Source organism: Carcharodon carcharias, chromosome 3 (genome assembly GCF_017639515.1).
Source record: "Carcharodon carcharias isolate sCarCar2 chromosome 3, sCarCar2.pri, whole genome shotgun sequence".
Classification (NCBI taxonomy): Eukaryota; Metazoa; Chordata; class Chondrichthyes; order Lamniformes; family Lamnidae; genus Carcharodon; species Carcharodon carcharias.
The window spans coordinates 34,463,262-34,751,619 of NC_054469.1; the positions used below are offsets into that span (position 1 = coordinate 34,463,262).

At 43.1% G+C, this 288,358-nt stretch overlaps 1 protein-coding gene across 4 annotated transcripts; it reads left to right on the top strand.

The window, feature by feature from the left end:
• The first annotated feature begins 43,879 nt into the window (after nucleotides 1-43,879).
• On the top strand, nucleotides 43,880-212,720 carry dnajb6b (DnaJ heat shock protein family (Hsp40) member B6b). 4 transcript variants are annotated; one of them, XM_041183891.1, is made up of 11 exons: nucleotides 43,880-44,027; nucleotides 55,424-55,499; nucleotides 64,371-64,468; nucleotides 74,675-74,784; nucleotides 77,560-77,619; nucleotides 80,065-80,169; nucleotides 88,525-88,644; nucleotides 92,877-93,018; nucleotides 93,916-93,986; nucleotides 190,225-190,437; nucleotides 210,012-212,720. In XM_041183891.1, the coding sequence occupies exons 3-11, from the start codon at nucleotides 64,404-64,406 to the stop codon at nucleotides 210,092-210,094; spliced, it is 969 nt and encodes a 322-aa protein (XP_041039825.1). In that variant the 5' UTR covers nucleotides 43,880-44,027; nucleotides 55,424-55,499; nucleotides 64,371-64,403; the 3' UTR covers nucleotides 210,095-212,720. The 4 variants fall into 4 exon arrangements, with proteins under 4 accessions (XP_041039825.1, XP_041039828.1, XP_041039829.1 ...); XM_041183894.1 differs by lacking the exon at nucleotides 190,225-190,437; XM_041183892.1 differs by lacking the exon at nucleotides 55,424-55,499 and having other exon boundaries at nucleotides 43,890-44,027.
• The last annotated feature ends 75,638 nt before the right edge of the window (nucleotides 212,721-288,358 follow it).

A 288,358-nucleotide genomic window follows, 5' to 3' on the forward strand; every position in this document is an offset into this window, starting at 1 on the left:
AACTCCTGCAGCGATGTCCTGGAGCTGAGATGACATCTGATGCCGGGACTCCCTCCTCCAGTTAGCACCTCATCTCAGCAAGGACACATGTTCCCGAGGCTTCATCATCTTTCAAAGTATCAGGACAATGTGAGCCTGATATGTGGCTATTCATCCTCATATTGGAGTGCATGGTTGAAATGTGGTAAAGTGATACAATTGCTTGCTAAGTTTTCTCCCCCCAACCCCCAAACAAGCAGAGGAGTTAGCCCTTTGTTGACAGCTGCTTTTTTCTCAAATTCACCACATGACTTTCAGATTCCTAAAGGATGGTTTCCAGGGGCAGAATTTTATGCTTCTTGGGCGGGTTTGCGCCCAACCAGATCAGGTGTAAAACAGCGCGTGAAGACGTTGGGTGAGTATCCTGATGTCATCCCGCACGTACGCAATCTTCAGGTTGGAGGGCGCATGCAGGAGTCAGAGCAATGCCCGCCATCAATCAAGAGGCCACTTAAGGCCATTAAAAACCCAATTGAACCCGATCTTACGTTGTCCATGTGATTTCATGCTCATCACAAGGACTTAGCGGGCAGCCCACATTTTACAAAGCCTCATCCAAGGGCTGGATAAAAAGGTTCAGCAGCATTGCCAGTGTGAGTAGTCAGGAGATTAGGAGATAGTTTGCTGCTGGTTGCTTATTGAACTTGATAGCTTCTTCTCTGTTCTGAGCTTCATTCTTTGCATTTCTAAGCTTCATTTCAAGATTCATTGGTGTCTCCAAAGCCCCCGGAGGATTTTGACTGTGTGGACCCTTCCAGGTATCAGACAGCCTTCGTTACCCGGTAATAGGTATTGTGGGTTCTGTTGGTGGCCCCTCCTCTGAAGAGGGAAAGAGGGGCAGAAAGGAGAGGAGGTCAAGTTTCCCAATGCAGCTTCCAGGGGAGCAACCAGTGGAAGAAGGGATGCAGGCACAAGGGATGCAGGGCCAGCGGGTAGTCCAAGGTGGAAGGGGCCACAGAAGACGCCACTATCCTGCTGTCAGGGTTTACAGGCGATGGTGGAGCTACCTCAATATGTCCGAGGTGCAATGCCGAAGCAGGCTGTGCCTCTCCAGGGAGACCAAGACTACCATTTGTCAGATGATTAGGCCTGAGATCACCTCCAACTGTGTGGGCGGAAACCACATGCCAGTGGCTCTGAAGGTCACAGTGGCCCTCAAATTCTATGCCTCCAGCTCTTTCCAGGGATCAGGGGGTGATCTAGTGGCGGGGGGGTGTCCCAATCAACTGTCCGCAGTTACGTCAAGCTGGTGACAAAAACTCTGTTCAGGCAGGTAATCACATTTATTCATTTCCATATGGATGAGGCCAGCCAGGCTGAACGAGTGAGAGACTTTGCAGCGATTGCTAGGTTCCTCTGCATCCAGGGTGCAATCGATTGCACACGTGTAGCCATCAAGGCACCAGCAAGTCAGCCAAGAGCCTTCGTCAACAGGAAGGGATTCCACTTGATGAACGTCCAGATAGTGTGTGACCACAGGACGCAGATTCTGCAAGTCTGTGCACAGTACCCTGGCTGCTCCCATTACACTTATATCTTCTGACACTCCTAGGTGCCGAGGTTATTCAGTGCTCCAGCCTGATTGGATGGTTGGCTGCTGGGTGACAAGAGCTATCTGTTGAAAAGGTAGCTTTTGACGCTTTTCCACCACCCAAGAACAGAGGCAGAGCAGCGTTATAATAGAAGTCATGCCTCAAAAAGAGCAGCGATAGAGAGGACCACAGGTCTTCTGAAGATGCGCATCTGATGCTTGGAAATTCAGGGGGAGCACTACAATACTCCCAAGAGCCGGTGTCACTGATAGTGGTTGCATGCTGTGCTCTCCACAAACTGACACTGGGAAGGGAGGGCCCAATGGAGGAAGAGGATCTTGATACAGCTCCACAGGCCACAGAGGATGAATCCAGTAGTGAGTCAGAAGAGGGGCAACACGGTGAGGAGAACACTGAGGGCATGGAGGCAGACCTTTATATCGTTCAGGGAAGCAGGGACAGCAGGGACGCCTTGATCCAATGCTCCTTCAGCTAAGCTGCCAAAGATCTGCTTCCACCTCATGCCAGGGCTGCTGCCTCCATGCCAGGTGCCTGAAATTACGCTTTCATTCGAACCCAAAGTCCATTCAATGTCTGTGCAATAAAGTTTAGAGCCACTCATATCCAGCATTACATACTGGCATACCCTGCACTAAAAAAAGTGAAGCACACTCAGGCCATTAGGACAAAAACAAAATTTATCTCACTTTGACAATCCAAAAAAATTAACATCACCTTCTCTGGTCTTAACAGAAGGTCACCCATGACCAGACCCTCTTGTGCTCATGGTGACTTAAACTTACGTTTGTGAGTGCTACGTCTTGGAGCACCCTCCCTCACTGGCAGCGGCATTGGAGGCAGCCTGCTGACTCTGGTGTCTTGTTGGCATTGGTGACCTTGGCAGTCATCCTCTGGCCTGTGGAGCCTATGCCCCAAATGGAGGGAGCGGCCAGTGCCATGGATGGTATCTCCCCAGTCATCGCAGCCTCATCAGATCCCACAGTCACTGGTAGAGGGGCAGAGGAGCTGCTGCCATCATCCAGAGCGCCCTGAGAGGAGCCTGCAGAGAAGCAAGCAGCTCGTGCACCAACGTGAGGTCGCTCTGGACCTCCCTGCTCAACACTGATGGATGGGCACCTAGCTGCGATACAGGGTGCCTCTTCCATCTCCCACACTGGCACTGACCACCTCAGGCCATTGCCTGTGTGAGGGCTTGCAGGATCAAGCACAGCCCCAGGAACCTCTGATTCTGTTCTTGGAGCTGCCTCTCCATGAGAGTCGCCACTCTCTCAAAGGAGGAGGCAGTACACTCAGCCATGAGGGTCAATGCAGTGCTCATGCTCCACAACAGAGACCCTCATGGGGTTATGCATACCCTCATCTGATCTCCGCCAGATCCTCCCCCACATCCAGCTGGACACAGCATCTGCCGCCTCATGGACGACTCCAGAGACTCATCACCTGCCTTCGACTCAGCATCTTCCTGGTCTGCAGCAATCCTCTGACTGCTGGCACCCTGGGCACTCTCTGCTTCCGTCTGCTCCTCAAGCGAACGTAAAGTACTCTCACCGCTGTGCTCTGATATTCTAGCCCACTGAGGTGCTGGTATCTGCGCTGGTGCCTGGTTCAGAGAGCGGGTGTAATGCATGTGCATGCGAAGTGTGGCGGTCCTCTGGCTTCGGGATGGCCCTTTGGGATCCTGCGATCGAGTGCATACTGGCGAATCCAACGGAGAACAACATGTCACTAGTTTAAGTCATCACACTGTCACTGTGCATTCCAGGCACCCTGTTGAGACAATTGAGATCTGCATCATGATGCCATTGTCTTTCAATGATCAATGGGGGATCCAGTTTTGAGACTCCCATCAATGGTGACACAAGAATGTTTGCACTATCCGAAACTCTCACCTCTGTGCACTGCACTCTTACCTCCAGCCTCTCCGTGGCTGGTTGACCGAGGTGTGTGGTGCCTCTCCAGCTCCAAGGCGTTCTGCTTGAATGTAGATAGGATTAGGGGGTTTGGGGGGGGCCTCCATCTGTCCGCGACCTTTCAACTTTGTTATGAGTCGTCTTCTCCTGAAAGGACAGAGGACCATGGATTAGTCCACTGTCTACCTGCAGTGCCATTGCAGCCTGGCTAACCCGACCTGAGGAACAGCTTACAAGGCACATCTGGGTCATGGCCCTCAAGCCGCAAGGGGAAGGCGGGGAGACTTAATTTTAAAAAGAGCGTGGAGAACGGGAAGACTTCATTTTGAAAGGAGTGTGGAGAATGGGGAAACTTCATGTGAGATCAGCGGCGGAGTGACATCATGAACCATGACATGAGTGCAGGGAAAGCAGATGATTGGTGAGAATGATTGGTGAGTATTTCTAGTCTTTAAAGTAAAAGTAAGATCTTTAGTTTGTGTTTAGGTCTCTAGTCTTTTTTTTCTCTCTTTTTTAAAAAAAAGCTTAAGTATAAGATCGATACTGGTGTAAAAAAAAATTAACAACACTAAAGTGTAAAGAGCAGAGGATTTTTCAAGTGTAAAGAGCAGGGATACTAGAATAATTAATTAATAAATTAAATAAAATACGATAGTGATGGCAGGACAGGTGACGCGTTGCTGCTGTAGCACGTGGGAGCTGCTGGACACCAAGGTGATCCAGAGCGAACACATCTACAGTAAGTGTTTGCAGCTCGAGGAACTTCAGATCCAAGTTGAGGAGCTGGAGTCCGAGCTTGACATTGCGACACATCAGGGAGGAGGAAAGTTACCTGGACACTTTGCTCCAGGAGGTGGTCACACCCCTCAGGTTAGGTAATTCAAATTTGGTCTATGATCAGGGACAGGAGGGTGTGACTGCAGGTGAGGCAGGTATGGAGACCCAAGGTGTAGCGTTTGAGGAGCCTTGGCCACTGCAATTATCCAACAGTTACAAGGTTCTTGCAAGCTGTGTGGATGAGAGCGGGAACTGCAGGAAGGATGAGCGAAATGACAACTGGTACAGGGAGCCAATCAAGTGTAGGGAGGAAATAGGAACGTAGTAGTGGTAGGGGGCAGTATAATTAAGGGAATAGATACTGTTCTCTGCAGACATGAGCATGAATCCCGAAGGCTGTGTTGCTTGCTCTGTGCCAGGGTTAAGTACATCTCTGCAGGGCTGGAGAGGAACTTGGAGTGGGAGGGGAGGGATCCAGTTGTTGTTGTTGTCCACTTTGGTACCAACAACATTGATAGGACTAGAAAGGAGGTTCTGCTGAAAGAATTTGACCAGTTAGGGTCTAAATTAAAAAGAAGAATCTCCAAGGTAATAATCTCGGGATTACCACCTGAGCCACGGGCAAACTGGCATAGGGTAATTAAAGTCAAGGAGTTAAATTTGTGGCTCAAAGATTGGTGTGGGAGGAATAGGTTCAGTTCATGGGGCACCGGCACCAGTACTGGGGTAGTAGGGAGCTGTTTTAGTGGGACGGGCTTCACTTGAATTATGCTGGGAACAGCGTCCTGACAAATCGAATAACTAGGGCTGTACAGAGGGCTTTAAACTAAATAGGGGCGCGGGGGGAGGAGGAGGAGGAGGAGGAGGAGGAGGATCTGGAGAGGGGATACATAGGCTTACAAAGCAAAAGGATATGGCAGCATTGCAGGACAGCTATTTAGGTAATGATACCCAGAGTGTGACAGGAAGGAACAGAGTGTACAAACATTAAAAAAAGTAGCAAATAGGATCATAGGGGGAAAAATGGTAAAAAGGCAAAATTAATGGCTTTTTACTTAAGTGCACACAGTATGTGGAACAAAATAAATGAATTAACAGCACAAATAAGACATTAATGCATATAATCTTATAGCCATCACAGAGACATGGTTACAAGGAGAAATATTCAGGGGAATGTGACTTTTCAAAAGGACAGGCAGGAAGGAAAGGATGGTGGGGTATCTCTGTTAGTACAAGTAGGAATAAGTACGATAGCAAGAAATTATCTTGGATCAGAAAATGTAGAATCCATCCGTATGGGTGGAGGTAAGAAATAACAATGGGAAGACGACACTGGTGGGAGTAGTCTATAGGCCCAACAGTAGCTATATTGTAGGACAGAGAATAAATCAGGAGATAATGAGGGCATGTAAAAAAGGCAGTACATTAATCATGGGTGACTTTAATCTTCATGTGGATTGGGAAAATCAAATTGGCAGAGGTAGCCACGAGCGAGGATTCATGGACTGTATTCATGACAGTTTCCAAGAATAATATGTTGTGGATCCAACCAGGGATCAGGCTATTTTGGATCTGGTAATGTGTAATGAGGCAGATTTAAGAAATGATCTCAGAGTAAAAAATCCCCTAGGAAATAGTGACCATAACATTGTAGAATTTAGCATTCAATTTGAGAGTGAGAAACTTGGGTTGGAAACAACTGTGCTAAACTTAATTAAGAGTAATTACAAAGGAATGAGGGCAGAAGTGGCTGGAATGGACTGGGAAAGGAGCTTAACAGAAAAGACGGTTGATGAACAATGGCAGACGTTTAAGAATTAGTTCATGACTCACAACAAAGATACAACTGAGTGAGGTAGAAGGATTCTAGGACGGAGATAAATCAACCATGGTTAACTAAGGAAGTTAAGGATAGTATCAAATTGAAAGAAAAAGCGTACAATGTGGCAAAGATTAGTGGTAAGCCAGAGGATTGGGAAAATTTTAAAAACCAACAGAAGATGACCAAAAAAAAATAAAGAGGGAGAAAATAAATGTTGAGGGTAAACTAGCAAGTAATATAAAAACGGACAGTAAGAACTTCTTTAAATATATACAAAGGAAGAGAGAGGCCAAAGTGAACATAGGCCCCTTAGAGAATGAGGCTTGGGAAATATTAATGGGGAACCAGGAAATGTCAGAGAAGTTGAATAAATACTTTGCATCAGTTCACGGTGGAAGATAGTAACTGCATTCCAAAAATACTAAATAATCATGGGGCAAAAGGGGTGAAGGAAATAAACATAATAACTATCACTAGAGAAAAAGTACTAGGGAAACTAATGGGGCTGAAGACTGATAAGTCCGCTGGACCTAATGGGTTGCATCCTAAAATATTAAAGACAGGAGTTACAGAGATAGCGGATGAACTGTTAGTTATCTTCCAAGAATCCTTAGATTCTGGAAAAGTCCCAGAGGATTGGAAAACTGCCAACGTAACACCCTTATTCAAAAAGGGAAACAAAAAACAGGTAATTATAGGAAACTGTTGGAATCTATTGTAAAGGATGTAATTGCAGAGCATTTAGAAATGCATAATGCAATCAAGCAGAGTCAGCATGGCTTCATGAAGGGGAAATCATACCTGACAAATTTGTTAGAATTCTTTGAGGAGGCCACAAGCAGGATAGATAAAGGAGAACCAGTAGATGTAATATATATTTGGATTTCCAAAAGGCGTTTGATAAGGTACCGCACATAAGGCTACTTAATAAGAGCCGATGGTGTTGGGGGTAGTATATTAGCATGGATAGAGGACTGGCTAACTAATAGAACACACAGAATTGGGATAAGGGGGGCATTTTCAGGATAGCAACCTGTGGAGTGCCACAGGGATCAGTGGTGGGGCCACATTTATTTACAATACACATCAATGACTTGGATGAGGGAAGTGAATGTTCTATCACCATATTTGGGATGACACAAAAATAGATGGGAAGCCAAGCAATGAGGATGACACAAAGAGTCTACAGAGGGATATAGACAGGTTAAGTAAGTGGGCAAAAACTTGGCAGATGGTATATAATGTGGTAAAGTTTGAGGTTATGCACTTTGGCAGGGAGAATAGAGATTAATATTATTTAAATGGAGAAAGACTGCAGAAAGCTGTAGCACAGAGGGATTTGGGAGTCCTTGTGCAAGAATCCCAAAAAGCTAGCATACAGGTTGAGCAGGTAACATGGAAGGCAAATGGAATGTTGGCCTTTATTTCAAAGGGAATGGAGTATAAAAATAGAGAAGTCTTGCTAAAATAATACAAGGCACTAGTTAGACCACACCTAGAATACTATGAACAGTTTTGGTCCCCTTATCGAAGGAAAGATATACTAGCATTGGAGGCGGTCCAGAGGAGGTTCACTAGGTTGATTCCGGGTATGGAGGGATTTTCTTATGAAAGGTTGAGTAGGTTGGGCCTGTACTCATTGGAGTTTAGAACAATGAGAGGCGATCTTATTGAAACATATAAGACTCTTAGGGGGCTTGACAGGGTAGATGCCGAGAGGTTGTTTCCACTTGTGGAAGAGTCCAGGACCAGAGGGCATAATCTCAGAGTAAGGGGTTGCCCATTTAAGACAGATATGAGGAGGAATTTCTTCTCTCAGAGGGTAGTGAATCTGTGGAATTCTCTACTGCAGACAGCTGTAGAGGCTGGGTTGTTAAGTATATCCAAGGCTGAGATAGACAGATTTTTACTCAGTAAGGGAATCAAGGCTTGTGGGGAAAAGGCAGGAAAGTGAAGTTGGGGATTATCAGATCAGACACGATCACATTGAGCAGACATGATAGGCCGAATGGAATACTCCTATGTCTTATGGTCTTATGGTTATTTGTTATCTTCCAAGACATGGGCAGAATTGGCTATGATTTGCACTAAGTGCAGTAGCCGGCGGGTAAAATTATGTTTTCCGGTCCAGGCACCGGAACCACATTTTCAGCATCCCGATGGTTTGCTCCACCAAGTTTTGAGTTGCCATGTGAGCTTTCTTATACCTTCACTCTGCTGCAGTCTCAGGCTGTTGCATGGGTTTCATTAGCCACGTCCTCAGCAGGTAGCCCTTGTCCCCAAGGAGGCATCCCTGCAGCCTCTGTGGACCCTGGAAGATGTCAAGGATCTGTGACTGACTGAGAATGTTGGAATCTTGCACACTCCCTGGAAACTGTGCATAAACTTGCAGGATGCGTTTGTGCTGGTTGCACACCAGCTGCACATTCAGTGAATGGAATCTCTTGCCTGTGTGTTGCAATGGAGATCTGAGCGCCACATAGGTGCAGTTGATGGCACCCTGCACCTGTGGGAAACCCAGAATCTGGGCAAATTCAATCACTCCTGCATCCTGACTCTCCTGGTCCCGGGTGAAATGCACAAAGTTGCCTCGCGAAGATGGCATCCATGACCTCGTGGATGCATTTGCGGGTGGAGACTTGTGATATCCCACAGAGGGCACCTGTGGAGCTCTGAAAGAAGCCACCGGCATAGAAATTGAGCCCCGCTGTCACTTTTATGGCCACTTGCAGTGGATGCCCTCCATATCGATGTGCCACCAAATCCTGCAGTTGTTGGCAGATGTGACCGACCAGTTCCCAAGACATGCACAGTCTTCGGCGACACTGGTGCTCAGTCACCTGTAGGAATGAAAGGCGGTGTCTATAGACCCTGAATCTTGTTAGGCACCGACCAACTGTCGCTCACTGTGGCTCTTCAGCGGTACGTACGGGAGCCCCCAGCTGCCCCTTCTTCAGAGAGTGCTGCTCCTCCCTCTGCGCAGGCAGGCACCTCAGTCGCTCTCTTCTCCATTGTCTTCAGTCTCTGTACATCATAAGGCATAGTTAGCTCACTAGACTCCATGATCCTGATGTACACCTTCTGCAGGATGAAAGAGAAGTGTGGGTTAGCATGGGTTTTTTAAAATTCATTTGTGGAATGCGTGCTTCGCTGGCTGGGCCAGCATTTATTGCCCATCACTAGCTGCATTTGAGGTGGTGGTGGTGAGTTGTCTTCTTGAACCGCTACAGTCTATGTGGTGTAGGTATATCCACAGTGCAGGAAGGGAGTTCCAGAAATTTGATGCAGCAACAGTGAAGGAACGGCATATATTTCCAAGTCAGGATGGTGAGTGACTTAGAGAGGAAGTATCAGGTGGTGGCGTTCCCATCTATCTGCGGTCCTAATCCTTCTAGATGGTAGCGATCGTGGGTTAGGAAGATGCTGTCGAAGTATTTCTGCAGTGCACCTTGTCGATGGTACATACTGCTGTTACTGTGTGCCGGTGGTGAGGGCATGAATGTTTGTGGATGTGGTGCCAATCAAGCAGGCTGCTTTAACCTGGACAGTGTCAAGTTTCTTGAGTGTAGTGGGAGCTGCACTGAGCCAGGCAAGTGGGCAGTATCCCATCATATTCCTGACTTGTGCCTTGTAGATGGTGGACAGTCTGCCCCTGACCTGCTCTTGTACTCAGAGTATTTATATGGCTAGTCCAGTTCATTTTCTGGTCAATGGTAACCCCATGGATGTTGATAGTGGGGGATTCAGCAATAGTAATGCCATTGAATGGCAAGAGACAATGGTTAGATTCTCTCTTGTTAAGAGATAATTATTGCCTGACACTTGTGTGTGTGAATGTTACTTGCCACTTGTCAGCCCGAGCCTGGATATTGTTCAGGAATTGCTGCACTTGGACATGGACTGCTTCAGTATCTGAAGAATCGTGAATGGTGCTGAACATTGTGCAATCATCAGTGACCATCCCCACATCTGACCTTATGATGAAGGAAGGTCATTGATGAAGCAGTTGAAGATGGTTGGGCCGAGGACACTATCCTGGGGAAATCCTGCAGTGACGTCCTGGAGCTGAGATGACAGACCTTCAACAACCACAACTGTTGTCCTTTGTGCCAGCTATGACTCCAATCATAAGACGTCGGAGCAGAAGTAGGCCATTTGACCCATCGAGTCGGCTCAATGAGTTCATGGTTGGTCTGCTAATCCTCAACTCCACTTTCCTGCATTTTCCCCATAACCGTTGATTCCCTTACTGATTAAAAATTTGTGTATCTTAGCCTTGTGCCTAGCCTCTACAGCCCTCTGCGGTAAAGAATTCCACAGATTCACTACCTTCAGAGAAGAAACTCCTCTCATCTCTTTCTGAAATGGGTGACCCCTTACTCTGAGATTAAGCCCTCTGGCCCTAGACTCTCCCACAAGTGGAAACAACCTGTCAGCATCTACCCTGTCAAGCCCCCTAAGAATCTTATATGTTTCAATATGGTCACCTCTCATTCTTCTAAACTCCAATAAGAACAGGCCCAACCTACTCAACTTCTCCTCATAAGAAAATCCCTCCATACCTGGGATCAACCTAGTGAACCTTCTCTGGACTGCCTCCAATGCTAGTATATCTTTGCTTAGGTAAGGGGACCAAAACTGTTCACAGTATTCTAGGTGTAGTCTAACTAGTGCCTTGTATAGTTTTAGCAAGACTTCCCCATTTTTATACTCCATTTACTTTGAAACAAAGGCCAACATTCCATTTGCCTTCCCTATTATCTACTGAACTTGTACGTTAGTTCTTTGGGATTCAGCACAAGGACTCCCAAATCCCTTTGTGCTTTCCAGCAGAGAGATTTCCCCGATTCCCATTGACTCCAGTTTTGCTAGGGGTCCTTGATGGCACAGTCGGTCAAATGCTGCCTTGATGTCAAGGGCAGTCACTCTCACCTCACCTTGGGAGTTCAGCTCTTTTATCCATGTTTGAACCATGGCTGTAATGAGGTCAGGAGCTGAGTGGCCCTGGTGGAAGTCAGTGAGCAGGTTATTGCTAAACAAGTACCATATGATAGCACTGTTGATGACCCCTTCCATTACTTCACTGATGATTGAGAGTAGTCTGATGGGACGTAATTGGTCAGGTTGGATTTATCCTGTTTTTTGTGTGCAGGACATACCTGGGCAATTTTCCACATCGCCGGGTAGATGCCAGTGTTGTAGCTCTACTGGAACAGCTTGGCAAGTTCTGGAGCACGTCTTCAGTACTATTGCCAGAATATTGTCAGGGCCTGTAGCCTTTGCATTATCCAGTGCCTTCAGCTGTTTCTTGATATTGTGTGACGTGAACCGAATTGGTATACTAAGAACCTCTCTTGGTTAAGTCTGAAAGCCCCTTCACATATCCTGGACAGTGCTGGCCACCACTTGGATGGCCAGAGTTTAGTGCGCTGCATGCCTGCCTGAAACCCCACCCACCTCTTCTCCACTCCACCTGACCGATTGGCAGCAGCTTTGCCCATTGGACTGCATGCTGTGCCCTCAGCTCAGACAAAGGCATTCTCCTAACCCGTGCAGCAAAGTTGCACGGTTATCTTGAGCCATGGGGGAGGCTGGTCCAAACCAGATACCAGATGATGACATTACAAGGGGCTGTGAGCGCCTCCACCAGTGACTGTTCCACGGCCAGCTTTGGCAAGGAGATTATACAATATGCACAGTCGTCCAACTGTTTTGCAGTGCACTAAAATGCTCATTAGTTTGCAGTCTGTGCCCAAGGGGCAAAAAACTCGAGCACTTGGAGGCACTTTCATGCCTGTGTTGCTTGTGTGGGTAGATAAGCTAGAGACCCGACTGCAATCAAATCAATGCAATGAACCTGAACTGCTTCAGCTGCAGAGTAAGGTATCCCTAATGCATGGCCGCTTCCCTTGCCCACCATCCTCCCTCACCACATGCTTGTGCGCTGCCTTCAACCGCAAGGCAGACTTTGCCGCCCTCTTTCCAAAGTCACCTCAACCGCAGGCCAGCTTTTGCACCTCCCTGCAATGTGCCTCAACCTTGAAGTCCATTTGGCATCCCTCATGAGCACTCCGCAACTTACTGTTGCCTCACCTCTGAGTTCCCCTCAAAGCGCAGCCCAAGTGCAGGCCTTTTATAGTTGTTGTGAAACACGTTGGTGTGACGATCCAGCGAGGGTATGAGTTCGGCCGGCTAGCCTTATAATGATACGCTGCTGTGTTACAATGAAGTTCCCAATCTCTGATGCTGGGAAACGTGGCCTGCCATCAACAGGCTGAGTAAACTATCGCAAATCGGTTTCACAATGTTGCGAAACTGATTTTTGGCTTTCTCAACATATTGTCCGCTCATGCCACCGGGCACGCCCAACACCAGCAGACACGGACGATTCTACCCAAAGTGTTTCAGTACGGAAAATATGGAAGCTACCTCCAAACTGATTGCAAGCTGTTCTGCCTCTGATGTCAAATCACCAAGCCTGGATATAATTGCTTCTGAAATTGGAATGGATAAAATAACTTGATCTGAGTTGCTATTTCATGCATTCAAAGGGAAATTTACTTTAAGTTTATAAGGGGATAAACAAATTTTATTTTTCAGAAAAGTTAGCGGAAAAACAGTCTAGGTGGTGTCTTGGTAACAAAAAAGTCATATTGGGAAGAAATAAATTGAACACGAACAAAACCTGTCAGCCCAGCAATACTATTATTTGAATTTGGCATAGTTTTAAAATAAAAATGTCAGGCACAATCTAGCGGGTTACTTCTGAAAATATAAAATGTTGTTTAAAAGAACATGCAAGCAAAATATGTTAATACTTGGAATCAAGAGGGAATGTTTAATTTCTGTTGAAAGATATTTTGAAAACATTTTATTGGACTGTAAAGTTTCTCCGGGGTTCATGAACGAGATAACTATGGTAACATTGCAGGAGTAAAATGGTATGAGGAAGAGATTGAGGGTAGGAAATAGAGTTAGAGCAAAAGGACACAACACCAAATGGGAATTGGAATAACTCACCCTGGGTGAAATATATCAATTTGGTATTGATATACATTCTAGTGAAAGGTAAATGTAGATGAGACTAATAAGATGACAGCCTCTCCTGGAGATATTTGTGTCCTTGCCAATGAACTTTTTAAGAGAACTAAATTTGATAGTCTGTTGTAAGAATTTTGGATTCAGGGCCACAGATACCCAAGATAGGCAGTTGAGTCGTCATAAGTAACTTTAAGATAATTACGACAGTTATGAAGTAATTTTAAGATAGTTTATTAAGAAGCAACAGTTTAGATCTGATGTATTAATTAATTAGACAGAAAAAGTATATGGCCCTTTACAGCTGAGAGTGGTTTACTGATTCCAGAGGACGAACGGATGGTTGGCACAGAGTGCGTTAATCTCAGTAGCTTGTGATAGCACCATTCGGCTCACTAGTTAAAGTGATAGGTGACTATTCCCTTGGTCTTCCTCCTCCTCTTCCATCTGAAGAAGGCGGTTGCCTGATGAGCACTGCCACTTCCAACAACCCCTGCCCCCTATCCCAGAGCACTTGTTAATATACCCTTTTTCTGGGAGCTGCTAGCTTGCACAGTGTCAATCATCAATTCAAAGCCTTCTGACCAATGGATACAGGAAAGGTACCCAAAATGTCACAGTGGTTACCTACCCCCCTGATCATCAACCTGCTTGAGGTCAGCTTTTTAGTTTACATCATGCTAAGGGTCATTTCCTGGCCCTTTCTAAACACTTGCATAGATAAGGGGGTATACAAGACACAATCCTACCCACTTACAAATGTCAACATGGCAGGCCTGAACCAAGTGACCCTGATGTTTCCAGGGACCTTTAGACATTGGAGTGTTTAGAATTTGCCTTCTGGAGAGAGTGGCAATGCTGTTTAGCTAATCTCATAAAAGATTTATACAAGGCAGAAAATATCGGTTTATTAAAGTCCCCAATTTCTTACGGTGGTCACCATCTGAGACATTGGGACCATGCTGGGGGCGGTGGCTAAGCAAAGATCTTGAGACAGAGACCCACTTTCATCTTTTGAGAAGATGGCTTCCGAATAAATTGGGTGAAGAAGTTGATTGGCAAGATACAAGGAATTATCGCTATGAACCTGACAAATGCAAAAGGAGAATTTGCAGGAAAGGGCAGAGAGATTACCACCATGCATGATGGGTGAAAGGGGGTTTTTCAATCGAAGCTTTGGGGAAAAAAAAGAATCGATGAAGATCACATCCAATAGATAGGGAAACATGTGAAGTTGCGTGTAAAATTCTAACAGACATTAAAGAAGTAATTGGCACACTGGTGTGAGTGTGCAGAAGTTATATTTTTACATCTGTGAGTGCATTGTGAAGCTGCACTGAAGGGTGAATCCCAGACATGCTCAGCTGCCTGACAAACATTGTTAAATGAAAGGTTAACATGGACTGAAGAGTAATGATCATGGCAGTGAAACATACTCCATAGAGAAACTGAATTTAAGACAATTAAGATGGAGTCACAGGGAGTAAAATTAATGTAAAAGTAAAAGGAATTTTGGGTTGGGACAATTGAAGACTAATGAGAAATAATACTTAATAAGAATTATCCACATGCGGGATACAGGTGAAGCAAGAGCTGGAGAATCTTTTAAGTCCATGCATAATCTGCCGTATTTAAACACTTACTTGTTAAGATCTGCCTAGATAGTTGCAATCTCCTGTGATATAGATTCTCTGATGTTTCCAGGTAGCTTCCTCTTTGCCAGTACACTCGATGCTGAGGGTACGGCCTTTGTTGCCTTCTGGCCCTTAATTTCCCCTCCTTTGCTTTCTTCATGCCCAGGATGCTGCATCTGCTACTGAGGATGTTGATCCTCATCGCTACTGTTCCCTATCTCCAAGTACCTTAATCCTATAACCTGTTGTTGACTTGCTGCTGGTCAGCTGCACTCACAATGCTTATTGTACCCTTCCTTATGTGGCCCCCCCATTCCTGGAGGATCAAGACTCCCTCAACTGACCGACTGCGCACCAGTAGATCTGCTAACTCTACTCACCTAGTGGCAATATGTGCCAATGGATGATTAACCTGTGCATCCTTTTATGGACGCTCTTAATTGAATGGTGTATTCAAGACTAGGTCCCCACTGCATTAGCACCTCCTTCTACTCCAAATCCATTATGTCACAGAGTCACAGAATTGTTACGGTGCAGGAGGAGGCCATTTGGCCCATCATCTGTGCAGCGGCTCTCCAAATGAGCAATTCACTTAGTGCAATTCCCTCACCGCCACCCTGTAACCCTGCTATTCTTCCATTTCAGATAACAGTCTAATTTCCTTTTGAATGCTTCGATTGAACCAGCATCATCAGACTCTCCAGCAATGCATTCCAGACCTTCACCACTCCCTGAGTGAAAAAGTTTTTTCTCATATCATTTTTGCTTCTTTTGCCAATTACTTTTAATCTGTGCCCTCTCATTCTCGATCATTTCATCTGTGGAAAATTTCTCTATCTCTACTCTGTCCAGATTCCTTATGATTTATCTTATTGAAGGTGCCAGGATAGGTTGAGAGCATGGTTAATAAAGCATACAGTATCCTTGGCTTTATTAATAGGGACACAGAGTACAAGAGCAAGGAGGTTATGTTGAATTTGTATAAGACACTAGTTCAGCCTCAGTTGGAGTATTGCATCCAGTCCTGGGCCCTGCACTTTAGGAAGGATGTGAAGGCATTGGAGAGAATGCAGAAAAGATTCTCAAAAATGGCTCCAGGGATGAAGAACTTCAGTTATGAAGATAGATCTTCGAGTCATACGGACTCAAAACGTTAACTCTGTTTTTCTCTCCATAGATACTGCTAGACCTGCTGAGTTCTTCCAGCATTTTCTGTTTTTGCTGCTACCTTCAATGACTTATGCACATATACACCCAGATCCCTCTGCTCCTGCAACCCCTGTAAAATTATACCCTTTATTTTATATTATCTCTCCATATTCTTTCTACCAAAATGAATCACTTCACATTTCTCTCCATTGAACTTCATCTGCTACTTGTCTAACCACTCCACCAACCTGTCTATGTCTTTTTGAAGTTCTACTCTATCCTCCTCAGTGTTCACAATGCTTCCAAGTTTCATATCATCCACAAACTTTGAAATTGTGCCCTGTACACCAAGATCCAGGTCTTGAGTATTGCTGAAAAAAAGAGAAATGTCGAAGCTTTTCGTCTTGCACTCATCAGGATGCTTGTATGCACTGAAAGCTTCATATATTAATTCACAGGGCCCTGTTCTTTACAGACAGAACAAAAACATATGCGCATTGTGCCTGTTTCAGCTAACCAAAATAAGTGACTGTCATTCGCTGACTCATTCCTCAGGGCAATGCCTTCACCAGTCAGGGTCAAGCTACCTGGTTTAAATTTCAAACAATGCTTGGCAGTTAACTGTCAGTCACCATCACTGGTTCATTCTCCATGGCAACACCTCTACCAACCATAGTCCACTTGCCAACCAATCAGCACTCTCTTCACATACGGTAAAATTGTTGTTTTCCCCTTATATTGGTATTCTTGTGAAATGTCCTGATGAGTGCAAGATGACTAGCTTCAACATATCTCTTTTCTCAGCAATACTCAAGTTCTGTACCACCAAAGAATCAAGTCAATATATAGCATGAAAAGCAAGGATCTCAACAGTGAAACCTGAGGAACTCCACTACAAACTTTCTTCCAGTCTGAAATACATTCATCAACCACACTACTTTATGTTTCCTGTCATTCAGCCCATTTTGTATCCATGTTGCTACTGTCTCTTTTATTCTATGAGCTTTAATTTGGCTCAAAGGTTTGTTGAGTGGCACTATATTAAATGCCTTTTGTAAGTCCACATCATGCAACAGCATTTTGCCCTCATCAACTCACTCTGTTACCTCTTCAGAAAGCTCCAGCACATTGGTTAAACACAATATTCCTTTAAAAATTCCATGCTGGCTTTCCTTAATTAACCGGCATTTGTCATGTGAATATTAATTTTGTCGCAGATCATTGTTTCTAGAAGATTCCCCACCACCAAAGTTAAACTCACTGGTCTGGAGCTGCTGGGCTTATGTTTATACCCCTTTTGAACAATAGTGTAATGTGTTTGCAATTCTCCACTCCTCTGGCACCATCCCCGAGTCTAACATAGCAGGGCCTTTAACAGCAGGTGGTGATGTTTGGGGAGAGCACCAAATAGGGGAACTGGTTGGGTCTTGTGGGCCCCTCCCTGCAGGAAGCAGTGTCTTTGAAAGCCTAAGGAGTGGAGCCAGATGCCATGAGGCAAGGGCGAACGTAGCCAGGACAAAGCCAAGACTTGTGAGTGGCAATGTGGCAGGTGCCTAGGGCAGCCTGAAGCGCCTGAGGGTGGCTAAGGAGCCAGAGGGAATTGGAAACCTAATCAAACAAACTGGCAGTATCCTGAGTCTGAGGAGCCTCATGAGAGATAATGTGAGTGAGGGAACAGGACTGCAGCTAGAAGCCCGGCAGCAGAACAAGCTTGAGCAAGCCTGTGAATGACTGTGTTGAGGAGACAAGACGCTGGATAAGAAAGAGATCTGGAGCATTAGCAGTGAATATTCTCTATAAATAGTTTGTTTCTTGGAGTTACGCTTTCCCTTGAAGGCAGGTATTGCTTTGAAGCCAGTAGAATAAATGAACTTTGCTTTATAACTTTCATGCAGTCCATGCACCTAAGTTGCAAGCTACACTAAGGAGGACAGTAACATTATGCCAGTGCCCCCGTAATTTCCACTCTCACTTTCCTCAGTATCCTTAGATGCATCTCATCCAATCCTAGTGACTTATCAACTTTAAATACAGACAGGCTATCCAATACCTCCTCCTTATCGTTAATCCTTTTAGTGTCTGAATTATCTCTTCTTTCACTGTGGCCTGGGCAGCGTCTTCTTCCTTTGTAAAGACAGATGCAAAGTATTCATTTAATACCTCAGCTATGCCCTCTATCTCCATGCGTAAATCCCCATTTTGGTCCCTAGTCAGCCCTTTTCCTCCTTTTACCACCTTTTTACTATTTATATGCCTATAGAAGACTTTGGGACTCGCATTTATATTAGCTGCCAGTCTTTTTTCATACTCCGTCTTTGGTTCTCTTATTTGCTTTTTCACCTCCCCTCTAAACCTTCTACATTCATCCTAGTTCTCAATTTGTATTTCCAACCTGACATTTGTTTTAAGCACACTTTTTCTTCTTTATCTTAATTTCTACCTCTTCTGTCACTCAGGGATCTCTGGCTTTGTTTGCCCTATCTTTCCTTTCGAGGAAATATACATTGACTGGGCCCAAAATATCTCTTCTTTGAAGGTAGCCTATTGTTCAGCTACCATTTCTCCTTCCAATTTTGACTCTAATTTATTTGGTCCAGATCTGTTTTTACCCCATTGAAATTGGCTTTCATCCAGTTAATTATTCTCACTCTGGATTGTTATTTGCCCTTTCTCATAGTCAGCCTAAACTTTACGATACAATAATCGCTGTCTCCTAAATGTTCTCCAACTGACATTTGATCCACTTGGCTCACCTCATTCCCAAGAACCAAGAATAGCAGTGCCTCCTTTCTTGTTGGACTGGAAACAGACTGCTGTAGAAAATTTTTCTAAACACTCTCTAGGAACTTTTTCCCCCCTCTGCCCTTTACGCTACCACTATCTCAGTCTATATTTAGATAATTGAAGTCACCCATTAATGGGGAGGCAGTGGCATAGGGTAATGGAATCCCACCACAGCAGGTGGTGAAAATTGAACTCAATAAAAATCTGGAATTAAAAGTCTGATGATGACCACGAAACGTTGTCAATTGTCGTAAAAACCCATATGGTTCACTAATGTCCTTTAAGGAAGGAAAACTATAACTCCAGAACCACATCAATGTGAGTGACTCTTAAATGCCCTTGGAACAAAGGCAATTAGGGATAGGAAATAAATGCTGGCCTAGCTTATGAAGCCCATATGCCATGAAGGAATAAAAAACAATTCTGCACCTCTCTGTAATTTCCTTGCAAACTTGTTCCTCTACATCCTGCCCATTAATTGGTGACGTATATACTGCACCAAGCAAAGCAATTTCACCTTTTTTGATCATTAGCTCTAGCCAAATAAATTCGGTCCTTGACTCCTCTGGAACAACTTGTTTCTCTAACAGTGCAATGCTCTCCTTAATCAATACCACTACCCCTCCCCCTTTACTATCGTTCCTGAACACCTTATATCCAGGAATATTTACCATGCAGTCCTGCCCTTCTTTGAGGCAGGTCTCTATTATAGCCACAACATCATATTTCCACATGGCTATCTGTGCCTGCAACTCACCAGTCTTATTTACCACACTCCGTGCATTCACATACATGCACAGTAACCCTAATTTTGGCTTTATTACTTTCTCCCTTACTCTGACGCCACCTATTAACTTACTATTCCTTATTTTAGTGTTATCTTTCTCTCCCAGTATTCTGTGCACCTTGTTATTCCTCTCTGATGTTATGTCCTGGTTCTCATACTCTTGACTAGTTAATTTAAACCCTCCACAAATCCTGAGCAAATTGCCCCGCAAGGAACTCATTCCCAGCTCTGTTTATGTGCAACCCATCCAGCCTGTACAAGTCCCAACTCCCCCAGTGCTGGTCTCAATGTCCCAAGAATCTAAAGCCCTCCCTCCTGCACTATCTTTCCAGTCATGCATTCATCTGTTTTATCCTCCTATTTCTACATTCACTTGTGTCTGGCACTGGAAATAATCTGGAGATTACTACTTTTGTGGTCCTGCTTGCTAATTTCCTAACTAGCTCCCTAAATTCTGACTGTTGGATCACATCCCTCTTTCTGCCTATGTCATTTGTACCAATGTGGACCATGATAGCTGGCAGTTCACCTTCCACCTCAGGATAACCTGCAGCCACTCAGAGATATCCTTGACCATTGCACCAGGGAGGCAACACACTATCCTGGATTCACAACTGCAACCACACAAATATCTGTCTATTCCCCTAACTATCGAATCACCTATCATAATTGCTCTTCTAGTCTTCCTTGTGCACCCACCCCTTCCCTCACTGAGTAAACTGTTGTGCTGTGGAACAAAAACAGAATTACCTGGAAAAACTCAGCAGGTCTGGCAGCATCGGCGGAGAAGAAAAGAGTTGACGTTTCGAGTCCTCATGACCCTTCGACAGAACTTGAGTTCGAGTCCAGGAAAGAGCTGAAATATAAGCTGGTTTAAGGTGTGTGTGTGGGGGGCGGAGAGATAGAGAGACAGAGAGGTGGAGGGGGTTGGTGTGGTTGTAGCGACAAACAAGCAGTGATAGAAGCAGATCATCAAAAGATGTCAACAACAATAGTACAATAGAACACATAGGTGTTAAAGTTAAAGTTGGTGATATTATCTAAACGAATGTGCTAATTAAGAATGGATGGTAGGGCACTCAAGGTATAGCTCTAGTGGGTTTTTTTTTTTATTTTATATAATGGAAATAGGTGGGAAAAGGAAAATCTTTATAATTTATTGGGAAAAAAAAGAAGGGGGAAACAGAAAGGGGGTGGGGATGGGGGAGGGGACTCACGACCTAAAGTTGTTGAATTCAATATTCAGTCCGGAAGGCTGTAAAGTCCCTAGTCGGAAGATGAGGTGTTGTTCCTCCAGTTTGCGTTGGGCTTCACTGGAACAATGCAGCAAGCCAAGGACAGACATGTGGGCAAGAGAGCAGGGTGGAGTGTTAAAATGGCAAGCGACAGGGAGGTTTGGGTCATTCTTGCGGACAGACCGCAGGTGTTCTGCAAAGCGGTCGCCCAGTTTACGTTTGGTCTCTCCAATGTAGAGGAGACCACATTGGGAGCAACGAATGCAGTAGACTAAGTTGGGGGAAATGCAAGTGAAATGCTGCTTCACTTGAAAGGAGTGTTTGGGTCCTTGGACGGTGAGGAGAGAGGAAGTGAAGGGGCAGGTGTTGCATCTTTTGCGTGGGCAAGGGGTTGTGCCATAGGAGGGGGTTGAGGAGTAGGGGGTGATGGAGGAGTGGACCAGGGTGTCCCGGAGGGAGCGATCCCTACGGAATGCCGATAAGGGGGGTGAAGGGAAGATGTGTTTGGTAGTGGCATCATGCTGGAGTTGGCGGAAATGGCGGAGGATGATCCTTTGAATGCGGAGGCTGGTGGGGTGATAAGTGAGGACAAGGGGGACCCTATCATGTTTCTGGGAGGGAGGAGAAGGAGTGAGGGCGGATGCGCGGGAGATGGGCCGGACACGGTTGAGGGCCCTGTCAACGACCGTGGGTGGAAAACCTCGGTTAAGGAAGAAGGAGGACATGTCAGAGGAACTGTTTTTGAATGTAGCATCATCGGAACAGATGCGACGGAGGCGAAGGAACTGAGAGAATGGGATGGAGTCCTTACAGGAAGTGGGGTGTGAGGAGCTGTAGTCGAGATAGCTGTGGGTGTCGGTGGGTTTGTAATGGATATTGGTGGACAGTCTATCACCAGAGATTGAGACAGAGAGGTCAAGGAAGGGAAGGGAAGTGTCAGAGATGGACCACGTGAAAATGATGGAGGGGTGGAGATTGGAAGCAAAATTAATAAATTTTTCCAAGTCCTGACGAGAGCATGAAGCAGCACCAAAGTAATCATCGATGTACCGGAGAAAGAGTTGTGGAGGGGGGCGGAGTAGGACTGCAACAAGGAATGTTCCACATACCCCATAAAGAGACAGGCATAGCTGGGGCCCATGCGGGTACCCATAGCCACACCTTTTATTTGGAGGAAGTGAGAGGAGTTGAAGGAGAAATTGTTCAGCGTGAGAACAAGTTCAGCCAGACGGAGGAGAGTAGTGGTGATGGGGATTGTTCGGGCCTCTGTTCGAGGAAGAAGCTAAGGGCCCTCAGACCATCCTGGTGGGGGATGGAGGTGTAGAGGGATTGGACGTCCATGGTGAAGAGGAAGCGGTAGGGGCCAGGGAACTGGAAATTGTTGATGTGACGTAAGGTGTCAGAGGAATCACGGATGTAGGTGGGAAGGGACTGGACAAGGGGAGAGAGAAGGGAGTCAAGATAACGAGAAATGAGTTCTGTGGGGCAGGAGCAAGCTGAGACGATCGGTCTACCGGGGCAGTTCTGTTTGTGGATTTTGGGTAGGAGATAGAAGCGGGCCGTCCGAGGTTGGGCAACTATCAGGTTGGAAGCTGTGGGAGGGAGATCCCCAGAGGAGATGAGGTCAGTGACAGTCCTGGAAACAGTGGCTTGATGTTCAGTGGTGGGGTCATGGTCCAGGGAGAGGTAGGAGGAAGTGTCTGCGAGTTGACGCTCAGCCTCCGCGTGGTAGAGGTCAGTGCGCCAGACAACAACAGCACCACCCTTGTCAGCGGGTTTGATGACAATGTCAGGGTTGGACCTGAGAGAATGGAGTGCAGTAAGTTCAGAGAGAGACAGGTTAGAATGGGTGAGAGGAGCAGAGAAATTGAGACGACTAATGTCGCGCCGACAGTTCTCAATGAAAAGATCGAGAGAAGGTAAGAATCCAGAGGGAGGGGTCCAGGTGGAGGGAGAATATTGAAGATGGGTAAAAGGATCCGTTGAACTGGGAGAGGACTCCTGCCCAAAGAAGTGAGCCCGGAGACGAAGACGGCGGAAGAAGAGTTCAGTATCATGCCGAGCCCGAAATTCATTGAGGTGAGGGCGTAAGGGTATGAAACTAAGTCCTTTGCTGAGCACTGAACGTTCAGCATCGGAGAGGGGAAGGTCAGGGGGTATAGTGAATACACGGCTGGGGCTGGGATTGGAAGATGGGGTGGGGACGGAGGGACAGGCCGGGGTGGAGGGTCCTAGATGGGTGTTGGTGTCGATGAGTTGTTGGAGCTTGCGTTCCTTAGCACTTGAGAGAAACAGAAAAAGTTTCTTGTTGAGGCGTCGGATGAGCCGAAGAATAAAATGAAACTGGGGGCACGCGCAGCTTTGAAAAATGGTACGGCGGTGCTGCTGGAGGGAGAGGTCGAGTGTGTTCATATGGCGGCGCATGGCACTGAGAGTGGATTTCAGAATGTGACGGGAACAGCAGTCCGAGAAACGTTTTATGTCCCGGAGATACCTGTAATCCTGGGTGGGTTCGAAACATGAGGGGTGGAATTTCAGTTGAAATCCATGTGGGGTAAGTCGGAGACGGAGACAGTCACTGAGAAAGGAGATATGGCTGTGAAAGCGGGTTTTAGTAAACACCTTGTCAAACACTAGGAGAGAAATGGAAAGCAATGAAGGTGAACAAGGCAACAGAGAAATCCGGAAATCTTGTCGCAGAGAGGAACAGAACTTCTTCAAGGAGGTAGGCATTTCTTGAAGAGCAGTGGCAGTCAATTAAACACAGAGATAAAAACAAAAAAACTGCGGATGCTGGAAATCCAAAACAAAAACAGAATTACCTGGAAAAACTCAGCAGGTCTGGCAGCATCGGCGGAGAAGAAAAGAGTTGACGTTTCGAGTCCTCATGACCCTTCGACAGAACTTGAGTTCGAGTCCAGGAAAGAGCTGAAATATAAGCTGGTTTAAGGTGTGTGTGTGGGGGGGCGGAGAGATAGAGAGACAGAGAGGTGGAGGGGGTTGGTGTGGTTGTAGCGACAAACAAGCAGTGATAGAAGCAGATCATCAAAAGATGTCAACAACAATAGTACAATAGAACACATAGGTGTTAAAGTTAAAGTTGGTGATATTATCTAAACGAATGTGCTAATTAAGAATGGATGGTAGGGCACTCAAGGTATAGCTCTAGTGGGTTTTTTTTTTATTTTATATAATGGAAATAGGTGGGAAAAGGAAAATCTTTATAATTTATTGGGAAAAAAAAGAAGGGGGAAACAGAAAGGGGGTGGGGATGGGGGAGGGGACTCACGACCTAAAGTTGTTGAATTCAATATTCAGTCCGGAAGGCTGTAAAGTCCCTAGTCGGAAGATGAGGTGTTGTTCCTCCAGTTTGCGTTGGGCTTCACTGGAACAATGCAGCAAGCCAAGGACAGACATGTGGGCAAGAGAGCAGGGTGGAGTGTTAAAATGGCAAGCGACAGGGAGGTTTGGGTCATTCTTGCGGACAGACCGCAGGTGTTCTGCAAAGCGGTCGCCCAGTTTACGTTTGGTCTCTCCAATGTAGAGGAGACCACATTGGGAGCAACGAATGCAGTAGACTAAGTTGGGGGAAATGCAAGTGAAATGCTGCTTCACTTGAAAGGAGTGTTTGGGTCCTTGGACGGTGAGGAGAGAGGAAGTGAAGGCCCGCTTCTATCTCCTACCCAAAATCCACAAACAGAACTGCCCCGGTAGACCGTTCGTCTCAGCTTGCTCCTGCCCCACAGAACTCATTTCTCGTTATCTTGACTCCCTTCTCTCTCCCCTTGTCCAGTCCCTTCCCACCTACATCCGTGATTCCTCTGACACCTTACTTCACATCAACAATTTCCAGTTCCCTGGCCCCTACCGCTTCCTCTTCACCATGGACGTCCAATCCCTCTACACCTCCATCCCCCACCAGGATGGTCTGAGGGCCCTTAGCTTCTTCCTCGAACAGAGGCCCGAACAATCCCCATCCACCACTACTCTCCTCCGTCTGGCTGAACTTGTTCTCACGCTGAACAATTTCTCCTTCAACTCCTCTCAGTTCCTCCAAATAAAAGGTGTGGCTATGGGTACCCGCATGGGCCCCAGCTATGCCTGTCTCTTTATGGGGTATGTGGAACATTCCTTGTTGCAGTCCTACTCCGCCCCCCTCCACAACTCTTTCTCCGGTACATCGATGATTACTTTGGTGCTGCTTCATGCTCTCGTCAGGACTTGGAAAAATTTATTAATTTTGCTTCCAATCTCCACCCCTCCATCATTTTCACGTGGTCCATCTCTGACACTTCCCTTCCCTTCCTTGACCTCTCTGTCTCAATCTCTGGTGATAGACTGTCCACCAATATCCATTACAAACCCACCGACACCCACAGCTATCTCGACTACAGCTCCTCACACCCCACTTCCTGTAAGGACTCCATCCCATTCTCTCAGTTCCTTCGCCTCCGTCGCATCTGTTCCGATGATGCTACATTCAAAAACAGTTCCTCTGACATGTCCTCCTTCTTCCTTAACCGAGGTTTTCCACCCACGGTCGTTGACAGGGCCCTCAACCGTGTCCGGCCCATCTCCCGCGCATCCGCCCTCACTCCTTCTCCTCCCTCCCAGAAACATGATAGGGTCCCCCTTGTCCTCACTTATCACCCCACCAGCCTCCGCATTCAAAGGATCATCCTCCGCCATTTCCGCCAACTCCAGCATGATGCCACTACCAAACACATCTTCCCTTCACCCCCCTTATCGGCATTCCGTAGGGATCGCTCCCTCCGGGACACCCTGGTCCACTCCTCCATCACCCCCTACTCCTCAACCCCCTCCTATGGCACAACCCCTTGCCCACGCAAAAGATGCAACACCTGCCCCTTCACTTCCTCTCTCCTCACCGTCCAAGGACCCAAACACTCCTTTCAAGTGAAGCAGCATTTCACTTGCATTTCCCCCAACTTAGTCTACTGCATTCGTTGCTCCCAATGTGGTCTCCTCTACATTGGAGAGACCAAACGTAAACTGGGCGACCGCTTTGCAGAACACCTGCGGTCTGTCCGCAAGAATGACCCAAACCTCCCTGTCGCTTGCCATTTTAACACTCCACCCTGCTCTCTTGCCCACATGTCTGTCCTTGGCTTGCTGCATTGTTCCAGTGAAGCCCAACGCAAACTGGAGGAACAACACCTCATCTTCCGACTAGGGACTTTACAGCCTTCCGGACTGAATATTGAATTCAACAACTTTAGGTCGTGAGTCCCCTCCCCCATCCCCACCCCCTTTCTGTTTCCCCCTTCTTTTTTTTCCCAATAAATTATAAAGATTTTCCTTTTCCCACCTATTTCCATTATATAAAATAAAAAAAAAACCCACTAGAGCTATACCTTGAGTGCCCTACCATCCATTCTTAATTAGCACATTCGTTTAGATAATATCACCAACTTTAACTTTAACACCTATGTGTTCTATTGTACTATTGTTGTTGACATCTTTTGATGATCTGCTTCTATCACTGCTTGTTTGTCGCTACAACCACACCAACCCCCTCCACCTCTCTGTCTCTCTATCTCTCCGCCCCCCACACACACACCTTAAACCAGCTTATATTTCAGCTCTTTCCTGGACTCGAACTCAAGTTCTGTCGAAGGGTCATGAGGACTCGAAACGTCAACTCTTTTCTTCTCCGCCGATGCTGCCAGACCTGCTGAGTTTTTCCAGGTAATTCTGTTTTTGTTTTGGATTTCCAGCATCCGCAGTTTTTTTGTTGTGCTGTGGACTTGGCACTGGCTGTACTCCCCACATGCATCATCATTCAAGTGACCCATGCCTCCCCCAAAAAATTGCAAACATGTCCTTGATGAGCTGACAAGCTTAATAACAAGCTTAACTAGCCATTGACCTGATTCAGGTAGGTTGCAGCGTCCCCTCCTTACCCCATCTGACCAAAATGCTGAGAGTCAACACGGTGACGGCAAATTGGCACAACGTCCCATGGTGCAAAATTACACACCCACCTGCCTCCATTCCCACCCCCATATCAGGTTGAAAATTTTGCCCTTGAATGCTGTTCACAAGCACATGTGAATTATAACCTAAATATTGCTCCTTTTTGTTTATTTTTGTTTTAATTTCCAGCTTGGACATTGATTTTTTTGATCATTTTAACACGCTGTTAAACTGGTGCCATTCCACAACAGTGGCGCTGCCATGGCAACTTCATTAATTTCCTAAACTGTTACCTCAGAAAATTAACAAATCTCTGTTTCTCTGTTTAAAAAAATGGCTTTCAGTATGTGACATTTTACTATCCTTCCTTTTTCAAGAATGCAGCTATTTCTCGATACCAACCAGAATTCTGGCTAAACAAAAAGTATAAGAAACAAAGCCAGAGATGAAATAAGTAAAAATGCTGGATGACTGAGATCTATCTTGTTTCATTTAAGTCCTTTTTCAAGATCAGGCAACCAACTCCCACAAAGCACAGTAATGAAAAAAGCATGTAATATTTTAGTTATCATATACAAGCTGTAGTATTTTATCTTGAAGCTTTTAGTTTATGACAAAGATAAGGCAGATCACATTTCTCTTGGTATTAATCTATCTTCTTAATGGAAATCACAGATGAACCTGAGTTTGCCTTCACCCAATGCCCAAATACACAGACTTTTCAAAGGGAATTGGAAAGTGGAAAATTTCACCATGAAATTGAAATACTGAGTTTTCCCCATTGGCTAGTTCAGTACGGCTCAATTTAAATATAGCATCACTGTATCAGCTGAGACCAAATAATTCACCATAAACCAAATGTTAAATATAGGACTGTACTACTCAGTCAGCCATCACTGTTTCTTAAAAAGTTAAAACAAACTTGTAAAATGACTAAAACCTTCAGCTGGATTTTACAGTCGCAAATCAGGCAGGTCTGCCAACTGACAGATACTGTAAAACTTAACAAAAAGCTACTAAGGCTCTGGACTGTTTCAACTTTACTGTAACTTTATTTCAATTCCATGAATGTCAGCAGCTCCAAGTTCTTCAAATAGGCTTTTGCAGACAAGCAGAATTCTGTTTTCATCTACATATCCTCCAATAAGAGTGATGGAAAGAGCAATCAAAAGTGAAAAAATTCAGCTCATTTTTCCATTCGCTACATCTTCATTGAAATGTCAAAGGTGGAGGACCAGCTGCTGAAAATCAGGGTTCACAGTAGCCAGAGGTGAAAGGTGTGCTGGGTCCTTCAACATATTATCCTGAAGCCATTTTTTTTTTTTTGCTACATTATGCAGTACAAAATGTCTATGTCTGTTATCTCCAGCAGTACAATAATGGTAGCTAAGTGGTTATATTACTAGACGAGAATAGCGAAGGCCTGGACTACTGGTTCACCAATGTCCTTTAAGGAAGGAAAACTATGACTCCAGAGCCACAGCAATGTGGTTGACTCTTAAATGCCCTCTGAACAAAGGCAATTAGGGACAGGAAATAAATGCTGGCCTAGCCACTGACAGCTGTGGAATTAAAATTCAGTTAATTAAAATAAATCAGGGATATAAAGTTAGTATCAATCATGGTGATCACAAACATATGAACTAGGAGCAGGACTAGGCCATTTGGCCCTTTGAACCTGATCCGTCATTCAATTAGATCATGACTGACCTGAATGTAATCTCAACTCCACATTCCCACCTACCCCTGATAACCTTTCACCTCCTTGTTATCAAGAATCTATCTAGCTCTCCTTTAAAAACATTCAAAGAATCTGTTTCAAACACCTTTTGGAGAAGAAGTCTGGCAGTCACCGTCATCGTGAAGCAGTCTGGGAGGAGTGTCCTCTGCTGCCACCTTGAAGCAGTCTGGGAAGAGTGTCCTCTGCAGTCACCATTGCCGTGAAGCAGTCTGGAAAGAGTGTCCTCTACAGTCAACGTCTCCGGAAAGCAGTCTGGGAAAGATGTCGTCTGCAGTCACTGTCGCCGGAAGCAGTCTGGGAAGAGTGTTCTCTGCAGTCAGTGTCACCAAGTGAAAAAAGAACAAAGAGTGACATCACAGGAAAACCGTAAGTTCATTGGTTGCTAAGTAACTGCTAGTTTGAACTACCTATTCTAAGTTGATTTCAGATTAAAGGATCAGAAGCCTAACACTTCAGCTTCAACTCAGCAGAGAGAGCGAGTTCCAGTTGATTTTAAAAAGTGTATGCTTTTTCTTTAAGTTCGATACTATCTTTAACTTTTTAGTTAACCACAGGTGGTGGGTCCTCTCCTTGGAATTTTTCTTTCACGTTGGAATGTATCTATTCTGTGTATTCTGAAATATCCCCTTAAATGACTGCCACTACACTTCTATTGACCTATCCCTTAAACTAATTTTCCAGTTCACTTTCAATCTGCTTTCATGTCCTCATAATTGCTCTTATTTAAGTTTAAATTATTAGTCTTAGACCCACCCTTCTCTCCCTCAAATGAATGTAAAATTCAATCATATTATGATCGCTGCTATCTAGGGCTACATCACTATAAGGTCTTCAATTAATACTATCTCGTGCACAATACGAAGTCTATTATAGCCTGCTCTCTGGTTGGCTGCAGCACATGCTGTGCTAAGAAACTATCCTGAAAACATTCTATGAATTCCTCATCCAGGATACCTTTGCCCATCTGATTTTTCCAGTTTATACGTAGATTACAATCCCCCATGATTATCGTTGTACCTTTCTGACAAACTTCCATTATTTCTTCCTTTATACCCTGTCTTACCGTATGGTTACTGATAAGGGGCCTGTTCACTTCTCCCACAATTGACTTCTTGACTTTTATCATTCCTCACCTGTACCCAAACCGCTTCTAAATCCTGGTTTCCTGAACTTAGGTTATTCCTCTCTATTGTACTGGTACCATCATTAATTAAGAGCCACCCCATCACCTCTTCCGAGCTTCCTGTCTTTCCTAAATGTCACGTACCCTTCAATATTCAAGTCCCAATCTATATTAGCCACGTCTCTGTAATAGCTTTCAGATCGTATTTATTTCTATTTATGCCATCAGTTCACCTGTTTTGTTTTGAATGCTATGTGCATTCAGATAGAGGCTTTAGTTTTGTCCTTTTATTATTCTTGTAACCTCTAGCCTTATCTGCTATTTACTCTTAGATTTGTACTCTCTGTCCCTTCCTGTCACAGTCTGTCTATCATTTCCCATGTTAATACCTTTCTTTCTTGCCTTATCTCTACTCTTCGATTTACCACATCTTCCCAAATTTGATCCTTTTCCCCACTATTTAGTTTTAAACCCTCTCTACTTCCCTAGTTACGCAGCTCACTAGAACACTGGTCCCAGCAAGGTTCAGACGTCGACCGTCCCAACGGTATAGCCACCATTTTCCCTAGTACTGGTGCCAGTACCCCATGAACCGGAACCCACTTCTCCCACACCAGTCTTTGAGCCACACATTCATTTCTCTAATTTTATGTACACTATGCCAATTTGCATGTGGTTCAGAATTATTACCTTTGCGGTTCTGCTTTTTAATTTAGTGCCTAGCTCCTCATATTCCCTATGCAGAATCTCTTTCCTTGTCCTGCCTATGTTGTTGGTAGCACATGGACCACAATGATTGGATCTTCCCCTTTCACAGCAAGTTCCTCACCAGCCCTGAGCAGGTGTCATGAACCCTGGCACCGGCAAGCAACACAGCCTTCTGGACTCTTCCACTTTGCTGCAGAGAACAGTGTCAATCCCCCTCACTATACTGTCCCCTACTACCACTACATTTCTTTTCACTCCCCCCACTTGAATGGTTTCCAGTACCACGGCACCATGGTCAATCAGCTCATCTACCCTGCAGCCCCAATTCTCATCCTCTACCCTGTAGCCCCAATTCTCATCCAAACAAGCTAAGAGAACCTCAAACCAACTGGACAATTGCAAAGGCTGAAGCTCATGTAGGCACTAACAACATAAGTAAGTCTAGGAAACAGGTTCTGCTGAGGGACTACGAGCAGCTCAGGGCTAAATTAAAAAGCAGAACCACAAAGGTAATAATCTCCAGATTACTACCTGAGCCATGTACAATTTGGCGTAAGGTAAATAAGATTAGAGAGGTAAATTAATGGCCCAAAGATTGGTGTGGGAGAAATCAGTTCTGATTCATGGGGCACTGGCACCAGTATTGGGGGAGGAGAGAGCTGTTCCGTTGGGATGGGCTTCATTTGAACCATGCTGGGACCAGTGTCCTGGCGAATCTCATAACTATGGGTATAGATAGCACTTTAAACTAATTAGTTTGGGGGGGGGTGGGGGGGGGAGGGTTCAATTGAAGGGAAGTTTAAAAAATCAAAAAGAAACAAGAGAGCAGAGGTGCAGGGTATTGAGGCGAACGATAATTAAAGTGTGACAGGAGGTGGCAGAAAATATAAGAGAGCAACAGAAAGTAGAATCAGAATGAGCAATAATGGTAAAAAAATCAAAGCTTAAAGCTCTTTATCTGAATGCACGCAGCATCTGTAACAAGATAGATGAGCTGACGGCACAAATGGAAATAAATGAATATGACTCCTAGCTATTACAGAGACACAGTTGCAGGGTGACCAAGACTGGGAACTCAATATTCAAGGGTATTTGATGTTCCAGAAAAATAGACAAAAATGAAAAGGAGGTGGGGTATCTTTGTTAGTAAAGGAAGGTATCAGTGCGGTGATGAGTAGTGATATAGGTGCAATAGATCATGATGTGGGATCAGTTTGGGTGGAAATAAGGAATAGCAAGGGGAAGAAGTCAGGGCACTACAATTGTGATTGTCGTGGGTGATTTTAATCTGCATATTGGCTGGACAAATCAGATTGGCAGTGGTAACATGAGATGAATTTGTAGAATGCATCAGGGATTGTTTCTTGGAGCAATACGTCGCAGAACCTACCTGGGAACAGGCTATTTTAGATCTAGTAATGTGTAATGAGGTGGGATTAATAAGAGATATCATAGTTAAGGATCCTCCAGGGCATAGCGATCACAACATGGTAGAATTTCAAATTCAGCTTGAGGGCAAGCAATCCGGGTCTCAAACCAGTGTCCTCAACTTAAATAACAGCAATTGCAGAGGTATGAAGAAAGAGTTGTCTATAGCAGGCTGGGAAAATAGACTAAGGGGAAGGTCAGTGGATGAACAATGGCAGACATTTAAGTAGATATTTCATAACGCTCTGCAAAAATTTATCACGGTCAAAAAGGACTCAAGAAGAATGAACCACCCATGGTTAACAAAGGTGATCAAGGAGCGCATCCAATGAAAAACTAAGGCATACAAAGCAGCAAAAGCTAGTGGTAGGCCAAAGGATCAAAGGATTGGGATTTTTTAGGAACCTGCAGCAGATGATTAAAAAACTAATAAAGAGGGAGAAAATTGATTATGAAAGTAAATTGGCAAGAAATGTAAAAACAAACAGCAAAAGCTACCAGTATATAAAAAGAGAGTGGCTAAAGTGAGTGTGGGACCCTTGGAGGATGCGACTGGAGAATTGATAACAGGGAACAGGGAAATGGCAGATAATTTAAACCAATATTTTGCATCGGTCTTCATGGTGGAGGACACCATAATCATCTCAAAGATATCAGATAAGCAAGGAGTTACTGGGAGGAAAGATCTTGTAACAGTCTCTATCACGGGGGACAAAGTTCTTGTGCGTGAAGCACAAAAAGTTAGCATGCAGGTGCAGCAAGTAATTAAGAAGGCAAATGGAATTTTGGTCTGTATTGCTGGGGGCTTGGCATTTAAAAATAGGGAAGTCTTGCTACAATTGCACAGGGTGTTGGCGAGGCTGCACCTGGAATACTGTGTACAGTTTTGGCCCTCGTATTTAAGAAAGGATATACTAGCATTGGAGGCAGTTCAAAAGAGATTCACTAGGATGATTCCTCGGCTGAAGGAGTTGACTTATCAAGAACGGCTAAACAGGTTAGGTCTTTATTCATTAGAGTTTAGACGAGTGAGGGGTGATCTATTTGAAATGTACAAGATTCTGAGGGGGCTTGACAGGGTAGATGTTGAGAAAATGTTTCCACTAGTGGGGAACATAGGAGACATAGTTACAGAATAAGGAGACACTCATTTAAAAATGAGATGCGAAGAAATTTCTTCTCTCAGAGGGAAGTGAATGTCTGGAATTCTCTACCCAGAGAGTTGTGGAGGCTAGATCACTGAAAGTATTTAAAGAGGATTAGATAGATTTTTGAAATATCGGGGGTTAGTGGCTATGAGGAGCTGGCACGAAAGAGGATTTGAGACCTGGGGCAGATCAGCCATGATTGTATTGAATGGCGGGGCAGGCTTGAGGGGTCGAATGGCCTACTCCTGCTCCTACTTCTTATGTTCTTATGTCCCACCTGACTATTCTCAATCATCAGCAAAATGATGGAAGGTTTCAGCAACATGCTAGTGAGAGCACCTGACCACTAACAATGTGCTCAGCGATACTTGGTTCCAGACTTCATTTCAGTCTTGGTTCAAACAAGGACTAAAGAGTTGAATTTGAGAGGTGAGGTGAGAGTGACTGCCCTTGATATCAAGGCAGCATTTGACCAAGTGTGGCATTAAGGAGCCATAACAAAATTTGAAGTCAATGGGATTGAGGAGGAAAATTCTCCAGAGGTTGGAGTCATGCCTAGCACAAAGGAAGATGGTTGTGGTTGCCAGAGGTCAATCACCTCAGTCCCAGGACAGTGCTACAGAATTCCTTAGGACAGTGTCCTTGGCCCAACCATCTTCAGCTGCTTCATCAATGATCTTCTCTCAAACGGAAGGTGGGCAAGTTTGCTGATAATTGCAGTGTTCAGTTCCATTTGCAAGTCAAGTAATGTCAATGCCTGTACGCAGCAAAACCTGGACAATATTCAGGCTTGTGTTTATAAGTGGCAAATTACATTTGTGTCAAATTAGTGCCAGGTGATGACTTTCTTCAACAAGGGAGCCGAAACACCTCCCCATGACTTTCAAATGGGATTACCATCGCTGAGCCCCCCACCATCAATATACTAGAGGTCATCATTGACCAGAAACTTAACTGGATCAGCCATATAAAGAACAGTGGCTACAAGAGCAGGTCAAAGATTGGATAGTCTGTGGTAAATAGCTCAACTTCTGAGTCCTTGAAGCCTTTCCACCATCTACAAGGCAAAAGTCAGGAGTGTGACAGAATACTCTCCACTTGCCTGGATGAGGGTAACTTCAAACAAATTCAAGAAACTCAAAACTATCCAGGAAAAAAGCAGCCCGCTTAATTGGCACCCATCTACCACCTTAAACATTCAACTCCCTCCACTACTGGAGCACAGTGGCAGTAGAATTTACCATCTACAAGATGTGCTGCTGCAACTCACCAAAGGCTTCTTCAACAGTACCTTCCAAATCCATAACCTCTACCACCTAGGACAACAGGGATAACAGATGCATGAGGATACTATCAACTGCATCGTGCTCCATTCTGACTTAGAAATATATTGTCATTACTTCATCGACACTTGTGTTAAAATCCTGGAATTCCCTAGCAGCACTGTGGGTACACCTACACTGTTTTATATTCAGTAGATCTCATGAAGAAGTTCTGAGTCTTACTACATATGCCATACGGACTGCAGCATCCAAGAAGGGTACTCAGATGTGGACCTCAACGGGGCAGCATATAGGTCAATACTGATGTACATGCACATCAAATTTATTAACTGGGTTGCCAGACAGCCTTTTGTCACTGTCAAAGAGCATGGAGAAGTACTGTTCCATCTTGGCAGAGGACATTATGCAGAGCTTTCCCTCAATGCAATCTCTGCTCCATCTCCCTGTCGTCCTGCAGACCCAGAGGTACTACAATTGCATCCCCAAAATCTATTGCAGCCTTTGTTTGGACAGACCACCTAATCCTCTGCCCTCCCTGTGACGAAGCAGCAACACTCGTTGCCAAATCCAAGAACTCACCACGGCACCTTGAGAAACATTACATAGTTCTTACAGACACTGCACAATAAAAGAATTTCTTTAAATTCATCTTCTCCCCAAGTTATTGCTTGACCTTTTAAATAATGCTAGTTCTGGGGCCCTCTTGCAGCTGAATGCTTGATCTTTGATATCTATGTGCCTGTGATGAACCTGCTTGGTCCAAATTGGGACAATGGGCATCACATCATCCATTGAGGCTAGCACAGATAGCACAGGTTCAGCTGCTTCTGGCTCCTGCAGGGGATGTTTGTGTGAGCACTTTTCTCACCATTAGCTGCTGCGTCAGAAGAGGTTGGCGGTGCAACCTACAACCCCAAGGAGGGTGATCAGCTTCCATGGCCCCAGTGGATAGCAATTTCATGCCCAAGCTCTTTAAGGCTACAATGTCTAATTGCTATTATAAACACAGCCTGAGGTCATTCAGTACTTATCTGTTGTTTGGTTAAGGACATTTTTAGACTGGAAGATGCTTGCAAAGTCCAGAAATATTTTGTGTAAATACTTAATGATTTTATATGGGTATCGAACAAATTTCCACAGCATTTATCATTTTCCATTTCTCCCCCATTCAATTCCAGCTGTCTGCCTTCCAAAGAAGACAATCACTTGTTGTTCTCTGCCAACCAAATTAACCATTGGTGTTGACTTCTGTGTACTGTTGTGATTCAGTCCTGCATGATTAAGTGCAAAGATAAATCCAGCTAGATTAACAGCATGCAATTTTCTGGTATCAGCTCTGTAAATGATTATTTGCAGGTCAAGTGCCGACTTGCATATATGCAAGAGGTAGCATAATGTTGGGATTGAAAAATTCTGTGGGTAAAATTTGAAAGAAATCAAAGACACAGTAGGAAATCAAATATTCTTGCAGCCTTTGGAAAGCTCTAAAAAAATAGTATTAAGGGAGGCAAAAATTGGTTTACATTAGTTACATATATGGATGTGCCTCAAACAGACTGAGAAATGTGAAACTTTATACAAAAGTTCTACCAAGTCGCTATTAAATTCTTTGTTCACTTGTACTGAACGCAGTAATTTGATTTCATTTTATTTATTGCCCTGTTTTTCCCAATCTTGGAGTCCTGCATGATGTGCTGTGACCTTCACAAGGTTTGCCATAAAAGAACACAATTATATTAAAAACAGTTGTTAAAGTCATTTTTGTTAAAAAAGCTAGTTGATCAATTGCTCTAAAACCAAGTAAAAATTAACATTTTGTGGGAAATTAAATTTTGTGTTCTATTAAATGGAGGGAAAAAGTTGGGGGGGGGGTGGGTGAGGGCAAAATAAAATGAAAGCCAATCTGTAAATTTCTGTTGCAAGAATCCACCAGAGGGCACCAAATGTAATACAATCTGAAATCATCAAAAAGATTTAACAGAAAACACTCAAACTATTTACATATGCGGCATGATCAAGTTTTTAAAACCCAGCTACTACAACCAAATTCATCTAGGCTCAATCCACTTAATTAATTGGAACGTCCTGATTTTAAAATAGCAATATTGAGAAAAGCAGCAATGGCACGTGAGAGCAACAGTGGCCAGGGTTTTTAGAATGGCACAGTTTGCCTTCTTGTCAGCTGAGGAGTCAGCCGGATATTGCCTGCCCCGCAGCCATTTAACACTCCAACAAGCTAAGATGCCTGCACCCTATGAATGAATGTAAAACAATTGTTGGCCTTGATTTCGTGTTCAGAATAAAGGTGAGGCCAACAGGCTATTATGGAATAAACCAGACAGCAACTTCCAGAATACATATGTGCTATTAAACGCAGAAATACAGAAGTTGCTATCCGCGTTACCCTACTCCTCCACAGGTTGTGCTATAACAGTACTTCAGTAATATTGCCATTGGAATCCATGTAATGGCATGAAGTTGCTGCACATTACCCACTACGCACTCACTAAACATAACAGGAAATGCTAGGGCTGGTGCATTCAGTACAACTGAACATTTCATGTGTTATAAATTGTAATTACTGCCAAATAACCTCTACCGCTGAAAATTTAATTTTACAAATGTGGAATTTTATTCTTTCAGAATTTAATTAGTGTTGAAGATGTAAAAGAATCATTTTTGTTACCTTTTTTCTGCCTCTTATCTCTCAATCCCATCTAATGATCTCTCTTTATTTTCCTTTCTATAAATGATTTAAATATACTTATTTCTGGTTTAGAATTGGTGGGCAGGATTTTCAAAGGCCAATGGGGGCCAAGCCGAAGGCAGGTAGTCTTGGGATTGTGAGTCCCAGCCATTGTACCAGTTTGCTGGGAACATCCTGCCCCAAGTCATTTTCTAGAGCAATTTGAGGTGAACTATTAAGGCTCCTTTTCCAAGCAGATGGGAATTTTCCAGACAGCAGGTGGGCCCACACTGTGGCTGAAATATGGCAGGAAGACTCCTACAACCATATGTCCAACATGGCTGTTGTGTCACAGCTGTAGCTGCTTGCTATCCAGTAGAGGGGGTTTCCCTCCCCAGCCCCTGTTGCCATTTTAAATCAAATTTTTTACCTGGTCTTCAAATGGCATTGTGGAGAACACTCCCTTCCTCTACAGACATCGGCAACTCCTACCTTGGACATTGACAACATCATTGCTGGAAGGCTTCCTATTGCACTTTCAAAACATTAATTCACGGTATGTGGGCTTCGCTGACTGGGCCAGCATTTATTGCCCATCCCTAGTTGCCCTTGAGCAGCTGGTGGTGAGCCACCATCTAGAACCACTGCTGTCCATGTGGTGTAGGTACATCTACAATGCTGTTAGGAAGGGAATTCCAGGATTTTGACCCAGTGACAGTGAAGGAATGGTGAATAATTTCCAAGTCAGGATAGTGAGTGACTTGAAGGAGAACTTCCAGGCAGTGGTGTGCCCATCTATCTGCTGCCCTTGCGCTTCCAGGTGGAAGAGGTCGTGGGTTTGAAAGGTGCTGTAGAAGGAGCCTTGGTGAATTCCTGCAGTGCATTTTGTAGATGGTACACACTGCTGCCACTGTATGTTGGTGGTGGAGGAATGAATGTTTGTGGATGGGGTGCCAATCACGCAGACTGCTTTGTCCAGGATACTGTCAAGCTTCCTCAGCGTTGTGGGAGCTGCACTCATCCAGGCATGTGGAGAGTATTCCATCACACTCCTGACTTGTGACTTGTAGATGGTGGACAGGCTTTGGGGAGTCAGGTGAGTTACTCGTCGCAGGATTCCTCACCTCTGACCTGCTCCTGCAATCGCAGTATTTATATGGCTAGTCCAGTTCAGTTTCTGGTCAATGGTAACCCCCAGGATGTTGATAGTGGGGGGATTCAGCGATGGTAATGCCATTGAACATCAAGGGGCAATGGTTAGATTCTCTCTTGTTGGAGATGGTCATTGCCTGGCACTTGTGTGGCACAAATATTACTTGCCACTTGTCAGCTCAAGCCTGGATATTGTCGAGGTCTTGCTGCATTTGGACATGGACTGTTTTAATAACTGAGGAGTTGCGAGTGGTACTGAACATTGTGCAATCATCAGTGAACATCCCCACTTCTGACCTTATGATGGAAGGAAAGTCATTGATGAAGCAACTGAAGGCAGTTGGGCCAAGGATACTACCTTGAGGAACTCCTGCAGCAATATCTTGGAGCTGAGATGACTGACCTCCAACAACCACAACCATCTTCTTTGTGCCAGGTATGACTCCAACCCTGAGTTTTCCCCCTGATTCCCATTGGCTCCAGTTCTGCTAGGGCTCCTTGATGACACACTCAGTCAAATGCAGTCTTGATGTCAAGGACAGTCACTCACACCTCACCTCAGGAGTTCAACTCTTTTGTTCATGTTTGAACCGGGGCTGTAATGAGGTCAAGAGCTGAGTGGCCCTGGAGGAACCAAAACTGGGCATCAGTGAGCAGGTAATTGCTAAGCGAGTGCCACTTGATAGTATTGTTGATGACCATTTCAATTACTTTATTGATGACTGAGAGTACATTGATGGGGCGGTAATTGGCCGGGTTGGATTTTGTGTACAGGACATACCTGCTTTTTGTGTACAGAACGTACCTGGGCAATTTTCCACATAGCCAGATGGATGCCAGTGTTGTAGCTGTACTGGAACAGCTTGGCCATCTGCTCGGCACTTCTAGCTGAGGATTGTAGCAAATGCTTCAGCCTTATCTTTTGCATTGATGTGCTGGGTTCCCTCATCATTGAGGATGGGGATATTTGTGGAGCCTCCTCCCCCAATGAGTTGTTCAATTGTCCACCACCATTCACAACTGGATGTGCCAGGAGCTTAGATCTGATCCGTTGGTTGTGGGATCGCTTAGGTCTATTATGTATTGCTTATGCTGTTTGGCATGCAAGTCTTCCTGTGTTCTTGCTTCACCAGGTTGACGCCTCATTTTTCGGTGTCCGGTGCACGAGGCTTGCCCTCCTGCACTCTTCATTGAACCAGGGTTGATTCCCTGGCTTGTTGGTAATGATAGAGCTGGGTCATGAGGTTACAGCTTGTGTTCGAGTACAATTCTGCTGCTGCTAATGGCCCACAGCGCCTCATGGATGTTCAGTCTTGAGCTGGTAAATCTGTTCGAAATCTAAGATAAAAGCAAAATACCGCGGATGCGGGAAATCCAAAACTAAAACAAAAATACTCGGAAAAACTCAGCAGGTCTGACAGCATCTGTGGAGGGGGACACAGTTAACGTTTCGAGTCCATATGCATTGAAGAGTCATACGGACTCAAAACGTTAACTGTGTTCCTCTCTGCAGATGCTGTCAGACCTGCTGAGTTTTTCCAGGTATTTTTATTTGTTTCTGTTTGAAATCTATCCCATTTAGCACAGTGGTAGTGCCACACTACAAGATGGAGGGTATCCTCAATGTGAAGGCAAGACTTTGTCTCAACGACTGTGCGGTGGTCACTCCTATCAATACTGTCATGGACAGATGCATCTGCGGCAGGCAGGTTGGTGAGGATGAGGTTAAGTATGTTTTTCCCTCTTATTGATTCCCTCACCACCTGCCTTTAGGACTCAGCTAGCTCAATCAGTGGTGGTGCTACCGAGCCACTCTTGGTGGTGGTCGTTGAAGTCCACCCAGAATACATTCCGTGTCCTTGCCACCTTCAATGCTTCCTCCAAGTGGTGTTCAACATGGAGGAGCACTGATTCATCAGCTGAGGGAGTGCGGTAGATGGTAATCAGCAGGAAGTTTCCTTGCCCATGTTTGACCTGATGCCAGGAGACCTTATGGGGTCCGGAGTGGGTGTTGAGGACTCCCAGGGTCATCATTAGACTTTTAATTCCAGATTTTATTGAATTCAAATTCCACCATCTACTTGGGTCCCCAGAGAATTACCCTGGGTCTCTGGATTACTAGTCCAGTGACAATACCACTACGTTATTGCCTGGTTGTTGTGTGGCGCGTATTTTATTGGCCACTTGTCAGCCCAAGCCTGGATATTGTCCACGCCATGCTGCATTTAGACATGGACTGCTTCAGTGTCTGAGGAGTTGCGAATGGTGCTGAATGTTGTGCAATCATCAGCAAACAATAAGGGCTCCTTGATGCCACCAAACCAAGCAGTGAATTCCAACACCCACCATCCTCTGGGTGAAGAGGTTTTTCCTCATGTCCCCTTTGATCCTTCTACCAATCACCTTAAATCTGCGCCCATTGGTAATTGACTTCTCTGCTAGGGGGAACAGAGCTTCTCTTTCTGCTCTTTCTAGGCCCTTCATAATCTTGTACAGCTCAACTGGTTCACCCCTCAGCCTCCTCAGTTCCGAGGAAAACAACCCTAGCCTATACAATCTTTCCTTATAGCTTTAATTTTCAAGCCCTGGCAGCACTTTTGCAATTCTCTGTACTTTCTCCAGAGCAATCATGTCATTCCTGATGTGGCAACCAGAACTGTACACAAAATTTCAGCAGTGGCCTATACAGCATTCAATATAGTTCCATCATTACATCCCTGCTTATCTATCATCAAGACAAGAGGAATGGAAACCATGTGAAATTACAAGGTTGAGGGGTGGCCATGAATATGAGTGAAAGTTTATGTGGAGAGGTAGGTTTAGGGGAGACAGGATGAGAGAGAAATCAAAGAAGAGGGCAAAATAAACTGAGATGGAGATTGAAATCACTCACAATATGGTGTCACAGGGCAGAGGTGAAAGAGGAAAAGAGTGAGGTTATTTTAGTAATGAACTCTGGATTGGGACAGTGTTCAGAAGAGAAAAAGAATTTTAAAGGAGGTGAGAATGGTTAGGATCTCAAAAGGTGAAGAAAGTGCCTGAGGAATATGAGAAGACACAAAGATATGAAAATAGTATTGTGACAGTTTTGGTAGGGCAGTGGCAGTGGAAAGTATGACCAGGCTAGGAGGCTTCAGTAATAGGTGCAATGTTGCTGTTGAAGTTATATGTGAAGGCAATGGTCCACTATAAAGTCATAGGTGGAACAGGACATTTTCAAGTGAACCAATTTTTTAGGGAAAAACTGTGGTAATGGGTAGTGATTGTCCACTGGAAGAAACTGAGGGGACAGTAGTAGGTGGGATGAACAAGATGAAAAGGAGATTGACAAATCTACCCCCGGTGGCAGGAATTTTGGCAAGGGAGGAGTATGGCTTGCTGATATTTTTACTCGTTCTTCAGATGTCAGCATCACTGACAAGGCCAGTCTTTATGACCCATCCCCAAATTATCCTTGCGAAGGTGGTCATGACCCAACTTACTGAACTGCTGCAGTCCATGTGGAATAGGTACACCCACAGTGGATGTTCCTGGATTTTGACCAAGCAACAGTGAAGCAACTGTGATATAGTTCCAATCAGCATGATATGGGCTTGGAGGTGATTTTACAGGTGCACACTCCTGACTTGTGTCTTGCAGAAGACAGGCTTTGGGGAATCAGTAGGTGAGTTACTTGTTGCTCATAAGGAGGCAGTAATGGATGCCTCAATGAGCCCTCTGGAGAATACAGAGAGAGTGAAGGTAGCTTTGAGCCACTACAGTGCATGAGAGGAGGAAAAGAAAGAGTGCATGACTGAGAGGAGGCATGAGAAACAAAGATAACTAAGAGGGCCCAGGTCTAAAATAAGGTCTGGATCAGTAGTCAAAAGACACACACGGGAACTCAGGTTACATAGGCATGGCTGAGATTAGGATACACATAGATAAAAACAAAAAAACTGCGGATGCTGGAAATCCAAAACAAAAACAGAATTACCTGGAAAAACTCAGCAGGTCTGGCAGCATCGGCGGAGAAGAAAAGAGTTGACGTTTCGAGTCCTCATGTTCTGTCGAAGGGTCATGAGGACTCGAAACGTCAACTCTTTTCTTCTCCGCCGATGCTGCCAGACCTGCTGAGTTTTTCCAGGTAATTCTGTTTTTGTTTAGGATACACATAGTCTGATTGTAAACAGAGGTCAGGATGGAAATACTATGAGAGTTTTCAAAGTTAAAATCTAAGATCTAATGGAGGGATGAAATCAACCCTGTATAACACCCACCTCTTTGACCACGCTTTTTTTCGGTTACCTTTGCCAGTGACTCCTTAAGCTCTGCATCAACATTTTGGTCTTTGCACAGCACCTGGAGATGTTTTTCTACATTCCCAGTATGACATAAATTAAAGCTGTACATTACAGCTGCATTCCCTTGTCTTACTGGATTCTCCTTCATAACCTGACAAAAAGTGGGATTCCAACTCACAACCTGCAGGTTACTGACCCACATCCACAGGCAACAGATGACAGTCAGAGAGGATAGGGAATATATTTTTCTTCAAAAGTAAATGGATGGCATTATTTTGCAGAGAAAAGTTGAGACTTACTATAAATGGTTGAGGCATGGGAAATCTACAGCAGAACCATAGAATGGTTAAAGCACATACATACGAATTAGGAACAGGAGTAGGCCATTTGGCCCCTTGAGCTTGCTCCGTCATTCAATAAGTACATGGCTGATCCAATTGTGGACTCTGTGCCATGATCTCGTCAACCCCCAATAACCTTTGATTCCCTTCTTAGCCAAGAATCTATCTATCTCTGCCTTAAAAATATTCAATGACCCCGCCCCTACCACTCTCGGGGGAGAGAGTTCTGCGGACTCACAAACCTCTGAGAAAAAATTTCCCCTTGTCTCCAACCTTTCCTCATAAGATAACTCTCTCATCCCAGAAATCAATCAAGTGAACATTCTCTGAACTGCTTCTAATGCAATAAAGTCCTTTCTTAAATAAGGAGACCAATATTTTACACAGTATTCCAGATGTGGTTTCTCCAAGGCTCTGTAAAACTATATCAAAATATCCCCATTTTTATTCTATTTGCAATAAACACTAACATTCAATTTGCCTTCCTAATCACTTGCTATCCTGTGTACTAACTTCTTGTGTTGCATGCAACATGGCACTCAGATCGCTCTATACTTGAATTCTGCAATCTCTCTCCGTTTAGATAATATACTGCCTTTCTATTCTTCCTGCCAAAGTGGATAGGTTCACATTATACTCCATCTGCCAAATTTTTGCCCACTCACCTAACCTATCAAGATCCCTTTGCTTAATCCCGCTTGTCCTCTTGACAACTTACTCTCACAGAAGGAAGCCATTTGGTCCATTGTATCTTTGCTGGCTCTGTGAAAGAGCAACACACCTAGCATCGCTACCCTGCCTTCTCCCTGCAGCCTGGCAAATTAAAGGTGAAAACATTTCATCTTTGATATTGATAGATTAACTGTCCTCTGTGATTTACCATTGTTGGGAACAATCTTCTCTGACCTTCTTCTGTTTTCAGATACTGATCCACTTCCTTTTTGAATGCTTCAATTGACCCTGCCTTTAGCAGCCTCTCAGGTAGCGTATTCCAGATCCTAACCAATGTTTCTCCTCATATCCGTATTGCCTCTTCGGTTAATTGGTTTCACTTAAAAGATTATTGCCTCTTCGGCCATTTTAACCCCTCTGGTTTTCTGTCTTTTTATCAATGACAACAGTTTTTCCCTATCTATTCTGTCCAGAGCCCTCACGATTTTGAACAACTCTATCAAATCAAAGTAGCATTATAATTAACAGGTCCCCCGCCAGTAATAGCAAGAGGTGTTTTTTTTTCCCTCCTTCTTCATCCTCCCCATTTTCCAGAAGCTTCTGACGTGACGTCACAGAAGAGCGCAGCCGCGTGACGTCACAGCGACGCAATAACAGGCCGGCGGAAGTGACGCAGGCGAGTTTTTTTTCGGTTCGGTGGCCGGTAGATGTTTCTAGATCGGAGTCTTACGGTGGGGGAAGAACCGGGGCTGCAGCTGATCGAGTTGGTGGGGTAAACAGGCACACGGAGCCGAGAGGTGAGAGTGGCAGGGAAGCGGGCAGCTCGGATTCGACTCGCGGGCTGCTGCGACTGTTTGGTCAGAGCCGCACTAAAGAGAAAAGCTGCCGAGGGGTGAAACAAAATGGGGGAAGCGGGCGCCGCATTTATTTTAAACCATCGAGAGGGAAGAAGGGAGGGCTTTTCAGCCGAGCGTGTAAGGCCGCCCGGCACCTGACGTCCTTTTACGAGAGACGATTCTTTTTAGTGGAGGGGGTGTGTTGAGGGCAGCAGCTTTCATTCCTTTCCTCGCCCCTCTTTTCCCCCCTACCCCCCCCCCCCCCCCTTTAATCCCGCAGCGTGGCGGTAGTTCCTCTGCTTCTATGTGTGACTTAACGGGTAAGCTAATGTTTCAGGTCTCTGGTTCTTTCAATTCCAGGGTCGCCAGAGGAAATCCAGCATTTTCTGTTCTTGATCCACCATTTGTATTTATTTTCACAATCTTTAGATTACTTAAGGTGTTTGCTGTTATCGCCCATCACCTAACTTAACGTGGCTACAATAAGCTCTCTTGTGCCTGCAGGTCATCACCAACTCTCTTCATTCTTAAATCCCCTCTCCCACCCCGAAGTGCAAAAGGTATCGAGCAAAGCAATTAAACAGGAAACTGATGTTTCTCCATCCCTTCACCGTATGGTAGAGTCTGTTATCAATAGGTTTAGTTTTCTTTTCAAGTCAGTCGTCTCATCTTTCTGCATTTACATCAATCCAAAATCTGGATTTCAAACTGGTTTTGTTGCATTAGGAGATTGTCTACTTAACTTATCTAGTGTTAAAAACATATGCAATGGTTGACTTGGAGTTAGGGTATTCAGTAGTCAACAGATATGTAGATTTGTTTTTCTCATTCACTAGCTCATAATTTGCTTTTATGTAGATAGCAGAAGTTAGTGTAAGAAGTCCTGGGACTGTTGATAGTTGCAGAGTGCTATCCCCTTTCCACTAAAAGTTTGAAAATGACATTAGCAAAATAATTCATTTCCTTATTGGAAAACATTCTGTAGAGTAACTTTGAGCAAGTAGCATGTTTGTTGCAGTTTCTGACTCTTGTGCTGTGTGATAAGATTATAAAAACAATAACTTGCACTTATGAAGCACCTTAGGATCAAAAGCTTGCTCAAAGGGCTTAGTTTTGAACAACATCTTCAAGGAGGATAGGGGTGAATTCCAAAGCTGAGAGCCTTGATAACTGAAGGTGCACCTGTAAGTTATAATAGGGATACTCAGGCTATATCAGAAGAGTGAAGTTATCTTGATGGGATGTGAGGAGGGGCTGAGAGGTAGGGAGGGGTGAGGCATGGTATGGATTTGAGAATAAGGATGAGAATTTTAAAATGAAAGTTTTCAGTGTAAAAACAACTTTTTATTATGTTGAAGAGAAATTTGTTAGAATTCAAGTAGGGGAGCTATCTTGCATGGAACCTGGAGAATTGCAGTTGGAGAAGTGAATTATGTCACAAGTTCTCCCACATGGTGTTTTCTTTCAGTTTGTAGCTTTGAAACAAAAGGAAATATCTAAGTGTTGTTAGTGGTATATTTGGAATTGCCTGCATGTTCAGCTCCTGTTTAATTTAATAAAACAAAGTGCTGGAAACACTCAGCAAGTCTGGCAGCATCTGTGGAGAGGGAAAGAGTTCATGTTTCAGGTCTGTGACCTTTCATCAGAACATCCTGTTCACTGCTTTGTTTAACTGCAACTGTTTGATGAAGCATATTATCTTGTCTTTGAAGAAGACCTTGGTGTTAGGCTTCAGTTGAAGTCATGTATCCAGTTTGGTCTCCTTGAAAAGAGTGTAGAGGACAGCCACTAAATAAAATCCCAATTTGAAGCTAGATTACCCAGGAAATACCCTCTGCTTCATGGAGCTTGTGTAACAAATAAAAAACTTTTTATACAATTCATTGTGATGCACAAGCTTGATGAACCAGAGGGTATTTCCTCTGTAACCTAGTTTAGAGTCCAAACTTCAAGTTGGGATTTTACCTAGTGGCTGTCCTCTACACTTTTCAAGGAGACCAAAGCTGGATACATGACTTCAACTGAAGCATAACCCCAAGGTTGTCTTCAAGGGCAAAATAATATGATTCGTCATATAGTTAAGGCCTGACCAAAGTTGTACAAGTAAGTTTATCTGCTCAATGACTATGCATATTTCCTCTAGCTATTGCTACTTGGCATAGTTTGTGATCCTGTAGGGGATTGTAAACTAGAATGCTCAGATCTGTTCTTTGTTTGAATATTTTTCCATTGTGTACACCTGCCCACATGTACTTTTAAGTTAAACGTCATTTGCCCGACACGAGCCCAGCTCTTCTAGAATTACCTAAAAGTGCTCGTGTGACGTCTACAGTCCTGACAATACATAACTTAGCATCATTTCCAACTATGTCTAGATCATTACATTGTAGAAAATCTAGCACGTTCTTCTTGTTTCAAAACTAGCATAATTAGAAAGACAATACCGCCAAGAGGAGTATCTCCTCTGCATAGTTATACCGCCACATGCAAGTACAGACATTTTTATTCCACTTCTGCAGGACCAGGGCCTCATTGCATTTCCCATAATGGGAAGAACTCATCATGCCTACCCTTCCCAATGTGTAGAGAATTTGAATCTCTTGCTATTGGGTGGTTTGGGGGTCTTGGTTGGAAACTTATGTCTGCTTTTTTTAAAAAAAATTGTTAACCTTTTAAACAAATGGTTTCTAGTTAATAATAAATATTAGACTTATAGCTTGTTACCATTCTAGTCAATGCGTCATGGAATTAGAACATTTGCTGAAGTATTAATGCTGAATTGTCGCTGTAACTAATAGACCAATGGAGACTAAATATTTTAAGGTTCGCTTTCTCAAAGAAAGCAAGGTGGTAAAATACTTGCGGCTAAGTATATTTAATTAAGCAGAAAAGCACCTTGTCAGTTCTGGAACTTTAGTTCTTTCTCATTTGATCTGAAATTTGTATTTGTTGAACTTGAAAGGATAAATCATTATAAATAGATCTGCCCCTGAAGCATTCACTTAATCTTTAAAACAAAAAAGTAAAACTGTTTTCGATATAACTCAGTTCTGTTATTCGCTGTTCCTAACTGTGTTTCTGGAATTTGAGGTAAAACAGCACAACAGTTAATGTAGAGTAACTGTTTCTGTGCCCCTCTTTGCAAACTAACAAGGGACTATAGTATTAGACTTTTGCCTCCTATAGGCAGTGGGGCAACTTAGTGCAGACCTTATGGCAGCTGAGAACTATTGCAATATTCTGTCATAAAGGTGAAAATCTGATATTTTGTCTTGTTCTGCTTTTATTTAAATTTTATTAATTAATTTTGGTTTACTCATTTCCTTTTCTTTTATCATGTTCTAACTGTTTGAATTAACATTGGTTTGCATATTGGTTGTGTATGTTTGCGTGTGTATGGCAGCATTCATTGCTACAATAAGTGGTATGGTTGAGGATTAGGGCTGGCCATGTTGATCGGTGGTGGAGGGCTGGGGTTGTAGAAGAAGGAGGTGAGGGAGAGTTTGTTGGGAAGAAGGAAAGGGTGGGGGGGAGAAAGTTGCTGATTTTTTTTTATGCATTCATGGGATGTGGGCTTTGTTTGCTTGGCCAGTATTTATTGCCCATCTCTATTTGCCCTTGAAGGTGGTGGTGACCTGCTTTCTTGAATCACTGCAGTCACACAGTGCTGTTAGGAAGGGGGTTCTAGGATTTTGACCCAGCGACAGTGAAGGATGGGTGATATACTTCTGAGTCATGGTGAGTGACTTAGAGAGGAGCTCCCAGGTGGTGGTGTTCTCATCTATCTACCATCCTAGCCCTTCTAGATGGTTGTGGTTATGGGTTCGGAAGATGCTGTCTAAGGAACTTTGGTGAATTCCTGCACTGCATCTTGTAAATGATACACACTGAATGGCACCACATCCACAAACAATCAAGTGGGCTGCTTTGACCAGGATGATGTCAAGCTTCTTGTGTTGTGGGAGCTGCACTCATCCAGGCAAGTGGGGAGTATTCCGTCACACTCCTGACTTGTGCATTGTAGATGATGGACAGTCTTTGGGGAGTCAGGAGGTGAGTTACCTGTCGCGGGATTCCTAGCCTCTGACGTGCTCTGTAACTACAGTATTTAAATGGCTGGTCCAGTTCAGATTCTGGTCAGCGGTAACCCCACTGTTGATAGTGGGGGATTCAGTGATGGTAATGCTATTGAATGTCATGGGGCAATGGTTGGATTCTCCCAATGTTGGAGATGTTCATTGCCTGGCACTTGTCAGGCCAAGTGTGGATATTGTCCAGGTCTTGTTGCATTTGGACCTGGACTGCTTCAGTATCTGAGGAATCATATGACGTTGAACATTGTGCAATCATCAGTGAACATCCCCATTCCTGACCTTATGATGAAAAGAAAGTCATTGATGAAGCAGCTGAAGTTGGGTGGGCTGAGGACACTAGCCTGAGGAATTCCTGGATTTGAGATGGCTGACCTGCAACAGCTACAGCTGCCTTCCTTTGTGCTAGGTATGACTCCAACCAGTGGAGAGTTTTCCCCCTGATTCCCATTGAAGCCAGTTTTGCTAGGGCTCCTTGATGTCACACTCTGTCAAATGCAGCCTTGATGTCAAAGGCAGTCACTCTTGACTCACCTTAGGAGTTCAGCTCTTTTGTCTATGTTTGAACCAAGGCTGTAATGAGCACAGGAGCTGAGTGGCCCTGGAGGATCCCAAACTGGGCATCAGTGACCTGGTTATTGCTAAGCAAATGCTGCTTGATAGCACTGTTGATGACCCCTTCCACTACTTTATTGATGATCAAGAGTAGACTGATAGGTCGGTAATTGGCCAGGTTGGATTTGTCCTGCTTTTTGTGTGCAGGACATAACTGGGCAATTTTCCACATAGCCGGGTAAATGCCAGTGTTGTAGCTGTACTGGAACAGCTTGGTTAGAGGCTTAAACAAAAATAAAAATACCTGGAAAAACTCAGCAGGTCTGGCAGCATTTGCGGAGAGGAACACAGTTAACGTTTCGAGTCCGTATGACTCTTCAACAGAACTAAGTAAAAATAGAAGAGGTGAAATATAAGCTGGTTTAAGGGGGTGGGACAAGTAGAGCGGTATAGAGGGCCAGTGATAGGTGGAGATTGCCAAAAGATGTCATAGACAAAAGGACAAAGAGGTGTTGAAGTTGGTGATATTATTTAAGGAATGTGTTAATTAAGGGTAGAAAGCAGGACAAGCAAGGTGCAGATAGCCCTAGGGGTCGGGTGGGGTGAAGGAATCGAAAAAGGCTAAAAGGTAGAGATAAAACAATGGATGGAAATACATTTAAAAATAATGGAAATAGGTGGGAAAAGAAAAATCTGTATAAATTATTGGGGAAAAAGTGGGGGGGATCGGAAAGGGAGTGGGGATGGAGGAGAGAGTTCATGACCTAAAATTGTTGAACTCCATATTCAGTCTGGAAGGCTGTAAAGTGCCTAGTCGGAAGATGAGGTGCTGTTCCTCCAGTTTGCGTTGAGCTTCACTGGAACAGTGCAGCAGGCCAAGGATGGACATGTGGACATGAGAGCAGGGTGGAGTGTTGACCCAGGGTAATGCTCTGGGGACCTGGAATCTCACCACAGCAGGTGGTGGAATTTGAATTCAATAAATAACTGGAATTAAAAATGTCAATTGTTGTAAAAACCCATCTGGTTCAGTAATGTTCTTCAGGGAAGAAAATCTGCTGTGCTTACCTGGTCTGGCCTACATGTGACTCCAGACCCACAGCAATGTGGTTGACTTTTTAAAAAAAAACCCTCTGAACAAGAGCAATTAGTGTTGGGTAATAAATGCTGACCTAAGCAGCAACGCCCAAATCCCGCAAATGAATAATAACAAAAAACTAGTCCAGTGACAATACCACTTCATCATTGCCTCCCTGTTATGACAGTTGGGCAAGAAGGAGGGAACCAAGTTCTTAAGTGGAATTTGGAGTTGCATTTTCAGTTGCTTCCTTGTATCATGACGTGTATTCAGGAATGGTCACCCAAGTAAGAAAAATTCTGTCCTAATAGCTAAAAATGGTTGCAAGGCCTGTTTACTTGCCAACTGAGCATTGGAGTTTGATTTGCACCTGTGATTGGAATGAGCAGCTCAGGCTTTCTTTTGCAGGCCAATGTGACGACCAAAAGTGACTGATGGCTGGCTTTAAAAAAGTGTACCAAAGCAGCGTTTTACATTTATATTGTACTTTTTTTTACATGAAAGACTGAGATGCTTGACAATTTGGTGTTAGGACAATGAGTGATGACCCAAAAAAAGCTAAAAGAGGTGGTTGAAGGTTTTGATGTGTTTTGAATGTTGAGGTTAAGGGATAGCATTCAGTGACTGGAACCAAAGTCACTGGTGTCCTACCAATTGCTTAGTAAACGGAGGAGAGATGCGCAAGTGCCAGAGTAAGAAAAGGGATTATTTTAAGAGTTTAACATTGTACTATTTGATATTCAAATGTGCTGAGCTGATATGTTTTAAATTTTAAAGGAGGGTTGTACCGTGTTACAATGATTTTACACAAAATTAAGGTGGGGTTGTATAGAGCTGCAAATAGCTGGGGAGACAGACAAATGAATTGAATAAATTTTTTGATGAGCAAACTGGCTTTAAGATGGTTTGTGTTGGTGTATTAACTGGGACTTGGGCTGCCTTCCAAACCATAACTCTCAAGGAAAGAAATATGATTCTGAGGCTGTGTGTTGAGTATCTATAAAAAGAAATGAACAGACTGTGCAGAATAGAATCAGAATGGTTTACAGGGTACTTGGTCTGAACGTGTATGCTGAGAATGGGGCCTTGCCTTGCATTCAGTTGATTTTCTGTATCATTTTAAATGTAATGTAAACTGTAGATTGAACCCATTAGTTTGTGATTGAGTCTTGGATAAAATTTGGAGCCTTGCTCTGAGAAGGTTAGTATTTGGGTTTGGGAAGGAAGTGAAATTATAGATAAAGTTGCTTTACATTGACTTTAGTTTCTACTTTATTTCTGATTTTATAGTTTTCTTTCCGGTTCGGCTACCTAATCCATAAACTTGACAGTCAGATTTTGTAGCAGAATATTTGCAACTGGAACCTTGTTGGGTTTGGGTTTTCCTGCTGCTATATCTTAAAAAAAAACTTCTAATCTTGTAACCAAATATTTGGGACCCAAGCAGAACAACTGGTAATGTCTTTTTTAGTGCAATCTCACTAAATGTTTTCTCTTTAAATATTTCCACCATCAGTCTTTGTTGACTTTCCCAGTTTTCTTTCTGTGGAGGCAGTGGTATGCTGACTCTTGCATCTTCCACTCCCACCCCACCAATTGGTACTTGGCCAAGGAGGCTAAAATCAGTTTCTAACACTTTCAGTTGAAATCAGCTATCAGCACAGATCAAGACAGAACCAGAATAACATCAGATCCAATGCAATCTACACTGATGCAGTAGGAAGTTCAGCTGACAGATTGCCTCATTCGAACATTTTTGTCTTAATCATAGCATTGACCTAGCTACTTAAAATTACATTTTCTTTCATCGTCTCAGTGGGAAATCTTGAGTTAATTTTGCTAGAAATCTGGCTCAGTGTAATCATTAAAGTACCTTAGAGTTAAAACATTCCCTGTATAAAATTTGAGTAGGTTTCTTTTGTATTTTGAAATAGTCATTATATTGTTACGAGTAAATATGGATTTTTTTTTTCTTAAACGCAATATACAGGCATCCCATTTGATACTAACATTTATGCTCTGATCAAATGTCCCCCAGTTCTTACTCATCTAACTCTAGCTTTTCCCCTCCATAGGCTTATCTAGATTTGCCTTAAATGCATCTATATTATTGCCTCAACCTGTTCCGCATTCTCACCAGATTTCTCTTAAATTCTCTGATTTTATTGGGTATCTTGAAGGCTTCTAGTTTTGCTGTTACTCACATGTGGAACTACACTATCCAATCTATCAAAACCTTACAATTTTAAAGATCACTATTAAGCTACTCCTCTATCTTTTATTTTCAAGAGGAAAGAAAATCAGCCTGTTCAACCTTTCCTGATAGGTAGAACATCAGTTCTGGCATGATCCTTGTAAATTTTTACACCCCCTTCATTGCCTGTATCCTTTTTATAATATGGTGGCCAGAAGTGTACTCCCAAGTGTCACTTAACCAGGATTTGATGCAAGTTTATTGTAGCTATGGAGGCTTAATGCCATATGAAGGTTAATCCTAGTATACAAGTATGGAACTAATGGGAACCAGAAGATAATGAAATATACATAGAATTCTGGTTGAAAAATTGGTAATACATCTGTTTAAATCTCATTTTAATTCATATAAATGCAAATAAGATGAAACTAACTGTAATCAGTTGCATAACTCTCATTTTAATGAACCTTAGCTGTTTGACCTTGGTATGTTGCTGACATTAAGGTTCACATCTCTTTCGGTGCTAGTGATCAGAATCTTAGATTTGAATTGTGGCATTGATAACAAGAAATGAACAACCTGTTGCATAACACTCAGATTGTGCCGATTAATTATCAACTAATCTGGAAGTTTCTAGTCGGAGGGACAAAGTAGATCACCAGTGTAGTGCTTCAGTACTGATTCTGTAATCCCTTTCAAATTCTATGCATGAAACATCTGTTTCAGATGTTCCAAAATAGCAGTGAGACTGATGGCAGGGCTTTGCATCTTCTGCCCTGATATAACACTCCCATCTTGCCATATCTGGTGTATATTGCAGAAGAACAATTCAGAATTGCTGATAGGACCGACAACTGTAAAAGCATAAAAAGAAGCAAGGATAGATAATACAATCCCTTGAGCCTGCCCTGCCATTCAGTAAGATAGTATTTAAACTTCAATGTCAACTCCTTTTCTGCCCTTATTCCCATATCCCTTTATTTCCCTCTTAGTACCCAAAAATGTTATCAGCCTTGGTCTTGAATATTCTCATGAACTGAGCATTCACAGCCCTTTGTGGTAGAGAATTCCAAAAATTTACATCCTCTAAGAAGAACTTCCTTTTCATCTCGGTCCTAATTGTCTGACTCATCCTGAGACCCCTAGTTCTACACTATCTAATCATGGGCAGTGGTATGAAGACAGTTGCCCACTTCGTCACCCAGCCTGGTATCTAACAGTAACACACACAAGCCACAAGAAGCAGCCCCTCCAGCATCTACGCGGTCAAGCCCCCTCAAGTGGTCTTTTCATTCAACCCCTGTACTTCTACCCTTCTCTGTTTAAAAATCTTCTCCAAACTCTTTGATCAAGCTTTGAATTACCCCTTGTCTGTGCTGCTTGGCATCTGTTCCGCTTTCTGTTTGTAAAGTGTATTTGGATGTTGGTACCTGCATAAACCAGGCTGGCTGACAAAAGTGGGCCAGTGCCATTGTCTATTTTTAAATGAACGATGTGAATGAAATCTACTTGACCATGGGACTGTGGGAAAACTAAATGCCAAGGATTGGTATAAACTGTAAGACTTATTATTCTTGCAAACCATTTTTAAATAGAACATGTATAGATCCATGCCAAGCTTGATAGATAACCCTTAGAATATAAATGCTCTGGAGCCTAATGCAAATAAGGCACTGCCTTCAATAAGCGCGTAATATTTGTGGCTTTGAAAATTAAGACATTTTGCCTAGTACCTACATGGATTCCTAGTTTTGTAAACAGTTAGTGCAGGTACTTGTTAAAATGTATGTCTTGTGTGCTGCTTCATCTACAATTCTAAATGCATGACAAAATTATACCTAAACTTGGAAAGAAACCAAGTTTATTTCTGAAACACAAACAAAAATTGCTGGAAAAACTCAGTAGGCTTGACAGCATCTGTGGAGAGAAAGACAGAGTTAACGTTTAGAGTTCCTATGACTCTCCAGAACTAAAGAGAAGTGAAAATGTGAAATATGTACTGTTTAAGGGGGGTGGGACAGGTGAAGCTGGATAGAAGGCCAGTGATAGGTGGAGGCAAAGGAGAGATTGCAGAAAATGTCATAAACAAAAGGTTGAAGGGGCGTTGATGGTGGTGATACTGGCTAAAGGAGGTGCTAATGGTGACATTAAGGGTAGAAAGCAGGATGAGCAAGTGACAGATGGCCTTAGTAGGGGTGGGGTGGAGGGAGAGGATGGTGTAGGAGAAAGATAAAATAGGCTAAAAGATGGGGATAAAACAATGAATGGAAATAAATTTTAAAAAATAATAATAGAAAAAGGCAGGGGAAATATATAAAGATAAAAAAATTTGGGGGATCAAAAAGGGGTGAGGATGGAGGAGAGAGTTCATGGTCTATAGTTGTTGAACTCATTTAAGTTCGAAAGGCTGTAAGGTGCCTAATCGGAAGATGAATTGCTGTTCTTCTCCATTTTGCATTGAGCTTCACTGGAACATTGCAGCAGGCCAAGGACGGACATGTGGGCATGTTGGCAGGGTAGTGTGCTGAAATGGCAAGCGACAGGAAGGCATGGGTCATGCTTGCGGACAGACCAAAGGTGTTCTGTAAAGCGGTCACCCAGTCTGCGTTTGGGGTCTCCAATATAGAGGCGACTGCGTTGCGAGCAGTGAATGCAGTAGACCAAATTGAGGGCAGGAGGGGGTTGTGGTGTAGGGTTTGATGGAGGAATGGTCCAGGGTGTCCCGGAGGGAATGGTCCCTACAGAATACCGATAGGGGGTGAAGGGAAGATGTGTTTGATGGTGGCATCATGCTGAAATTGGTGGAAATGGCAGAGGATGATCCTTTGAATGCAGAGGCTGGTGGGATGAAGAATGAAGACAAGGGGGACCCTATTATGGTTTTGGGAAAGAGAAGGTGTGAGGGCAGAGGTGTGGGAGATGGATCAGACACAGTTGAGGGCCCTGTCAACCACCGTGGGTGGGAAACCTCAGTTAAAGAAGACATGTCAGAAATGCTGTTTTGGAAAGTGGCATCATCGGAACAGATGTGATGGGGGTGAAGGAACTGAGTGAATGGGATGTAGTTCTCACAGGAAGCAGGGTGTGAGGAGTTGTTGTCGAGGTAGCTGTGGGAGTTGGTGGGCTTGTAATAATGTGGACAGTCTATCACCAGAAATAGAGAGAGAGATCAAGGAAGGGAGGGGAAGTGTCAGTGGACCTTGTGGAAATTGGAAGCAAAATTAATACATTTTTCCAGGTGCAAACGAGAGCACGAAGGGACACCGAAACAGTCATCAATGCACCGGAGAAAGAGTTATGGAAGGAGGCCTGAGTAGGACTGGAACAAGGAATGTTTCACAAACCTCATTTATTTATTTAGTTTGTTTCTGGCTCATCCATGGGTCATGTAAACTTAATTCAAATAATTTTCTATAGCATCTTTTATGTAACTATCCAGGTTTCTTTCCAGTGGGATTGGAAGATTTGAGCAGAAGGAAAGTACACATGAAAATTGATTGAAAACCTGGTCAGAGGTATGTTTTCTGAAAGTAAGATGTATTTTTTTTTTAAAGTGCACTTTCAAAACTACCATAGTAACTCCTTCCTCCAGTAACCCATCCTCATCCCCCGTCCTTGAACATTACTGCCCCATCTCCAATCTTCCTTTCCAATCTAAAGCCCTTGAACATGCCATTCTGACTTAATTTTCACAATCACGAAAGACCTGTGCAAATTATCTACTAAATCTCTCAACTAAATTGCAATTTCTAGATTTTTAAATGCCATCCTCCACCCTCAAGTTCCGCTTATCAAAACTCTACTTCCTGTGCCATGACCTGATTTGCTCACCAATCACTCCTGTGCTCAATGATCTTTATTTAGATTCCCAGTTCCCCAAATCCTCAATTTGAAATAGCTTAAGTCTCTCATGGTCATCTAACAGCCGTAGGGCAGAATTTTGCCATCGGCGAGCAGGGGCAGGGCCGGTTCACCGACGTGTAAAATGACGCGGGATGATGTCAGGAGGAACCCCCGACATCATTCCGCCCCATTTAAATTTTCAGGAAGGCGGAGGTGCAGCAAAATCAGCTGTGGGCCGCTGACCTGTCAATGGCCAATTGAAGCAAGTGACAGGATCATTTAAATAACTAAAGGACCTGCCCATCCAACCTTAAGGTTGGCAGGCAGGCCAGGACCCCCAGCGGCAAATAGAAAAAAACATGAAAGCTCATCCACTGGCGGGATGAGGTTTCATGCAGGTTTAAAAAAGTTTAATAAAGTTATAGTATAAATTATGAACATGTCCCATCTTATGTGACATTGTCACATGAGGGAGACATGTTAGGGAATTTGTTTTTCTATTTTTAATTTTTTTCAAAGTGGAAGGGATCTCTCTGAGGCTGCACTTTGCCTCAGGGAAATGTGCACTCTTTCGTGCCCATGTGCAAAAGAGCGCACTCTTTTGGGGAAACCCCCCACCTGCACAGGAAGCACATAGCGCTTCCCACCTGACATCATGCTGGGTGGGCCTTAATTGGCCCACCCATGCAAAATGGCGGTGTGGCCCGCTTCTCCGGTGGGGATCGGCTCCCCACGTGCCGAAGATTGGGTCGGGCCCGCCCACCTGACGAGCAGAAAATTCTGCTCACAGTCAGAAAAAGGCCCTTCGGCCCATTGAGTCTGCATCAGCCAAACAAGTAGCGAGCTATTCTAATCCCATTTTCCAGCATTAGGCTCATAGTCTTCTATGGCATGGCATCGCAAGTGCACATCCAAATACTACTTAAATGTTGAGGGTTTCTGCCTCCACCACCCTTTCAGGCAGTGAGTTCCGGATTCCCACCACCCTCTGGGTGAAAAATTTTTTCCTCAACGGGGGGTTGAGGGCCCCCCCCTCTAAACCTCCTGCCACTTAAATCTATGCCCCCATTTATTGATCCCTCCACCAAGGGAAAAAGTTCCTTCCTGTCTACCCTATCTATACTCCTCATAATTTTATACACCTCAATCATGTCCCCCCTCAATCTCCTCTGCTCTAGGGAAAATAACCCCAGACTATCCAAACTCTCCTCATAACTAAAACTCTCCAGCCCAGGCAATGCCCTGGTAAATCTCCTCTGCGCACTCTCTCGTGCAATCACACCCTTCCTATAATGCGGATTCCAGAACTGCACCCAGTACTCTAGCTGTGGCCTAATCAATGTTTTATACAGTTCAGCATAACCTCCCTGCTCTTATATTCTATACCTTGGCTAATAAAGGCAAATATCCCATATGCCTTCTTAACCACCCTATCTATCTGTCCTGCTACCTTAAGGGACCGGTAGACATGCAACCAAGGTCCCTCTGATCCTCGGTACTTCCCAGGGTCCTACCGTTCATTGTGTATTCCCGTGCCTTGTTTGTCCTGCCCAAGTGCATCACCTCGCACTTATCCAGATTAAATTAAATTCCATTTGCCACAGATCAGCCCATCTGACCAGCCTGTCTCTATCCTCCTGTAATATAAGGCTATCCTCCTCACTGTTTACCATCCCACCAATTTTCGTGTCATCCGTGAACTTATTGATCAACCTCTTTACATTCAAGCTTAAATTGTTTATATATACCACAAACAGCAAGGGACCCAACACTGATCCCTGTGGAACCCCACTGGACACAGGCATCCAGTCACAAAAACACCCCTCAACCATCATCTTCTGCTTCCTGCCACTCAGCCAATTCTGGATCCAATTTGCCAAATTGCCTTGAAACTCATGGGCTCTTAACTTTGTTATCAGTCTCCCATGCGGGACCTTATCAAAAGCCTTGCTGAAGTCCAAGTAGACTATGTCAGATGCATTGCATTCATCACACCTGGTCACCTTCAAAAAAATTCAATCAAATTGGTCAGACATGACCTCCCCTTACAAAGCCATGCTGACTGTCCTTGATTAATCCCTGCCTCTCCAAGTGTAGATTAATTCTGTCCCTCAGAATTGTTTCCAGTTGTTTCTCCACCACTGAGGTTAGACTGACTGGCCTGTAGTTCCCTGGTTTATCCCTTCCTCCCTTCTTGAATAACAGTACCACATTGGCTGTCCTCCAGTCCTCTGGTATACCTCCTGTGGCTAGAGAGGCATTGAAAATTATTGCCAGCGCCCTTGCTATCTCCTCCCTTGCCTCACTCAACAGCCTGGGATACTTTTCATCCAGTCCTGGAGATTTATCTACTTTTTAAGCCTGCCAGACCATTTAGAGCCTCCTCCCTTTCTATGCTAATTTCTTTTAATTATATCACATTCCTTTTACCTGATTTCCATACCCACATTGTCCCTCTCACTTGTGAATACAAGATACCCAAAGTACTCATTTAAAACCCTACCCACGTCTTCTGGCTCCACACAGATTACCACTATGGTCCTTAATGGCCCTACTCTTTCCCTAGTTATTCTTAGTCTTAATGTACTTGTAAAATAACTTTGGATTTTCCTTTATTTTACCTGCCAATGTTTTTTCATGCCCCCTTTTTGCTCTCCTAATTTCCTTTCTAAGTTCTCCACCCTACAATTCTATACTCTCGGGCTTCCGCTGTTTTGAGCCCTCAGTATCTGCCATATATTTCCTTTTTCTCTTCATCCAATCCTTAATATCCCTCAACATCCAGGGTTCCCTGGATTTGTTGGTCCCACTCTTTGTATTTACTGGAATATGTTGGCCCTGTACTATTTCCTTCTTGAATGAGACTCACTGCTCTGACGCAGATTTACCTAAAAGTAGCTGCTCCCAGTCCACTCTGGCCAAATCATATCTGATCTTATTAAAATCGGACTTCCCCCAATTTAGAACTCTGATTTATGGCCCATCCTGCCCTTTTCCATAACAACCTTGAATCTAATGGAGTTATGATCACTATCTGCAAAACGTTCCCCCACTGATACCTCTGCCACTTGCCTGGCTTCATTCCCTAAAATTAAATCCAGGACTGCCCCATCTCTTGTAGGACTTTCGACGTACTGGCTTAAAAGGCTCTCCTGGATGCATTTTAAGAATTCCGCTCCCTCTAAACCTGTCACACTATGACCAACCCAGTTAATGTTGGGGAAGTTGAAATCCTCCACTATTACTACCCTATTGTTTTCACACTTTTCTGAAACTTGCCTACATATCTGCTCTTCTATCTCTCTCTGACTGTTTGGGGGCCTATCGTATCGCTGTAACTTCACCCAGCCCTACAACCACCCATAGAAGTTCCCTTTCCTCTGGCTCTGTCCTCTTGTGCACTCTGCTTTCTTTGCTCCAACGTTTGTGGTTGTGCTTTGCCTATTGAAGCCTCATGTTCTAAACAAACTAGTAATAAACCCTGGGATTGCCCTTGTCTGCATTCCCTAATAAAAGGTTCAACTTTTTTTTAACCTGAGGAGACTTTTTTCAAAATAAATATTGCCTAAAGTACCAAGTTGTTGAGAGCTGCAAGACAAAAATTCAACATTTCTAAGCCAAATAATTGGCATAATTAAGAAAGCAATTAGGAGTGCAAAGAGGGGATATGAGAAAGCTCTGGCTGGTAAAAGTAGGGAAAGTCCCAAGATATTCTATAAGTAAATCAATGGGAAGAGGATAATCAGGGAAAGAGTGGGGCCCATTGGGGACCAAGGGGGCAATCTATGGGTGGAGCCAGAGGACATCGCTAGAGTGTTGAACGAATACTTCACATCCATCATTGCCCAAGAGAATGAGGATGAAAATATGGAACTTGGGGAGAGAGACTGTGAAGTTCTTGAGCAAATTGATATAGGGAGTGATGAGGTATTGGAGGTGTTGGCAAGCTTAAAAGTGGACAAATCTCCAGGTTCGGATGATTTGTGTCCCAGACTGCTGAGGGAGGCAAGGGAGGAGATCGCAGGGGCTTTGACCTAAATTTTTAATTCCTCTCTGGCCATGGGGGAGGTGCCAGAGGACTGGAGAACAGCTAATGTGGTTCCGTTATTTAAGAAGGGTTGTAGAGATAAGCCAGGGAACAGGCCAATGAGTCTCACGTCAGTGGTAGGGAAACTATTGGAGAAAATGCTGAAGGAGAGAATCTGTCTCCACTTGGGAGAGGCAAGGTTTGATCAGGAATAATCAGCATGGCTTTGTCAGAGAGAGGTCATGCCTAACAAATTTGATTGAATTTTTTGAGGAGGTGAGCAGGTGTGTAGATGAGGGTAGTGTAGTTGTAGTTTATATGGATTTCAGCAAAGCCTTTGACAAGGTCCCACATGGGAGATTTATGAAGAAGGCAAATGCACATGGGATACAGGGTAATTTGATAAGGCGGATTCAAAATTGGCTTAGTTGTAGGAGACAGAGGGTGATGACTGAAGGCTGCTTTAGTGACTGGAAGTCGTGTCCAGTGACATACCACAGGGATCTGTGCTGGGTCCCCATTATTTGTCATTATATAAATAACATAGATGACTATGTGGGGGGTAGGATTAGTAAGTTTGCGGATGACACGGTTGGTGGTCAAATGGGCAGGTAAGTGGCAGATGGAATTTTACACTGAAAATTGAGAGGTGATACACTTTGGAAGGAGTAATTTGACAAGAAAGTATTCAATGAACAGCATAACACTAGGAAGTTCTGAGGAACAAAGGGATCTTGGCGTGTGTGTCCATAGATCTCTGAAGGTGGAGGGACATGTTAGTGGGATGGTGAAAAAGGCATTTGGGACACTTGCCTTTATCAATCGAGGCATAGATTATAAAAGTAGGGAGGTCACGTTGGAGTTGTATAGAACCTTGGTGAGGCCACAGCTGGAGTACTGTGTGCAGTTCTGGTCGCCACATAGGAAGGATGTGGTTATACTGGAGTGGGTGCAGAGGAGATTCACCGGGATGTTGCCTGGGATGAAACATTTAAGTTACGAAGAGAGGTTGGATAGACTTGGGTTGTTTTCATTGGAGCAGAGAAGACTGAGGGGCGACCTGATGGAGGTGTACAAGATTGAGGGGCAAGGACAGGGTGGATAGGGAGCGGCTGTTCCCCTTAGTTGAAGGGTCAGTCACAAGGGGACATAAATTCAAGGTGAGGGGCAGGAGGTTTCGGAGGGATGTGAGGAAAAACTTATTTTACCCAGAGGGTGGTGACGGTCTTGAATACGCTGCTTGGGAGGACGGTGGAGGCGGGTTGCCTCACATCCTTTAAAAAGTACCTGGATGAACACTTGGCATGTCATAACATTCAAGGCTATGGGCCAAGTGCTGGTAAATGGGATTAGTTAGGTAGGTCAGGTGTTTCTCGCGTGTCAGTGTAGACTCGATGGGCCGAAGGGCCTCTTCTGCACTCTGTGATTCTGTGAATTGCCAAGTCACTGGCAGATTTGAACATTTGCGTACAGATTTAGTACATTTGTTTTATTCATATGTACCAGTAGAAAAGAATATTGAAATTAAAGTAGACCCTAACTCTGATTTTTAAAAACTTCTTGGCCATAATTTTATCTATAAAATGTTTGAAATGCTAGCTTATGATGTGTAGTAGAACTAAGGCAATTTATTGACTATTGATTTTTCATAAAACGTCTAATAGTGCATTCAGAATAATTTCTCATCTCGGCTATATTAGAATCAATAATGATCACAACAGTAAAACTTGTTCCTCGAGCTAGATGCATTATCTATAACTGTGGTATAACTGTACCACACTTAATAGGTTTGTTTAGAGCATGATGATTTTAGTTAAAATCATTTGAAATTGTGAAGTGCAGCATGATGAATAGTCTTTTATTGCCAAAATAAAACACAGCTCTTTACTCAATTTCTTAGGCTTTTTTCGCGATAATGCAATCGGTAAAGATTGGGAGCCAGATATGAGATGTTAGAGAGCTGCACACCTCTGGAGCTGTGGGTTGCAGGTTCCTTTCCTAATGCAATGTTAGGCAATGTATTAACTACAAAGGCTGTAGATTTATGAATTCACCTTGAATTGAGATGACTGTAGTTCAAATTATTCTCCTAAACTATCAAAACCAAAGCCCCTTGATTCAATTTATCTAAAAAAAAAATCAGTTCTTATTAGAAAATTGCTTAATTTCCATCTATTTTAGCAAAACACAAATATCTTAATGTGCAGATATGTTGACATTTCACTTTGATAGGAGAATTAAACTCTGATACTGGTCATTGAATTGAAATTTTCTGGACATTCTGTTCTTTCTAGGATGAGGTCCCAAGTTGTACTTGTTTGTAATGAACTAATTAACTATATGCTAAGGTGGTTTTTTTTATATAGCAGGTTAATAAACAGCTTTTCTCTCTCGTTGAATTTTTGTCACTTTCTTGTAATAGTTGGAAAAAACAATTTTGTGTCATCATTCTTAAAGTATTGGCTCATTTAATGACATATTTCCAATTTAAGTTGATTGATGGAATTCAGCTGCCTAAAGCCTGGAGTCTCAACTTTAAGCTCAATGTTTGTGGAAGCTCGCAGAAAAGCTAATAGAATTTTAAACAAGGATTTACTCCCTTTTAAAACTGTTACAGTGCTTTCAGCAGACTTGCGTTGTATGCATTTTTGCAACAAAACTGTCAATTTAAATGGCGCATGATGCGTATCTACAGAAGTGACAAGTGCATCTTTGTTCGTCATGAGTCTTTTGTGAAAACCCATTTGAACTAGTCTGTATTTCCAGAAGCAAAGTTGCTTAACTGTATGCAATACTGGGAATATACTTCCACTTTGATCCTACTAATTATCCTCACTTCCCTCAAATGGAATGAAAAACTCCAGATTTCATTGGTGCAGAGGCAGTGATTCACCGTCCTTTAATTATTGGGAAAATCACTGTATAGGAAAATTAAACCTCACCCAAATCTTGTTTCTAATTCTCAGTACAGAGCCATTGATTTGAATTCTGTCTGGAGTTTCATCACTCTGGTGGCACATTATGAAAGTGAGACAAAAATGACGGTAATCGCTAAACAATTACAGGAAGGCCATTCAGACCATCTAGCCCAGCTTTCCCTATGTCTCTCATGGTTGAACCATTACTCCTTTCATCCCATTTCAGTTGCCCAGATGTGATGTTAAAATACTTAAGTTCAGAATGCAAACAGCAAAACTACTTCAATTTATTTTGTGGTTGCATGTGATTCTGTTTTTGGCAGATAACAAGAAAAAACTACAGTGGACTGTAACTTAGTCTTGAATTGATAATCTTGTTAAACCACAGGAAGATGGAAATGGTACCATTAACACAACCTGTCTACAATAGATTGGCTTGCTCCTCCATTTGCAAGCAATAAGTTTGCCTCTGGTACTGCCGGGCAGTTAATTGTTTCCTAGATTGACAGAAGCTACCTTACCTCACTGAGAGATTCAGACTCCTAAATTCCTACTTGATTGATCAATAAGTAATTTGTGAAAGTAATAGAAACAAATGATATTTGAATAAATTGAGTTGTCGACAAAGTATTGGAATAAATTCCACAGGATATGTATTCAAGTCAAGTAATCTGGCCCCATGTACACCAGCAAGGCAAACTGATTGGAACCTATCAAGTTGAGCTGAGAAGTAATTTGAGTGAAGTTGCTTTTTATGCTTTGTGTAGGACAGATTTAAAGAAGCCAATACCTTGACACATGTTAGACAATCCCATCATTGCAACTAACTGCTTCTTGATGGATTGCAATGCCTTGGCTTCCACTACCTGCAGCATGAGACCATTTCATCATGATTTATGTGAAGAAGGACTTCTCCTGAACATGCTTTTTACCAGTTTGTGCATTTACCTTACAGTTGAGATGTAATGTGGCCCTCTGGGTTTAAACTCCTCCTCAATTTCACACTTCAGGTTACTTGGATCTTTTCTTCACCTTTTAAGAGAATTGAGTGCCTAGAAATAAGCCTGTGACTCTTTTAACATTCTGTCCAGAGTTTGAATGCTTCCCATGCAGTTTGGCCAGAACTGACCTTTTTTCTTTGGGAACTAAACTATTAAAATGCAACATGTTTGTCGGGAGCAGTGGTTGGGTGATTGAGCAATGACTGTGCAGGGGTTGGGTAGCTGTAAAGTTAAACTCCATGTACTTAAAATGTTTTTCAGAATATATGCGGCATTCCTGATTGTTTCAAGACAACTATAAGTTGCTGTTTAACAAATTGTTAAACTTTGCAATGTCCATTTTGAGCAACTTTTATTTCATTGCCTGATCTAAGGTTGGAAACATAACAGGGGTCAATTTGAATAGCAAATGTATGTCAGACCTGAAGCCAACTGCTTCAACATTCTGTCACCGTAAACCAGTTATGCAGATCTTGCTTTTGCGATGATGTACGAAACAGAAAGATGTTTACAAATTTTGCAGCAACTCTCAGCTTCTTGATATTTGAATGCACTAAAATCCTCAATTTTTTGAATGTGTAACTTGTGTTATTGTAGGATTTTCCATCTTGAAGAAATAAATCGTTAAAGATGGTGGATTACTACCAGGTATTGGGAGTACACAAAAATGCCTCTCCAGATGAAATTAAAAAATCGTAAGTCTGCATTCTATAAATGCTAACCCAAATATTAGAATAGCCTGGCATTAACATCCTCAGTTTATTTTAATGCTTATTGATTCTATGCAATGATCTGAGTTGGGTGGAAAACAATTCCACGTTTTATAAATGCAGCAAGCTAATCTTTGTAAAACATTAAACATTTTTTTACTTTTGGGTTGAGAGGAGAGTAGACAAGCTGTCTGTCCCCTCTATTTTGCTTTTTGTACCTGATTTGACATTGAATTTACCCTTTCCATATTTATATTTCATATCCTAATTAGGAATAGCCCATATGGCCTGCTCTGCCATGCTGTAAGATCATGGCTGATCATCTACATTGATTCCCTTAACACCCGAAAATTCTTTGACCTCTGTCTTGAATATACTCATTGATAAATACGCACAACTCTCTGGGGATGGGAGTGCAAAAGATTCTCATCTCTGTTCTAATTGGATGACCTCTTTATCCGTAACCATGATCCCTAGTTCTGGACTCTCCAGCTGTGGGCAACTGCCTCTCCACATTTACTGTGCCCAATCCCCTCACAATTTTGTTTCATTGACATCACCCCTCATTTTTTCTAAACAAGCAAATTTTAGGCCCATTTGACTCAAACTGTCATAGAGCCCCCTCACCCCAGGAAGCAATTTGGTGAACCTCGTTGCACCACTCTAAGGCAAGTCTATCCTCCTTTAATTCAGGAGCCAAAAACTGTACACAGCATTCCAGATGTGGCCTAACCAAAACCCTATATATTTACAATAAGACTTTCTACTCTTATTCTCCAACCTCCTTGCAATAAAGGCTAACATAACATTTACCTTTGAATTCCTTGCAGTATCTGTAGTTAACTTTGGTTCGTGCAAAAAGACCTCTGCTAGTCTCTCCATTTAAATATTCTCCTTTCCCATTCTTCCAACCAAAGGCAGCTCACCACCACTTTCTCGAGGGCAAATAGAGATGGTTAATAAATGCTGAACTAGTCAGCGACATGCACATCACATGAAAGAATGAAAAGAAAATTTCACACTTGGCCACATTGTGCTCCTTTAACCACCTTGCCCATTCATTTAACTAGTCTTTTCTCTTTCTGCAGCCCCTTTTATCATACGAACAGATGGTATAGGACCAGAAGTAGGCTATTTAGCCCCTTGAGCCTGCTCTGTCATTCAATAAGATCATGGCTGATCTTATTCCTACTCCTGATGCATGGAACTCAGTTCTTGCTATTTTGACTCCATTCCCTCTCCCCTTGTTCAGTCTCTTCCCACTTACATCCGCAATTCCTCTGCCCTACATCATAACAATTTCCAGTTCCCTGGCCCCAACCGCCGTCTCTTCGCCATGGATGTCCAATCCCTCTACACCTCCATTCCCCACCCGGATGGTCTGAGGGCTCTCCGCTTCTTCCTTGAACAGAGGCCTGAACAATCCCCATCCACCGTCCTCCGTTTGGCTGAACTTGTTTTCTTGCTGAACAATTTCTCCTTAAACTCGTCTCAGTTCTTCCAAATAAAAGGTGTGGCCATGAGGACCCACATTGGCCCCAGTTATGCTTGTCTTTTTATGGGCTATGTGGAACATTCCTTGCCCTCTTCAGGCCCCCTCCCAAATCTCTTTCTCTGGTACATCAATGACTGCTTCAGTACTGCTTCATGCTCTCTTCTGGACCTGGAAAAATTTATTAACTTTGCTCCCCATTTCCAACGTCTCATCATTTCCACATGGTCCATCGCTGACACTTCCCTTTCTTGACCTCTCTGTCTCAATTTCTGATGATAGACTATCCACCAATATTCATTAAATGCCCACTGACTCCCACAGCTACCTCGACTACAGCTCCTCATACCCTGCTTCCTGTAAGGACTCCATCCCATTCTCTCAGTTCCTTCGCATCTGTCCTGATGATGCCACTTTCCAAAACAGTTCTTCTGACATGTCTTTCTTCCTCCCTTAACCGAGGTTTCCCACCCACGGTGGTTGAGAGCGCCCACAACTATGTCTGGCCCATCTCCCCATGCATCTGCCCGCACACCTTTCTCTCCCTCCCAGAACCACGATAGAGTGTCCCATGTCCTCACTTATCACCCCACCTGCCTCTGCATTCAAAGGATCATCCACCACCATTTCCGCCAACTCCAGCATGATGCCACCACCAAACACGTCTTCCCTTCACCCCCGCAACCCCGCAAATCCTCCCCATCTGCATTCCATAGGGACCGCTCCCTCTGGGACACCCTGGTCCACTCTTCCATCACCCCCTATGCTTCAACCTCCTCCTACAGCACCTTCCCCATGCAACCGCAGAAGGTGCAACATCTGCCCCTTTACTTCCCCACCATCTCACCATCCAAGGGCACAAATGCTCCTTTTCAAGTGAAGTAGCACTTCACTTGCATTTCCCTCAATTTAGTCTACTGCATTTGCTGCTCCCAATGCGGCCTCCTCTAAATTGGAGAGATCAAACGCAGACTGGGTGACTGCTTTGCGGAAGACCTTCAGTCTGTCCACAGCATGACCTAGACCATCCTGTCACTTGCCATTTCAACACACCACCCTGCTGTCACGCCCACATATCCGTACTTGGCCTGTTGCAATGTTCCAGTGAAGCTCAAGGCAAACTGGAGGAACAGCACCTCATCTTCTGATTAAGCATTTTACAGCCTTCCGGACTCAACATTGAGTTCAACAACTTCAGATCATGAACTCTCTTCTCCATCCTCACCCCCTTTTTGATCCCCTTTTTTCTAGTAATTATATATATTTTTATATTTTTTTTTTCTTTTCTCACCTATTTCTGTTAGGGCCTTCTGTCACTTGCTCATCCCTCTTTCTACCCCTGATGTCACCATTAGCATATCCTTTAGCTAATATCACTACCGTCACACCCCTTTGTCCTTTTAGTTATGACATCTTTGGCAATCTTTCCTTTGCCTCCACCTATCACTGGCCCTCTATCCAGATCCACCTGTCCCGTCCCCCTTTAAACAGCTTATATTTCACCACCTTTCTATTCCTCTTTAGTTCTGTTGAAGAGTCATACGGACTCGATGTTAACTGTCTTCCTCTCCACAGGTGCTGTCAGATCTGCTGAGATTTTCCAGCAATTTTTGTTTTTGTTTCAGATTTCCAGCATCCGCAGTATTTTACTTTATCATGGCTGATCTGTTTGTTTCGAGTTCCACATTCCCATCTATCCCTGATAACCTTTTGATTCCCCTGCCTAACAAGAATCTATCTTACCTCTGCCATAAAAATATTCAGTGATGCCGTCTCCACCGTCTTCTGAGGCAGAGTTCCAAAGTCGCACAACCCTTTGAGAAGAAATTTCTCCTCATCTCTGTCCTATAAGGGCAACCCCTAATTTTAAAACAGTGCCCCCTCATTCTGGTCTCGCCCACAAGAAGACACATTCTTTTCACACCCACCTCTTCAAGACCATTTAGGATCTTATGTACTTCAATCAAGTTACCCCTCACTCTTCTAAACTTCATTGGAGTTTACAAGCCCAGCCTGTTCAACCTATCCTTATTCCAGGTGTCAAGCCAGTAATCCTCCTCTGAACCGCCTCCAATGCATTTACATCCTTCCTTAAATAAGGAGACCAAAACTGCGTGCAGTATTCGAGATGCTGCCTCACCAATATCCTGTATAACTGAAGCAAAACGTCTTTACTTTTATGTTCCATTCCTCTCATAATAATGAATAGCATTCATTAGCTGCCTTAATCACATGCTATACCTGCACACTTACTATTTGTGATCATAAACAAGAACACCCAGATCCCTCTGCACTTCAGAATTCTGCAGTCTTTTAATACTCTTTTAATACTCTTTTTTTTTATTCTTCCTGCCAAAGTGAACTACTTCACATTTTCCCACTTTATACTCCATCTGCTAGATTTTTGCCCACTCACTCAACTTATCTATATCCGTCTGCAAACTCCTTGTGCCGTCTTCACACCATACTTTCCTATCTATCTTTGTGTCATCTGCAAATTTAGTTACCATGCCTTCGCTCCCCTCATCTAGGTCATTGATGTAAATGGTAAAAAGTTGAGGCCCCCAGCACAGACACTTGCGGGATTCCACTCGTCACATCCTGCTAATCAAAGACCCATTTATGCATACTGTTTTCTGGCAGCCAGCCAATCTTCTATCCAGACTAATATGTTACCCTCTACACTATGACCTCTTATTTTCCACAATAACCTTTTGATGTGGCACCATATCAATTGCTTTCTGGAAACCGCTCTGCTTACTGTACCTCCTCGCTTTGTATTGTCAATGAATTTTGATGTATAATTTGTATGTGACTCAGGCCCAAGCACTGATCCTTGCAGTGGTTATACTGCACTAATTATACCTTGCCATCCTGAAAATAACTTGTTTATTTGTGCTTGGTTTTTTGTCTATTCTGTAGTCCTCAATCCCAGTTATTATATCCTAAAACTCATGAGCCCTCAACTTGTGTAACAGACTCTTAGGTGGCATCTTATCAAATGCCACCTGAAAATTCAAATATAATACATTCCACTGGTTCACTTTTTTTTATTTTGCTAATTATATCCTCAAAAATAACATGACCTCCCTTTGAGTATTAACTCTGCTTAATCATCTTGTGATTTTCCAAGTGCCCTGTCACCGTGTCTTTAATAGATTCTAATATTTTCCCTATTACTGATGTCAAGCGCCTCAATCCTTCAGTTCAACCTAATTGGTTAAGGAATTGCACAGTTGATTGCCGTGTTCACTCGGGTCCCAAGTTTCCTGTTTTGCTGTGTGTAGTTATTTGAGCTCACTTTCAGCAACTTGCTGGCAAAACAATTAAAACCATTATACACAAGTGCAATTCTAATTAATGGCAGATGCTACGAGATGTCCTGCTGCAACAAATTGATTTTTACTATTTGTAAAATGCTGTGATGACATCTAGTGACTGAAAATTGCTACTGCTCATAGTCTCTAGCTTTGGGTTAACTTGATCTTTTAACTACTCCACTGTCTGCATTTCATTTAGAGTTGACACTTTCAGTGGCTGTAATTTGGATTTTTCGAAGCAATGCCATAAAGCCATATTCTTATTGTTGCTGTATGAACACAATCTAACTTGTTAAAATAGACTAGTTTTGGGTTATTATAAATGTGATGTAAAGAAACTCCCTCTTGTCAGGTTAGCAAATTGACTAATGTCCTGCTCATTTGGCTGTTTTAGTTCTTCAGTCAATTAGCTACTATTGAACCTGGATAGTGAGGGTCCCTCCACTGAACCAAGCAGTAATGTAACAGTCTGCATGGACATGATCAGAATTGTCTAGAATCAGTGCATACCTATTCTTGTTATCCACAAGGAGTCATAAGTTGATCAACAGGGAATTCTTTTTCTTTCCTCTTTCGTTAGAGGCCAATTGTAATACTTATTACTGTTTCTGACCCTTTCTAAAATTAGAAGTAGAAACTACCAGCAGCATCTTTCTAGGTACGTGCATTATTTCTAGGCAACATCTTTCTAGGTAGTAATTTGGTAGTACGAAACTTGAGTATTGCTGAAAAAAAAATGTGAAAGCTTTTCATCTTGCACTCATCAGGACATTTTGCAAGAATATCAGTATAAGGGGAAAACAATTTATTCTGAGAAGAGTTGGCAAGTGAACTCCGGTTGAGGTGATGCATGGAGAATGCATCAATGACTGATGGTTAACTGCCAAGCATTGTTTTAAATTTAAACCAGACAGCTTGACCCTGATTGGTCAAGGCAAGTGATGAGTCAATGAATGGCTGTCACTTATTTTGTTTAGCTGAAACAGGCACAATGTGTTTACATGTTCTTTCTGTCTGCAAAGATCAGGACCCTAATATATAGCTTCAGAGTCCACTTGCCAACCATATCAGTGTGCTCTTCTCAGAATAAAATATTGTTTTCTCATTATTGGTATTCATGGGAAGTGTCCTGATGAATGCAAGATGAAAAGTTATGACATGTCTTTTTTCAGCAATCTTTCTAGGTACATGCATTATTGGTTTGAGTGCTATCTGCAGGGTGGCACAGCAGGTAATGTAGGAGGAATAGTTTATTAAGGTCTACCATTATAGGAAACTGCTTGCCTGCAGGCTAGGAAATAGGTAATGTGGTTAATATACTTGCCTTCACTACAGGGCAAGACTATCTAGAAAAAAAGTCTAATTTGTACCACCCTTTGTAGCAGCCACTTTCATGTGAACTAGTTGCAAGAGTTCTGAGAGAGAATATTAGGCACCTGGCTGGGGAGTTTGTCTTCACCCGACAGGATGATGAACACTTTTGCGTTGCTGAACAAGCCTGAATCTGTCCCAGTCTGGATGGATTATTTCATAGAATCATAAAAAATTCCAGCATAAAAGGAGGACATTGGCCAGTTGTGCCTGTGCTGGCTCTTTGGAACTGCAAGGTCATGCTTAGTTCCTCACCTCTGCTTGTCTGTAACATTGAGTTCCTCAATGTACCTGACTAATTCCCTTTTAAAATTACTCTCAGAATCTGCTTTTCAGATAGTGCATTCTGACAACTGAGTGGTAAAAGTTCTCATCTCTACTCCAAACCTTTTGTTAATGATTTTGAATCCATTACCTCATTATTGATCACTTCTCTATCCACTATCAAAATCCCTCATCTTGAAAATCTTAGTTCACCTCTTAACTGTTTCTGTTCCAAGGAGAGCAGTCCTAATTTTAATTTTTTCCAAACTCTGCTCATGACTAAAGCCCTTCATCCCTGGTAAACCAGCTCTGTACCCTTTCTTGTGCTTTACATCTTTCCTGAAATGTGATGCTCCAAATTGTCCACAGTGCTCTAACTGAGGCATAACAGGTAATTTGTAAAGTTGAAGCATGGTCCCTTTTACATTCTATTCCCCTATTTATAAACTCGTACCTGTGTGTTTTAGCTACTTTATCACTTGCCTTTAATCACCTTTTAATGATTGTGTTCACAAGTGTCTACTTCCTTCTGTGCTTACTAAAATCATGCCATTTACACTATACTGCTTTTGCATGTTCGTCCTTCAAATGTATCACTTAACAGTTGCATTGAACTCTGTGCTTCTAACCATTTTACCAACCTGCCTGTTATCCTGAAGCCTATAGCTATCCTGATCGTCTACTGCTTTGCCATATTTCCTGTCTAACTTTAATGCAGCTCCCTGCACCCATTTCTCAATCTTAATTGAAAATTGAAAAACTGACCCTTGGGACCACGACACAATCACTCCCCAGTCTGAAAACATCCATCTATCATCGCCCTTTGTTTCCTGTCGCTGAGTCAATTTTGTACTTGTGCTGCCTTGAGTCTCCTGTGTGACACTTTGTTTTAAAGCCCTCTGACTGTTCATTACACTAGATCCACTGCACTACCATGATCAACTTTCTGTTCCCGCATTAAGGAATTCAAACAAGTTAGTCTGCTGTAATTTGCCTTAAACAAATTCACGCTGACTCCACTGATCTTGGTCTGACTGGCCTGTATTTTCCTGGTCAGTCCCCCTCCCCTTAATTGAATTGTGACATAACATTAGCAGCCCTTCAGTCCTCTGGCACTACTCTACCCAATGAGGGTTGAAAGATTGTGGCCAATGCATCTGCTATTTCTATCCTCCTTGCAATAATTTAGGATGCATTCTATCTGGAGTAGTAATTTACCAACTTTCAGTAATACCTATCTTATGTCTTTTATATTGTCAATATCTCCGCCCCCCCCCCCCCCGCCCAGTATAGGTTTCACATCATCTGCCTCCTCAAAGTAAATTACTTGTACTTGTAGAGGCAGAGGATATGGCAATACATGAAGATTTATTTCTTTTTGGGACCTTAAGCCCAACATTTTCCCTGGCAAAACATCGCGCTTATGTTTATTCAATGTTTGTATCCAATTAAATGTTGCATGCTAATTTTTTCATAACCTCTCTTTGCTTCCTATACAATGTTAACTGAGTTACCTCCCATTCTTCCTGATAATTAATTGAGTCGTGCTACTGACTTTTGTCATGAACTTTTTTATTTTAACTACTTCCTTTATCATTTGAGGTGCATTAACTTTTGATGATCTACCTTTTCCCTTCAAAGTGAAATGCCTAGATTGTTCTGGACTATATCTCTTCACTAAGTTTCTTCCATTGCTCTTACTGCTTTACTGTGCAGAAGCCTTTTCCAATCTACCTGTGCTTGGTCCTTTCTTAATCCAATGAAATTAGCTCTTTCCCCTGTTGACCATTTGTAAATGATATTTTCTGGCCTCTTTCTGTAATTACTTTAAACTGAGTTTTATTGTGGTCACTGTTAGCGAGTTGACTTCCTACTGTAACCCTCCAGATTGAAAATACTATTTTCTTCTTGTGGGCTACAACTGTATTGATTAAGGTCTTTGCACATTTCAGAAATTCTCTTTCCCTATCCTTCCCTGTTCCCAATCTATATTGGAAGACTTTACCCTAATATTGCTACTTTTGTTACACGCCTTTTGAAATTTGCAAACAAATTTGATTCTGCTTGAATGATTGGATGTTGCATTACCTACCATACAGCATGCATACTATTTATTCTTTGCCTTCGTTCTCCATATACTAAATCCCTTTCTTGCATGGTGTCACTTGGACCTGCATTTTTGTTTTCTGTTTTTGTGCTTGGTCTCTGTTCTTCTACTGGACGAAAAATAGGTGGTCTCCCAAAGCTTTGTATGTGGCAGTTAGGAAGATCATTTAATCAAAATGGAGGTATATGATACAGTTCTAAAATGGGCAGTTTTTTCTTTTGCTGTCACTTCCTGTTTTTGGTGAATGCTTCTTAAATGTAACAATCCATATGAATAGTAGATGATGTAACATTTGAATATTTCTACCTGTTTCAGCCAGAGTTCTAACACATTGCCAGATTAAAATCTACTTCTGGTAATTGTCATTTTTTGGAGTTCAGTCATGTATGCAACATGGCAAAATGGATATTTAGTGCTTAAATTGAATTCATAACTTGGGAATGTACATTGATTTGAGAAGTGTGCTGTAATTTTAACTTTAAACCTGAATGTGATTTTTTACACACACCCCTTCTAGTCCCCTTGTGTTATGACAGTGATTCATGTTGGGATAAAGCTGTCCAGGTGGTAGACTCTATCTCTCTCTCTCTCTCTCTCCTAATTCACCTTCATGTGAGCATAGACAGTGTGAGGTTGAGATTACTGCCCAGCCTCCTCTACTCCTTGGGTGCTAATTAGTCTTCATTATCACCTGGCTGAAATAGACTGGGAATCTACCCTAGGATGTTGGTGTATGATCTTGACACTAGGTCAATTTGCCATTGATCCATCAGGAATTGTTATTTCTCATCCTCCTGCATCCCTGCTTCCCCAAATTACCACCAATCATGATGAGCTATATTTTTTCATACTGAAATTAGATTAAATATATCAGGCCCAGTTGCATGGTAGATTTTCTTTCTGGCGACAGCCTCCCATCATTTTAACTTTGTCCTGTTACCAGTGCAAAGTGCACTTTTTCCAGGTTTGAAATCGTATGCCAGAGTACTTGTTTTATTTTGTTAAAGCTGGGCAATTAGATATTAAACTTCAGCGTTGACTAGAAGCACATACTCAACTGCAGTAACATCAAATGTGTATTTCTGCAGTATTCTTAGTCAAGAGGGCATAATGTGGTATTTGTGGTAAAACTATTAAGTTATTGCCTATATTTTAGTGGAAAAGGCTGCAATGGTAGCATGGGAGAAGTGTGACTTGCAATACATTCTACTGCTGAATAGTTTATGCATGTTGTACTGCACAAGTCACCTGCAATGGGCTACTTTGATTGCTGCAACTAACAATTTTCAACCAGCTCCTATCTTAAAATCTACTTGAACACGTCTTCATAGGAAAATGCTAAATTTATAATTCTAAAGACTTTTTGACAATGGTGGAAAAATGGCTGTGTGGTTGGGTTCCCGGCAATCTGATTCAGGATGTAGAATTTGGATGTCAAAATTATTCTCCGATCTTGTGCATTAGATTTTGTTTATGAATCTGTTAAGTTTGCTGTGCACATAAGTAGCACTGTTGGCTAAGAGCCTGTATGTTTTATTTCTGTATAGATCTATGCACTTTACTAAATGGTCTAAATCAATTGTTCCATTACTTGTAAGCAAGCAAAGGTATCAACTGATGTATCCTTTTTTCAAAAGATACCGTAAGCTGGCACTGAAATGGCACCCTGATAAGAATCCTGACAACAAGGAAGAGGCAGAGTCTAAATTTAAACAACTTTCAGAAGCATATGAAGTTCTTTCTGATTGTAAGTATAGTTAAATATGAAATTCTTAATCTGATTGGATAGCTCTGGACAGATTGTGAATTATTGCTGTTTTGCTCAGTTTCCTGGTCATTAAAAACATTTGATTTAAGCTAAAATTACAATAACTGAAGATAATTTTAATTTCTCTTGGTATGGGAACTGGCTTGGGGTTGCTGTATGTTGCCCTCGTGAATGAAATTAACATCTATTATATCCTTTGAAAATTAAAACTATAAACCAGATAAAACTTCAAGCCACACATTAGTTTGTGGTTGTTAATAACAAAATAGAAATTATCTTGGTGTTGACAGATTTTGCAAGCATTAAGTTTCTAATTTCTCCATTTCTGTTGTGTGTGTGATGTTGTGCAGCAGCCAAGGACCTTGTCCACCATCGCAAATGCTCAAGAATGAAAAATGTTGTCATTGTTTAGAAGTTAACCATTAAGAGGCACACAATGTTAATTGAGATTTGGAATCATGGTTTAAAGCACAGCATAGAAGCAACAGATCACTGAGGGAAGTTTCAGTCTGCATATAATAAGTAGCACTTTGCTGGGTATTAAGTATGTTAGTGTTTTTTCAATGCAGGCTCAAATCTCATTTTGTGTCTTAGGTTGTCATAGATATCATTTATTCCAGCAAGGGCAATTATTCTGCTTTCCAAATGTCTTCGAAATAGTCCCTCTGCTCCACACGTTCTACGGTGACTTTTTGTTCTTGAAACACTACTGTTACTAAGCTTCCTCGGAAGAGATCTTGAAGTATATTTATTCTTTCAATCTGTTCTTGGTAGCCATATTCTTAAAATGTTATTTGTCTCATTTTTGGGTTGTTAGTTATCTACTATTATCCAGCTGCTTTTGCCATTCCCTAACTTTAGATGTAATTTCCAGTGTGAGTTCAACTGTCTTTAATTCAGCAATAAATAATCAAATGAGAAAATGGGAAAGTAAATGCCTGCTGCCTTAACTGGTGCTCAGATTTTGTCCCCTTCTCTAAATTCTTCTAAATACCCTGAATTGCAGAATGTTACTTGCATACAATGTTTTAATCTGGTGATGTGAGCAATATAGCTTTTGATTCATAAATGTATTTGAAAATGTTTGAATACAGATAGGTAGTAGGCAAGAACAAACACACACATGCTCATTGTAGTAAATTTATAATGCAAGTGTTGACCAGCCTTCTCTTGTCTGAGTTCATCATTGAGTTGAAAGCCAAAATGAACTAAGTGCTTAAAATCCTCATTCTGGCTTTTTACTGCTCACACAACGATTACTAATACTGTAATATCCTTAAGACCCAATTGGTAATTTTAAACGCATGCTGACCAGAATAAATTGTATTGCTTCTTGCAAAATTGGGACAATTCACAAGAAAATACCAATGTCGGGGAAACAGTGTAGTTATACTGTATGAGAAGAGTGATGATTGGCAAGTGGACTCTGTTAGAGGCATTGCCAAGGAGAATGCACCAGTAGATGGTGACTGACAGTTAATTGCCAAGCATTGTTTGAAATTTAAACCAGGCAACTTGATTCTGGTCAAGACATTGCCCTAGAGAATGAAACAGTGAATGGCTATCATTTCAAAAACAGAATTACCTGGAAAAACTCAGCAGGTCTGGCAGCATCGGCGGAGAAGAAAAGAGTTGACGTTTCGCGTCCTCATGACCCTTCGACAGAACTTGAGTTCGAGTCCAAATGGCTATCATTTAGTTTGTACAGCTGAAACAGATGCAATGTGTGTACATGTTCTTTCTGTCAGTAAAGACCGGACCTGTGTATTAACATATGTACCACCAAATGAAAAAATGAATTGATAAATTTTAAAGCATCAAATCTGCATGACTGAATCTTGATATGTTAATGGCTGCAAGGGTGAAATTGCATATGTTCAATAAAACTCCATTAAAAAAGCTATTCAAATGCAAACCACAGATATAGCCCATTGGTAATGTACAGAAATAAGTTAAAAACGGTGCTAATTAGATACCAATAAATAGTTGAAAGTCAATATTAATGAATCTATACACAAAGAGAAAACTTAATTTTACACAATCTTGAGCTTAAAAATTATTGGGCAGTTTTGCATTGAGAAACACTTTATCTCTTTGATTCTAATATAACTGTCATTTTTGAGACTTGGATGTGTCAATGCAAAGTTCTTGCATATAGCAGATGGGTGCTGATTACGCAGGTTTTTTGTCTTGGATGGTGTTGAACAACTTTAGTGTTAGAGCTGCATATATCCAGACAAGTGGGAAGTATTCCATCGTGTTCCTGAATTGTGCCTTGTAGATGGTGGACAGGCTTTGGTGGGTCTGGAGGTGAGAACCTCTGACCTCTTGTAGCTAACATATTCTTATGGCTGGTCTAGTTCTGGTCTATGGTAACTCCCCAGGATATTGCTGAATCCCCAACCATCAATGGTGGTACCATTGAATGTCAAAGGAAGATGGTTAGATTCTCTTGTGGATGGTCATTGATCGACACTTGTTTGGCATGATTGTTACTTGTCACTTATCTACTCAATCTGAATGTTATTCAAGTGGTGTTGCATGTTGGAATGGACAGCTTCAGTATCTGAGGAGCTATGAATGGTACTGAGCACTAATTGGCAGCAAACCCCCACACTTCTAACCTTATGATGGAAGGACAATCATTGAAGTAACTGAAGATGGTTTCATTTTGTAGAATATTTTACAGTATGTTATGCAGCCTTGACCAGTAATTGCTGTCTTTAGAACTAAAATTGATCCTTGTTCACGCAGCCTCAAAACGTAACATCTATGACCGATACGGTAAAGAAGGTTTGACTAATGCTGGTGGAGGTAAGTAAGCAGCCCTATTTTAAAATGTTTGAAAATTTGATCGAAGTAATACTATTTATTGCCTCATATTGTCATTGTTTAGCATGATACTAAAATAAGCTTGCTTTTGATGTACTTGCTTATGGTTGAAAGTGCTATAATCACTTGTACAGCATTGGCCTGGATTTTGCAATTGGCAGCAAATGCACTTGCCATTCATTACGTTTACAGAATCTGAGACTTTTTGCACTGGTTTGCAGTTGTCACAATAAAAACAGCTCAATACCCGCCACAGGGGATCTGGGATCTGGGATTTGAACAGGGCAAGCAAATGTGCCTCTGCAACCAATCAGATTAAAGAATCCTATTGAATCTCGGATTCTGAACTAGGTGTAAGTTTGATTATTTAATTCACTTTAAAATCATGTACAGAAAGTGAGGGACAGAAAATGGGATTGACAAAAAGTAAAACCTTTTTATTTAAATTAACTTTTTAAATCAATAACCATAATTAAAATTTGAAAAGATGAGACTTCAGTTTGAGAGGACAATAATTGAGAACGAATGCTGTCAAAAGTTCACTTGCCTTGAATAACTTTTTCTAGCTTATCCATTGATTTTTAAGCAGTGCAACATCACTTAATGTATTTCAATGCAAGTCAGTTGACAAGTTACCAGTGTAGCGAAGCTTCTGGGGCACGTGGCAAATCAGACCAACTTACTGATTTCTGTCTGATTGTGCATGAGTGGACATTGGAAGTTTCTTTCTGATTTACTCAATGGTGAGTGTTGATAGATTTTCCATTATTCTTGCCACAAAATCCGGGTGAACGTTAGAAGTGGGGAAGGGTAGTGAGTGGCTTGGACTGCTTGTCAAGCCAAGTAAGTAACTGAAAGAACTCTAGTTTTTCAAGCTTCATCAGTTAGCCCATTTTCCTTGATTAGCAGCATTTGCTGAAAATATGCTTTGGCGGAATAATTGGTGAGGTGGGAAATATACTGTTGCTTAATGGCGTGAGTCAATGCAAAAACCCTATTGTTTAACCCATCTGCAACTATAAAAATATTGAATCAGATTTGTGAACAGTTTTATTGGGAAATTTCCTACTTTAGGGGTCGTCTTATCCTTTTATAAAAGTAATTCGAATGTCAGCAGAAAGAGTTGTATCAAAGTTTACTGTTACCAAGAGGCTTTGAATGTTTGTGTACCGATGAAACCTTTTGTGAGGGGAGGAGGTGGCAAGAAAAGTTTTTTTTTTTTTTTCTCTCTCCCATCAGGAGTTACAGGGTGATAATTAATAATGGGAACTCCGTCAATTTATTTTCCCCTGTGAAACCATAACGGGTCTGTGGCTAGCCTAGCCTCACTCATCCACCTCAATCACTGAGTGAAATTAGCTAATTTCACGTTGACATCTTCAATTGGCTCAGCTGCTTGCTTGATAAGCTTTTCAAATGGCGAAAAATTGAAGTTTGGTTATTATAAATGCAGCCTTGTGTCATAGCTGAAAATTAGCAATGTTTTCTGTAATTGCTGTGCTTTTGTAATAATGTCTCCTTTTTAAAAATTTTATTTCATGTTGATGCTGACTTTCTTGGAGAGTAGCTTGCACTTTTTTTGTGACCTGAGCTTGCATCTCCAGCCCAAAAAGAAATTGACCTGAGCCAATTTTAAAATTCGCCATGCGTCTGCATCATTATAGGTTTTACTGGGTGCTAGTAACTGAATTGAGCTAGAAACTCTATAACGTTGCATCTGATATTTTTAAAGGCTTTAAATGTAATGAGTATTTACTAAAATCCAAACTGGATTTAAGATTATTGTTCCTTTGGAATATGTAAAGGGGAATGCCTTTTTCGGTTTCTCTCGTCCATTTTTTAAAAATATATTGCATTTTTGACATGGGTTAGTACCTACAGCACAGTATTTTTCCAAACAATTGTTACAGTTGAGGCTGGTGCTCCAAATAAACATATATGCAAACAATCTGCATAAAAGATATACACAATTCTGGCCATTTCAGTGTTAGTTGGTATTGCTACACCTGTACGCTGTCATTCTAGGACGGAATACAAACCCATTTCTCTTCCCACCTAGTTGTTTAATATTGTTCCAATGCCTGTCTGACAGTGACAACTCATGAGAGTGTATGTGAAATGTCAGCTGAGCCTTGAGCTTGAATCCGTGTTTCCCTATTTGTGGTGTAGTGCGCTGAATCTTAGTTACCAAGCTCTCTTGCCATACTTTAATGGGGATCAACTGGTTACAACTTGATCTTTGCTGAAATCCTTTAAGCATCAAAAGCTGAATTAAAGTACATTCTGAAAGGCTGTCTAAAATTGAGATTCAAAGTCCAGAACAGATGATAGTGTTTAATGGCTACAGTGATTTCTAAACACTTTGAAATTTAACATCATTTGTCTTCCCTTCTCTTTTTCTTCCCACCCCCCCTCCTGCCCGGTTAGGTGGACAGTATGGCGAAGGCTTCGACTTTGGCTTCACATTCCGCAATCCTGAAGATGTTTTTAGGGAATTCTTTGGAGGCAGGGATCCCTTTGCAGATTTCTTCAGTAAGTAATTTACTAAGTTGAGTCTGGGTGCCCTTTTCTCTCTGCACCCCTACAGCAATGGGTAGGATAGTATATGTTGCCCATCCCTTTTTTCCGAGAATGTGATGATACAACTGAGTGACTTGCTGGGCAACTTCACAGGGCTGTTCGAGTCAACCATGGTATGGATGGTTGGTTTCCTTCCTTACCGGATAGCTTTTTAATACCAGGTTTAAAAACTGAATTGCAATTTGCAAACTCCCATGGTAGGATTTGAACTGGATTATTTGTCTAGGCCTCTGCATTACTAGTCCAGTAAAATAACCATTAGTTTTTGTACCCACATCTTTTTTGATGGAAGACATCTAATGCAAGGATTTGTGAAATGTGATGATATGCTAAAGTATGAAATTTCTATAAAGTGAGAAGTATTAAGTATAATACCCACTGTCATACCTTGTACATTCCAACTAATGTTCATGTTTAGACAAGAATACAAAATGCCAAAAACTGATTTGTCAGTTTCATCAGGCACTTGTAAAAACTTGTAATCTTGAAGATCTGTAAATCAAGAATTAAAATTAGCTCTGTGCCTGCTCCAGCTCGTATTATTCCCTCTCCTCCCCTGCTTTGCCTAGGCAAGGAAAAGGGGGATCCGCATGAGGTTGTGTCCCATACCGTTGGTAGGTATTGGCACAAGGGTGTGCAGTTAGTGTTCATGTGTCACCCAGCTCAATCTCCCCTGACATCTAACTGGAGAGATGTGGAGGTTCCTGTCGCTCAGGCAACATTGGAGAGCCTTGGGGGTCTTGTTCTCATTGTTTCTCCATCATAATCCTAAAATATAGGCTGCTGACACATGGTCTACAGGATGGTTTCCTGTCCTGTAGCTACTTTCTTTCCCTCATCTCCCTGGTAAAACTTGCATTAATTGTGATGCAGTTTTACCCACTTGGGTAATTGGACTGCGCACCATGGAACTAGCCTAATCTACAATTGTATAAGGGTCCTTGTGTAGAGGCTCATAGATGATTACTCTGGTGTAATTTCTTACAATGACCTGATCACTAACGTCTCATTCCTGTGGCTTCTGTGGTGCCAAAAGCATCTTTTATTCTTCTGATGTTGTTTGTCTATTTTTCCTGCTGCATCCAAATGTGATTCCCTCAATGTCTCCGTACTGGTTCTCATTTAGCATCCAGTTATTAACTGTTGCAGGGAAGAGGGGCTTTAATTTAGAACAGCCTTATTTCTCCCCTCACTACCTGTCTGTAAACAGGTGTTTTTGATTTTTGGTTTCCCCCTTGTAAGTGGTGATGTCTTTTCCCCAACCCTTCAGTTTGAGTGGTCCAATTCTCTATTTCAAATTTGCGGTGAGGTTATTAATAAGGTTAAATAAGAGGTGGTAGTTTATTTTACACACACAAAACACCAGAAGGGGTTTTGCAGCATCCACCTCTTTGCATTCATACAATAAAGGAGGGATAAGGGAAAGAAAGGAGTTCAGGTCAAAGACCACAATTAAAAATAAGAATTATGGTTTTATGCGAGTCCAGAATCAAAGTTTAATGAGTAATTCTTTCACAAAAGATCAGCGGTGGTGTTGTCCCAAGATGAAGTAGCCACGCAGGGATTGAACCAGTTCTATAGGCGATAGTACAAAATCTTCCCAGCAGAGTTGGGTTAAATGGGGGCGACTTTTCCACCTGGGCAGGGCATGCTTCTGTGTGGCCTGTCAATTGGATGTTAAACAGCAGACTGAAGACACAACCCAAAAGCTGTATAATTAAAGCAATTCAAACAGGCCATGCGACAGTGGTTTCAGGTCAAGCTGTTCAGCTAACGTGGTCCCTTATTAAAACCCATTGTATTTTGAGAAGGTTACTGCAGAATTATTAGAACAACATTGGAGATGAGTCACAAATAGCTCTGCCGTTGTCCATGGCTGGTGCAGACATCTCGCTATCATTTGTGTTGATTTGGCTGGAATGTTTATACAATGCAGGGGTTACATTCCAGGGGTTTTGTCCATTTTTAAACTGCTCAAACTTCCAGAACCACCACTGTGGTCTGAGGCGGCCATTTTACCACTCTAGCCTTTGTCTATTGATCCCCCTGCATGGTAATGGCAGAATGGGGGAATATGCCAGGCCATGAGATTACAGATTGTGGTTGAGAACAATTCTGCTGCTGCTGATGTCTCACACTGCCTCATGTTTACCCAATTTTGAGTTGTTAGATCTTTTCAAAATCTATCCTATTTAGCATGGTGGTAGTGCCACACAACAGGTGGAATCGTCCCAGATTTATACTAAGTGTCTTAGTGGGCAGGAAAAAGGACGTTTTACCCACTAGCCACAATGGCAGCTTTTCATGCTGTATCCTGCCCAGTCCTGCCTTATTAATCATACATTGCCAGGAAACAGACCAGGTCAGAAACAGAACAGAATTTAAACCAGATAATATGGAAGAAAAACAAATTTCTTTTAGATTTTTTTTCTTGCTGCCTCGGCAGGATGTAACTCATGGAGAGTAGCTCATACTCTGGGCTGGAGGAGCGCGGGTATTCATTAGCCTCAACAGGGGCACAATACCCTAGTCCTTGGGCTGCTCTTTCTTCCTCAACACTTTAGATTTTGATTAATTATTTGTATAATCCTGGAGAATTTTTGGTTAAGAGAAATGTGCTACTTCCCTTTTACTCCTGGTACTGTCAGAGCAGCCATGAATTGCATCCCCAGTCGTCACTTCCTTCCTTTGGCAATGTCCATCTGCTGAATTCTTCCTTCAATGCAGTGTCTGATTTCAAGGGGAAAGCCTCTACCTACTTAGAAGATGTGGATCAGCACCAAACAACTTCCCCTGCAGGTAGGGCCAGAGGTCCAATAAAATAAATTTGGACATGTTGCTGTTGTTGAGTATCTTAAAACATTTGACACTGTCAGCTATAGGTAAAGCAAGCAGCAGTTTATCCAATACAAGTATGTGTACGGGGGATTGCCTTGAAGGTCGTGGCCTGACCCGTAGGCCAGTCATCAGCTTCCTGGCCTGACCAAAAGGTCATATTCCACACTACATCAAATCGTTTCTTTTTACTGCAAACATGTTTAAAACTTGAACCAGCAATTTAGTCAAGCCTGGGTAACTCTATGTTACACCTTCATTGCCATAGACCTTCCACCCATCTGGTTTGATCCATGAGGGCTTTCTGTTTAAGAATCAGGATTGTTCACAACACATACCAAGCAGATTGCACAACTGCGGGTAAGGGAACCTCTCATCAGTTTCCTTTTCTGCGTGGCTGCCGCCATGATCCCCGATTGGAAAAGATTCCAGGGTATGCTTCTGCACTCCCAATTTTGCTAATTCATCAGCCCCTTTTGTTACATTTCCAGCGAGGCTCTGTTTTGGAGTGGGCCTATGTGTGTATAGTCCTGATCCAGTTTTCCCCTTGTTGCTTCAAGGATAATGTTTAGCAATTGTCTTGTGGTCAAGTGTTGCCCACCTTACTTAAATCACCTACACTCCCAAATTGCCAAATACTCAGTACACAAATTGCAGGTAAACATAGAATCAGAGCATATGGTGTAAGGTGGAGGAGACTCTGTACCATGAGTCACCATGTGCTACTGCTGCCAGTTCAACCTGTTGGGTGCTTGTGGGTGGGAAATTTCAAAGCCAACTCTACCCCTGCATTGGGGTCATAGATTCCACACCCTGTTCATCTTTTTCCCTCAGCAACTGAGCTGAAGCCATCCATGAATATATCCCTCCCCTCTGTGTGAGTTCCACTCTTTAGTCTCATATCTGTTTCCAAGCTCCCTCGATTGAACATGTATGGAGCTCCCCTTCTTCCTTCACTTCCTTAGTTGTCACCCTTCCACAGTCATGTTTGTGGGAAGCAAACGCTCCCTTACTTTTATAACACACATCCTGGAACTCCGGCCCTTTATCCCATAACTCTTCCAGATCGTGTTCCCCTCCACAGAAGGAACACGTTTCATCTTTCATTCCCGATGTCACACTCACTCACCTCGCTTACTTCCTCTGCTTCACCATCAGTTATTACCCATGTCTAATAGATTGTGTGCCAACATCAATCTGATCTCAACACACCTGCTCCAAGTTGATTTTCTCTTGAGGAATATACGAACAAAGAGTAGGCCGTTTGGTGCCTCGAGCCTGCTCCACCATTTAATAAGATCATGGCTGATCTCAAATATGCATCCTGCCTAACCCCAGTAACCTATCACCCCCTTGCTTACCAAGAATCTATCCACCTATGTCTTAAAAATATTCAGACTCTGCTTCCACCGCCTTTTTAGGAAGAGAGCTCCAAAAACTCTGACCTTCTAAGTGAAAAAAATTCGCCTCATCTCTGTTTTAAATGGGTGACACCTTATTTTTACACAGTAACCCCTAGTTTTAGATTCTCACATGAGGAAACATGCTCTCCACATCCACCCTGTCAAGACTCCTCAGGATCTTATGTTTCAATCAAATCGCCTTCTTCTCTTCTAAACATCAGTTACAAGCATATCCTGGCCAACCTTTCCGCATAAGACAAGCTGCCCCTTTTCAGGTATTAGTCTGGTAAATCTTCTCTGAACTTATTACTCTGGTAAACCACCTACCTATTCAGTCTTAAGTTCCTCACCTGAACATGGACATTTCGATACCACCCCAGCCTGTTAATGCCCAGTAAATCTTTTCATACAAATAGGGCCCTGCTCAACTAAGATGAGTGCACTGTGTCCAGGGTGCCTACCTGTCTCCACTAAGTAGTATCCTTTTTCCCTGCACCCAGGCATTGACAAAGTTGCCCCATTCATCATACATAATCAGGCTGGGTACGGCCCCTCGTTTGGAATTCTGCATCTTTTTTTGGTAACTATGTACGATCCCTGATACTGCCACCTTGTGGACTGTCCTTACTAATGTTTCCACCATCTTATCCTCAAAGGATCACTTGGACAGGGACTTCCCCTGTGCTTCCTTCTTTGTATTTTTGTACTCGGGCAAAATGTCCAACTTTCCTGCAGTTCTAACACTTATTACCTCCTTGAGGCTAAGGGTCTTTCCCTTCCTGATTCCATTGCTTACCCCAGGAGTCTTCCTTAGGGCGCCCTTTGACTTCTTGTAATTTCCTTTTTGTCTTCCCTGCTTCCCAGCACCTCTCTCCCTCAGAGTGACCTTCTAACCCTTAAATGCGAGAGTTATCCTCAACACTTCCTGCTCAGTTTGATCCCTCTTTGGGTTGTACAAGGCACTGAACTGGGTCTTGAATGGAAGATTTTTTGCTGTCAGCATAGGCAGCCCAATTCAGGTCCCAAAGATGTGACTTAATTTGGGTAATTGTCAACCATGCAGCCGCCCCCCCCCCCCCCCCCCCCCCGCAAAGCCCAGCCCCAGATCCTCTAAACGTTCTCTCAACGATGATGGCTCATACGAAACTGGAGAAGAACTTGTTTGAGTAACAGAGCCATTGCATCTTAAAGTACAATTGAGATCCCCTATACAAACAATTAGGTGAAATGGTGAAGGGTATCCCAAAGTTGCCTGAAGAGGCTCCCCATCAAGTCCATCTCTATCCAAGTCCACACTTGGCTCCATTCATAAAAGGTTTGTGAATGCTTCTGGGGGTTCACCTGGATTCTGTTTCATATTGCTCACTTGTTCCTATGAGTCACCCCCAGTAGACCCTAGAGCCCACAAAATTGCATTCCTTATGACCCCCAAAGTCCCTTCCCTTCTCCAAACTGTTCATTATATATCTCTGGCTTCAGGGCTGCTGAAGATAAGGCAACTTTGGGATATCCCTCACCATGTCAGCTAATTGTTTGTAATGGGGATCTCAATTGTACCCTAAGATGCACTGGCTCTGTTGCTCAAACAAGTACTTCTCCAGTTTCATGAGCCATCATCGTTGAGAGAACACCTGGAGGATCTGGGGCTGGGCTTTGCGGGAGGGGTGGGGTGTGGTGCATGGTTGACGATTACCAAATTGAGTCACGTCTTTGGGACCTGGATTTTCCAGTCCCATCAAACTAAAACTGCTCTTTGTCATACTCTGCTGTTTCTTCAGTTCCTCTACCTGGACTTGACAGCGCTGGTGACTCGGACCCATATGACTCCTTTCATAAAACCCTAAATACCTCTTCTTATCTCCCTTTTAGTCTTTTTTGCTCTTGTCAGCATACTTACATTTTTCTTTCAAGTATATTTTTGTTGACGTTCTGTCAACTGTGTTTGAAACATTAATTCAGTACACTGGTGTTTTGTGCTATTACACCACGATTTCTCTCTCCTCCTGTGGTTGTCTTTATAAGGTGGTTCATTACAGCATCCCTATCACTGGCCACCTTTTGTAGCTCTGGCTCTTACTCCAATTGCTTTATCCTTTCCTCCTGATTCTGCATATATGCTATAAACCATATGACTTTCATTACCGCTGCTTCACAAGTAAGCTCATCATCCACTCTGCTACCTTCACTGGGTTTTCTCTCCAGGTTATTTCTTTGATCCAAAGTTTTAAACACTTGATTTTCCTATTAGATACTTACTAAGTTAACTTTCCATGATCTTAACCTCAGATTTACCCTGTTCCTCTAGCCCATTGTGTCAATTTACTTAATCTCCTGGCTGAAGTTTGACAAGTTAACACCAGAGATTGAGAAGCACAGCTGACATAGCTTCACCACAAATCCAACAACTTAATTGACAAAAACTTGAATCATTCCATATTAAAACAATTAACCCCCCCCCCCCCCAACCTAGTTATTCAGATTAAGTCGATTGGAGATCGATTTGGATCCAATCTAACTTGGTCCAAAGTGCTTCCAGGACAACAATGACTTTTGATGGTGTCATTACTGGCAGTCTCTGAGCTTTTAGCCTGATTTTTATACTTAGGCTGCATGGTAACTCTTTTTGTGCTCAATCCTCTGAGCCACTCAAATGGCAGCCTTTGGTTTCTGGAGTGCAAGGTACCATGTTCCAAGAATTATCAACTCATTTCCTCAACAAATCTTAATATATTCTTAGAATAGTTTTTGACATGACATTCAAGATTTTTGACATGGAATTGTAATTGGTTGACTTTAATTCTTAAAATTCAGGAGGATTTTCAGTATCTGATTAATCTTTTGAGTTGAAACCCCCAATAAGTACAAGCAGACCATTTGATCCAGTTGGTATGTGCTGGATAGAAATTTTCCACTTGACTGCATTAGGTGGGAAATTGGGAAATCTTGGACTTTGTCTCCTCCCCAACCAAAATGAGTATATTTTTGTTAACTGTTAAATTGGCATATTATTTTGACCTTAACTTCGTAAATTAAAATATCTGCTGTGTCTTGGTCTACAGGATAATTGAAAGCCGAACTTTTTTATTGCCTCTTGGACTTTATGAATACAGTTCTTCAATTTCATTCAAAGTTTCGCACTGAATTTACTTATTTTCCCTTAATTCATTCTTGCAGAGGAGTGAAAAGCACTTGTGCAGGATGCTAGTAAAGAAATTAATTCCATGCTTCGCAGGCCCTATTTGAATTTTGAGCCTCATGAGTTCTCTATGATAGGGCTTTGTTTCATCCTCCTCTGGAAAGACCTGACATCCATGGCCCTTCCACCCCCTCGACCCCCGCCACCAAACTATAACAAAGGTATCAAGTCCTTTCTGGAAGTCTGTTCCATGTATTGATCACTGTTTGTTCTCTTGCTCATTCAATTGCTGTCAAATGATCTGCAGCAATGGCACCTGTTCTAGCTCTTCCATCATTACTTGTGGATCTAGGTTCTAGGCTGACGCTTAAGTATAGTACTGAGGGAGTTGTGCATTGACAGAAGCCACCATGGATGAGATGTTTAAACTAAGAGGGTCTGTCCCCTCGAGTGGATGTAGAAGTTCCTGTGGCAGGAGATTTCAGTTGCCCTAGCTAACATTTATTCCTCAACGAACGTGAGTGCTTGTTCAACATCTTCAATGAGCTGCAATTTCCTCCAGCTAAACAATTGTTGGCAACAAGAACTGGAAGCTATCCTTAAGAAGCAATTTGACCAGAGCATAGCTTGATCACAAACTCCTTAAATTTTATTCCACCCTGTCCGTTATGTAATCAAACTTTGTTGCTCAGTTTTGGCCAAACATATTATGTGTTAATGTTGATGTTACAGGCTTGATGTTTGCTGTTCCAGCTTTCATGGGGAGATGTTAAGATTTGCTGGGACTGTTTGAGTGAATTGGTGTACTTTATGCTTCTGTTTAAATTGTTTTCTGTATACCTCAAGATTTGTAAAATGTTACAATGATGTCTCTTGAATTTGGGTATCTTACTCCAAGTATGATTTAATCAAATTTTGTGTTTTTTGGAACAGTGGATGATCCCTTTGATGATTTCTTTGGAAATCGACGAGGTAGACGAGGGGTTGAAAGAAGCAGGGGTGGCGGAGGGTCATTCTTTTCTCCTTTTGGTGGATTTCCTGCATTTGATCCTGGTAAGTATCTACAGGTGGTGAGTGAAGTGGCCAAGGATTGGGAGCAGGGCAAACAGCTGGGTGGTGAGCATTTCAATGGTGCACAATGATGTCAATGGCGTTGTACATATGCCTGTGGATGAAGTGGGTGTCAACTTCTTGTTCCACGTGCACAACAATGACATCAGCAGTACTGACTTCCTGTTCCAGTGTGGTGGCAGGAGATGGTGAATGTATGCAGATATAATTTAGAGGTTGTGATGAATACTGACTTCAATTTCTACTTTGTCCTAAAAGTGCTCCAAGTATTTTAGCTGTTTGTTCATCCAATCATTTATTCTTTACATGCTTAGGTGATTGGAATTGCAACTTGCCCTGGATCAGAGTTTTTAAATGTTGCAACCTAAACCTTTTCTTAACTTGGCATATTCATTTTATTCAAGACCTCAAAATAGCTCAATGCCACTTAAACAGTTGCCCTTTGTCAAAAAGGAACTTTGCCTCTATCAGGACCAGCAATTCTGCAGTCACATGAGCCTGAACACCCTTGAGACTAACCTTGTGGTTTTAGTTTGTCATTTGATTCAAATTTCTCTTTAAAATAAATCCTGCCCTTGTAGTGCTAGAATGCAGTAAATTTGCTATTTTAAGCAATCTTGACCTTCTGATAGTCAGTATGGAATAAACCGTCTTCTTGCTGCTCCTGTGGACTGAATTTTACAAGTTGCACACAACACCTTTGATGGATTAGGATTTCAGCTCTTGAGCTGGCAACAGTATGGTTATTGCTGAAAGAGCAGACATTTTTTGACTAAATTTTTCATCTCATGCTAGTCAGGACAATTCGTGAAAAAATACCAATGTCAGGAGAAGCAACATATTTATACTGTATGAGATGAGTTCTGATTAGTTGGTTAGTGGATTCTGGGAGAGGTGTTGCCATGGCGAATGCATCAGTTAATTGTGACTGACATTTAACTGCCAAGCATTGTTCGGAATTTAAATCAGGCAGCTTTACTCTGGTCAAGACATTGCCCTGGAGAATAAGTCAGCGAATGGTTGTCACTTATTTTGTTCAGCTGAAACAGGCGCAATGTGTGTACATGTTCTTTCTGTCTGCGAAGGATGGGCCCTGTGCATTAATATATGTAGCTTCCTGTACACACACGTCACACCTGTGAGCCTGACTGACTCTTAAATTGTCTATCAGTGTAATTCTTTCGACAATATTTGCTAAATAACCCTCAGTGTGCTAAGAATTGCGTTGTCCAACTTTGATTAAAGTATACAAGATCCTGAAAGGCCTTGACAATGTGGACGTTGAAAGGATGTTTCATCTTGTGGGTGAGTCCAGAACATGAGGCACTGTTTTAAAATTAGGAGTCCCCCTTTTAGGACAGAGATGAGGAGAAATTATTTCTGAGGGTTAAGCAACTTTGGAATTCTCTCCCTCAGAAGGTGGAGGCAGGACCATTGAATATTTTTAAGGCAGAGGTAGATAGATTCTTGTTAGGCAAGGGAATCAAAGGTTATCAGGGGTAGATAGAAATGTGGAAATCAACACAGCCATAATCTTATTGAATGGTGGAGCAGGCTCGAGGGGCCTGTTCCTATTTCTTATGTTCTTATTGCCCTCCTTGGTGATGGAGGTTGCAGGTTTGCGAGATATTGACAAAGAAACCATGGCAAGTTGTGACAGTGCATCTTGCAGCTGCTGTGGGCTGGCAATGGCCAGAGTGCCAATTAAGCAGGCTCTGTTCTGGATGATGCTAAGCTTTGAGTGTTATGAACTGCATTTATTCAGGCAAGTATGGAATAACTCATCAGAATCCTGTTTTCTGCATTGTAGATAGTGGAAAGGTTTTGGAGAGTCAGATGGTCAGCCCAAGCCTGAATGTTATCCAGTTCTCACTGAATGCAGGCGTAGGCTTCTAAGTTATGAGTTGCGAATGGAACTGAACACTGCAATCGTCAACAAATATTCCCACTTATGACCTTATGACGAACATGGTCATTTGATGAAGTAGCTGAAATGGTTTGGCCAAGGACCATGTCCAGCAAAACCCCTACAGTGATGTCCTTTGGCTGAGATGTTTGGCTTCTGTTGACTTGACTATAACTCCAGCTAGTGGAGTTTGCCCCACTGCGATTCCTAGACTTAAACTTTACTGGAGCTGCTTGATGCCATGCTCTAGCAAATGGCTCTTTGATGAAGAGGCCAGCCATCTCTCCTTACTTTAGGAATTCTGCTCTTTCTCCATGTTTGGATTAAGTATGTGATGAGGTCTAGAGATGAGTAGTATTGGCAGAACCCAAATTGAACATTGGTGAGCAGGTTATCAATGAGCCAGTGCTGCTTGATAGCACTGTTAATGACCTGCTCCATACTTTGAGTAAGAGTTGGTGATAATTGGTCAGATTATATTTGTCCTGTTTTTGTCAGGGATACCTGAGAAGGTTTCCACTTGTCATGCAGATTTCAACATTTTGTAGATAAATTGCAACAGTTTGACTCAAGGCATGACTAGTCCTGGAGCACAAGCCTTTGGTACTACAACTTGTAGGCTTTACTATATGTATGCTCAGCCATCACTTTATCTCTTGAAGTGAATAGAATTGTCTGAGGACTGGCTTTATAAAGGGATCTTAGAGACAGATGGATCATTTACTCTTCACTTCTGGCTGAAACTGGTTGTAAATACATCAGCTTTGCCTTTTGTGCTCAAATACTAGGCTCTACCATTATTGAGGAAAGCGGGCTGTACATTGAGATCCTTCCTCCCATTAGTTTAATTGTCCACTATTCATGACTGTATGTGGTAGGACTACTGAGCTTTGATCTTTTGGTTGAGAGATCACTTAGTTTGGTTTACAGCATACTGATTCTGCTATTTAGAATGTAGTCCTGCATGGTAGCTTCATGTTGGCACCTCCCTTTTTGAGTATGCTTGGTGTGGCATGTATCCTGGTGTGCTCTACACATTGAATCAGTATTATTGGCCTGCTAGCTTGAGGGCAATGGTAGATCGAGAGATGTACTGGGCCATAAGCTTGCAAATTCTGCTTCTGATGGCCCACTGTCTCATGAATGTCTAGTTTTGAGTTCTTGGATCTTTCTGAATCTGCCCCATTTAGCATAGTGGTAGTGCCACACATGATGGACGTAATTACCTCGAATGAAGGCAGAACTTTATCAAAGACAAGGTGGTCACTCATATCAGTGGATGCCATGGACAGATGCATTTGCAATACTTAGATTAGAGAGGACAATGTCAAGTAGGTTTTTCTCCATGTTGGTTCTCACCATCTGCCACAGGCTTTGCCTGGCAGCTATATCCTCCAGGGCTCAGCCAGGTCACTTAGCAGTTATGCTACGAAGTCACTCTTGGTGATTGACATTGAAGTGCCCCACTCAGAGTGCAATCTATACCTTTGCTATCCCCAGTGTTGCTCAGCATGGAGTATTGATTCATCAGTTGAGGAAAAGCAGTAGCTGGCAATCATCAGGTTTCTTTGCCCCTGTTTGACCTGATGCTGAGAGACAACATGGAGTCCAAATTCAATATTGAGGACTTCCAGGGCCGCGCCAGTCTGTATGGCACTGGTGGAACACTGCATTACCAGGAATGGTGACAAGGTGTTTGGGACATAGACTGAAAGGTATGATTCTGTGATTTTTGCCTGTCTGGCTGTTGCTTGAGTAGTCTGGACATCTATCCCCATTTCAGCAGAAGTCCCCAGATGATGTTGAGGGTGACTTTGCAGAGTTGACTGAACTGGGTGTGCCTGTTGTCATATACAAATCCAATTCCTAGATTGATGCTGAGTGATTTGTTAGTTGTATTATGCTTTCTATGGTAGCTATTTTGAAAGAATTGAGTGGCTTGCTAGGCCAATTCAGAGAGCATTTGAGTCTACACATTTCTCTTGGTATGGTATGTATACCATAGACCAAGGAAGGATATCGACTTTCCTTCCCTTGGGACATAGTGTACCAGATGGGGTTTTATTGCAATCTGGTAGTTTCATGGCCGTCATTACTGACACCAGCTTTTTATTCCAGATTTATTAAATCAACTTAACTCACTTGATTGTTTCACACTTTGTTGTGAATTTGGGTTACATTTTCTATTGGATGATTCTAGTAGATATTGAGAACTAGGTGAACAATAGTGTGGAATGGAACTTGTATTAAATTAAGTTGTTTTGGAATGAGCATTATATAAACATGTAGTCATTGTTTGTTTCTATAGGTTTTACTTCATTCAGTTCATTTGGTAACCTTGGAACGGCATCATTCTCCTCTTCTTCATTTGGAGGTGGTGGAATGGGTAACTTTCGATCGGTATCGACATCTACCAAGTTTGTTAACGGCAGGAAAATCACCACTAAGAGGTATTTCAAAAATGGGTTTGAGGATTCAAGATAGAAAGATTTTCTCAGAGATAAAAACAAAAAACTGCGGATGCTGGAAATCCAAAACAAAAACAGAATTACCTGGAAAAACTCAGCAGGTCTGGCAGCATCGGCGGAGAAGAAAAGAGTTGACGTTTCGAGTCCTCATGACCTTTCAACAGACATTGACATTGAAGTGCCCCACTCAGAGAGCAAACTATACTTTTGCTATCCCCAGTGTTGCTCAGCATGGAGTATTGATTCATCAGTTGAGGAAAAGCAGTAGCTGGCAATCATCAGGTTTCTTTGCCCCTGTTTGACCTGATGCGGAGAGAAAACATGGAGTCCAAATTCAATATTGAGGACTTCCAGGGCCACGCCAGCCTGTATGGCACTGGTGGAACACTGCATTACCAGGAATGGTGACAAGGTGTTTGGGACATAGTCTGAAAGGTATGATTCTGTGATTTTTGCCTGTCTGGCTGTTGAAGGGTCATGAGGATTCGAAACGTCAACTCTTTTCTTCTCCGCCGATGCTGCCAGACCTGCTGAGTTTTTCCAGGTAATTCTGTTTTTGTGTTGAGAAAGATTTTCTCGTTCTGTGAGCTGGCTAGCTAGGTTTAAAAATTTTATAATTCAGTGAACCTGTAAATCCTTCGCCTTCTGATGTTGCGATGTATTTTATGATTGGAGTCGAAGCTAAAGTGGGGTATTCAGCTTATCAGGCTTGCCCCTTATCATATATGATTATTCTGTGGTAACCGCTCTTTCACCACGTTTTGGAAAAGCTACTTAAAATTGTCCTGGCTATTTTTCTTTCAGAATAGCCATTTGCAACGTATCAATCTTCCAAATGCATTTTTGAAGTTTGACCACATACAGCTTTTTAATTTTCAGGATTGTAGAAAACGGCCAAGAAAGAGTGGAAGTAGAGGAAGATGGTCAATTAAAATCTTTAACAATAAATGGTAAGGAGCAGCTACTACGATTGGATAACAAGTAACTATTCCCTCATATTTAACAAATGAAAATGGATGAGCACTCATGGGTGAAAAGATTTTTGAGTATCCTGGAAGGAACTTTGCATTATGCGTTACATTGTTTAGTTCAAAATAGTTTTGCTGCTTGTTATGGCACCAATAATCCAATGATGTTTATGCCATACTTGGAGTTTACTTTGACGGGACCACAGAATAGGACCATCTGGTATTGATTTTTTTGAGTTGTCTTTTTGTATTATGAATTTATTGATGCACTTTCTTGTGTAACCATTTTCATCGAGCATTTATCTTTTGAATCTAGAGGTTATTCCACTCTAATCCAAATTTTTCTAGTTAAATGCGAATTAGCTTCTAACTTGCAGGAGGATTTAATGTGTTAAAATTTTTCTAACTCTTTTGTACTTGCTAGTAAATATAATTAAGAATATTTAATGACATAGTTTGCATTTTTTTGCTTGAAATTGCATCTTTTTGTGGTTTATTTTTGCATGTATGCCACTTAAGTGATATTTTGGGAACTGTTGGTGTTTATGCTGTTACAACCTGATCACTCAGCGTAATATGTTGATGCTGGCCGAATTAAAACATTATTTGTTAACAAATGACGTGAAAAGAAATGTTTGTGGCACAACCATTAAAAGGGCATGGAAAAATATATTGCGTCTGTGGTGATTTGAAGTTAATTTGCATTCTTGCACATTTTATTTGTAGTAGTCTTACTAGCATTAAATGCTTGCTTATAATCACTTAATGCGATGGAAAATGTGCTGTGCAGAGTACAATTGCTGCTGCTTTTTCCTAAAAACCTACAGAAGTACTAAATTATCATGGATTAAAGAGTCATTGCCAGTTGGACTAGTTTTTCCAAAGACTGAGGCATTTACTTTGTCAAAAATTCAAACGTTTCATTGGGGCAAAAGGATACAAATTATTTTCATTCAATTGCTCAATAGTAAGCTACCATATTAAGTTTAATGTTGAAAGTGAACTTCTTATGGCTTTCTGGGAACTATTTGCACAATCTTAGCAGCAACCTGTGGCAGATGATTTCAGGGGACTTTATGAACTTATGGCCAGTAATTTTGAAACAAATTCTTGTACAATTCTAGTGCTGAGATGTCAATTTTGAGACCATGAGCACAAATGTATACTCTGGTTTTATATGTACACAGGTTTTATACCTGTCATGTTTGTATTGGAGTAGACATTTCTGTAACTATGGCTAATAAATTCAGTGCTGTTGAACAGTACAAACATATACAAAGGCAATTGGAAAATGCTACTTTCGATAGTTGTTTCCTGGGAAAAGCAATAAAGCGGATTTTTTAAAAAAAATTTACCGTTTTGGGGTGGGGGAGGAGCAGAGAACTTTAAATTTCTGCTCCTGAGGCCTGAAGGCAATTAAAAATCCAATCTCACAGATTATGACTTGGCTGTGTTACCCAGCATCCCAAATATCTTTTCGTATGCAGTGCTATTTCTTATGCAGGATTTTGTCCTGATTTCCTTTTTGGTGCTTGTGGCAAATCTGCATCCACGACATGAATTAGGAACCTATTCCAAATGTCAACTCTCAAAAGAGAGCCCCCTGACATCTAAGGTTTTGTTCAACTGTGTGCACATCCTTGTTCTAACTTGAGCTAATCCTAAAAATTTTCCCACCTAAATCTATCCTAGTCCATTATCAATCAAGTACTTTAATCACGTTTCCCTGAAATCTACTTTTCTAGAACGGAAGACAATCTATATAGCAGTAGGCCGGTCAATCTCTTGAGCCTTTTCCACTATTCACTAGATTCTGGCTGATCTGTATCTTAACTCTCTAACTCTTATCTTTGATTCACCTTGGTTCAATAACCGTTAACTTGCCAAACATCAATCTTGCTTTTGAAATTGCCAGTTGACTAGCACATCAATGTAGTTGCACGTGGGAAGAACGTGACTCCTGAGCTGCCTAGCTTAAATGTTATGCTCCTTGTTCCAGCTTTCGCCCAAAAGGAAATAGCTTCTCTATTTATCTAATCAGGATATTCTTCTGTAGGAGGGTGAACAGCCACAGGTTGTGGTCCACATTGGCACCAATATCATAGATAGGAAGGTGAATGAGGTCCTCAAAGTGGATTTTAGGGAGTTAAAGAAATTAAAAAGCAGGACCTCAAAAGCAGTAATCTCAGAATTGCTCACTGTGCCACATGCTAGTGAGCATAGGGAATAGGAAGATTGAGCACTTGAACATGTGATTGGAAAATTGGTGTACAAGGGAGGCATCAGATTTGAGGTATTGGGGCTGGTTTTAGGGGTAGGTGGAACATGTACTTAATGGATGGGTTGCACTTTAGGACCATCCTTGCAGGGATTTGCTAGTGCTGTTGGGGAGGGTTTAAACTAGATCGGCAGAGGAATGGGAACCTGAGGGGGAGCTCAGATTGGAAGGAAGCAAAATTAGTAACAAGTAGAAAAGTAGTGAGCAAACTTAGAAAGCAGATGAAACAAAAGCAATCACCAAATAGGATTAGAATATGGAATAATGTTAAAAAGGCAAAGTTAAGGTCAATATCTGAATGCATGCAGCATTTGCAACAAGATAAATGATTTGAAAGTACAAATAAAGATAAATGGGTATGATTTAATTACCATTAGAGATGTGGTTACATGGTGATCAAAGGAAGTGGCTTATAAAATTTCCAAAAAAGTGGTAAGCCTGAGGACTGCAAGCAATTTGGAGTCTAGCGAAGGATGACCAAAAAACAAAGAAAATATGAATGCAAGCAAGGGGTAACATAAAGGCTTCTTTAGGTATGTGAAAAGGAGGTTAGCAAGGACAAATGTGGGTCCGTTACAGGTGGACACAAAAGAATTTATAGTAGGAAACGATGGCGAAACTAAATAATTACTTTGTTTGGCTTCACTGAGGAAAATACAGAAAACCCCTCAAATACTAGGGAACCAAGGGACTAGTGAAAATGAAGATCTGAAAGAAATTAGTATTAATAAAGAGGTAGTACTCAAAATTAATTGGATTGATGTTGATAAATCCCCTGGACCAGAATAGCTACACCCCAAAGTATTGAAGGAGGTTGCTAGAGGAATAGTGGCTATGGATTGAGAATTGGTTAACAGACAAAGCAGAGAGTAGGAATAAATGGGTCCTCTTTCAAAATTCTGGAAAGTAGCAAATGTAACCCTACTATTTAAGAAGGGAGAGAGAGAGAGAAAAAAACTGAACTACAGACCTGTTTGACATCAGTACTGGGGAAAATGTAAGAATCTATTATAAAAAATGTGATAACTAGCCACCCAGAAAATAATATGATTGGGCAGAGTCAACATAGATTTATGAAAGGGCAATCCTGTTTGACAAACATTTTGGAGTTTTTTTGAGGATGTTACCTGTAGCATCGATTGAGAACCAGTGGATACGGTGTGTTTGGATTTTCAGAAGGTGTTCGATAAGGTCCCACACAGGAGGTTAGTAAACAAAATGACCCTTATCCCAATCTATAGCTCTGGATTGAGAATTGGTTAACAGACAAAGCAGAGAGTTGGAATAAATGGATCATTCACACGATGGCAGACTGTTACTGGTAGGATATCAGTGCTTGGGCCACAGCTGTTCACAATCTAAATGATATGGATGTGGAGACCAAATGTAATTAAATTTGCCAATGACACAAAACTAGGTGAGAATGTGAGTTGTGAGGAGGATGCAAGGAGGATCCCTGCAAAGGGATTTGACAGGCTAAGTGAAGGAGCAATAACATGGCAGATGGAATATAACGTGAATGAGTATGAAGTTATCCATTTTGGCAGAAAACAAAGGCAGAGTATTTCTTAAATGGCAAGAGGTTGTGAAGTGTTGGTGTCTAAAGGGACCTAGGTGCCTTTGTTCTTGTGTCACTAAAAGCTAGCATGCAAATGCAGCAAGAAATTAGGAAGGCAAGTGGTATGTTGGCCTTGGTGAGACTGCATCTGGTATACTGTGTACAGTTTTGATCTCCTTATTGAAGGATGGATGTATTTGCTGCAGAGAGTGCAATGGTGGTTCAGAAGAATCCCTGGGATGGCAGGTTTGTCTTATGAGGAGAGATTGAGGAAACTGGGTCTGTATTCTTTCGAGTTTTGAAGAATGAGAGGTGATCTCATTGAAACTTACAAAAGTCTTATAAGGTGTGACAGGGTAGATGTGGATAGGATGTTTCTCTTGGCTGTTGGGTCTAGAACTGGGGATTACAGTCTCATTCAGAATAAGGGGCAGACCATTTAAGACTGCGATGAGGAGGAATTTCTTAACTCATGATGGTGAACCTTTGGAATTTTCTACCCCAGAGGGCTGTTGAAGCTCAATCATTGAGCATGTTTAAGAAATCTATAGATTTCTGGATGCCAATTACATTGAGTGATATGGGGGTAGTGGGGGGAAAAATGGCATATGACAGATGATCAGCCATCTGTTTGAATGGCAGAGCAGACTCCACGGGCCGAATTGCCTACTCTTTCCGATGTTCTTATCACAAACTTATATAGCACCTTTTAAAGTACCTGGGGTGTTTTGTGTTACAGCAGCATTATAAAACAGTAACATCAAGCCAAAAGCACTAGGTCAGATGAGTAAAAGCTTGGTTAGAGGTAGATTTTACAGTGGCAATGGAGGAATGTGAAATTGAGATGTAAGGAGGGTATTCCAGAACTTGTGGCCTGGGCAACTGCAGGCACAGCCACCAATGGTAGAGTGATTTTAAAATCCAGGATGCAAGAGGCCGGAATTAGATGAGTGCAGATATCTTGGAAGACTGTGGGACTGGAGGAGGTTCGGATAGGGATATGCGAGGCTGTGGAGGGATTTGAAAATGAGGATGCAAATTTTAAAATCAAGATGTTGCTTCACAAGGAGCCAGTGCAAATCAGTAAGCATGGGTGTTAGGTGAATGGGACTTGGTGAAAGTTAAGACACAGGCAGCAGAGTTTTGGATGATCTCAAGTTTACAGAGGATAGAATTACCATTATTGAGATCAGTACATATTGTGAAGAATAATGGCACTAACTGTTCCCTGCAGCAGTCCACTATCACTAATTACAGTCCCTTGTCTACAATCAACTTTCTGTCCAACCCAGGATCTGACCTCTAATCCACAGGATTCTCGCTTGTGTAACAGTTGACTGTGAGGCAGCTTAACAAAAAACCTTTTTTTTTTTGGAGGTCCAAACATATGCAGTGTCTACTGGAATATCTTCATCCATGAGCCTGGTAATCTCAGGTCAACCAGGTTGGTAAGGCGTGACTCTTCCAGAAGCCATATTGCATACCCGTAGTAACTGCTTTGACAAGGTTGTTGTAAAGGACATCCCTGATGCTTCCTTCCAGCACCTTTTTCTACAAGTGTCAAACTAATGGGCCTATGACTTAAAAAAAGTGTAGGAAGTCAAAATTGTGAAAAAAGGATCAGTACAACATTAGTTCCCTCAAGTCATCAGGACTGATCCCTAATTCCATGAGAAACTCTGGAGTGGTGCCATGCTGCCTTTCACCCCACCTGATTCCTAAATGACTGGTAGCAATAATAAAATCTTCAGTTATCCACAACCTACCTTTCCAATATCTTAGCGAAAAGCAAAAAACCGTGGATGCTGGAAATCCAAAACAAAAATAAAAATACCTGGAAAAACTCAGCAGGTCTGGCAGAATCTGCGGAGGGGAACACAGTTAACGTTTCGAGTCTGTATGATTCTTCAACAGAACTAAGTAAAAATAGAAAAGAGGTGAAATATAAGCTTATATTTCACCACTTTCCAGTATCATGTTGCTCTGATAATTTGAGAATAGAGATAGTTACTATGCTTGAGTTTTATTCAGAAAATATTTGTGCTCCAATCTGATTAAGCTTTGTACATGACTCATTTGTAACTTTGGCACGATTTAACCATGTACCCTTTTTTGAATTTTGAGAAATACCAATTTTTGCATTGAATGGTTTTAAATTGTTTTTTATACAGTATTACCATCTCTGCCTAGTACGATTGATCAATGGTCTCAATTTAACCTGTCTGCCATTTTTTTATTCATTCGTGGGATACGGACATTGCTGGCTAAGCCAGCATTTATTGCCCATCCCTAATTGTCCTTGTTCAGAGGGCCTTTAAGAGTCGACCACATTACTGTGGGTCTGGAGTCACATGTAGGCCAGACCAGGTAAGGACAGCAGATTTCCTTCCCTAAAGGACATTAATGAACCAGGTGAGTTTTGTACAAATTGAAACCTTTTGAAATCTTTGGACTGGCATTCGATTTTTATACACGGGTGTAGACGCTCCAATGCATGGAGGTGTAATACTGCATTGAGGTCATTAATAAAAAGCTAAATTAAACACTTAGTTACCCCATGACTCCTCATTAACCTGCCATGCTAGAAAACAGTATTTTGTCATCTTGTTAACATGTTACTGTAGCAAACAATAATTTGTCAATCTTGCATATAATTGCCTGGTTATTTAAGATTTTAGTCTATGTAGATAGAAATGGTACAGTAAAAGTACTGTATTTAAATATTTTAATTGGCTGTTTCACGCCACTTTCTTCACTGATGTCTTCCTTGCCACAGTTAACGTTGACTGTGCTCCTCTCCGCAGATGCTGTCAGACCTGCTGAGTTTTTCCAGGTATTTTTGTTTTTGTTTTGGTTTTCCAGCATCTGCAGTTTTTTGCTTTTATCTTACTGTTTAAAAGCATGTCACTTTACCCTTCACTGCAGAATAAATGTTACATATAGTTAGTGATCCCTTTCCCGAGTGACATTTTTCTGTTCACTATGCTTGCAAGTTGCCAAAATGAGCTGAAAGAATAATTGGAGCATAATTTGAATTTATGACATCTTCCAAGTTCGTCTTAGAAGATGGAAGTGTGTTCTTTTTGGGGAAATAAGCATAAGGATCATGCCTATTGATCCTGTGGGGAAAAATTGCTCGAGTTTGTTTTTGATCTTCCTTACTCTTTCTTATGTAGGGGGCCTTCCCAACCCCACCTGATTCCCTAACCTGCCCAATTAGCACCAAAGAGTCATTTGCAGCAGGAAAAGATGTTGATGCCATTTATCGGAGATATAACATCGATGACATTCTAACAATAGTTTCTTCAATTTTTAAACATTCCGCTTCATTTTATTTGTGTTATGATCTCCATTGCAACAACTTTTTAAAAAGAAAATCGAACTTCTGGTAAATAGCTGAAAGGATGACACAAGTTTAAATTTTAAGACTTTTACTACAGGTCATGTATTCTTTATTTATAAATCTGAAAACTGAACACATCCAAAAACTGCCCTTTTTTTTGAACCTCATTGACCTTTAGTGCTGGATGTCCCTTACTTGAGCCTACGCACTCTTCGCCAACACAAACCTTGCAGACTGCAACTGACCTTTAGCGCAGTAAGTCCCTGAACTGTGCAGACTTGAACCTCACTGACTGCACTGGACCTTTGCCACAGGAAGTCTAGTTGTTTGTCTACACATCTTGTAGATGGCGCCACGGGTTGGAACTTAATACAGGTACCCTGTATTTATTATTCAGTGATGCACCTTATTTGTCTAACCATTTTAGTTACTTTAGACTGCAGCTAGCCTAGGCTTAGGCTATTGTAATATAAGTAGGCCTAGTCCTATGTGCAGTATCTGAAAATCGAAATTATCTGAAATCCAAAAAGCAATTGCCCTTAGGATTTCTGATAATGGATACTTGACGTGTATAATGAACAAACCAACAACACCGTTGACTAAACAGCATTTCACTTGGCAACTTACACTTTGAAATGCAGAACAGAGCTTTTCTGTTATTTTAACACCAAAAATCCTAATTGACAGTTATACTTTACAATTCTTTAAGTAGACATTAAATTCTCCAGAAACGAGTCCAAAGTGATTCTTAGCTCCCTAACATTTACTCCTGTTCTTTCGCAGCCTGGTTACTTTTAATTTTAGAACTGTCCTCCATGATGAGGATTTTTCTGGAGATTCTCTTTAGCTCAAGCTAGGCAAATCTTCTGGCCTCATTTTAAATCCCTTTTAATTTGGTCTTCTCAGTGTGAAATCTGTATTCCTGCACAATGAACTGTGGAGACTTGCTGTCTCTCTGCTTTTGTGCACTCGTGCTTCAGGAATATCTTGGGGGAACCCCATAATCTGATTCTACAATGGGTTCCTATGCACCCTTCCCTTCGAAGCCCATCTCCATGGCAATGTGAATCACATGGCCCTGGTATCCAGGTTGATATAGGAACAAGAGTTGGCCCTTGGGGTCCTTTAGCCCCTGCTATTCAATGCCATTTTCCCACACTATCCCTATAATCCCTTAATGCCTTTTAATATCTAAAAATATGCTAATCTCTGCCTTGAACATACTCAATGACTGAGCCTTCACAGTCCTCTGGGTAGAGAATCCCAAAGATTGACCACTCTGAAGAAATTCCTCCTCATCTTGGGCCTAAATGAGTACCTTATTCTGAGACCATGCCCCTGATTCTGGATTCCCTCCACCCCCCCCCCCACCCTCCCCCAACCAGGTGGAACATCCTTCCTGCATCCTGTTGAGCCCTGTAAGAATTTTGTCTGAAAATATAGGAAGATATGGACGGGATGGTCAAATGGGCAGATAAGTGGCAGATGGAATTTAACCCTGAAAAGTGAGAGGTGATACACTTTGGAAGGAGTAATTTGACTAGGAAGTATTCAATGAATGGCATGACACTAGGAAGTACTGAGGAACAAAGGGACCTTGACATGTGTGTCCATAGATCTTTGAAGGCGGAGGGGCATGTTAGTGGGGTGGTGAAAAAGGCATATGGGATACTTGCTTTATCAATCGAGGCATAGATTATAGAAGTAGGGAAGTTATGTTGGAGTTGGTGAGGCCACAGCTGGAATACTGTGTGCAGTTCTGCTCGCCACATTATAGGAAGGATGTGATTGCACTGGAAGGGGTGCAGAGGAGATTCACCAGGATGTTGCCTGGGATGAAACATTTAAGTTATGAAGAGAGGTTGGATAGACTTGGATTGTTTTCGTTGGAGCAGAGAAGTCTGAGGGGCGACCTGATCGAGGTATACAAGATTATGAGGGGCATGGACAGGGTGGATAGGGAGCAGCTGTTCCCCTTAGTTGAAGAGTCAGTCACAAGGGGACATAAGTTCAAGGTGAGGGGCAGGAGGTTTAGGGGGGATGTGAGGAAAAACTTTTTTACCCAGAGGGTGGTGACGGTCTGGAATGCGTTGCCTGGGAGGGTGGTGGAGGCGGGTTGCCTCACATCCTTTAAAAAGTACCTGGATGAGCACTTGGCACGTCATAACATTCAAAGCTATGGGCCAAGTGCTGGTAAATGGGATTAGGTAGGTAGGTCAGTCAGGTGTTTCTCGTGTCAGTGTAGACTCGATGGGCCTCTTCTGCACTGTGATTCTGTGCTTCTGTATGTTTGAATGAAATCACCTCTCATTCATCTTCACACTCTTCCAAATAGAGGCCAAGTCTCATCAACCTATCCGCATAAGGCAATCCTGCCATCCCAGGAATCAGTCTGATGAACCTTTGTTGCACTTCCTCTATAGCAAGTATACCTTTCCTTAGCTAAGAGGACCAAAACTGCGCACACCACTCCAGGTGCAGTCTCATCAAAGCTCTATACAATTGCAGCAAGACCTCTTTACTCCTGGACTCACATTCTCTTGTAATAAAGGTCAACATGTCATTTGCCTCCTTATTGCTTGCTACATCCTGCATGTTAATCCATCTGCCATGTTCTTGCCCGCTAACTAAGCCTGTCTAAATCCCCTTAAAGCCTCTGCATCGTCCTCACAATTCCCATTCCTGCCAAGTTTTGTGTCATCAGCAAACTTGGAAATACTGCAATTGATCACTATATCATTGATATAGATTGTGAATGGCTAGGGCCCAAGCATGGATCATTATGGTACCCCATTAGACACAACCTGAGAATAACTCATTTATTCCTACTGTTTTTTGCCTGTTAACTGATTCTCAATCAATGCCACTGTATTACCTCCATCCCATATGCTCTAATTTTGCTTACCTAACCTTTTGTGCAGGACCTTATCGAAAACCCTCTTGAAAATTCAAACACAACACATCCACTGGTTACCCCTTTGCTATTCTGCTAGCTACTCCAACAGGAGTGTCAAACATCATTTCCCATTCATAAGTCCACGTTGACTCTGCCCAATCCTACCATTATTTTCTAAGTGTCTAGTTATCACATTCCTTATAGTTGTAGCATTTTCCCTAGTACTGATGTCAGGCTAACAGGTCTGTAGTTCCCTGTTTTCTCTTTCCCTCCTTTCTTATATGGTGGGGTTACATTGCCACATTCCAATCTGTACAAACTATTCTAGAATCTATAGAATTTTGGAAGATGGCCACTGTCCTTACAACCACCTTTTTCAACGGTCTTAGCTACCCTTTACACTCCCAACTCCATTCTATCTTCAAATTAAATAGGCAGTTGAAGTATAAGTCTTCACAAAACCTTACAGTCTTAACACCATCCTGGGACTTTAGAAACCAACAGTTTGTCTACTGTCAGCTCAAATACTTCTGCCATTGTCTACAAATGTGAACGCGTTGCACTGCCTTCCCAGGAAAACAGCCTGAGCCCCTCTTTGCTGTTTAACAAACACAACATCCAGGTTTGTCAACAAAATTTAGAACGGGTAACATGACCCTGTTTATTTCTCCCTGTTTCCTAAATTAAAGATGCAGTCCTAAAGCACATGCCTCATGTGTAACACTCGACATTGCCAGGTTTTCACTAGGATAGTGATTCTGGACACCTGGATTAATTTCCACTCATCTGGTTTTAAAAATTGCAATAAATGTGGATTCTACCCAGTGTTAGATATTTGGTGACTTTTAACCCCCCAAAGTTAGGTGAGATGTTGTAATTCTAAAGATCTCAAACTTAGCTCCAACCTGCCTACTTCAGGATTTAATAGAGGACAGACAAAGAGCAAGAAACCAATCCACTCCCGTGATCCAGGTTGTGAAGTTAAAATATTTTAAGGTGGCTGGCAGCCTCAGATTTAACCTTGTATAGGTTTAACCCTGACCAGTGGGTTTTCGCAGACCTCAGGAAACCTGGCAGTTCAAGGAAAGTGAGGACAGCTTCAGAAGGTAAGTGGCTTTACACCACTGCTTGTTGACCAGGAGGAGGGGAATGCTAAATTGGGGATCAGATATCCTGTGGCCCAAACTGACAGGAAGCCAAGCTTGTTAATTAAGTTTACTGTTAGGCAGGGATCCTGTTAGCACCATTTGAAGTAATCTTCTGGGTTTCCTGCCTAAAACTGCCCTCGTCAATATTGGGGACTTAGTGCTTTCTGAGTTCTGCAACAGGGTTCAGTGTGGCTGCCTATCTTGTCTACTGCTTGATTTAATCGCTGAATCACAGAATTGTTATGGTGCAGAAGGAGGCCATTCGGCCCTTTGTGTCTGCACCGGCTCTCCAAATGAACTTAGTGCCATTCTCCTGCTTTTTGCTCGTTAACCTGCATCTTTTTATTCAAATAATTGTTTATTGCCCTCTTGAATGCCTCGATTGAACCTGCCTCCACCACACTTCCAGGCAGTGCATTCCAGACCTGAATCACTCACTGTGTGAAAAAGTTTCCTCTCACATCACATTTGCTTCTTTTGCAAATCACTTTAAATCTGTGCCTTCTCGTTCATGATCCCTTGATGAGTGGGACAGTTTGATGAATGAGATCTATGCAGTAGGAGATTAACCTAAAACTTGTGCCAAGAAGCCCAATTCTAGTTCCAACTTGGATAGGGGATTAAGTTTAGATGAGGAATATTGTTGGGTGGTGCAGTGTGCTGTGACGCATGGCTAGGCAGAAGCCTCGTGCTAGTCAAGGTTGATTGGTTGTTTTGCAGTAGGTGTCTCAAAGCTCAGTTCCAAGCAAGTGGCTAAATTGAAGCTTCTGGTTATAAACCAATTTTTATTGCTTCTTCAACGTACAGCGGGAGGAAGTGACATCAGCTTCTCAATCCTTCACCTTGTGAAAAGATTGTTCTTTTATCAATAAGTTTTGCTATCTCAAGCCCAAAGATTTTCTGAAATGTTCTTGGTACTTTGCCCTTAGTTTAAAGTGCTCTTCAGATTTGAATATAAACTATGAAGGTACTGGAAGGTTACCAAGAAGATGAGTATGGTCAGTTTTTAGAGTGTTGGAGATTTTAGGGACAAGTAATTTAGATGTACATGGTAAATTAGCAAAGAATCTTTTAAGAGAAGCAGATTAGATGCAGCTATTAAGACAACTGGATGGCAGACTAGTCATGTGAAGCCAAGACTTTTCCAATTAAATACTTTCACATTAAGTAAACATTACAAGCAAACAGATTACCATTTGTCATGAGCCAAGTTCTGCGAATGCTGGAAATCTGGAATAAAAACAGAAGATGCAAGAAATCCTCCGGTTTGGCAATATCTCTTTCAGGTTGACCCTTCATTGGAACAGATCATAATTTGAAACTGAATTAAGTGAAATGCATTGAACTATGTCATTGCATAGCACCTTGAGGTTGAAGAGTCAGGAATTAATTGTCCTAAAGCTCAAAGCTGAAAGATTCAAAATCCTCAAGGAATAGATAATCTTGTCCCCAGTTGTATGTTTGAGATTGCCATGAGCTTTTAGTGTTCAAGATCATGGTCTCCAGCTTAGAGGATAGAAAGTATTAAATGTTTAGCTGCTTTATGTAGAGAGCATTGAATATCTTGAATGGACAGATGGTGGAATCATAGCGTGGGAACATTGAGTTGACTTAATATTTGAAGGAAAAATATTAATTTTTGGGCCTGGCCAAATGAACCGCAGTTTTTCTGTACTTATTCCTATGTTTTAATACTTGAACAATTGATCTTTTGGGCTATTTGCATAAATTCATCCAATGTATTTAACTAGAGGGAGGATTCCTTGTTGAAATAACCAAACCATTTGATGTGGATCTTCATGTCAGGAATTACACATTCAGTCTGACGTAGAAGAGAAATTACAAAGCTGTCTTAATCACATCCCCTCCAAGCTTGGAGTATATTTTTTTCTTTGTTTGAAGCCAATTTTTAAAGAACCTAAACATCTATATTCAGTACTAGCACTAGAAGCTGGTCATGTGAAAACTTGATATAAATTTCAGCACATCTGTACATAATTGGCATTCTGGCAGGAAAGCTTCAACTTTCCATATTATTCTAAAACCAGTAACCTGATCTATTTACTGTTCACTTAATGTATTAATGGATCGTTTTGAAGGCCCTCCCTATAAATTTTCCACCTGCTCGTTCTTATTTGCACTGTTCTTTGTGTGCTTCTTGTATGTTTTGGAACAGCACAAAATAACCACATCTTATATTTTCTCCCCCTTCACCCCCAGTTGCATCTCTCTTCAGTGAATTCCATTTGTTACAAATCCAGATTTTGATTTTAATCTTGGAAAGTTTTGAATCAGTATTTCAAAATTGACCAGCGAAGATGCCATAGAGATAGTCAAAACTTGGCTATAAAGCAAGTCGTATAATTTCATGGAATTTGCGGTTGCAAATGATCTTGTTTACCATGTGTAAATGTTTGCAGATGAGGGACTTCTAATTTAACTAAAGATCTAACTGTATTCATAAGTTTATTGTATAATTGAAGAGGATCGGTTTAATTAAGTGATCATGGTATCAAGCTTGGCTTCCTGCATAGCAACAAAATGGATTTGAAGGTCTAGGAATGTTAATTGACCAATTTTTTTTTTTGAATTAGCACTGTTTCCCATAATCAGCTGAAATATTTATATAGGAGATGAATGGGAGAAACAAATTTGCTGCTTTAATTTTGGCAATATTCTGAAATTTCTTGGAATCATATTTACACTTTGATTTCATATTGTACAATGCAAGGAAGTATAATGCTTGGTCTCTTTGCATCAGCCTTGTGTCATTGTAAAAGGCACAATTTTCACAGATGCATCTTAATCTAATGCACTGAACAACTTCAGCGCAGGACTAAGTTTATCATCTTTTGAAGCAGATGATAAACTGAGGCCCATTTTGCCTGCTAAGTTGGATGCGAAAGGTGCCATGGCACTTTTTGAAGAATGATAGTGGAGTTCCCCAATGTCCTACCCAACATTTATGTCTGGACTAATAAAATGGATTAACTGGTAATTTTAACAAGATTCCACAAAAGCAATGAGCTATGTACAATTGGCTGCCATATCTCATAGTCGTTATGGCACAGAGGCTATTTGGCTCATTGAGTCCATTTCCTACAATACAACAGTGACCAGGCTTGAAAAGTAATTCATTGACTGCAAATTGCATTGGTGTGTCATGAGGATAGAAAATGTTCTACATAAATTTGTTTGTTTTCTTAGGTCACCAGGTAACTGATTCTGGGCTTGTGGGGTTGGGCATTTTTAAAAGAAAATTGTGCCTGCCTTGGGTGGCTTTTGAATATTAAATTTCAGCCCTGTATTGTTTACAGCATTGTTTGAACTCTCTGCCAAATGATCTCAAAATTCAGTGGGAATGATGTTGTCTTTCGGGACTATTCTAAACCTGATGTTTGAATGTAGTTAATGTTCAACAGCTTATGGCTCTTCTCCAGCTTAGTTGGTGTATATTGCAATGGACAGATTCTAGCTTTCCTTCATCACAAGGTTTTGGACTAGCTGTAGCTGAATTACTACAAATCTCTAGTAAAGATACTTGAAAGGCCAAATATCTTAGTGCTATATTATGAAATAATACTTTTGCCAAAGTAAGTAAATAGTGACAACCACCCTGATGAGTCTGACTTCCCAATGCTTATTTAGAAAGTCACTTCCACTCTTTGGAGATGACTGAAGAGAATTACTCCCACCTATAGATAAACTTCTGGGGACACTGGTTTAAATCGATTGTCATAAAAACCCATCTAGTTCACTAATAGCGAATGCTACTGCATTCATTGCTCCCAATGCGGTTTCCTCTACATTGGAGAGACCAAACGCAGACTGGGTGACCACTTTGCAGAGCACCTTCAGTCTGTCCGCAAGCATCACCCAGACCTCCCTGTCACTTGCCATTTTAACACTCCACCCTGCTCTCTTGCCCATATGTCTGTCCTCGGCTTGCTGCATTGTTCCAGTAAAGCTCAACGCAAACTGGAGGAACAGCACCTCATCTTCCGACTAGGCACTTCACAGCCTTCTGGATTGAATATTGAGTTCAACAATTTTAGATCATGAACACCCTCCTCCATCCCCATCCTCTTTCCGTTTCTTCCCCCTCCTTTTTGTTTTTTCCAATAATTTATATAGATTTTTCTTTTCCCACCTATTTCCATTATTTTTAATGTATTCCACCGATCATTTATCTATACCTTTTATGCCCTTTTAGTCCCCACCCCCACTAGAGCTATCTGTTCCTTGCTTGTCCTGCTATCCATTCTTAATTAACACATTCTTTTAGATAATATCACCACCTTCAACACCTCTTTGTTCTTTTGTCTGTGACATCTTTTGGTTATCTCCTCCTAAACTGCTTGCTTGTCCCAACAACCACCACCACCCCCCCCCCCGCCACCCCCCCTCTTAAACAAGCTTATATTTTACCTCTCTCCTATTTTTACTTAGTTCTGTTGAAGGGTCATGAGGACTCAAAACGTCAACTGTACTCTTCTACGACGATGCTGCCAGACCTGCTGAGTTTTTCCAGGTATTTTTTATTTTTTGTTTTGGATTTCCAGCATCCGCAGTTTTTTTTATTTTTATCTGTGTTTAATTGACTGCCACTTCTCTTCAAGAAATGCCTACCCTGAAGAAGTTTTGTTTTACTCTCCGTCAGGATTTTTGTATCTCTCTTCTGCCTTGTTCACCTTCATTGCTTTCTATTTCGCTCCTGGTGTTTATCAAGGTGTTTACTAAAACCCGCTTTCACAGCCATATTTCCTTTCTCAGTGAGTGTCTCCATCTCTGACTTACCCCATGTGGATTTCAACTGAAATTCTATCCCTCATGTTTCGAACCCACCCAGGATTACAGGTATCTCCGGGACATACAACGTTCCTCGGATTGCTGGTCCCGTCGCATTCTGAGATCCACACTCGGTGCCATGCGCCGCCATATGAACACACTCGACCTCTCCCTCCAGCAGCACCACCGCACCCTTTTCCAAAGCTGCGCGTACCCCCAGTTTAATTTTATTCTTCGTCTCATCCGACGCCTCAACAAGAAACTTTTTTTCTTTCTCTCAAGTGCTAAGGAAAGCAAGCTCCAAGAACTCATCGACACCAACACCCATCCAGGACACTCCACCCCTGCCTGTCCCTCTGTCCCCAGCCCTGGCTGGGTATTCACTATACCCCCTGATCTTCCCCTCTCCAACGTTCAGTGCTCAGCGCTCAGCAAAGGACTTAGTTTCATATCCTTACGCTCTCGTCTCAATGAATTTCGGGCTCGGCACGATGCTAAACTCTTCTTCCACTGCCTTCGTCTCCATGCTCACTTCTTTGGGCAGGAGTCCTCTCCAGATTCAACGGATCCTTTTACCCACCTCCAATCTTCTCCCTCCACCTGGACCCCTCCCTCTGGATTCTTACCTTCTCTTGATCTTTTCATTGAGAACTGTCGGCGTGACATTAGTCGTCTCAATTTCTCTGCTCCTCTCACCCATTCTAACCTGTTTCTCTCTGAACTTACTGCACTCCGTTCTCTCAGGTCCAATCCTAACATTGTCATCAAACCCGCTGACAAGGGTGGTGCTGTTGTTGTCTGGCGCACTGACCTTTACCTCGCAGAGGCCGAGCGTCAACTCGCAGACACTTCCTCCTACCTCTCCCTGGACCATGACCCCACCACTGAACATCAAGCCATTGTTTCCAGGACTGTCACTAACCTCATCTCCTCTGGAGATCTTCCTCCCACAGCTTCCAACCTGATAGTCACCCAACCTCGGACGGCCCGCTTCTACCTCCTATCCAAAATCCACAAACAGGACTGTCCCGGCAGACCGATCGTGTCAGCCTGTTCCTGCCCCACAGAACTCATTTCTCGCTATCTTGACTCCCTTCTCTCTCCCGTTGTCCAGACCCTTCCCACCTACATCCGTGATTCCTCCGACACCTTACGTCACATCAACAATTTCCAGTTCCCTGGCCCCAACCGCCGCCTCTTCACCATGGACGTCCAATCTCTCTACACATCCATCCCCCACCAGGATGGTCTGAGGGCCCTTAGCTTCTTCCTTGAACAGAGGCCCGAACAATCCCCATCCACCACTATTCTCCTCCGTCTGGCTGAACTTGTTCTCACACTGAACAATTCCTCCTTTAACTCCTCTCACTTCCTCCAAATAAAAGGTGTGGCTATGGGTACCCGCATGGGCCCCAGCTATGCCTGTCTCTTTATGGGGTATGTAGAACATTCCTTATTCCAGTCCTACCCTGGACCCCTCCCACAACTCTTTCTCCGGTACATCGATGATTACTTCGGTGCTGCTTCATGCTCTCGTTGGGACCTGGAAAAATGTATTAATTTTGCTTCCAATCTCCACCCCTCCATCATTTTCACATGGTCCATCTCTGACACCTCCCTTCCCTTCCTTGACCTTTCTGTCTCAATTTCTGGTGATAGATCATCCACCAATATCCATTATAAGCCTACCAACTCCCACAGCTACCTCGAGTACACCCCGCTTCCTGTAAGGACTCCATCCCATTCTCTCAGTTCCTTCGCCTCCGTCGCATCTCTTCTGATGATGCTACCTTCAAAAACAGTTCCTCTGAAATGTCCTCCTTCTTCCTTAACTGAGGTTTTCCACCCACGGTAGTTGTCAGGGCCCTCAACCGTGTCCCGCGTATCCGCCCTCACGCCTTCTCTTCCCTCCCAGAAACATGATAGGGTCCCCCTTGACCTCACTTTTCACCCCACCAGCCTCCGCATACAAAGGATCATCCTCCACCATTTCCGCCAACTCCAGCATGATGCCAACACCAAACACATCTTCCCTTCACCCACCCTGGCGGCATTCCGTAGGGATTGTTCCCTCCGTGACACTCTGGTCCACTCCTCCATCACTCCCTACTCCTCAACCCCCACCTACAGCACCTCCTCATGCGAACGCAAGATATGCAACACCTGCCCCTTTACTTCCTCGCTCCTCACCATCCAAGGACCCAAACACTCCTTTCAAGTGAAGCAGCATTTCACTTGCATTTCCTTCAACTTAGTGTACTGCATTCGTTGCTCCCAATGCAGTTTCCTGTACATTGGAGAGACTAAACGCAGACTGGGTGACCGCTTTGCAGAACACCTTTGGTCTGTCTGCAAGCATCACCCAGACCTCCCTGTCGCTTGCCATTTTAACACTCCACCCTGCTCTCTTGCCCACATGTCTGTCCTTGGCTTGCTGCATTGTTCCAGTGAAGCTCAGCGCAAACTGGAGGAACAGCACCTCATCTTCCGACTAGGCACTTTACAGCCTTCCGGACTGAATATTGAGTTCAACAATTTTAGATCATGAACTCCCTCCTCCATCCCCCCCCTTTTTGTTTTTTCCAATAATTTATATAGATTTTTCTTTTCCCACCTATTTCCATTATTTTTAATGTATTCCACCGATCATTTATCTATACCTTTTATGCCCTTTTAGTCTTACTTCACCCCACCCCCACTAGAACTATCTGTACCTTGCTTGTCCTGCTATCCATTCTTAATTAGCACATTCTTTTAGATAATATCGGCACCTTCAATACCTCTTAGTTCTTTTGTCTGTGACATCTTTTGGTTATCTCCTCCTATCATTGTTTGCATGTCCCAACAACCAACCCCCCTTCTCTCTTCTCCCCGCCCCTCCCTTTTAAACCAGCTTATATTTCACCCCTCACCTATTTTAACTTAGTTCTGTTGAAGGGTCATGAGGACTCGAAACGTCAACTGTAATCTTCTCTGCCGATGCTGCCAGACCTGCTGAGTTTTTCCAGGTATTTTTTATTTTTTGTTTTGGATTTCTAGCATCCGCAGTTTTTTGTTTCTATCACTAATATCCTTTGAGGAAGGAAATCTGTCATCCTGTGACTCCAGATCCACAGCAATGTGGTTGACTCTTAACTGCCCTCTGAAATGGCTTAGTAAGCCACTCAGTTCAAGGGCAATTAGGGATAGACACCTTGCCAGCAACGCCCACGTCTCATGAAAGAATAAAGAAGATAAACTACCCGGTTGAGTGCATTTAACTTTCATCTCATTATTTTTGCCAAGAGTATAAGTAATGTGAAGAGGATTTGGCCAATGCAAGATTAGAATACCTGTTTACTGCAAGTATAGAAGTAATTCCCATTAACACATCCTTTAGATAATATCACCACCGTTAACACCCCTTTGTCCTTTTGTCTATGACATCTTTGGCAGTTCCTTCTTGGCTTCCACCTATCACTGGCCCCCTGTCGAGCTCTCCTGTCCCACCCCCTTCTACCAGCTTATATTTCATCTCATTTCTATATGTCTGAGTTCTGATGCAGGGTCATACGGACTCGAAACATCAACTGTATCCCTCTCTGCAGATGCTGTCAGACCTGCTGAGTTTTTCCAGGTATTTTTGTTTTTGTGTAAGTAATTCAGCTTGTTGTTTTTTGGCTCTTTGCTAGATGAATCCAAAACTCATCCCATTGTTCCACTCCTAAATGTTTTTTGGTCTAAAAACAATACCTTCTGCCTTAACTACTCTGATAAAGCATTCCATGCTCCTAACAAGTCACTACATAAACAAATCTCCTTTAATTCCTTCTCGCTAATGTCTATTTTGTAATGATTTCCCATTATCCTTGCGGAACATACTGATATAGGAAACTGGACTGAAAAAGTCCAACTGGTGTGTTAAATCTGTACCTCTTAGTTTTTTTTTGTAATAGGTCATCATGGCTTCCATACACCCCACCAGCCGCAGCCATGTAATCTCCAGAGAGGCAGATGAATAAAGTTTTTAAAAAACCTAGACTCATTCAGGAAGGAAAGTTCCTGGAAGTTCAACTCTTTACAAACTAGCTAACAAGTGGTAATGACCTAGAATATGCTGTGGTGGAAGTTGAGATGATCATTGATTTCAAATGGAAATTAGATTGGTACTTGAGGGAAATAAACTTTGCAGGCCTTCTGGGATAGAGCAGGGGAATGGGGCTGACTGGAATGGCCTACAGAGAACCAGCATGCAATGGGCTGAATGGCCTCTATCTCCACCATAATAACGTTGACCTTATTCTTAACTCTGATGAATAAAGGCCCAGCCTGCTCAACGTTTTCTCGTGAGACAGCACTCTTCATCCCAGGAATCAACCTAGCGAACCTTCCCTGAGCTTCCAATGCAAGTTTCTCCTTCTTTAAATAAGGAGACCAAAATGACACACTACTTCAGGCTGTTGGTGACACCACGCTTATACTGTAGTTACAAAACTCCCCTACTTTTGTTCTCAACTCCCTTGTAATAAAGTCCAACATTCTATTTGCTTTCCTAATTACTTGGGGCTCCTGCATGTTAGCTTTTTGTGATTCATGTACAGGGACACCCAGATTATTATGCCCCATCATTGTGTAGTGTCTCTTCATTTAAATGATTTGCTTTCCTATTCTTCCTACCAAAGTTGGTAACCTCACATTTTGTACACTCTGGGCCAAAACTTGTCACTCACTTAACCTATCTATTCTTTTGCAGACTCTGCATCATCCTCACACAACTTGCTTTCTCACCTATCTTTGCACCATCAACAAATTTGGCTGCAATACATTTGGTCCCTTCATCTATGCCTGTGACACCCCACTGGTTACAATTTGCCAACCTGAAAATTTATCCTGACCCTTTGGCTAACTTAAGGAAAGCAATTTTTTATCTGTGCTAGTATATAACCTCTACCAAGATGTGCTCTTATCTTGTACAGTAACCTTTTATGCAGTACCTTCTCAATGCCTTTTGGAAATCCAATACGCTACATGTACTGGTTCCTCTTTACCCACCTTGCTTGTTACATCCTCAAGGAACTCTAATAAATGTCACAGTTTCTCTCTCATAAAGCCATGTTGACTCTGCTTGATGTATTAATGATGTTCTAAATGCCCTGCTACTGCTACCTTAATAATGGATTCCAGCATTTTCCCAATGACAGTTGATAACTATGTGGACATTCCTACTCCCATACCAATCCTTCTCTTGCCCCGGAAGAGATGTCCTCAACCATGGCACCAAACATGCGACAACAGCCTTTGAGACACATTCTTTTGGCTGCATCCATCCCTCTGATCTTATGAAATATACCATCCCCTACCATATACTACATTTATTTTTATTCCCACAAAATGAAAGCCCCCAGTACCACAATGCTGTGATCAGTTTGCGCGTTCTCATGCCAGTCCCTGCTCTCGCCTATGCAGACTGCAAGAACCTTGTACTTGTTGGACAAGTGCAAGAGCTGAGATTCCTATAGTACTACCTTCTGGATTCCTTATACCTGACTTATTCATAGTCATGCCCTCCTGTTCCTGGCTACAGAGCAAATCTAAAGTACATAACGTAAGGGGTGTGACTGCCTCCTGGAACAAAGTATCTAGGTAACTTCCTCCCTCCATGACACATTGCTGCCTGAAGCTTGGACTCCAGCTCATGACCTCTGATCCAAAATTCTTTGAGCTGCAAACACTTACTGCAGATTTTGTTGTCTATCACACTCGTATCCACCAGCCCCTATGTGCTAAAGCTGCAACACATACCTAACCTGTCATCCCTATTGTATTTTATTTAATTAATTAGGTTTTCAATTTTTGAAATATCATTCAATTGCCTATTACAGTTTTTGATCTAAGTAATCTTATTTAATTTAAGTTTAGCTACATGCTGTAGTTCTTTACTGTAACATAGTCCACTGTCCTAATTTCACAGAATCACAGAAATGGTACTGTGCAGAAGGTGGCCATTTGGCCCATGTCTGCACTGGCTCTCCGAATGAGTAACTCACCTAGTTCCATTCTCCTGCCTTGCCTCTGTAAGCCCTCACACGCTTCCTTTTCAGAGAACAGCCTGTTTCCCTTTTGGATGCTTCAATTGAACCTGCTTTCCCCCACAATCTCAGGCAGTGCATTCCAAACCCTAACCACTCGCTGCGTGAAAAAGTTATTCCTCATAGCACGATTGCTTCTTTTACTAATTACTTTAAATCTGTGCCCTCTCATTCTCAACCCTTTCATAAGTGGGAACATTTTCTCCCTATCTACACTGTCTGACTCATGATTTTGAATACTCTATCAAATCTCCTCTTGGCCTTCTTTTCTCTAAGGAAAACAGCCCTAACTTCTCCAGTCTGTCTTCATAACTGAAGTTCCTCATCCCAGGAACCATCCTCATAAATCTTTTCTGCATTGTCTCCAATGCCTTCACACCTCACCTAAGGTGCGGAGCCCAGTAGTATATTCAGCACTCCAACTGAGGCTGAACTAGTGATTTATACAAATTCAACATAACTTTCTTGCTTTTGTATTCTATGCCCCTATTAATAGAACACAGGGTACTGTATGCTTTATTAGCCACTGTCTCTCAGCCTGTCCTGTCACCTTCAATGACTTATGCAGATATACACCCAGTTCCCTCTGCTCCTGCACCCCTTTTAGAGTTATGCCCCTATCTTATATTGTCTCCCCATGTTCTTTCTACCAAAATGAATCACTTAACATTTTTCTGCATTGAACTTCATCAGCCACCTGTCCGCCCGTTCCACCAACTTGTCTATGTCCTTTTGAAGTTCTACACTACCCTCCTCTTGGTTCACAATGCTTCTGAGTTCAGACCTTTTTTTTTATATATTAAAGATATCAATTGCCTGTTACAGTTTTTGATCTTGGTAATCTATTAAGTTTAGTTATATGCTGTAATTTTTTTTACTGTAGCTTAGCCCACGGTCCTAATTTAAACCGTTTGTTGTTTTTAATATATTAAGCAATGCTTCTTAAGGAACCCATAGTGGGTAATTAATTCAAAATTGGATTTATTTCAAATGCATGAGAAAGCAGTGAGAAAAGTTCAGGCATAGATCTAGTAACTTAAACCTGACGTTCAGGGTAGAAAATAAAAGGAACAATTGAATTAAATTTTAACAAGCTGATTTTAAGGCCATGAACAATGCATAGGAGTGGTAAAGATGGGGGAGATATTGGGCAGAAAACACATCGAAGGAAAGTGGAATTGCTTCAAATGGCTAGTTTTTATTATATAGAAGGAATTTATTCCTGAGTTGGACCAAGAACAGAATAAAAGAGTAAGACCAGATTGCTTACTAATAAATTTGTAAAATGCATGCTGGAGAAAGAGAAAACAAACAAAAGTTAATTGTTCGGGAAAGGAACAGTATATGGAGATCTATAAAGTTAAGCTGAGGTTTCAGGGCCACAACGAGGGGTCAGAAAGAAACCTTAGCTGGAAACATAAAACAGAACTGCAAAGCATTCTTCAGCAGTGCACATGGGTTTGACCCACTTATAAAATGTCAATGGGAAATGGTGTCTAAAGATAGAAAAATTACTCAAGTACTTAATCATTATTTTTCAAGTGTTCACACAAGGAATGAGGGAGAAATGCCAGAACTGGGGATGTTGTTTAAAGGTGAAAGAGTGAAAAAAATGTAAATTACAAGACTGAGTGCTTGTTGAAGCACATAGGAGATGAGGCTCATGGCTCGAACAACTTTCACCCCCGGATCCAGAAGGAATTGGGTCAAACAAATGTGTTCTCTTATGAATGCTGTTCAGAACTCAGTGGACTTGGGCCAAATTCCAGAAATTGTGCATGTGACTCTCATCTTCAAATTAGGGAAAAGGCATGTACTATTACATTATCGACGTGTAAGTCTCACTTCTGCTATTGGGAAAATGTTTCAAGTACTGAGGGATAATACTCAAGGAGCATCTTGAGGGGCATGGGCTAATGTGAGGTTTTAGGAATGGAGGTTGATGCTTGACTAATTTATTTCTTTGAGGAGATTGCAGACTAAGTAGATAAGAAAGGGTGCACTTGGATTTTGGGAAGCTATTTTGCTTCAGTGTCCCACAAAGTGGTAAGTGTGATGTGAATTATGATGGGAATTTACTTAAAAATCAGAAAAGAGATTTTGGATTTTAATGAGCAGGTCACGAAAACCAGTAGTGAAACCCAGAATGTTAATGAAGCAAATAGAATGTTGAGATCACAGCAGGACATGTAACATACAAATAAAAATAAGTGCTGGAAAAGCTTCCTTGGTTCTGAAGAAGTCAAATTGGACTAGAAACGTTAACTATGTTTCTCTCTCCACAGATGCCGCCAGACCTGCTCAGTTTTTCCAGCCATTTTGCTTTTATTTCAGATCCCCAGCACCTGTTGTATTTTGCTTTTATTTTCAAGTAACTTACAAGTCCAGAGAGCTAATTTAAAAACTGTATTTGGCCTTGATGAGACCATATCTGGAGTACTGGGCTCAGTTTTGGTATACCTATTTGGCATACCTTTTAAAAAGAACGTTCTGCTACCGGAAGGATGTACAAAGGAGGGCTGCACGATTGATCCTAGAACCTGCAAATGATTTATGAGAATGATTGGCTACTGTGGGTCCTTTCTCTCTCAAACAGGAAACAAAGAATGTGATACAAATATTTAAAATTGCTGGGGCATATTGAAGGGTGCCTCCAGATCTCTCAAAACAGCCAATGGCTTGCTCCACTGTAGCCTTGGTGACAGTATGGCTTCTGCTGCAACTTTATTGTGCCTCTGCGGTGGGGTTCCTCACTGGGTTTATCAATCAGGTCTTAAGTGGGTGTCCCTTGTCCTTCAGGAGCCAACCTCTAAGGCTGTCTAGTGGAGAAAAGAGTTAAGGAATTTGGGTGTCATTGGCTAGACCAGCATTTATTGTGCATCCCAATTGCCCTTGAGAAGGTGGTGGTGAGCTGCTGCCTTGAGCCACTGCAGTGCATGGGATGTAGGGACACCCACAGTGGGAAGGAGTTCCAGGCACTTGACCCAACAATAGTCAAGAAATGGCATTATTTAAGGGGAGGTGATGGCGTAATGGCATTGTCACTGTACTAATAATCCAGAGACCCAGGATAGTATTGGGTTGGAATCCCACCATGGCAGATGGTAAAATCTGAATCCAATAAAAACCTGGAATTAAAAGTCTGATGATGACCATGAAACCATTGCCTATTTTTGTAAAAACCCATCTGGTTCACTAATATCCTTTAGGGAAGGAAATCTGCTGCACTTACCTAGCCTGGCCTACATGTGACTCCATACTTACAGCAATGCCCTCTGAACAAGGGCAATAAATGCTGGCCTAGCCAGTGACGCCCACATTCCAGGAACGAATTTAAAAAAAAATTATATTTCCAAGCCAGGATGGTGAGTGGCTTGGAGGGGAACTTCCAGGTGGTGTGGTGCCATGTGTCTACTGCCCTTGTCCTAGATGGCTGTGGTCATGGGTTTGGAAGGTGCTGTCTGAGGAGGCCTGGTGAGTTTCTGCCGTGCATCTTGTAGATGGTACACAGGGTTGCTACTGTGTGTCGGTGGTGGAGGGAATTAATGTTTGTGGGTGGGGTGCTAATCAAGCGGGCTGCTTTGTCCTGGATGGTGTCAAGCTTCTTGAAGGGCATTGGAGCTGAACTTATCCAGGCGAGTATTCCATCACACTCCTAACTTGTGCCTTGTCGATGGTGGACAGGCTTTTGGGGAGTCAGGAGGTGAGCTACTCACCACAGGATTCCTAGCCTTTGACCTGCTCTTGTAGCCACAGTATTTATATGGCTAGTCCAGTTCAGTTTCTGGTCAATGAAAGTTGACAACCTGTGACTGTGGAAGGGTGTGTTTGTCATATTAGTTCCTTCACCACTTGGCACACACTTTCATTGTTCTCTTGTGCTGGCCAGATACCAGCTGCACACTGAAGGCATGGAGTCGCTTCCTTTTGTCAAAAATGCCTGACTGTTCTGATGACACCTTTACTACCACATGGGATGCAGTCTAAAACCCTCTAGACTTGTGAAAATCCTGTGAGGGAAGCAAAGCCCACTGGCCTCACACATCTCAAAGTTAATGCAGCTGGAAACCCTTGCGAGTAAGGCGTCAGTGAACTGGCTGATAAAGTTGCAAGCTGCAGAGTGTGAGATCCTACATGCCAGCAGCTGAGCCCTGGAAGAAATGGAGGAATATGGTCACCTTGACAGCTGCGAGCAATGGATAGTCACCTGCTCCTTTTGGATAGAGGACATCTGCCAAGGGGCTGCCGAGGTGTGTGACCACCAGCTGAGAGAGCTTAAGCCTTTGGAAGCAGTGCTGTTCGGAGAGGTCGTGGACACTGATCTTTTCCCTATACCCTCTATTCTGAGAGTATCGCCTCCTTATGAGGTGCAGCCTGGTGTCGATTCTCTCCAGCAACCTCATGTGGCTGTGGAGAAGGCAGCTGCTACTGAAGTTGCTGTCCCTGTCACTGTGGTTGTTGAGCTGGAGGTTGCTGCAGCTCCTCTTCAGATGTCTGTCCAGTTTCTGAATATATGGACTCCATGTCACTTGGACGTCTCACAGGCGATAAGATGAGATGACACTGGGAGATATCTAAGGCAGTTGGAATAAGTTGCAGAATGTGACTGTACCCAACGAAATAAGTGATTTAGGTAGAATGAACTGCTTCTGTCAGTGCAAGCCTTTCACTGTGACTCATCGCTGGCTTGCCAGTTTTGCCCTTTACACTGCTCATTTCAGCTCAATGTTATGGCAAGGTGAATGGTAAATGCCAAGCTGCTGAAATCCCAGAGAGAAACTTGAAACAGCTACTAAAATGGTTTATGCAACTTGTATAGTATGAGGAGTGATTCTGAAGTCATGAATGATTTCCCTGAATGCTTGTGATGATTTTATAGAAAAGTAAACATATATGAAAAGAATAAAGGGAAAAAATAAAACATTATTACATTTAAACACAAGAATGGCTTCACACAGTAAACAGTACTTTAAAACGGTTCCACAAATCTTAACTACCCTCCGAGCTAACCTTTCCCTTTTCTGTTCAGCAACTATTCTTATAGATTTTTAGAATTCCAATAATTTTTACCACACCATGCCTTTTTCCCTTGGGGGGGAGGTCCTTTGAGGCTGACAACAACTGGATCTTCAGGTCTGGCCTTATTCACATTGTCTTCATGGAGTTCTGCCCGGTTATCCTGCTGTCTTCTGGGAGACCTGACCAGCTAATCCTTCACATAGGCTTCAGTATTTCCTTAAATGCGTTCCTTCCCTCTGATCTCTCTATTGTTTCAACCAGTCGCAATTTCTGTCGAAGGGTCATGAGGACTCGAAACGTCAACTCTTTTCTTCTCCGATGCTGCCAGACCTGCTGAGTTTTTCCAGGTAATTCTGTTTTTGTTTTGGATTTCCAGCATCCGCAGTTTTTTTGTTTTTATCTCTTCAGAAATGCTTTCTTCCCAGAATTGATTATATTGTTCTTTATTTTTAGCTCTTAGACTTGTAAACGCAAACTTACCCTATCTTATCTCACTCCCTTACACCTTTTTACAACCTGCATTTTGCCCCTTTGAACTAAAACAACTCAATTCAAACTATTCCTGTTATTGCTTTACGTAAACCTCTGACTGAAGTTCTTTTTGGTTCAATAACATATCAAAACAACTTCTTACTGTTGACTTTAGACCCTTGCTATCACTCTAATTCTTAATCCAATTACAGCCTGACTTCTAGCACATAAGAAAGTATGACTGGGTTATTAACAGAAGAGAATCTTTACAATTTCTTGTTTTCTTGACATCAGTTTCACCCTATGCATTCGCCTTCTGCAACTTGCCAAGTTGCAGTCCCAGCGTGTGATCTATGCACTGTTGGGAAAGAAGGATTCCAGGCTTAAGAATGCTAATTGCTTTTTAAATTACCTCAGTTCTTCCCACCAGACCCACAGGTATTCCCCACTGGACCCTCAATCTACCGCAGGGTAAGCCATAAGAGGTTGGAATTGGGTCGGCATCCCAAGCCAGTGTCATTTTCCTTCTCACTCCACTCATTGCCCCCTCGCCCCAAACCCACGTCTAGTGGCCTGGGAAAATTCTGCCCAGACTAGTTGTTCAATTTTACTGCATTAATTTTCCTGTGGGACTACAATTATGTTAATTGTTAGCCACAATATTTTTTCCAGTTCAATGATGTGGGCACTAATCTGGCCACCTTCACATTGAATCCACTAATTGACAGATAATCGCATCGCAGTATACGAGCTCTATTAAGGAGGATACAGCTTTCACAGAGATAGGTTCATGTAGAAAAATAGCCATTTCTTGTCCGAATCATCAGGAATTGTAGAATGCCCACATTGGAATTCCATTGTCATTCCTGATCCTCATTTTGTCAGTTGATACTGTGTTATTCAGATGAGATACCTTAATAGAGACAGCCAGAAATATCATGGTCCTACTTTTAGTTTCTCGATCTCCCACCACTTTTTAAACACAAAAATGCAATTTATGCGTCTACCTAATACAAAGCTCATACTTTTCCACATCGGACTCTACTGGGACTGACTCTTCATGATATTCAACAGCTGCAAAGCCCCAGTTAAGAGAGACGAGTTCAAAAAGTGGTATTACACGTTCTATTAAACTTTAGAGTTTAAATTGTACTGTGCAATATTTGTATCAAGCTAATGCGTCTTAAAACAGTAGAAGAGAAGCATGTCATTCAAACATGTTTATACGTTTGCTACTAATATATTGTGTGACTTTGTCCTTTTGAGTTTTACTGTTTTAGGAAGGAATGTAGGATCCGGAGTAGGCCACTCTGTCCCTTGAACCTATTTTGCAAAGATTTTCGGACTGAACTACAGTTGCTTTGGATCTCTGATTCAATTTTTTGATCTCAAAGGCCTAGTTTTGGCAATCTTTTTGAAGTTAACCTAATCTGTTGGAATTATAATATCCCAAACTGATCTCTCCTCTGTGCTCATTTCAGTTATGACAGTGATAGAGATGTTACGAGTGGCTTCAGCTTCCCAGTACCATCACTGGGGTAAATTGACCAGAATTCATGGCCAGGATTTTCCAGCCCTGATACCGGTGGGCACCATCGCAGGCAGGATGGAAAAATATGGAGAGCCATTGACTTTTAACGGCTCTCCAAATTTTCCACAGCTCTCCATGTTTTCCTGTCCCACCTGCAACAATGCCCACTACTGGCAGGACTGGAAAATCCCGGCTCATATTCCAGATTACTAATCTTAAATTGACAGTAATATGAAATGATTAGTATAGTTGTGAGTTTGGTGCATCTGGACTAATTTTGTTCTCTAGTGCTAATGATAAAGGATATACTCCTTTCAAGTCAGAGGTTTACAGAAAAAAAGAACTTGCCTTTCATAACCTCGGGTCATTCCAAAGCACTTTATAGCCAAATAAATACTTTCTAAAGTTATAGGAAATGTGGCAGCCAATTTGTGCACAATAACTTTTCACAAACTGCAGAATGATAGTGGACAGCCAAAGTTTTACGTGATGCTGATTATGGGATAAATGTTTGCCAGGACACTGGGGGAATGCCCTTGTTCATAACTGAGAGGCCTCAGTTTAAGATCTTATCTGAAAGATGGTACCTCTGATAATGTCATGCCCCTTCAGCACTGATTGAAATGTTAGCCTAAATTACTTGTTCAATTTTCTGGAGCTCATGATTTATAACAGAGAAGGCTGCCATTTGACCCATTCTGTCTATTGACAACTCTTAGCTGAATCAATCCTCACTAATTTCACTGCATTATACTTACTTAAAATCTTTGTGTCTTTCTCTGCTCCAAATATTTATTCAGTTTTCACTTTTTGTTAAAAAAGACAACCCATGCCTTGACCATTTCTTTCTAGAGTGTGAGCTCTTAATTCAAGTCTTTATCCAGTAACGTGCAGTTTCTGATTAAATAGCCTGTGTCAGAAGTTAATAAACTGATCAGAACACAAAATTGCATTTCCCTGGATGCATTTTAAACATTCAAGATAGCTGAGTTAGGCAGCCTTTGATCCGTTCTTTGGTTTTAATAGATATTTGTTCATTTGAACACACAAACTAATCCCGCTGACTTCATTACATAAAACAAGCACTCTGTCAATTTCTTTTGTTTCCTTTTTCTACAATTATTTTCAAGTTGCTCCAATAAAAATGAGTGTGTCTTATTGTAGAATTGCTATTTGTACGATGAATAATGAACAGAAAGGTGCAGAATATACCTACATGTGGGAAATTTGAAACAGCTACATGATCCAATTCGGTGTGCTGTATGGTATATTTCTATGTAACATGCACTAAGGCCTGATGAAGTGATTGTACAATCACTTCAGTGTGAAAAAGCAAATTTGGCCCACCACACCCATTGCATCGAGGTGTCTCCTTTATGATCTTGAACCCTTTTTTCCGGTCGGCTGCTCTCATTGACTGTTTTTGTTAAATTTCTTTTAAAGAACTTTCAGTAATGGAGATTGCAGGTAATGGAAGTAATGTTGAAATACAAGGTACTTCCATTGTACCATATGACACCACACAACATACTCGTAAAACACCCAGTTCTTACTAACTTCCATCTGAAGTCATATGCAAATAAACCATAACCTGTTCTGTTATTGGAAGTAATAGCCACTGTAAACTTTTATTGCAAGTTTATAACCAGTTTATCTTCTAAGAATTTAAATTCTGTGCTTTTAAAGATGTTTCTATAATTACCAATGAAAATATATTATTTTTAAAGTCTCTGTTTAGAACTAATTGATTCCAGTAAACCTGTTGGTTACTAATCAGCATAATTCTCAATTGGCATGCTTATCAGTCTTCCCAAGTTTGCCATTACTGAGTCTGTTTGTAGCAGACTTCTGTAAAAACTTAATTTTTCCTCCAATGTAAAGATTTCATTATTTAATTTATATATATTTTAGCATCATTCCAATTTGCAGAAAGATTTCCACTATTTTCTATCTTTTTATTTACCAACTCTATCTGATGCTACTGTTTCTACTCAAGGAGGCTAATGAAAAGATTTAATTATTTTCATTCTGCTTATAAGACTCAACAACAGCAATCCAAGACTCTAATTATCTTTTTAGCAATTTTGAATTGTTGCAATTTTCAGTTTGATCAAGTGTGGCATTTCAATTTATTTTATTCCTTATTTATAAAGAATATTTAAAGATTTTATTCTTATAAATATGTTAATTTAAATTTATTTGCTGCACAACCATTAATTTACTGCACAGTATGTTGCCATTCAATCCATCATGTCTGTGCCAGCTCTTTGCTAGAGCAAGCCAGAACTAATCCCACTGCCACACATTCCCCTCAACCCTGCATCTTACTCAGAACATTTTATCTTTACCTACATTTTACTTCAATGATAAAATGACCTTTGCCTCAACTACTCACTGTGGCATCCTCAGCATCAGATTTCATTCTTTCATAATTATTTAGTGCCATTGATGCTGATCCAACATGTTGCCTATTTATAATTTAGATTTAGTGAGGTATTAGTACTTATTGCTCAAGAGCTTTGTAAGTTGAAAATCTAAGGACCTCAGTCATTTCAATCAATTTAATTTTGTTTTTGTTAAATCACAGAATTAGGTGTCACTGATGAGGTCAGCAATTATTGCCCATCCCTAATTGCTCTTGAGAGAATGAGTGACTTGCCAGGCCATTTCAGAGGACAGTTAAGAGTTAACCATATTGATGTGGGTCTGGAGTCACATATAGATCAGACTGGGTAAGGATGGAAAATTTGCTTCCCTGAAGGACATTAGTAAACCAGTTGGGTTTTTAACAACATCTCAGTAATTTCATGGCCACCATTAGAGATACTAGCTTTTTATTCCAGATTTATTTAATTAACTGAACTTAAATTCCCCAGCTGTCATGATAAGGCATTGGCCTAGGCCTCTGCATTACTTGTCTGGTAATATTGCCACTATGTTACTGTACCCATTAGTTTTGGCAGTTTGCGCAAGAATACACCATTCAGCGAGTTGAGCCAGTCAACCAGCTATTCCATTTTTTTGGTTTCATTACAGGAGAGCCAATGAGCAGATGGAAAGGCAGATTCCCCACACCAACTGAATAGTAGGTATCTCATTGTACCAGATGGTCACCCTGTGATCCTGTGCTTGTTCAGCCAAGCAGACAGTGATGGCGGTCTGGAGGGTAAATCACGAAAGGTAACATTAATTGCGGATGAGAGATATACTCAGAGTGTGGCTGTCTCAACTATTCAGGGTTATATAATCAGTTCTAACTGGGAGCAGTTCCCTTGCTAAGCTTTAGGACACTGCCACTGGACAGAGCTGACTGAGAAATGTCCTCCTATGGTCAATTGTGGGCCATATGGTGTCAGCCAGGCAATGCACACAGCCCTTGAGATGGTGCACATAATAAATATAAGGTTCAGGAAGTGTGGGTTCAGGAAATGTTGGGTGCAGAGGAAGTGTAAATTCCTGCAGTCCTGCCAGCTTATCGTGCAAAGCCACCTGCCTGTGCAAGATGCTGCATGGTTTTCATTTGAGCTGCTTGAGTGTTACTAATGACTACCGTATCCCTGGTTAGAAAGTTACCTGATGGATATTAGGATCGGTCCAGTTTAAATTTATAACTTTGCTTGTCATATGAATCTACAGCTTAGCCTGTATACTGTAAAGGTGAAAATGGAAACTGCAGTGCTCAATTGTTAACAGTCCCTTTATATCTGCATGTGAGTCTGAAAGCAAGTTGTAATGTATCACTGTTTGAGCGCGTTACGTATTAATAACAAAATTTAATTTGGCCTCCTTAACTGAAATGCAAAAAGGAAAGTATTTTTTGATTTTTTTTTTTGAGACAAATACAGAAATAAACTGTCTAAGACCCAAATAAAGCCAAATTTTGTTTGGCTGAAGCCCAGTTTTGGAAGTTTTTTGCAGTTGTAGAATTTTGTGTTTTTGATCAGTCACATTAGAAAGTAGAAAAATTCAAAGTAGTTAAATTTCGACTATTTGGGGAGGATGCCTAAACATTTTTTCCTATTAGCTAGAATGTAAACCCGAGAGAAACATGCAACCGGTTTGTCCACAAGCATGACTCAGACCTTCCCGTCGCTTGATTTAACATTGAGTTCAAAAACTTCAGACCATGAACTCTCTCTTCTATCTTCACCCCTTTTTGTTTAAATCCCTTTTTTTAAAAAAAACTTTTTTATTCACTTATTGTTATTCATTTATTCATTGTTTTAGCCCTTTTTAAAATCCCTTTTTTAAATCCCCTTTTCTATCCTTTTTCCCTCAACCACTGCCCCCTCCCCCACACCCCCGCATTAAGGGCCATCTGTTCTATGTTATTCTTTCATAGAGTGCTGACCCTTTGTTCTGCTATTAAAACATTCTGGGCTGAATTTTCCCAGAATTATACTAAGTGCGGTAGTGGGCGGGTAAAATAAAGCTGATGGAAATGACGAGTTTTCACGTCGTATCTTCCCGAGCCCGCCCCATTATATATTCACTCCCGCGAAACACACTGTTTCCATGGCGGGCGGGGTCTCATTCGCCCGCTCGCCATCACCTTGCTGTTGCATCATGCTGGCCACCATCTCTAAAAGGCAGCCGCCAGCAAAGGGCTCATCGCAACCAGCTCACCACTGCTGCCCAGGAGAAATGCCCAAAAAGGCAAAAAGACTGCAGCCCCCCATGAGTCGAGTGACTGCTGGATGCCGTGGAGGCCTGCAGGGATGTGCTCTACCCCAGCTCTGGCCACAGGATGGGTAGAAATGTCACCAACCCGGCTTGGGAGGTGGTGCCAGTGCCAATGCCCTTCAGAAGAGGACAGCCACCCAGTGCTGCAAAAGGGTGAATGATCTCTGTTCTACCAAGGTAAGTCACTCTTTTCATCTCTCTGAACTCTCTCGCTCACAAACCCATCACGCATCCACAGGGCCCCCACTCACTGCTGTGCAAGGGACATCACCATTCACTCTCTCTCACACACTGTCATTGTCCTCATCCCATCTATGGGACCACTCACCACCCACAGGCCGGCAGGCTTTCCCTGATACTCTCTCCCCACCTCTATCCATGCAGGACAAACTGGCTCACAACTAGGAAGGAAAGGTTGCAGACAGGTGGAAGGATGTCGGAATTCCAAGCTTTCTCAGAATTTGACAACAGAGCCATCCAGCTGGCTGGCAATGACTAGGACTGGTCCTGTGCTGACAGTGAGGTCAGTGCTGCTCTACCAAGTGAGGATTCAGCAGTGCAACATCCATTGGATAACCATGCCATGAGTGATGTGTAGGCCACTGTTATGCACTAATTATCTCTCCTTGCAGGCACATTTGGGAAGCAGCAGACGGAGTCCACGACCCAGGGTCTCCAAGCAAGCTCCGAAGAAACCTCCGACGAGGAACCTGAAGGCACCCTCCCCTGAAGTCATAGTGCTCACTCACACCCTCCACCAGCGCAGAGACACCTCGTTGGGACCTAGCTTTAGAGTAGCCTCGGGACCACAATGTGCTGAGCCCATCGCACTTTCTGATCTGCAGCAGGCAGAGGCAAGGACTTCACAGGTTCCCGGCACTTGGAGGACCGCTGGAAGCTAGAATGTTGCTGAGTCCGAGTCAGATGATGAGCCTCTGGACTCAGTCATGGTACAGTTGCTGGAGCTGCAAAGGCAAGCTCAGGAACATCAGGAAGAGATGTCCATGCATTCCTTAAATTGCAAGGCACGATGGAGGAGTCCGTCCGTCTACAGACTGAGGTGATAGCACCAGCATTGCAATGCACCGAGTCAACACTGGCAGGATGGCGGGGTTGCCATGGAGACCTTGGTCCAGGACGTCACTCCTGCACTGCTGCACAGGCTTAATTCCATCACTGATGCCATAGTTGTCTTCCAACAGTGTATACGCAAGAAGGGTGCTGGGCAGCTCGATCTCACTCCAGCTTCCCCTTTTCCTCAAGGAGTCAGAGTGGGGCGCTCGGGCACCCATAGGAAGGAGGATCAGCAGTTGCACAGCCCCGGGCCAACCATCCAGATGACTCCGTGAGTGTCCGGCCCATACAAACCCCTTCTTCCTGTGACCTCAGCAAATCTAGCTCTACAGGCCGAGGAGCGTGCCACTGCCACAAAGCAAGACCCTGAAAATTATCAGCCCTACAGAGGATGCCGGCCAAGACCATCACAGACAGGGTGTAGCAGTCAGCAGGCTGCCTCCACCTCTGCTGTGGATGTCCGGGGAGCACCAAGACATGGCGGCAGGGTTAGGAAAGTTAAGAAGAATGAGTTGCACAACCTGGACACGGTTGTTAACCACTTGTACATACTGTTCACTATTGTTAATAAACTCCCAAGAATGTCTCCCTGCCTATGGCTCCTTGTTCTAATGCACAGTGTTCTTGTCACTCAGAAATGAAACCTTTCCGCACAAGGTAAAGGCAGGCGTTTCATTCTGGGCCTGTGCTCTGTGCAGCCTTCAGACCAAAGTGATGGTCTGGCCTCTTACTCCCTGGACATATTACTGATGTCTGCACTCAGCGGTGCTTGTCATTGTTGCCAGAGTGTCGTGGGCAGGCACCACAGAGCTCCGTCATTCTCTGTGTGCTCTCAGCACCTTTGAGGTGGGCTGGCTCCCATCTCTTCAGCATCTGTGACCAGTGATGCTGTGCTCCTGAAGTGTTCAGGTGCTGAAGGCGGATGAAGGATCAGATGCTTCTAAAGTTTCATTGTTTCATGAAAATGGGGGTGAAAAGCATCCCGATGATATGACCCTGATCACAGAGCACGAGCAAGCTGCCCTCGGCCAGACAGGAGTCTATGTGAAGATTGATGAAGTGTCCTCACTGCATGTCATCATCATCCATAATCAGTGACTATTAGGGCCTCCACAGCGTCTCCATAATAGGTACATTCTCAGAGAGGGCAGTCGCGCACTCATAAGCCAGACTAAAGTCAAACGTTCATAGGTGCAATGTGGGGATCTATAAGGTCACCTCATTGCATGTTTTTGCCATCATCCTTCACAAATTTAGCAGCTTTGAGGGCCTCCAAGTGCGCCTGCCTCATCTAGCCAGTGCAAGGGCCTCATCCCTGTCATTGTCGCCTTCGAGGACCTCATCCTCATCCCCATCCCCATCCCCATCCCCATCAGCTTCGTCCTCATCGGAGGAGGCCTCCAGCTACTCCATCTCCTCAGCCAACTCATCTCCCAGTTGCAGCACCAGGCTGTAAAGGGCACAGCAAGCGACAACGATGTGTGACACCCACTGCTGACTGTATTGCAGGGCACCACGGTCCAGCACCGGAACCTCATCTTCAGCATTCTGATGGTCTGCTCCACCAAGGTGAGCTGCTGCATGAGCCTTACTATACTGTCACTCCGCTGCAGTCTGAGGCCGCCTGCATGGGTTTCATCAGCCATGGCCTCTGCAGGTAGCCCTTGTTCCCGAGGACCCAACAGTACAGCTTCTGTAGACCCTGGAAGACTTCAGGGATCTGTGACTGACTGAGGAAGTAAGAGTCATGGACATCCCCTGGAAAGCACGTTGCAGGATGCATTCCTGGTGGTAGCCCACCAGCTGCACATTCAGTGAGTTGAACGCCTTGCGGTTGATGTAGTTGACCATGTATTGCGTTGGAGACTTGAGCACCACGTGATTGCAGTTGATTGCACCCTGCACCTGTGGGAAACCCGTGATCTGGGTGAATCCAGTTGCTTTTGCGTCCTGGCTGCCCTGGTCCTGGGTGAAATGCTCAAGATTGTGTGCCCTTGCAAAGGTGGCATCCGTAACCTCACGGATGCATTTGTGTGTGGAGGCTGGTGAGATCCCACAGAGGTCACCTGTGGAGCCCTGAAAGGAGCCACTGGCTTAGAAATTGAGCTTACATGGCCACGGGCAGTGGATGCTCTCCGTATCCCCATAGCGCCAAATCCTGCAGTAGCTGGCAGATGTGACTGACCAGTTCGCTAGACATGCACAGTCTTCAGCGACACTGGTTGTCAATCATCTGCAGGAATTGAAGGCAATATCTATAGACCCTGGGTGTTGCTAGGGGCAGACTGTGAAAACTCGCTGTGGCTCTTTAGCGGCATGTGCAAGAGTCCCAGCCCCACCTTCTTCCTGAGGTTGCTGCTCCTGCCTCTGCACAGCCAGGAGCCTCAGTCACTCTCTCCTCCATTGTCTTTACCCTCTGTAGTCTATCAGGCATACAGCTATTTCACCAGACTCCATGATCCTGATGTACTCCTCCTACAGGATGAACGAGAGAGACACATGGTTGGCATGGGTGTACTAAGAACCTGTCCTGGTTAAATTTGAAGGCCCCTTAATGCTTCCTGGAGAATGCTGACCACCATTTGGATGGTCAGAGATTAGTGCGCTGCATGGCTGCCCGAAACCTGACTCAACCGATTGGCAGTAGCTTTGCCCTTTGGACTGCATGCTGTGCTCTCAGCTCAGGCACAGGCATTCTCCTAACCCACACTGCAAGGCTGCACTGTTAGCTTTAACCATCAGGGACACTGGTCCAAACTGGGATGCTGACATTGCAAGGGGCTGTGATTGCCTCTAGCAGTGACTGCTCCATGGCCAGCTTCAGCAAGGAGATTGTACAACATGTACAGTTGTCCAGCTGTTCTGCAGCCCACTAAAACGCTCATGACTTTGCGGTCTGTGCCGGGGTAGGGGGAGATAGGGTTGAAAAGCTCTGGAGCACTTGGTGGCACTTTTATGCCTCTGCATTGCTTGAATGGACAGACAAGCTAGACCCCTGACTCTAGTCATATCATTGGCTGTGCTTGAACTGTCTCAGTTGCAGAAGAATGATCACTATATACAGGCTTCCCTCATGTGTGGCTGCTTCCCTCGCCCACCACCCCTCCACACCGAATGCCTGTGTGCTATATTCAACGGCAGAGCTGCCCTTGACCCCACCCACCCCCAACATGTTCTCAACAGCAGGGCTGCCCTTGACCCCCCCTAATGCTCCTCAAGCTTGAAGTCCAACAGATGACCTTGGCGAGCGCTCTGCAACATTACTGTGTACTCACCTCCGAGTTCCCCTCAAAGTGCAGCCCGCCAAGTGCCTTTTATGTGCTATTGTGAAACACGTCGGCGTGCTTTCCTGCAAACATGGATGGATGATCCAGCAGTGGGGAGGAACAATTCTGGTGGACTGGCCTAATAATGGTATGCAGATGCATTACAATGAGGTTCCCGATGTCCGATGGCAGGAAATGCAGCCCACCATTAGTGGGATGAGCGGATGATTGTGAACTGGTTTCGCAGCGTTGTGAAACCAATCACACCATCTTGTCTGATCATGCCACCAAACACACCCAATACTGCCGGGCACGGAAAATCCCGACCATTGTCTTTGAGCTTTCTCGATCTCTGTACTGTCTGACACTGCTGATAATCATCTTTTCTCCATCGTCCATTTACACAGTGTAGTGCTTTTATTGTTCCACATGTAGGTCATAGGCGCTCAACAAGAGTGTGGGTTAGGACAGATATAAATGGAACAAATATGCCTTAGAATTGTGTATTATGTAAACTTGAGATTTTTAACAAGGGTGCATTATGCTGCTGAAGTCACATGAAATGAGGAATGACTGGAACTTGAAGATAACAGAATTTTACAGCAAGCAACTAATCAAAACTATAGTTGTTAAACAGCAGAAAAGCATTAGTTTCAGTGCTGTAGGCTCCAGACTTCCCTTTTTCCCCCTTTCATTCAGCCTCAAGTCACATAAGAATTGCCATCATTCCATGTTATTAATGACCTTCCTTCCATCATAAGGTAAAAGTGCTGATGTTCGCTAATGATTGCACAATGTTCAGTACCATTCCCAACTCCTCAGGTACTGGAGCAATCTATGTCCATATGCAGCATGACCTGGATCACATTCAATGAAATTCAATGACATTACCATTGCTGAAACCCCCACTATCAATCCTGATGTTTACCATTGACCAGAAATTGAACTGGATCAGCCATATAAATACTGTGGCTAAAAGAGCAGGTCAGAGGCTGGGAATTCTGAGGTAACTCACCTTCTGATTCCCCAAAGCCTGTCCACCATCTACAAGGCACAAGTCAGGAGTGTGATGGAATACTCTCCGCTTGTCTGGATGAATGCAACTCCAACAACACTCAAAGCTGACACCATCCAGGACAAAGCAGTCTGCTTGACTAGAACCCCATTCACCAACCTAAGCATTTGTTCATTCCACCACTGGTGCACAGTGACAGCAGTGTGTACCCGCTACAAGATTCATTGCAACAGCTCTCCAAGGCTTCTACAGGATCTTCTAAAACCCATGACTTCTACCACTTTGAAGCATAAGGGCAGCAGATGAATGAGAACATCACCACCTGCAAGTTCACCTCCAAGCCACACACTGTCCTGACTTGGAACTATATCGCCATTCCTTCGCTGTCGCTGGCTCAAAATCCTGTAACTCCCTTCCTTACAGCACTACACCACATTGACTGACTACTGCAGTTCAATCAGGCAGCCCCCCACCACCACCTCAAGGGCAATTAGGGATGGGCAACAAATGCTGGCCTTGCCAGCGATGCCCAAATCCCATGAAAGAATATATTTTTTTAAAAAGTAGTGTTTGATGCTGAGCAGGGGTGTTTTCCTGATATCCTCATTGATAGCCTACCTTCAGCAAAAGCAGATTAATTGGCCATTATCTTATTGCTGTTTGTGGACAGTGAAGTGCAAATTTAAACTGAAGATATTTAGTCTTTGTCACTTACAGACTCAACTCTTTTCTTCCCTTCCTTCAGACTATGTAAACTTCAGCTAATCTAAAACTCTGCTGCCTGCTCGCCTATTATCCCTGTGTCACTGACTTACATTGGCTCCCAGCACCCCATCGCTTCAAATTTAAAATTCTCATGGATATGTTTAAGTTCCTTCATGGTCTTACCCCTCCCTATTTGTATAGCCTCCCCATCCCTACAAACCCCCTAAAATGTTCCTTTGACTCTGGCCTTTTGTATCTTTCCTCTCTTCATATGACTATTTGCACTTAGCTGCCTTGGCCTCACAATTTGGAATCCCCTCCCTGAACCGTTATGAATCTCCTCCTTTAAGGCGCTTCATAAATCCACCTCTTTGGTGACACGTTAAGCTACCCCTCCGAATATTTCTTCCATTGTTTTGATGTCCATTTATTTTTTGATTACACCTCTGATAAGTGTTCTGGGAATATTGTCTATGTTAAAAGTATTATAGGAATACAAGTTGTTGTTAAAATGTTTTGAGATGTCCTAAGGACAAGAGAATGCAAGTTCATTCTTTCTACAAAGGTACATGTGTCTTTCATGTTGTATGCATTGTGTCAGACTCCATTTGCCTGATATATAATTCCTGGAGTCATTTGCATACTTTCATCAAGCATTGCTTTGAATTAGTGGCACAAAATGATGTGTGCCCTGCTCAGGCAGTTTGACTATGTAGATATCCTCCGTCCCACTGTTAGTTTCTTCACTACCTATGTATTCTTCACATATGGTGGTTGCTTTGCCTTTCAAAGAATCTACATACTATCCCCTTCAGAAACCAAAGATGCCTAAGATGAGATGAACTGCTTACAGCTATTTTGATAAGGTAATATATATGCCAGTAACGTTTTTGGCTGTAGTGGAGAATTTGTGATCTCCTCAAACCCTCTGTGTCCTTGAACCTCCCTCCCTACCCTCTCCAGCCCTACAGCCCTCTGAGATCTCTGTGCTTTTACAGTTCTGACCTCTTGTGTATTCCTGACTTTTATCACTCAACCATTGGTGGCCATGTCTTTAGCTGTCTTGGTCCTCATTTCTAGAATTCCCTCCCTAAACCTCTGCCTTCTCTCTCATAAAAACACTGAAAATTTATGGCACAGAAGGAGGCCATTCAGTCTTTAAGATGCAACTTAAAACCTACCTCTTTGAGCAAGCTGTTGGTCTCTGTCCTAATATCGCTTATGTGACTCAGTATCAAATTTTGTTTGACAACACCTCTGTAAATTTTGGGATATTTTACTGGGTAAACTTGAGGTCATCCAAAACTTTGCCCATGTCCTAACTCACACCAAGTCCGTTTCACATATTTTAAATTTGAGAATTTTAAATTTGAAGCGATGGGGTGCTGGGAGCCAATGTAAGTCAGTGACAGTGACACATCGCGCCAGTGCTTGCTAATCTATATTAGCCTTCGCTTAAGTAATGTCTCGATTCTAAAATATTCATCCTTGTTCCCAAATCCCACCATGGCCTTCTCTCTCCCAATCTCAGTAGCCTCCTTCAACCCCTTCCCCCTCAAGATACCTGCACTCCTCTAATTTTGGCTTCTTAAGCATCCCCAATTTTAATCGTGCCACCGTTGATGATTATACCTTCAGCTGCCAAGGCACTAAGCTTTAGTTGTTCTTCCCTAAACCCCTCTGCCTTTCCTTCCTCCTTTAAAAATGCTCCTTTAGTTTGATAACATTCTTGTGAAGTGCCTTGGGCATTTTACTATGGTAAAGACACTAGATAAATACAAGTTGTTGTTAAAGATGTTATATAATGCAAGTGGTTGATAATGCTGACAGAGGTTTTTAACCTTAATCTTTAGTACTTCGACCATCTGTTTCTAGCTGGAAAGATGGTTGAACAGTGATAGCTAAAATGATAATGAGCAAAGGAGTTGAATGTTTACCTTTCTGAGGGGGAAAGAATATTCCTGTGCAAACTTGCAGCATTTTTATACATATAGGCATTTTAGTATGAACACAGATAGAAAACTTTAAACAGTCTTTGTCAGAATACATGCAGGGTATTAGAGCCATGGCAATGCATTAACAAGCCATTTTGATCAGGTTCATACAACTAGTAAAAGTTCACAAAAATACACTAATGACTGACCTTGCTTGTCCACAATAATTGAACTTTAAAATCAATCCCTGTGTATGTTTGACATTATTATTAAAGATTACATTTAAATATTATTACATAGACACTTAGTGTGCTTCCTAATGCACTTCTGGTTTTAGTTTCCTTAATGCCGTCTATTGTACACCTATCAGAACAACTGTGTGACTAAACCTCCATCATTGGTAATTTTTAAAAATTCTGTCATGGATGTGGAAGTCACTTGTAAGGCCAACATTTGCTGCCCATCCCTCATTGTCCTTGAAAAGGTGGTGTTGAACCACTGCAGTCCATTTGGTGCAGGTGCACCTACAGTGTTGTTAAGGAAGGGAGTTCCTGGATTTTGACCCAACAACAGTGAAGGAATGGTAATGTAGTTCAAAGTCAGGATGGTGTGTGGGCTTGGTGAGGAACTTACAGATGGTAGTGTTCCCATGCGCCTGCTGCCCTTGTCCATTCAGGTGATAGAGTTGTGGGTTTGGAAGGTGCTATCGAAGGATATCGAAGGTGAGTTGTTGCAGTGCATCTTGCACATAGTACGCACTGCTTCCACTGTGCATAGGTGGTGGACGAAGTGAATATTTAAGTTGGTGGATGGGCTGCTGATCAAGTGGGCTACTTGTCCTGGATGGTGTTAAGCTTCTTGAGTGTTGTTGGAGCCGCACTCATCCAGTCAAATGGAGAGTATTCCATCACACTCTTGACTTGTGCCTTGTAGATGGTGGGTGGCTTTGGGGAATCCGGAGGTGAGCTACTTACTTCAGAATTCCCAGTCTCTGACCTGCGTTGGTGAGACCACATCTAGAGTCTCCTTATTTAAGAAAGGACATAATTGTATTAGAAGCCGTTCAGAGAAGGTTCACTTGACTGATTCCTGGGATGAGGGTGTTATCTCATGAGGAAAGGTTGGACAGGTTGGGTCTGTATCCATTGGGATTTAGAAGAATGAGAGGTGACCTTATTGAAACATCTAAGATCCTGAGGGGACTTGACACAATGGATATTGAAAGGATGTTTCCCCTTGTGGGAAAGAACAGAACTAGGGGACACAGTTTGAAAATAAGGGCTCTCACATTTAAGACAGAGATGAGAATTTTTTCTTTGAGGGTCATGAGTCTGTGGATCTCTCTTCCACGGAGAGTGGTAGAGGCAGGGTAGTTGAATATTTTTAAGGTAGAGGTAAGCAAATTCTTGACTAACAAGGGAACTGAAGGGTATCGAAGGTAGGCAGGAAAGTGGCATTGAGACCACAATTAGATCAGCTATGATCTATGCTCCTATTTCAAATGTACTTATGTATGTTCGTATGCTCTTCTAGCCACTGTATTTATGTGACTGGTCCAGTTCAGTTGCCCTACGATTTTTAAAGTGGCAGCACATACCAGAAAACCAATTCAATGGATGCAGTTTTATACTGTAAATGAAGTGGCATCAACAAAGGGAACTCACTCATGATGGCACAAGCATATCATTATTATAAGCAAATAAGTAGCCTTAAATATATATGAGCAGGCTTTCTAGTTGGAGTTGAAATAGTAAATATAATAACTTTGTCCTCATAACGTTTAGACTCCTTTTGATTTCAAATATTCTGTCCATATTCTGCAAGAGACATTTGTAAGCTTTTGCTTTTTGATTTAAGTGTTACTGGCAGCTGTGGCCCTGAGCCAAAGCTTTCTTCCTTCAAAGATGTTCTTTTTTTCAGGGCAACTTTGAAGGTATTTTTATATCCAGGCTGTACCCTTTCAGCAATGACACCAGTAGGACCTTCTGCTTTTAATCCATCCAGCTCCCATACGTTTAAGGGCACTAAATGCCTGAACTCCCAGATATGCTCTCAAGAAAGATGCTACAGATTTTAAAAATGAAAGTAACTGCTCTCTACAGTTGACAATGGTCAAAAGAAAAATCTATTTTTAAAACTCTCCCCTCAAATTCTTACCACCTTTGTCTTTTGTCTTCCACTCTCACTCTGTTACTTGCACTTAGTTTCTCATGCCTGTACTCAATTTGCTTCATAATTTTCCCACTTTTTTTTCTCCCTTCTATTTGAGCTTGTCCTTTTCTATGTCCCCTCTCTCTCATGCATGCCCTCTAAACTCTACCTCTCACAAACGCTCCTTTTCTGATTTGCTTTTCCCTTTTTCAAAGGGCCACAAGATGGCAACCAATGTGTACCTGGTTGGGATTAGTTAGGTTGGGGGTGGGCGTGAAGAAAAAGAGACCATCAGGAGCCTGCTGTAATAAGCGCAGATGAGAAAGAAGCTGAGGCCTATAGCAGTTTGGACTAATATTGCTACCAGTAATTCCGAGGCATTAATGTATTAATAAAGGATTCTGTTGAAGCCCAAGTCCCTTCTTTTCAGCATTTATAAGTCCTGAAAGGGCTTCCCATGAGTTTGTTTGGTTTCTGATTTGGTTTTAATGTTAATTCCTGCAATTAGAAGTGATTTTTAAGGAGTGGAAGTACATATAATCCCAAATCAAAAGTCTGCCACTGGGTTTTTGCCAGGATTAGTATTATTTATCACATTCTCTCTAACTGAGCTCAATTGCGGCTTCTATTGTAGTTTCACCTAACTTATCAGTCTGATTACGTAATGCTAATGGGCACACTCAGTCCTTGTCATAATATAAATAGATTTTTGGAGGTAGGTAAGTAAAAGATGAGGCAAAATAGAAAATTTCTTGAATCAGGTGTATAATAGCATATGCATAATATGTACTAACAAAGCTTCCAGGGTGCTTTTCAAGGTGAAAATTCTTTCATGGTGGCCTTAAAAATTTATAAGAATGAAAGTGTTATGCCCATGCTATTGTCAGGCACACAGATTTAGCAACACATGGGAGACAGCCCTGGGATATGGGAGTATTAGGAAAGGGCCCAAGGTCTGATGCTTCTCAAATGGGGTTTTAGGATCCATCAGGAAGTGTGGTTCCAGGGACTGGAATCTCTGGGGAAGGGGAGGAGTGCACAATTTACCTATATCCACTCCTAGTCTGTGCCAAGGGCAAAGGAGCAAAAGAAATGTACCTTTGAGTGTACTATTGAGTAGTTTATTGCTGAAAAACGACATGTCGAAGCTCTTCATCTTGTGTTCATTAGAACACTTCGCAAGATTATCAATATAAGGGAAAACAACAATCTATACTTTATAAGAAGAGAGTACTGATTAGTTGGCAAGTGGACTTTGCAGATGGAAAGAACACGTACATATAATGCACCTGTTTCAGCTAAAGAAAATAAGTGACAGCCATTTGCTGACTCATTCCTCAGAGCAATGCCTTGATCAATCAGGACTAAGCTGCCTGGTTTAAATTTTAAACAATACTTAGCAGTTAACTGTCAGTCACCATTACTGGTGCATTCTCCATGGCAACACCTCTACCAATCATTGTCCATTTGCTAACCAATCAACACTCTCTTTCAAACAGTATAAACGTTGTTTTTCTTTTATATTGGTATTCTTGCGCAGTGTCCTGATGAGTGCATGATGAAAAGCTTTGACATGTCTTTTTTCAGCAACACTCAAATTCTGCAGCACTAAACAACTATTAATGAGTTTTCACCTTCATCAGATTATTCTTCACCTTATTGACCTTGAGCTGAGTTTCCAACCCTATATCCAATCCATCACAAGGACCAGCAATTTCCATTGTTGGAATGTCCATTTCCATCCCTGCCTTGGTTCATCTGCTTTTGTTATTGTCAAACTCAAGATTTATATCTGGACACCCATCTTCCACCCTCTATAAACTTGCACTAATCCAAAACTCTGCTGCCCATATCCTAACCCATACCATATCCCACTCACCTGTGACACGTATGATTGCTGACCTGTACTGACTACCAGTGCAACAATCTCTCACGTTTAAAACACACATCCTCATTTTCGAATCCCTTCATGGCCACGCCCACCCAATTTCTGAAACCACCTCTAACTCTCTGAAAACCCCTTGTTCCTCCAACTCAGGCCTCTTATACAGCACCCCCAATCATTTATCCAGCACTGGAAACCATACCTATAGCTGCCTAGGCTCTAAATTCTGGAATTAGGCCCCTAGATCTTTCCACCATTCTCTTATACTTTAAGGACCCACCTTAAAACATAACGCTTTAATCAACATTTTAGGTACACCTCCTAAAAATATCTCCTCCTTTGGCTTGATATCAAATTCTTGTCTGATTATGCTCCTGTGAAACACCTTGAGCTGTTTCCTACATTAAAGATGCTATATGAAAACTAGTTGTTGTTCACCCACACCCATGCTTGCTGACCTACATTGACTCCTGGTTAAGCAATGCCTTGAGTTTATAATTTTTATCCTTGTTTTCAAATCTCTCTGGGGCCCCATCCCTCCCTATCTCTGTAATCTCCTCCAAACCTACAATCCTCTGAAAAATCTGTGCTCCTCTGATTCTTGCCTCCTGAGCAACTGCAATTTTAACCACTTCACCATTGGTAGCCGTGCCTTCAGTGGCCGAAGCCCTCAGCTCCAGAACTCCCTCCCCAAATCTTTCAGCCACATGTTGCTCCTTTAAGACACTCCTCAAAATTTATCTTCTTAATCAAGCTTTAGATTACTTGCCCTAATATCTCCTTGTGTGGTTCAATGTCTCCTTTTGTTTTATTGTGCTCCTGTGAAGCACCATCGGTCATTTTATATAAGTTGTGGTTTATGGATTTTTTTTCTTAAAAGACTGTATAAACAAACAGTAATAATAAAATGTTCAAATGCCTTAGCATTTGTGCGTTTTCATAGTTTTTAATCATAAAAAAAGCATTTCTGTAAAACTGAAATATGCTTCAGGAGAGAACCTGAGATCAGAGGTCTAGCTATTCACAGATGCGCTTTCTCTCAGCTTTCTGTGCAGTCCATAATACAAGAGTGCATTTTTTATTAAATGTCATTCACTTGCTTGAAATAAAGCTTTGAAAATTCAATCTCCGCTGTCTGAGGAAAATGCAAAGATACTCTCAAATCCCTAAAGGATCAGGGAACACATCCTTATGCCCTTCAACTCCTACTGATGCACAGATTGCATTCTAATTCCACAAATTTGCACATGCTCAGAATGTACCAATTGATCCAACTCTCTAACTTGAGGTGAAATTGTTCAGTGCAAGTCCAACATCAGTAAGCCTTTGAAGTAACAACTTTATTGAAGACGGTAAAATACATGACAAGACATTTCAATTGATGAATAAGGCCATAAGGCATAGGAGCAGAAGTAGGCCATTAGGCCCATCAAGTTTGATTCAACGAGATCATGGCTGATCGGATAATCCTCAATTCCACTTTCCCATAATCCTTGATTCCCTTACTGATTAAAAATCTGTGTATCTCAGCCTTGAATATACTTAACGACCCAGCCTCTAAAGAATTCCACAGATTCACTACCCTCTGAGAGAAGAAATTCCTCTTTATCTCTATCTTAAATGGGTTACCCCTTACTCTGAGATTATGCCCTCTGGTCCTAGACCCTCCCACAAGCGGAAGCAACCTCTCACATCTACCCTGTCAAGCCCCCTAAGAATCTTATATGTTTAAATAAGGTGGGTTCTCATGCTTCTAAACTCCAATGAGTACAGTCCCAAACTACTCAACCTCTCATAAGAAAATCCCTCCATACGCAGGATCAACCTCGTGAACCTTCTCTGGCCTGCCTCCAATGCCAGTATATCTTTCCTTAGATGTAATCATGTTATTTTGAATATAATCCTGAGTTGTCAAAAATCTTATTTTTGATCTTGAATGTATTGCTTGTAGAAAACAATATTTGAACATATTTTCAGAAACAGTTTGTGATTTTGTTTATCAACAATCTATTCAATGCTGCCTAATAATTTTCACTGTGTACATTATTTCAGTCAAGATTGAATTATCTTTTCACCAATTAACATACAAAATCAATGCATCTTTACAAGCAATTTAAGTGTTGAAGGATTGACAAAGTAAAATGGGTCAGTGGGGAGTTTGGTGGGGAAAATAGAAAAATCCTAATTTTGATTATTGTTGCCTTTTGTTGTGATCCCTGAAGTGACCGATAACTTTTTAAAAGATTAATTTCACAAACAACTAATGGAAAAATTTAATTTAAAGATTTAATTTAAAGATTTTTATTGTAACAAACTAAAATCAACATAGATCAAACATTAATTAACAGGCAACTAAAGAATTTCACATTAACGAAATATGCCTTAGAAACCTTTTTACTAAGCATCATGCTTCTGGCAGATATGTAGCGTTAAAGGAGCAGTCGTACAGTTACTCTCAGCTCTCCAGTAGAGGTTTACTTCTCCCTGCCAGGTCAGGTTTAAACTTCCGGGTTCCTTTGACAACTGTTCCACTCTGCTTGAGTTTTCCAGGTTACAATCATCATTAGGCAGACACACTTCAATGGCTCCCATTTCCTTAAATCTTCAAGGGCCCCAATCTGCTTGGTCCCCTTTCTTAAGAACAGAAAACAAACTCTTAGAAGCATCCTGCTTGGTTGTTAACACAAAACAGCTCTCCCTGTTTTTCCATAGCTGCACCTTTTTTGTCCCTGCATCCCAGCTGCAGCTGTCTTATTTTACTGTGGGATACCCGTGAAAGGTGTTAAAACTGCCACTTGATGCTTCAATGAGTTCCTATTTGAGTTTCTCTTGCCATGGCAATCAGATCACATGGGTATTCCCAGCCTGATAGATCCTAACTTTTATTTTTGTTTGTTTAGATACGTGGAGAGGGGCTACAGAATAGTCACCTGAGTCAGCTAATGAACTTTTAACAGAAGTGTAAAACATATATTAAACAAGAAAATATGAACTATATTACAATACTCCTTCACCCACAGCTATACCTTTTACAGATATATGCATATTTGTAAAGATAACACAAATTACAAAGCTATTTTGTACTCTATGTTCTCAGTAAGTACACAGTCCATGTAAAGCAATAGGCACGGATGCCATCTCAACCAGATGCTATGGATCTCTCCTCAGCTCCCCCCAGATGCTTGTCACACCATGAGCCAACGGGTCTCACTGCACTCCGTCTTTCACACAAGGGTTTCCAATCTCCCCTTTCCAAGAACCTGCCTTGAATCTTCTCCCAAATCAACACTTTCTCTCAGACACCTTCTGCAATCTGTACCACAGAAGGCTGTGGATGCTGGGTTACTGAGTATATTCAAGAAAGAAATTGATAATTTTTGGATATTAGGGGCATCAAGGGGTATGGAGAGAAAGCGGGATTGTGGTGCTGAGATAGAGGATCAGCCATGAACCTATTGAATGGTGGAGCAGGCTCAAAGGGCTGAATGGCCTACTCCTGCTCCTAGTTTCTATGTAATCTATTCCACGTAAGGGTTCACCTCCAGAGTTTCAAACTGTCCTTCCGATGTTCCTCTTTTCTGGGTCACCACGTGCATTCAAGCTTTCCTCCACGCAGTCTCACTGACTTAGTTGTCAACAGTACACCACTGCTTCACATGCCCATAGCAAAGAGTTACAGATATTCAGCCGCCTCTTTGGATCTTCTTGCCTCTTGCAAGCTTCTCTTGCTTTAAATCTGCTTTCTGCAGCTTTTGTCTCCTTGAATCTGAGCTTGGAGCTTTTCTTTCTGCCTTTTATTCTTAACTTCATTAACAGGACCTTTTCAAGGTTCCTGTCTTTTACATTTTTGCTTTGACTAGAAGGTCAGCTTGGGACTTTCTCCTGCTCCACTCCCTTGGATTTTGGGTCTTTTCTTTAGCTTGGGACTTCCTATCTGTCCATTTTGGTCCACCCTCTTTCTCTGGCAACTACTTTCAACTAATTTTAGCTTGGGACTGGTTACCTGTCCCACCTAGGTGGCTTCTATTTGACAGCTGTCTTCAAACTGAACTTAAAACTTCTGCTTCTTTAGTTTTTCTCTGTTTCTGTGGTAGGGACCTGCCTCTCTGGACCCCAGTTGCTAGGCAACAGCCCAGTTTCTCTACTCCTGTTTGTTTAACTTAGCAGCCACAGTCATAAAACTCTCATTAGAAAAGCAGGCACATTTTAAAAAGAAACTAAAACTCAATTTGACCTTTTTCTTAACACAAATATAGAAATACAAATCAAACTTAAACTTTAAAGCTAAAAGTCACTCCTAACACCTACAAAAATACAAATATAACTTACTTAAACTATCCCTATTTCCTAACACAATTTTCTTGAAGACACTGATTTTAGTGTGATATTTCCCACTAAATTAGTGGGATTTACTCCCAGTATCTTGACCAATACCCAGAAAGTAAGATATCAGACATCCCTCACTGTGTCGTACCCAAGTCCTATATTTTCCTCTTCCAAGATTAGTCTGTGGATGTTTGCCAGCAGCCATTGCTAGTTAGTGATCTGGATTGATAACCATTGATTAAGAGTGATTCTTCCTAATCTAACCCATGGAACTGATTCCAGTAGGAGAATCTGCTACTCAGCAGATGAGTAAGATTTGCTAAGATTAGCAAAAGTAGTAAAAGCTTGGAATTAGACCTTTGGCCTCCTATGTCTGTATGACTCATTACCAACTACGTCAAGCAGATGCCCTGTTGGGGAGTTGAAAAGATCCAGTTTTATATCCATGACTATTTTAACCTGGCAGTAACGATTGTAGGATTTGTGATTCCATGAGTGACAGAAGAGTTGCCTTCAAAATTGATTTTTTGGCATTTCTCAGTGTAATTGTTGCCTGGAGGTTGCATGATTCACAAAACGCCCATGGATTAGTGGCAAGTATGTGTGTTCTGCAGTGCATTCTGGTTTTGACTCTAAAACAACATTATTTATCCCCAGTGTGCTTTGGAGCTGATCAATCCTAAACATTTTAGCACAGCAATGATTTCAAACTGCCGTAGATATCAATGTTGGAAACCTCAGTTATTGTGAGTGCTGGGTCTTAACATGATTCGAGCTTTTAGATAAAAATGAGTAATAAAATACAATTAAAACCTAATTTGAAATTCAAATTCTTACACAGTAACCATGTTCCTCCCACACCTTTTTTCAAAATTTCAGCTTGCTTACCAAGCTTATGGATAATTGCAGCAATTGGTTCATTCCATGCCATCAGCAAATGGGCAAGAACAGCTAAAAATTTAGGTTGCAGTCTTTAATGTTAATTTTTACTCCCTTTTATTGGGAAATGCTGATGTCCTTCTCTCAGTATGGAGCAGCACTGGCAAACCTGAGAGTATTGCCACCAGCTTCTCTCCTCAGCTAAAGACAGTGCACAAAGTAGGACTTATATCTACCCAAACATCGATATTTTGAACCCTAACCCGTGAAGTGGCCCACCAGTATTCCTTTCCCTTGTGAAGTAAGATGTACCTAGTTCCTGCACAATGTCTTCCCACAAAACTCAGCAATTTGGAGTCAATGCTCCATTATTATGTTGACTGTTCACAGTGTATTACAAGGTAGGAATATCATTCAACCCATCTTTGTTCGTCTACTATTAACCCATTAGAATAAAACTGTTTCCAAAACATTTTGTAGAGTTTTCCATTCATGATCATGCACAAAATCAATTCTGTACATTGCACACCCTCTGTGAAGAACTTGCTAATGCCAGTCTTACATTTTTGCTTTGCTTGTTGCCACCTTGTCGCAGTTTAGTTTGAAGAAATCTTCTGGATTTACAATTTTCTATATCTTCATTGTCACTGAGCCAAATTCCTGGAACTCCTAAACTAACAGTATTGTGGTAGCCCCTCCAGCACATGAACTGCAGTGGTTTAGGAAGACAGCCCAGCTTCACCACCTCAGGGCAACTGGAAATGTGCAATAAATGCCATCCTTTCCAATAATGCCCACATCCTAAGCATGAAATCTTTTACTATGTGCATACCTTTTTAAGAGCACCTCTGTATATTCCTTATAGACTTTGGTTTTTCCAGCCTCCTCAGAACTTACTTGTAGGTAGTAGCTTTTTGTTGCGCCATCCCCAGGGATTGAATGTCTCCCTTCTGTGTTGGTGAACAGTATGCAATTGGTGATCTCACCAAAGTACATTGCAGTTTTAGATTGAATTTCTCTGACTTATTGGTGTTGACTTGCTCCCAGATTTATATCTGGCTGGCCAGTGGAATGCCACCTGATGATCCTGCTGTGAGGCCTGGCCCTAGGGCCTCATTTTGCATCGCGCCAGTGCGCTGGAAACCAAACACCAAGGAGCAGGTCGCTGACATCAGACCAGTGCAACATCAGGAGGAGAGAAGGGTGCTGGAGCTGCAGCGACAGCAGCGCAGGCTGAATTTATGCAGCTTGGAGGAGCACACCTGGTCCTTCCTGCCCCACGCTGAGATGAAGAGGAGCTTGCTTTCGTGACTACCACCTGGTTCCGATCAGCATGTATGCAGTTTATATATTGCAATCAGCTGGGGTGCCAGTTCAAGGCAACTATTAGAAGGATGCCATCAAATGCTGATGGCTATCCCAACAGTGGCAATGAGGAGCTAGGTTCCAATGTGCTGTTTTCTGATCAGTACCAACCCACTTTCATCAGGCGGGAGGACTGAATATTCAGCATATACTCGTAGATGTTGCTAGGGACAGTGCAAAACCAAAATAAAAATTGGGACTATATACTGAAGCAAATTTAAAGCACAGCTCAACCATTGAATTCGACTCTGGGTTACACAGTTGCTAGTCAGTAATGAGAGAGGTTTATTTTGAAATTACTATTTTAAGGTAAGAGAATTTGGAGTGAAATTCTTCTTGGGTGGGCATGCAAAATAGGCTGTACTTACTCTTAGGAACATATTGGACTAATAACCTAGACACCCAGGGTAATGCTTTGGGGACCTGGGTTTGAATCCAGCCACGGCAGAGGGTGGAATTTAAATTCAATAAAAATCGGGAATTAAAAACCTAATGATGACCACAAAACCATTGTCACTTGTAAAAATCCATCTGGATCAATAATGTCCTTTACGGAAGGAAATCTGCCGTCCTTACCTGGTCTGGCCTACATGTGACTCCAGACCCACAGCAATGTGGTTGACTCTTAAATTCCCTCTGAAATGGCCTAGCAAGCCACTCAGTTGTATCAAACTGCTACAAAGTCTCAAAAAAGGAATGAAACCGGACAGACCACCCAGCATCGACCGAGGCACCGGAAACGACAACAGCAAACTCAGCCCTGCTGACCCTGCAAAGTCCTCTTCACTAACATCTGGGAGCTAGTGCCAAAATTGGGAGAGCTGTTTCACAGTCTAGTCAAGCAACAGTTATACATAATTGTCCTCACGAAATCATATCTTCAAGATAATGACCCAGACACCACCATCACCATCCCTGGGTATATCCTGTCCCACCAGCTGGCCAGATCCAGCAGAGGTGGCAGCAGAGTAACATATAGTCAGGAGGGAGTTGCCCTTGGAGTCCTCAACATTCACTCTGGACCCCATGAAGTCTCATGGCATCAGGTCAAACATGGGCAAGGAAATTTCCTGCTGATTATCATGTACCGCCCTCCCTCAGCTAATGAACTGTTTGAACATGGCTTGGAGGAAGCACTGAGGGTGGCAAGGGCATAGAATGAACACTGGATGGGGGACTTCAATGTCGATCATCCTGAGTGGCTCGGTAGCACTACTACTGACTGAGCTGGTTGAGCCCTGAAGGACATAGCTGCTAGACTGGGTCTGTGGCAGGTGGTGAGGGAACCAACAAGAGGGAAAAACATACTTGACCTCATCCTCACCAACCTGCCTGCCACAGATGCATCTGTACGCGACCACCGCACAGTTGTGTGGAGACAAAGTCCTACCTTCACATTGGAGGGTATCCTCATTGTGTTGTGTGGTACTACCACCATGCTAACTGGGATGGGTTTCGAACAGACGTAGCAGCTCAAGACTGGGCATGCACGAGGCGTTGTGGGTCATCAGTAGCAGCAGAATTGTACTCGAACAAAATCTGTAATCTCATGGCCCGGTATATCCTCCACTCTACCATTACCATCAAGCAAGGGGATCAACCCTAGTTCAGTGAAGAGTGCACGGGTGCCAGAAGCAGCACCAGGCATACCTAAAACTGAGGTGTCAACTTGGTGAAGGTATAACACAGGACTACTTGCATGCCAAACAGCATAAGCAGCAGGTGATAAACAGAACTAAATGATTCCATAACCAACATATCAGATCTAAGCTCTGCAGTGCTGCCACCTCTAGTCATTAGTGGTAGTGGATAATTACAACTCACTGAAGGAGGATGCTCCACAAATATCCCCATCCTCAATGATGAGGGAGCCCAGCACATCAGTGCAAAAGATAAGGCTGAAGCATTTGCTACAATCTACAGCCAGAAGTGCTGAGTGGATGGGCCATCTCTGCATCCTCCGGAGGTCCCCAGCATCACAGATGCCAGTCTTCAGCCAATTCGATTCACTCCATATGATATCAAGAAACAGCTGAAGGCACTGGATAGTGCAAAGGCTATGGGCCCTGACAATATTCCGGCAATAGTAGTGAAGACTTGTGCTCCAGAACTTGCCATGCCCCTAGCCAAGCTGTTTCACACTTTGCCATCGAGATTTATAACTGCGTTTCTGAAGTATGAAGCCATGAAGAAATGTTTGGGCTAGTTCTATCCATCTTTATATGTTCTATGCCTCTAACAATGGTTTGCCAAATTCTGTTATCTTAACTGTAGAGATTAGAAGTGGGGATGAATAGATTGTTTTTGCAAATGGAAAACAGTTTCCAGTGGTGTTCCATGGGGCTCAGTGATGGGGCCCTTGCTGTTTGTTGTATATATTAATGATTTAGATATAAATGTGGAAGCATGATTGGGACATTTGCAGATGACACAAAAATTGCCCATGTAGTTGATAGTGAAGAGGTTAGCTGTCGACTCTAGAATGACATCAGTTGTTTGGTTAAGTGGGCGGAGAAGTGGCAAATGAAATTCAATCTGGAAAAGTGTGAGGTAATGCATTTGGGGAGGGCAAACCAAGCAAAGGAATATTCAATTAACGGAGAGTTATTGAGAGGGGTTGAGGAAGTGAGGGCTTGGAGTGCATGCCCACAGGTCCTTGAAGATGGCAGGACAAGGTGGCCAAGAAAGCATATGGAACGCTTTCCTTTATTGGACGAGGTATTGAATACAAAAGCAGGGGTGTAATGATGGAACTGTCTAAAACACTGATTAGGCCACAGCTGGAATTTTGTGTACAGTCTGGTCATCACATTACAGGAAGGACATAATTGCTCTGGAAAGAGCACAGAGGAGATTTACAAGAATGTTGCCAGGGCTTGAAAATTGCAGCTATGAGGAGAGATTGGATAGGCTAGGGTTGTTTTCCTTAGAAAAGAGGAGGCTAAGGGGTGACCTAATTGAGGTGTACAAAATTACGAGGGGCCTAGATAGGGCAGACAGGAAAGACTTGTTTCTGCTAGCTGAGGAGTCAATTACCATGGGGGCATAGATTTAAGGTGATTGGTAGAAGGATTAGAGTGGACATGAGGAAAAACTCATTGGGCACCTGGAATTCACTGCCTACGTTGGTGGTTAAGGCTGAAACGCTTAATTCATTTAAAAGGTACCTGGATCTGCATCTGAAGTGCTGTAACATGCAAGGCTCCGGCCAAGGTGCTGGAATGTGGGATTAAAATGAGCGGTTAGTTTCTTTTTTCTCTTTTTGGCTAGCACAGCATGATGGCCTGAATGGCCTCTTTCTGCACTGTAATTTTTCTATGGTTCTTTTCCTCTATTCATATTTTTGGCACTGTTCTCCTAATGTTATGTTGTTCCCCATACACACATATATCACAGCCTGTTATTGAGGAAGTATGGTGTTAATATATTTGTTTACTTTGATTTACTTTGTTTTCACCTGTTCCTGAATGAATTCAGTTTTAGCTTACCATATTTTGCTCTTTAGCTGTGACTGAAATTGTTGGCACAGCCAGTCTCTATCATTTTGGCTAATTAATTAGCAGCCGTTCATTTATTCATGGAAATCCTGCAAATTTAATTGATTCGAATGTAGATGTGACTGTTATCAGATTCTCACTGATTAAGGAAGATTTTTTTCTAAATTTTGTGATGAAATAATTGAAGTAAATTAGTTTATAAGAGGTGAGAGCTAATTTGTACCCATGTGTTGAGAATCCAAATATTTTTGCAAAAATTAATTCTTTTGATGAAAGCATTCTGGTGAGTTTTATATTAAAATCAAAACATCAATCATTAAAGTTGAGAGTTTAAAATTGAATCCAATGTGACATCTGGTTGAGTAAATTAAACATTGAAAGTTCTAATTGTATTTGCCTCGATCCTATCACATCAACAGTGGGTAATGATTTATTCAGAAACTCATACAGGTATTTCTTTAGTGAAGGACAATTTAGAGAAAATATTGTGTCTGTTGTTGTTAGACAGAAACAGCTTTGTGATACACTGATTTGTTTGTAGGTTGAGCCAGCTGATGGCTCTGATCCAGTTAGCCATTTCCTACTATCAGGACAGGAGTCTTGGGATTGTCTACTTGGCACCTTTGTCTTAAGATGCTTGCAGACACTTTAACCTTGCCTGTTGTACTCCTGTACTCAGCTCCACGGATATTCATTGAACTTCCTCCTCCCTTTAGTTCCTTGTTTATCCATCACCATTCTGCACTGAATGAGGTAGAACTTTGCCATTGGTTTTGGGACTGCTTACCCTTATAACCTGTTCACTCAGTGTTGCTGCTTCAGTAGATTGGGTAAGTCAATCTAAGATTTTTTTTATCTATTCATGGGAAATGGGCGTTGCTGTCTTGGCCAGAATTTATTGCCCATCTCTAATTTGCCCGTGAGAAGGTGGTAGTGAGCTGCCTTCTTGAACCGCTGCAGTCCATGTGGTGCAGGTAGCACAGCACTGTAAGGGAAGGAGTTCCAGGATTTTGATCCAGGCAATATATTTCCAAGTCAGGATGGTGAGTAACTTGGAGGGGAGCTTCCAGGTGGTGTTCCCATGCATCTGCTGCCCTTGGCCTCCTAGATGGCACGAGTCATGAGTTTGGAAGGTGCTGTTTAAGAAGCCTTGGTGAGTTCCTGCAGTGCATCTTGTTGATGGTACACACTGCTGCCACTGTGCATTGGTGATGGGGGGAGTGAATGTTTGTGGATGGACTGCCAATCAAGTGGGCTGCTTTGCCCTGAATGTTATCAAGCTTTTTGAGTGTAGTTGAAGCTGTGCTCATCCAGGCAAGTGGAGAGTGTTCCATCATACTCCTGACTTGTGCCTTGTAGATGATGGACAGGCTTTGAACAGTCAGGAAGTGAGTTACTTGCTGAAGAATTCCTAGCCTCTGATCTGCTCTTGTAACCAAAGTATTTATATGGCTAGTCCAGTTCAGTTTCTGGTCAATGGATACCCCAGGACGTTGATAGATATGCATACTGCTGCTCTGATACTGCCCACTGAATCGGAGTTGATCTCTTGGCTTGATGGAACTGGCAGAGAGGAAGAAATATGCTGGTCTATGAGGATACTGCATCTCAAAGCTGCCCAGTTTAGTATGGCAAGGTGTGGTGCTGATGTCCCATCAGGGACGTTAGAGGCTGTAATCAATGTAAAGATGTTACTTTGAGGAAGTAGTCACTGACTCTGGCAGTTGGAAATGGAGCATTATCACCCCAAAAATGGAGGGGTAAGCTTACCACTCCATTCCCATTCCAGCTGATGCCATCCTGAAAAGCGGCAGTAGAACTTTTTAATATGCAAATTAGGGTCTGATGCTGCACATGGGATCCCAATTGTCATTATGGAAGACAAGTGAAGTGCACTCTCCGCTCAGTTTTACTCAGAAATAATGAAGGAATGGCAATACATGTCCAAGCCAGGATGGTGTGTGACTTGGAAGAGAGCTTGGAGCTGACCGAGTTCACACAATATTACAAATTATTTCTTTGCGCTTGAGTCATAGGACTGGGATGTTGTGAATGTAAGCTTAGTGAGCTGCATCAGTGTTTCCTGTAGCAGGTATGCTCTGCAGCCAAAGTGTGCCAGTGGTGGAGGAGGTGAACGTTTAATCTAATGCCAGGGGCACCTATAAAGCATGCTGCATCGCCCTGCTCTTTGGCATACTGCCTTCTTTGCTGAAGCTCAGAAAGAACAATCATGGTCTAAATTGTAGTAGATTGGACTGCTTTTTTTGTGTAATTCATATATGTCTGCAGTTCATTGAATATGAGACATTCAGTTAGAGTCATTACAGCACAGAAGGAGGCCATTCAACCTATGAGTCCATGCTGGCTCTTTGTAGACCAATCAAATCAGTCCCATTCCCCTGCTCTATCCCCATATCCCTGCAAGTTTATTTTCCTCAAGTACCCATCCAATTTCCTTTTTAAGTTGTTGATCATCTCCATCACCTTTGTAGGCAACAAGTTCCAGATCATTACTCCTCACTGCATGGAAAAAGTTCTTTACATCCTGACTATATCTCTTGCCTAAATTCTTAAACCTGTGCCCCCTAGCTAGTCAGCTAATGGGAATAGCTTTTCTATGTCTATTTTATTGAAACCTGTCATAACCATATGCATCTCTATCAGATGCCCCCTAATCCTCCTTTAATCCAAGGAGGGCAACCCCAGATTCTCCAACCTAACCTTGTAGTTAAAATTCTTCATCCCTGAAACTATTCTGTTAAATCTCCTCTGCGCCCTCTCAAGGACCCTTGCATCCTTCCCATTTTGAGGTGAAACAGTGGTACTTCAGTTGTATCCTAACCAGAGCTTTAATTTTCAGCTTTTTGTACTCTATTTATATAGCCCAAGATCCCATATGCTTTGCTAATTACTGCCTCGATATGCCCTGCTGCTTTCAAACATCAATGCACATGAACCCCTAAGGTACCTCTGTCCTTGCACATTCTTTGAAATTATGCTATTGTCTAAATTGTTGTCTCCCATCAGTTCTGCCAAAATGCATCAGGCTGAATGTTGTTGGGGCAGCTGGGGGCAACCACTACTCAGTCATTTCTGGGACCCTCAACTGGATTCTGTGGCAATCAGGCAGTTAATGAGTCAGGGCTCCCATCCCTTTAAGAGACGATAGTCCTCCAAGATCTGTGGCCAGTTGGCAGCCAGTAGCTCTTCAGTCCAAGCATCATCAATGGAAGTGGTGGCCATTGCTGGGACTGCACCCGGCCTGGTCTTCGGACTGAGATAGGTGAGGTCAGGGTCACCAGGGCTAGTCTTGGCGCAGGGGGGCAGAGAAGAGGTCGCTGGTGAGGACAGGAGGTATGTTTCCATAGGGGTGGCCCTTGCTACTGGGTGCGGATTTCTCCATGGGCTACAGAGTGCCAGATCAGGAGGGTGAACCCCGCCCCCACCCCCGACTCTGCAGGAGGCCACCAGGTTTTATTGGGTGGTCTGGCATGTGACGGAGGGCTCTCACCCAGACTGGTAAAATGCCAGCAGAAAGTGGCTCTTAATTGGTACTTAAGGGCCTTAATAGGTCTCTGGGCAGGAAGGCCAACTTCCACCTTCCTTGTCGCGGTTATAATTCCATGGCATCGGGAAGATGATAACAAATATGGGCAGCAGCCGGCCATTCAACCCATTGAGTCTGCTCCACCATTCAATAAGATCAATAGCTGATCTGATTGTGGCCTTAACTTCACTTTCCTGCCTGCCTTCCCCTCCCACCTCCCCCTATAACCCTTGACTCCCTTGAAGATTAAAAATCCGTGTAACTCGGCCTTGAACCTTCCCAATGACCCAGCCTCCACTAGTTTCTGTGGAAGAGAATTCCAAAGGCTAATGACCCTCTGAGAGTAGAAATTCCTCCTCATCTTTGTCTTAAATGGGAGAGCCCTTATTTTTAAATGTGTCCCTTAGTTCTAGGTTCCCCCATGAGGAGAAACATCCTCACCATCTATCCTGTCAAGCACCCTCAGAACCTTCTTTTTAAAATATGATCACCTCTCATTCTTCTAAACTCCAATGAATATAGGCCTAACCTGCTCAACCTTTTCTCATAAGACAACCCCTTCATCCCAGGAATCAGCCTAGCAAATCTTCTCTGAACTCTTTTTTGCAAAAATACACTTTATTCATAGAATATCAAAAAGAAAATTACAAAACATTTCAAAATGGCCATCATAGTGCAATGATATTCACATTTTCTACATAGGGCATGTTACGATGTTTCAATACAATTGTGGTACATGTAATATTTACTATACACATTCAACTTGAGCCATACAGCTTGAGGGTTTCCATACAACTTCCAGCCTCTCGGTACATTATGGCTGAAAGGTCTTAGACATTGGCTTTTCCCCATTGCACCTCTGCAGTGGCTGCCCCAAGCTTTAGTGCATCCCTTAGCATATAGTCCTGGACTTTGGAATGCGCCAGTCTGCCACACTCGGTTGGGGACAATTTGTTGCACTGGAAGTCCAACAAGTTTAGGGTGGATCAAAGAGCATCTTTCACTGAGTTGATGAGCTGCTCGGGATGAACCTTAACAAAAACCCCTGCATCTCTCTCCAGAGCTTCTTGCAAAGGCACATCCCATAAGGTGGTGGACAATGGTCTCTTCTCCACCACGGCCACCTTGAGGACAATGTGCGGAGGGGTGAGACTCTGGGCACGTAGGAAAGATCTGACGGGGAGGGCCTTTTTCACCACCAGCTAAGCTACGTCTTGGTGTTTGTTTGAAAGTTCTGGCAATGAGGCAGTCTTTGACAGTCTGATCAGGGAACCATCTGACAGGATCCACCATCTCCTTTTCCCGTAAGGTCTCTTGGATGTTATGCACAGATCACTGCCTACTGGGCTTGTGGTCAAATGAATCTTCTCTGAACTGCTTCATATGCAAGTATATCTCTCCTTAAGTAAGGAGACCAGAACTGTACACAGAGCTCTAGGAGTGGTCTCACCAATGCACTGTATAGTTGAAGCAACTCTTCCCTACTTTTATACACAATTCCCCTTGCAATAAAGGTCAACATTCCATTTGCCTTTCTAATTACTTGTGTACCTGCATTGTAACTTTTTGTGATTCATGTGCAACAACACCAAAATTCCTTTGTACTGCAGTCTCTCTTTATTAAAATAATATTCTGCTTTTCTATTCTTCCTGCCAACGACCTCACATTTTCCCCACATACTACATTATGCTACATCTGCCAAATTTCTGCCCACTCAATTAACCTATTTATAGCCTCCTCACAACTTGCTTTCCTCTGTATTTTTGTAGCATTAGAAAATTTGGCTCCAGTACAATCTGTCCCTTCACCCAAGTCATTAATATAGATTGCGAATAGTTGAAACTCCAGCACTGCTCCATGTGGCACGCCACTTGTTATAGTTTGCCAACCTGAAAGTAATCAATTTATCCTACTCTCTTTTTTCCTGTTAGTTAGCCATTCCTCTACCCATGCTAAACCAACCACCAACACCCCCCCCCACCCCCCCCACCGGCCGCCAACAACACCATGAGCTCTTATCTTGTGCAGTAACCTTTTATGTGACTTTTGAAAATCCAAATACCCTACATCTGTTGGTACCCCTTTATCCACCCCACCTGTTACTTTCTCAAAGAACTCTAGTGAATTTGTCAAACACTATTTTCCTTTCATTAAACCATGTTGACCCTGCTTGATTTTATCATTTTTATGTTTTATTTTATTTATTTTCTAAATGTCCTGCTACACTCTCTTCAGGTACCATGCCTGAAGAGGGTGTTGGCAATCATGAACTTCCACGTGTTGGTCCATGGTTATGCTTGATAGGGCTACTGCAGGTGTTTGCCAGTGCTTTCTGCAGATTCTGGCTGACCAGGAGACTCTCCCACTCTTACCACCTGCCGTAGGTATATTGGAAGGATTTGCAGGTTGATAATCAACTTGTTTGGCCACATTATGAATGCACTTTCCACGGTCATCAAGTCACAGAGTGGCACTTGAAACCAGAGCTTCTGGCTCAGAGGTAGGGACACTACACTATGCCACAAGACACCCACTCATCCTGCTATTTAATACTCCTTAGTAACGGATTCTAGCATTTTCCCAATGACAGATGTTAGGCTAACTGACTTATAGTTTCCTGCATTTGTCTCCATCTTTTCTTGAAGAGTAGTGTTATATGCACGGTTTTCCCAATCCACTGGGACCTTTCCTGAATCTAGGGAATTTTGGAAGATTACAATCACTGCATCCACTAGCTCTGCAGCCACTTAAGACCCTAAGGCTGGAATTTTCCAGTCCTGCCCACCATGGGACTGGAAATTCCTGCCCAAAGTCAACAGACCTTTGGCTGGTCTGTCAAGTTTTCCATCCTGCCCACAACAAGTCACGGCGGGACTGGAAAATCCCAGCCTAACATGCAGCCAGCAGGCCCAGGGGATTCATCAACCTTTAGTCCCATTGCTTTTCCCGGTACTTTTTCTTTAGTGATCATGATTATTTTAATTTCCTTCCTCCCTTTTGCCCCTTGCTTTTCTACTATTCTTAGGATGCTTCTTGTGTTTTTTATTGTGAAGACAAATACAATATACTTATTCAAATTCTCTGCCATTTCCATGTTTCCCATTATTAGTTCCCCTGTCTCATCTAAGGGATGCTATTCTATTCCTTTTTATGTACTTGCAAAAGATTTTATTGACTGTTTTTATATATCTTGCTCATTTTCTCTCATACTCCAATTTCTCCCATTTTTTAAGTCATCCTTTGCTGGTTTCTAAAATTTTTCAAATCTTCTGGCCTACCACTCATCTTTGCAACATTGTACATTATTTCTTTCAATTTGATACCATCCTTAACTTGCTCAGTTAGCCATGGATGGTGCATCCTTTTCATAGATCCTTCCTTTCTCAATGGGATATATCTTTGTTGAGAGTGATGAAATATCTCCTTAAATGTCTGCCACTGCTTCTCTACTGTCTTACTTTACGACCTATTTTGCCATTTCAATTCTGTCTTCATACCTTTGGTAGTACTACTTCTGGCCTACTTCTGCCCCTATGTCTTATGGTCTTATAAACTAGTCCTACCAGTTATGTTCACTCTTTCCAAGAGGATCCTTTATTATGAGATCATCAATTAATCCTGAGTCCTTACACATTACCAGGTCTAAAATAGCCTGTTCCCTGGTTGGCTCTAACTTATCGTTCTAATGAGCTGTACTAAATACATTCTATGAAGAGTAAAATCTCCCTTATAAGGCCTCATTATTTCTTGACTTATACTGTGTTCTACAGTGCAGCTACTGTTAGGAAGCTATAAAACAGAAATGAGGAGGAATTTCTTCTCTCAGAGGGCAATTAATCTGTGGAATTCTTTACCACAGAAGGCTGTAGAAACTAGGTCATGGAGTATATTCAAGGTGGAAATAGACAGATTTTTAATTAGTAAGGGAATCAAGAGTTATGGGGAAAAGGCAGGAAAGTGGAGTTGAGGATTATCAGATCAGCCATGGTCTCACTGAATGGCCTACTTCTGCCCCTATGTCTTATAGTCTTATAAACCAGTCCTACCAGTGACTTCTTTCCTTAGCTATTTATTATCTCCACCCCAACTGCTTGTACATCTTGAGCCTCTGAACCAAGATCTTTTTTCACTACTGTATTGATGTCAGGGCTACCCCATCTCCTTTACCTTTCTTCCAATCCTTCCAAGTTGTAAAATATCCTTGAATATTCATGGCCCAGCCATGGTCGCTTTGCAACAGTTTCTTTGCATTGGCTATTATATCATTTCATACTCATTGATTTGTATTTGTGCTATCAATTTATCCATCTTGTTTCAATTGCTGTGTGCATTCAGGCAGAGAGCCTTTAATTCTGTATTTTTACCATTTTTCCTTCCTCAGACCTTATTTGCTGGTGCACTCTTATGTTTGTACACTCTGTCCCTTCCTGTCACACTCTAGTTATCAATATCTGTATTCTTACCCTACACTATTGTCTTGTGCTTCCTTTTCAATTTTCCAAATCTCCCCTCACATGAACCCCCCGCAACCTATTTAGTTAGAGCTTCCTCTACAGCCCTACTTATAGAATTTCTCGGGACACTGATCCCAGTGCAGTTAAGTTGAAGGTTGTCCCAATGGTACAGCATCCTCTTTCCCCAGTACTGGTGCTATTGCCCCATGAATTGAAGCCTACTTCTGCCACACCAATCTTTGAACCATGCATTCAACTCAGCCTTCCGGGATGAATATTGAATTCAACAACTTTAGGTCGTGAGCTCCCTCCCCCATCCCCACCCCCTTTCTGTTTCCCCCTTCCTTTTTTTTTCCAATAAATTATTAAGATTTTCCTTTTCCCACCTATTTCCATTATATAAAAAAAAACCCCACTAGAGCTATACCTTGAGTGCCCTACCATCCATTCTTAATTAGCACATTCGTTTAGATAATATCACCAACTTTAACTTTAACACCTATGTGTTCTATTGTACTATTGTCATTGACATCTTTTGATGATCTGCTTCTATCACTGCTTGTTTGTCCCTACAACCACACCCCCACATCTCTATCTCTCCGCCCCCCACACACTTATATTTCAACTCTTTCTTGGACTCGAACTCAAGTTCTGTCGAAGGGTCATGAGGACTCGAAACGTCAACTCTTTTCTTCTCCGCCGATGCTGCCAGACCTGCTGAGTTTTTCCAGGTAATTCTGTTTTTGTTTTTCATTCAACTCTGTAACCTTGTTTACCCAGTGGCAACTTGCTTGTAGCTCAGGTAGCAACTCAGAGATGGTTACCTTTGTGGTTCTGCTTTTTAATTTGATCCTTAGATGCTTATACTCCTTCAGTAGAGCCTCTTTATTAGTCCTACCTCTGTCATTGGTACCCACTTGGACCACGACAACTGGATCTACCCCGCATTCCCTGTTTTCTGATTATCGGGCTCTATTAAATCCCACCCATCATTACACACTTTTTTGTATTAAATTCTGTCACTTATCTGCACAATCTGTTAGCGCATCTATGTTCTGTTGCAGTTGATTGGTATCATCCTCACTTTGCGACACTTCCAAGTCCGATATCATCTGGCAATTTTGAAATTTTACTCTGTATTCCAATATCCACATAATTTATATACATCAAAAAAGCAGTGGTCCTAGGATTGATGCTTGGGGAATACCAGTGTCTACCATCCTCTAGTCTGAAAAGTAACCATTTACCATGACTGTTTTTTGTTCATAAGAAAAATTTTTCTCCAAACTGAAATTGACCCTCCTTTCTTGATTAATATTGATAATTTGCTCCATTTAGGTGCTTTATCATAAATAAGCATTAAATTGCCTCAATAGTGTTGATAACAATACAAAGTATTTAGGCGTTTAAGAAAATCTTACATTTATATAGCGCCTTATTGCATCCTTGGGGCAAGCCAACAGATTTTTTCATGAACGGATTTATTTTGAAACACTGTTACTGTTGTTATTTAGGCAAATGTGGTAGTCACTTAGTGGTGTTTATCAAGTGGATTACAAACGCTAAGTGCTTTATAAGAAAAAAGACTTGCATATATATATATAGCACCTTTATGAACTCATTTAGGATGTCCTAAAGCACTTTACATTTTTTCGAGCATAGTCACTAGGAAATTAGGAGTAGGAATAGGCCATTTGGCCCTTTGAGCCAACTCCACCATTTAATAAGATCATGGCTGATCAGATTATGGATTGAGCTCCACTTTCCTGTCTACCTCCATAACCCTTGGCTCTGTTGCATAATAAAAATCTATCCAACTCTGCCTTGAATACATTCAAATACCCAGCCTCCACTACTTTCTGGGGAAGAGAATTCCACACACTAATGACCCATTTGGAGAAAAAAGTTTCTCATCTCTGTCTTAAAAGGGAGACCTCTTATTTTTGAATTATGTCCCCTAGTTTTAGTCTCCTCCACAAGAGGAAATATCCTCTGGGTATCCACTCTATCAAATCCCCTTAGGATCTTAAACAAAAACAGAATTACCTGGAAAAACTCAGCAGGTCTGGCAGAATTGTCGAAGGGTCATGAGGATTTGAAACGTCAACTCTTTTCTTCTCTGCCGATTCTGCCAGACTTGCTGAGTTTTTCCAGATAATTCTGTTTTTGTTTTGGATTTCCAGCATCCGCAGTTTTTTTGTTTTTACCCTTTAGGATCTTGTATGTTTCAATAAGATCACCTCTCATTCTTCTAAACCCCAATGGGTATAGGCCATCAGGGATAAATATTGCCAGGACTCGAGGGCAAACTCGCCTGCTCCTCTTCAAAATGTTGCTATGGGATCTGCGAGAGAAGGCAGAGCTTCGCTTTAATGTCTCATTCAAGAGATGGCATGTCTTACAGTCCAGTACCCCCTGTGTACTGCGTTGGAGCATCCACCTACATTTTGTGCTCAAGTCTATGAAGTGGAACTTGAACTTACAGCCTTTTGACTCAGAAGCAAAGGTGCCACCCACTGAGCGTCAGCTGCAACCTATTTGATTCCTTAGCACAGTGTTTGTCAGGAAGGCTTTGGGCTGGCAAGTAATTATCATGAGGACACAGTGTTCCTTTCTGAAGGATTTTTATGTATTTATTAGCATAGTCTCAATTGATGTCAGCAACCTCTTGCTGAAACAGTGACAACTTTAATTTAGATTTTTATTAGAAGGCCTTACCCTTCTGAGTAAATGAGATTTGTACACAGTGAACACAACAAAGTTCAGTGAGCTGAGCTATAAGGCTCAAGCAAGATTTCTGACAATTGTGATGCTATTATGGTTGGTTCTGTTACTCATTTATGCTTCGAAATTGAAATTGAACCTTTTTAGGCCAATCAACGTTTTAAGAAATTCATTCATGGGATATGAGCATTGCTAGCAAGACCCAGCATTTGTCACCTGTCTCTAATTGCCCTGGCAAAGGTGGTGGTGAGCTGCTTTCTTGAACTGCTGCAGTCCATGTGGTGAAGGTATACCCACAATGCTGCGAGGATGGGAGTTCCAGGATTTTGACCCAATGACACTGAAGGAACGGTGATATAGTTCCAAGTCAGGATGCAATATATCACCTCTGCCCCGTTTCTTACTGTATGACCCTGGATAGCTAGTAATAATTGTGTTAACTAATAATTGGCCCGTCAGAAAACTTGCACGGAAATGTATTAATGTGCTTTTCTTACAGTTAATTAGTTTGAAGTGCAGTGGCTGTTGTTGTAGCAGCATACACACCAGCCAGTTTGTGTACAGCAAGATCTCATGAATAGCAGTGTGGTGAATCCATTTTTTGGTGTGTTGGTTGAGGGAGGGTACCATGAAAAATCTTTTCTTTTTGTAATAGTGCCATGGGATCTTTAATGGTAGATGGGACTTTTCCATTAGAATCACGAGTCATACCAATATAGTATATTTGCATAATATATAAATATTCAACAAATATGTTCATTTCCAGACAAGTATTGTGTTAATTTTTTTTCCTGATAGGAATGCATCAGAACTGTGCTAACTTTACACCCTCAACCTTTATTGATGTTCTGTGACACAACCTTAATCCATAACCTAGGTTTTTAAATACATAAATTCTAAGATGGCAGCTAGCTACAAACTTAAAATAAGATAAAATAATTAATTGGCTCCATTTAAAAGCAGTTGTGCAGAACTTGGCTGCTGGGTTTGCCTATTTTGCAAAAACTATACCTCAAAATTAATTAATTGGTTGGGAAGCACTTCTGAACTTGTTATGGATATGAAATGTGCCAAATGCAATATTATCCTTTTCCTTCTTGCAGTTGTTACAAGTCCAAGGGAGGTATGCAATTAATGAATATGTTTGTACTTTTCATTTTGCAACCATAATTTATATGAAATTAAAACAGGAAGTTCTGGAATATTCAGCAGGACTGGCAGTATTTGTGGAGAGAGACCTAATATCTTAACTCTGTTTCCATTTCCACAGACACTTCCAGGCTTGCTGAGTATTTCCAGCAGTTTTTGCTTTTATTTCCAATTACCACCATCTGCAGTATTTTCTGTTAGTGGTTATTTATGTGCCCCCAACAATGCCTAGTACCTTTCCTAACATTAGCAGCTTCTGAGGCTTTGCCAGTTGACTAGCTATGTCCTGGTCAACTTCAAATGATTTCAGCATTTTTATAAAGAGAGAAAGAAGCTGCATTTCTGTAATGTGGTCTTGTTTCTCTCTCAGACATATCCCATAGCGTTTCACAAAAACGGGCCTGAACTTCCATGGCGTGCAATCAGAGTTGGATTGCCACTCCACTCCTACTTTTCCTACCTTGAAATCCAGACAATCCATTCTCGTCTGACCACCTGACTTAGGCCAGACAAGAACTGTGTAATGCAGCGCGCTCCTGAGGCCTTAAATTAAGGGCTGCAGAGTCAGACACAAGGAGGACACGCCCCTTTTTTACAGGGCTAGCTGCCGTTAATCAGGTAAGTTTAAAGGCCTAGCCACTTTCAAGCCAGGGAGAAAATAGGTTTGTAAGGTAAGTGGGTAGAATTTGGTAGGGGGAGATGGATGGATGTGCAGCGGTGGGTGTATGCATTCTTTGGTGGGGGGGAGTTTAGTTGAGTTCCTGTGCGGGTCATGGAGGGTAGGGCCATCCCATGGGCGGGTGGAGTTTGAGGTGGGTGGAGGGTTAGCGGGGGGCGTGGGGGGGGTGCTAGCTGGGGTGGTCCCGTGTGTGACCGGGTTTTGGACGTCTGTGGGGGCTTGGGTGGGTGTGAGGCTGTCCTGTGGGGGGGAGTAGTAGGGGGTGGGGTTAGTTGGGTGCCCCGTTGGGTGTAGGAGGAGTTAAGTGCAATAGTTACCCAGAAGCTAAAAGTGGTTTTAATTCTTCTAACTTTTGCTGGGTAACTATTGCTGTATGACAGTCAGAACCATCCAAAGTTTGCAATTTAAATCACATTTTCGAATGGTCTCCAGTGCAGGGAAATGCCCATCGGAAGTTTGAACTTCCCGGGTAATCGCTGTGCAATCCTAATCTGGGAACCTCTGGGGGGGTGTTCCCCAGTGCATCTTTGGGCTACCCCCAGATGTATTGCCCTGCAGCTCATAAGTTACGGGCAGTGAATTACTTTGAAGTACAGTCGTATGAACTTACAAAATAGGAGCAGAATTAGACCATTCAGCCCGTTGAGCCTGCTCCGCCATTCAAAAAGATCATGGCTGATCTGTTTTTGTTACTAATTCCACATTCCCATCTATCCCCAATCTACTTCTGTCATTGTTATGTAAGTGAAAGCAGAGCTGCTTGGGCAGGCCTCAATAGCATCTAATTTCCACACAGTGTTATGACTCCCTTGGTGACCAGAAATTTCTTCAGTGAAGGAGTACACTGTACTAATTGTTTCGTAAAGGCGCATATGATCTAGTAAAGAAAATGTGCCACCATTGCAAACCAGTGTTCTGAACAAATTTTCCATAGTCTCTGTTTTCTGTTTTGGCCTGCTTTCTTGAAACAATTGGATTTTAGCAAAGAAGGAAACCATTCACCCCATTGTGCCTATGTCAGCTCTTTGAAAGAACTATTCAATTAATCCCACTCTCCTCATTTCCATAACCCTGCAATCTTTTATATATTAAACTTGCTTTTAAGAGTTATGACTGAATCTGCTCCCACCACCTTTTTAAACAGTGCATTCTAGATCATCACAGGTTGCCTGTGTGAAAAAAGGTCTCCTCTTCTCCCCTCTCGTTCTTTTGCCAACTATCTTTACTTATTGCTTCAGCGAAGTTGGGCCAGTTGTCACTTAACACACCATCTTGATTCAGGCACTTCCTTAAACTTTCTTTCCAGTAGTTATCATTCCTTATCTGTCACTTCATCAATAGTTCTTATGGATCGTTCAATAGTTTTTCGCCTCTTTCCAACTTTCTAAAAAAAAGTTATAGGTTATTAAACTTGTAACAGCCCTTATGCCTCAGAGTACACAACCCTTGACTTTTAACCTGTCTTCAACTCAAACTAGATATTAAAAATGGCAAAGCAACTGGAGCCCTTTCTTAACTTGAGATGATTTAATAAACAGATCTGTAAGAGCAAATTTTGCATGACTCATCTAGCCTTCAGCCATCAATATGACAGAAATAGAAATTGGTCATCATTACTACAATTACCTCTCCTAGTCATCTCAAGTGGAAAAGCTATCAACTATCTGGTGCTTCACTTGCTGTTATGACCTGTTCCCTCTCTGACATTTTGCCACATCACATCTGTTGGGTGCTTTAGTGAGATTGTCCAGTGATTGATTTTCAATTTCCATAGTTGCATGACAACAGGATTGTCTTCTGGCACAATCTCAAATTTGCGTCCAAGGTCATCCTAATTTAGTCAATCCATAACCTTGCAGAATTTCTATCTGTTCTTTTGTATATAACTTTGTTGAATACATTCCCTGAATTATACTTTTAAACTATAATAGATCCTCAAAGCTTTTGAGTCCACTGTACATGTATAAGGAAGTTAAAATAAAATGCTAAATTATAGCTTTCTGAATACACTAGTGTGAATAACAACATAATATTCTCTCACTGTATCTTCCAGTAAACTAACACCTATTATATTAATCTGATTCTTTTTCTCAAAGGTGAGAGAAAGCTTTATTCATGGATAGTATATAGTTTTGACATGTTTTTCACCTTGCATTTGCTTTGAAACTTTGACAGAGGCTAAGATTTAACTTCAAAATTTACACCAGTTGCTGCAAAAGATTTGCCTCCATATCAGATAGACACAACCAATGTCTTCCTCCAAATCACAGCTTCACATCCCATCAAATAATTAGGACATGGAGCAGTTCCCTTGAATGTGAAAGGTGGGATAATAATCTTAGCAATGTCCGGATATTCCCCAGACCGTTGCCGGGTTTTAGCACCAGATCTTGTTTTCAACTAATTGCAACCTGTTTGTCAAGCAAAAAATCAAACAAAGTCAAAACAAGACCCTCTACCCCATTTCTGTCTCCCGATTAAATCTTCCAAAATTAGTTTCCTCCCTAGGTAGGAAAGCCATAGCCGTATAATTCAACTCCATAGCACAGTTGAAGACAGCACTATGGAAACTGGAGCAGCTGAAAATGGTAGATGCACTGCTTCCAGCTGCGTCCAGTACAGCATGTCATGCTTGCAAGGGCACTAGCACATAAGTGTGCCATAAGCATGCAAAGTGAGCAGACATCAAACAGCCTCTAAGGCTGATTTGATACATGTTCTGCCAATTTGGGCCGTACAGGTCCATCCAGTTAATACCTTTTCATTCTCACTCCCAGCTGAACATGTGTTTAGCTGCACAAGGTTCAAGAAGGCAGCTCACCACCAACTTCTCAAGGGCAATTAGGGATGGGCAATAATTGTTGGCTTAGCCAGTGATGCCCACATCCTGTAAATGAATATTTAAAAAAACAATTTGCAGGTGGGTGGTTTTGACTTTCAAAGTTTGTGGAAGTACTGTGGTGTGTTCTTGGAGTTTTGGGGACTTGTTGGATTTTAAAGAGAGTGTTTCTGCGTCCTGACAGGGAGGTGTAAGGAGTTTTCTGCCCTTTCTGTCTAGAAAGCATGCTAGGTTTATGGGGGCAAGAGTTAGAGTCCCTTTTGTGACATGGAGCACAGGAATCAGAGGGAAAAGGAGGAGGGTTGTCAATTAATCCACCAAATGGCTCCATTTCATAATTCACCAAGGAGGCGCTTACCGAACTGTGCCATGTTCTTCGACATCCTCATACGAGGGTGAGGATGGAACTGCTAGTGTCTGTCAAGGTTGCCACTGCCTTCAACTTCTGCACAAGCAACCTTTCCAGATGGCAGCAGGCAATATAACCATTTCCCACTTAAAAAAAAAGCAAAATACTGCAGATGCTGGAAATCTGAAATAAAAACAGAAAGTGCTGGAAATACTCAGCGGATCTGGCAGCATCTGTGGAGAGAGAAACAGAGTTTCCTGCCTGGATTTTCATCCTTGAGACAGCTACTGGGAGTTGGAAAAATTCCCGGCTCAGCCTGCTCACCTCAGGAGAAAGTGCCCATAAAGGCGGGATCTTCATCGTCAGGGTGGTGGGAGGGGGCGGGCTGGAGTCGGGCCAGCTGACCTGGAAAAATCTTTGGAAGCAGCCACTGGGGCTGTGGGGTGCAGAGGCAGGCTGTTTTAAAAGGCCTACCTTGGTGTAGCAGGACTTTGTTCCAGTTAAAATTTTTTTAAAAAGGCCCTCCAGATGTCATCCCTTACACCCCCTCACCCTCCAAACACTCCCCATGCCCCAGCCATGCAGCCTCATGCCCCCTACCCACACACTCTGATATCTCATGCTCCCTATGGCTTAGAGTCCAGACAACCATTGTTCTTGTTGAAACATCTGCAACCCAGAGAAAACAATGATAACAGCTCAGGCTCTCTGATCTCTGTGGTCAATTTCACTATGCTTGTTATACAACTTAAGTGGTTTCAAGGGTTTGTGCTTTTCTTGTTATTGATACTTTAAAGGGTCTGGACGATTGACACTTTTATTGCCTTTTAAGTGAAATGAATTCATATGGGGCATGAGGGACCATGGAGAGGTGAGTAGAAGGGCAGGGCTTGGCATGGGAGGCAAGAGGGGCCATTGGGGTGGGTGGGGACATAGCTTGGCATAGGGGGCTGAAGGAGGACCTTTTGAACTTACCTTTTAAAAGGTAGCCTCACGCAGAGTAGGATTCATGATTCCACTGAGGGGCTGTGAACCACAACTCTTTAAAAATCTGGCCTGACTCCATGAAAATTACGGAGGAGGGGGAGATGCCTATCCCTGCAATGGAGCCTGCCAGGTTGGGAGTGCCGGGTGTAGGCTTTTGACAGGAACCAGCCCTCATCCTTTAAAGGCACTCCCAAAAATTAGACAGCCCTTGAATGGAGCCGTGAATCCTGGAATCGGGACATGCCCGCCATTTTTAAAGGGCTCCCGAGTCAACCCGACTTGGTGAAAATCCAGGCCAGTGTTTCGAGTCGAATATTTGAATGTTAGGAATGATGAATGCAATCAAGCTGCTGTCCAGCATCAAAGCTCAAGGGGCTGATGCTATCCTAGCTGAGATCTACAAGGCTGGATGTCAATGCCTAGTCAAGAAGCTTGCTGAACTTTCAGTCTATGTAGGAACAAAGAACCATCGCACAAGAATACAAGTATGATATATTGTCTATCTGTACAATCAGAAAGGAATTCGCCAATCTTGCAATCAAGAGTTCTCACTCCTCTTCATTGCAAGAAAAATCTTCACCAGAATCCTTCTGAACCGCTTAGTACAACATCTCGCCCAGGCTGCCAGAGAATCAGTGCAGTTTCAGCAAAGGTTGACGAACCACTGATATGGTGTTTGCAATTAGATAACTCCAAGAGAAATGCCAAGAACAGAACATGGACTACTTCACCACATTTCTCAGGTCTTTGGAAGGCCTGAGAAATTGATTACAATGATTCGACTGTTCCATGAAGGCATGCTCATGTGTGTCCTGAATGATGGGGAGTCTTCTGATCCATTCCCAGTCACTAATGAAGTTGAGCAGAGCTGTGTGCTAGTGCCAACCCTTTTCAGCATGTGTTTCTCGCCATGCTCTCCAATACCTTCCATGATGGTGAGACTGATATCAAAATTAGATATCTTATGGATGGGAAGCTGTTCAATCTGTGAACACTCCAGGCAAAGACCAAGGTCTCCAAGTGACATACTTTGTGATTTCCTGTTTACCAATGACGGTGCACTTGCTGCCAGTTCAGAACTGGACATGCGATGTAGCGTGGACTGTTCTCCAATGCATGCAACAACTTTGGCCTTATGATCTGAATGAAGAAAACTGATGTAATGTACCAGCCTGTTCCAGGAAAGCCCTACTTCAAGCCTAAGGTTTCAGTCCCTGACCAGAACCCATTAGCAGTGGATAAATGAACTTGGTAGCCCACTCTCTCGAGCTGACTATTTTGACAAAGAGATATGTGCAAGAATTGCCAAAGCAAGCCTATCCCTTAGCAGACTTTGAACATCAGTCTCGGAATGAAGAGGAGTAATTCTGTGTACCAAACTGAAAGTCTATTGAGCAACAGTCCCGTCCACTCTGCTCTACGCATGGAAGATTTGGACTGTATACCAGCATCATGCCAAGAAGCTGAACAATTTTCACTTGAGCTGCCTTTGGAAGCTTCTGAAGATCAGATAGCAGGACAAAATAACAGATGCTGAGCTGCACACCCGAACTGGCATCCACACCATATTGAGATAGTCCTAACTGAGTTGGGCTGGTCATGGAGCTAGAATGTCTGACGCTCACTTACCAAAGTGGATCTTCCATGGAGAGCTTGAATCTGGGATGCCCTCTCGTGGCAGTCAAAGGAAGCACTACAAGGACCTTCTGAAAGTTTCACTTAGGAGTTTTGATATCGACCTCGAGCTTTGGGAGAAGCTCACCCTGGATTGCTGCATTTGGCAAAACCAAATAAAGATGAAGCAGCCTCCTTTGAAAGCAAGTGCACATCAGAGGCAGAGAGAGAACTCGAGGAAAGGAAATAATGTCCCACTTGCAGAAGAACCTTCCGGGTATAGATCGGCCTTAGCCAAATCACCTCTATACCCATTGGAACCCAGGCAAACACCCCAGATGATGGATATGATCATCTTTGCCTCGAAGGACAAACAAAACTGACATTCTGGTTTCCTAAGACCCATCATCACAGTTGCTGCACAATTCCCCGCCATTAATCCAAATGCTACTGGTCATCACAGTGTCCCCTTAGTCAAAATCTTGAAATAAGCACCAGGTCCATGGTCACACTATCTACAGCTTTCACTTACATGCCTGATAGCAGGATGTAGGGACGTGGAATATGAGAAGTTTTTGGATGCATTGGGCTCTGTCACAGCTGTCTGTCCCATGGCACCATCTTTTCCAGAGGGCTGAGGTGATGCTGGTATGTCTGTCCCCTTGTTTTCCAAGCACGATGGAAGAATGATAGTGATTGTGTTGCAATTTTTGCATGATGTGCCAGCATTGGATGAATAGCTAGAAGTATGCAGAAACAGTGAGCAGTGGGTGTTAGGCTGGTAACATGGGATAGTGTGTGGCACTGAGGTGCAGCATTTGAATTTAGCCCTTGAGTCCTGATGCTAGAGATTGCTGCTGGGTGAGTGATGGAGTTGTGGTGCATTGAGCAGCGTGAGAGGTTAATTGCGCACTGCAGAAACTCACCAAGGCTCCTTAGACAGCAGCTTCCAAACCCATGACCACTACTATTTAGAAGGACAGGGGCAGCAGATAGATGAGAACACCATCACCTGGAAATACCCCTCCAAGTCACTCACTATCCTGACTTGGAAATATATCGCCATTCCTTCACTGTCTCCCTTCCTAACAGCACTGTGGGTGTACCTACACCCCATGGTCCAAGAAGGCAGCTCACTGTCACCTTCTCAAGGGCAACTAGGGATGGGCTATAAATCCTGGCCTAGCCAGCGAAGCCCACATCCCGTGAATGAATAAAAAAAAAAATGTCCTTATAAAATGACCTATGCGAGATCATTGAACTACTTGTGGCACAACTGTGGATCCTCAAAGTCAGACTGGAGGAATTGATCTCCTGCAGAAATATTGCTTCACCCTTCCTTTCCACCTCTTGTACTAATGCATCCAGTCCCATATCAGAAACTGGGAACCCTCTCTCTTGCCTGCTGCTCCACCTGGTGTTCCATTTCCTCCAGAGTCAGACCACAGCACTACAAAAACAGAAATACCTGGAAAAACTCAGCAGGTCTGACAGCATCTGTGGAGAAGAACAAAGTTGACGTTTCGAGTCCTCATGACCCTTCAACAGAATTAAGTAGAAATGGGAAAGGGGTGAAATATAAGCTGGTTTAGGGAGTGTGGGGGGTGGGGGGAAGAAGGGGGGGTTGTTGTTGGGACAAGCAAGCAGTGATAGGAGGAGATAGCCAAAATATGTCACAGATAAAAGAACAAAGAGTTGTTGAAGGTGTTAACCAAAAGATAACCAAAGACTTGCTGAGTTTTTCCAGGTATTTCTGTTTTTGTTTTGGATTTCCAGCATCCGCAGTTTTTTGTTTTTATCAGACCACAGCAGTTTCTGTTTAATGAGTGCAACTCACTTTAAGAGGAGCAGGCTGCTTTTAAGAGGTGCAGGTTGGCTGAAGCACTTGCTAGACATACATGATGGCTGGTCCAGTGTTGAGCGTGCAGCACAAGGTTTGCCAATCACAACCCCTGCACCTGAAAGCACCAATAATTGAATTTTTACCCCTACACATTTTGATAATATACTAAGTATAACGCATTGCATGAAAGTCCTAAAGGCCAAATTTCAATGTTTTGAAGGTTATAACCAATGTAGTTTGTGTATCCAATTAGTGTAAGTTAACTATACAACATGTTTTGTGCCAAGACAAGACGCAATCCAGTCTCTTACTGAGGACAGTATGCAAGTAGCCATTAAGTCAAGTCATAATATTTTTTGTAGTAAGTTTGTGTAAAAGTGTATGAGACAACATGATATCTAAGTTAAGATTACAAAAGAGACTCTTGTTGGCATTAAACATTTTGGTGACACTCTTTAAAAACTGCTTAATAGTTTCAGGCTGTATTTCCTGAACTTGTTTTGTACATAGCTTCCTTTCACTTTTCTTACTGGAATGCTTGTCTATTTGATATCACGAATGTATTTTAAAATGGCTGCTGTCACTGTGATTTATATTGTGAGTTCAAAGCAACAGCCAAAATCTGTGGCTAAGTTCTGAAAATTATGTTTAGAAGTCTTCTGAAAGAAAATAGAAGAGCTTTCTTGATCATTTATGGAGTCTTCTTTTGAAGTATTTCTGTGCTTGGGTTCACAACCTTCCTGTGTTGTCAGTCGTGGCTGGTGGGGGGATGGGGTGGTCTGCAGAATCAAGGACCAATCTCACGGTATCATTATGGCTCTGAAGGAGGTGGAGAAATTGACGGGCCATCAAATCTCTGCCACCTCTCTGCAGAGCAATCCAGTCAGTCCCATTCTTTCGCTTTATAGCATAGCCCTGCAGGTTTACTTCCCTCAAGTGCCCATCCAATTTCAATTTGAGATCATTGATAATTTCCCCTCCTATCATCCTCAAAGGCAGCGAGTTTCAGGTCATTACCACACACTGCAAGAAAAATTTCTTCTTCATGTGTTTTGCTAATTACTCTCTCAGTAAGTCCTGCCACCTTCAAAGATCTATGCACATGAACCCCCAGGACCCTGTCTCCATGCACAATCTTTGGAAACTGTGCCACTAAGTATATATATTGCCTCTCCTATAGCTTCTGCCAAAATGCATCACCTCATACTTCTCAATATTAAATTCCATCTGTCACCTGTCTGCTCATTCTACTAGCATACCTATGTTCTGCAGCAGTCAGTTGGTATCACCCTCATCTCCAAGTTTGGTATCATCGGCAAATATGAAACTTTAATATTCCAATATTCAAGTTATTTTATATATATATAACTAACCACTGGGGAAAACCACTGTCTCCTATTCTCCATTATAAAAAAAAAACAACCACTTGCCAACTATTTTACAACCAATTTCCTGGGCATTGCTGCAAACAAGCCAGGACAAAAAGGATAAATGTTTGTGTCATCGCATGCTGCAGTAATGTTGTGATTGACCCCTATCTTGTACTGTTTCCTGTCTTTTGAAGTTCTTTTTAAAAAATACAGGAAAACCAAATTCTCCTCACCCCTTCCTTGAAGGCAATGATGTTTTTGTTAGTGGATTTGATTGAATAAGGATGGCTTGGTAATGGCAGAAAGTGTATATTTTGATTGGCTATTTATTGCCTTCTTATAAAAGGTAGATTTCCACACAGTTGGACAGACAAATGAGCAGGTCCAGACCATCTACTGGTAATTTACAATTGTAATATATATATTTGAACAATGAGATGTTGGACCTATGAGAAGCTGAAGCTTGAGCTTTGTAGTTTTATGATATTTGAGGATTACTTAAATTACTTTGCGTATGAAACAAACTGCTGGTTCAGTATTGGCTGTAGAGTTTCAGGTGAAGGTGCTGATGCTTAAAGAATGTTTTGCCGGTGCAGGTCTTCCTGCTCCATTAGGTTGAACCTTTTCTCCTTCACAATTCAATCTAAGGTGTTGTCAGGAGCTTGGTCTGAAGTCTGCTTTATGTTAGTTTGTATGTGTTCCAAACATTTGTAAACCGTAAAAACTGTTGGAGAACCTGGAATGTAGGAACAATGTCTAATAGAGGCTGTCCACAGCTGCTCAGTGAACAGTATAGCAAATAGGCTGCTCAGTACAAGAATTGCAGACACATATCAAGCGATGTTTATCAAAGCTCCAGAAATATGTTTAACCAGATCTGTCAATCCTATTCTATGCTGTAGCTGAGAGCAGGTATGAGTACTGTTGGAAATTTCCCAAAAGTCACAAGGCAAATGTCATTTAGCCCACAACCATCATTTCATTAATAATACTTGAGCAACATTGGGGAAAAAAAAACAAGTCTCCTTATCTTATGAGTGGGCTGCTCTGAATTTCCAAACACTGTCAGCAGAGGTACTTTCAATGCACCCTTACAATATGAGACTACCTGCCAAATCATGAGAATGAACTGTCCCCAGGATCTGTGACAATCTCATGACCTCTCTTTGTGTATTTAAATCCCATTCTACTAGCTGCTGGCCAATCATTAACTTCAAAGGTCGTATCTTCTAACATATCGAGTGAACATTGGGCCTGATGGCTTTTTCTTCCCCCTTATTCTCTAGACAAGAGAAGACTGAGGGCTGACCTGATAGCGGCCTTTAAGGGTTTGATATGGTATGCGTAGAGATGTTTCCACTTGTGTGGGAGACCATAACCAATGTAAAATATCAAATAGTCACAAATGTATCCAATACAAATTCAGGAGAGACTTCTTTACCAAGTTGATGGTTAGAATGTGGAACTTGCAACTACAAGGTGTCATAAAAGTGACTGGCATAGAAGCATTTAAGGGAAATCTAGATAAACATTTGAGGGTGAAAGGAATTGAAGGATATTTTGATGAAGTTAGATAAAGAAGGGTGGAGCATTAACAATGGCATGGACCTGTTGGACTGAATTGTCTACTTCTGTGTTTTAAATATTATGCACTGAGTACCAATTCCTTATGCACATTTTATATTCTTCATGCTACTGTCTTTGGCAGACCTGCCCTTACATTTGCTATGGCTATTTTGTAGGGATCCGTCTTTCTGAATTGGATTACTTTGGCATGATCCTACAGTGTATAGTGGATGCAATGAAGCAGAAAGAGTATATATCTGTAGGGTCATCTTCATTTTTTGAACGATATGATTCTCTACAGATCACAATCCTATGGATGCGCCTGGCTTCAATCAGGAGATGCAGAACAAGCTGTTGATTTGCTGTCACCCATTTTGCAATATGACCCCAAAAAGCCAGTGTTATTTCTTTGGAGCTGTGCTTAAATGATCTGGCAATGTACTGTAACATTCTGCTTGCTTTGTCAGTTTTTGCTGCACAGAATGTTTTTTACTCATTTACAGGATGGGATGTGGGCAGCTCTGGCTAGGCCAGCATTTATTGCCCATCCTTAATTGCCCTTGAGAAGGTTGTGGTGAGCTGCCTTCTTGAACCGCTGCAGTCCCTGTGGTGTAGGTGCACCCACACTGCTGTTAGGGAGGGAGCTCCAGGGTTTTGACCCAGCGACAGTGAAGGAACAGCAATAGATTTCCAAGTCGGGATGGTGAGCAACTTGGAGGGGAACTTCCACGTGATGGTGTTCCCATGTATCTGCTGCCTTTGTCCTTCTAGATAGTAGTGGTCGTGGGTTTGGAAGCCTTGTCTAAGGAGCCTTGGTGAGTTTCTGCAGTGCATCTTGTCGATGGTGGACACTGCTGCCACTGTTTGTCGGTGGTTGAGGGAGTGAATGTTTGTGGAAAAGGTGTTAATCAAGCGGACTGCTTTGTCCTGGATGGTGTCAAGCTTCTTGATTGTTGCTGGAGCTGCACTCATTCAGGCCAGTGGAGAGTATTCCATCACACTCCTAACTTGTGCCTTGTAGCTAGTGGACAGGATTTGAGGGGTCGGGAGGTGAGTTACTTGCCACAGGATTCCTAGCTTCTGATCTGCTCTTGTAGCCACAGTATTTATACAGCTACACATCCTTCAAAAAAAAAAGCTTCCTAAATATTTGATATCTAATTCCTTTACTCGTAATTTGGTTAAGTTCTGTGGACATCATAACAGATTTTTTCGATACAAATGTCTTTCAGCGGTCAATTTTGGCCAAGATTTTTTCCCTTTGCTTTTGCTAAATACTTTTGAATTGCTTCCTTGCTCATATGATCAGTTAACAGGAAAAAGGAACAAGGCCATTGGAGGAATGTAACTTAAAAGTGACTTAGAGGGTCAGTAGTCCTACTTATGATTTAAGATAATATATGTCAAAAGTAACATTCAAAGATTCTAGTAAAACAGGTTATCTACTAATTTTGTACAAATATTAATATTATTCCCTATTTCTTAAAATAATTCCAACAGCAATTTTAATCAACAGTTTTGCACAATCTAATTGTGGTTTTTAGCTATTCTTGGGATGTGCGCAGTGCTGGCTAGTCCCTGATTGTCCTCAGCCATTGAGACTTAACCACAGGATGCTAGAGTTGTGTAGGTTAGACTAGGTAGGATGACAGGTTCCATTCTCTGATAGACATTACTGAACCAGTTAGGTTTTCACAATAATCTGTCAGATTTCATTATGGCCGGATTTTACATGAATTCACTTTACAGCAGATGACCTCTAGAATGTTAGTCCACCACCACAGCTATTTGGTTACCATGCCACTGAGTTTTGCTGGCCTTAATGAGGATGAGATCCCTTGAAGCACTATTTATAAAGTTCATGTTTTTGCATTCATTAAAGATTTAATATGAGCACCATAGCATGTTTGTTACAATAATTGGGAAAGACAATTTGACCTCTGATATTAGTCAACAACTTCTACATATTGTTTTTCATTGTACTTTATTCAGCTTGCTGGCAAAGTACATTGGAGAAGCTGTGATTGATATGCCACCACTTTTCATTCTAAGTTACTGTGGGAAGCATTGAGAAATAAGTGCTTGTACTAGCAGTTGACTAAGGAGCAGTGTTTACAAAGGCCTAGGAATAGGATCCCTGACCCTGGCTCAAGTGAGTTGCTATGGGAAAGCAATGAGGAAGAATCATTGCAGACTATCATCACTTTGCAACTTAATTGAAGCTGGTCGAAGTCATCAATGGGTTTTTGCAACCCCCTTTTCCCACATAATTATTTCCACAATTTTGTATTTAATGTTTTTGCTGCAACAATTCCCACTTATTAGCTTCCGTTTCTTGTCATTGGCTATTTTCACTGTCTACCTGTCAAATAGAATCAGAAAAACATATTCAGCTTCCATCCCCATATCAATAACTTTGTCTTTCATGTTGCTGTGAAAAGGTTAATGTGGAAAAGCTTTGAAGTCAAGCAACTTCAAAAAGTAAATAATAGAGACGACTCCAAAATTACACTCTTACTTTGACATAAACATTTTCTCAAGGCTAGCATTGTAAGTATATTGGAATCTAACAAAAATGTATTGTGGGCTTGCTTCAGAAACTGCAAGGTTTTGACCCTGATAACTGCACACCCTGTTGCAACCGAACCTTTTCTGATGGCCTTCATTTCCAGTAATGAAAAGATGGTCTGAAAAGAGGGTCAGCGTAAATTACCAAGCAACTCCTGTGCCTATGACTGAAATTTTAAACCCAATCATTAACTGAACTTCTAAATAAATATCATCAAGATACTGAGTTTATATTGTAGCTGTTCCAACACCGCTACAACTCTGGCACCTACCCGACAATGTGGAAAATTGCTCAGGTATGTCCTGTCCACAAAAAGCCGGAAAAATTCAATCCGAGCAACTACTGCTTAATCAGCCTAATTGATCACCAGTGAAGTAATGGGAGGTGTAGTTGAAAATGCTACCAAGCAGCACTCAGCAATAACCTACTCACCGATGCTCAGTTTGGCTTCCGCCAAGGCCACTTGGCACCAGGCCTCATTACAGCCTTGGCTCAAACATTGACAAAAGAGCTGAATTCCAGAGGTGAGGTGAGAGTGACTGCCTTTGGCAGCATTTTACTGAGTGTGGCATCAAGGATCCCTAGTAAAACTGGAAATGGGGGAAAGCTCTCTATTGGGTGGTGTCATATCTGGTATAAAGAAAGATGGTTGGAGGCCAATCATTTCAGCAGGGACATCGCTACAAGAATTCCGCAGGGCAGTGTCCTAGACCCAATCATCTTCAGCTGCTTCATCAATGACCTTTCCTCCATCATGAAATCAGTTGTGAGGATGTCCACTGATAATTGTAGTGTTCAGTTCCATTGTGGAAAATAACATTTGCTATGGATATGACAGTGACCATCTCCAACAAGAGTGATCTAACCATCTCCCTTTGACATTCAACAACATTACCATAACTGAATTCCGCAGCATCCACATCCGGGGGGGTCCCAATGGACCAGAAACTCAACTGAACTAACCGCATAAATACAGTGGCTACAAGAGCAGGTGAGAGGCTGGGTATCCTATGGCATGTAACTCACCTCCTGACTGCCAAAGCCTTTCCACCATCTACAAAGCACAAGCCAGAAGCATGATGGAATACTCTCCGCTTGCCTAGATGAGTGCAGCTCCAACATACTGAAGAAGTTTGATCCCACCAGGACAAATCAGTCCACTTGATTAACCTCTAGCACACTGTGGCTGCCATGTTTATTACCATCTACAAGATGTACTGCAGCAATTCGCCAAAGCTTTTTCAATGGCACCTTCCAAACCCACACACTCTACCATTTAGAAGAATAATATCAGCAGGCACATGGGAACACCACCATCTCAGGCTTCCCTCCAAGTCACACACCATCCGAATTTGGAAATATATTACCATTCCTTCAGTTTCAATGGGTCCAAATCTTGAAACTTCCTATCTAATAACACTGTGCATGTACCTACACCACAATAACAGCAGTGGTTCTAGATGGCGCTCACCATCACCTTCTCAAGGACAATTAGGGATGGGTAATAAGTGTTGGCCTAGCCAGCAATGCCCACTTCCCATGAATAAATAAGAAAATATAAAATGCATTTTGGAACGTGCGTGGTTTTCAAATGGGGGTGATCTATATTACATTAATATGATAGCAAGAACACCTGACAATTTAAGTGGACCATCAGGTTTGTATGCTTTCTGTGGTGCATTTGTCCAGGAACCTTTTGTTGCATTTGGTCCATTAGTGCTGAGGTTATTGTTTTATTGCGACTATAAATGTCTTTTCAATTTTACTGTTGTTATAAGTTGCAAGTATATTGCTTAAATGAATATTTGTCTATAATCATGACTTAATTATATTGCCATAATTTATAAGATGTGCAATGGCGGCCACAAAATAAATGTGTTGAGCCAAGTACGTTTCTAATGGAAACAGAAACTACTGGAGAAACACTCAGTCAGGAAAGCATCTGTGGAGGGAGAAAAACAGATGCTTCCCTTCAGCAGTTTGCCTGCCTTTTCCATTTTTAATGAATATTGTTTAGGATTATGATTGTTGAAGTGTATGTTGGTTTAAAGAAAGATTGAATATACATGTGTTTTTCAGGCCCATCACATAAGGTTTGGTGAAACCAAAAGCAGTGCAACACAATTCATTAATGCCATTAGATTTCAATACAATACAAATATCTATCTCAACATTTGGCTTCACTTCTATGTTAAAGGGATGCTAGAAATAATATTGGTTTTGTCTCTATTTCTATTTTTTGGTCTTATTTTATTTATAAATCTAGAAGTTATTACCAAGATGCTATTCAAAGATTAACTCCAGGTTGCTGAAAGTTCTTGGAAATAATAGTGTCTCCTGGTTCACTGCTCTTCAACTGTAGCTTAAAATTTGGACTCTAATCTTCCATAAAAGGACTAGCCAATGGAAAGAGAGAAGTACCAATCCTCTTAATTGGCTGTGATCTGTACTTAGGAGGTTGTTAAACAACTGAAGCAGCATAGGGAAGGCAAAGTGGATTGAATGTCCCCCATATAGAACCTGTCCAATGAGACAAGTACAACACAAGTTGTTGTTGCTATTCAATAACAGGCATGTGATCCACTTTGGTAGATTGCTGCCTATGTGGTGTACATGGAAAATTTGTGGCAATATTTGATGAACAGCTGAATTGACCAAATAATGGAGTATATTCAGCAGAGGATCAGAGGGACCTTGGTGTATATGTCCATTGATCCCTGAAGGTAGCAGCACAGGTAGCTAAGGTAGTTAAGAAGGCATATGGGACACTTGCCTTTATTAGCTGAGGCATAGAATATAAGAGCAGGGAGGTTTTTTGGAGCTGTATAAAGCACTAGTTAGGCCACAGTTGGAGTCCTGTGTGCAGTTCTGGTTGCCACACTATAGGAAGGATGTGATTACACTAGAGAGGGTGCTGAGGAGATTCACCAGGATGTTGATTGAGCTGGAGCGTTTCAGCTATAAAGAGAGACTGGATAGGCTAGGGTTGTTTTCCTTAGAGCAGAGAAGGCTGAAGAGGGATCTGATAGAGGTACACAAAATTGTGAGGGGCATAGATAGGGTAGATAGGAAGAAACTTTTCCCCTTAGCGGAGGTGTCAATAACCAGGGGTTATAGATTTAAGTTAAGGGTTGGAGGTTTGGCAAGAGGTTTAGAGGGGGTTTGAGGAAAGTTTTTTTTTACCCAGAGAGTGAATTGGAATCTGGAACACACTGCCTGAGGGGTGGTAGAGGCGGGAACCCTCACAACATGTAAGAAGTATTTACTTGAGCACTTGAAACACCATAGCATACAGGGCTACGGGCCAAGTGCTAGAAAATGGGATTAGAGTAGATAGGTGCTTGATTGTCAGCAGTTTCTGTGCTGTATAATTACCCCTGTGCATTGGGTTGGGTCAAACTGGCTTGAAATTCCTACTGTCAGTTTGCCAACTTAGCAGTATGGCCTACATCTGTTCCTATTTCTCATGTTCTTTGTTGGCGTGAATGCAAAGCAAGAGTTCTACCTTGTACTTCCATCAACTTTTTTCACTAAAATCATCGATTAGAGGAATTTCACCCTCTTCCCCTGCCCCCATCAAATTATGATGTATATGCCATGTAAATATCACTTGTGAAGCATTGGCAAGCATTAACTGCACACCAGATTTGTATTAACATTTTTGTTAGCAAAGGTCAAGATAATGTGATGCATTGTAACATCATCACAGTAACAAATTAATCATTGGTTGTGTATGTCTCATGACTGTGACTGCAGGGACCTTTTTATTTCGATTGGTGGCAGAGTGGTTGCTAAGGAAGTGTTTGCTTACTGTGGGATTTGCTGCAGTGTGTGTGGTTGAAACAACTAAAGCTGTTAGAGAGTAAATACTGAGCATCATATCCCGTGTGGAGACAAAATGTTATCAAAACTCATCATTTGATTGATGATTCATTGAATTTGTATTATTGTGTTAATACACTACATTCACATGGTTAGTGCAAATTCAGTAAATATTTAATGAAATTCAATGTTTTGGTAATGACATAATTCTGTAATAGTGCTGCAGGGCAAGTCTAACAATTCAGCCTATTGATCAGAAAAAGAATATCTACCTTTTACCATCTCGATGTTTTGCAAACTTCAATGAAAGTCTAGTTAATCACATGCCAAGACAACTTTCCAACCCTTTAATAAAACACATGCAAATAAGTTCAGAATTCTTTTGTATTCTTATATTCATATAAAAGGTGTCTTTATTGGTAATATTTGGTCCGTGTGGTCTCCAGGGCTGGTTTTAATCACCTGAGAGGGTAGGAGAGGAATTTTAAAGTATATTTTCCCTTTTTCCCCTCGCCCAGGAAATTACAGGACTGTGAACGTGGAGTGGTGGGAGAGGATGTTGAGGTTGGTAGAGGAAAGGAACATTTAAATGTAATGGCCAAGCTATCATGGCATGGGAGGCTTAATGGGCCAGCTGGTCTTTTCCTGCCCATCATTCTCATATGCTCCTACATGGTGGACTAGCTCTCATTATTGTGCTCTTTTAACTCTTTTAACTCTTTTCTTCTCCGCCGATGCTGCCAGACCTGCTGAGTTTTTCCAGGTAATTCTGTTTTTGTTCTCATTATTGTGACTTCTTTGTCTTAAATGCTATCGAAGTGTGATAACTTAGGGTCGAATGCACAATACATTTAGAATGTAAGAAGATAGAATGGTGCATAAAAAATTTTACTGGTTTCTTTTTCTTACTCTCACACGCAGCCTCTGTTTAAAAAACACGTTCAACACAAACCTTGCTTATGAAATTTGTTATCTTCAAATAATTGCGAAGAACAGCCCATGGATATTGTTAGACGCTGAAGGCAACCACTATATCAATTGGACTAATAAAACGATAATTATGCTCCATGGGAAATAGTGCACACTGAATATACTCTGAAGCAGGATTTCACTTCAGCTAAACGTGTCACACAACTCTCAGCAGAAGTACCAAGTCCAGATTTCAGAGGCTGAAGCATTCAAGTAAAAATTTTAATGAAGCCCTTAAAAGCGATAGCAATTGTCAATTGATCAATTTAATCATGTTTTTCTGAGATACATTAGTACTTCATTTTTGTTTTGTTCATAACTGTATTTTGGGTATCAGAAACTCCTAGTTATTGAGAACAAATGCAACATGAGAAAGGGCAATGATTTTTTCAATAATTCTGTTCCTTTTATAATTTTTTAAATAGTTTTTCCTGGGTGTTCAGGATTAGATATTCCCATGATTTCTTAGTATTTTCTCATTAGCAATTTACCAGCTGTTTTCCTTTCTGGTGAGTTATTCATTTCTTCAGTTCTGGTTTAGTGCTGTTTTGCTGGGAACCAAATAACAAAGTACCACGGCAAAAGTGTTGCAAAAGACGTGACAAAAGGAAGCAAGCATGACAAACAACAAGTGTGTATCACTGGTTATAGATTTTAAATGTCCATTTATCGTCTCGACAACAACAACAAAAACGTCTTGCTTTTATGTAGTGTAGGGTTGCAGCGCTGGAGGAAGTTAAGAAATAAAGAGGGGCGAGGCGGAATATGAAAATAAGAATAAAAGTTATAAAATCAGGGTGTTGCCAGACTGGGAGCTGCTGGTTTCACTTAATATATGGACAGCAGAATTTTGGGTGAACTCAAATATATAGACGGTCCAAGGTGAGACGCCAGCAAGAATAGCACTGGGATAGTCAAGGTTAGAAGTAGTAAAGGCTTGGATGAGCGTTTCAGCAGCTGAAAGACTAAGGAAGGACAGAGAGAGGCAATTGTAGAGGTGGAAGTAGGCTGTCTTGGCGATGGGAAATGATATGGAGCCAGAAGCTCAGCTCAGGGTCAAATAGGATGCCAGGGTTGAAAACGTAAGGCAGAATTTTCTGGTCGTTGGGTGGGCGCACGTCTGACTCGAACATGCGTAAAATGACGCGCGATAATGTTAGGCGAGCGTCCTGACCTCATCATGCACTCACATGATATTTCGGTTGGTAGGTGTGCGTGGGACTCGAGCTGCGCCCGCCATTAATTAAGAAGCCAGTTAAAGCCCTTAACAACCCAACTGATGGCAATTTAACGTTACCTGTGCGATTTTTTTGCTCGTCACATGGGCAAAATGGGAAGGCGGGCAGCCCACAGTTTGCAAAACCCCATCCATGGGTGGGATAAGAAGGGTCAGCAGCATTGCCGGTGTGAGTTGTGAGGAGTTAATAGTTTGCTGCTGGTGGCTTCTCGGTATCTGGCAGCTTCCTCTTGGTTCGGGGCTTCATTCTTAGCATTTCCACACTTCATTTCAGGACTCATTGGTATTTCCAAGGCCCCCTGAGGATTCGGACTGTGTGGACCCTTCCAGGTATCAGACAGCCTTCCCTTACCCTGGTAATGGGGATTGTGCTCTCCGCTGGAAGCACCTCCTCTGAGGAGGAAGAGAGGGGCAGAAGGGAGAGGAGACCAGGTGTCCCAGTGCAGCTTCCAGGGGAGGGACCTGTGGGAGGTGAGGTGCAGGCACTCGAGGTGCAGGGCCAACAGGAAGTCCAAGGCAGAAGGGGCTGTAGAAAATGCCGCTATCCTGCTGCCATGGCTTACAGACGGCGATGCAGCTACCTCAATATGTCGGAGGTGTAATGCTGAAGGAGGCTTTGCCTCTCAAGGGAGACAGTGACCTCCGTTTGTAAAATGATCAGGCCTGAGATCAGCTCTGACAGTTTGGGTGGACACCCCATGCCAGTGGCAGGTAATTTTAAAATGTCTTGCCAACTTCAGATGTAATAGTTAGATGCTGTATAAGTTAAGTATGTGTTTGATGCAGTGATTGATTATGGGGCTCTGTCCTTAAAAGATAAGTGACCATTAAATTGACCAGCCTTGTGTAACTGTTCAGATGCATTAGAGTATAATCTCCAGTGCATAAACTTTTGCATTCAACAGTACTAAAAACCAAATATTAATGTGTCATCTGGACCCTGTACTTGTTTTTTTACATTGATTTAAAGTTCAGACGTCTTTTGAGCCTTTGAAATAGCTGAACAGATGTCTGACATCTTTGATTAAAAGTTCATCTGTTGAACCTTTCGGAAAATGGCTAGCCATCTGTTCAGGGAACTTCAAAGGCTCAATTATATTTAACTCTGAAGGATTTGTTTATACAGTTGTGCAATGGAATCCCATTATGAATGTTTGGCTGAACTCCAAGACCCAGCTCAGCAAGAGATGTCTACGCAGCTGTGAAGGGGGCTGTGATTGTTGAATAGTTGTATGAGCAGTTGATAGAATTGAAGTGCTTTGAAGAGGGTTTTGTTTGATTGACAGTTTTATGAGCCCCTAAGAAGAGCAGTTTTTAAAGTGGATTTGAGTAGATGATTGGTTAAATATTTCATGAGAATTTCAAAGACTTCCCAGTGTTATAGGGATTATGAATTTTGCCAACGGTGCATTCTGGGTTAGTGGGTATGAAAGATCCATGGGTGAAATGAGGGGGGGCATATAGAGGATGCATAGGGATGGGAGAGGCTAGGGGGGCCTAATACTCATGAATAGGACTGGGCTGATATCCCTGTGAATGGACACAGCCTTCTAGCCTGCTGGCATCGGCATCTACATGCTTCCGTTCCCACTTTGGGCCTGTTTCATGATATGGTGGCCTTTACTCCAGCCGAGCCCCAACTCCCTGGGGGGAAGTAAGGTGCATGTGAGTTTGTTCAGAACTTGGGAACGTGATGTTGGTAAATGGTGTGACTTACGATTCCTGAGTCTGTCATAAAAATCCAGCCTGTTATCTGTATTTGTCACAGTCCATATGGACAAATAGCTATTGATGTTCTCTGTCTGAGCTCACCTATGAATAATGCAATTTGTGATAATATTACTGGTCCCTGTTACTCATGGAGTAGTATCCAAATGGTAGCCTGTGCCTTCAGGAGAGGAAAGGAGCAAAGAGGAAAAATTAGAAAATATATCAACTAACAATAATCTAAAATTCACAGCAACCAGTTCAATGTGACAAATTAGTTTTTGTAAAATATATGTTTCTGGATGTAATTAGGACCAGGAAATAAATGGAATGAGTTATAACAAAGCTCATCGAAAGTAATTATGTTCCAGTTTTTAGGTCCCATTATACTTGAAGTCTGAAATATATGTATGTGGTGCTCCCTCATATTTCATTTGAAACTCAATTGGAATAGCTCCAAAATAATTATTTGTGTTTATAATGGTCTCCCCCACCTTTCAAAATTGCCTTCATAATCTCTGTGCTCTATATTTTAATTTAAATGTCAAATGACGTAAGGTAAGTCACTATTGTTTTGCTAAGAATACAAGTGCTATTTTAATAGACAACAGAATTAATACTTGCCTTGAAATTCCACAGTGATATAAAATTGTATCTCATTAGTATGCTGCCCTAACGCAGCGTCTCTGAGGTTAATTATAGTAGTACATTGCTATCCAAAGGTTGTGTGGGAATGTATTCATAATGTAGTCAATCCTACTTAATTGTATATCTGACAATTTCACATCGTATTTGCATATATTTTCAATGCACCAAAGCAACATCTAGCCATTATTATGTGTAACATTCTTGCAATGCATCAGTATACAATGTGCTTGAAACACTTACAAAATATCTGACTATGTTTACTGGGTCCAAAGGTCTGCCTGCTGATTTTATAAAATAAGCATCATTTTCCCTAAAGTGTAAGAGTTAGATTTTAATTATTGGTTTTCAATATGGATGCGTTGATTTATAGCTTTGCTGCATTCTTATTGTCTTGCTAGGTAGGATGCACGGTTAATGGAAGCAAGTCATTAGCCCATTAGATTTGACAAACAATTATGACTGTCCCTTTCATTGTGTCATAAAACCGTTTTACAATTCTGGCACAAATTTCCATCCCTGCACTGTGCAGGTGCCAGGGAACCATCTCATTGAGTGGCTCACTCAAGTGGTCTTCATTTAATATCTGAGTTTTGATCTTGGAATGTTGGCAGGTTATTATATGACCGAGGGATGACAGCTAAACCTGACCCCATCCTCACTCACCCCTGACCTTGTTCTCACCCACCCCAGTCCTGTTCTCACTCACTCCCACAGTAAGGACACTTGACGCTAAAATTGACAGATTTTTGTTAGGCAAAGCTATTAAGGTTGCAGAACAAAGGCAGATAGATGGAGTAAATGTTCAGGTCAACCATGATCTAAATGAATGGCGGAACAGACTCAAGAGGCTAAATGACCAACTTCTGTTCCTTTGTTCCAAATCTGAGGCCAGTGGTAGCTTGTTTTTCGCTATGCTGGTTTTGAGCAGTTAACTCAACATAAGGATTGAACCATCCAGGTCAGTAAGGCTTGACATAATGGGAGACCATAAAGACCATTCTTAATCATCTAATCATCTTTCTGGCTCAGTTTTTCAGTACAGGTCCTTTTATTTAAATAAAGTAAAATTAGGGGAAAAAAATCAAACTATATAGCACTATTATATTCATACACGAAGCATGGACATCAGTATTGCTTTAAAAGATCTTTTTCTTTGAGTGGGATGGGTTAAGTGTATCTCCCACTGCTGTGGCTCTTCTGCGGGCAAACTGCTCCTAGGATGCAGTGTGTCACAAGATATTTGACTAGCAGGGCCTGCACAGGAAGGGCACAGACCCTGATCATAAAAACATAACTTAGGTCGGGGACTCCAGTTTGGCAGATCAAAGACATACCCAACAACAATAACTTGCATTTATGCAGTGCCTTTAGTGTTGTAAAATGCCCCAAGGCTCTTCATGGGAGCATTATCAAATAAAAATTGCCATGCAGCCACCCACAGAGATCTTAGGACAGATGAGCAAAAGCTTGGTCAAAAAGGTTGGTTTTAAAGATCATCTTAAACGGGAAGATAGAGATAACAAGATTTAGGGAGAGAATTCCAGAATTTGAGGCTGAGGCAACTTAAGCCACGGCCGCCGAAGGTGGAGTGATTAAAATCAGGGATGTGCAAGAGACCAGAACTGGAGGAGTGCAGTGATCTCGGAAGGTTATAGGGCTGGAGGCTGTCACAGAGGTAGAGAGTTGAGAAGCCCTGAAGGCACTTGAAAATAAGGATGAGAATTTGAGGCATTGCTGGACCAGGAGCCCATGTAGGATGCCCAGGAATAATTTTATACATCATGACACCTTTAAATAACAAGATGAATCGCAATATTTATTTTTTCATGCCTTTTCTTTTTCTGATTAGAGGAAGTATATTTGAATGCGAACATACAAACAAGGAGCAGGAGTAGGCCATTCAGCTGCTCGAGCCTGCTCCGCCATTTAATAAGATCATGGCTGACCCGATAGTAACCTGAAACCTGCATTTCACTTACCCCCGATAACCCAACACCACCTTGCTTACCAAGAATCCACCCACTTCTGCCTTAAAATATTCAGAGACTCTGCTTCCACCACCATTTCAGGAAGAGAGTTCCAAAGACTCTCAACCTCCTGAGTGAAAAAAATTCACCTCATCTCTGTTTTAAATGGGCGACCCCTTATTTTTAAACAGTGACACCTAGTTCTAGATTCTTCCACAAGAGGAAACATCCTCTCCACATCCACCCTGTCAAGACCCCTCAGGATCTTATATGTTTCAATCAAGTCGCCTCTTGATCTTCTAAACTCCAGCGGATACAAGCCTAGTCTGTCCAACCTTTCCTCATAAGACAATCCACCCATTCCAGGTATTAGTCTGGTAAACCTTCTCTGAACTGCTTCTAATGGACTTACATCCTTCCTTAAATAAGGTGACCAATACTGTACATCGTATTCCAAACGTGGGTCTCACTGGTGTCCTGTACAGCTGAAGCAGAACCTCCCTACTTTTGTATTCAATTCCTCTTGCAATAAATGATAACATTCTATTAGCTTTACTAATTACTTGCTGTACCTGCCTTTTGTTATTCGTGCACGAGGACACCCAGATCTCTCTGCACCTCAAAGCTCTGCAATCACTCGCCATTTAGATAATATGCTTCTCTTCTATTCTTCCTGCCAAAATGGACGATTTCACATTTCCCCACATTATACTCCATTTGCTAGACATTTGCCCACTCACTTAACCTATCTATATCTTTTTATAGTCTCCTTATGTCCCCTTCACAGCTTACTTCCCGACCTATCTTTGTGTCATCAGCGTATTTGGCAACCATCCCTTCAATCCCTTCATCCAAGTTATTTATATAAATTATGAACAGCTGAGGTCCCAGCACTGATCGCTGTGGCACACCATTCATTATTTCTTGCCAACCTTAAAAAGACCCGTTTTTGCCTACTCTCTGCTTCCTGTTAGCCAACCAGTCTTCTATCCATGCTGATATGTTACCCCTTACACCATGAGCTTTTTCCACAATAACCTTTGATATGGCACTTTATCAAATGCCTTCTGGAAATCTAAGTACAGTACATCCACCGGTTCCCCTTTACCCACAAAACATGTTACTTCCTCAAAGAACTGCAATAAGTTGGTTGAACACGATTTCCCTTTTACAAAACCATGTTGACTCTGCCTGATGACCTTGAGTTATCCATGTGCCCTGCTATAACTTCTTTAATAATAGCTTCTAACATTTTCCCTACGACAGATGTTAAGCTGTAGTTTCCTGCTTTCTGTCTCCCTCCCTTTTTGCTATCTTCCAATCTAATGGAACCTTCCCCCAATCTGGAGAGTTTTGGAAAATTAAAATTAATGCATCAACTATCTCACTAGACACTTCTTTTAAGACCCTTGGAAGAAGTCCTTCAGGACCCAGGCTCTTGTCAGTCCACAGCTCCAACAATTTACTCAGTACCACTTCTCTGGTGACTGTAATTTTCCTAACTTCCTCCACCACTCAATTTCCTTGTTTATAACTGCTTCTGGGATGTTACTTGTATACTTGTCAACACTGGCTACATCCATTAATATGAGAATAGATTAACTAAGCACACATTGCATACCATCAGCATGCATTGCTTTTGCTCTTGTCAGGACACTGTGGTTGCTTTTATACTATGCGAGATCTGTGCTAGCACTATTAGTTCCTGACACATGGGTCTTGCAGCTGGCTGCAACTTGAAAAGTAAACCTGCTGAGATTAAGGCTGACAACTGGGACAGACAATCCTTTTTGTTAAACTGGTTCTTTGTGTGCATTAGAAACACTCTTCTGTCAACTCATTTTGATAATTCAAAGAGCATTGTGGTGTTTATTGTTTAACGTGGCAGCAAAGAACTTCCAGCTGGCATATGCAAGACTTATCTAACAAGGGTGGCTGCTCCTAAAATAATAACTGTGGATGGATGCGTCAATAGATGTGTTATGAGGGGAATTAATGTTTGTGCCAGTTCTCAAGTCTAATCTAATGTCTCATATGTTTGCCCACCAAAATCATTCTATAGCGAAGACTATTGTTTCATAGATAAGGTTATAATATAACCCTGTGCCTCTCTAATCTGTACTTTCCAAACAGTAATAAAACATCCCAATTTCATAACTGTTAAAACAATTCCCTTCCTTAAGGTAAAAGTAAGTATTACTATGTTCATCCAACACCATCCATTTCATGCACAGTGATATTAATTTTCCTCCAACTACAGAAAGACATTTAATGGTAGTGCTGCCATCTGCTCTATAGCTGAATAGCATTTGTCAGTGGATGATAATATAGGTGAATTGCATGGAAAAACACATGGAATATAGAAATTGCTGGACAAAAAAAGACCAAGGTCCATCCAGTTCCCCTTCTACCATCCTGGTAGTCACATGATACAAAGATAATGGCACTACTAATTGTAATCATTGTGCATATGACATAAAGGAGGCAAGGAAAATACCAGTCACCAAAAGCTATGGGAACCATACATCTAGACACCTGTTCCTCCCAATTATGCTATACTTAGCTCATGTCATGTCTCAAATGCTTCACATGTTGGATCCCAAAATATTACCTTCTGAACGAAATCTATCTAATTTGCATTTGAATGAATAAATGCCATCTGCTCCTACCATGTCCTCAAGGTGCTTGTTTCATAGATTTACCATTGGTGTACTGTGATTTTCAATTTAACTCTCTTCAGATGCAGGCTGTATTGCTTAGTTCTGTTCTTTGAGCCAAGGTGAAACATTTGTCATGGTCTTTCTAGTCCCTATAAAATCCTAAAATCAACAACTTGTTGCTGATCTCACTGTTGTCATGTATATTACTCCTTTCTACTTAATTCTTCTTGGATTTGTAAAGCCCTTTGCATTTCTCTGCATTGAATTTCATCTTCTACCTGCCTGCCCGAAAGCCAAGTATGTTCAAATTCTCCTGCAGCTTTTCCTGTTCAGCTTTGGTATGCACCACCTTCATCAGCTTTGCATCAGCTGCAAATTTAACCATTGTGCTTGTGACTCCAGATCATTTAAGGTCCAATTATTGAAGTGGGGCTTCGAATGATCTACTGTAGTTTCTGAAAAATACAAGTAGTAAGTGGTTTGTGTTTCTGTGCTGATATGTGCTATATTTTTTTCATATAGATTAAACAGGGTTTGCTGAATAATTAGTTAAAATGAATGTAATTTGCAGAAAGTATATCAGGATCAAGTGGTAATGTAAACAAATCTATTACAAATAGTTTGGTAGTGCAGAACTTGAATATTGCTAAAAAAAGACAGGTTGTTGAACCTTTTCACTTGCACTCATCAGGGAAATTTGCAATAAAACCAAATGGTAAAAGGAACAACAGTTGAAGCTGCATGAGAAGAGAGTGTTGATTGGATGGCAAGTGGACTCTGATTGGTAGAGGTGTTGCCATGGCAAATGTACCAATTAACTGATAACTGACACTTAGCTGTCAAGCTTTGTTAAATTAAATTAGAATCTATTACACTCAAATCAAAAAATTGTTCAGTGCAATCTAAGCATAAGAATTCTTGACATTTTTATGAAATTATTTGTCCACTGTTTAGACATGGAGTTGAACTGTTTAAAATTAAATAACTGACAAATTAATGCCATACTAAGAGTTCATACATTGATGTTGCATGCTGTGATTTCAAGCTTTTATTTCTTACAAGCTGGTCATAAGTTCAGCCCAAAAGGTTAAAAAAGGACTTGCATTTATACTGCACCTTTCAAGACATCAGATCTTCCTGAGCACTTTAGAGCCAAAGTGATCTTTTGAAATGTAATTGCTGCTGTAATATAGGAAATGCAGCATTCAATTTGCACCCAGCAAGGTTCCACAAACTGCAAAGATGAATTGCCAGATAATCTACTATTTTACTTATGTTGGTTGAGGGTAGGTATTGTCCAGGACATTGGGAGAACTCCCCTGTTCTCCAAATAGCGTCATAGGAATTTTTTTACATCCACCTGAGAGAACAGTTTAGGTTTAAATCCTCCTCTGAAAGTTGATTCCTCCAGCAGTGCAGCTCTCCCTCAGCGCTGCAACTGAAGTGTTAGCCTAGATTTTGTGCTCAAGTCCTGGAATGAGAGACAAACTCTCAACCTTCCGATTTAGAGGAGAGAGCAATGGAGAAGTGACACATGACACTCAGTTTTAGTAAGGATGTTTGGTGGTTCTCTGCTAACAAAATGGCCTGGGCTCCAGTCTGAATATAATTTGCACTATATATTATCATTCTGTTTCAGGAGTTGAAGATGAACATGCCTTAGCAACAGAGCTTAGACAGCGAGGACAACAGGCCTTACCAGGTCATTCATCTTACAACCGTTCTTCACGGCAGCATTCCACGTCCTACCCGAAATACGATTACCAGTATCGTGTTGAAGAGGAAGAGGATGTCGGATCGCCAGCAATGGCCTACAGTGTCCCTGAGGAGGGAGCCATTTCCAGTCCAGCAGGTGTGAATCCAAGACAAGAAATGGGAAAGAGGAACACTGAGCAATTGGGCATTGATCAAAATAAGAAAAGCAGTTCTCCAGTTAAGGTTTTCCGATGTTGTTCAGTGTGCTAGCCTTCACCTGGGAGAAGCTAGTTCTGGCCTCTCTTAGTTTGTGGTAAGCACAGAGTGCATTACTAAAAAAGGCCCATCAATCTTAGGGCAATGCTAATTCATGCTTTGAAGAGTGCTATTCCTGAACTAACAACAAACAGAAACTTCCAAAAGCGCTTCATACAAGTGCTCCATTTTATATATGGTTAAAAGTTGTGTGATGTGTGTCAGTACAGGAAGAAATACTATAGCCTTGAGAAATCTCTGGGTTACAAAGCATGCTCAAATGCTTTCAAGCATGTGAGACTAAGCACAGCTGCTCTTTCAAAAAGCCAGCACAGGCATCATGGTCCGAATGGTCTCCTTCTGTGGTCTGTGCTGTAAGTTTCTCTGATTCTATTAAATGTTCTCTTGACTAAAATACAAATTATTATTTATATTAAAAAAAATCTGTTCACTAAACCTCAGCCAAATTCCTTAAAAATCACATCCAAACTCTCCTGAGTTATTTAGTTGTGCTCTTTCTCTTCTGACACCTCCACAGTATTTGGCAGGGCATAGTGGTATTGTCACTGGACTAGAAATCCAGAGACCCAGGGTAATACTCTGGGGACCTGGGTTCGAATCCCACCACAGCAGATGGTGAAATTTAAATTCAATAAAAATCTGGAATTAAAAGTCTAATGATGACCATGAAATCATTGTCGTGAAAACCCATCTGGCTGACTAGGGAAGGAAATCTGCCATTCTTACCTGGTCTGGTCTACATGTGACTCCAGACCCACAGAGTGGTTGACTCTTAAATGCCCCCTGACCAAGGGCAGTTAGGGATGGGCAATAAATACTGGCCTAGCCAGCGACACCCACATCCCATGAATGAATAAAAAAATAAATTCCTGATCAGTGATCTAGCTGTTCCCATTCTAAAATCATCAGCATGTTGATTATTGGGAAGCGGGAACAGAATACCAGCCTTCAGGTGAAACTATTCTTTGCTACAGAAGTTCCCATAAGGAATTGACCAAAAAGTAGACTATTACAAAGGGATTTGTGAATAGTGGGATAGATTGAACGCTGAAATTGTGACCGGTCTTTAGAAATGCCCCAACCTGCCAAATCTGCAGCAGAGCCAATTCAGGAAGTCAAATCCCAAGATATGAAAATTGGCACGTCAAAGGTCTTATTCTTCAAAGCTTCACTTTAAGCACAACTTCTGTCACTTATCTGTTGTGGTGAGATAGATTTTTACAAGTACTGCTTGCCTGTACCTAATTGGGAAGCACATTAGCATAAACTATGTGAATAGTTGAGCAGGGCAGTAAGGGCACCACTTGTGGCAGGTATACTGAGACTGAAAATATGTGAATGAATTGTCAGAGCCAGAACCTGCTTATCATTTTTTAAAAATCAAATTTAAACAGGATGGTATGGAACCAGCCAGGTACATGCTGAGGTAACAGAGGGACCTTATCAAAGACAACAATGATGGCTCAGGATTTAGTTTATCCCCAAACAAACAAACCACCTTTAGCCACAACAGTTCATGTAACATGTTGCAGGAATATCACATGAGGTGATGTATGGGCAATGTGTGCACATGTAGCGGCAGGATTAGCACATCTTCTCATCTACTCCTTAAATAGTGCAGTAACAGCTATATAATGTGTATAGCTCACAATAATGAGACTGAGAATAGGTGGTTGGATTAGTAGTACTACCTTATTACCACAGACCATTTTATGAACCAATAGTAAGTCAACTATTTCTAAGCTTGTTGGCATCCTTCCATCAGTGAGAAATGTTGGGAATGCAGTCTCAACGCTTGCTGCTGCACTTCTTTTGATGGTTGAACTTAAACTAAACTTAAAAGGTACAAAATGATTTAAATTAGAAATTGAAGAGTGCACTTTGCTCTGCATGCCTACAAATTTTGGAAAATGCCCTGTTTACACACCTGTCTGGTAGACAAAGGGTAACGGTTGATGATGATATTGAATTGTGGTAAGATGGTGATGCAGTGTGTTCAGTAGTGGGGTTTGTTTGGGCTCTCTAACCCCTTTTCTTAAGAGTTTTTATACTCACAATTGAAGCTATCTTTATGCTGCCACTTAGTTTGATTCGGAGAGATCTGTGCCCATTATTAGATAGCTCAGGGCATTTACGCCATTAAATCAAGCTCTAGCAGACTTGTAAATTAATGGAACAATATCCAGTATTAAATTATTGTCTTGTTTGAAACGTACAAAATACAAAGGAAAAAATACTGAGAAAGGCTGTTAAGTGAGATTTACTTAAAAAGCGGATAATCTCCGTTCTCATCTGTTTATTCAATCCTCAGATTGTTGCAGGTTTTCATAAATGCTACAGCGGGTATTCAAGTCAGTAGCTCTGTGTATATTCACGTATTACGTGTAAGACGATAACCCCTGCCCTTTTATTCAGAATTTGGAATTTTCGTGTCTTTTTTTTGACTTACACATAACATTTCCTATCGGTCACCATGGCTCTGTAGAGAGCAGGAAACTTTGTTCAGCGTGAAGTAACTGTTTAGCAAACTGCCATCTCCACACAGAGATAAGGAGGAAACTGAGCCTGAGACAGGTTAATGGGGAGTAGGGAGGGAAATGGAAACATAGAGCAGGATTATACCCCGTCGTGTGGGCTTGGCGGACGGACCCAGGAATGGCAGTGAAATGGAGTGTCGCCCGGGATCGGGCCCCAACCACAGTTTCACGCTGGCTAGCCAATTAACGGCCAACCAGCGTGAAAGGTGCGCTAAAACTCTCAGCGCTGCCGGGGTGGGGGCAGGGAGGAGGGCGAGCGCGGAAATCTGTGCATGCGTGGGGAAGCACGCAATGACAGCTCTCTGAGGGCACAGAGCTGCCTCAGAGAGTTGAAGAATTGTACACTGGCCAATTAAGATTTTACAAATGATATAAACATGTCCCCACATGTGACTCAGTCACATAAACAGGGACATGTTAAAAATGACGTTGAAAATGTTTAATTTTTTTAAATTACTGCTGGAAATCTCATCCTGCCCATAGATGACGTTTCATAGAAAATCCAAAGGCTGCCTGGCTGATTCACCTGCCCGCCAGCCATTAGGCTGGAAGGGCAGCGGAAAATAGCATTCAGTTATTTGATTAAGGGCCCTAATAGGCCTCTTAATTGTCGGCAGGCGTGATGCAGACTCTCACGCGCGCCTGCTGACCGAAATATTGCGCAAGTGTGCAATGATGTCGGGACGCTCGCCTGATGTCATCGCGCATGATTTTACGCCCGATCGGGTCGGGTGCGCATCTTGCCCATAAAATAGGAGAGTGGGAGGTTGAGAATCAGAGAGACACAGGTGATGTCAGAAGTTCCAAAGCAGGCCAGGTAGGTTTTTTTTATTTTTTCATGGGATGTGGGTGTCACTGGCAAGACCAGCATTTGTTGCCCACCCCTAATTGCCCTTGAACTGAGTGGTTTGCTAGGCCATTTCAGAGGGCAGTTAAGAGTCAACCACATTACTGTGGGTACGGAGTTATATGTGGGCCAGACCGGGTAAGGACAGTAGGACTTAAGTGAACCTGATGAGTTTTTATGACTATAGATGATATTTTTATGGTTACCATTACTAAGGCTAGCTTTCAAGTTCCAATTTTTTTCTGTAAGTGAATTTTTCCACCAGCTACTGTAGTCGGATTTGCACCCAGGTCCCTAGAGCATTAGCATGGGACTCTGGATTACCAGTCCAGTGACATTGCCACTACGCAAACGTCTCCCCCCAAAGTGTGGTCCATAGAGTAAACCATGGTGATTCGCTTATAAGATGTCCCCTATTTTCAGTTGCCAAATCATAGAACCATAGAAAAGTTACAGCACAGAAAGAAGCCATTCAGCCTCTGGCCTGCTGGCTAAAAAATAAAAAAAAAACATAGATGCAATTTTCAAGCTGTGGCAATCTTCTTGTAAATCTCCTCTATACTATCTCCAGAGCAATTACGTCCTTCCTGTAATCTTGGATGAGGGAAATGAATGTAATATCACCAAGCTTGCGGATGACAAAAGACAGGTGGGAAGGCAAGTGGTGAGGATGATACGAAGAGTCTACAGAGGGATATAGACAGTTTAAGTGAGTGGGCAAAAACGTAGCAGATGGAATATAATGTGGGAAAGTGTGAGGTTATGCACTTATGCAGGAAGAATCGAGGAGCTGAGCTGAATATTATTTAAATGGAGAAAGACCGAGGAAAGCAGCAGCACAGAAGGGTTTGGGGGTCCTCGTGCATTAATCCCAAAAAGCTATTATACAAGTTCAGAAGGTAATAGGTTAGGCAAATGGAATGTTGGCCTTTATTTCAAAGAGAATGGAGTATAAAAATAGGGAAGTCTGGCTAAAACTATACAAGGCACGAGATAGACCACACCTAGAATACTGTGATAAAAGCAAAATATTGCAGATGCTGGAAATCTGAAATAAAAACAAAAATAAAAAGAAAAAGAAAAACAAAAACATCTAGAATACTGTGAACAGTTTTGGTTCCCTTACCTAAGGAAAGATATACTGGCATTGGAGACAGTCCAGAGAAGGTTCACTAGGTTGATCCCAGGTATGGAGGGATTCTCTTATGAGGAGTGGTTGAGTAGGTTGGGCCTGTACTCATATTGGAGTTTAGAAGAATGAGAGGCGACCTTATTGAAACATATAAGATCCTTAGGGGGCTTGACAGGGTAGATGCTGAGAGGTTGTTTCCCCTTGTGGGAGAGTATAGGACCAGAGGGCATAATCTCAGAGTAAAGGGTCACCCATTTTAGAAAGAGATGAGGAGGAATTTCTTCTTTCAGAGGGTAGTGAATCTGTAGTATTCTTTACCGCAGAGGGCTGTAGAGGCTGGGTCATTAAGTACATTCAAGGCTAAGACAGGCAGATTTTAATCAGTAAGGGAATCAAGGGTTATGGGGAAAAGGCAGCTAAGTGGAGTTGAGGATTATCAGATTCATCAATGAATGGCAGAGCAGACTCAATGGGCCGAATGGCCTACTTCTGCACCTACGTCTTATGGTCAGAACTGTTCACAAAATTCCAGCTGTGGCCTAACCAGTTCCATCATTACATCCTTGCTTTTGTATTCTATACTTCATCCAATAAAGGAAGCTATTCCATATGCTTTCTTTACCACCCTATCCACCTGTCCTGCCATCTTCAGGGATCTGTGGATATGCACACCAAGTCTCTTACTTCCTTTACCCCTCCCAATATCCTCCCATTCATTGTGTATTCCCCAGCTTTGTTTCTCCTCCCCAAATGCATTACTTGTCTGGATTGAATTCCATCTTCCACTTTTCTGCCCACTCAATCAAACCATTGATATCATTATGGAGACAATAGTCCATCTCTCTCACTATGCTTATTGTATCTAATATTTCACACTCCTTTTCTTTAACTAAAATATCTATTTCATCCCTTTCCTTAGTGAAAACAGAAACAAAGTGCTCATTATCAACGGTACAGCCAAGTTCTGTGTTATCTGCAAATTTCCCAATCTTGCCACCCACATTTGAGTCCAAATCATTAATATATACAACAAACAGAAAAAGACCCAATACTGAGTCCTGTGGGACATCACTGGAAACCCTGTTCCATTCGCAAAAACTCCATCAACCACTACCCTTTGTTTCCTGTCGTTGAGCCAATTTTGAATCCAACTTGCCACATTCCCCTGTATCCTATGGGCTTATACTTTTCTGACCAGTCAGCCATGTGGGATCTTGTCAAATGCCTTACTAAAACCCATGTAGACAACACCCACTGCACTATCCTCATCAATCCTCCTTGTTGCTTCCTCAAAATATTTGATTACATTTGATTCCCCTAACACAACCATGCCCACTACCCCTGATTAATTTGTTCCTTTCTAAGTGAGTTTATCGTGTCTCTCAGAATTGATTCTAATCATTTGCTCACCACCTGGGTCTGGCCTATAAATATTTGGTCTATCCCTTGGACCATTTTAAAATAATGGTACAACATTCACAGACATCCAATCCTCCGGTATCTCACATGTATCTAGTGAGGATTGGAAAATGACCCTCAGAGCATCCGTTATTTCCTCCCTGGCTTCCTTTAACAGCCTGGGATGCAATCCATCTGGCATGGTGACTTAACCACCTTAAAGTTCCTCCAGTTCATCTTTTCTCATTCTGTTTATTGTATCTAATATTTCACGCTCCTCTTTATCTAGAATATCTGCTTCATCCTTCTCCATAGTGAAGACAGAAATAAAGTACTCATTGAGAACCCTGCCACGTCTTCAGCTTCAATGTACAAGTTACTATGTACATCTCTGATTGGCCCTACCCTTTCCTTAGTTATTCTGCTGCTCTTAATATACTGGTAAAACATCTTTGGGTTTTATTTGATTTTACCTGCCAATATTTTTCATGTCCTCTCTTTGCTTTCCTAATTACCTTTTCTACTTCACCCCTGTGCTTACTATACTCCTCTAGGCTTTCTACAGTATTAAGCTTTTTGTGATTGTCATAAGCTTTCTTTTTCTGCTTTAACTTAGCCCACATGCTTCTAGATAACCTGGGGGCTCTAGATTTTGCAGTACCATCCTTTTTCTTTGTGGGGACATATATACACAGTGCCCATAGAATCTTGCTTTTGAATGCCTCCCACTGGTCTGTCACTGATTTCCCCTCAAGTAGCTTTAACCAGTCCATTTTCACAAGATCACCTCTCAGCTCCGTAAAATTTGTCTTTCTCCAATGTAGGACTTTTACCCCTGTTCTATCTTTATCCTCCTGCATAATTATATTAAATTGAACAGTATTATGGTCACTATCTCCAAAATGGTCACCCACTGCTACTTCATTCACTTGCCCAGCTTCATTTCCTAAGACTAAATCTAGAATAGCATTCACTCTCATTGGGCTTGCTATGTGCTGGCTAATAAAGCTCTTTTGAATGCAGTTCAAGAATTTTGTGCCCTCTGTGCCTATTACGCGGTTCATATTCCAGTTGATATTAGGGAAGTTGAAGTCCCCAACTATTATTGCCCTATTGTTTTTGCACTCAGAAATTTGCCTACATATTTGGTCTTCTATCTCCCTCTTACTATTTGGGGATCTATAGTACACTTGTAGGGCAGAATTTTACCCTTCGCGTCCGGGTGCACGCCCGACGAGCTCATGCATGAAATAAAGCACTTTGACGTCAGATGAGTGCTCCAATGTCAATGCTCACTCTTGCGATATTTCCCTAGGCAGGCGGGCGGTGAAGAAGGAGGCTCACCCGCCATTAATTAAATGGCCAGTTAAGGCCCTTGTGAGACCAATGGACTCCAAGTTTATGTAGCCCATGTGATTTTCAGATGGGCATGGGCAACCTGGGCAGGTGGGCAGGCCACAATTTGCAAAAATCTCATCCATGGGTGGGATAAGAGATGACAATGGGCTTGACAAAGCGAATAGTGAATAGTTTTGGATATCATTTGCTGCTGCTTGCTTCTGTGAACAGGACAGCTTAATTTTGCTTCAGTGCTGCATTCAGAGCATTTAGAGGCTTCAGTTCAGGACTCAGTGTTGTCTTCCAGACCCCCGGAGGATTCACCCCGCGTGAGTCCTTCCAGGTATTGGACAGCCTTCCCTTACCCTGGTAATGGGGATTGTGGTCTCCACTGGAGGTACCTCCTCTGAGGAGGACAAGAGGGTCAGAAGAGGGAGGAGGCCAGGTGTCCCTATTCAGCTTCCAGGGGAGCGACCTGTGGGAGGAGAGGCGCAGGGCCAACAGAAAGGCAAAGGTGGAAGTGGCCAGAGAAAATGCCACTATCCTGCTGCCAGGGTTTACAGGCAGCGATGCAGCTACCTCAATATGTCTGAGGCACAATGCTGAAGGAGGCTTCATCTCTCAAGGGAGACAGTGACCTCCATCTGTCAGAGGATCGGCCCTGAGATTAGCTCTGATTGTGTGGGTGGACATCCCATGCCAGTGGTTCTGAAGGTCACAATGGCCCTAAGCTTGTATGCCTCTGGCTCTTTGCAGGGCTCAGTGGGGGATCTGTGTGGAGTCTCCCAATCAGCTGTCCGCAGTTGCATCAAACAGGTGACAGACGCTCTGTTCAGGCGGGTATTGACTTTCCTTCATTACTGTACGGACAAGGCCAGCCAAGCAGAGTGAGCCAGAGGCTTTGCTGTGATTGCTGGGTTCCCCCATATTCAGAGTGCAATTGACTGCACACACATGGCCATCAAAGCGCCAGTGGGTGAGCCCAGTGCCTTCGTCAACATGAACATGCAGATAGTGCACAGGATGCAGATTCTGCAAGTTTTTGCATGGTACCCAGGCAGCTCCCATGATGCCCACATCCTCAGACACTCCCAGGTGCCGAGGCTCTTCAGTGCTCCAGCCCAGCTGGATGGATGGCTGCTGGGTGGCACGGGCTATCCAATCAAAAGGTGGCTAATGACGCCTCTCCACCATACAAGAACAGAGGCCGAGCTGCAGTACAATAGGAGCCACGCCTCCACAAGGGCTGTGGTAAAGAGAACCATCAGTTTTCTCAGGATGCGCTTCTGATGCCTGGACCATTCAGAGGGCGCACACCAGTACCCCCCAGACGTGTGTCACTGATAGTGGTTGCATGCTGGGCTCTCCACAATCTGGCACTGGAAAAGAGGGATGCAGAGGAGGAAGAAGATCTTAATGCAGCTCCACAGGCAACAGATGAAGAGTCCAGTAGTGAGTCCCAGGACGAGCACGCTCTGGGGAATGCTGAAGGCACAGATGCAGACCTGGGTAACCTCCAGGGAAGCAGCAACACCTGAGAATCTTTGATCTAAAGCTCCTTCAGCTAGACTACCAAATAAGAACCACCACCACATGCCAGGGTTGCAAGCTCCATACCCGATCTTTGACAGGACCAGTTCCTTGTTCAGCAACATTCACTATGGGCCAGTGCAATAAAGTTCCAGGAGTCACATGTCCATCATAACATCTAGGCCTACCCTGCACCTACAGGGCAAATGAAGCATCCAGGGGCCAGTTGCAAAAAAAAAAATTCATTTACTGCTGACTGACAAACATTGCAGAAATTAACATTGACCGGTGTTTTACATCACATCATTAAAAAAACCAGAAAAATGGGGGAAACAAATATCACCTGTGATCAGGCCGTGTTGTGCTTAAGGTGCTTCAAGTTTTCGCTTGCGAGTGCGCCATCTAGGTGTCCCTCACTGGCAACAGCATTAGAGACAGCCAGCTCACTCTGCTGTCTTGTTGGCCTTGATAACATTGGTGGGCATCCTCTGGCCCAAGGAGCCTGTGCTGGCCCCACCAGGGAGGGAGTGGCCAGTTCCACAGTTGGCAGCTCGCCAGTCATCACAGCCTCATCAGATGCCGCAGTCACTGGCAAGGGCGGAGGAGCTGTTGCCATCATCCAGAGATCCCTGAGAGGAGACTGCAGAGACGACAGGCAGCTCATGCTCCAACATCAGGTCGCTTTGGAACTCCCTGCTCACCATTGATGGACAGGCACCTAGCTGGGATACTGAGTGCCTAATACATCTCCCACACTGGCACTGACCAGCTGAGGTCATTGCCGGTGTGAGGGCTGGCAGGTCCGAGCACATCACCAGGAACCCCTGATTGAGTCCCTGGAGGAGCCCCTCCATGAGCATTGCTACTCTCTCCATGGAGGAGGCATTGCGCTCGTCCATGAGGGTAAACACAGTGCTTATGCTCCGCACGGACTCCTCCACAATGGACACCATGACACCCATTCCCTCATGTATCTCTGCCAGATCTTCCCACACACCCTGCTGGACATCCAGCAGCTGCTGCCTAATGGACGACTCCAGAGGCCCATCATCAGCCATAGACTGAGCATTGTCCTTGTCCCCAGCAGCCCTCTGACTGCTGGCGATCTGGGCATCCGGCAGCACCTCAAGCGAGTGTGAAGTGCCCTCACCAATGTACACCGAGATATTAGACACCGATCTTATGCCCACTAAGGTGCTGGTATCTGTGCTGGTGCTTGCTTGACAGAGCGGGTGTGACGCTGGTGCCTGCTCAGCATGCTGGTTCTCTGGGGTCAGGGGTGGGCCTTCAGGCTCCTCACAACGAGGGGCTGCTGGTGAGCCTAAAAGGGAGAAGAAGGACATGTCATTAGTTTTAAATTATTAGACTGTCAGTGTGCATGCCTCAGACCCTGATGAGACAGAGATCTGCATCATGGTGCCTTCGTCTTTCCATTATCAATGGGCATTTCAGGTACGAGGCTCACATCCATATACAGACTACACTGCAATGGTTGCAAAAAGCCACATTCTCACCTCAGTGCACTGCACTGTTATCTCTCTCTGGCATCCCAAACTCACCGTGGCTGCTTGACCAAGGTGCATGGCACCTCTTCAGCTCCAGTGCCTCCTGCTCGTATCTACTGAGGATGAGGAGGTGAGGGGGTCCCCTGCCATGCTGTGACCCCTCTGCATTGTTATGGGATGTTTTCTCCTGGAAGGATAGAGGAGCACTGATTAGTGTACCCTCAACCTGCAGCACCATTGCAGCCTGGCCAATCCCACCTGAGGAACACCTCGCAGGGCTCAGCATGTTCGTAACCCTGGAGCCACAAGGCACTCAGTCCGAGCAGCCAGGGGTCACCCCCTTGGCCAGATCCTGCCTCACTGCCATTTGCAATTCATGCTGTAACACGTCTGAGGTCCACGGGGGGATGGGCAGCTCTTACCTGTTCTGCAAAGTGACCCATGCCAACATGGTGCTCACCCTTCCCGATTGCAGGAGATCGTCAAAGTGCTTCTGGCACTGGACCCATGTGCGCCTCACCACGCTGTGGCTGCTGACCCTGGATGCCATCTCCTCCCAGGCCTTTTTGGTGGGGCCTCCCCCTCCCATCCCTGGGCACAAGTGTTTCTCTCCTTGCTGCCACCTCCTCCAGGAGGGCAGCGAGGCACTCACCTGAGAAATGTGTGGCTGACTATCCCGCAGACCTGCCCTCCTGCCTGCCATGTCCACCTGCTATGGTATTCATGCACAGGACTTGTGCGTATTTCGGTCCAGGGGCTGCTGAGGCCACATTTGAATCGGCCTCTGGGTCCCCATTGGACCTGGTTGATATTAGGCCCCTGCCCCTGTCCACCCCTTCACGCTCATTCACAGGCCATGTCTCACACTGGACGGGCCTTATTTGGCCTTCCACATCAAATTGCGGTGCGCTGCTGATCACGGGTGCCAATCACCCCCACCAAGGGTAAAATTCTGTCTGTAGTCAGGCTGTCCCCTTTTTATCCCTGAGCTCAACCAATTATGGCCTCATTTGATGATTCATTTAGTATATCATTCCTCCTCACAGCTGTAATTAATATTTTAACCAATAATGCTACACCCTTACCTTTTATTGTCCCCTCTCCATCCAGCCTGAAAACCCCATATCCAGGGATGTTGAGCTGCCATTTTTGCTCCTCTTTAAGCCAAGTTCCTGTTATAGCAATGATATCATGCTGCCCTGTGTCTATCAGTGCCCTCAGCTCATCAGCTTTGCTTGCTATACCCCTTGCATTTAAATAAATACCTTTTATCTGGGAAGAGCATCCTGCAGTCAGCATTGCAGTGAAGCAGCCTGGGAAGAGTGCCCTGCAATGAGCATTGTGGTGAAGCAGTCTGGGAAGAGCGTCCTGCAGTCAGCATCATGGTGAAGCAGTCTGGGAAGAGTGTCCTGCAGTCAGCATCATGGTGAAGCAGTCTGGGAAGAGTGTCCTGTAGTTTGTTCTTATTGAAAATAACAAGAGTGACATCACAAGACAGCGCAAGAGAGCAGTGGAGAGATCAGAACCACCGCAAGTGCAGGGAAGATTCAAAAAGTGACGTCACCACAAAGGTGAGAGCTGATTGGTGAGTAGTGGGTAAGTGTTTTTCTCCAGTTTTTTGCTCCAATTTAAAATAGATTAAGCTAAGGAAAGGTAAGGGTTCTAGTTTTTATTCACAGTACATAAATAATTTAACTTTTTTACTGTATTTAACTTAAAATAAGGGTTTTTTTTTCAACTAGAGGCATGGCAGGGCAGCTCAGTCCCATGCCATGTACAGCCTGCAACATGTGGGAAATCCTAGACGCTCCTTGTACTCTGACTGACCAAGTGTGCAGGAAGCACCACCAGCTGCAGCTACTTGAGCTCCGAGTTTCGGAGCTGGAGTGGCAGCTGGAGGCACTGAGGTGCATCCGCGAGGCTGAGAGTTTCGTGGATAGCACGTTTTTTGACGTGGTTACCCCACAGCTTACGGAAGTGCAGACAGAGGGGGAATGGGTTGACCATCAGTCAGAAGAAAGGTGTCAGGCAGGTAGTCAGGAAATCCCAGGGTGCACCATGCTTGAGAATCGTTTTTCTGTGTTGGAAAACGGGACGAGAGATGGTTCCTCTTGGGGGTGCAGCCATGCTCATGGCATTGTGAGTGGCTCAGCTGCACAGGGGTGGAGGAAAAAGAGGGGAAGAGCAATAGTGGTAGGAGGCTCAATAGTAAGGGGAACAGACAGGCGTTTCTGTGGTCGTGGACGTGACTCCCTGGTGCCCTGGTCAAGGATGTCACTGAATGGCTGCAGGGCATTCTTAAGGGGGAAGGCAAACATATGGCACATATTGGGACCAATGATATAGGTAGAAAGAGGGATGAGGTCCTGCAAGCAGAATTTAGGGAACTAGAAAACAGATTAAAAAACAGAATCTCAAAGGTAGTAATCTCTAGATTACTTCTGGTGCCACAAGCTAGTGAGTATAGAAATAGGAGGTTAGTCCAGATGAATGCATGGCTGGAGAGATGGTGCAGGAGGGAGGGCTTTAGATTTCTGGGACATTGGGACTGTTTCTGGGGGCAGTGGGACCTGTACAAGGTGGACAGGTTGCACCTGAGCTGGAATGGGACCAACATCCTTGTGGGGAGGTTTACAAGTGCTGTTGGGGAAGGTTTAAACTAACTTGACAGGGGGATGGGATCCTAAGAGGAGGTTCAGCAGGGGGAGATGCACAGCTAAAATTAGAAGAGAGAGCAAGTGAGTCTGAAAAGCATAGAAAAATATAGGCCAGTTAAGGCACAAGGGAGTTTGGCAAGGTTGGATCGTATTTATTTTAATGCAAGGAGTCTGATGAATAAGGCAGATGAGTTGAGGGCACAAATTAACACATGGAAGTATGATGTAATTGCTGTCACAGAGACATGGTTGAGCGAGGTGCAGGATTGGCAGCTCAATATTGCAGGATATAGGGTCTTGAGGTGAGACAGGGAAGGAGGTAAAAGAGGAAGGGGTATCGCAGTATTGATCAAAGAATTAATTACAGCAGTAAGAAGAGATGACATCTTAGAAGGCTCTTCAAATGAAGCTATATGGGTAGAACTGAAAAACAGAAAAGGAGCAATCACATTGCTGGGAGTGTACTCTCGGCCCCCAAACAGTCTGAGAGAAATAAAGAGCAGATATATAGGCAAATTTCAGAAATTGTAAAAATAATAGGGTAGTAAAAGTGGGGGATTTCAACTTCCCCAACATTAACTCGGTTAGTCATGGTGTGACAGGTTTAGAGGGAGTGGAATTCTTAAAATGCATCCAGGAGAGCTTTTTAAGCCAGTTCGTAGAAGGTCCTACAAGAGAGGCGACAGTCCTGGATTTAATTTTAGAGATTGAAGCCGGGCAAGTGGCAGAGGTATCAGTAGGGGAGCATTTTGCATATAGTGATCATAACTCCATTAGATTCAAGGTTGTTATGGAAAAGGACAAGGATCGGCCAGAAATCAGAGTTCTAAATTGGGGGAAGGCTGATTTTAATAAGATCAGATATGATTTGGCCAGAGTGGACTGGGAGCAGCTACTTTTAGGTAAATCTGCTTCAGAGCCGCCAGACTCATTCAAGGAGGAAATAGGGAAGGTACAGGGCCAACATATTCCAGTAAAGATAAATGGTGGGACCAACAAATCCAGGGAACCCTGGATGTCGAGGGACATACAGGATTGGATAAAGAGAAAAAGGGAGGCTTATGGCAGTACGGAGGGCTCAAAACAGTGGAAGCCCTAGAGGAGTATAGAATGTGTAGGGGGGATCTTAAAAAGGAAATTAGGAGAGCAAAAAGGGGGCATGAAAAAACATTGTCTGGTAAAATAAAGGAAAACCCAAAGTCATTTTACAAGTACATTAAGAGTAAGAGGATAGCTAGGGAAGGAGTAGGGCCCATTAAGGACCATAGTGGTAATTTGTGTGTGGAGCCAGAAGACATAGGTAGGGTTCTAAATGAATACTTTGTGTTGGTGTTCACAAGTGAGAGGGACGATGTGGGTATGGAAATCAGGCAGAAGAACTGTGATATAATTAAATAAATTAGTATAGAAAGGGAGGAGGTTCTAAGTGGCCTGGCTGGCTTAAAAGTAGATAAATCTCCACGACCGGGTGAAATGTATCCCAGGCTGTTGAGTCAGGCAAGGGAGGAGATGGCAGGGGCGCTGGCAATAATTTTCAATACCTCTCTGGCCACAGGAGAGGTGCCAGAGGACTGGAGGACAGCCAATATGGTACCGTTATTCAAGAAGAGAGGAAGGGATAAACCAGCGAACTACAGGCCAGCCAGTCTAACCTCAGTGGCGGGGAAACTATTGGAAGCAATTCTGAGGGGCAAAATTAATCTACACTTGGAGAGGCAGGGATTAATCAAGGACAGACAGCAATGTTTTTGTTTAGGGGAGGCCATGTCTGACCAATTTGATTGAATTTTACGAAGAGGTGACCAGGTGCATAGATAAGGGCAATGCATTTGACATAGTCTACTTGGACTTCAGCAAGGCTTTTGATAAGATCCCGCATGGGAGACTGATAACGAAGGTAAGAGCCTATGGGATCCAAGGCAATTTGGCAAATTGGATCCAGAATTGGCTGAGTGGCAGGAAGCAGAGGGTGATGGTCGAGGGGTGTTTTTGTGACTAGGTGCCTGTGTCCAGTCGGGCTCCACAGGGGTCGGTGTAGGGCCCCTTGCTGTTTGTGGTATATATAAACGATTTAGACTTGAATGTAGAAGGGTTGATCAGTAAGTTCACGGATGGCATGAAAATTGGTGGGGTGGTAAATACTGAAAAGGATAGAAACGGGCTGGTCAGATGGGCTGATCGGTGGCAAATGGAATTTAATCTGGATAAATGTGAGGTGATGCACTTGGGCAGGACAAACAAGGCATGGGAATACATGATGAATGGAAGGACCCTGGGAACTACTGAAGATCAGAGGGATTTGGTGTGCATGTCCACTGGTCCCTTAAGGTAGCAGGACAGGTAGATAAGGTGGTTAAGAAGACATATGGGATTCTTGCCGAGGCATAGAATATAAGAGCAGGGAGGTTATGCTGGAACTGTATAAAATGCTGGTTAGGCCACAGCTAGAGTATTGTGTGCAGTTCTGTAATCCACAATATAGGAATGATGTGATTGCACTTGAGAGAGTGCAGAGGAGATTTACCAGGATGTTGCCTGGGCTGGAGACTTTTAATTATGAGGATAGTTTAGATAGTCTGGGGTTATTTTCCCTGGAGCAGAGGAGATTGAGGGGGGACATGATTGAGGTGTATAAAATTATGAGGGGCATAGATAGGGTAGACAGGAATGAACTTTTCCCCTTGGTGAAGGGATCATTACCAGGGGGCATAGATTTAAGGTAAGGGGCAGTTGGCTTAGAGGGGATGTGAGGAAGAATTTTTTCACCCAGAGGGTGGTGGGAAACTGGAACTCACTGCCTGAAAGGATGGTAGAGGTAGAAACCCTCATAACATTTAAGAAGTATTTGGATGCGCACTTGTGATGCCATGGCATACAAGGCTATGGGCCTAGTGCTGGAAAATGGGATTAGAATAGTTAGGTACTTGTTTGACTGGTGCAGACTCATTGGGCCAAAGGGCCTTTATCTGTGCTGTAGACCTCTATGACTGTATGACTCTATTGCCAAATTCCTGTGCTGTAAACCTTTTAACCGTTGCTTCTTCTGTCTTTTAGAGTCAGTTGCTAATTTTCTATCTGCTCTGAATTTGTCTTATCTGAATCTGTCCTCAGGCTCCCATCCCTCTACCAATCTACTTTACACCCCACCCCCACCCCCGCAACAATGGCTTACATTTCAAGTCTCATATACCTCAGTATATACAGCAAATCTCCTTTTAAGCACTACATTGACTTTACAAACGGCTTATGCCATTTGCCTTGAAGCTGTTTACTCACTGACATATGTAGTTTAAGTTTGTAATAAAAGATTTAGGTCAAGTTTGATTTTAATTAAAAGGATTTTTTTTTCTGCTGTGCATCAATCATATGTACTTCAATTGCCATGGCTTTAGAAGCTAATGGTAATGTCTTGGTGGACATTACCATTAGCTTCAGTACCCTATCTCCCACCCTATAGGACTCTTAACAGTGTAGGGTGGTATCATGTCACCTGAGTAGTCTTCTAGGGAGATGGCATACAAATTAAATTCTTGACCCCTCTCCATTTTATGGCCACTTACCAATGTTCACCTCCCAGCTGAGTTTTGAGGACCAAATTGTCTCTTTCTAAGAGGAGATTTGAGTTATTATGCTATTCTGCTCTCGGAGCATAGGAGCAGGAGTAGACTATTCAGCCCCTCAAACCTGCTTCATCATCAGTTAGATCATGGCTGATCAATGCCTCAGCTTAATTTACCTGTCTTAATTCCATATCCCTTGATATCCTCACCTAACAAAAAACTATTTCAGTCTTGAAAGTTTTAATTCCTCCAGCATTCACAGCTTTTTTGGGGAAGAAATTTCAGATTTCCACTACCCTTTGTGTGAAGAAATGGTTTCTGATTCTCCTCCTAGAAGGCCTAAATTTAATTTCAATAGGCACTTCATGTAGTCTCAGTTTAACCATCCTTATTTGTAAACTCGAACTATTGGCAGAGAAATGTGTTGTGCAATGAGTAACAGAAATGAGTTTGCTATGATTGAAATGTAGATTTCTAAATCACAGCTGAGGACCAGACCTAAATTTACTGTTTCTGTTTGATTTCTGCTTTCACGTTTGAACCCCTACTGATCTGAATTTCCTTTGCAGTTCTCAAAATGCTTTTCCTACTTCACCAGGGACTTCAAAAGCAATGCAATCCCTGAGTGTAAAATCTACTTTCACCCCGCAGGATCAGCAGTCATTTTTAATATATGTTCTGAGATGATAGAGGCTCTCTGCCAGCTGTTATTCTTGGATCCTGAGACAGGGAAAAAAATGGGGCAGGTTTTCTCTCATTAAGGAAAACAACATAAAAAGGCCACTTTGGACACTTGACCATACCAGAGAGATATTTAATATATAAATATATGTATATATTTGTGACCATTGCACTTTGCTTACTAATATCCCGAACTATGTATTTTAGAGCAATATGGCACTTTGTATGTGGAGAATTAGGGAGCACCACAACTGGCCACTCTAATGATCAGCCTTCATGCTAAAAGCAGTGGCTTTCCAGTGTTTCAACTGATGTACATCTAGGAATGCAAACCCTGCCCTGTACTGGAGAAGAGCTCATTTATACTATTGCGATGATTGACAGTGCACTACCTGGGGAACAACTGTTTAGCCCAGCTGGCTGCCAGTGATTTTGTGTAAAAGCCTAAATGCCAACACGTTATAACGTTCAGACACACGTTCCTCTTGGCTTTTATTTGATGATTGAATGATTGAAGCCTTTTCACAAATGAATTAAAATGATGGCTCCACAGCCAGCCAATGATGTGTGAGGCAGGAGTTTTCTGTAATACCACTGCTGATTTCCTTGCAGGATTTAGTGGATTTAACATCAGTGCATTAACTGAGGGATAATTTACCAACTCAGTTTGCTGAACCAACCCACCAGCTTTTTGCTCATGGTTTGCTGATATGCAATGCGAGCAGACGAGATTCCCTGCTGGCAGTGCGAACTAGGTTAATCAGCCCTGTTGTTTTCATTAAAAGGAAAATTTCTGCATGTTTTGTCAATTATCATAGCCACAGCTATATCATCTCTCCATTTATAACTAGAGCAACAGTTAAGCTATCAGCATTCCTTTTTTTGGTATAAATTTTGTCCTGTTTGAAAAGAATTTTAAGTTGCCTTTCTGAGCTAGACTTCAAGCTAGTTGGTGAGAGGACAATTTTTATTAATTGTTCTCCAGACATGGGGACGTGGGTTCAAATCCCATCATGGCAGCTGGTGGAATTTGAATTCAGTCAATAGGGAATATAAAGCTAGTCTCAGCAATGGTGACCATGAAACTATCGATTGTTGTAAAAACGGACCTGGTTCACTAATGTTCTTTAGGGAAGGAAATCTGCCATCCTTACCTGGTCTGGCCTACATGTGACTCCAGACCCACTACAATGTAGTTGACTCTTACCTGGCCTCTGAAATGGCCTAGCTGGCTTGCTCAGTTCAAGGGCAATTTGGGATGGGCAACAAATGCTGGCGTTACTAGTGACTCCCACACCCCATGAAAAGAATAAAGGAAAGAAAGAAAACTGGGGAGAATTACTCACCTCAAATGAATATCAAAAATATCTAATACTGAAACAGCCATGAATGGCCATAAAAAAAACTATTCCTCAAGTTTTATGTTAGAACAGGAGAACTCAAGGTCTTTAGTTCATGTCTTATAGTCTCTTGTTTCCATTTGGCTGTGTTTGCTGCCAACATGGCGCATGCGCAGTTGTACCGTTTCACTCCATGACATCACTGTGAGCAACGGAGATCAGAACACTACTCATTCCCCCAACCTCAGTGTGATACTTATCCTGTCCGTTTTGGTTTCTTGTGTGCTTTTAGGATTTTGGAACCAGGAAGGGCTATCTTATTCAGAACAAAATACAATACCCATTTTCACCTAGGTAATTTCCTCTAGCTTTATCTTTTTCTATGGCATGCACACATTTCAAACAAGCAAGCATGTACATAGAGGCTGGAGACTTCAAACTCCCTTTAAAATGCAATCAAGCAAATTTTCACGTCCCTGCTGCTGAAGATATTGAAACATCTGGACATAGCCACAAAGATTAAAAATGGGTTGGGAAATTGGCTGGCTCTCTTATGGGTGCGTGATCCTCCTCACCTGATTTTCCTTGATGCTATGCACCTGGATGATTCAATATGCCCAAGTTAGGAGCACAAAACATCTACACCACTTTTTTAAAAACTCATTGAGAATATTAGATGTATAGATATGGATCTGAGTGGCAATTTAAATTTGTACATCTGTTTTCCATTGTCAGTAAGATTCAACTTTAGGTTTTCTGTGCATGCATGGACAAGTACACAAATGCAGATGGGTGCCAATGATCACAGTGTTTCCATTTACAACCTGCCAAGCCATGTAGTCTCGTTGTAATAGATTAATGGGAAACTGCACACGGCAGTATATGTTATAATTTTATTGTTTGATAAACTGCTTCCCAATGTTTTCTCAGGTCAAAAAGAAGGAGGGAAGCGGAGGAAGCAGCGGCATAGGGAAGAACTGAAGAAGAAAAAGACAGCAAAAGTGAAGCATTAATTGTAAGGTGCAGTGGATGATCTTTGAACTCCAGCAGAAAACAATTATATTTCATGTTAATTGATATAGCTTTACAGGATGTGAATTAAACATGACACAGCATGTCAGTGTTTCTATTTTTGTGATTTTTTTTAATAGCTTTGTGAAGTAGCAGAATGATAAATGTATTGATTCCGTGATTTGGTACTTGCTTCTGGTGATGCCAGATCATGGAATCACCCCTGTGGTCTCCTAAAGTCTGATATGTCTTAGCCAGGGTTCAGGCAAAACTGTTATGTGGCAAATTAATTTAGTAACATTTCTATATTTATTTGGTACAACAACAACAACTTGCATTTGTATAGCACCCATAACAGAAAAACCTCCCTGAGGCATTTCATAGAGGCATGAGGAAAAATGGACACAGAACCAAAGAAGAGGACATTTAGGTGGGCCTTAAGGAGGAAGTGGAGGGGTTCAGGGAGGGAATTCCAGAGAATAAGATCTTGGCACCTGAAGGCACAATTACCATGTACAGGTCAAGGGATGGGGAAATTTGGAAGAGGCCAAAGTCAGAAGATTAGAGATTTTGAGGTTGGGGGAATTCATAATTGGGGGATGTTACAGGGATAGGCAGGGACACAGACATGGTGGGATTTGAACGGAAGAATTTTAATATTTGAGGACACTAGGAATCAATTGAGGTCAGTAAAGCCTGAGGGTGATGGGCAAGCAGGTTTTGGTGTGGGAAAGCAGGAATTTAGATGAGCTTAACGTTTATTGAAGTTGGGAAGTAGCCCGAGAGATCATTGGAGCAATCAAGTCGTTTTTCCCATTTTCCTTTCCATTAGATAGTCATTGTAACAAACCCTTCTTCCAGTTAGAGTTTTGGAATCAAAAACAGTTTCTAAATTTGTGGTTGAGTATTTATTACTTGAAGGTGTGCGTCTTGGTGGGGTAGAGCAACAAAGGGATATCAGAGTACACATAGACCAATCACCAAAAGTCATACTACATTGCTAGCAAGCCCGTAAAAAAAAAAGACAAGCACCTGGCTTTATTTCTAGAGAGATAGAATTGAGAAGTAGCAAAGTTATGCTCAATGTATCGAACCCTGGTTAGACCAAAGTTAGAGTACTGCCATTTTATAAAAAGGATATGTGCACTGGAAAGGATGCAAAGAATATTTACAAGGATGATACCAGAAGTATGTGGGTATACATATCAGGAAAGAGTGAATAGGTTGTGACTGTTTTCTCTTGAAAAAAGAAGGCTGAGCGGTGACCTAACAGAGATCTTCAAAATTATTAAAGTGTTTGATAGAGGGGATACAGACAGAATGTTACCACTTATGGGGAAGAACACAACTAGAGGCCATTAATGTAAGATAGTCACCAAGAAATCCAATAGAGAATTCAGAATAAACTTCCTTACCCAAAGAGTGTGGAGAATGCGTAACTCACTACCACAGGGAGTGGTTGAAGCAAATAGTATAGCTGCATTTAAGGGGCGGGCTAGACAAGCATATGAGGAAGAAGGGAATAGAGGGTTACCTTATGCTGATAGATTCAGATGTGGAAGGATGGGAGGAGGCTTGAGAGGAGCACACACACTGGCATGGAGGAATTAGGCCTTATAACCTATGCAAACCTATGTTAATCCTTTGTAGTTCTGTCACTGGCTAGAGCGATGGTATTGTTGAGAGCAATTTGTTCCGATATTAGAAGTAGAAACACAACATTTATGATATACTGGCACAAGTATAATTTTCCCTGTAGCACATTGACACCACAAACACCAACAAAGACCCGACACAGAAGATCCCTGACTTTGATCTTCCACAAAGCTCATTGACAACCTTAGACCACATCTGCACAACTTTGGGAGACGTGGGTACTTGATGCATGAATGGAAAGTTAAGAGCTCTCCAGTGTGTGGCTACAGTCACCCAGGGAATTTTATTCTCCCCACTATACATCCCAGTCTGCCACATAATTAATCATCTGTTGATGTACCAGCATGTGGATAATACAAAACTTTGGGCTCTCTCTCCACAAATGCTGCCAGACGTGCTGAGTTTTTTGGGTTCTCCGGCCTGCTCTGCCCATGACTTTATTATAACATCAGAAATCCTTTTTATGTTATGGGCCTGCTTCGAGTTTAAAAACGGAGTCAATTCCTTTTGTTACTAGTTCACCCCATTTCTAACTGCTGGCTTTGGTCACAGCAGCGCAACTGCACGGTTAGAAAGTTTGCACAGTGAAATTGCTCAGAAATTGTATTCGACATTCTGATTTTCTCATTCTGATGGCGGATTTTCCCTGATCCAAGTGCGAGTAACTAATAGTGTAAACAACAATTCTGCAGCGAGAATGTGATACCTCTTCTATTTCTTGCTGGGTCATTGCAGCACATGCCAGTGACCTACTCCCAGGTACCTACCAGTACACTTTGTAACCCACCACTGGGAAATGTGCAATCCTTATCAAACTATTTACAGCTTTTGAAAGTAGACAACAGCGTTTGTCCCATTGACATGCGTGAAAAGTGACTCACCTCGATCATCCACTGGGTTACCTTGTCAAGAACTGTCAATGGTGAATGGGTTGTAATTATTCTCTAAATAAAGACTAATTTAGACCTTCAAGAAATTAAGTGTATTTTTATAAACTTGTTGGGGAAGTTTCTTCGACTAGACTCCAGGCTGGAATTTCCAACTGGAGTTACACTGGAAAACTTGCTTTCCCAATTTCCCGACAGAAGTGGGCATATTGCAATAGCATGCAACATCATTAAACATATCTCAAGTCTTTTGCTCCAAAAGCACAGGGGACACCTGCGTTGCTGGTTTGCCTTTGGCATCCGTCATTGCTGTGGGCGATGCAGGGGCCAGGTGGAGCGAGCCAGAGGCTTCACAGCAATTGCTGGGTTCCAATGTGTCCAGGGTGCAATCGACTGCACACATGTGGCCATCAAGGTGCCAGTGGGTGAGCCAGGACCCTTCATCAACAGGAAGGGCTTCCACTCCATGAACGTGCAGATAGTGTGAGATCACAAGATGCTGATTCTACAAGTCTGTGCAAGGTACCCAGGTAGCTCCCATGATGCTTACATCCTGTGACACTCCCAGCTGCCGGGGCTCTTCAGTGCTCCAGCTCAACTGGATGGATGGCTGCTGGGTGACAAGGGCTATCCACTCAAAAGGTGGCTCATGACGCCTCTCTGCCATCCAAGAACAAAAGCCGAGCAGTGGTACAACTGGAGCCATGCCTCCACAAGGGCCGTGGTAGAGAGACCCATCAAGATGCGCTTCTGATGCCTGGGCCGTTCAGGGGGTGCACTCCAGTAACCCCCAGATCATGTGTCGCTAATAGTGGTCGCATGCTGCGCTGTGCACAATCTGGCGCTGGAAAGGGGGGGTCGCAGTGGAGGAAGAAGATGTAGACGCAGATGCTCTGGATGCAGATGATGAATCCAGTAGTGAGTCCAAGGACAAACACACTCAGGAGAACGCTGAGGGGGTAGACGCTGACCCGGGCAATCTCCAGGGAGGCAGGAACACCAGGAGGCTTTGATCCAACGATCCTTCAGCTAGCCCACCACAGATGGACCTCCAACACATGCCAAGGCTGCAGTCTCCACACTTGATACCTGAGAGCAACATTTGCCTGGTTAGGAACATTGAGCTTTATTGGCAAGGCAGATTGTTAATGACAAACAAGTCATTCATAACATCATGGGTTCCCATGCGCCTGCTGCAGTAATGAAGCACCCAGAGGCTTGTTGAGAACTAAAACATTTAATGATTTCAAAGTCTACAAAACAGAAATTAAAGTACATTAAAAGGTGTTGAGCAGCTCACCGAATGAAAAGCAACTAACTCGGGGACAAAAGAAAACCTCCAATGATAAGCCCGTGGTGTTCCTAAGCTGATTAATGCTTATGTTTGCAGGTGCTACGTCTGGGTGCTGCCCCCTCACTGGCACTGGCAATGGAGACATCCTGCTCACTCTGCTGTCCTGTTGGCTTGATGACCTTGGTGGGCGTCCTCTGGCCCGTAGAGCCTGTGGTGGCTCCACCTGGGAGGGAGTGGGCAGTGGCACAGCTAGCATCTCCCCAGTCATTGCAGCCTCACTGGATGCCATAGTCACTGGCAGAGGGGTGGAGGAGCTGCCGCCCTCATCTGGAGTGCCCTGAGAGGAGCCCGCAGAGACGACAGGCAGCTGCTGCGCTGACATGAGGTCACTTCAGACCTCCCTGCTCACCATTGGTGGATGGGCACCTAGCTGGGAGACTGGGTGCCCAATTGATCTCCCACATTGACACTGACCAGCTGAGGCCAATGCCGCTGTGAGGTCTTGCAGGTCCGTGAATATCCCCAGGAAGCCCTGATTGTTCTCCTGGAGGAGCCTCTCCATGAGAATCGCCACCCTCTCCATGGAGGAGGCAGTGCGCCTGGCCAGGAGGGTCATTGTACTGGCGGGGGTCCACGTGGATTTCTCCATCACGGAGACCATGGCACGCATTCCCTCATGTATCTCCGCCAGATTCTCCCGCAGACCCTGCTGGACTTCCAGCATCTGCTGCCTCAGGGACGCCTCCGGAGGCACATCATCAACCACCGACTGAGCATGTTCCTGGTCTCCAGCATTCCACCGACTGCCGGCGCCCTTGGCACTCTTTGCCTCTGCCTACACCTCAAGTGACTGTGAAGTGCCCTCACCACTGTACCCCAGGATACAATCTTATCCCCACCTAGGTGCTGGTATCTGCGTTGGTGCCTGCCTGGCTGAGATCGTGCGACGCTGGCACATGTATATCTTCAGGGCCCTTGGATCAGTGAGGTCCCTCTGCCTCCTGAGTCCAGGCATGCTCCGGTGAGGCTGAAAGCAAGAACAAAGACATTTGATTAGTTGAAGTCGTTACACTGTTAATGTGCATGCCTAACATCCGGATCCAGATGTGCTCCTCCTTCCATTATCAATGGGAAGTCCATGTTGGATGCTGAACTCATAATACAGTCACCAGTGGACTGGTTGCTATGACAGACATTGTGACCTCAGTGCATGGCACTCTTACCTTCCACTGGCACCCCAACCTCACCGCTGCCGGTAGACCTGGGTGCATGGTGCCTCTCCAGATCAAGAGCCTCCTGCTCATATCTGGTGAGTGTGAGTTGGTGAGCCTGCCCCCCACTACTCCGCATCCATTCGGTGTTATTGTGGGCTGTCTTCTTTTGAAAGGAGAGAGGAACATTGATTAGTCCACCCTGTACCTGCAGCGCCATTACAGCCTTGCCACCCCCACCTGAGTGAAACATTGCAGAGCTCATATGAATTATGACCCTGGAGCCGCAGTACACTCACTCCAAGCAGCCCGGGCTGACTCCCTTGCCCAGATGTTTCCTCCATCACATTTGCCACTCACACTATAAGACTTTCCAAACCAAGGCGCACTGCCACCTGGAAGGACAAGGCAGCAGATGGATGGCTGCCCCGCCACCTGGAAGTTCCCCTCCGAGTCAGTCAGCATCCTGACTTTGAAATGTTTCGGCGTTCCACCACTGCGCCTAGGTACAGATCCTGGAGCTCACCCCCAAAACAGTGCCGTGGATGTACGTGCACCACATGTAGCGGATACAGAAGGCAGCTCACCACCACCCTCTCAGGGGCAACTAGGCACGGGCAATAAATGCTGGCCCACCCAGCGAAAGCCACATGTCATGAATGAATGAATGCACTAACTAAATTCAGTGTTGTGGGTGGAGGGAACAGTGGGGGCCAAACTAACTACTGTGCTAAGTGACCCATGCCAACACGGTGCTCACCCTTCCCGATCGCAAGAGGTCATTGAACTGCTTGCGGCACTGCACCCATGTGCGTCCCACCACATTGTGGGAGCTGACCCCCTTCTGCCACCTCCTTCCTTTCGTCATGTGGTGGGGGGGGGCCTCCTGGCTTCCTCCTCCTGTCCCTTGTCACTATGATGTTGTGCCATGCTGCCACCTCATCTGAGAATCTCGGGGCACAATGCCCTGCCGACCTGCCCTCCTGTCTGGCCTGCTCTCCTGCCTGGCCTGCTCTCCAAGAGTGCTCTTGGACATCCTTCTGTGTGCCATTGTTGGCAGCCTTTGGAAGGCTGCCTGCGCTGTTTTTAAACAGGCCACCGAGTCACCATTAGACCTGGCGGTCATTGCACTTCGGCCGTCGCCCACCCCTTCCCGCTGTTCTTGGGAGCCGTGATTCATGCTGGGTGGGCCTGAATTGACCCCCTCCCCCGTAAAATGGCGTTGCAGTGCCGATGGGCGGCGATCAGCCCCGTGCCCCCGCCCAAACAGCCCACCCGCCATAGGAAAAATTCTATCCCATGTTTTTGTGGGAAGACCTTACATGAGGTAAATCCATCTTTTCCAATGTGTAAAGGCAACAAAATGCACTTTCCAAATATTGGGTAGACATTTTCTTATATAACGACAGTGAGTTTAGGATTAGTTACTCATCTAACTATATTTCAAGCAGAAGGTAGTAATGTATCAGTGGATCTGAATATATGTTGCAAGGAGAAGGAAAACTGAGACTAAGGGCAACCTTCTTCAGCTCCAAAACCCTCTAAGATGTTTGCATTCCTCCAATTCTAGCCTCTTGCACACTCCTGATTTTAATCACCCCATTATTGGCGGCCACATCCTTTAGCTGTCAACACCCTAAGCTTTGGAATTCTCTCCTTAAATCTCTCTGCCTCCTTACCTGTCTCTCCTCCTTTGATGCATTATTTGAAGCCTATCTCTTTCACCAAGCTTTTCGTCACTTGTCCCTTATGTGTCTCGGTGGCAAATTTTGTTTGATAACGCTCCTGTGAAGGACCTTGGGATGTTTCATGAGGTTAAAGGTGCTATATAATTGCAAGTTGCTATTGTACATTTACATATCAACTGTAGCATGTAAGCAGTTTCACTTCACACTAGTTAAAGTGTAAATTGCATCTGAATCCTGGGTCCATTTGGCTTCAAATTCAAGATTTCAGAGCTTACCGTACACACAAAACAAAGCTGTTTCACACTGACAATAAAGTTATAGTTTAAATGCACCCTAAGCCTAGCATCTTCAATGCACATACACTAAAAAACTTGCCTGTGAAGGCTCAGAGGAAATACATGCATGAAAAGTAATTTAAAACACAATAATTTTAGGAGCAGAGTTTTGCAAAATCCATTATCATATTTACTATTAAAAAAAGTTTTTGTTTAGGTCATGGCAGTCTTAAGATGAACTGTGATAAGGTTGAAGCTCCCACTAACTAGCTAAACAGGAGCCTCTCTAAAAACTTTCAAAGAAAAGTCAAAGAATCATAAGTAAATTGCGGAGAGCTGGATATGATAAAGTTGATCACCTTTATATAATGAGTGCTGACTTTCTGTACAGTTCTGCTGTAACTTTTTGCTTGTTATGAAAGTTATTGTCATACTGTAAACGTTACAGTTGTGTCTGAAATGATTGTATCTGAAGTGTAAAAAATATTAATATAAATTCCAGCTGCAGTATATATATATCACATATACACAGAACACACTCATTCTACAATTCTTTCTGTGCTATTTTTGTGCAAGTGTTAATCTGTTTAATGGAAAGAATGCATGTTTTAAAAAATTCAAGCTTGGGATGTGGACATCGCTGGTAAGGCTGCTATTTATTCCCCAGGCCCAATTGCCCTCAAGGAGGTGATGGTTAGTTGCCTTCTTCAACTGCTTTAGTCCATGTGGTGAATGTACTCCCAGAGTGCTGTTAGTCACACAGTAACAGCATTGCGAGCATAACAAGATTCTGATCCAGTGACGGAGAAATAGTGCTGTTCATCACCTCAGGATGTCAGCAAGTACTGTACAACTGATGAATTACCTTTTGAAGTGTAGTTATTGTTATATAGACCAACACAGCTACCAATTTATGCACAAGGTCCTACAAATAGCAATTGAATGAATAACTAGAAATTTGTTCTCTGATGGTTTTGGTAGAGAATGGTGTGTTGTCCAGGACATGGTGAGACCTGCTCTGATTTTTTTCAAATTGTGCAGTGGCATTTTTTTAAAGTCTGTTTAAATAGTTAAGCAGGGCTTCAGTTTAATATCCTCAGCCGAAAGACTGTACCTCATACAGTGCAACAGTATCTCAGTATTGTACTTCAGTGACTGAAGTCCTAGAAACATAGGGCAGGATTTTACGTCCTGTGGGCAGGCGCATGTCCGATCCGATCGAGCGTCAAATAGCGAGTGTTGGGCGAGTGTCCCGATTGCACGATGTTTCGGTAGGCTGGCGTGCACGAGAGTTGGCAGTGCACCCACCTACAATTAAGAGGCCTATCAATGTCCTTAATCAATTAATTTAAACCTATTTTTCACTGCCTGTCCAACTTTACGGTTGGCGGGTGGGCAAATCGGCCAGGCGGCCTCTTGATTTTTTAGCAAACCTCATCCCTGGGCGGGTCACTGTCCCACTGTCACTCCGATAAAAACCCATTTATTCCTACTCTTTGTTTTCTGTCTGCTAACCAATTCTCAATCCATGACAGTATATTACCCCCAGTTCCATGTGCTTTAATTTTGTATACTAACCTTTTATGTGGTTCTTTATCAAAAGATTTCTGAAAATCCAAATACACCACATCAACTGGTTCTCCCTTATCTATTCTGCTAGTTATGTCCTCAAAAAGCTCCAGTAGGTTTGTCAAACATGATTTAACTTTCATAAATCCATGTTGACTTTGTTTAATCCCTCTGATCTTTTCTAAGTGTCCTGTTATCACATTCTTTAAAATAGACTCTAGCATTTTCCCTACCACTGATGTTGGGCTAACCAGTTTGTAATTCCCTGTTTTCTCCCTCCCTCCATTTTTAAATAATGGGGTTACATTTGCCACCTTCCAATCTGCCAGGACTGTTCCAGAATCTATAGAATTTTGGAAGATGACAGCCAATGCATCCACTATTTCCATGGCCTTTAGTGCCCTGGGATGTAGATTATCAGGCCCTGGGGATTTATCAGCTTTCAGTCCCACTAATTTCTTCAGCACTATTTTTTTAGTAATACTAATTTCCTTCAATTTCTCCTGCTCACTAGATCCTTGGTTCCCTAGCATTTCTGAGAAATTATTTGTGTTTTCCTCTATGAAGACAAAACTAAAGTAGTTGTTTAATTGCTCTGCCATTTCTTTGTTCTCTATTATAAATTCTCCCATTTTGGACTGTAAGATATTTGTCTTCACTAATATTTTTCTTTTTACACACTTTTTGAAGCTTTTACAGGTCCACTTTTATGCTTATATTCTCATACTATTCCTATTCTCATACTCTATTTTTCCCCTCTTAATCAAACTCTTGGTCCTTCTTTGCTGAATTCTAAACTGCTCCCAATCCTCAGGCTTGCTACTTTTTCTAGCAACTTTATATGACTCCTCTTTGGATCCATTACTATCCTTAATTTCTTTTGCTATCTGTGACTGGGCTGCTTTTCCTGTTGTGCCTTTGCACCAGAAAGGAATGTGTAACTTTTGTAATGCATACATTCATTCCTTAAATATTAGCCATTGCCTATCCACCATCATGCCTTTTAATGAAGTTTCCCAATCTATCTTAGCCAACTCATGCCTCATACCTAAAGTGGAGCTTAATTCCTGATGTTTTGACAGAAACTAGAATGCTGCCAACTCTGGGCCAAATGGCCTCCCTCTGTATCATAATAATTCTAAAACCTATATGCTGCTAGTAAAATAAAAATATTTCACACAGGAATCCATACAAGCATGCAAAGTGCTATGGATATAAACTTTACATATTGAAATTGTTACCCTAGTATCCCTTCATTACTTCCTTCGTATACATTGATAAGATATTGTAAATTTACTGTAACATTAGTAATTTCTTGACTGTTAACTTACGTTACTTTTTGCTCTGACACTTTGTTTTTCCAAACATTCTCTAACTGTTTTGCCAAAAGGCAATCAGTGCAACAAGCAATTTGATACTGTCCAGACCTGCTCAAAAATTAAGATTTCATTATCTCTGTGACTCATTTAGCAAAAGATCTGGCACTGTGGCAGCACCTAACGTTAAATGTAATATTTTGTAGACCTTACCACAGAGTATCACAATGTTACGAACACCATCCTAAATATCTGAGGTACTGAAGGGCTGCAGGTGTAGGGCCTCTATTATTTCATATGTTTCTATTTATGTGCCTGTTATGACTGCACCTTCTGCTTATCAATACAAAAGCTAGACAGGGCTTTAATTAATGGGGGATTGGGCAAGGAGAGATTTAAAAATCCAAAGAGAATGGTGGAGGCCTTAGTATGGTATGGCAATGTGGATAAAGGCAAGCAGAGTGGCACAGGAAGGGACAGAGAGTGTAACAAAAATTGTACATTGATAAATAAGGTCATTGCAGAGAATAGAAGTAAAAAAAATGAAATGAAAGGTTCTTTATTGGAATGCGCAATGTATCTCTAATAAGATAGAGGAACTAGTGACACAAATGGAGATACATGATTTAGATCTAATCACTACTACAGGGACATGGTTACAAGGTGACAAAGGTTGGGAAATAAATATTCCAGGGTACACAATATTTTGGGAAGACAGACAGAATGGAAAAGGAGGAGGGGTAGCCTGATAGCCAAGGATGGCATAAGGATATTAGTGAGAAAGAGTCTGGCCTCGGAAGATCATGAAGTAGAGTCAGTATGGATGGAAACTCGGAATAGCAAGAGTCAGAAAACACTTGTGGGAGCAGTTCATTAAACTATACTATAATACATGCTATTAAAAAGTAGTTAAACCACTGGAAAAAGCATTCAGCAAGAAATTACTCGTGGTTGTAACTAAAGAAATGCATTAATTGTGGGGGACTTTAAGCTTCGTATTTTTAAAAAATTCATTGGTTGTGTGTGTTGCTGTCTAGTCGACACTAATTGCTCTTGTTCAGAGGTTATTTAAGAGTCAACCACATTGCTGTGGGTCTGGAGTCACATGTTCAGACCAGTTAAGGACAGCAGATTTCCTTCCCTATAGGGCATTAGTGAATGGGCGTTATAGGGCGTTAGATCCCTTATCCACATTGCTATACCATTCTGAGGATTCCACCTTTTTCTCTGGATTTTTAAATCTCCCCTCACCAGATCCCCCATTAAAGCCCTGCCCAGCTTTTGCATTGATAAGCTGGAGATGCAGTCATACCAGACACATAAACCATAAACCATCAACAATGGCTTCATGGTCACCATTAGATGTTTAATTCCAGATTTTATTTTCTTGAATTCAAACTCCACCATCTGCCTGGGATTTAAACCCAGGTCCCCAGGGCATTACTCTGGGTCTCTAGGTTATTAGCTCAGCAACAATGCTACTATGCCATCGCCTACCCCTATATAGACTGGGACAATCAAATTGGTAAAGAATGGTCTAGAAGATGAGTTTGTAGAATGTTTTTGTGGCAGTCTCTTGGAGCATTATGTTGTGAAACTGACAAAGGATAAAACTATCTAAGATCTAGTTGTGCAATGGTGCAGCATTAATTTGTAAAAGATCCACTGTGATCTGGAAACAGTGATCATAATACCATTGCATTCCATGTTAAGTTTAAAAAGATGTACTCCAATTGCAAATAAGAATCTTAAACTTAAACAAAGCCAATTATATTGGTATGAGGGGAGAACTGGTTAAGGTTAATTGGGTAAATAGACTAAAAGGTATGGAGGTAAATGGACATTGGGAAACATGTAAAGAAACAATTCAAAATGTTCAGCAAAATACATGCCATTAAAAACCAAAAAAACTGCAAGTAAAGCCATCTGTGGCTCACTCAGGATGTTAAGGATAGTATTGTATTAAAAGAGGCTTATAATGTTGGAAAAAAAGTAACAGCTCAGGATAGGGACCATCTTGGAAGCCAGCAGAGACCACCAAAAAGTTGATAAAAAGGGAACAAATAGAATGTGACGGTAAACTAGCCAGAAATATAAAACAGAGTCTAAGAACTTTTATAAGTATTTTAGAAAGGAAAAGTGTAGTTAAAGTAAATGTTAGTTCCTTAGAAGCAGAGACAGGAGAAATTATCTTGGTAAATGACAAAATGGCAGAGACATTGAACAAATACTTTGTGTCTGTCTTCACAGTAGAAGACACAAGTTTCATGCCAGAAATAAAAGGTAACACGGGGCTAAAAAGAATGAGGAAATTAAGGAAATTAATATCAGCAGAGAAAAATATTAGAGAAACTAAAGGGACAAAAATTTGACAAATCCTTGGGACCTGATGGCCTACACCCTTAGGTTCTAAAAGAGATATCTGCAGAGATAGTGGATGTGCTAGCTATGATTTTCCAAAACTCCTAAGATTTGGGAATGGTCCCATTAGGCTGGATGTTGACAGATGTTACAACACTTTTCAAGAAAGAAGGGAGAGAGAAAACTGAACTACAGGCCAGTTATCCTAAAATCGGTTATTGGGGAAATGCTGGAATCTGTTATTAAGGAAGTCTTAACACTGCACTTGGAAAAGCCTAGTATGATTAAAACAAGTCAACATTGTCTTACTAAAGGAAAATCCTGTTTGACAAATTTATTAGAGTTTTTGAGGATGTAACCGGTTGGATAGATAAAGGGGAACCAGTAGATGTAGTATACCTAGATTCGCAAAAGATATTCAATAAAATGTCACACAAAAGGCTAATAGGCAAGATAAGGGCTCATGGATTTGGGGGTAATATTTTAGCATGGATAGAGGATTGGTTAACATACAGAAAGCAGAGAGTGGGCATAAATGGGTCTTTTTCAAGTTACAGACAGTGGATAGTGGAGTGCTACAAAGATAGGTGCTGTGCCCTCAGCTATTAACAATCTATATTAATGACTTAGATGAAGAGTAATGTATCAAAGTTTGCTGATGATACCAAGCTAGGTGGTAAGGCAAGCTGCGGGGAGGACCCAGAGACTGCAAACGGATATAGACAGTTTAAGTGAGTGGGCAACAAATTGGCACTTGGAGTATAATGTAGGGAAGTTTGAAGTTATTCACTTTGTTCATAAGAATCAAAAAGTAGAACATTTTTTAAGATGTGTGAAACTTGTAAGTGTTGATGTTCAAAGAGACTTGGGTGTGCACATACAAGAAAAGCAGAAAGTTAGCATGCAGGTGCAGCAAGCAATTAGGAAGGCAAATGGCACATCAGCCTTTATTGCAAGGGGATTGGAGTATAGGAATAAAGTTGTTTTGCTACAATTGTTCAGGGTTTTGGTGGGACCACATCTGGAATACTGTGTGAAGCTTTGGTCTCCACACTTAAGAAAGGGTATACTTGCATTGGAGGCGGTACAGCGAAAGTTCACTAAATTGGTCTACGGAATGAGGGGGTTGTCTTATGATGAGAACCTTAGTAAATTGGGTTTATATTCACTGTGTTTAGAAGAATGAGAGGTGATTTCATTCAAACCTCCAAAATTCTGAAGCTGCTTGATAAGGTCAATGCTGAGAGATTGGGCTGAATATTACAGGGGTTAGGGGTGGTGGCGGGGGCGGGGGCGGGGGCGGGGGGCGGGGCCTGCAAAAGCAAAGTCTGCATGGAGCCCACCTGCGCCAAGCCTGCCCACCCTGTGGCCATAACACGCTCTGGGCAGGCTAAACAAGGGTCAAGTGGGACTCCCACCCCTCATTGGGGAAGATGTCCCGCCCTTGGGAGCTGTTGGTCAATCTGCTGGCAGCTCCATTGGTCCCAGCAGTGCCAAGAGTGTGTTAGTGGGCGCTGCCAGGACTGCAAGAGGATGAGGAAGAAGGCCTATGGACCCCCCAAAACAGGTGAGTCTGGGGTCTCAGACAGGGAGTGTTTGGACAGGTCAGGAAGGAGGATGTGGGGGTGGAGAGGTGAGTTTAAGGCCATGGGCGGAGAGGAAGAAAGGGGAGATGCGGTTCTATCTTAGGGGAGCCACCACCCAATTGGCAAAGGGCAGCCCCCAAAAGATAGAACACTCCCCTCCCTTCCCGCACTTCAAAGAGATTATTTAAAAATTTGGGCTGCCCGCTCTCGCCTGACTGCCAAATGTTTGATCTCAGGATCTCTACAGTGTAGAAGGAAACCATTTGGTCCATCGAGTCTGCATTGGCTTTCTGAAAGAGCATTCTACCTTGTCCCACTTCTTTGCCTTATTCCCATAACCCTGTACATTCTTTCTTTTCAGTTAGTAATACAATTCCTTTTTGAATACCTCAGTTGAACCTGCCTCCACCACCCTCTCAGGAAGTTCATTCCAGACTCCATCCACCCTCTGGGTGAAAAAAGTTTTCCTCACATTACTTTTACTCCTATTGTCAATTATTTTGAATCTGTGGCCTCTATTTCATGCTGCTCTCTTGAGTGGGAACAGTTTCTCACTATTTACCCTGTCCATACCTCTCAGGATCTTGAATACCTCTATCAAGTCTCCTCTTAGCCTTCTTTTCTCCAAGGAAAACAGCCCTAACCTCTCCAATCTATCCCCATAGCTACAGTACTTTATTAATCATTCATGTGAATCTCCTCTGTACTCTCTCTCTCCAATACCTCCACATCCTTCCTCAAGTATGGTGCCCAGAACTGGACGCAGCACTCCAGGTGAGGCCTACTGGTATCTTATACAAGTTCAACATGAGCTCCTTACTCTTGTGCTCAATGGCCCTATTAATAAAGCCTAAAATAATATAGCTGCTCTCTCAACATGCCCTGCCATCTTCAATGACTCATGTTCTTATACACCATGGTGCCTTTGCTCCTGCACCCGCTTTAGAGTTTCTCCATTTATTTTATACTGTCTCAAGATATTCTTCCTGCCAAAATGAATCACTTCACATTTCTCTACATTTCACTTCATCTGCCACTTGTCTGCCCGGTCCACCAACGTCTATCTCCTTTTGAAGTTCAAGACTATTCTCATCACAGTTGACAACATTTCTAATCATAGTATCACCTGCAAATTTTGAAATCATGTCCTGGACACCACAATCTAGGCCATGGAGTGAGAAGTGTATTATCAAGGTCAACTGGCTTGGTAACAAGCCTAATTAACCCTTAATTGTTTATTTGTGGCTGATGATTTTGGCACCCGCCTATCCCTTGTATTATGGGCGTGAGCTCAGGAGAGGGTTGGAAGGTGGTGGATGGGCACCTGCCCTATTTTCTGTGCCCCCCTCCTGCTCCCACCACTGAAAACACACCTAGAGGGAGTATGTAAAATGCAGCCCTTTGTTTCCACTAGTCAGGGAGTCTAAAATATGGGGACTGATAAGGGGCTGATCGTTTAAGACTGAGATTAGGAGAAATTACTTCACTCAAAAGATTTTGAGTCTTTGGAATTCTCTACCTCTGAGCGTTGTGGATGCTCCATCGTTGAATATGTTTAAGGTTGATACAGACAGATTTTTTTGTGTCTCAGGGAATTAAGGGACACTGGAGCGGGTGGTGAAATGGATTTGAAGCCCAAGATCAGCTATGATTGTATTGAATAGTGGAGCAGGCTCGACAGGCCTTATGGTCTACTCCTGCTTCTATTTCTTGCATTCTTATCTACCGAATGTAGACATCTATTGGAGGTTACAGTAAAAGGAGTTTGTCCAATTGCCAGAAAACTAAAACCTTGCAAGTGTTTCTTTCATGTTTATTAACAATTTAGTCCTGAAGAAAGGACCCAGTTTTCAGTACTGGGGCACACAGATGTAGTAAAAATATAGGGCTGGGTTTTAGGCTCCCCTGTCTGTGGATTTGAAGGTGGGAGTGAAGAAATGGCAATATATTTCCAAATCAGGATGTGTGTGGCTTGGAGCGAACTTCCAGATGATGATGTTCCCATGTGTCTGCTGCCCCTGGCCTCCTAGATGGTAGCAGTCGTGGAAGGTGCTGTTTAAGGAATCTTGTCGAGTTCCTGCAATGCATCTTGTAGATGGTACACACTGCTGCCACTGTACGTCAGTACCAGAGGGAGTGAATGTTTGTGGTTGGGGTGCCAATCAAGTGGGCTTTTTTGTCGTGGATGGTGTCAAGCTTCTTGAGTGTTGTTGAGGCTACATTCATCCAGGAAAATGGAAAGTATTCCCTCACACTCCTGACTTGTGCCTTGTAGGTGGTGGACAGACTTTGGAGAGTCAGGAAGTGAGTTACTCACCATAGAATTCTCAACCTCTGACCTGCTCTTGTAGCCACAGTATTTATCACAGAATTTTAACAGCACAGAAGGAGGCCATTTGGCCCATCATGTCTGCAACGGCTCTCCAGATGAGCATTATGACCTAGTGCCATTGCCCTGTCATTTCCCCATACCCCTGCACATTGTTTCTATTCAAATAATCACCTAATGCCCTCTTGAATGCCTCGATTGAACCTGCTTCCATCACACTTTCAGGCAGTGAATTCTAGACCTGAACCACTCACCGTGTGAAAATGTTTTTCTCACATCGTATTTGCTTCTTTTGCAAATCACTTTAAACCTGTGCCCTCTCTTGTTCTTGACCTTTTTATGATTGGGAACAGCTTCTCTTTATCTGCTATGTCCAGCCCCGTCGTGATTTTGAATATCTCTGTCAAATCTCCTCTCAGCCTTCTTCTCTCCAAGTAGAACAGTCCCAATCTCTTTAATCTATCCTCACAGCTGAAATTTCTCACCCCTGGAACTATTCTTGTAACCCGCTTCTGCACTCTCTCCACTGTGTTCACATTCTTCCTGTAATGTGGTGCCCAGAACTATATATAATGCTCCAGCTGATGTCTAATGAACATCTCATATATATTCAGCATAACCTCCTTGCTCTTGTAGTCTATGCTGCTGTTAATAAAGCTCAGGATACTGTATGCTTTATTAACTGTTCTCTCTGCCTGTCCTGCTACCTTCAATGCACATATACACCCAGATCTTTCTGTTCATGCACCCCCTTCAAAATTTCACCCCTTATTTTATATTGTTTGTCCATGTTCTTCCTACCCAAATGCATCATCTCACACTTCTCCACATTGAACTTCATCTGCCACCTATTTGCTCATCCCACCAACTTGTCTATGTCCTCTTGAAGTTCCACACCATCCTCCTTGCAGTTCACAACACTCCCAAGCTAGGTATCATCCACAAACTTTGAAATTGTCCCCTGCACACCAAGATCTAGATCAGTTATATATATTAGGAAAAGCAAGGGTCCCAAAACTGACCCCTGGGGAACTCCACTACAAAACTTCCTCCAACCTGAAAAATATCCATTGATCATTACTCTCTGCTTCCTATTTTTCAGCCAATTTTGTATCCATGTTGTTACTGTCCCTTTTATTCCATGAGCAATAACTTTTCTCACAAGTCTGTTGTGTGGCACTGTGTCAAATGCCTTTTGAAAGTCCATGTATACCACATCAATAGCATTACCCTCATTGACCTTTTCTGTTACCTCTTCAAAAAACTCCAGCAAGTTAGTTAAACACGATTTCCCCTTCAGAAGTCCATGCTGGCTCTTCCTTATCAACCCATACTTTTCCACGTGACTACTAATTCTATCCTGAATAATTGTTTCTAGAATCTTGCCCACCACTGAAGTTAAACTGACTGGTCTGTAATTGCTGGGTTTATCCTTAAAACCTTTTTTGAACAAGGGTGCAATGTTTGCAATTCTCCAGTCCTCTGGCACCCCTGAGTCTAGGGAAGACTGAAAAATTATGGGCAATGCCCCTGTAATTTCTACTCTCACTTCCTTCAATTTGCTTGGATGTATCTCATCCGGTACCGGTGTCTTATCAACTTTAAGTACCGACAGTCTATTCAACGCATCCTCCTTGTCAATTTTGAACCCTTCTAGTGACAGAGTTTCCTAGTCTGTTACCATGGCCTGGATAGCATCTATCTCCTTGGTAAAGATGGATGCAAAGTATTTATTTAATAACTCAGCCCTGGCCTCTTTGTCCATGTGTAAATTCCCTTTTAGGTCCCTAATCGGCCCTACTCCTCCTTTTACCACCCTTTTACCAATTATATGCCTATGGAGAACTTTGGGATTCCCCTTTACGTTGGCTGCCAGTCTTTTCTGATAATCCCTCTTCGCTTCCCTAATATGCTTTCTCACCTCCCCTCTGAACCTTCTGTATTCCTCACGGTTTTCATTTGTATTTTCTATCTGACACCTATCATAAGGACACTTTTTTGTCTTTATCTTAATTTCTATCTCCTTTTTCATCCAGGGAGCTCTGGATTCAATTGCCCTACCCTTCCCTTTTGATGGAATATACTTTGACTGTGCCTGAACCAAATCTTTTTTTGAAGATAGCCCCTTGTTGAACTACAGTTTTTCCTGCCAATCTTTCATTCCAGTCTGTCTGGCCCAGCTCTGTTCTTGCCCCATCAAAGTTGGCTCTCGTCCAGTTAATTTTTCTTAATTTGGATTTTCTATCATCCTTTTCTGTCACCATCCCAAAACATACAACACAATGATCACTTTCTCCTAACTGTTAACCCACTGACACTTGATCTACTTGGCCCATCTCATTTCCAAGAACCAGGTCCAACAGTGCATCTTTTCTTGTTGGATTGGACACATACTGCTGTAGAAAATTTTCCTGAACACAATCTAGGCACTTTTGCCTCTCTCTGCCCTTTACCCTAACACTGTCCCAGTCTACATTCGGGTAATTAAAGCCTCCCATTATAACTACACTATAATGCTTGCATCGCTTTGCAATTTCCCTGCAGATTTGTTCTTCTACGTCCTACTCACCAGTTGGCAGTCTATAGACTACACCGAGCAATGTAATTGCACCCTTTTTGTTCCTTAGCTCTAGCCAAGTTAATTCTGTCCTTGAAACCTCTGGGACATCCACTTTCTCCAGCACTGCAATGCTTTCCTTAATCAATATCACCATCCCTCCTCCTTTCCTTCCTTTGCTATCTTTTCTGACCACTTTGTACCTGGGAATATTTAACCCTTCCTCAAGCCAGGTGTCTGTTATTGCCACAACATCATATTTCCACATGGCAATCTGCGCCTGTAACTCCCCAATCTTATTTACTATACTCCATGCATTCACATACATGCATAGTAGCCCTGATATAGATTTTGTTACTTTCTCCCTCACTCCGACTTCACCTATTAACTTACTACTCTCTATAATAGTGCTATCTGTCCCTCCCAGTATTTTGTGTACTCTGGTATTCCTCTCTAATGTTTTCTCTTGGTTCCCTCACCCCTGCCGTGTTAGTTTAAACCCCATCCAACAGCACTAGTAAAACAAGGAACTCAGTCCCAGCTCTGTTCAGGTGCAACCCGTCCGGCTTGTACATGTGCCATCTCCCCCAGTGCCAGACCCAGTGCCCCAGGAATCTAAAGCTTTCCCTCCTGCACCACATTTCCAGCCAAACATTCATATGCCTTATCCTTCTATTTCTGTACTCACTGGCACATGGCACTGGGAGTAATCTGGAGATTACTTCATTTGAGGTCCTGCTTGCTAATTTTCTACCTAGCTCCCTAAATTCTGATTGCAGGACCACATCCCCCTTCATATCTAAGTCATTGGTACCAATGTGGACTACAGCCTCTGTCTGTTCACCCTTCCCCAGAAGAATGTCCTGCAACTGCTCTGGGACACCCTTGACCCTGGCGCCAGGGAGGCAAAATACCATCCTAGAGTCATGTCTACAGCCACCAAAACGCCTGTCTGTTCCCCTGATTAATGAAACCCCCATTCCTATTGCTCTTTCTTTCTTCTTCCTCCCCTGCTGCACAGCTGAGCTACTCATGGTGCCACAAACCTAGCTGTGACTGCATTTCTCTGAAGAACCATATGGCTGATCTCATTCAGTTTCTGGTCAATGTAGCCCCCAGAATGTTGATAGCGGGGGATTCAGCAATGGTAATGCCATTGAATGTCATGGGAAGAATGTTAGATTCTCTCTTGCTGGTGATGGTCATTGCCTGGCACCTGTGTGGCATGAATATTACTTGCCAATTATCAGCCCAAGCCTGACTGTTGTCAAGGTCTTGTTGCATTTGGACATGGACTGCTTCAGTATCTGAGGAGCCATGAATGTTGCTGGGCATTGTGCAATCATCAGCGAGCATCCTCACTTCTGTCCTTATGATGGAGAGAGTTGGTCATTGATGAAGCAGCTGAAGATGGTTCGACCTAGGACACTATCCTGAGGAACTCCTGCAGCGATACTCTGGGAATGAGAGGTTTGACCCATAAATAAGTTTCTTTTGACCTTTATAAAGAATGTTTTCTTATTGTTACATAGAACTATATACTTAGCATTTACAGCACCGGAAAAGGCCATTTGGCTCAGTCGGTCCATACTGTGGTTTATGCTCCCTATGAACCGCTCTGATCCTGCATCCCGATGATGGCAGTGAATTGCATAGAACCTAACACTTGTTCCAGGCCCCGTGCTTGCTATACATGTGGAACATTCTCTGCTTGAGAACTCAACCTCACGATAGAAAAGTGCAAACATTTCAGAAAAGTCTCCGGTGGAGATTTAGGGCAGGATTTTTGGGCCATCGAGCAGACGTGGTGGGCGGGCCCTGGAGCAGCCGGGAAATGGGGTGCCACCTGTGATCAGCACCCCCCCCACCCACTGCGATTTCACGCTGGGTGGCCAATTAACAGCCGGCCAGTGTGAAAGGCCGGGGTGGGGAGGGAGGACAGCGAGCGCTGATGTCAGTGCGGATGTGGGGGAGTGTGCAATGAAAGCTCCCTGAAGGCAGAGACAGAGAGCTGCCTCAGGGAGCTGAAGAATTTTAAAAACAAAAGCAAAGATTATGAAATTCTGAAAAAAATGTCCCCACATAGGACTCACTCACTTGAACGTATAGATGATAAAAATTGTCAAAATATTTTTAAAATCACTCTTAATTCATACATTAATGGCCTTAACAGGCCTCTTAACTGCTGGGCGGCCGCACTACTGGCTCACGCGTGTGCCCGCCGACCGAAATATCATGTGACTGCACGATGGCATTGGGGCGCTCGCCCGACGTCATCAGGCACTATTTCACGCTCGGGCGTATCAGGCGCACACCCGCATGCCAAGAGAAAAATCTTGCGCTTTTGTTTTAAACCCAGATGCTTTCCACACAAGTGCAAACTGGCATTGTATATTGTTTGAGTTCTGTTGAAGAGTCATGCGGACTGGAAACGTTAACTGTGTTCCTCTCCGCAGATGCTGTCAGACCTGCTGAGTTTTTCCAGGTATTTTTATTTTTGTTTTTGTTCTGGCATTGCATGTAGCATGTTGCAGTGTCAATCAGTTGCCACTTTTAGTCATTTGGTTTGCCTTTGTTGCTGATTCCTTCTCACAAAGATCCTTCGAATTTGCTGCAAAACACCTATTAACAGGACAGATGGAGTGCCATTCATTCACCCTGCTATTTCCTATATCAGATTCCTTCTTTTCGATTTTGAAGGTGCAGCAATGCCTTGGAGATTTAACAGGACCAAACAGTGCGAGGACGCTTCACAAACATCATCAGTTGCTGCCTGAGGATTTAATGATCTTGCTGTTTCTAATGTGTATGTTGTTTCAGCACACCCACACTGTCTGATTCAGTACTAATCCACCATTCCTTCAATGATATCTAAACTCTCACACTTCAGTAATCCAAATCTCTTGAAAAGGACAATCAAAACCAAGAAATATTTTACTTACCCTAAATTATTTCTAGTAAATTAGTTCATTTAGGCAGTACTGTTGCTTCACTTTTGTATTTCGTTTGCTAATTTACTCTCCCCTTTCTCCATCTCTTGTAAAGCTTTAACTCCTTGCTGTAATATGATTGCATAGCCACTGGATACTCTCATATTTCATCCCTAATGTCCATCATTTTTTTGAGTGACTATAAACAGCAACCATCTTGAGCAGCAATTGGTAGTGGAATTGGCCGGATTGAGGCGGAAATGGACTGAATCAGACCAGCTACTCCATTTTAACTGGCCCCTCCACCCCTCCTTGGTCCCACCATGTTTGGAGGTGAGGTACAGTTAAAGTTGAACCCCAGGTGTGTATGCACACACACACACGCACACACAAAACAACAACTTGTATTTATATAGTGCTTTTAATGTAAAGCACAGCAGCACAGTCACACTCATTTATTGTTAATGAAGCAATAGGCATCCAGTTCAGTTTTGAAATAGGAAAAGATAACTTCTCCAAGTTATGCAAAAGAGAATTGGGCAGAGTGTAAAACAGGCCATGATTTGCCCTTGACCATTTTCTGCCACTGTCAAAGGAGAAGTTCACCCACTTCAACAATGCATGGCATGCAATGCACTGTGAGGCACTGTGACTAAAATAATTTAAACTCCAATAAAATGTTATCATTGCACATTTCAAAACTGTGCACATATTGTTTCATTAACAATGAATAAGAATGTATATATAAGCCTAGATTTTAACTGACTCCTGCACCCTCCCCTGGTGGAAACCAGTCAGAGGAAAGGGGCAGTTTAAATGGGGCAGGAGCCCTACCTGCTATCTCAACCTGGCCAACTGCAATGTTAAATTACAGGCAGTGAGTCCACCCTCCCCACGTTGGCAGCTGGGTCCTGTTTAACTATACAGAAGTCATTGGGACCCAATCTGACATTTTAACTTGAGGCCTGAGCTAGGGAGCAGTGGTAGCTTTCTCAATAGGGAAAACTAGGGAACCTAGTGATAGGGAACCTCTGGGATAATATATTAATTCAGGTTAAAACCTTTGCTTTTTAGTTCTCTTGTATGCCAAGAGAAGCAGAGTGTGCTGTGTTGGCCCGAAATGAAACCCCGGGCTTGCCCTACCCAGGTTTCCCCCAGCCCCCTTCCGCCAAATGGGATTCCCATGTGCTGGGGCCTGTACCCCTGAATCCCTGGCGGCAGCCTCCTGCTGCCTGTACAAAATGAGCAACTCTTTTGTACCCAGTCGTTTGAGACAGGATGTCGCAAGCTAATGAGGCTGAATTGCCTGCTGCTGCTCGCAAAAGGGCACGCTGCTTGCTTTGCTGTGTTCCTGACTGGGAGCTAAAATCAAGCCTGCTTGTTCAAGATCCTTCCATCTGCTCTTTCAATTCGAGACTCAACCATTGGAAGCCATGAAAATATTTGGATGCCTCTGAGACCAAATGAGTGACAGTCCTACCACACCGAAGATGTCTCCAAAGTAGACCGCCTAGCCCTGGTTGGTTGCCACCCAAGCGTCCAGCCAGCAGCCGCCTCATGAGAGTCTGTGAATATGCAGCATGCAATGACTTGGTGTTGACAGCACCCTCAATGTTTATTGGATGCCCCGTGTAATGAGGCGAATTTTAATGCAAATGCTTTGCAATAGCAGCAGTGTTGGTTGTCAGTGAAACCTGGACTCAACTATGCATTTTGGAAAGGATAAAAGAAGTTGATCCAGCCACTTCTTTCCGCCTTCCGTAGCAGGGCAACTGTAAAAGGGCAATCAGCATCCCTGACCCTAGTGTGCCTTGCGGCAGGGGCTCTTTGATATACATTAATGAGCTGACCTGAGTTTGCTGTTTACCAGGAGCCATCTGATAAGATCTTAATGAGGTGAACTTGCATCATGGCACAAGGCCAACTCAGTGCACTGTAGCAAAGCACAATGGCAGAACTACACTTTCAAAAGAACTGAAACAAGAAGATTGCAGAAGAATGTTAGCTAACATTTCAGTTTAGGAGCCTTCAAAAAGAACATACTGGGCATTTAGGGCGTGCAGCAAATTGAGACTAAGCAAGTGTGACCTGAAATGGATTAATAAACAACTTAAAAAAGAAATAAAAATTATAAAGTAAACCTCTGCTAATCCTGCAGAGAGAAAGGGGTTGCATGCCTAAATACAGGATCAAGTAGAAACAAGTTAAAAGGGTGATCAGAGGGATTAAGAGAGACCCAGAAAAATATATAGCTGCAGAGGCTTTGGACTGGATTTTCATGGTGGAGGCGGGAAGGTCAAGTTAGGAAACTTACTGGCCCAACAGATCCATCCCCTTTCTTTGTTCCGGAAAGGCAGGGGCAGGATGGAGTCGGACCCGCTACTTCCAGGTTCAAGGTGGCAATGGAGAGGAGGATGGCAAGGCCGCCAGACTACAACACCAGGTTCCATTTACTGGGACATTGACACAATTTTAAGGATGAACGTCAGGCCCTCAAACATTCACCGCTCACCTGCCTCACCCCCTCCCATCCCACATGGCCCCTCATTTACCCCATATCCTTTCCATTGCCTCCTTATATCCACAAAGACCCCTCCCGCTTCCCATGTATCCTCCATAGCCACTCATCCAATAGCTACTATGGGCAGAGCTATATCTTTGAAATGGACATTAAAAAAAAACCTAACAATTTAATAGATTTGTCAATCAAACACACTTCATACTTTAAAAAGCTCGTCTTCAAAAAAAAATTCAAAAAAGCCAATTGATCAATCAGTTGTAAATACAAAGGAACATACATTTCATGATGAGTGTCAGCCCCTCAAACCCTCACCGCTCACCTGCCTCACCCCTACCCATCACACATGCCCCCTCATTAAATACAGATAAAACTGTTGTAAAAACTGAACCTTCTTCACAGAACCCCTGCTGAGATATGTGGTGTTAAAACTTTTGAAACTTAGCCAAGCATTCATAATAGGCACAGCTGTTTAAAAAAATAACAGTTTGCTGATAATGAAGCCCATTGAAACTACAAGAACAGCTGACTATGGTTTTTCTAAGCTGCAACAGGTGGCCTGTCAGTCAACGTGGGATGCAATAGCGTAGTGGTATCGTCACTGGACTAGTTAATCCAGAGACCTGGGCTCAAATCCCACCACGGCAAATGGTGGAATTTGAATTCAATAAAAATCTGGAATTAAAAGTCTAATGATGACCATGAAACCATTGTCGATTGTTGTAAAAACCCATCTGGTTCTCTAATGTCCTTTAGGGAAGGAAATCTGTTGTTCTTACCTGGTCTGGCCTACGTGTGACTCCAGACCCACAGCAATGTGTTTGACTCTTAAATGCCCTCTGAAATGGCCTAGGATGTCACTCAGTTTTGTCAAACTGCTACAAAGTTACAAAAAAAGGAATGAAACCGGATGGACCACCCGGCATTGACTTAAGGGAAATGACAATGCCAATCTCAAACCTGTCGACCCTGCAAAATCCTCCTTATTAAAAGTGTCAAAAGTCATCCTCCCGGAATCATATCTTAGAGATAGTGCCCCAGAAACCAGTATCACCAACCCTGGGTATGTCCTATCCCACCAGCAGGACAGACCCAGCAGAGGTGGCGGCACAGTGGTATACAATCAGGTGGAAGTTTCTCTGGGAGTCCACAACATTGACTCCGGACCCCATGAAGTCTCATGGCATTAGGTCAAACATGGGCAAGGAAATCTGATTACCATGCTGATTACCATGTACTGCCCTCTGTCAGCTGATGAATCAGTGCTCCTCCATGTTGAACACCACTTGGAGGAAGCACTGAGGGTTGCAAGGGCGCAGAATGTACTCTGGGTGGGGGACTTTAATGTCCATCATCAAGAGTGTCTCGGTAAAACCACTACTGACTGAGTTGGCTGAGTCCTAGATGACATAGCTGCTAGACTGGGTCTGCAGCAAGTGGGAAAAACACATTTGACCTCATCCTCACCAACCTACCTGCCGCAGATGCATCTGTCCATGACAGTATCAGTAGGAGTGGCCACCTCACAGTCGTTCTGGAGCCGAAGTCATCACATCAAAGATACCCTTCATCATGTTGTGTGGCACTGCCACCGGGTTAAATGGGATAGATTTCAAACAGATCTAGCAACACAAGACTGGGCATCTATGAGGTGCCGTGGGCCATCAGCAGCAGCAGAATTATACTCAAACACAACCTGTAACCTCATGGTCTGGCATATCCCCCAATCGACCATTGCCATCAACCCTGGTTCAGTGAAGAGTGCAGGAGCGCATGCCGGGAGCTGCACCAGGCATACCTAAAAATGAGGTGTCAACCTGGTGAAACTATAACACAGGACTACTTGCATGTCAAAAAAAGCATAAGCAGCAAGTGATAGGCAGAGCTAAGCAAAATCACAGCCAACGGATGAGATCTAAGCACTGCAGTCCTGCCACATCCAGTCGTGAATGGTGGTGGGCAATTGAACAACTCACTGGAGGAGGAGGCTCCACGAATATCCCCATCCTCAATGATGGAGGAACCCAGCACATCAGTGCAAAAGAAAAGGCTGAAGCATTTGCTACAATCTTCAGCCAAAAGTGCCAAGTGCTTGATCGATCTTGGCCTCCTTCAGAGGTCCCCAGAGTTACAGATGCCAGTCTCCAGCCAAATCGATTCGTTCCATGTGATATCAAGAAACGGCTGAAGGCACTGGATAGTGCAAAGGTTATGGGCCTGGACAATATTTCGGCAATAGTACTGAAGAATTGTGCTCCAGAACTTGCAGCACCCGTAGCCAAGCTGTTCCGGTACAGCTACAACACTGTCAGCTACCCGGCAATGTGGGAAATTGCCCAGGTATGTTAATTACCGCTCCATCAGTCTACTCTCGATCATCAGTAAAGTAATGGAAGGGGTCATCAACAGTACTATCAAGCGGCACTTGATTAGCAAAAACCTGCTCACAGATGGCCAGTTTGGGTTCCGCCAGGGCCCACTCAGCTGCTGACCTCATCACAGCCTTGGTTCAAACATGGGCAAAAGAGCTGAACTCCCGAGGTGAGGTGAGAGTGAGCGTCCTTGACATCAAGGTTGCATTTGACCAAGTATGGCATCAAGGAGCCCTAGCAAAACTGGAGTCAATGGGAATCGGGAAAACACTCCGCTGGTTGGAGTCATACCTAGCACAAAGGAAGAAGGTTGTGGTTTTTGAAGCTCAGTCATCTCAGCTCCAGGACATCACTGCAGGAGTTCCTCAGGGTAGTGTCCTTGGCCCAACCATCTTCAGCTGCTTCATCTCTGACTTTCCTTCCACCAGAAGTGGGGATGCTTGCTGATGATTACACAATTTTCAGCACCATTCGCGTCTCCTCAGATACTGAAGCAGTCCATGTCCAAATATAACAAGACCTAGACAATGTCCAATGGCTGACAAGTGGGAAGTAACATTTGCACCACACAAGTGTCAGGCAATGACCATCTCCAACAAGAGAGAATCCAACCATCGCCCTTTGATGTTCAATGGCATTACCATCACTGAATCTCCCACAATCAACATCCTGGGGGTTACCATTGACAAGAAACTGAACTGGACTAGTCATATAAATACTCTGTCTACAAGAGCAGGTCAGAAGCTAGGAATTCTGCAATGAGTAACTCACCTCCTGACTCCCCAAAGCCTGTCCACCATCCACAAGATGTAAGTCAGGAGTGTGATGGAATGCTTCCCACTTGCCTGGATGAGGGCAGCTCCACCATCCAGGACAAAGAAGCCCGCGTGATTGGCATCACATCCACAAACATTCACTCCCTCCACCACCGACACACAGCAGCAGTGTGTACCATCTACAAGATGCACAGCAGGAATTCACCAAGGCTCTTTCTGTAGCACCTTCCAAACCCATGACCACTACCATCTAGAAGGACAAGGGCAGCAAATAGATGGGAATACCACCACCTGAAAGTTCCCCTCCAAATCACTCACCGTCCTGACTTGGAAATATATTGCTGATCCTTCACTGTCGCTGGGTCAAAATCCTAGAACTCCCTTCCTAACAGCACTGTGGGTGTACCTACACCACATGGTCTGCAGCGGTTCAAGAAGGCAGCTCACCACCATCTTCTCAAGGGCAAAACCCACATCCCGTGAATAAATATCAAAAAAAAAAACTCCAGCACCTGGAGTCTTTTTTATTCTCTAAGTGAATGCTGCAAAGGTTTTCTTACTTTTCAATTTTAATGGACTGTGGATTTAAATCACTCCAGATCGTGACACTTTGAGTTCCCAAGCAATGTTCTCTTCAGCTTTGAGTGCATATTAGCACTTTGTCCAATGGGAAAAGTTCTCTAATGCATTTCAACATTTCACACAATGGGTGGAAATGTCTGGTCCTGTTGGCAGCAGGCGTCATTGCGGGTGTGAGCGGATAATATGGCAAGAAGGTCAAAAATCAGTTTTATGCTGTAATGAAACCAATTTGCAATTGTCTGGTTCACTCATCAATAGCGAGCTGTGTTTCCCGCCATTGCACATTGGGGGCGTAATTTCAATGCTTTGCCACTTCATTGTAAGCCCTGTTTGCCCGAATCATCCCACCACGCTGGAACATCTGGGTATGTCGGCATATGTTTCACAGCTCTACATAAGCAACATGTACCTGGCGAGCTGCACTTCGCTCGAGACTTCGAGGTTTGTTTGCTTACCTTGATTTGGGCAGCACTCACGGCCAATAGCGCCAGGCTTCGCTGACAGCACCACATCACTTTTAGGGGGGGGGCTCACAGGCAGGTCTCCACCTGGTCATAAGGTGAGGATGGCTTTTCAATGCTGCAGGGCTAAGGCTTGCTTGGGGAAGCGGGAGAAGTGGCCTCAGAAAAGGGAAGAGGCTGCAGGACAAGGGCTCTACTGTGGAAGGTGGGTTTGGGGCACATATTGATTTGTGCAAATGGCCTCAAGGTGGTGAGGGCTGAGGACGCAGTCTCCAGAGGAGATGACACCATATGGAAATGTGAGGGTATGTATGAGAGTGAGTGGTGATGTCCCTGGAGCTGGCAGTGAGTGAGATGCCAATGAATTTGTGATAGGCTTGTGAGTGTGTGAGTTTAGAATGATGAGATAGTGGCATGGATGAGATCGTTCATCCACTTTCTTCAATGGATGGCTGACCTTTTGTGTGCAGCATTGGCACTGACCACCTCTGCCACCACCTCCCAAGCTGGAGTGGTGAGACTGATGGACCTCCTGCGGCCAGAGCTGGGGTAGAGAACATCGTGGTGTGCCTCCACGGCATCCAGAAGGAGTCCCCAGGATGCAGCACTGAATCAGGGGTCTGCACTCTTCTTGGCTTTTGGGTCCATTCTTCACTGGAGCAGTCCTGGGCAGCAGGCATTGAGAAGTGTGCACGCGGCTGCAGTTTAAATATGGAGTCCGACATGGGAAAGTGGTGAGGTAACAGCATGGCAGAAAAATCAGAGGCTGCCCACCAGTGAGACAACGTGTTTCCTGTGGCTCCATAATAAATGAGGCAGGAAGCGGACGATATGCTGTGATAACCTGCCATTGCGGCTGGCAGGTAAAGCATCTTTTTTCACACCTGCTGCAGCACTTATTGACCACATCTATACATGTGCTATCCATGAAGCTCTCAACCTCAGGGATGAGCTGCACTGACTCCAGCTACTGCTTAAGTTCCAAAACCCAGAGCTCAAACTGCTGCAACTGACGACACTTACTGCACAAATGGTTGTCCAGGACATGGGAAGCATCCTGGAGTTCCCAGTAAGCACTGGATATGCATTCTCAAGTTGCAGCAGCCCTGTCATTCCTTTATTTATTAATTAATAACCTTGTTACTGCTAATAAACCTTCTAATGGTAATAAACCTTACCAATACTAATAAAGCTTTACTAATACTAATAAACCTTACTCCCATTAATAAACCTTACAAATACTGATAAACCCTACTAATACTTAAAACACTTTACTAGTGGCAATAAAAGTTTACTTAAAAACAGAAGATAAGACCCCCAGCTGCTCATTTATTACTTGTTATTAATGCTTAACATTTTTAAACATTTTAATCCACCAGTTGTTTCGACACATTCCCTAAGCAGCAATACTCACTAGCCAATCAACTCATGACTTTCCTGTGATGTCACGGTTTGGTCTTTTTTTTCAAACCCGGCATTCTGCAGCTGTAACAGCCCTACCGCTGGCACGATTCTCAACTCTGTCTGCATGGTAAGTGAAAGGCTCCTGAGCCTAGATCACAACTTATTCTTTCCCCCAGTTCTAGCAATTCCCTTCCAGGTCTGCCTCTGGCCCTGTTCCCGAATCTGTCTGGAAGGGTTCTGGTTAGAGGGGTCATAACAGGGTGCAGGAAGTATCAAATGGGCTATGTTGGGACCACTATTCTTTCTAGTTAATGTCAATGACGTGGGTTCAAAAGCCTAATGATAATTGTGTATATTTGCCAACTATACCAAACTTGGCAAGTGGGGGGGGGGGTGGTAGGGTGGTAGGGGTGGGTGGGGTGGTGGCAGTGGGCAGGGGGGTGAGTGGAGACACTGGAATCGAGAGGGCAGCTCAGAAACTGCAGAGTGGGTGAAGCACAGAACCTGAGCGGGTGTAACAACGGCATATGAAACTTAATGTAGACTTGTGAAAAGTGTTGCACAAAGTAAGGAAAATGGGCAGCATACTTACTTCATGAATGGTATTGAGGCACCTAAGGATAAAATTGAAAGAGAACCAGGAGTCTTTGTAGACCTGGCACTTAACAGATCCAACTAATACAGGGAAGCACTCAACACAACCAATGGAATGGGGGGGCCAAAACAATAGAATAACAAGTCAAAGGAAGGTGCAATCAAAATGCACATTATTCTGAGCAGATGGCAGCTTGAGGACCATACCATGGCTGGAATTTTATGGCCCTGTCACAGCAAGGTAGGGCCATAAAATACAGTAAGCCATTCAGAAGTCCATTGACTTTGGTGGGACTGGAAAATCCCGCAAGTGGGAGGGGCCATAAAATTCTGCCCCATGTCTTATTCCAGTCACTGAGAAACAAGGGAGACATTCACTAGAGACAGTGCAGTGTAGAGTCACCAGGCTGATAGTGTCAGGATCTGAAATATGAGGAAAGACTGCAAGAGGCTTGGCCTTTGCAACTAGGAAGGAAGCATCTAGGAGGTGATTTTATATGGTACTAAGTGTCGTGGCATAGGTTAATACAGAATAAACTGAACAGTGGGAGTTCGACAAGAGGGCACAAGTTCAATATAACTTTGTGACATTCTTCAGGCAGCATGACCAACACTTACAATTAACTTCTAGATGAGGGCAAAACACCTGCAATCATTAGGAAACAGTTAGATGCAGCATTAAGGGTCAGGTTGTTCTGGGTAGATGCATTGACCTTCCTCACACTATAAGTTTCTTGTGATTTTGCCTGCATTTTCTTTTTGTGTCTGCCATTGCACAGGTTGTCTGCACTTCCTTATCCAATCCACCAGAGGGCTACATGCGCTGCCTGAAACATGGACCTTCGTGCCTGGATAGTTGTGATAAAGATTCAGATTTAAACCGATTGATTTGCAAGTTGTCATCACACAACTGCACATATAAAGCCTAAACTAGTTAGGTTTAGTGTGAATAAACACATAGAAATGTCGGTGCTGACAGAAGTCCTCCTATAACAGCGCAGTGCACAGTTGTTGCTGCTTTGTGAAAGCCTAATAACGTTCACCTCCTGTGACACAGGGATTGGCATGATCTTCACCGGAGCTGACTAATACTTGAGCCATGCATGTAAATCGAGACTCCTGCATAAAACAGGCTTGCTGTTACCAAATATATCTGTGGCATTATATAACCTTTGATGTTAAAGCTAATTTTAGAGTACATGCCGTCTAGACACACATAATAAAATTAGGCTGAGTGGTATGGATGATAGATTCTGATTCCAAAGTTCATTTCCAGACTCAGATATGTAAACAAATAGAGGTCTCTAAACGGATACAAACACCAAGCTTCTTCAATATTATTTTGTTGAAACATTAGAGCAGACAGCATAATACCAGGCCTGAAAGCAATGATTTCTGAGGTAGTTCAACCAAAACGTCAAGCCAGAACTTGATTAAGAAGCACAGGAAAACAGATATGTGAGGGAAATTTAATTGAAGGATTGGGGTGATGTCATAAACTGGAGAGGATGAAGGGTGAGCCATCTGTAATTGTCATGTGGACCCTGAGATTGTATTACAGGTCTTAAATTGCTCCCTGGTATTTTATTATTTGTAATAAATACTCTTTGCATTCCGTCTGAGTTTATGGCACAGGAAGAATGTGTTCCTCTGAAATTTCTCTCCTTGCTATTTGGGTGCAGGTGTGAATCTCTTTAAAATAAATGAGTGAATGTCTCCACCAAAATAGCATATGGAGGAATTAAAGATTAATGTACTAAGCGTTAGCATCTCTCAGTCATGATTTCAGGGGCCATATATTATCTTATTTGGGGCTTTACAAGGGGGAATTTTAATGTGGGTGAGTGCATGGGTTGGCTTGGGGGTGGAGGGGTGAAATCCAGGAAAAACAAGCAAGTGCCAACCATAGCCTTCCACATTTAACTGCAGTGCATTACACTGATTTGAATATATTAATTACTCAATTACAGCAATATTAATGTGGGTTTTGTGGTTTAATTTTGGCTCTATGGGTTTCCCAGGCTTCCTAGAATTCACCAATGAAAGCAAGGCGTGAGATAAAGACCCAGAACTTGTGATCTCCGGATCTTTGTACCATGGAGGCACCCCCTACAACACCCCCACCCCTGCCAATGATGCACTGGGGGACCCCATGGATGTCCCCACCCACTGATTATGTGGGAATTACTTGGGGAGTCTGGGCTTCTGATATCCAATTTTCCTGTGTCTGGAACCCTCCGAAACTCTGAGTTAGAGTTGGAGACTTCAGATGGTTCTGACTCACTTGCCAGAATAGCTACCCAGGAAAAGTTAGAAGGATTAAAATCTCTTCTAACTCGTGGGTATCAGCTACTGACACCCAAACCCCTGTGACTAACCCCCTGACACTCCGACTAGCCCCCTGAACCCCTCTCAACCCGACTCCACCCAGCATCTGTTATATGATATATGTGCCTGCATGCCATTGTAATGTAAAGATGCTTGGGAAAGCAAGGGTTAATGTTGGACTGCAGAATAGCACCTCCCACGGTATGATGTATAGAGTCACATGGTAATAGACCGAGAGAACAGTCTAGAAAGAATACTTTGGTACCAGCCTGCACTGAACTAACAGCACCATTCATGACAGTAACCTGGGGTCTATGAATAGTTAAAGACTAACAATAAATGGTTCATGTTTAAATACAAGTCTAAAGATCTCATCATTGAGCCATCACCGCGTACATAATACAACATGGTTGACAGCAGTGTGAACTCCTAAAAGATCAGAGCTAGTACCATAATCTGACATGGTGATCCATGGTGATATGAAAGGTGGCAGCATTTTAAATGCTTTAACCCAGAACTTGCAGGTATGAAACACTAAAAGCAACTGAATCCTAACTAGAGAGACACGCACCTAAGAAGAAAACTTGAAGAAAAAGCTGAAGAACATTCATTACAGACTTGGAAGTGAGGAATCCACCAGAGTGAGTGGAAGTCCATTACAGAAAATTGCAAGAACTTAGTGACATAGTTCATGAGATGACGAGCAAAAGTATAAAAAAAGTAGCTGTACTTACATTTTAGAATAGGTGGCAGTCCCAAGGGCTCAGAGAGCAGCTGAAAGAGAGTTGCAAGTAAAGAACAAAGGTTTAAAAAAAAACCTAAAAATAGGCTGGCAGAGTGTAATAAACTTGGAGTGCAGGGCTGATTTAACTTTATTTACAGATTCCAGATGAGGCTCCATGTGTGTTCCAAGACCAAGGCTAGGAAGCTCCACCCCTAAGATTCCCCACACTTAGGGCTGATTTGTCTACACAGTCACATGATCCCCATAACAGTAAGAAGTGTTTTAACTTACATTCATTACATTCCTCTCCCTTTAATTTTGTTTTACCCACTTATTTATAAAAACATCTTAACCTATATTATATACAATTATATACAGTTCGTGCCATTATAAATTTAGTCTTTGAGGAGGTTTTCGGATTCGTGTAGAGCGGCGCAACTCTACAACTGGAGGTTCTTCCATTGGGTTGACTTGAACAGGAACCGCAGCATCATGGACATCCCTAGACCATGGTAGTTCAGAATTATTTACTTCAACAGAGACATCAGGTATGTCTCTGTCTTTGTCAATCTGACACCTCAGGGGTTGAAGTTTCGACTTTGATTTCAGGTGGATTAACTGGTTTTTGGAGGGTTTATCGACTTTTGAGATGATCCAAATGTTTCCCAACAATCCTGTTTTCTACTTCTACTTGATAAGATAAAGTTCCTGTTTCAGAGACAATTGTACCAGAGACTCATCTTGGTCCAGTTGCAAAATTTTGTACAAAAACTGTCTCTTGAAGTTTACTGCGAATGTCATGATTCACTTTCTGACTACCCTGGTTTCTCTCCACCTTCCCCTCTAAATGAAGGAATACTAGACACAATTTTGTACTAAGTCGGCACATTATCAACAATACTGAAGGTGTTAAACCAGTGGTCACATGTGGAGCTATGCTATAGCTGAACAGAAATCTTGAAATTCATGTTTCCAATCTTCTCTCTGATAGCTTCTCCATGCCTGTTTTAAAGGTTTGCACTGCTCTTTCTGCAATCCCATTGGACGAGGAATTATATGGTGCTATTCTGATATGTTTAATCCCTTTTAGGTTCATGAAACTTTGAATTCGGTGCTAGTGAAAGCAGTACCATTGCCTGGCACAATAACTTCAGACAAGTCATGAATACTGAAACTCTGGCACAATATTTTTAATGGTTACAGACAATGTAGGCGATCTCTCTTCAAATACGTCCATCCATTTGGAAGGTGCGTTGATAATGTTACCAAGAAAAGGATCTACATAGTCTATATGTAGTCTAACCCAGGGTTGACCAGGCCACTCCCATGGATTCAGTGGAGCTGAAACGGGCAACTTCTGATGTTGCTGGCACTGGAGGTGGCGCTTCACTTTTTTTTATATATCACTGTCTATACCTGACCACCAGAAATAACTTTGTGTGAGCATCTTAACTTTCGAAATACCAGGATACACACTATGAAGTTTTTCCAATAATATTTGTCTTCCTTGCAAAGGGATAATGATTCTTGCTCCCCCTAACAAGATACCATCTTGACAACTCATTTCAGATCTATGTACAAAAAATGCTTTTAATTCTTCAGGGACTTGTGCATTCGACCGTCCTTATAATACTTATTCATGGACTCTTACTAAAATTGGATCCTGATTTGTCCAATTCTTTATCAGTCTCATGCAAACTGGTGAGGAGTCCAGGAAATTCAATGCAAGTACTAGCTCTTGAGGTACTGGAACATGTGTAATACTACCTGGCAAAGGGAGATGACTGAGGGCGTCTGCATTTGCTACATGCTGTCAGGATGATATAATAATTCTCATGATGTTATTGGAATTTGTTGTAAAATAGTGGTATCCATGTCTGTGTGAGACTTAGCTGGATTAAAGGCAGCTGGTCTGAAGGCTTTGATGTAGTAGAAGATGAGCTAGGTTAGAAAGTAAGATGTAAAAGAACATTTATATTTTTAAATGAACCAGACTAGATTGTTTTCAAAGGATGGGTGAAATGTGTCACCTAGACAGGTGAAGTTTAGAAACAGTATGCTTATTTTTCCCAAAGATTACCGGTAAAACTTAGTGCTAAGAGAGATTTTTATTATCAGAACGGTAAAGTCCAAAGACATAGTGAAACAATGGGAATTTGCATTCAAAGGGGAAAATACGTATGAAGGAGTGAAGGCTGTCTAAGTAAGGGTAGGCATTTTGAGATCTAACAAATGTGAAAAGCCTTCAGCATCTATGCCTCAAGCTGCTGTCTTCAAAGAACTGAAGTTAGGAAAACTTACTTTGAATTCAACAGGTTCAAGGTATTTGCCTGGGTCTTTTAAAATCTATGTGTTGTCCTGTTGCCTTAATAGAAGTGTAACTGGGAGTTAAATTAATTAGGGGATTTAAAAGTTATTATAATAGTAATTTGTAGACAAATGTGTGTGCTTAAAAATCATTTCTCTTTTAATAAATGTTTAATCTAGTTTTGTATCAACCTGTAAGCCTTATTACTACTGAATTCAAGGCACGCATCTTGAATTTATACAATTGCAAAACAAGTTGTGGCAGTCATTTCAAATTTCCCTTTGGGATTTGAACAACTCAGCATTTACCATTGGCTATGCCATAACAATGTACACCCAGACAGTGCACAAAAGTGTACTTGTATGCTGACAAAATTAAAGCCCACCTTTGAAATCTAGCCGAGACTATCAGTGGGATTACTTTATCTTCGCTAAACAATCCTAACAGTGGTTTGTGATCTGACACTGTGGTGAAGTGTCAACCGTGCAAATATTGCTGGAACTTTTTTACTCCAAATATGGTAGATAAGGCCTCTTTTTCAATTTGTGAGTATCCTTTCTTGGCTGTAGAAAGGGTTCTGGATACACACCTATCGAGCTTTCAGATGCATTCTCCATCTTGTGTGACAATACTGCTCCCGCTCTGTAGAGAGATGCATCACAAGTAAATATCAATTCCTTAGACGGGTCATAGTAGACACGGCAAGTGTAAAAGCTTCTTGACTCTTGTGAAGGCTTCCTCTTGCTGTGCCTTCCAGGACCATCTGTGGTTCTTATTCAATAATAAGTGTAAAGGGGCTAATACTGTAGATAAATTAGGCAAGAATCAACTGTAATAGTTTACCATGCCCAAAAAAGACTTAAGTTCCTTGACATTAATTGGAGAGGGTGCTTACTTGATTACTCTGACTTTCTCCTCTAATGGATGCAATGCTTGGGCGTCCACTCGATGCCCCAGATACATAACTTCCTTTGCATGGAAGGTGCACTTTTCTTTTTTTAAATGGACGCCAGCCTCTAAAATTCTCTTCAGAACCTCTTCCAGGTTTGCCACATGTTCTGCTTCTGTGGATTCTGTGATTAGGATGTTGTCTAGGTACACTATAACTCGGGGGAGTCCTTGTAGGAAGCTTTCCATGGTTCTTTGGCAAATCACCCAGGCAAATTACATACCAAAAGGTAGACCTGTATATTGGTACAGGTCCTTGTGCGTGTTTATGGTGGTATAATTTCTTGATGTGTTGTCCAGCTCAAGCTGTTGATACGCATGACTCATGCTCAGTTTAGTGTAGGATCTTCCTCCTGCGAGTTTAGCAAACATATCTTCAATCTTTGGGATTGGATATTTGTCTAATTTTGCAGCCTTGTTTACCATTAATTTATAGTCCCCGCAGAAGATAATGGTTTGGTCTGGTTTTAGCACAGGGGCTATGGGTTCTGTCCATTCTGAAAATTAGACCGTCTGTATTATTGCAAACACCATTATTCTGCATCTACATTTTTCTTTTAGAACATGTGGCACAGGTCTTGTCTTAAAAAACTGGAGTGTTGCTTCAGGATCCATGTATATTTTTGCTTGCAAACCTCTGATTTCCTCCAACTCATCTCGGAACACTCTGTCATTTTTTTTAGCAACCCTAGAATTCCCCCGTCTTGACCTGAAATATTTTGAACAGTTTAATTTGATTTCTTTCAACCAGTCACAGCCTGGAAGGCTAGGTCCTTCTCCTGTTACAACTATTATTGGCAGCTGAGCTGTATGTTGTCTGTATGCTACAGGTACAGAGGTGATGCCTTTCACCTGTATTGCTTCTCCTGTATATGTTTTTAACTGAGCGGCAGTTTTCTCCAATTTCAATGGCTGGGTACCTTCACTGAGGTATTTAAAGATATGCTCTCCCACCACTGTGGTCGATGCTCCTAGGTCCAATGAGTGGAGGCTTTCCATTTACTTGAAGTGTAACAGTGATTGGTTCAGTTTTCCTGGTCTTCAGATTGTGTGGGGAATAAACCTCAGCCTCAGTAACTTCAGGTTCATCTATATCGTCTTCATTTAACTTGACCTGCTGTCTGAATGACTGTCTTGATCTAGTCTTTCATTGTTTAACAACGTGTCCTTTTTTGTGGCCATAGTGGCATTCTGCCTCTTTAAATCTGCAGACTTTGGGTGCATGAATTCCCCCACAACAGTAACATTTTAACTTCTGGATTACTGGTGAGATGCTTCCAGTATTTCCTTTTATTTTTCAAGCGGTGGGGACTATGTCCCGCTTCGCGATAGCCTCCCTGACTGAGTCCCTCTCAGCGCTTTCCATTGCTAGCGCTATCTCCATGGCACGCTTCAGGTCTATCTCAACTTCTGCAAGCAAACAGCACTGAATAGTATCATTATTTATGCTGCAAACCAAACAATCTCACAACATGTCGTTTAAAGTATCACCGAAGTCACAGTGCTCCGTTAACTGTTTTAACTTTGCAATCGATGCACCGGGGGCCCTTACTCAAGATTTAAACTTGAATCTTTGCATGATCACTGAGGATTTAGGCTGAAAATGTCCTTTCACAAGGTCTACTGGCTCAGTGAAGGATCTGGAATTTGGCTCATTTAGAGCCATCAAACTATGGATTTGATTATAGTTTTTGCTTCACAGATGCTTAGGAGAATTGCCTTCTGTTTCTCCTCTGCCATTATTTCATTAGCTACAAAGTAGAGACCTAATTGCTCAATGTATTGACTCCAGTCCTTGACAGATGAGTCGTATGGGTCAATCCTGTCAAAGAGAGCATCGCTGGTGACTACTTCTTTTCTTCCTTCCCTTGATGTCGGCATTATTTATCCTCATTGCCATTATAATAAACTTGGAATGCAAGACTAGTTTCTTGTAAGAAACAGTAAACTTGATTTACAGACTCCAGATGAGGTTACATGCTTGTTCCAAGACCAAGGTTTGGAAGCTCCACCCCTATGTTTTCCCGCACTTAGGGCTGATTCGTCTATACAGTCACATGATCCCCATAACAGTAAGAAATGGTTTATCTTGCAATCATTACACAGATAGAAAAACCTGCAAAGCATAGTAAGAAAAAAAAAGAAAAAAAGCCTACAGATTTTAAAAGAAAGGGAACCCATTTCAGTCAGGTGCCTGTCTTCTTGCACAGACTAAAATGCAGAAATATTAGCTTTAAAAGCACTCTAAACTGAAAGGAAATAGCTTCAAACACGCTCATGTTAAAATAAGGAGAGCAGATTCCGGCTTCTAGTCCAGTGCAATCCAAGACAGTACCAAAAGTTGGAACACTCTGTGTTGATGTATTTTGCAACAAATGTAACACCTGCAAAGCTTTTCTTCCAAAGTGGAGTCAAAAATCTTCCCAGAAACAAGTCTCTTTTTGAAAAAAAAAGACAGAGGGAAGCCAACTGTATCCTAGCAACTACAGCCACACACAGGCTTAAAGTGGTAATGACATTTTAAGCAGTAACTACAGAAAGGAAAAACAGCCATGGACGGAAAATTAGAAGAGCTGGACACATTTGTACTATGGAAAGGACTAAACCAGACCCAAAAGTAGGAGTCTTGGAGAAGACAATTTTTGGTTTACAGGAGGCTTGCAGGATTAAGTAAGGAATCAGAAGAAGTGCAAGTTAATAAGTTTTTATTTATCTTTGGTTCACTGGCTGTGAATTACTTCCCCAGCAAATATATAGATCCATACTTGACAACATTTAGTGAGACATTAAAAGGTTTTGACAGATATTTTAAAATCCAAGTTGTGGAGAATGCAGACCCCCAGAAGAAAGTCTAGCATGCTCACATTAAAGCACCTAGGGCCACAACAAGCGACCCCAGAGAGGGCAACTCCCATTAAAGCATTGACGGCAACCAAAGACCCCAGAGAAAGGGCAACAAAAAACCCCAGAGGGAGGGCAACAAAAGACTCCAGAGAGAGGGTGACAGAAAACCCCAGAGAGAGGGAGCCAACCAGATCCCAAAGTGAGGGAGACAGATGGCAGTGCAGAGTAAGCAGATGGCTGTGAATGAAGGAAAGCTATCTGAGTTAACTCAAAAGAAGAAAATTGTGCAAAAATTAAATGAAGCTGTTCTGCAGGAAAATTTTCACATCAGAACTGAACTGGAAGACTTGAAGCACAAGATTCAAGATGAGTATATACCTCTGAAAACGCATGATAAGCTGAAGTCTTCAATGAGCCAAGCTCGAGATCTGAACAAACAAATTTCAGAGAAGACACAAAGGTACCAGGAGGAAATAATGATCCTCAATTCCACAGTTGGCAAATCAAAGCAGGTGTTAGAAAAACTCAACCAGATATAGCCGGGCAAAACAGCAGGTAGAAAAGGCACGCAAAGGAGCTGCAACCCTGAAGGATTTCTTGAAGAATCAATATATAGCCATGAAAAAACATGAAGAGCTACAGAGGATTTTGAATATTACTTCAGGAAAAGCTGTGTTGGGACTATTAGTAGCAATGAAACCATGAACTGAAAGAACAATTGATTGTCCTTCAAGATCAAATGCAAAAGGAATATGTATCCATTCAACAACATGAAGAAATGAAGACTGTCTTAGACAGTAGAATGGAAGCACAGCAGGAGAGACTCAAGAAAATTACAGGAAAGCTCAAGATGAAACAAGAAAGCTTTGTAAAGAAAAGGAAAACCTGTTGACAAACTTTCACATGCTACTTGAATTCCTTAGGACAAAGTTTATTCCTCTGGAAAATTACAAATAGAGGGAAAATGAACTTAATGTCACTCTGGGCAGGACCGTACAGGCCCTCTGGCGTTGGGCGTGCTCGGCAGAATGACCAGTCAATATGGTGACGTATTTCACAACAGCATATATAAGGTATGCACTTGGCGGGCTGCACTTTGAGGGGAACTTAGAGGTCAGTGCACAGTAACTTTGTGCAGCGCTCACCCAGGTTGCCTATTGGACTTCAAGGTTGAGGCGTGTTGAACGCATGAGGGCAGGGAATACCCTGCGATTGAGGCGATATGGGGATGGGAGGGAAGCGGCTGCATGAGGGATAAAGTGACCATTCCTCTGCAGCTGAGACAGTTCACGTGCAGCCACATTGACATGCGTGGAGTTGGGCCTCTAGCTTATCTGCCCATTCAAGCAATGCAGAGGCATGAAAGTGCCACCAAATGTTCCAGAGCTTTTCACCCCTAGGGCACAGACTGCAAACTAATGAACGTTTTAATGGACTGCAGAGCAGTTGGACGACTTTTCTTGTTGTACAATCTCCTTGCTAAAGCTGGTCATGGAGCAGTCACTGGTGGAGAAGCTCACAGCCCCTTGCAATGTCATCATCCCAGCTTGGACCAATCTCCCCCATGGTTCAAGCTAACAGTGTAGCCTTGCAGTGTGGGTTAGGAGAATGCCTGCACCTGAGCTGGGAGCACAGCATGGAGTCCAGTGGGCAAAGCTGCTGCCAATTGTTTGAGTGGAATGGGGGTGGAGGAGGGTGGGATTTCAGGCAGTCATGAAGCACACTAAATTCTGGCCATCCAAGTGGATGCATTAAGGGGTTTTCAGACTTAACCAAGAGAGGTTCTTAGTATACCCAAGGTAAGCAGAGACGACGGAGAAGAGAGCGACGGAGGCACCTGGCTGTGCAGAGGGAGGAGCAGCACCCTCAGGGAGAAGGGGCAGCTGGAAGTCCTGCACATGCCACTGAAGAGCCACAGTGAGCTATCATTGGCCATCGCCTAGCTAGATCCAGGGCCTATAGACTCCACCTTTCATTCCTGCAGATGACTGACAGCCAGTGTCGCCGAAGACTGCGCGTGTCTAGGGAACTGGTCAGTCACATCTGCCAGCTACTGCAGGATTTGGCGCCATGGGGACATGGAGGGCATCCACTGACTGTGGCCATGAAAGTGACAGTGGTGCTCAGTTTTTATGCCAGTGACTCCTTTCAGGGCATCACAGGTGACCTCTGTGGGATATCACAAACCTCCACACACAAATACATCCATGAGGTCATGGATGCCATCTTTGCGAGGGCACGCAACTTTATGCATTTAACCCTAAACCAAGAGAGCCAGGATGCAAGAGTGATTGGATTTGCCCAGATCTTCGGTTTCCCACAGGTGCAGTGGGCAATCAGCTGCATTCACGTGGCACTTAGATCTCCGTTGTGGCAAGGTGTCAACTATGTCAACTGCAAGGATTTCCATTCGCTGAATGTGCAGCTGGTGTGCGATCACCACAAACGCATCCCGCAGGTCAGCACATGGTCTCCAGGGAGTGTCCACGACTCCTACATTCTCAGTCTGTCACAGATCCCTGACGTCTTCCAGGGTCCACAGAAGCTACAGGGTTGGCTCCTAGGGGGCAAGGACTACACACAGAGGATGTGGCTGATGACACCCGTGCGGCAGCCTCAGACTGCAGCAGTCCGAAGGTAGAACAAGGCTCAAGCTGCAACGTGCAACTTGGTGGAGCAAACCATTGGGATGCTGAAAATGAGATTCTGTTCCTGCTCTAGTGGAGGCCTGCATATAGTCCAGAGCAGGTGTCACACATCATCATTGCCTGCTGCGCCCTTTATAACCTGGTGCTGCAATGGGGAGAGGAGCTGGCTGAGGAGGAGATGCAGAAGCTAAGGGTCTTCTCTGTTGAGGAGGACGTCGATAGTGATGAGGGTGAGGAGGTCCTCGAAGGTGATGATGACAGCGATGAGGCTCTTGCACTGGCCAGGAGAGTCTTGCGCACTCAGGAGACCCTCACAGCTGCTAGATTTGTGGAGGCTGATGACAACATGCAGTGAGAATACATCATAGATCCTCACATTGCATCTGTGAATGTCTGACTCCAGTCTGGCTTATGGCAGCGCACATACTCTCAGTGATAATGTACCTGTCATGGAGACATGCAAGAGGATGGTGATAACGTGCAGTGAGGACACTCCATAGATCTTCACATAACCTCTGTGAATGTCTGACTCCTGTCTGGCTGAGGGCAGCTCTCTTGTGGTCTGTGATCAGGGAGACACTCACTTGAAACTTTAAAAGCATCTGACCCTTTGCCCCCTTCAGGAGCACAGCTTCACTTTCACAGATGCTGAAGAGATGGGGGCCAGCCACTCCTTAAAGGCGCTGAGAGCATACAGAGAGAATGACGGAACTCTGTGATGCCTGCCCACGACAATGATAAGCACCGTCGAGGCACAGGCTTCACTAATATGGCCTGGGAGTGTGGGGCCGGACCATCACTTTAGTCTGAAGGCTGCACAAAGCACAGGGAAGAGGCCCTGGACTGAGACATCTGCCTTTATCTTGTGTAGAAAAGTTTCACATTTGAAGGACACAAACGCTGCTCATCAAAACAAGGAGCCACAGGCAGGGAGACATTCTCAGAATAGTGAACATTATGTATAAGTAATTAACACCCAAGCTCAGGCTGTGCAATTTTATTGATCTTGTGAAATTGTTAAAACGATTGATTGAAAACATTTCCATCTTAACTTTCCTAACCCTGCCACTACATCTTGGTGCTCCCCTTGGTATTTATCCACTGGAGGCCTGAAGCCTGGAGGGCCCTGGCCTATTTTTGAGGTCCTGCTGTCTGGCAGTGGCACCCTCGTCGGTCTGTGGAGCTGGTGCTGCTGAGATTACAGGAAGAGGGGATTCGGATATGCCGGACACTCCTGGAGTCACCTGGATGGATGGCCGCAAGGGGGGAACTTATTGATCCTCCTCCCTACTGGGTGTGCAAGGGCCCCTGTCTGACTCCTTGAGGAGAAGGGGTAGCTGGAGTGAGATTGGGCTGCCCCATACCCCTCTCGTGTACACACTGTTGGAGGCCAACTATGACGTCTGTGATGGAGTTCAGCCCATGCAGCAGTGCAGGACCGATGTCCTGGACCAAGGTCTCCATGGCGGCTGCCATCCTACCAGTGTTGACCTCGGTGCATTAGCATGCTGGTACTATCACCTCAGCCTGAAGGCGGGCAGACTCCTCGTTTGTGCCTTGCAACCCAAGGAGTGCAGCGGACATCCCTTCCTGATGTTCCGGAGCTTGCCTTTGCAGCTCCAGCAACTGAGACATGACTGAGTCCAGAGGCTCATCATCTGACTCAGACCCAGCAAATTTCTGGCCTCCAGCAAACCTCTGAGCACCGGACACCTAGGAAGTCCCTGTCACTTCCTGCTGTCACAAAACTATAACAATTTTCATAATATTATTATCGTTTATTGTAAAGTAGGTTTATGTGTATGAATGTAGATGATTCAGTCTGTGATTTAATTAAGTTAGAGTCAGATAGGCTGCAAGCTTGAAATTATCAAAAGTTAGGGGAAAAGGCATTTGAAATACTAATAAGTAAACATGGATGAGGTCTTAGCATGTAGGGTGTGAAGAAATTTACATTTTTAGATAAGTGAAGGAATTGTTAGGGCTTCAGACAGATGGTAGAATGTTCACAACTAACAAGATAAATAGGGCAATGTTACTATATTTGTTTTTCCCAAAAGGTACTGACCATATAGGCAATGTGAGAGATTTTTATGGGAAAAGTAAAGTTCCAAAGGCATATAGGACAATGAAATTTATAGATTAAAGAGAGAGAAACATAAATAAAGAGGAATGAAAGGCTATGTTGGGAGGCCATGTAAAATCTAACAGAAGTGTGTGAAACAGCCTTGTCCAGTAGCTAAAGTTGGAGAAAAGCCTTTGGAATTTCACTGTTGAGTAGGTACTGTGGTGAACCTGCTGGTTTGTTACTTAAATTTAAAACTTATTTTGGACTGTTGCCTTAAAGGGGGTGCATAGTTGGGAATGAGGTTAATTAGAAATTTTAGGATTTGTTATAGTATTAAGTAACTTAATCTTATGTATGTGCTTGAAACCTTTTCTTCTGTTAATAAATGTTTTAAGTTAGTTTTTAAATCTCTAAAGGTGTTAGTGGACTCGTTACTTCTAAATTCAGTTCTCGTAATAAATAGAAATTGCAAAACCATTGTGATAGCGTGGCCAAGTTTCCCTTGTGGATTTCATCTGCCTGGCACCCATCACCTACCACGTCATAATACTGCTGTGGATCAGAAAGTGCAATGTCAAATTATGATGACATAATCGCCAGATTATGATCCCAAGGCTACTCTAAAGCTAGGTCCCACTGAGGAGTGTGCCCCTGCACTGGCGGAGGATGTGGGCAAGCGCTGTGATGTGTCTTCAGGGAGGGTTTCAGCGGATTCCTCTTCTGAACTTCAATCTGGGCTTGATTGGAGGTCCTGGGTTGTGGACTCTGTTGGCAGTTTCCCAGATGTGAAAGCAAGGAGAGACAGTATGGTTGTCTGACAGATGTCGTACTGCTGGTTCCTCACTTGGTAGAACATCACCAACCTCACTGTCAGCACAGGAACGGTTCAGATCTCGCCAGCCAGCTGGATGGCTCTGTCTTCAATACCATGATTTCCTTAATTTCAGGCATTCCCCCACCAGTCTGTAACCTTTCCCTTTTGTTGTGTGCCAGCTTGTCCTGCCTGAATAGAGATAGAGAGAGAGTGTAAGCAGGATTCCTGTCAGGTCAAATGATAAGTATTTCTGGAGTGTGGGTGGTGATTGGTCCCATGGATGAGATGAGGACAATGAAGGTGTATGTGAGGAAGTGAATGGTGATGTCCCTTGGATTGGCAGTGAGTGAGGGCCCCATGGATGTGTGATGGTTTTGTGAGTGTGTGAGTTGAGAGTGATTAGAAGAGTGACTTAAACTGGCAGAACAGAAGAGATCATTCATCCTCTTGCAGCTCTGGGTGACTGTTCTCTTTTGCAGGGTGTTGGCGCTGACCACTGCTGCCACCACCTCCCAAACTGGATTAGTGACGTTGCTGCCCATCCTGCGGCCAGAGCAGGGGGGAAGGTCATCACGGCAGCCCTCCACTGCATCCAAAAGGTGCTTGAGGGACCCATCCTTGAAGCTGGGGGCTCCAGTCTTCTTATCTTTTGGTGCCATGCAGCAGTCGTGGGCTGGGAGCACAGAGGGGTGTGAGCGGGGCTGCACTTTAAGTGCGCCCGGCGTGTTGAAGCAGTGGAGTGATGGCATGGTGGGCAGCATTTGCCCGCTATGGAAATGGCCTGTTTCCTTGGAATGCATAATTAATACGCCGAGTTTGGGATGAAACGGCATGTGAAGCCACCATTGCGGCCAGTGAATAAAATGTCATTTTACCTGCCCGCTACTGCACTGTGCAAATCTGGGGTGATTCCACCCTCTGAATCAACTGAAGACCCAGCTGGCAGAGAAGACTCAGCAATGTTCTATAATCCAGGAAGAAGCTGAAAGTCACAAGAAAGTGACTGAAGAGCTGAAGAAGCAGTTGAATGGAAAAGAGGAGGCCTTGAAAGGAAAACTTTCCAAACTGCGAGCAGATAATGAAGCCAAGAATTGTACAATCACAGAACTGAAACAAGTTAAGATTTCACCAGAGACAGACCTTACCAGCAGTGAATCCAAAATGAAGGACAAGGCCAAAGTTCTGTTGCAAACAGAGAAAGTAAAGACAGAAATAAGATTGGAAAATGTAAGTCCGACACTGAAGTGCAAGGCTGAGCTGAATGGAAAGATTCATAATCTTGCAAAGCAGAAAACAAGTGTTTGGTGAAATTGTGAAACAAGTGGAAATGAAGGTTTCATTTACGAAATATATATGACCAGCATGACCATGGGAAAAGAAAATTTGAGTCTACTCTAGGAATGGAGTACACATTCTCCTCAGAAGGAATGGGACAATCCCATAGTGTCCAAAAAAAAGCAGATGAGTTGTTAGTAAAGAGAAATACATCTCGAAGGAGTACAAATAGTGAATCAAATGGAGGTAGCTAAGTACCAGAAATACAGAGTACTACTACCATTCCTCGAAACATTACAGACTGAGATGTGGAAGAACTGTCAAGCCTTAAGATCCTCTGAATTTATAAAGTCAGAGAACTGAGATGGGGGAGAAGGGATAGCAAATAAAGATTGTATTGTAATGCTCCATTGGAAGGGAGGAAAGACTTATTTGGCGAAGAAAGGGAGATATTATATGATGTTGTGTGTGCCTGCATGCCAATCTAATGTAAAAGGGTTCTGCAGAGCAGGAGTTAATGTGGGACTGGAGAATAGCACTGCCCAGGGTATGAAGTATAGAGTCACTTGGTAATAGTCTGAGAGAACAGTCTATAAAGAACACTCTGGAAACAGCCCGCATGGAGATCACAGCACCATGCATGATAGTACCCTGGGATTGGTAAATAGTTAAAGATTAACAATAACGGGTTTATGTTTAAATATACAAGTCTCAAGATCTCATCATTGAGACATCTAAAGAACCCATATTACAAACACCACCCGAATATTCTCCCCTACTCCCGACTACCCTGTGAGTCCCTGACTACCCCCCAAGAACCCCCGACTCCTCCCCTGACCCGACTACCCCCACACCTCCTCCCCCACCCCATTGATATGAAAGGGTTTGTTCACAGGATTTGTGCTAAGAGGCAGTTTTATACACTTCAAACATTACAGGTTTTGGAAGTGTCATCTACACTTTGCACATTCGGAGGCCTGTTCAGCACTTTGGAGTTCTGATCTATCGGATCATCATGGGTGCCATTTATGCTGTGCTCCTTTGGACATCAGATGAAGACTAAGATGACCCTCAGGAGCAGCAGGACCTGTACCACCAGCAACCTGCCATTCACACAGCTGGAGCTCCACAAGAGGGAACATTTTCTCTCTTCTCTCCATTAAAGGAGGCGCAACTTGCAGGAGGCCACACCTGCCAGAGGATCCACAAGTAGAGGGTAAGCTTTCTCAACATATTGTGACACCTGGGTCTGAGGAGGCACAAGGTGTTGTGTAAGGTGGTTGCAGAAATTTGCAGCCTGCTGGAACAAGATCTGTTGCCAATGGAATCTGGTGGCCATGCTTTACCAGTGCCTGTCAAAGTCACCACTGCCTTTAACACTTTTGCCTCTGGATCTCCCCAGGGCTCGACTGGAGATATTTGTAGGATCTCACAGCTGGCAGCATACAAATGGATGAGACAAGTGATGGCTTCTTTGCCTGGGGCAGGCAAACATGTCAACTTTGCCGCAATGTCACCACTCAGGTTCGCGGCTCTAGCCGGTTACGCACAGTTTCAGGATGATGACAGCATACAGATAACAAATAAGGTACCCACAGATCACCCAGGAATTCATTGTTGCTGGTGTGCAACTACAAAATGATGCTTATGCTGATGTGTGCAAGATTCCCAAGCAGCTACCAAGGTCTTTTGTCGAGCAGCAGTCCACCCTTCTTGATCTCTTTAAATCAGATTTACTTCAGATTTATTGGCTGGGTGCTCGGAGATAAAGGATACCAATTTAAAATGTGGCTGATAATACATCTTGGAAATTGGAGGAGCTAAGCCTGGGAATGACACAGTGAAAGCCGTAAGACCAACAGATGTGTCAACAAACCAGCCATCAGCAGGCTGAAGATACGCTTCAGGAGGCTGGACAGCTCTGGAGGTGCCTTTTCAGAACCAACCAGGTTCTCCAGAATGCTATCCCCAACATTGCACAGAAGCAAGGTTTGGACCTGCAGAAAGAGCAAGGTGCAGAGATCAGAGGCTTTTTGTATAACTCTGAGGAGGACAAAGAGGGTGTGGAAGGTAATGTGGTCAAAGCATCGCCAATGAATGCATTGTTTGCCATGATACCCTAATTATTGCAAGGTTTATTTAGGTTCCCCCAGTGTACCCATCAAACAACCACATGCAAAAACCACTTTTGGACCTCTTCCATGCCACTGATGCAAAGCAACAAGAAATCCTCCCTTTCAAAGCCGACCCCACCCATTGCTCAGACTCAATTCATGTCTTTTCAATTCATCATCACACAACTGAAAAGATCACTTGACAGCCAGAAAACAAGAATGGGCAAGATAGGAAAGTGATGCCAAAGAATAATATTTATGTGGCTCACATATAAAGCAGAAAATTAACATTCGAAATGATATAACTACCCATACACATACTCCTGTGCAACTACAAACCTTTACTCTTCCTTACCCTAGAACCCCTGCATGTTGCAATCCCTGTGTTTTCAGAGAGGAAGAGGCAGGCTGCTTAGGTCCCTGCTCTGACTGTTGAGATGCTCTTGGCCAATATCTCCTGTGTTTTGGAATCCACAAGGGCCCTACTGAAGACTATTCCACCTATACAAGTGCAGGGACAGATGTGGCCAACAAGACACGAGGTATCATGTGGGTACTAACGGGGAGGGGGTTAACAGGTGAGAAGTGGGAACCTTTTGAATCAAGACCCCCCTCTCCATTTTTCCTCTCACCATCACCGCTCTTATGACCCCGCCCTATGTTAGCAATGAGCTAGAGAACGCTTTATTGCAGATCACTGGGGCGAGGAATGGCCAAAGCTAGCATTTCATGAATTCTATTTAAGCATTCGTAGGGCCAAATTTTCACCTCCAAGCCAGGCATGCAGAGTTGGGGTAATTCCCTACTCCCCAAGCCCGATGCACGAGAAGCTTCCCCGAATTGTCTGATTTTTGTCCTGGGGGTGGGGGTTTCCACCATGTGGAAGCAAATACAGGGGCTGCAAATAAAAGGCCTGCCTTGGTGTTCTGGGACTTCGTCCCAGTTATAATGAAAATAATACTTTCTAGCCCACACCCCACACACCTCCTCATCCACCACCCATTTGTGCCACCTCATGCCCCCATCCACTCCCCCTGGCCCCTCATACCCTCCATGACACCTCATGCCCCCTACCCACCTCATGGCCTCTCATACCTTTCATGCCAACTCATGCCAACCCATGACCACCCTTATGCCCTCCACACCAGCTCACCCAGTATCAACCATGGGCAGACCTCAGGAGCCATGCTGGGATGAAATAAAATAAAGTAAGTATCTATAACTGGCTTCACTATATTAAGAAAAACTCTCTCATTGATAAAAGCCCATTCAAGGCATCTAAATCCCTTCAAGTACTAAATCCCGTATAAAAACAAACATTTGTACTCAAAGCCCCAAACCAGAAACATCATAACCACTTGGAGCTGCCAATCAAACTGTGGACTTACAGGCCCCCCACAGTGATAATGATAGGTTGTGGAAGCAGTCAAGAAGCCCTAATCCTACAATGAAAACCCTCAGGTTTATGCCAACAAACATCTGTTGAAATTGAGGGTACCAATTTAATTCAACTGAGAGTCACAGCAGGCTGATTTTTTAATTTAAAGGGCAGAGGATTTAAATTATTTGACAGCTTGACAGTTCCACAGAGTTTATCCACCTTTTGTGCACATGAATGTCTACTGTTAAAAATCCCAAAGGGGTACCTGAACCTCTCCAGAAGGGTACCTGACCTTTCCAAAGAACTCCAGTAGGTTTAGACCATTTCTTCAAATGTCTAAAGCCCAGCTTATTGTTACAGAAACCTGGGTGACAGAAATTGCTTCTGAGTCAAGGCAGCTGCACTTTTAAATGTGCTGCTGCCTTTTTGATATTCATTCACAGGATGTGGGCTTTGTTGGCTGGGCCTGCATTTACTGTCCATCCCTAGTTGCTCTTGAGAAGGTGGTGGTGAGCTGTCTTCTTGAATCGCTATAGTATATGTGGTGTAGGTACACCCACAGTGCTGCTAAGAAGGGTGTTCCAGGACTTTGCCTCAGTGACAATCCAAGTCAGGATGGTGAGTGATTTGGAGGGGAACATCTAGGTGGTGGTGTACATCTATCTGGTGCCATTGACCTTCCAGATGGTAGTGGTTGTGGGTTTGGAAGGTGCTGTCTAAGCTCTGGTGAATTCTTGCAGTGCATCTTGTAGAATGTACACACTGCTGCTATGGTGTGTCGCTGGTGGAGGGAATTAATGTTGGTGGATGTGGTGCCAATCAAGTGGGCTGCTTTGTCCTGGATGGTGTCAAGTTTCTTGAGTGTTGTGTTAGCTGCACTCATCCAGGCAAGTGGGGAGTATTTCATCATACTCCTGACTTGTGCCTTGTAGCTGGTGGACAGAATTTGAGTCATCAGGAGGTGAGTTATTCATTGCAGGATTCCTAGCCTCTGACCTGCTATTGTAGCCACAGTGTTTATATGGCTAGTCTAGTTTAGTTTCTGGTCAATAGTAACCCTTAGGATGTTGATTGTGGGGGATTCAGTGATGGTAATGCCATTGACGTCAAAGGGCGATGGTTAAATCCTCTCTTGTTGGAGGTGGTCATTGTCTGGCACTTGTGTGGTGTGAATGTTACTTGCCACTTGTCAGCCCAAGCTTGGATATTGTCTAGGTCTTGCTGCATTTGGACAGGGATTGCTTCAATATCTGTGGAGTCGCAAATGATGCTGAAAATTGTGCGATCAACAGCAAACATTCCCACTCCTGACCTTATGAAGGAATGTTAATGATGACTCAGCTGAAGATGGTTGGGCATAGGATACTATCCTGAGAAACTCCTGCAGTGATGCCCTGGAGCTGAGACAACTGATCTCCAATAACCACAGCCATCTTCCTTTGTGCTAGATATGACTCCAACCAGCAGAGAGTTTTCCCCCGGGACCTATTGACTCCAGTTTTGTTAGGGCTCCTGGATGCCACACTTGGTCAAATGCTGCCTTGATGTCAAGGGCAGTCACTCTCACCTCACCTCGGGAGTTCAGCTCTTTTGTCCATGTTTGAGCCAAGGCTTCCGTGAACTACGGATGTATGAAATACCTCCCGCAGTGAAAATGGTAGGTGTTGGGTTCAAAGGCAGGACTTCCAGAATTGGAACTCCAGAGCCATTTTGGGTGTCCTTCTGACGGGCAAAAATTTAGGCCATAGTATGTAAGCTATTGGTTTCATTCATCCATTTGTTTGGTTGCCCTGTTTGATGCTCCATACAATAGGCCACTCTTCCAATGAAAAAAGTAGTATTGTAAAGGCCTGCAATATCATGCCACTCTTGCATCTCAAGATGGACTCCGCTAATATCTCTGCAAGTAGTGTGCTGTTCTACTGGATGAATGGTTGCACATTCTCTGCTGCTGTTTCAGAAATATCCCTGTTAGTCAATGAACCCTGAGACCCAGCATCTGCATCCAGCTGAGCAGAATTTGGAGTGTCCTGTGCCATTCAATGCAGACTCTACTCTGCTCTGAGGAATCGTTGCCTTCTGCAACCTGGACCACCCCCTTCTGGATGTGTGAAATCCCTTTGGGAGAAAAAAGGCATGAATGAGCACTGTTAAGATAGGAATGTTTGAATTATGATCATACCTCACTCGTTGTTGACATCAAGTCAACATGAAGGAGTGTTGCATGCCATGTGGCAGCCTGACATATAATTCCAACACCAGGTATCTGGAAGGCTCCCATCTCCCACATGTCTGATGGACTGACACACCAAGACTCCACTGATGTCCACTGCCTGCCACTCTACATTGTTAGCTATGAGTTGGCTAGATGGCCACCTCTAGTTCTCTCTCTCTTTCTGGTCTTCTGTACTCTCTTCTCTGACACAGAGTGAAAGGAGAGAAAATGAGTGAGAATAATGACATGTGTGGAATGGATGAATGGCCAACATTTGTTGAGGATGAGGAGAAGGCATAAGGATAAAGGTATGAGTATCAGTGGTTGATGGACAAGTAGGAATGCGAGGAACTGCAAAAGCATAGGCCAGGATTTTCTAGCCCTGTTGTGGCGGTACCCACCACTGGAGATTTGACAGCCCAGCCAAAAGTCCATTGACTTTCAGTAGGATGGGATAAGCCCGATGGTGGGCGGAGCCAGAAAATCCCACCCATAGTGGTATCTGCAAGGTAAACTGGCGTGAGGGATTATGTGATAGAATAGACTTGAGAAGTCAGGGTGAAGTTGGGGTGATACTCACATTAGAATGTAGGTGCATATATTATTGCTCTCACCTTTCCTGCCCGGCTTAAGCCATTGAACCATTTTCCACATTGCATCCAGGTAGTGCCACACCCCTTTACTTACATCTTGTCGCACCTCAAACCACACTTTCTTGTATCCCCAGGCAGCTTCTTCTTCCCGCCACTAGATACCAGTACATCCCTTGAGGTCCACTCAGCCCCCAGCAGCACATCCAGGGAGGTGTGCTGGAATGGGGTGCAGCCTTTCACGTTCTAGCTTCCATGGCAATCCTTGTTCCTCTCTCCTTCCCACCTCCAACATCTTCAACAGGCATGTCAGGAATATCCTTTTAAATGGTGGGGTTAAAATCGATTTGTACAGGTCGTCCGCACACCCACTTACACTAATTGATCAGGAAACCTGGAAATCATATGGTAATGCAGTGACTGGGTTAAAAAAGGCACTGGCAGACACTCTGTACTTTCTTCTGGGTTTTCAGCATGCTATCAGACTCTCCAGCTCCCAGTGCGTTGCCAATTTATCCAGCCCATACTGTTAGCAGCTGTCAGTGCATTTGCCGCTCCCTTGCACGTCTGATGCTAGTTACACAAGAGGATTAATGGCTATGATGCCATACAATGTGCTTATCCAGAAATAATCAGAATTCTGTCTCCCACATAACCATAGAAAGGTTACGGCACAGAAAGAGGCCGTTCAGTCCATCGTGTCTGCGCCGGCAGTAGAAAGAGAAAAAAGAAACTAGCCGCTCATTTTTAATCCCACTTTCCAGCACCTGGTCCATAGCCTTGCAGGTTACAGCACTTCAGATGCAGATCCAGGTACCTTTAAATGAGTTGAGCATTTCAGCCTCAGTCACCAGTTTAGGCAATGAATTCCACCTTCTGGGTGAAAAACTTTTTCCTCATGTTCCCTCTAATCCTTCTACCAATCACCTTAACTCAATGCCCCCTAGTAATTGACCCCTCAGCTTGGGGAAACAGGTATTTCCTGCCTACCCTATCTAGGCCCCTCATAATTTTGTGCAGCTCAATTAGGTCACCCTTCACCCTCTTCTGTTCTAAGGAAAATAATCCTAGTCTGTCCAATCTCTCCTGATAGCTGCAATTTTCAAACCCTGTCGACATTCTTGTAAATCTCCTATATACAGTATGTGGCAGTGATCACATTCAGAAGTACAGTCTTGGATGAAAAAGACAAGTACAAGCCTCTAGCATAGTCTAATAAAGCACTGAGCACTTGGGATTTAAGACTGATGTTTAATATCTAGGCATTCACAAACCTAAAAGCCAATGGCTCCTGCCCTTTTCACACACCCTAGAGAAACAAAATGTTGTGAATCCAACCAGGGATCAGGCTATTTTGGAGCTGGTAATGAGGCAGGTTTTTTAAATGATCTCAGAGTAAAGGATCCCCTAGTAAACAGTGACCATAATATGGTAGAATTTAGCATTGAGCTTGAGAGTGAAAAACTTAGAAACAACTGTGCTAAACTTAAATAAGGGTAATTGTAACGGAACGAGGGCAGAGTTGGCTGGAATGGACTGGGAAAGTAGTTTAGCAAATAAGACAGTTGATGAACAATGGTAGACGTTTAAGAAAATAGTTCATGTCTCTCAACAAAGAAATACCCCAATGAGGAAGAAGGATTCAAGGAAGAGGTTAAATCAACGATGGTTAACCAAGGAAGTTAAGGACAGTATCACATTGAAAGAAAGAACATAAATGTGGCAAAGATTAGTGGTAAGCTAGAGGATTGGGAAAATTTTAAAAACCAACAAAAGATGACCAAAAACATAATATAGGGGTGAAAAAAACTTTGAGCTTAAACTTGCAAGTAATATAAAAAACGGACAGTAAGAGCTTCTTTAAACATATAAACATTTTAACAAAGTGATCATAGGCCCCTTAGAGAATGTGACTGGGGAAATAATAATGGGGAACCAGGAAATGGCAAAGGAATTGAATAAATACTTTGCTTCAGTCTTCACGGTAGAAGATACTAATAGCATTACAAAATTACTAAATAATCAAGGGGCAAAGGTGGGGGGTGGGGGGTGAAAATAAATTCAATAAGCATCACTAGAGAAAAAGTACTAGAGAAACTAATGGGGCTAAAAGCCGAAAAGTCCCCTGTACCTGACGGGTTGCATTGTAGGATATTAAAGGAAGTAGCTACAGAGATAGTGGATGCACTGGTAGTAACCTTCCAAGAATCCTTAGATTCTGGATAAGTCCCAGAGGGTTGGAGAACAACCAATGTAACACTCTTATTCAAAAAGGGAGGGAGACAAAAAACGGGCAACTATAGGCTAGTTGGCTTAACATCTGTCATTGGGAAGATGTTGGAATCTATTATAAAGGATGTAATAGCAGAGCATTTAGAAATGCATAATCTAATCAAGCAGAATCAGCATGGCTTCATGAAGGGGAAATCATGCCTAACAAATTTATTAGAATTCTTTGAGGAGGTAACAAGCAGGATAGATAAAGGGGAACCAGAAGATGTAATATAATTGAATGCCCAAAAGGCGTTTGATAAGGTTCCGCACATAAGGCTACTTAATAAGATAAGAGCACATGGTGTTGGGGGTAGTATATTAGCATGGATAGAGGATTGGCAAACTAATAGAAGGCAGAGAGTTGGGATAAGGGGGGCCTCAATTATTTACAATATATATTAATGACTTAGATGAGGGAAGTAACTGTACTATCGCCAAGTTTGTGGATGACACAAATAGTTGGGAAGGCAAGTGGTGAGGATGACACAAAGAATCTACAGAGGGATATAGACAGGTTAAGTCAGTGAATAGAAGCTTGGCAGATGGAATATAATGTGGGAAAATGTGAGGTTATGCACTTTGGCAGGAAGAAGAGAGGAGCTGAATATTATTTAAATTGAGAAAAACTGCAGAAGGCTGCAAAAAAGAGGGATTTGGGAGTCTTTGTGCATGAATCCCAAAAAAGCTAACATACAAGTTCAACAGGTAATAGGGAAGGCAAATGGAATGTTGGACTTTATTTCAAAGGAAATGGAATATAAAAATAGGGAAATCCTGCTAAAAGTATACAAGACACTAGTTAGACCACATCTAGAATAGGTTGAATAAGAAAGATGTTTTACTGAGTTGGTGTGGTTGTGTGGGAGAACCCACTGAAGACAGCTTTTGTATTTTATGCCTTTGACATGGTCTGCTTGGATTTCAGCAAGGCTTTTGATAAGGTCCAGCATGGGAGACTGATAAAGAAGGTAAGAGCCCATGGGATCCAAGGCAATTTGGCAAATTGGATCCAGAATTGGCTGAGTGGCAGGAAGCAGAGGGTGAGGGTCGAAGGGTGTTTTTGTGACTGGGTGCCTGTGTCTAGTGGGGTTCCAGAGGGATTGGGTATTGGGTCCCTTGCTGTTTGTGGTATATATAAACGATTTAGACTTGAATGTAGGAGGGTTGGCCATTAAGTTTGGGGATGACATGAAAATTGTTGGGGTTAAATAGTGAGGAGGATAACCTTAGATTACAGGAGAATATAGATGGGCTGGTCAGATGGGCTGATCTGTGGCAAATGGAATTTAATCCAGGTAAGTGTGAGGTGATGCACTTGGGCAGGACAAACAAGGCACGGGAATATACAATGAATGATAGGTCCTTGGGAAGTACCGAGGATCAGAGGGACCTTGGTGCGCATGCCCACCGGCCCCTTAAGGTAGTGGGACAGGTAGATAAGGTGGTTAAGAAGGCAAAAACAGAATTACCTGGAAAAACTCAGCAGGTCTGGCAGCATCGGCGGAGAAGAGCAAAGTTGACGTTTCGAGTCCTCATGACCCTTCAACAGAACTGAGTAAAATTAGGAGAGGGGTGAAATATAAATTGGTTTAAGGTGGGGGGCGGGGGGGTGGGGGGGAGAGAAGTGGGGGTGGGGCTGGTGGTTGTTGTAGGGACAAGCAAACAGTGATAGGAATAGATAATCAGAAGATGTCACAGACAAAAGAACAAAGAGTTGTTGAAGGTGGTGATATTATCTAAAAGAATGTGCTAATTAAGAATGGATGGCAGGACACACAAGGTACAGCTCTAGTGGGGGTGGGGTGAAAAGAGACTAACAGGGCATAAGACGTATAGATTTAAAAATAATGGAAATAGGTGGGAAAAGAAAATCTATATAAATTATTGGAAAAAACAAAAGGGAGGGGGAAGAAATGGAAAGGGGATGGGGATGGAGGAGGGAGTTCAAGATCTAAAGTTGTTGAATTCAATATTCAGTCCGGAAGGCTGTAAAGTGCTTAGTCGGAAGATGAGGTGTTGTTTCTCCAGTTTGCGTTGAGCTTCATTGGAACAATGGAGCAAGCCAAGGACAGACATGTGGGCAAGAGAGCAGGGTGGAGTGTTAAAATGGCAAGCGACAGGGAGGTTTGGGTCATTCTTGCGGACAGACCGCAGGTGTTCTGCAAAGCGGTCACCCAGTTTGTGTTTGGTCTCTCCAATATAGAGGAGACTGCATTGGGAGCAACGAATGCAGTAGACTAAGTTGGGGGAAATGCAAGTGAAATGCTGCTTCACTTGAAATGAGTGTTTGGGCCCTTGGACGGTGAGGAGAGAGGAAGTGAAGGGGCAGGTGTTGCATCTTTTGCGTGGTCATGGGGAGGTGCCATAGGTGGGGATTGAGGAGTAGGGGGTGATGGAGGAGTGGACTAGGGTGTCCCGGAAGGAATGATCCCTATGGAATGCTGCCAGGGGGGTGAAGGGAAGAAGTGTTTGGTGGTGGCATCATGCTGGAATTGCGGAAATGGCGGAGGATGATCCTTTGAATGCGGAGGCTGATGGGGTGGTAAGTGAGGACAAGTGGGACCCTATTATGTTTCTGGGAGGGAGGAGAAGGCGTGAGGACCACTTCCTCTTCACCATGGACGTCCAATCCCTCTACACCTCCATCCCCTTCCAGGATTGTCTGAGGGCCCTTAGCTTCTTCCTCGAACAGAGGCCCGAACAATCCCCACCCACCCCACTACTCTCCTCCGTCTGGCTGAACTTGTTCTTACACTGAACAATTTCTCCTTCAACTCCTCTCACTTCCTCCAAATAAAAGGTGTGGCTATGGGTACCCGCATGGGCCCCAGCTATGCCTGTCTTTTTATGGGGTACGTGGAACATTCCTTGTTCCAGTCCTACTCCGGCCCCCTTCCACAACTCTTTCTCCGGTACATCGATGGTTACTATGGTGCTGCTTCATGCTCTTGTCGGGACTTGGAAAAATTTATTAATTTTGCTTCCAATCTCCACCCCTCCATCATTTTCACATGGTCCATCTCTGACACTTCCCTTCCCTTCCTTGACCTCTCTGTCTCAATTTCTGGTGATAGACTGTCCATTACAAGCCTACCGACTCCCACAGCTACCTCGACTACAGCTCCTCACACCCGGCATCCTGAAAGGACTCCATCCCATTCTCTCAGTTCCTTTGCCTCCGTCGCATCTGTTCCGATGATGCTACCTTCAAGAACAGTTCCTCTGACATGTCCTCCTTCTTCCTTAACTGGGGTTTTCCACCCACGGTCATTGATAGGGCCCTCAACCGTGTCCGGCCCATCTCCCGCGCATCTGCCCTCACGCCTTCTCCTCCCTCCCAGAAACATGATAGGGTCCCCTTTATCCTCACTTATCACCCCACCAGCCTCCGCATTCAAAGGATCATCCTCCACCATTTCCGCCAACTCCAGCATGATGCCACCACCAAACACATCTTCCCTTCAACCCCCCCCTGGCGGCATTCCATAGGGATCATTCCTTCCGGGACACCCTGGTCCACTCCTCCATCACCCCCTACTCCTCAACCCCCACCTATGGCACCTCCCTAGGCCACGCAAAAGATGCAACACCTGCCCCTTCACTTCCTCTCTCCTCACCGTCCAAGGGCCCAAACACTCATTTCAAGTGAAGCAGCATTTCACTTGCATTTCCCCCAACTTAGTCTACTGCATTCGTTGCTCCCAATGCAGTCTCCTCTACATTGGAGAGACCAAACACAAACTGGGTGACCGCTTTGCAGAACACCTGCGGTCTGTCCACAAGAATGACCCAAACCTCCCTGTCGCTTGCCATTTTAACACTCCACCCTGCTCTCTTGCCCACATGTCTGTCCTTGGCTTGCTCCATTGTTCCAATGAAGCTCAACGCAAACTGGAGAAACAGCACCTCATCTTCCGACTAGGCACTTTACAGCCTTCTGGACTGAATATTGAATTCAACAACTCCCTCCTCCATCCCCATCCCCTTTCCATTTCTTCCCCCTCCCTTTTGTTTTTTCCAATAAATTATATAGATTTTTCTTTTCCCACCTATTTCCATTATTTTTAAATCTATACCTCTTATGCCCTGTTAGTCTCATTTCACCCCACCCCCACTAGAGCTGTACCTTGTGTGTCCTGCCATCCATTCTTAATTAGCACATTCTTTTAGATAATATCACCACCTTCAACACCTCTTTGTTCTTTTGTCTGTGACATCTTTTGATTATCTACTCCTATCACTGTTTGCTTGTCCCTGCAACCACACCCCCCCCACTTCTCTCCCCCCACCCCCCCCACCTTAAACCAGTTTATATTTCACCCCTCTCCTAATTTTACTCAGTTCTCTTGAAGGGTCATGAGGACTCGAAACATCAACTTTGCTCTTCTCCGCCGATGCTGCCAGACCTGCTGAGTTTTTCTAGGTAATTCTGCTTTTGTTTTGGATTTCCAGCATCTTCAGTTTTTTGTTTTTATCTCTGCGGTTCAGAAGACATATGGGATACTTGCCTTTATTAGCGGAGGCATAGAATACGAGAGCAAGGAGGTTATGCTGGAACTGTATAAAATGCTGGTTAGGCCACAGCTAGAGTATTGCATGCAGTTCTGGAATCCGCATTATAGGAAGGATGTGATTGCACTAGAGAGCGTGCAGGGGAGATTTACCAGGATGTTGCCTGGGCTGGAGAGTTTTAGTTACGAAGATAGACTGGGGGTATTTTCCCTGCAGCAGAGGAGATTGAGGGGGGACATGATTGAGGTGTATAAAATTATGAGGGGCATAGATAGGGTAGACAGAAAGAAATCTTCCCCTTGGTGGAAGGATCAATAACCAGGGGGCAGATTTAAGGTAAGTGGCAGGAGGTTCAGAGGCGATATGACGAAGAATTTTTTCACCCAGAGGGTGGTGGGAATCTGGAACTCACTGTCTGAAAGGGTGGTAGAAGCAGAAATCCTCATAACATTTAAGAAATATTTGGATGTGCACTTGCGATGCCATGGCATACAAGGCTAAGGGCCTTGTGCTGGAAAATAGGATTAGAATAGTTAGGTACTTGTTTGACCAGCGCAGACTCGATGGGCCGAAGGGCATTTTTCTGTGCTGTAGACCTCTATGACTCTATAGAATACTGTGAACAATTTTGGTTCCCTTATCTAAGAAAAGATATACTGGCATTGGAGGCAGTACATAGAAGGTTTGCTAGGTTGATCCCAGATATGGAGGGGTTTTCTTATGAGGAGAGGTTGAGTAGGTTGGGCCTATACTCATTGGAGTTTAGAAGAATGAGAGACCATCTTTTTGAAAAAGATTCTTAGGGGGCTTGACAGGGTAGATGCTGAGAGGTTGTTTCCCCTTTTTGGAGAGTTTAGGACCAGAGGGCATAATCTTAAAGTAAGGCGGCACCCATTTAAAACAGAGATGAGGGGGAGTTTCTTCTCCCAGAGGGTAGTGAATCTGTGGAATTCTTTACCACAGAGAGCTATAGAGGCTGGGTCATTAAATATATTCAAGGCTGAGGTAAAAAGATTTTTAAACAGTAAGGGCATCAAGGGTTATGGGGAAAAGGCAGGAAAGTGGAGTTGAAGATTATCAGATCAACCATGATCTCATTGAATGGTGGAGCAGACTCAATGAGCCCAATGGCCTATTTCTGCTCCTACGTCTTATGGTCTTATGTGCGTACACTTGTACATTCCCAGTAGAGGTACCAAAGGGTAGATGTAGAGAAGATGTCTCCACTTGCAGGGGAGTCCCAAACTAGGGACCATAAATGTAAAATAATCACTAATAAATCCAATTTAGTCACTAATAATCTCAATAAAGAATTCAGCAGAAATTTATGTACCCAGAGAATGGGTATAGTGTAAAATTTATTATCAAATGGATTTGTCAAGGCAAGTAACATTAAGCTCAAGTTAGACAATTACATGAGCGAGAAAAGAATAGAAAGCTAAGCTGATAAGGTGAGATGAAGTGGAATGGTCAGAGATTTATGTGGAACCTAAAGATCCCACAAAACAGTTAGGCCAAATGACCTATTTCTGTGCTGTAAATTCTAGGTAATCCACCAGGTGAAACAGTGTCAGTAAATCATTGATTTGACTTGAAATGCCTCCCTGCATGTGAAGAGCTCTATAGAATTGCAAGTTGCTATTGATATATTCCTGAGTCTTCTTTATGCTCATGGTAAGTGATTAACAGCTAGAGAATTCAATATTTTCTGCCAGGCACACAGTTTTTCTCCTCCCTGTGTTTGTTGCCTCTTGTTAGGAAGGCACTGATTCATCCTCGTATACCATTCCACAGATGCTGGATGTGCCTCAGTACTTCCATGAAGTGACAATTCATCATTTGGAAGATTGCATTCTAGGGGGTTGGGTGAAGAACATCGAGGATGAACCCAATACTGTCCCTGCATCTGCATCATCAAGCAGCGGTTACTAGAAAAAGGAAGGAGTTATATTGCACTTATTCTGACCTCACATGCTTTACAGCCAATCAAGTGAGTCATTGTTGTAGTGTTGGAAATACAGCAGTCACTTTGTGCAAAACAAGGTCCCAAAATCAGCAATCTGACAAAGACCAGGTAATCTATTTTTCAGTGACATTGGTTGAGGGATAAATATTGTTCAGGTTACACAGGACAATCCCCTGCACTTCTTCAAAATAGTGCCATAGGATCTTTTATATCCACCAGTCAGGGCAGACAGGGCCTCACGGGATTAACCTCTCACCTGACAACTGGCACCTCTGACAGTGCAGCACTTCCTTAAGGAGAACCAGCCCCAGATGTTGTGCTTAATCTCCTGGATTGGGACCTGAAGCCATACCCTTCTGACTCAGAAATGAAAAATGGTGATCTGGAACAGAAATATGAGCTAATGTTTCCTCCAACTAATGTTGGATGTTGAGGGCTCCACTTTCACCCCAAATAGGAGCAGTGAACTCATCATAGACTAGCAACGAAACCTAAGATCACCCTATTCTATGGACCTGATTTTTCAGTAGGCATGAAAGCAATATTACATCGTACTGTAAACATTATCAATTTGCACTCCTGGTGTGGAGTAGACCATCGAGCCCCTTGATTCTGTTCAGCCATTCAGTTAGATAAATTGTACCTCAGCGCCATTTCACCACCTGTTATTCATTCGTAGGATGAGTGTCACTGGCAAAACCAGCATTTATTGCCCATCTCTAGTTGCCCTTGAAAAGGTCATGGTGAGCCGCCTTCTGAACAGCTGCACACCTACAGTGTTGTTAGGGAGGAAGTTCCAGGGATTTTACCCAGTGACAGTGAAGGAACGGCGATATAGTTCCATGTCAGAATGGTGTGTGACTTGAAGTGAACTTGCAGGGGGTGGTGTTCCCTTGCCATTACGGTGGTAGAGGTCATGAATTTGGGAGGCACTGTCACAGAGAGAGGAGTGAAGAGACTGAAGACAAATTGAACAGCAGCTAATGAGTATGAAAATCAGGAAAGACAAAATGGAATAGCTTGGACACAGAAAAGTTGGAACATGGAACGATGATGAAACTGCTGTCATGGGAATGTAAGTGGCAGATGTTACAAGACTATCAACTAGATGGCACCAGGCACCAGAGAGCAATGCCAGGAAGGCAGAGTTAATCATGGAAGAAGCACAAAAGTGAAATGGAGAAGGAATGAGACAACACAAGACCCAAATAATAGGGCAACTGCTGTGAATGAGCCTTTGTTTAACTATCCGGCGCCAGGAAGAGAAGTCAAATAAATCAAGATTACTGAATGCATCCTAATGAGTTAAATGCTCTCCTAATGGAAGGTCACATAAACTTCTAATGCAAACCATTTTAATGTAGTTATTAACCAGTTTGAAGTAAACAGGCTAACAATTGAGTTAAGAGAGCGAAGGAATTTTATGTGACGGTATTGTGCACTCCGTTACTAAAGGAAATTAAACCCCTCAGTGCTCTCAACAGCATCGTCAGTGAGCTAACTGCATTTCTGACAATCCCCATTCCATAGCCAAGTACAGTTTTCTTAAGATGCATTTGGAATGCAAATTGAGCATACTGCACTAATTAACCGACCCTACTTCACTCCTTTCTGAATCTCAAATCAGAACTGAACGAAATTACACTTGTCAGGTAGCTTCCAGCTTTACTGAGACACAATAATCAGACTCGTAAGGTCAGCATATTTGTTTCCTCATGCCCAGCCTTGTGTCTTATCAGCTTGCATGACTGATTGGGATGGCATCCTTCCATCTGTGAGAGACGATGGGAATGTAGCCTCCGAATTTGATGAAGTCAAATGAGATCATTTGCTGCACTTTATTTGGTGACTGAACAGGCTGATTCTCGAAAGGCAAAGGGTGGGATTTTCCGGCTCCGCCCACTGCTGGGATCGCCCTGCCCCACCGAAGGTCAACGGACTTTTGGCTGGGCTGCCGCATCCCCCATGACAGGTCCTGCCATGTCGGGGCTGGAAAATCCCAGCCAAAGTCTTCCACAAGTGCTGCACGTGAAGTCATCCCTTGCCAGTGGTGTGGGATTATCTCAGCTGATGGCTTGTGTTGCGACCAGGTGAGGAGGGGTGAACAAATCTCCTCTTTGCCTCCTCCTCATTGAACTGCAATTTTTTTTTTGTTTGCAAAGGACATACTTGCCAATTCAGTGAATACTTGGCTATATACATGCTGTGATCATAAAAGAATCAATAGGATGGGTCTTCTTAAATTTAACAAAGAAAGTGGTTAGCTTTATGATACTTAAACTGATCTAAGTAAAATAGTAAAATACGCACTGATTTTCTCACACACACTTGAAGTTCACACACACAGACAAATACAGAATACAGAGTGGGGAAGGATAGGTTAGCCAAATTAGAATCCATAAAAAAAATGAAAGAGTATACAGTCTGTAACTTGGTGACTCGGCTGGTTTCAGGCTGAATCTGATGGTCTTGATGCCTCCGATTTAAAGAAGTAGACAGCCGAGTTGGTTGTTCTTCGGGAGACGGTAGAGCTGGGTTGGATTCTTTGAAGAAATCGCTGTCTGCAACAGGATGTCCCTGGATGATCACGGTCAGCAAACAGGGCTCGAAGCTTACCAGGTGGGTTGGAGAAAACGGGGGGCAGGAGGAACCCCAATTAGGTCTTCTCCTTAAGCTGCTTGTCCTCAGTTCCACTGAGAAAACATGTGTTTAAAACATACAAAGGTCTGGCTTGCCATGTGACCTTCCTTCTCCACCTGCTGGGAGATTCAAAAAAATACATCGTCCGTGTATTCCAAAAAGTGACTTGATTAGTTCATGCTGATTAGCGTCACACAAGTGTCAGTCAATGACCATCTCCAACAAGAGAGAATCTAACCAACGCCCCTTGACATTCAATGGCATTACCATCACTGAATTCCCCACCATCAACATCCTGGGGGGTTATCATGAGCCAGAAACCGAACTGGACTAGCCATATAAATACAGTGGCAACAAGAGCAGGTCAGAGGCTAGGAATAATGCGACGAGTAACTCACCTCCTGACTCCCCAAAGCCTGTCCACCATCTACAAGGCACAAGTCAGGAGTGTTGTGGAATGCTCTCCACTTGCCTGGATGAGTGCTGCTCCAGCAACACTCAAGAAGCTCAATACCATCCAGGAGAAAGAAACTTGCTTGATTGGCAATCCATTCATCGCCTTCAACCATTCACACCCTCCACCAACAATGCACAGTGATAGCAGTATATACTATCTTCAAGATGCATTGCAGCAGCTCTTTCCAAGGCCCTTTTGACAGCACCTTTCAAACCCATGACTGCTAGCACCTAAAAGGACAAGGGCAACATTTGTATGGGAACACCACCATCCGCAAGTTCCCCTCAAAGCCACACGCCATCCTGACTTGGAAATATAATCACCGTTCCTTCACTGTCACTGGGTCAAAATCTTGGAATTCCCTTCCTAACAGCACTGTGGGTGTACCTACACTAAATGGACTGCAGTGGTTCAAGAAGGCAGCTCACCTCCACCTTCTCAAGGGCAATTAGGGATGGGCAATAAAAATGTTGGCCTAGCTAGCAGCGTCCAAGTCCCATGAAAGAATAAAAAAAAATCTGGAAGATAACTTAGCCAGGGACCCATTGTCTAAGCGATCAGTCTTAATGGCCAGTCTCCAACAGTTTCCCACCTCAGGTAATTGCCATAGATGCCTTGCTAATGAGACAGGACATGTGAGTCCTTCACACTCCTCTGAAGTTATTGCCTTTGATGGGTTTTGTAGACAGACTGGCTCCACTCCAATGAGCTGGAGTGTGGAACTGGGCAGAATCATCCCAGGTTTGCACAAAGTGCAGTCGTGAGCAGGGAAAAGGACATTTTACTTGCCAGCCGCAATGGTAGGTTTTCACATTGTATTGTCCCAATCTCGGTGCATCCCATCTCATTAATAATGCATTCCTGGGAAACATGCCAGATAGCGGGGCAACCCATGATTTGCCTGCTCCCCCGTCACCTCAGGCCTTCAGTATTTGGGTGCCAAATTTAAATGGTGCCCCTGCGCAGAGCTAGCTCTCTCTAAGGGATATGAAACTGCTAGAAAGTCATGGCTGCCAAAGTGATGCAACATGGTGCCCCAAATTTAGCCACACCTCCCTCTAGCACCTACAAGATGTAGTGGAGGCCCACCATGAAGTCTTCTAACCCCACTCTGGGTAAAGACCAGCAAGCAATGTTATCAATCCAGAGAGGTGGTGGTCAGCACCAATGCCCTGCAAGAGAAGGCAGCCATCCAGTGCCAAAAGAGGATAATGATCTCATCTGCCCCACCAGGGTAAGTCACTCTTCTCATCACTCACAACACACACACTCACAAACCCATTACACATCCACAGGGATCTCACTGCCAGTTCAAGGAACATTTTTTAAAATTAATTTACATGATGTGAACATCACTGGCTAGGCAAGCATTTATTGCCCATCCCTAATTGCCTTTGAGAAAATGGTGGTGAGCTGCCTTCTTGAACTGCTGCAGTCCATGTGGTGTAGGTACACCCACAGTGCTGTTAGGAAGGGAGTTCCAGGATTTTGATGCAGCAACAGTGAAGGAACAGGTGATATATTTCCAAGTCAGGATGGTGAGTGGCTTGGAGGGGAACTTGTAGGTGATGTTGTTCCCATCTATCTGCTGCCCTTGACCTTCTAGATGGTAGTGGTCATGGGTTTGGAAGCTGCTGCCTAAGGAGCCTTGATGAGTTTCTGCTGTGCATCTTGTAGATGGTACACACTGCTGCCACTGTGCATCAATGGTGGAAGGAGTGAATGTTTGTGGAAGGGGTGCCAATCAAGTGGGTTGCTTTGTCCTGGATGGTGTCAAGTTTCTTGAGTGTTGTGGGAACTGCACTCATCCAGGCAAGTGGAGAGTATTCCATTGCACTCCTGACTTGTGCCTTGTAGGTAGTGGACAGGCTTTGGGGAGTCAAGAGGTAAATTACTTACTGCAGGATTCCTAGCCTCTGACCTGCTCTTTTAGCCACAGTATTTATATGGCTAGTCCAGTTCAGTTTCTGGTCAATGGTAACCCCTAGGATTTTGATGTGGGGGATTCAGCGATGGTAATGCTATTGACTGCCAAGGGGTGATGGTTAGATTCTCTCTTGTTGGAGATGGTCATTGTCTGGCACTTGTGTGGTGTGAGTGTTACTTGCCACTTATCAGCCAAGCATGGATATTTCCAGGTCTTGCTGCATTTGGACATAGACTGCTTCAGTATCTGAGGAGTCGCGAATGGTACTGAACATTGCGCAATCATCAGCGAACATCCTTACTTCTGACCTTACGATGGAAGGAAAGTCATTGATGAAACAGCTGAAGGTGGTTGGGCCTAGGACACTATCCTGAGGAACTCCTGCAGTGATATCCTGGAACGAGATGATTGACCTCCAACAGCCACAACCATACTACTTTGTGCTAGGTATGACTCCAACCAGCAGGGAGTTTTCCCTCTGATTCCTATTGATTCCAGTTTTGCTAGGGCTCCTTGATGCCACACTCGGTCAAATGCTACCTTGATTTCAAGGGCAGTCACTCTCACCTCACCTTGGGAGTTCAGCTCTTTTGTCCATGTTTGAACCAAGGCTGTAACAAGGTCAGGAGCTGAGTGGCCCTGGCGGAACCCAAACTGGGCATCAGTGAACAGGTTATTGCTAAGCAAGTGCCGCTTGATAGCACTGTTGATCATCCCTTTCATTACTTTACTGATGATGAGAGTAGACTGATGGGGCAGTAATTGGCCGGATTGGATTTGCCCTACTTTTTGTGCACAGGACATACCTGGGCAATTTTCCACATAGCCGGGTAAATGCCAGTGTTGTAGCTGTACCGGAACAGCTTGGCTAGGGGAGTGGTAAGTTCTGGAGCACAAGTCTTGCTGGAATGTTGTCAGGGCCCATAGCCTTTGCAGTATCCAGTGCCTTCAGCCATTTCTCGATAACATGTGGAGCGAATCTAATTGGCTGAAGACTGGCATCTGTGATGCTAGAGACCTCCGGAGGAGGCTGAGATGGGTCATCTACTCGACACTTCTGGCTGAAGATTGTTGTGAATGCTTCAGCCTTATCTTTTGCACTGATGTGCTGGGCTCCACCATCATTGAGGATGGGGATTTTTGTGGAGCCTCCTCCTCCAGTGAGTTGTTTAATTGCCCACTACCATTCACGACTGGATGTGGCAGCACTGCAGAGCTTAGGTCTGATCAGTTGGTTGTGGAATTGGTTAGCTCTTCCTATCAGCTGTTTATGCTGTTTGGCACTCAAGTAGTCCTGTGTTGTAGCTTCACCAGGTGGGCACCTCATTTTAGCACCTGGCGCTGCTCTGGCATGCCCTCCTGCATGCTTCACCTTTCCCCCTCTCACACATATTTTCATCTGTCTCATGGATTGTATCCTCATCCTGCCCATGACACCATACACCACCCACACATGCCTGGCATCCTTCTGTCCTGGCCTGGTAGCATTCTGCTTACACTCTCTCCATCTGTATTCAAGCAGGACAAGCTGGCACACAATAAAACAGAGAGGTCACACACTGATGGAAGAATGCTTGACATCAAGGTCCCCACGTACTTTGAAAATAGTGTCATCCAGCTGGCTGGCGAGGACCTGGACTGTTCCTGTGCTGATGGTGAGGTCAGCGATGCTCATCCAAGTAAGGATCCAGCAATGCAACATCCATCAGACAACCATGAGTTCCCCTGTTCCGCAGTCCCTTGCCATGCACTGATTATCTGTTCTTGCTTTCACAGGCACATTAGGGAAGCAGCCAAAGAGGTCCACAGGCCAGATCCTCGCGTCAAAGCCCAAAGAAACCTAGGAAGAAGAATCTGATGACACCCTAATTGAAGAACCGTCACAGCAATCACCCACGCTCTCCACCACTGCAGAGACACACACCTCGGCGGGACCTCATTCTAGAGTAGCCTCGAGGTCACAATCTGGTGAGCACATTGCACTGTCTGATCCATAGAGAGCAGTGGCAGGGACTTCCCAGGTTCCTAACACTCAGAGGACTGCTGGAGGTCAGAAATCTACTGAGTCCTATTCAGTAAAGGAGCCTGTGGACTCGGTCATATCTCAGTCGCTGGAGCTGCAAAGGCAAGTTGCCAACATCAGGAAGGGATGTCCGGTGTACTCCTCAGATTGCAAGGCATGATGGAGGAGTCCGAGGGCCTTCAGTCTGAGATGATAGCACCGGCATGCACTGAGGTCAACATGCAGTAAGGTAGAATGTCAGCTGCCATGGAGATCTTGGTCCAGGACATTGGTCCTGCACTTCTGTGCGGGCTCAACTCCATCGCTTATGCTATAGTTAACCTCCAACAGCATCAATGTGAGAGGAGTGCAGGGGAACTCCATCTCACTCCAGCTTCCCCTTCTCCTCAAAGTGTCAGCCACAGCCCCTTGGGTGCCCATAGGGAGGAGGATCGCAGGGTGTACATTTCGGAAGAGTCCAGGCCATCTGAATCCCTGTTTCCTGTGACCCCAGCAGCTCCAGCTTCACAGACCAAGGAGGGTGCCACTGCCACACAGCAGGACCCCGAAAGCAGGCCAGGGCCCTCCAGTCAGTCAACAGTCAGCAGACTGCCTCCACCTCCACTTTGGATGTCTGGGGGGCACCAAGACATAGCGGCAGGGTTAGGAAGGTTAAGAAGATGTAACCCTTTTGAGTACAAACACGTTTCCATCTGTTTCAGATGAAGTTACATTGTTTCATAGTTTTGCCATTGTGAGATTTGAACTCTTGATCTTGAGGTTACAAACCCAGTACCATAACCACTTGGCTATTTAGTAACTCTTTCGCGTACAAACACGTTTCCATCTGTTTCAGATGAAGTTACATTGTTTCATAGTTTTGCCATTGTGAGATTTGAACTCTTGATAATCTTTTAAATGAAAACCAAATCAACAAAATTGGGATAAATCAGGCACAGCCCCTAATTCAGGTCAGCTGTAAAACCAAGAACAAAGTTTAAAGGAAACTTACAAACTTTAAATCAAAATGTGATTAAAGGGGTCAACAAAACACTCCAGTCCCCGCGGTGCCCACCGAGCACGGAAGGCCTCGAGAATGCCAGCAGACACTGCGTGCTCCCTCTCCAGGGACATCCGGCAGCGAACGTAGCTGCGGAAGAGGGACAAACAATCAGGCGGGACTCCCCTTGAACTCTTGATCTTGGGGTTACAAACCCAGTACCATAACCACTTGGCTATTTAGTAACTCTTTCGTGTACAAACACATTTCCATCTGTTTCAGATGAAGTTACATTGTTTCATAGTTTGCCATTGTGAGATTTGAACTCTTGATCTTGGGGTTACAAGTCCAGTACCATAACCACTTAGATATTTAGGCCAAGCAAAAAAACAGGTTTAAGTTTGAGTGCATGATTAAGCTGTAACTCTTTCGAGTACAAACACGTTTCCATCTGTTTCAGATGAAGTTACATTGTTTCATAGTTTGCCATTGTGAGATTTGAACTCTTGATCTTGGGATTACAAACCCAGTACCATAACCACTTGGCTATTTAGTAACTCTTTCGAGTACAAACACGTTTCCATCTGTTTCAGATGAAGTTACTTTGTTTCATAGTTTGCCATTGTGAGATTTGAAACCTTGATCTTGGGATTACAAACCCAGTACCGTAACCACTTGGCTATTTAGTAACTCTTTCGAGTACAAACACGTTTCCATCTGTTTCAGATGAAGTTACTTTGTTTCATAGTTTGCCATTGTGAGATTTGAACTCTTGATACTCTTTCAAGTACAAACCTGTTTCCATCTGTTTCAGATGAAGTCACATTGTTCCATAGTTTGCCATTGTGAGATTTGAACTCTTGATCTTGGGGTTACAAGCCCAGTACCATAACCACTTGGTTATTTAGACCAAGCCTAAGATGTGTTATTCATTTTCCTCTGTTGTAACACACAGAAGGCCGCAGAAGTTGAGCCCATTTGATGGGGAATAACTAGGTAACTCTTTCGAGTACAAGCCCGTTTCCATGTGTTTCAGCTGAAGTTACATTGTTCCATAGTTTGCCATTGTGAGATTTGAACTCTTGAGGTTTCAAACCCAGTACCATAACCACTTGGCTATTTAGGCCAAGCCTTGGCTATTTTGTTGTTGCACAGCCTGGGCACGGGTGTTAATCACTTGTACATAATGTTCACTATTCTAAATAAACTCCCAAGAATGTCTCCCTGCCTATGGCTCCTTGGCTGTGGCTCCCTGTTGTGATGAGCCATTTTCATGTCACTCAGATGTGAAACCTTGATTCCTGCACAAGATAAAGGCAGTTGTCTCAGTCCAGGGCCTCCTCCCTGTGCAGTGTTTAACCTTCAGACCAAAGTGATGGTCCACACTCACTGGACACACTACTGATGCCTGCACCTTGATGGTGCTTGTTATTGCTGTCAGAATGTCGTGGGCAGGCATCACAGGGTTCCTTCATTCTCTCTGTGTGCTCTCAGTACCTTTGAGGTGGGGTTGCCCCTCCAGTCTTTTCAGCATCTGTGATCGGCGATGGTGCGTTCCTGAAGGGATCAGGTGTTGCAGGCTGACAAAAGGTCAGGTACGTCTAAAGTTTCATGGTTGTGTCTCCATGATATGACCCTGATCACAGAGTGCAAGCGAGCTGCCCTCAGCCAGACAGGAGTCAGACATTCTCAGAGGCTCTGTGAAGATCTATTGAGTGTCCTCACTGCATGTCATCATCAACCTCCTGGAATGTAGTGACACGAGCCTGAGCACTGAGGGTATGTGCACTGCCAGCAGCCGCACAGGAGTCTAGTGTTCACAGATGCAAGGTGAGGATGTCAGGACTGTTCTCACTGCATCTCGTCATCATCCTCCACAAATCATATAGCTATGAGGGCCTCCTGAGCGCACCTGCCTTGGCTGACAAATGTGATGGCCTCATCTCTGGCATCTTCACCTTCAAGGACCTCATCATCATCAACCCCTTTGACATCCTTCTCATCGGATGATATGTGCAGCTCCTTCGTCTCCTCCTTAGCTGGGTCCTCCCCCCTTTGCGGTGCAAGGCTGTGGAGCACACAGCGAATGACAGTGATGTGTGACACCCTCTGGGGATCGTATTTCAGTGCTCCACTGGACCTGCTGAGGCATCAGAACCTATCGTTTGCTCCACCAAAGTCCGGGTCACGGCATGAGCCTCGTGATACTGTCACTGTACTGCAATCTGGGGCCGCTGCATGGACGTCCTCTTTGGAGAGCCTTATCCTCGAGCAGCCAACCCTGCAACCTCTGTAGACTCTGGAAGATGTCAGGGATCTGAGGCCTGCTGAGGGTATAGGAATCATGGACTCTTCTTGGGAAATGTGTGCAGACCTGTAGGATGCATTTGTGGTGGTCGCAGACCAGCCGAACATTCAGTGAATGGAAGTCCTTGCGGTTGATGTAGTTGGCTGCTTGTTGCCATGGTGATCTAAGCAGCACGTAAGTGCAGTCAATGGAACGCTGTACCTGTAGAAAATCAGAGATCTGCGCAAATTCCAGCGCTCTTGCTTCCTGGCTTTCCGGATCCCTGGGCATTTTGCACAAAGTCCTGCGCTTTTATGAAGATGGAGCCTGTAATCTCCTAAATGCCCTTAGCATTTAGGCAGCATTCAACTAAGTATGGCACCGAGGAGCTCAAGGAGAACTGAGGTCAGTAGGGGTGTTGAAGGGAACACCCTGCAGTGGCTGCAGTTCTACCTGACAAAGAAGGTGATCATGGTTATTCGAGTCCAATCGTTGTAGCCCAAGGGCCTCCTCAGGGAATTGTGCCCTCAGCCCAAATATCTTCACCTGCTTCCTCAATGACCATCCATCCTTAATTGGGGGCGGTGGCATTTTTGAACTCCAGCAGTTGTTGTGATGATGTTCTTTTTAACTTGTGGATAGAGAAAACATGGGGCAATCTTCTGTATTGTTGAATAGATTCCAGTGAATTGTCACTGGTCTTTCTCCAAGGCAGGAAAACAATAATGAGGCAGAGTTTCCACTCCTTTGTGTTTGGGCATAAATATTTACCTGAGTGGAAAACCACCTAGGGGGGAATGCATGACCAAAAGAGAATCCATCCAATTTTCTGTCCATTAATTTGTGGATCAACAATTGTGCAGTTTCTCTTACCTATGGGCAAAGCTACCTGATTTTCCTCTTTGTATTCCAATCAGGTGATTATTTATCCACAAGTTCAATAAGAAGAATATCTTCCCAGTTGAATCCTCCATCCAGGGAGATAGTTATAAAGATGGGCCAAATGGCCAAATGGCCTTCTGCACTGAAATGATTCTATGGGCAGAATATAATGCCCTCCCTGTGGTGAGCTTGGTGGAATGGCATTTACTCAGGTGGCAGGATGGAAGGTGTGGACCCCGCTGCCTTCCCACCTCTGCCCCAATTAAGTCTGTGGCCAGAAGGCCCATGGGCAACCTTTCTGCTCCACTGCCAATTGAAGCCCTTAAGTGGGCAATTAATGCCCACTTAAGGGCCTGATTGGATCACCACTGGTATTAACCCATGCAGGGAGCACAACAAGCAAAGTTGTGTGGGGATGCTTGTGGGCTCCCAGGGGGCCCCTTGTTCAGAGGCTCTCAATGCCTGATCGAGGGATCCAGCATTGGGAAGGGGGGTACACTGAGAGCCATCCCCTGCTGTTCCCGCTGGTCCCCCTGCCCTCTCCCCTCCCGCGACTCCCAACCCATGGAGAAGCTTTAACTGGTTGCTCGGCCTGTGGCTATTAAGGTTAGGGAAGTTATGGATTTAGTTACTGGTCTTCCTCAGGACCAGGAAGAGGTTGCAGAATTATTATTCAAGGCACGTGCCCAGTTTTATTCTCCAGGTGACTGATGCACTGATCTGGAAGGCTGGCAGGATCATTCATTTCTCCAGGAGTGCAATAAAACAGTTGGTTTCACAACAAACGTTCTGTTCCATTGCCGGTTTCCCCAGAGCTCTGGGCATAGTTCACCGTACCTTATCGAGGTAAAAATGAACACCATCAGTCAATCCAATGGCACGCAGCAACCACAGAGGTTTCTTTTCACTCCACAGGCAGGTTATCTGAAAGATGCAGGAAATTATTCTCCTGGCGGCTGCCAGTCACTTGGGGCTGTACATGTAAATCCTTCTCCTTAGCCCTAGCCATGTGCATGGTCTTATAAATCGAGCAAGGGTGATTTTTAGGGAGGTTGTTTAACCTGTTTAAAATAGCTTTAATCTGGTTAATGAAAACAGAAAAAAAAATCAAACTAGAAGTCAACTTCAATAGATATAGATATGCAGAACTCACAGCACAGCTTACACAGAATGGCCAAGAAAACAGAAGGATCATTCAGCACAGAGGGAGGATAGTTGGCTCACCATGCCCATGTCAGCTTTTTGAAAGAGCTGTCAATTAGTTCCACTCCCCTGTTCTTTCCCCCTGGATCTGCTTTCCTTTTGAAAGTTACTGTTGGATCCACTTCCACCACCATTCCACATCAAAGCAGCTCACCAAGCAAAGAAAATTCTCCCCATTTCCATTTGGCTTTTTTTCCCCTGCCAACTAACAGAAAATATTAAAAGCAGTGAACAGACCAAGTACATAGAAATTACAATTGTAAGATATAAAAATAAAGCTTTTAACAGGCACGGAACGCAAAGCAACAAAAAAAGTCATGAAGATCAAAACCTCAGGTATTGGACAGCTCTGTTCTAAAGGGAATGGAGGTCACAGAGAGTGTCATAATACAGCAAGTGCCAAGATCAGCCAGGATCTTTGTAGTAATTATGGTTTAATTTAGTGTGCAATGTACCTTTTAAGAATAATACTTGTTAGGAAAGTTCACATGATCTATAGTAACCAATAGGAGAGTAGTGCAGGCTACTCCCACAGTCAGCGTAGAGATAGAGTTGGAGTTGAAAGCACATGTGTAGTTGCTGCTGAGTATATTATAAATAAACTTAATGTTTCCACTTAAGAAGTTGTCTGCAGTTCAACTCGATTACAAGTAAGCAACTCAGCTACCCTACAACAAACTGGCGATGAGGATAAAACAGGATTGGACAGAAGAAATCAAGTTAAAAAGAAATCGATACTTTACCTTACCCAGTGAATGTAAGTAGCAAGCTCCATTAGAATTGAAGATGTTACCCCCTCTCAAAATGCCACAATTTGGGAGAATTGATCTCCCTGAACCAGCAACAGATGATTGGTCTCAATACATAGGACGCCTCATGTTCTTTTTTCAAGCAATTGAGATTAGGGGGGAAGAGAAGAGGCCGGTGATCCTTTTGAGTACCTGTGGGAGCAAAACCCATGGTTTGATTCGAAGTTTGAATGCACCCAATGCCCCAGATTCAAAGAATTTCGATGAATTGGTGGACCTCATGAAGGGACATTTTCAACCCAAGCCCTCAGTCACGATGCACAGGTTCAGGTTTAATTCACCAAGTGGAGCCCCGGGTGAGACAATTGCATGCTATGTGGCAAACTTGAAGCAGCTAATGGAACATTGTGAGTTCAGTAAGACTCTGAATGACATGCCCAGAGATTGTTTAGTGTGTGGTGTGAAAGAGGATACTACTCAGAAAAGATTATTGTCCAAAGTGAATCTGGATCTCAAGACGGTGCTAAAGATAGCATTGGCCATGGGAACCACTGTAAGAGATTCAAAAGCAATACAGGGTGCGCAACATGGCGCCATCCTTCACATCGGGCTGGAAACCTCAGCTGAAAGTGGCACAAAAAAACCAGACTCTGCTGAGAAGCGGGAAACAGCACCCGCTGGCCAAAGAATAAAGAAAAATAAGTTAGCAGCAAAATCGAAGAATAATCTTAATGGAAATGGAAACAATCAGCTTTTTAGCGATTAGTAGTTTAAAAAAATTGAATGCTACTATTGTTGCAGGAATGGACATATAATGAGGCAGTGCAAAGAAAGATTCAAGCAGGCTTGTAAACAAAAAAAGAAGCTCAATGAAATCTATAATGTAGAAGAGCCTGAAACAACAAATTCTGACATTTACTCATTATTTAGTCTGAAATTTGGAAAGACAGAACCAATATTTGTCACAGTGAAAGTAAATGGCAAACCTGTTAAAATGGAAGTAGACACTGGAGCTTCCACTACTGTAACTGGGTAATGTAACAAAGAACAAAGAAAAGTACAGCACAGGAACAGGCCCTTTGGCCCTCCAAGCCTGTGCCGATCATATTGCCCGTCAACTAAAACATTTTGCACTTCCGGGGTCTGTATCCCTCTATTTCCATCCTATTCATGTATTTGTTAAATTGCCTCTTAAACACCACTATCGTACCTGCTTCCATCACCTCCTCTGGCAGTGAATTCCGGACACTCACTATCCTCTGCGTAAAAAACTTGCTCCGCACACCTCCTTTATAGTTTTCTCCTCTCACCTTAAATCTATGTCCCCTAGTAATTGACTCTTCCACACTGGGAAAAAGCTTCTGACTATTTACTCTGTCCATGCCACTCATAATTTTGTAAACTTCTATCAAGTCACCCCTCAATCTCCGTCGCTCTAGTGAGAACAATCCGAGTTTCTCCAACTTCTCCTCATAGCTAATAACCTCCAGACCAGGCAGCATCTTGGTAAACCTCCTCTGCACCCTCTCCAATGCCTCCATATCTTTCTGGTAATGTGGTGACCAGAATTGCATGCAATATTCCAAGTGTGGCCTAACCAAGGTTCTATACAGCTGCAGCATGACTTCTCAGCGCTTATACTTAATACCCCTGCCAATGAAGGCAAGCATGCCATATGTTTTCCTGACTACCATATCCACCTGCGTTGCCACTTTCAGTGACCTGTCGACCTGTACACCCAGATCTCTCTGCCCGTCGATGCATTTAAGGGTTCTGCCATTTACTGTGTAATTCCTGCCTGTATTAGACCTTCCAAAATGCATTACCTTGCATTTGTCCGAATTAAATTCCATCTGCCATTTCTCCGCCCAAGTCTCCAACCGATCTATATCCTGTTGTATCGTTTGACAATCCTCTTCACTATCTGTAACTCCTCCAACCTTGGTGTCATCTGCAAACTTACTAATTAGCCCAGTTACATTTTCTTCCAAATCATTTATGTATACCACAAACAGCAAGGGTCCCAGCACTGATCTCTGCAGAACTCCACTAGTCACAGCTCTCCATTCAGAAAAACACCCTTCCACTGCTACCCTCTGTCTTCTATGACCAAGCCAATTCTGTATCCATCTTGCCAGCTCACCTTTGATCCCGTGCGCCTTTACCTTCTGTACCAGTCTGCCATGAGGGACCTTGTCAAAGGCCTTACTGAAATCCATGTATATAACCTCCACTGCCCTTCCTTCGTCGATCATCTTTGTCACTTTCTCGAAAAACTCGATCAAGTTAGTGTGACACGACCTCCTCTTCACAAAACCATGCAGCCTCTCACTAATACGCCTATTTGCTTCTAAATGGTAGTAAATCCTGTCACCAAGAATCTTCTCCAATGATTTCCCTACCACTGACTTAAGGCTTACTGGCCTGTAATTTCCTGGATTGTCCCTGCTACCCTTCTTAAACAATGGAACAACATTGGCCATTCTCCAGTCCTCTGGTACCTCACCCGTAGCCAGTGAGGATACAAAGATTTCTGTCAAGGCCCCAGCAATCTCCTCCCTTGCCTCCCTCAGTACTCTGGGGTAGATCCCATCTGGCCCTGGGGACTTATCCACCTTAATATTCTTCAAGACGCCTAACACCTCCTCTTTTTTGATCTCAACATGATCCAGGCTATCTACACACTCTTCCCTAGACAAATCGACCGCTAAGTCCTTCTCTTTGGTGAATACTGATGAGAAGCATTCATTTAGCATCTCTCCCATTTCTTCAGGCTCCACACACAGATTCCCACCTCTGTCCCTGAGTGGGCCTACCCTTTCCCTGGCTACCCTCTTGCTTTTTACATATGTATAAAAGACCTTGAGATTTTCCTTAATCCTGGTTGCCAGTGACTTTTCATGACCCCTTTTAGCCTTCCTGACTCCTTGTTTAAGTTTCTTCCTACTTTCTTTGTATTCTCCCTGGGCTTCATCTGTTCCCAGCCTTCTAGCCCTTCCCTTTTCTTTTTGTTTACATGTTTACAGATGATCCAGCCTTCCACCTCCACGTGATAAGATAGAGATCCAAGCACTTCATTTATTTCACCTGGTAACCACTTTGGTTGTTCTCCAAAGTTTTTCACGTATACCTGCTCTCCCACAGTAAATTTCCTCTCACAACTATGCCAGTCGTGTTTAGTTTTCTGGCTTCCCTGATTCCTTTCCACCTTCCCATTTAAATTCTGCATTATTAAGCTCAGTCTCATCCTGAGGTGGCATTTTAGTAATAACTCTGCAGGTGTGACACCTGTTGTTGTGTAAGGGGAAGTCCTGTAATGAAAAAGAAAGCGTGCTAGCTTGATTGCTTCCCTTTTCTTTTTGACTAATCTCACAATATCCTTCATTATCCAAGGTTCCTGAAACTTGCCATGCTTATCCTTCATCCTAGCAGGAACATGTTTTTAGATATTTGAATAATGGGGAACATCAGTTAAGTTTGGGATGAACAGCTGCCAAGCTGAAGACGTATACAGGTGAAGACATTCAAGTAAAAGGCATAAGCAGAGTAACTGTCCATTATGGAAGCCAATCAGCACAGCTAGCCATGATGGTGGTAGCAGGTGAAGGGTCAAGCCTCCTGAGGAGAGATTGATTAAAGGAGATTAAGTTAGAATGGTCTGAAATCTTCTAGTTGAGAGCAAGTTGGTTACCAGGCTGAAGAAGAGACATACAGACTTGACACATCAACTCTGTTTCTCTCTCC

Coding starts and splice junctions, on each gene's coding strand:
- dnajb6b (XM_041183891.1), top strand. CDS start 64,404: ATGGTGGATTACTACCAGGTATTGGGAGTACACAAAAATGCCTCTCCA. Junction 88,645..92,876: donor ATTTCCTGCATTTGATCCTG/GTAAGTATCTAC, acceptor TTGTTTCTATAG/GTTTTACTTCATTCAGTTCA. Junction 190,438..210,011: donor AGCCATTTCCAGTCCAGCAG/GTGTGAATCCAA, acceptor ATGTTTTCTCAG/GTCAAAAAGAAGGAGGGAAG.